Source organism: Crotalus tigris, unplaced genomic scaffold (genome assembly GCF_016545835.1).
Source record: "Crotalus tigris isolate CLP2741 ecotype Arizona unplaced genomic scaffold, ASM1654583v1 scf7180000017764.6130737, whole genome shotgun sequence".
NCBI classification, from domain to species: domain Eukaryota; kingdom Metazoa; phylum Chordata; class Lepidosauria; order Squamata; family Viperidae; genus Crotalus; species Crotalus tigris.
In genome coordinates this window covers 1,196,090-1,450,926 of record NW_024096618.1, presented here as the reverse complement: position 1 = coordinate 1,450,926, position 254,837 = coordinate 1,196,090, and the positions used below count along the sequence as shown (strand labels likewise).

At 40.5% G+C, this 254,837-nt stretch overlaps 6 protein-coding genes and 2 long non-coding RNA genes across 12 annotated transcripts; 4 read left to right on the top strand and 4 right to left on the bottom strand.

Moving 5' to 3' along the window:
* Positions 1-30,155: 30,155 nt before the first annotated feature.
* Positions 30,156-81,008, bottom strand: CLCF1 (cardiotrophin like cytokine factor 1). 3 transcript variants are annotated; one of them, XM_039341035.1, is made up of 3 exons: positions 80,205-81,008; positions 36,460-36,626; positions 30,156-30,926 (listed from the first exon to the last, which is right to left on the bottom strand). In XM_039341035.1, the coding sequence occupies exons 1-3, from the start codon at positions 80,431-80,433 to the stop codon at positions 30,444-30,446; spliced, it is 879 nt and encodes a 292-aa protein (XP_039196969.1). In that variant the 5' UTR covers positions 80,434-81,008; the 3' UTR covers positions 30,156-30,443. The 3 variants fall into 3 exon arrangements, with proteins under 3 accessions (XP_039196969.1, XP_039196970.1, XP_039196968.1); XM_039341036.1 differs by lacking the exon at positions 80,205-81,008 and adding an exon at positions 79,100-79,430; XM_039341034.1 differs by lacking the exon at positions 80,205-81,008 and having other exon boundaries at positions 36,460-38,403.
* A 1,931-nt stretch (positions 81,009-82,939) lies between these two features.
* Positions 82,940-92,155, bottom strand: LOC120306910. Its single transcript, XR_005556418.1, has 2 exons — positions 92,082-92,155; positions 82,940-83,323 (listed from the first exon to the last, which is right to left on the bottom strand). It is a non-coding gene; the product is annotated as an uncharacterized LOC120306910 (long non-coding RNA).
* Positions 92,156-100,481: 8,326 nt separating this feature from the next.
* On the top strand, positions 100,482-113,606 carry RAD9A (RAD9 checkpoint clamp component A). Its single transcript, XM_039341031.1, has 12 exons — positions 100,482-100,777; positions 102,590-102,659; positions 105,241-105,311; positions 106,424-106,564; positions 107,772-107,886; positions 109,781-109,880; positions 110,370-110,479; positions 110,736-110,842; positions 110,939-111,003; positions 111,362-111,451; positions 111,885-112,083; positions 113,197-113,606. The coding sequence occupies exons 2-12, from the start codon at positions 102,626-102,628 to the stop codon at positions 113,299-113,301; spliced, it is 1,137 nt and encodes a 378-aa protein (XP_039196965.1). The 5' UTR covers positions 100,482-100,777; positions 102,590-102,625; the 3' UTR covers positions 113,302-113,606.
* Positions 113,607-114,619: 1,013 nt separating this feature from the next.
* On the bottom strand, positions 114,620-120,752 carry PPP1CA (protein phosphatase 1 catalytic subunit alpha). Its single transcript, XM_039341032.1, has 7 exons — positions 120,559-120,752; positions 118,246-118,377; positions 117,524-117,754; positions 117,169-117,273; positions 116,436-116,659; positions 116,074-116,208; positions 114,620-115,024 (listed from the first exon to the last, which is right to left on the bottom strand). Exons 1-7 carry the CDS (start codon positions 120,611-120,613, stop codon positions 114,914-114,916), a joined length of 993 nt encoding a protein of 330 aa, XP_039196966.1. The 5' UTR covers positions 120,614-120,752; the 3' UTR covers positions 114,620-114,913.
* Positions 120,753-120,943: 191 nt separating this feature from the next.
* On the top strand, positions 120,944-147,975 carry TBC1D10C (TBC1 domain family member 10C). Of its 2 annotated transcripts, none has more exons than XM_039341029.1 (9): positions 120,944-121,021; positions 135,038-135,137; positions 136,933-137,040; positions 138,597-138,703; positions 140,605-140,719; positions 141,319-141,384; positions 143,665-143,854; positions 145,244-145,398; positions 147,184-147,975. In XM_039341029.1, the coding sequence occupies exons 2-9, from the start codon at positions 135,093-135,095 to the stop codon at positions 147,595-147,597; spliced, it is 1,200 nt and encodes a 399-aa protein (XP_039196963.1). In that variant the 5' UTR covers positions 120,944-121,021; positions 135,038-135,092; the 3' UTR covers positions 147,598-147,975. The 2 variants fall into 2 exon arrangements, with proteins under 2 accessions (XP_039196963.1, XP_039196962.1); XM_039341028.1 differs by having other exon boundaries at positions 120,973-123,817.
* LOC120306949 lies at positions 146,098-187,700 on the bottom strand. The gene is made up of 2 exons (XR_005556427.1): positions 187,567-187,700; positions 146,098-147,327 (listed from the first exon to the last, which is right to left on the bottom strand). It is a non-coding gene; the product is annotated as an uncharacterized LOC120306949 (long non-coding RNA).
* CARNS1 (carnosine synthase 1) lies at positions 187,332-215,595 on the top strand. 2 transcript variants are annotated; one of them, XM_039341025.1, is made up of 11 exons: positions 187,332-187,920; positions 194,923-195,051; positions 200,625-200,644; positions 201,036-201,288; positions 202,367-202,456; positions 204,312-204,799; positions 205,304-205,505; positions 206,443-206,534; positions 207,590-207,821; positions 210,698-210,969; positions 212,769-215,595. In XM_039341025.1, exons 3-11 carry the CDS (start codon positions 200,642-200,644, stop codon positions 213,999-214,001), a joined length of 2,865 nt encoding a protein of 954 aa, XP_039196959.1. In that variant the 5' UTR covers positions 187,332-187,920; positions 194,923-195,051; positions 200,625-200,641; the 3' UTR covers positions 214,002-215,595. The 2 variants fall into 2 exon arrangements, with proteins under 2 accessions (XP_039196959.1, XP_039196961.1); XM_039341027.1 differs by lacking the exon at positions 194,923-195,051.
* Positions 215,596-229,711: 14,116 nt separating this feature from the next.
* On the top strand, positions 229,712-241,510 carry RPS6KB2 (ribosomal protein S6 kinase B2). The gene is made up of 15 exons (XM_039341030.1): positions 229,712-229,866; positions 230,099-230,133; positions 232,147-232,270; positions 232,867-232,935; positions 233,019-233,166; positions 233,316-233,373; positions 235,150-235,250; positions 235,371-235,461; positions 235,577-235,667; positions 236,169-236,276; positions 237,896-237,958; positions 238,389-238,466; positions 239,301-239,408; positions 240,228-240,340; positions 240,556-241,510. Exons 1-15 carry the CDS (start codon positions 229,792-229,794, stop codon positions 240,719-240,721), a joined length of 1,428 nt encoding a protein of 475 aa, XP_039196964.1. The 5' UTR covers positions 229,712-229,791; the 3' UTR covers positions 240,722-241,510.
* The last annotated feature ends 13,327 nt before the right edge of the window (positions 241,511-254,837 follow it).

The following is a 254,837-nucleotide window of genomic DNA, read 5'->3' as shown; positions in this document are numbered from 1 at the left end:
ACAGGAAATTGTGCCTAATTTGATTATAGGGGCAAAAATAGAAGAGGCCTCTACATGGAAAAACTCATGTGGACCATTAATATGATTGCCTAAAGAGTTTACAGTTTACACAGTAAAATGGACATGTTTAAGTTTAAAATTCTGTTTCCAGAAAGGCAGGGAAAAAAATTACTCATGTAAGGAATTTATTTGCATATTCCTAAATTGTATGTTTTAGTTGGAAAGAACAGAAATCTATTGGAAAAAAAGTGTATTTTTTAAAGACGAAAGAATGCCAGAAAAACACTTCCTTTAATGATCTCCTAACAACCAATAAAGAAAAGCCCCTGTGTTTTCCAAGAACAGATGTTCACAAAGGTCCATGGTTGTCAGCACCTTGAAAGCTTTCACTCCAGACCAAACAGCAGGGTCTCCGAAGATACTTTTCACGTTCAGTCTTTTGCTTCAAGAAGTCCTTCAAATTACTTGATCCATTTTCCTCCAGAATTTATCCCTTGTTATGGCAGTCAAATAGTCTCAGTTTGGCAACTTACAAAGTTGAAGTTCTGCGGGGTTTTGAATAGGCTATTTTCTCATTTGCAGGAACTGTTGTCTTCCGGTCATGTGATTTTGAAACTTTGTAATCTATTTGTAACTGTGTGAGCGACCTTAATAATGAACCAATATCAATCCTTCTAGCCTGTTGCATAATCTTGGGGGGGGGAGTTAAACTTGAATTCCATTAATTATACAAGCAGGATGAAGTACATTAAACTTTACACTATCATCCTAGCTTCTGAGTTCAAACAGGTAATTGCACATACATAGTGTTGTGTCTTGGGCCTGATGAGGAAATTCAGCAGGCCCAGAAATGTTGCAAATGGTTCCGGGCAATCTAAAAGCTGCCCAGGAACAGACTGGCTGGTGCCAGACTACTGGGCATGCGCAAGGCGCAAAGAAAGAAGGATTCCTATTGGCTGGACTGCCTGGGGGTTGGAAAACTATAAAAGGCCTGCGTGCCCGTTTTGCAGTTGCTTGGAGTGGAGTTAAGGTGAAATAAAGAACCTTGTTTTATGATGTGTCGTGCTTCAATGCCTCGAATCCCAAAACACAAAACATAGTTACCACCAACTCAGCCATATAAAGAACTATAGAGACTTTACAGTGCAACTAAACCACTGAGTTGTATGTGGCATGCTGTCATTACAGTTTTCAGTGGGAACTGATAGGCAGAGGAGAAAATAACAGAATAACAGAGTTGCAAGGGATTTTGGAGGTTTTCTAGTCCAACCCACTGCTCAAGCAGGAGACCCTATACCATTTCAAACAAATGGCTGCCCAATCCCTTCTTTAAAACCTCTAGTGATGGAGCAACCATAATTTCAGAAGGCAAACTGATTCACTGATTGTTTTCACTGTCAGGAAATGTTTCCTTAGTTCTACGTTGCTTTTCTCCTTGATTAATTTCCATCCATTGCTTCTTGCTCTGCCTTCAGGTACTTTGGAGAATAGCTTGACTCCCTCTTCTTTGTGGCTGCCCCTGAGATATTTGAACACTGCTATCATGTCACCCCAATACTTCTTTTCATTAAACTAGACATACCCAATTCCTGCAACCGTTCTTCACATATTTTAGCCTCCAGTCCTCTAATCATCTTTGCTGCTCTTCGCTGCACTCTTTCTCCACATCTTTTTTAAATCATGGCAACCAAAACTGGATGCAGTATTCCAGGTGTGGCCTTACCAAGGCATTATAAAGCAATACTAATACTTCATGTGATTCTATCCCTCTCTTAGTACAGTTCAGGACTGTGTTGGCCTTTTTTGGCAGCTGCAGCAGACTGCTGGCTTATATTTAAGTGACTTCCTCTGTTCAGAGTTTTTGAAAATGAAGAGATATGGCCTGTTTTAAAACATGGGAAAGAAATAGCAATTTCTTTTTTCTTTCCTTCCTGGGATAGCAGGCTTAAAAGATGGTGGTTACTGAGTGAAAATTTTCTGTATTTGAAAGCAAATTCAATTTTACATTGAAGAACCATAAGAAAAAATTCACCATCAACTGTTAACACTTGGACAGTAGAACACATCTAACCCTAATCTTCTCATAGTCATTGGCATAGCTTGACTTCCTCTTCTTTGTGGCAGCCCCTGAGATACTGGAACACTGCTATCATATCCCCCCTTGTCCTTCTCTTCGTTAAACTAGACATACCCAATTCCAGCAACCGTTCCTTATATGTTTTAGCCTCCAGTCCTCTAATCATCTTTGTTGCTCTTCTTTGTACTCTTTCTAGAGTCTCAACATCTTTTTTACATCGTGGTGACCAAAAATGGATGCAGTATTCCAAGTGTGGCCTTACCAAGGCATTGTAAAATGGTATTAAAACTTCATGTGATCTTGATTCTATCCCTCTGTTAATGCAGCCTAGCACTGTGTTGGCCTTTTTGGCAGCTGCAGCACACTGCTGGCTCATATTTAAGTGATTGTCCACTAGGACTCCGAGGTCCCTCTCACAGTTATTACTATTGAGCAAAGTACCACCTATACAATACCCGTGCATTTGGTTTTTCTTGCCTAAATGTAGAACTTTACTTTTTTCACCATTGAATTTCATTTTGTTAGAAAGCGCCCAGTGTTCAAGTCTGTCCAGATCCTTTTGTATCTTAAGCCTATCTTCTGGAGTGTTGGCTATTCCTGCCAGCTTGGTGTCGTCTTCAAATTTGATGAGTTCTCCATCTATCCCCTCATCCAAATCGTTGATGAAGATGCAGAACCTCCCCCCCCCAACTTGTTGAGTGAACACTGCATCTCTGGCCCTATGACCAGGTGTTAGGTCACATCAGATTTAGAGCATTTTGCAACTCCCAGAGTTTCTGGGAATCAAGCCAAATTAAGACATGGTTAATAGTTCATTTCACCAGAAATAAAAGGCTGTATTGCCACATGGCAGAGATGTCGCTTAAGGCAGCTCCTTAAAAGCTTACTTCCATGACATGGCAGGCTGTTTTGTTCTTCTTTTGCCTAATCTGAATTTCATGTGAGCAGTTATTACCCATGGGCATTTTGAAGGCTACCCTCTTACCCCCATCAAAAGTGCAATAAAAATGCACTTTTTAAAATACTACTGTACATCAATAGTGGGCCAACAGATGGGTAAATGGGTGATAGTTAGCAGCTCTTCAGATGAAAGACAATATGTATATAAACAGGAGGCAATGTCCATGTCCTCAGAATAAATAGGGAATACAGTATAAACATGTATTTATAGCATTTTAAAAATCTTGTTCTTCAGCCTACTTTTGAAAAAAAAAAGTCAGTCCCTGCCTACAGTCTAAAAGTGTGGGTTAGGACTGGGGAGAGCCACAATTAGATGTATGTTCAACCATGAAGTCCACTATGTAACCGGATGAGTCATTCTTTCAGTCTAACCTAACCCCACCCCCTACCCCCAGATTTCTCTGAGGATTAAAACTGGGAAAGAAGGGAATCTTTTGAATACCACCTTGAGCTCTTGAAGGACATCAATACTATATATTTAGGTGAGGAGGGAAAAGAAGCAAAGCAAGTTTAAAACAAAATAGTGTTTTAAAAAAATGGTAGAGAAAGCAAGCAAAGCACAATGTCAATGGAGCACAACTTCTGGAATTCTTCCCAAGCCTTTTGCAGGACAAGCAGTGGCCACAGGAAACTTCTTGGCTGTCCTTTGTGTAATGAAGAAACATATTGCATTGTATATTTTACCTCTTCTTCATAGGTGTTGGATTGTGCTTAGGCAAATACATGCTAGGAAGTACATGAAGGTTTTGGATAGACCATAAGGCCAACATTGTAGCCAAAGCAAAGGAAGGCTGGAATCTGGCTTTTACCATTCCAATTTATGCATTGGAGATAAGTAGCTTAAGATTGCATTGTGGAAAAGCCCACAAGCATTTGGATTCCTCACTTTAATTACATCTCAGGTGCTCCAAAGAGGTGAATTTGTCCATTTCAGCAAGTTCTGTCAATTTTACTATTTCCATAATATGCAGTGCCAAATCTTTCCATCTTTGTGCATATAGCAATCTTGCTGTAGTAATCATATATTAAAATAATATTCCATAGACTTTTTTTCTAACTGTTTGTACATCAATCCTAAAAGGAGATGTTCTGGCTTCAATTAATCTTTAAAATCCTCTGTAGCATTGTATCTGTAGCCAATTTTGTTTAGCTTTTTTGCATGTCTGGTAAGCATGATAAAATGACCCTTCATGTGTACATTTCCAACATATATTTGAAATCCTTTATACATTCTAGGCAGTTTCTCTGGCATTATGTATCAATAATACATCAGAAAATAACCATTCTCTTTAAGATCATAACATAAATTTCAATCTTATTAACCACATATTGATCTATCTGTATGTTGTAACAAATTCTTAGCCCACTTTATTGTACATTCTTTAATCTGTTCTTCCTATGTTTCAAATTTCATTACAAATTTATACATTTCAGCAATTACATGCTCATCATTGGTGCGCAACTGTACTTCAGATTCTGTCTTGGTCTGCTTCATACCATCAGTCTTTTTATTTATTAATTTTTATTATGTATTAATCAAATATATATAGCTGCTAAACTCATGGAAAGCGATTCTGGACAGCATATAACAATGTATTATTTCACAACCATTTAACATTTATCCATTTTTAATCTGTAAATGGAAAAAAATAACTGTAGACAGGAAAAATATTGACAATTATATTCTTCAGCTATTAGTTGCTCTGTTGGTTTAATCTTATATTCCTCTTGATGATTTTCCTAATAACTCCTGGTGTATCACCCATTTGTCTTTGCCTGCTGTTTCTCTTCTATGGAATCCTTCTTGTGCTGATATCCACAGAGGTGTTTTGGGTGCAACCTGGGTTTCTAACTTTCTAGACTTTCAATTATTAAAGGTCTGAAAGCAAAATAGAAACCCAGAACTCCAGGCTAGACCTGCCGACTTGTCTTTCTCTGCATGTATTCTACATGGGGGGAGGGGGAGCAATGTTCGAAAGAGGCTAGTGAATTTCACTCATCTATTTCCCAACTGATAAATAGCTGTGTCTCCTGCCACATTGGCATGTCTAATATTAACTTCCGCACTTCACATGACCCTGGGACACTGTGACCGTCATAAATATGAATCAGTTCCCAAGCATCTGAATGTAAATCACAAGACCCTGGAGATGCTGCAACATTCCAGCTGATCGGCACTTCTTCTGGGCTCAGCAGAAGCACCAGGATCAGCGCCAAGCTCCAGCTGGAGCCTGACACTGATCCTGGCGCTTCCACTGAGCCCTGACAGCCCCAAAGAAGTGCCAATCAGCTGGAAAGTGGCACTGATCCTGGCGCTTCCGCTGAGCCCTGAATGCCCTGCAGCTCCAGCTATCTCTTGCTCAGGCTTGTGTGGTGCTACCACCGGTTCAGCTCATTCCCCTCTCCCGCTACTTTTCTAGGATGGTCGCGTACCACCTACCAGGTGCCAATGTACCACAGGTGGTACCTGTACCACTGGTTGAAAAGCCCTGGTCTAATTCCCCCAATAAAAATGGAAACAATAAGCACCTACATAAATATTGAATCTTTTTTTTTTATTGAAAATTTTTAGATATTTTTACAAAAAGCAAAAAAAAACAAAAAAAAAACAACCCTAACCCGCCCACCCCAACCCTCCCTCTCCAACCCCCCCGATCTTCCCAGAGCTGAATATAGGCTTAATTAAAATTTTTAAGAATCTTAAAAAAAATTGAAAAAATATAAATCATAAATATATCTAAATACCTTACATAAACAATAAAATATATGTAAAAAAAAGCATACGTATTAAAAGGAAAAAGTACTTGAAAGAAAAAGAGATAATAAAAAAGAAAAAAAAGAGAAAGAAGAAAAGAGATATAAAAAAATACAATCTATAAAATATTAAAATTTATATACAAGTTATTAGAAAGCTAAATGATATTTTTTATATCCAATTTATATTGTATAAAATTTATCCATTTTTCCCATACCGCAAAGAATTACTCTTGCGATTGCTCCTTTAAGAAAGCCGAAATCTTTGCCATTTCTGCCAAATAAGAAACTTTAAAAAACCACTCTTGCAAGGTAGGCAAAGATTCCTTCTTCCAATATTGCCCTACTAACAGCCTAGCGGCCGTAATCAAATTTAACATCAATATAACTTCCTTGGCATCACAATCAGTAACAATACCTAACAAAAACAATTGTGGGGTAAATTTTACCCTCTTTCTAAAAATTCTTTGAATATTCCACCATATCTTAATCCAAAAGACTTTTATATTTTTACACGACCAACAAATATGATAATAAGTAGCATCCAAACAACCACATCTCCAACATTTAGGCTGTAAGTCAGGATACATACGAGACATTTTTTGTGGATCAAGGTGCCATCTGTAAAACATTTTGTAAAAATTCTCCCTTAAGTTCTGGGCTTGTGTAAATTTAACATTCCTCACCCAGATGGTTTCCCAGATAAATATTGAATCTTTTAGCATTATTCTTTTTGATGAGTTTTGGTGTGGATGGCAATATATTCAAATATTGAATCAATCACAGCATAACGTTCTTTCATTCATACCAGTTTTTGCACTACATTCCTTTGTAAAGCTCCAATTTTAATTTTTTATGCATCTTAAATTATTGTTAGAAAATTTGCTAGCTGGTGATTATTACTTTATTTAAGATGCCATTTAAAATTTGTCATTATTGTATGATGTAACAATAATCCAACAAATATAATGTCCTTCCTTCTTGGGCTACTGAATAAAAAGTGAGACGTAAATCTACAAGCAGATAAAATACAAATATTAAATTTAACCTGAGAGAATTATGGTGTTATGATGTTTCTCTTTCATGGAAAGTGAGAAAGGCTATAATATTATAATGTAAGAGTAATTTTAAAAGCCTTTTTACTTATCACCGTTGTGGCAATGAGATTGGCCTTTCATTTCTGTTTCTTTAAAATAATAATATGACAAAAGCATTCTTCCTGGGGAAAAAATTCAGCAATAATTCAAGGATTAATTTAAAAAATTGTCATAGAAGAACATCCACCACAAAGGATGTATTGGGAGTACATCTATTATGATCTTGCCGAAGTGATGCGGTCAGAACGGAACAGGATACATATGCATAGTTAAACTGTAGAAAGTCAGTTGTTTGTAGATGACCGCAAAGAAGCAATGTCTGGTCCATGCTTGGAGTGATCTGACTGGAAGAAGACTTGCTGAAGCCTGGTTCCAAACCATGAGTCCACTTCTGGTGTAAGTAATAGCTTGATAGGTCATCTATATAGTCAGATTTATTCCTGATTTGCTCCACCTGCAAAATTAATCAGGAAATTAAGTGGTAAAATGGATCCTTTCCAAATATTTTGACTACAAGTTATTTCCCTGTACAATCAAGCTGTATGATAAAATAATGACTTCATTTTCTACATAATTTTCTCCAGAGAGATCTGGAAGTAATTTAAAGTCAGAACTCCTTCTTCCTTTAAAAAGAAAAAAAACAAAACTTTGCTTTCTGGTTCTTGTGGGGTCAAACCCCAAATTATGCCTCCAAATCCCAAAGTTTCTTTCAGGATTTTCCATTTATTCATCTTCCTCTACCTCATTGTTTCTCAATCTTGACAATTTTAAGGCATGTGGACTTCAACTCCCAGAATTCCACAGCCAGCAATGCTGGCTGTGGAATTCTGGGAGTTGAAGTCCACATGCCTTAAAATTGTAAAGGTTGAGAAACATTGCGGCTACCTGCTCTTGTATTTCAGAATAAAGTGTGAATTCACACACTGGCACCCACAAGTCAACTCATGTTGCTCTTCTAAATTGAAAATTAGGATTTTGGCAAAAACAATTTCAGCCGCTGATTTCTTGACAGTCTTTATCAACAACTGCCCTAAAATTTACTTCTTAGGTAAGGAAGACCAACCAATTTTCTGGATTCTTTGCAATCTATTTAGTTGTATGATGTATGGATGCTGTCTTCCTCTGCCCGGAGGGCATGGCTATACATGGCTATATTGTTACAAAAGCTAGTTGAAAACTACATTCTCATGATTGGCAGGGAAATCTACCAGTCAGGGACTGCACTAATCGTGTTTCAGACAGAACATCAAGCCATCATTGTAGAAAAAGCGAAGGATGGGTTGAAATCCAGAAAGGGAATTCTCAAGCAGGCTTCATTTGCAGTTTATTCTTACAGGAGCCAAGCAGCTTAAAGGCTGCAGTACAGAAAAAGCCTTAGAATACCCCCGCTTGATTCAAGAGTAAGTGGCAATCATGGACAGGAGATGCTTGTTTCCCATGTGTAAACCAGTTGGAAATGAAACTGGTTTAAGAAATCCTTTTCTGAATGTCAACTGCTTCCTCTACTGTGGCCCCAACACAGGGCTGTACAGATTGCAATTAACCTGATCCCCAACTAGAAAATGTTTCTTTTCATCCATTTCCCTCTCCCCGCCAGGAAAGCCGATCTCAATTGCTTCCCCTTCTATGGGCGGGTCTTTTGAGGACTAGTAAATCAACGGTTTTACATTTGGGTTAGAAGAAGGGGAAATTTGGCAGAAATTGACAAGTTTGCCCAGTTAAAAGAAGAAACAGACTTCAAATCAATAGACAATATTTTATTCCTTCTCTGCTGTATTTGTTTTTTAGAAAATCAGAAAGTCAAACTAGACATTTTACAGAAGAGGAGGAGGAGAAAGAGGAAGAGGAGGAGGAGGAGGAGGAGGAAAAATCTTTCATGGCAGGCAGTCCAGATTGATGGTGAATGGGGAATTTTGGGAGTTGTGTCCACACATCTTAAAATTGCCAGATTGAGAAACCCTGGCCTAGTGTGAGCATTGGTAGGCAGTTTCTCCATGTCATAAATAAAGGTAACACATAAGTGTCCTCAACTCAAGCTTGTCTCTTGAGACTACCTATCCACATCCATGGGAGCAACATGGAAGTGACTTACTATTTCCTTCTTCCATTTTTTATTGTTTTATTTTCTGGTCTAGCTTACAGCCCTGTGGTTTCTTAATAGTCACCTATCTAAGTATTTGTAACCTGACTTGATAATAATAATAATAAAGTTGGAAGGGACCTTGGAGGTCAACCCCCTGCTCAGGCAGGAAACCCTATACCATTTCAGACAAATGGCTATCCAGTCTCTTCTTAAAAACTTCATGGTTAATTGCAGTTTATGGCCCAATCACTTCTGTGCCTCCTGGACTTTGCAACCCAGATTTATTGCTGGAACAATTTTGAGTGATTATTATTATTATTTTTAAAAAAATATTTACTTATACGCAGATTTAGATCTTTGGTAAAAATGTGCATGCAACACAGGATGCAACTTATAAACATGATTTTCCTGATCAGAGTTTGATTATATGATAAGGCAATGGTTAAGATTATGGGCAAAATGTTGCTATTGTAAAGCTGCTTCTGCTTGTATTATTCTGGTTAAGAATGCAACAAAGCGTAGGACCGCATTGTGCAAATAGCAATTCAAAGAGTTTCAAATATGGTTTTTTTACTGGCCAGTAAAAAGACCAGCAAGGACCTAGTGCTGTGTTTTTTGTGGGGAAAGTTGTATTATTTAATTCTTTTTAAAGAGGTTGCAATAATGGATGTGCATACTGAGCATAAGCCACACTGACTGCTTCAGTTGAGACTGTCAAGTCAGCAACATGCTTGTTCAATTGCTGCCCAGGCTAAGTTAGGTCAATGCAACTGGTGCCTTGCATTTTTGGAGTGTTGTGATTGCAATGATTTTGACTGCATCAAAATTGTAATGTGACTTTGAAGACTTTCATGGAAATGGGGTGCAAATCATTCTTTACCTCTTTTATAAATAAAATGAGCTGAACAAAAATCATCATGTAGATTTCTGATTTGGTTTGGGCGTATATAAGACTCCTCTCTAGGGCAGTCTTCCCAAACTGTTGCAACAACCATATTATGGACTTCCAACTCCAAGAATGCTCAGCAAAGGTTTTGCTGGCAGGGGAATTCTGAAAGTTGAAATTCACATAGTTAGAAATTGGCAGATGAGAAAACTTTTGGTTTGTTAAATAGTAAAGGTGTCTAGAAAGTACGGAGTGGAGGGTCATGTTTGCTTGGTGAGGCACATTAAAATAATCTATTTTTGATTGCGATTTGGTGACAAGTATGTGTGAGGGTTAATAAAGTTCTGCACTGCAAGAGATTTCAATAGTACCACTTATTGTAGCAGAGTTCCTGGTCATCTAAAAATAATCTGTTTAAATTATATTTGAATTAATATATGGACTAATCTGCTGTTTAGGAATAATCCCTGAATACCAGATGAGAATAAAATTCAGAACTTGCGTTTGCCCCCATAAGCTACAAACTCAAAAGGATACAATAAAAAATAAAGATTTCCAGGTTCACCTTGATTCACCTTCATAATTCACCCGTACTACTGGTTGAAAAGCCCTGCACTAGGACTCCGAGGTCCCTCTCACAGTTACTACTATTGAGCAAGGTATCCCCTATACTATACCTGTACATTTGGTTTTTCTTGCCTAAATGTAGAATCTTACTTTTTCAACATTGAATTTCATTTTGTTAGCGTCAGGGCTTTTTTTCTCATAGAACGCCCAGAACGGAGTTCCGGCACTTTTTTTGGATGGAACCTTGTAGGGTAAGCAAGGCAGGTTGTATAACATGTGTGAGTTCTGGCACCTTTTTTTTTTTTTTAGAAAAAAAGCACTGGATAGCGCCCAGTGTTCAAATCTGTCCAGATCATCCTGTATCCTAAGCCTGTCTTGTGGAGTGTTGGCTATTCCTGCCAGCTTAGTGTCGTCTGCAAATTTGATGATTTCCCCATCTATCCCCTCGTCCAAATCATTGATGAAGATGTTGAAGAGCACTGGGCCCAGAACAGAGCCCTGGGGCACCCCACTACACACTTCCCTCCATGTAGATGCAGTTCCATTGAGGACCACACGCTGAGTACGGCCAGTCAGCCAGTTACGGATCCATCTGGTGGTGATGCTGTCTAACACACATTTTTCTATCTTATCAAGTAGTAGGTTGTGATCTACTTTATCAAATGCCTTACTGAAGTTCAAGTAAATTATATCTACAGCATTCCTCTGGTCCACTAATTTTGTCACTTGGTCAAAGAATGCAATAAGATTTGTCTGGCATGATCTGTTTTTGACAAACCCATGTTGGCTTTTAGTAATGACTTTGTTTGCCTCTAGGTGTTCGCTGATTCGTTGTTTGATTATCTTTTCCAGAAACTTCCCGGATATTGAGGTCAGGCTGATAGGTCTGCAATTTCCTGGGTCCATTTTTTTTCCTTTTTTGAAGATGGGAACTACATCAGCTCTTTTCCAGTCCTCCAGTAGTTCCTCAGTGCTCCAGGATCTTTGGAAAATATAGTTCAGTGGTTCTGAGATCACATCTGCCAGTTCCTTCAGAACCCTGGGGTGTAATCCATCTGGTCCTGGTGATTTGAACTCGTCTAGGCTGGACAGGTGCTCACTTACCATTTTCTTGCCTATCTTAACTTGCGTTTCTATTCTGTTTTTTATGGCACTATTTTTGGTTGGTTGGTCTGTTTTTTCCTTTTGTGTAAAGGCAGATGCAAAAAAATGAGTTAAATAGTTTTATTTATTTATTTATTTATGAGACTTATATACCGCTTTAAGTGCAAGCACTCTCTAAGCGGTGTACACCAGTAAACAATGTATATATATATTTACATTGCCCCCAACAATCTGGGTCCTCATTTTACCTTCCCCGGAAGGATGGAAGGCTGAGTCAACCTTGAGCCGGTGAGATTTGAACCGCTGACCTGCTGAACACAGTCAGCTAAAGTGGCCTGCAGTACTGCATTCTAAATGCTGCGCCACCTCCGCTCAGCAGTTCTGCTTTCTCCCTGTTGCTTGACCCTGCCTAGCTTTAGTTCAAAGTCAGCCAAGGTGAATGAGATGCTGTCACATCTGGTAGTATGCAAAGCCCAATCTTTAAGATTAGAAAAATAGCACATATTCAGAATTAAGCAGACTCATCCTGTTCTTTTCTTTTTTATATGGCTAGTCCCCGAGAGGAACTATTATTGCTGTTGGTAACCTAGGAGCATATTTTAAATGTGATTGTTCCCACTGTCCTTTGAAGTAACCCAGTCCTAGCCTCTACAACTTAATTCTGCTGCATTTGTAGAATAGATTTGTTTCCAGAAATCTGCTTTATCTAGGTTTGTTTCTAATTGCTTTGTTTCTTGATAAACTGTAGCACTTGGACCAATGAAGAAATCTCACTCATTCTGCTTCCCACAAAACAAAAGTGACAGATCACTCCTGAAAAAAGGTATTAGAGAAGAGATTTCATTGGGGGATCATAGCAATTCCCACTGCATGAAAAGAGCCATTAAAACATTTTTTTAATAAACAGGAAGAATGTTCTTTTAAATGGATTAGGCTTCTATTTGGGCAAATATGTTGATTTTTTTTCAATTGCACAACTCTTCATGACCTGCACAATTTTAAATCTTGACTGTTCCCAGGTAAAGGCGTCCATGTGGCCTTCTGTCGATGGCTTCCTTTTTGAAGTATAGCATCATCAACTGCCAGTCCAAACTGGAAATTTCATTTTAAAACTCCAAAAATGAGTCAATATTACTATAATATTACTACAAACGTTGCTATAAATAAGTTGTTAGCCTATAAGAGGAAGAGTATCAATCCAGTAACAACAAAACAAATAGTTTGAATAAGTTTACTAGAGGCTGAAAAATCCTAAAAAAGCTTTACTAAGTAGAGAAATTGCTCAAGAGAACTTTTAAGGGATGTCAAAAGTCTGCATAAGAGGATGAAAAATGTTTTATTTCACAGGATATCAGTCCTTCTACCTCTCACCACCAGATGTCGCATTTACTCCCATGAAAACTTACTGACTGGCTTTATTGAAGAAATTCATGAAAATTATTATAAAATTAGAAGTTAACCCTATAATTTGCCTGCCTCAGCATACTCGTGGAAACAGTTCAGAAAATCACTGCCGATTATTTATGCTTGAAGCAGTTTGTTGGAGATAAAGAAATATAGATATACAGACATACCAATGCTTTTATTGAAATAAGTCTTATTGAACTCTGTAGGGTTGACTTTTGAGTGGATCTAAGATTATATTGATACTTTCATCTTTAAAGTTTCTTTTCTGACTGACTGGCTGACTGACTGAATTATTAATTATTTATGCCATATGCAAATCCGTGGATTACATTTTCATCTGAAGGACTTCACTTATCTGAAATAGTTGCTTGGCTGGGTCCAAATAAAAGCAGAAAGTAGAAATGGGTGATGGTGACAATTTGTCAAAAGGAGGAAAGGCAACTCATGAAGTCCTATGGTTAGCTGCTCTAGAGTCGCTGTGAGATGGGCAGAATATATATTAAATAAACAAATAAATGAAGTCGGGTTTTGCAGTGTGAAGTTGTCCTGAGTATATATGAATCATGGGAAGTGTTTGACTTGAGTTGAAAACAAGGAGACATTTGCAAAAGACTCAGGCAGATAGCTTCTAATTCACATAAGGATAGGCGGTTAGGGGGTGAGGTAAAGACTTGCAAGATTATGTTATTCTAGCCAAAATTAATAACATTAGTTTTAACCATGTGGAGTTAATTTCTTGGTAAGGTCTACATAGTGGGGCTGACTCACATGAAGCATAATCAGGGGTGTTCCAGAAGAGGAGATCAAAATCAGGAAGATAGCAAATGGGACATTACAAGGCAAGTTTTGCTATTTTTATATATAGTGTGTGTTGATGTTGCATTGTTGTTGTTGTTAATTGCGAAGTCGTGTCCGACCCATCGCGACCCCATGGACAACGTTCCTCCAGGTCTTCCTGTCCTCTATCATCTTCCGGAGTCCATTTAAGTTCATGCCTACTGCTTTGGTGACTCCATCCAGCCATCTCATTCTCTGTCGTCCCATTCTTCTATTGCCCTCAATCTTTCCCCGCATTAGGCCCTTCTCCAGTGAGTCCTTCCTTCTCATTAGGTGGCCAAAGTATTTGAGTTTCAGCTTCAGGATCTGGCCTTCTAAAGAGCAGTCGGGGTTGATCTCTTCTAGGACTGACCGGTTTGAGCGCCTTGCAGTCCAAGGGACTCGCAGGAGTTTTCTCCAGCACCATAGTTCAAAGGCCTCAATTCTTTGGCGCTCAGCCTTTCTTATGGTCCAACTTTCACATCCATACATTGCAACTGGGAAAACCATGGCCTTGACTACACACATTTTTGATGGCAGGGTGATGTCTCTGCTTTGATGTTGCATAGACATTGTAAATACAGGAGTACTTGATGCTCTCTGACCTTGGTTGTTTTCTTGCAGATATTTCATTACCCAAACTAGGTAACATCATCAGTGCCAGTAAGGAGTGCCGTTTGCTATCAATTTATATTCCAGTGGCTTGCCTGTCAGTGTTGGTGGGGGTGGTCTTAGAGATTCTTTGGTTACATGTTTGCTATTGGCTTCTTTGGCAGTTTCTTGATTGGGGTATTGCTTACTAGATTGTTGATTTGATGTTAACCTTGGAGTTAATCTGTGCTGATCTGGGTGCTGACTGATGGTGGAGAGCTGCTTGGGTCTTTTGTTCCTTTTGGGGCTGGGTGATAGTCTCTTTTGCATAGTCTATAGATGTTGTTTGTGGCTAGGTGGCTATTGATGGCTAATTTATCTCTCAGACTTCTTTTGGTTGATTTCAGATTTAGAAGTCATAAAGTGCAGACCTCTATAAGTCATTTTGTTACAAAAATTCAGAAAGCCACTAAGAAATGACTGCAAACTAGAAAATGCAAGCCTTTTTTATAGTGAATTCAAAATTCAGTCTTTGCACCTCTTTTTCCCATAGGGCCAGTGCTTTTTTTGTAAAAAAAAAAAAAAAAGGGTGCCGGAACTCACACATGTCATACAACGCGCCTTGCCTACCCTACAAGGTTCCATCCAAAAAAGGTGCCGGAACTCTGTTCTGGGCGTTCTATGACAAAAAAAGCCCTGCATAAGGACATAAGTTCAAGGTGTCCCACTTGTACATGGGAAGAAAGATTTTGACCTCTTCCTTGTTACTGCTGTGGTCCAGTGAAGTGTTTGGATTGCTGACTTTTGACCTTGTCAGGTTTAACTCTCACACTATATGCATATTTTTCCTCCTTTCAAGGACAGTGCAATACAATTTGAAGCAATAACCTATGAACTCGTACAACTTTAAAATGACAAATTTACTTGATTCCAGTTGGGATCATAGGGATATATGTTAATGCTTCTCCCCAAACCATGTTTCTGATTCTAGGGCAGGATGCACAATCTATCCAGACCAAAGTGGTGGGTGGGTATTTCCAGGGGGACATAAACTGCATGTTATTCATCCTTTAAAAATGTAATTAAAATTAAAGGCAACTGATACAATTAACTTTACTCCCTCAAAAAATGCAATTTGATGGGGCATTTTGGAATGCCTTGTTCAAGGTTATCAAGGGTCATGTGTAGCTCCTCAGATTGTTCACCTTTATTCTAGGCCAATGATGGCAAACCTTTTAGAGACCGAGTGCCCAAACTGCAACCCAAAACCCTCTTATGCATCGTTGGGTGCTGGGTGGGTGTAGCCCATTGGCTAGGTGTGGCCCATTGGGTGGCCGTGGCTATGGTGGTAACTGGGTGGGACTAAAAAGTTCAATCAATCAATTCCAACTTTGCAAGATCTTTTTTTCCCGCGAGAAGTTGAAATTGACTGATTGAACCTTTTTTTTTTTTTTTGCACACGGTGGTGGAGGTCTAAAGCAAAAAGGTTTTATAAAACCCAGCTGAAGGCCTAGGATTGGGGCAATGGCGCACGTGCCTACAGAGAGGGCTCTGAGTGCCGCCTCTGGCACCCGTGCCATAGGTTCGCCACCACTGTTCTAAGCCAAAGTGAAGCTGGGTGATTTCTCAGATCATACCATTTAATAAGATCAGGCTTTTTTCTTTTTCTTCAGGCTCTGAAAATGAAAGGTTGAGAGTCAAATGCTGCAATCTCTCTGTCTTTCCTTCGTACAGACACACTCACACAGAATATGTCTCATTAGATCTGCTGTGAAAATTGCCCTCTAAATAGCCATGATTTGGCATTGCTGTGTGCCAGCCAGTGAACAATAAGAGTGCAGATGGCAGAGGATGAAGAGTGCTGATGAAACAACGCTGGTGAATTCAAGGTTATTTCCTGGCCTACTTTATGTTCTTCTCCCATTCTTGGCCATGGCCCCATCCTAGGCCTTGTCCCCTGCTGGGAATCAGAACCAAGTCAGCTGGTTTCCAGGACAAGAGAGTCCACGAGACAAAGGCAGATGGCAGGAGGCGCCAACCTCAGGCCCTGCCCCAGACTGAACTTTGCGATCAGGAATCCAATGGAACATGAGTCACTATCCCTCATTCTCTTCCCCCAACCCACAAAGAGCAAGCAGGGCTCAAGAGAAAGGAGTATGGAGCAAGTTGGACAACATTCAATGTATATTCTGCATCCCAGTCTTACTACCCTCTCAACCCCTATTTCACCCTCAATTTCTCCCGTCTGTCCTTTATTCTTGGTCCGTAACAGTGACTAATGTGTTTTATGAGACTGAGCTTCAGAGCAGCAGTGTGGGTCTGAGCCACTTTACTAAGCCAAGTCCACATCTTTAGCTCTTGACTCAGAAAAACAGAACTGCAATTACTGTTTCAAATATTTGTTCAAGTTCTTCAGCTTTTTGAGCCAGTCCACTACTTAGCTGAAGTCATGACTCCTCTAATAGGCAATTCATGTCCAAGAGGGCATAATAATGCCTTATTTGTGGGCTCTTTGTACTGCTTGCTCTAATGTGTTCAGTCTATATTTCATACAGAAAAATAGTTTCTGGCTTTAGCTGATAGAAATTAACCTTCTCTTGATAATAGTGGATGGACAAGAGTTGCATTACAGATCAATAATAGGAACACTTTGAATAAGAACCTCCTCCTCCTTCTCTCCCTCCTCCCAATGACTCTGATTCAAAATAAAAAAACATTGAAAAACAATACAACACAATGATGAATAAGAATAACAGATATCAATATAGCAAAATTACCGAGGAGCAAAGACCAGCCAACACAATCTAAAATGGAGCTTCACACTCACCCTCACCAAAGGCCTGGTGAAGAGCTTGGTATTCATTGCTCTTCTAAACAATAACAGAATAGGAGCCGTCTGGCTCTCGGGAACCTCATTCCAGAAAGCATACACTGCTAAAAAGAATTCCAGGGACTCAATAGGTGGCATTGTTTAATTGAAGAAGCCCAGAGCTTACCAACCCTGCATATTGAATCAGCTGAGCAGATACTATGGGAGATAGATGGTCCCTCAAATAACCAGGCTCTACATCATGTAGTGCTTTATAGGTGATGACCAGTGCCTTGAATCTCGTGAAGCAGAAATGTTTATATGGGTATACCAAAACAGGCCCATCACTACCCATGCCATTAGATTCTGTACCAGGTGGAAGTTCCAGAAGATTTTTAAGGGCAACCTGATGTAGAATCTGTTGTAGTAGTGGAGCCATGAATAGAACAGAACATGAGTGACTGAACGGCCTAGTGGTCTAGAAAGGGGTGCAAGTGGTACAACAGATGAATTTGTACAAAGACATTCCTGGCCATAGTTGCTACCTGCTTACTGAGCAGGAACAGTGAGTCCAGGAAAAAAATCCCAAATTATGAATTTGAATGGGGAAACGTTATCCCATCCAAGATTAAAGATGAAATATTCTAAGATCTTAGTGGCCTTAAGAACCAGAGCCAATTTAATATTGGTAGGATTGAATTGAAGACAATTCTTTTCCATTCAAACCCACAAAACCATAATAAATGTGAACATCACTGATTTGCATGCATTGTTCTTTTTTGTTTTCTGATTATAATATCCTTTCATTGGTAAGGAAAAATAAATTTGGTTTCCTTAAAATCCTTTATTGCATACTAACTACCAGATCCCATGAGTCATTCCAACATGACTAGCTTGGGAGGCCCTTCGTGCGATGGTTGGTAATTGAAAATAAAGTGGAGCAAAACTCCTAATTTTGGGTGGCAATCTGATAAATTCACACAACACTGGAGGATTTAAATAAATAGAACTTATCTTTTGATTACCAGAACAATTTTGATTATACAATGTGATTTCATTTAAACAATAGCACAATTGATGAAAACCAGACAGAGCCTTAACTAAATCATTACGAAGTAGGTTTAGTCATAAATAATTCCTGATTTGCTCTCTAGACCCAGGACACAGGGGATCAATCATTATTCATAACTGGGGAAAGTATGGTAATAGTCTCTCTTCCCAAGGAAGGTAGCTTTCAATTATCCCCACCATTTTTTTTAGGACTTAAAACTGAAAATCTTCTCTGAAATAGACCCAGCATGGAGGGCTTGCTTGTCAACATTCAGGCAGAGGGGACAGATATGTTCTCTCTTACTACCTTTTTTCTGCAATGTTTTCCAAACATATTTTGAAACTCAGCATCTCAAGCAAGCAGTTCATGAGGTTTTGTTTTTGTATTGTTTTTATTTACAATTCTCTGCCTGTGGTTGCTGCCTTTATTAATTACAGAAGCAGCCCAGAAATGGATAGGATATGCATTTCATTAAATAAAAATAGAGGCAAATAAATACGAATATTCTCATTCCACTTATCAGGAGAATTCTTAGTGTATCTAGGAGTAATTTCTCAGTGCTGTTACACCAAAATGCAAAATTTTACTTTATATTTCAGGATTTTCAACTTTTGGTAATAAATATCACATTCACGAAAAGGCAAAGGTCAAGTGTGCAGATGGGGCCTGGGAAGCTTATCTTTGTTCTAAGTAAGTATTATGTTGAAAAACAAAGCTTTGCTTTGTAAATTAAGTTCTGCTATGGTAGTATTAGAGGTATGTACATTTGGGGTGGGTGTTGATGTGCAAATAGACAAATTAAAATGTTAGTCTGCAGATTCCTGTTGTCTTCAAGAAATTTGAACGATCCTGTGGAAACAGAGTAAATAGGAAGTAAAAACAAAGCTTCAGTTTGGTCTATAGTGTCCCCTCCATATTATTAACCTTCCTCAGACTGTCACACAGCACAGAATATTCCTCCAGTATACTGCACCTCTAGCCAGCTCAGTATGCTATTGTAAGGGTCAGCAGCTACCAAAGAACTTGAGGTTCCAAGAGGGCAAATCAAAAGACTCAAGAGGAGGCTTCCAAGAGAAACAGAACTTTATTTGGCCAAGTGAAGTTGCTGGTGGAACACTATCTGAAACACTGGCAGCTGCATTCAGAAGTGCCACCCACTGGTCAGTTAGGCATTTCTTTATATAGGTAGGCAATAAGCAATCATAAAGTTACACATAATATCAGCCAATCACATTTCATTCCCTTCCCGCTCTTTTCATTATCTCTGGGTCTGTGTACATATTCTTCCTACCTTCACAAAATGGCGTCCCTAACGCAAGCACAGTTTACAGAAGCAAAATGGCGGTAATTAGGCTAACAACAAGAATACCCTTTTGTATAATCCCTATACTATAAAGCTTCACTTGTTCTATGCAATGTTTATTATTCTAAGCAATGATTTAACTGTGGTTTCTTGAATAAATCACAATTGGCGAAACTCACATAATATTCTAAGCCTATAATCTACATAGCATTATGATTGAGGTCTTGCAACATGCTAATTAAAAACCAAACACGATGGGGTAGTATTTTATGAAGCTGAATAGTGATTATAAGAAATATGAATATGTATGTGAGAAATGCATGCAAAAGATTCCAATCCTTTTTATTTGGAATACAAATGCAACAATTTATCTTGGGCTGCATTGCAAAAAGTGTGAGGCTCACAATTTTTTAAAAAATACACGGTGATTATGATTTCATCATACCTAATAAGAGGTTTTCAAAAGGAGAAGAGAGCTTGTTGTTGTTAATTGCAAAGTTGTGTCTGACCCATCGCAACCCCATGGACAATGTTCCTCCAGGTCTTTCTGTCCTCTACCATCTTCTGGAGTCCATTTAAGTTCACACCTACTGTTTCAGTGACTCCATCCAGCCACCTCATTCTCTGTCGTCCCCTTCTTCTATTGCCCTCAATCTTTCCCAGCATTAGGCCCTTCTCCAGTGAGTCCTTCCTTCTCATTAGGTGGCCAAAGTATTTGAGTTTCAACTTCAGGATCTGGCCTTCTAAAGAGCAGTTGGGGTTGATCTCTTCTAGGACTGACCGGTTTGAACGCCTTGCAGTCCAAGGGACTCGCAGGAGTCTTCTCCAGCACCATAGTTCAAAGGCCTCAATTCTTTGGCGCTCAGCCTTTCTTATGGTCCAACTTTCACAGCCATACATTGCAACTGGGAAAACCATGGCCTGGACTATACGCACTTTTGTTGGCAGGGTGATGTCTCTGCTTTTTAGAATGCTGTCTAGATTTGCCATAGCTTTCCTCCCCAGGAGCAAGCGTCTTTTAATTTCTTGGCTGCAGTCCCCATCTGAGGTGATCTTGGAGCCCAGAAAAATAAAATCTGTCACTACCTCCATTTCTTCCCCATCTATTTGCCAGGAATTGAGAGGGCCGGATGCCATGATTTTGGTTTTCTTAATGTTGAGTTTCAAGCCAACTTTTGCACTCTCCTTCTTCACCCGCATCAAGAGGCTCTTTAGTTCCTCTTCACTTTCTGCCATTAGAGTGGTATCATCTGCATATCTTAGGTTGTTGATATTTCTCCCGGCAATCTTAATTCCAACTTTTGATTAATCTATCCCTGCCTTTCTCATGATGTGCTCTGCATATAAGTTAAATAGGCAGGGCGACAGTATACAGCCTTGCCGGACTCCTTTCCCAATTTTGAACCAATCAGTGGTTCCGTGTCCAGTTCTCACTGTTGCTTCTTGACCTGCATATAGGTTTGTCAAGAGACAAATAAGATGGTCTAGTACTCCCATCTCTTTAAGAACTTGCCACAATTTGTTGTGATCCACACAATCAAAGGCTTTAGCATAGTCAATGAAGCAGAAGTAGACGTTTTTCTGGAACTCCCTAGCTTTCTCCATGATCCAGCATATGTTGGCAATATGATCTCTAGTTTCTCTGCCTCTTCGAAATCCTGCCTGTACTTCTGGTAGCTCTCGATCCACATACTGCTGGAATCTAGCTTGCAGGATTTTAAGCATAACTTTACTAGCATGTGAAATGAGTGCAACGGTGCGATAGTTTGAACATTCTTTGGCATTGCCTTTTTTTGGAATTGGAATGTAAACTGACCTTTTCCAATCCTGTGGCCACTGTTGAGTTTTCCAAATTTGCTGGCAAATTGAGTGTAGCACTTTTACTGCATCGTCTTTTAAGATTTTGAATAGCTCAGCTGGAATATTGTCACCTCCACTAGCTTTGTTGTTGCTCAGATTTCCTATGGCCCATTTCACTTCACATTCTAGGATGTCTGGCTCGAGGTCAGTGACTACCCATTGTGGTTATCTGGAATGTTAAGCTCGTTCTTGTATAGTTCTTCTGTGTAGTTTTGCCACCTCTTCTTAATCTCTTCTGCCTCTGTTAGGTCCCTGCCATTTTGGTCCTTTATCATGCCCATTTTTGCATGAAACGTTCCCTTCATATCTCCAATTTTCTTGAAGAGATCTCTGGTCCTCCCTATTCTGTTGTTTTCTCCTATTTCTTTGCCCTGTTCATTTAAGAAGGTATTCTTATCTCTTCTAGCTATTCTCTGGAATTCTGCATTCAATTGGGTGTATCTTTCTCTTTCTCTTTTGCCTTTCGCTTCCCTTCTTTCCTCAGCCATTTGGAAAGCTTCCTCAGACAGCCATTTTGCTTTCTTGCATTTCTTTTTCTTTGGGATGGTTTTAGTTGCTACCTCTTGTACAATGTTGCGAACTTCCATCCATAGTTCTTCAGGCACTCTGTCTCTCAGATCTAATTCCTTAAATCTATTTGTCACCTCTACTGTATATTCATCAGAATATGATTTAGTTCATAGCTGAGTGGCCTAGTGCTTTTCCCTACTTTCTTCAATTTAAGCCTAAATTTTGCAATGAGAAGCTCATGATCTGAGCCACAGTCAGCTTCTGGTCTTGTTTTTACTGACTGTGTAGAGCTTCTCCATCTTTGGCTGCAGAGCACATAGTCAATCTGATTTCTATGTTGACCGTCTGGTGATGTCCATGTGTAGAGCCATCTCTTGGGTTGTTGGAAAAGAGTGTTTGTTATGACCATCGTATTCTCTTGACAAAATTCTATCAGCCTGTGCCCTGCTTCATTTTGTACTCCAAGGCCAAACTTGCCTGTTATTCCGATTATCTTTTGGCTTCCTACTTTAGCATTCCAATCCCCCATGATGATAAGGACATCATTTTTTGGTGTTAATTCTATAAGGTGCTGTAGGGCTTCACAGAACCAGTCAATTTCAACCTCTTCAGCACCAGTGGTTGGGGCATAGATTTGGACTACTGTGATATTGAATGGTTTGCCTTGGATTCGAACTGAGATCATTCTGTCATTTTGGGGATTGTATCCCAGTATTGCTTTTCCTATTCTTTTATTGACTATGAAGGCTACTCCATTTCTTCTGAGGGATTTTTGTCCGCAGTAGTATACCTGATGATCATCTGAGTTAAATTCACCCATTCCTGTCCATTTTAGTTCACTGATTCCGAAGATGGTGATGTTCAGTTTTGTCATCTCTTGTTTCACTACGTCTAGCTTGCCTTGATTCATGTATCTTACATTCCAGGTTCCTATGGAGAAAAGATCTTTACAGCATCGGGCTTTCCTTTCACCATCAGATATATCCACAGCTGAGTGTCCTTTCAGCTTTGGCCCAGTCGCTTCATTCTTTCTGGCGCTACTAGTACTAGCCCTCTGCTCTTCCCTAGTAGCATATTGGACACCTTCCGACCTGAGGGGCTCATCTTCCAGCATCATATCTTTTTGCCTTTTAGTTCTGTCCATGGGGTTTTCATGGCAAAGATACTGGAGTGGTTTGCCATTTCCTTCTCCAGTGGATCACATTTTGTCAGAACTCTCTGCTATGATCTGTCCATCTTGGGTGGCCCTGCATGGCATAGCTCATAGCTTCATTGAGTTACGCAAGCCCCTTCGCCATGACAAGGCAGTAATCCATAAAGGATGCACTCTAGGAGCCAGACTGAGCCCTCCATCTGCCCCAATGGATGTGTAGCAATGGGGAGGATGCTCAGTGGAAGGAAGTCCATTCTCTAGGCAAGGAAGCCACAGATCCTCTGAAACAAAGAGGATTTCCATGAGAATATCTCATTTCTCTGAAATCTCATTTTCCTGAAATCTTTGAATCTACATATATGTGCAATCATATACCCACACAGAGAGAGGGAATCAGAAAAGGCCCCAATAACAAGTGAAAAAGTATAATGAAATCATTGTAATGAACATGAGAAGCACCTAAGTTGTGTATCCATAATCCTACCTATGATCCAGCCAGCCAGTCAGCCTTTTTATTTATTCATTTATCTATTTATCCATTTACTGTTTCAGGATATGTCTATGTCATAATATTAAGGCAATTTCATATGGACATTCAGTATGGATCTTAATATTAGGATTTATCAACCAATGAAACCTTGATTTAACAGACTTCTATGCAACACACTTTGCATGGGCAGGCGCAGAACAACTTTCTGTCTTTTACAAAATGTCCATTACATTTCTGTAAGTTATTTAAAGAAGACATGGCACAATAGGCACAATGACATCATTTGCATAACAAGCTATCTCTGTGACATACTTTCTGATTCAATGGACATTGATGAATAATGGATCTCCCTCCCTCCCAATTAGTTTGTTAAAACAAGGTCTCAGTGTCTAAGTGATTCATGATGTTTCCTTGAAAGAAGCAATAGAAATACTATAGATCAGCTCTGGAAAAGCAGGAGATTATATATTTATTCTGTTAAATAATACTTCTTTTAAAATAAAGGCATGTTGTGTCCTTTATTTGTCCTTTCTGGGTTTTTTTATTGTCTGAAACTTGGACAAATACTTATTGTCCCAACACAGAGCAGGTGTGGCATGATAAAAAATATATATTCTTCCTCCTAATGCAGCATGTTCAGTAAAAAAAAGGCTCCAGGATTACACAGGAAAGCCCAAATCTTGTTTATAAGAACTGTCACTTCTTTACAGAAGGAGTTTTTGAAACTCCCCCTTCTCCTCAAAATCTTAGGCTCCTGTAGAATCCTGGAGGAAATGCAGACATGTAACTTGATGCTGTATGGGCCAAGGACAAATGTGATTAGAAATTAACTTTCCTATTGCATGTTGTTGGAGAAGATGCACTTGAGGTTTAGAGAAATTGTCAATATACAAATCGTGAAACATTTTATATGCTTCATGTTGAACCTTTCAAAAAAGAAAATAAAAACTAATACCATGTAATATAAAGTAAGAAAAAAGAAAAAGAAAAAAATCAAAGAGACAGCTAAAAGTGCAAAAAAGGGGACCAAAGGAAAAGAAAAACAGAAAAAAAGATACAAAAATGTGGCTTCCGACATCCTTCACAGCATTTCTAAGTATAATTATATTTTAATCTCTCACTCTAAAGCAGGCATGTCAAACTCGCGATGTCACGTGACGTCGCGCAACGTATCAGGCCGATTTTGCTATTGCCGGCAATGGGATGGGTGCGGCTTCCACGTGACATGTCTGGCCTGCGGGCCAGCAGTTTGACACCCCTGCTCTAAAGTTACATAATAGAGCTCTTCTTTCTATTATCTACCCTGTCTAATCACCGAAGCCATAACTCACAAGTTCAATGAAATATTAATATTTCATGAATGCTCTGATGACAAAATTTGAAAAGTACTTCTCACCAAGATACATTGAGACATTTGAAAATCAAGGCATAGTAAAAGTGAGTGAAACTGTTGGTCACTCTGAGGTTCTTATGTCTAGAAATTACATACTGTAGTGCTTAACAGTTTTTCCTACAACGTAATCTGTGACTTGAACTTACATATCCTCGGAAGGAAGAATTTTACTTAATTCTGAAGCATTGATCGATTTCCACCTTGAATAGTGTGTCCTACCTCTGCACCACAAGAAGGATTCAGACAAGAACAGGGAGGGATGACGAGCATGATCAGGGAACCTGGAATGAAATCTCATGAAAACAGATTGAAGGAATTGAGAATGTTTAGCCTTGAGAAGGGGAGTGCTGTGATCAGACTCTTCAAATAACTGAACAGATGCCACACAAAAGGTCCCAACATTTTCTATCATCTCAAAATGTGGGACATGGAATAATAGTTTTAAGTTACAGAAAGACAGGCCCCAACCAGCGGTGGGATTCAACCGATTAGTACCACTTTGGCAGAACCGGTAGCTAATTTTTTGTTGCCCAGGCCCAGAATGGACTTCCAGAAGCGGCATCCACACAGAGAACCAGTTGTTCACATATTTGAATCCCAACACTGGTCCCAGCTGAATACAGGTAGTCCTCGACTTACGGCCACAACTGAGCTCCCAGTGTTTGTTGCTAAGCGAGACAGTTGTTAAGTGAATTTTGCCCCATTTTACAACCTTTCTTGCCACAGATGTTAAGTGAGTCACTGCGGTATTATGTTAGCAATGACATTGTTAAGTGAATCTGGCTTCCTCATTGACTTTGCTAGTCAGAAGGCCGCAAAAGATGATTCCATGATCCCCGGACACTGCAACTGTCATAAATACAAGCCAGTTGCCGAGCATCTGAATTTTGATCCTGTGTAAGTGCAAAAAAAGGGCCACAAGTCACTTTTTTTCAGGGCCATTGTAACTTTGAACGGTCACTAAGTGAGCTGTAGTAAGTTGAAGACTACCTGTATTACAAAAACTTCCTAATGATAAGAGAAGTTTTGATTGTGAAACCAATTACTAAGAGAGTTGATGGGGTCCCATATGGAAGGGGGTGTTCAAGAGGGAGCTGGGTAGCCATCTCTCAAGGAAGCTTTAATTTGGATTGCTGTACTGAACAGGAGGTTGGATTTGATGATCTAAAACAGGAGTTCTCAACCTTGGCAACTTTAAGACTTGTGGACTTCAACTCCCAGAATCCCTCAGCCAGCAAAGCTGGCTGAGGAATTCTGGGAGTTGAAGTCCACAAGTCTTAAAGTTGCCAAGGTTGAGAACCCCTGATCTAAAATAACTTCTTCAAACCCTAATATTCCAATATGTTGATAATATATTCAATATGATTAAAATATCATCCAGGGAAGAAGCCTTATATTCTCACTCAGTTCCTTGACAGTATATGAGGAAATTGGCAGTGATGTTTTACTTGGGATCCCTAATAGTTACAGCTTACTATGTACAATATTGCAACATTTTGTATCCTGAATTTATCTTTTAATAGTACATTAAGGGTTTTTGCCCTGAAAACAGAATTTTCAGATCATGGAGTTCCTTAAGATGCTGTTAGCAATATTTAGAATGTTTTTACATATTTTATACTGAAGTTATTAGTAATAAACTTTCTCATTTTTCTTCCCTGGAATATATCTAGCTTACTAAGAAATGGGTTTTAATCATCTGCATCAGTGGTGGGATTCAGCCGGTTCGCACCAGTTTGGCAGAACCGGTAGCTAATTTTTTGTTGCCCAGGCCCAGAACGGACTTCCGGAAGTGGCATCCACACAGAGAACCGGTTGTTCACATATTTGAATCCCACCACTGATCTGCATCTACATCCGATCATCCCCTTAAGTTAGTGGCCTTGCAGAAAAGGCAATCTGTACAGTAAAATACACTTATGGGTAAACAAAAAGTTGATAATGAAAAATTAAAACAGTAAAACACTATACTGTCTTACCTTGAGATAATATTTTGTTCCCCAGTGTAATTGTGCATATTCATATAACATATAACTTAAGTTATTATTCATATAATTATTATTCATATAATTCATATAACTGTAGCGGTTGGATATAAACATGCAAAGGAAATGAATAAGATTGTCCACAAACTAGCAAAGCTTAATTCAACATCTCAAGGAGCAGGTGGTCTTACCATGGCTAGGAAGGCCTTTGCACAAATTTACCATGTGCACCTATTACACCATTTATGGCTCAGGAGGCATTACTCACAGCAATCTATGCTGTAGTTACCTCCAGGTTGGATTACTATAGCACACACTACATGGGCTGCCCTTGAAGAACAGAATACTTGTCCAGAATGTGGTATCAAGGGCAGTTTGGGGTGATCCACAACAAGACTGTGTAACCTCTAGTCTGCAAGGTGTACTAGTTCCTACTAGGTTTCTCAGTGCAATTCAAGAGCTATTGCCTATATAATTCTGTATGGCACAGGGCATTGTATTTTTGCTCACCCTACCAGAACCAGTAGAGTTTGCATGCTTCAGATCCCACCTTTTAAGACAATGCCATCTTGTGAGATCTAGGAGTTGTGGCTTCTCTGTCATTGCACCTGCTCTGTGAGACAACATTCCCTCTCAGATTTGGTTGGCATCAAATCTGTTGGTCTTTCATAAGCCATTAAAGACCTGGATGTTCCCACAACCATTTTGGCTGGGTCACTTGTTGTCTTAGTGACTGAAATGAAACAGTTTTTCTTTCAGCTCCAGGCATGTGAGATATTAGGGTTTTTCCATATACAGTTTATACTGTTCTTTTGGTTTTAATTTTTTTGTAAGTAAACTAGAGTCACTGCGGTGAGATGGACAGCTATATAAATTGTTGAATGAATGAATGAACATCATGGATGCCAGATAATTAGAACAGAAACTCATTACCACTGGATCCTCAGAAATAATTAAAAGAAATAACAAATATGGCTATGAAAAAAACCCATTGGCACAATTCACAAAATTGTGACAAAATTAACTACAATCATCTGGAAGAATCTGGCTGTTTTTCTAGCTTCAAATCAACTTTCTAGCACTGTAGGAAATGAATGGTAAACTTGTACAAAAGAGCTAGCGTACAAATCTAACAAGGGCTTTGGAAAGTGCTGAGGGTGTGGGCAGATGAGATGCCTCTGTAAAGGTCAGTTGTTCAGTCCTTCCTATAACTCAACTCCAAATGGCCACAGAGGGAAGTTTGCAGTGACTGGAGGGAATGGGGTGAGTCCCAAGTGATCTAAAATGGCTAATAGGAATTGGGCAGGTCCACTTTCTGCCATGTTAGTCACCAAATGAAAACGCAAAATGTGGCAGCTGTAAAAAAGCAAAACACAACTTCCTTGTTGGGATCATTGGAAAAGGGATTGACAATGGTCAACGCTGTCATGCCTGCATAAAAATCTATGGTATGTCCACAGCGGGATGACTACATTCAGTTCTTATAATTTTGGAGAAACGATACAAGGCAAGGGCAACCAAGGAGATCCTATGGGGAAAAGGTTAAAATGCTAGAACAGAAAAAAGGAAACTGAGAGAGATGTAACTGAGGTATAGAAAATAAGGCATTATATGGAGAAAATAGACATGGAAATGTTATTCTCCCTCTCTCAAAACCTTGGGCACATGGGTCATCTAATAAAGCTGAGTGAAAAGAAGTTATAGACAAAACCAAGCACTTCTTCACACTGTTCATGAACTATGGAATTCATTACTATAAAGTATGTTGAGGGCTCCCACCTTGGAGAGCTTTAAAAAGGATTTGGGAAAAACCATGGCAATCAGGTCTATTGACAGTTATTAGCCTTGAGATTCTGGACTATTTTCAGATTGAAGGCGGATTGCTTCAAGTACCAGTTACAGAAATCATGGCAATAGAGGGATGTAATATAATAACAGAGTTGAAAGGGACCTTGGACGTATTCTAGTCCAACCCCCTGCTCAAGCAGTTTTGTGAGAAACAAAATGCTGGATTAAGATGGGGCTTGCTGTTATGGGTTTATATTTTTAATTCTAGAGTTACAGCTCCAAAATATTTTGAAAACATCAGGATGGATAAGGCTGGTTTAAGTTCCAGTTGACAAAAACTTAAATCATTATAAAAATATTGTAAAAGTCTAGTGCAAGAAAACAACATAATCATCCTGTTTTCATACAGCACCCACATATACACAAATTATAGTTTGAGCCTAAATGTGACAGCGACTAGTCCAGAACATGCTGGGTTGAGAGAAAACAAAGCCAGTGCTACTCCTGGAGAAAGCATTTTATTTATTAATACAAGAATAGAAATTCTGCAATAAATACAATCTAATAAATAACATCTGAAAATAAATAAATATTAATATAAACAAACTTAGAATAACAACCTGACAGGAGGGAGGGAGGGAGGGGTGGGCAAAGATGGAGAGATAGAATGGTAGATGGGACCACATGTGGGAAATTTCTCCTTTGCTGTTGACAGTGTAAACCACAGAGCTTCACCCATTATAGCGGTGGCCATTATAGCTGGCTTAGACAATTATCCTACTGAGGGTAGGTCTGCATGTGGCAATAGTGAGTGAATGAACGATCTTACCTAACCACGGAGGAGAAAGAAAGGCTGAAAACCTACAAGTGTTTGAGCTAAATGAGGCCTCTCATCTCTGGTTCAGCATCCAGTTTGCCCCTTCTGGTGAAGACAGCCTCTAGAATTAAGGTCCAGCAGAAGGTCCAGTTTGGGCATATTTTAGAGCCTGACTGAAGAGATGCTTCCCATGTAACTGACTGATCACGGAATGCCCTCTGTAAGCTCATAATTGATGCAGCCCCTTAAAGAGAATGGGGAGAATGCAGAGAAATCCAGCTACAGAAGGAGTGAAATTTTAAGGCAAGTGGAGCATCAGAAGCAGGCTTAATTGCTCATCCTGGAGGTTAGAAGGGAAACACTCTTCCTCTCCTTCTGGAAAATGAATGGCCCCTCTGGAAGAGAGAGAGAGAGAGAGAGAGAGAGAAGAAGAAGAAGAAGAAGAAGAAGAAGAAGAAGAAGAAGAAGAAGAAGAAGAAGAAGAAGAAGAAGAAGAAGAAGAAGAAGAAGAAAAGAAGAAGAAGAAGAAGAAGAAGAAGAAGAAGAAGAAGAAGAAGAAGAAGAAGAAGAAGAAGAGGAGGAGGAGGAGGAGGATGAGGAGGAGGAGGAGGAGGAGGAGGAGGAGGAGGAGGAGGAGGAGGAGGAGGAGGAGGAGGAGGAGGAGGAGGAGGATATATTAATTTTATACAAGGTGGTGGAGGAAGAGATGCGAAGAAACAGGCTGTATAGATGTGTACCTGCTCACCCAGAGCACAACTTAATAGCAGAGAACAATGCAGCACCAAAAAAGCAAGGGAGGAAGAAGAGGAGGAGGGCAATTTTGAGGAGGGGCTGGGAGAAGGCAGTGGATTTGGAGTCTTTCAGAAGTGCTAGTCCTTGAGTGGCAGGCCTGAATGGTGTCACTGAATGAGGTGAAGGCAGAGACAATGGTGACGGCAGGAATCAAAAGCCTCTGGTTTCCAGATGCAGCATAACAGCGGATGGAGGCACCCTTTTACGCAGTCGGTTGAAGTCTTTGGCTGAGCGCCACAGCCAGGTCTGTAGCTCTTTGAGCAGCCAGAAGTCATCCATCTTGCGCAGGAAGTGGCTGGGTGGGGTCAGCTCTAGAGGGGGCCCTGGAGTTGGAAGTGAATAACCCAGGGAAGCCATGATGCCTGCGATCGAGCCCAGCAGCCCTTGCAGGCTTGCCCGAAAGTGGGCTAGGCTGTGGCGCAGACTTGGCAAGGCAGTTGGAGCCGTGCCATCCATGGTCCTCAGGTAGCAGAGCAGGTGGCTGTAAGCCTGGTAATTAGCTGCTAGCCGGGCATTGTCATTCAAGCTGTGCCACTCCTGAATGTCTACGGTGGCACTTGGCACAGCTTCTACCCCAATTATCCGGGGAGGATCAAAGTCCGGCTCATTGAAAGGTGGCCCCAGGTAGTTGAGCTGAAGGGAAAAGACAGGAAAGTGTTAAAACTCACTTGAACAGGAATACCCACTTTCCCAGTTCTTTCCTCCCACCACCTCTACAAATGCGTCCTCTCTCTCTCATACAAAGGACAGGCAAGACAAGGAGATGTAAGTCTATGGGATCACAGGATATGTGATCCACAAAACAATCTTTTTTTTTGTTGTGATCCCCCTGATCTCCCGTACACTAGTGGAAAGGCTACCATTTTTTAAAGCTGTTCTTATGTTACAATACTCCTGCTTATTCCAACAGCCCTCAAGCTGTGCAAAAGCTGTCACGCCTTGTCACCCATGATCCTGGAAGGAAAACACATGACTGGTAGAGCCCAGGAATATAGATAAGAGAAATGGAATATAGATCCATGCAGTGGGAGAAATTGGTAGAGTTTCTGCTGATGGAAGGGTGGATAGCTTGGTTGTTGGTGGGAAAGAACATTTGCAGTACAGGTAGTCCTGATGACCACAACTGGGACCAGAATTTCTGTTGCTTAGCAAGGCAGGTGTCAAGTGAGTTATGCCCAATTTTATAGTCTTTTTGCTACAGTCATTAAGTGAATCTAGCTTTCCCATTGACTCTAGTTGTCAGAAGCTGGCTGGGAAGGTGGCAAACGGCAATCACCTAATTCTGGGATGCTGCAACCATTGTAAATACATACTGGTTGTCAAGTGCTCGAATTTGGATCACGTGACCATGGGAATGCTGAGATGGTTGTAAGTACGAAGCAGGGAGGGTCTTAAATCTCTCTTTTTCAGTGCATTTGTAACTTTGAACAGTCACTCAACAAATGATTATAAGTCGAGGACTATCTGTACATAGTGCTACCTGCCAGATGACATATTTTTGTACGCTGCTGCCTACCTATGCCCGCTGACCAATGCATCCCCGGGCATGGGCAAAGTGTCCCTGAATCCATTGACTTGCAAAGATCTCACTGTTACCTGTTGCACTTCTTGCACTTCCATGCTGCTACTGCAGTTAGCCAGTTTCTATCATTGAAAAAGCCTAGCTTCCCGGCTGATCATTCTGTTACAAACACAGGCACATGCTGGCTTTATTCACACCTGCCTGCCTGCCCTGCTGGGCTGCGTTCCTGGGATTCCCCACCCCCTGCCAACAGTGGTGTCCCGCAGGCAGCAGGATTGCCCAGGCAGTGGGGTGAGTGAAGCACCAAGCGGAAGGGAGGTGTGTCAAACCCTGCGGGTGTGTGAAGAACCTGACAAGCTCAGGAGACAAATTAATTTCCTCTCTGTTGCCTGAGGGCAAGTAGAGGCTCCCCAAACAATTTTATAGCAGTAGCAGAGATCAGCTAACAGGCAGGCTGGGACGTGGCCATCACCATGAGACCAGCAGGAGAAAATGGGGAAAGGAGAAAGAGGAATTCTGTTATATTTAAGAATAGGGGCTTCAGAGTAAGGAAAGGAACATGGTGCACTTGGAAGGTTTTGGGAAGATACAAATGTTTGTTTAAAATATGAAGTGATATGACCCTGCATGTGTCAAGGGCTTTCCTTTTCCTAATAATTTCAGCTTTCACACATGGACAATGAGCCAACTGTTATTAACCTCATTCACTGATCTCAACTGTTGTTATTCCCTGCAAGACTGTGGGATTAGACCAGTGTTTCTCAACCTTGACAATTTTAAGGCATGTGGACTTCAACTCCCAGAATTCCACAGCCAGCAATGCTGGCTGTGGAATTCTGGGAGTTGAAGTCCACATGCCTTAAAATTGTCAAGGTTGAGAAACACTGGATTAGACAGAGGGAGAAAAGTGTGTTGCGAATACACAAATGCTCAGATTGAACACGTGTATGAATCTTAAAAATTAAAATTCTTCTTTACATTTCATCATTTATTTGGGATTTATTTAATGGGGAGGATCCAAAAGCTGTCTAGAACACTGAAGAAAACATCTGAGCATAGATGCAATTAGACCCAAGTTTGTGTAGAAGGGATCTAGATAGGTTTTGGAGGATCAGCCAATCTGAGGCCACTAGTTTTGATAGCTAATCAGGTAGTCCTCGTTTAGTGTTTGGAGGGATGTTGCAAAGAGCACTGGCTAGACAACAACTTTCTTCAGCATGTCTCAGGAAAAGGCAGGTAGCTTTTGACACTTAATGAAGCCCATGCTTACCACAGACTTCATTCCCTGCACATCCCACAAGCCCAGAAGACCAAGGAAAGGCCACGGCAGAGATCTGATGCACTTAGACCACACTTTCACACCCTCTAAAAGGCTTGTGTGGGTAAGACTGCTTGTGTTACCAGTTAACATCCTTTCATTTCTCCTGGCTGCCTGAGCAGCTTTCTCTATCCATACCTTCTATGGCAACCTTTGGAAGTAGTTTTGCTTCTACAGAAATCACTTGGGAATAAGTTTGTAACATCCCTCCAAAAGCTGCCAGCAGGATGGCCTGCCTAATTGTGTTCCTTCCCTGACAGGTTGAGAGCAGAGCTCTTGTGACTATGGGGAACTTTGCCTAGGTTTATTTGTGTTGTTTTGCTTTTCCCCTTCTGCTTGGTTGCCAGCCATTAAACATTGTGAATGCTACTTTAGGTAGCCTGGGCAGTTCCCCCCCCCCCCAAGGCATCAACACAGCTTCCTTGACCATCATCTCTTTGCTACTCTCCAAATTCCTCGTTTGTACTAATCTCCTGAATTTGCTCTCTCAGTTGATTTCTTTCTTCCATAATGAGAAGAATGGTAGTACTAGCACAAGTTAAGTTCAGGTCATTTCAGTAGATGGGAGGTAGGTGTTTGCTTATGCTCCCATTTCCACTGGATAAAATAGCTCAGGAAAAATAGTGTTAGATTTTTCTTGGCAAGGTAAGGCAATGAGCAATATAGCCTTTTTACAGGATCTGATTTCCCCGTTGCTGCACTTATTGCCCTCAGCAATCATATTGCTACAGTGCCTTTCCTTATATTCATTTGACTTATCCTTACATCTTCCATTTCTTTATTTTCAGGTTGGTTTTTTATTAAACATCCTTTCCCAACCTGATACGGTTGTCTCCAGATTGTTTGACTATAAGTCCCTTTAGCCCCCAGCTGTGTTATAAGGGGATATTTATTATTATGTTTATATTGCCATCCATTCACGAAGAGTCTGATGCTTAGAGTCACAGTCCCAAAGGTTTGGAAACTATCAGGTTGCAAAAAGCAATTTTTTACTTTGCTTTACTAAAATCTTAATCTGTTTGGCCTAGGTTATTTCTAGAGGCCTGGATCATGCTCTCATTTCTTGACAATTAAGATGGACTGGAGATAGTCCATTATGGTGTTGACCTTTACAATTCTAATGGCATGGGACTGGCTTATTTGAGGGAACACCTTTCTCCAATTTCATTTACCAGTCCCATCAGATCTCATAAAATAAGTATGTTACAGGTTCTGATGTCTTGAGACCTACATTTGGCAGGGCCCAGATTTGGGGGTGTGTGTCTTTTTTTGCTGTAGAACCCATATTATGGATCACATTATTTATTATTTATTTATGAGACTTATATACCGCTTTTAAGTGCAAGCACTCTTTAAGCGGTGTACACCAGTAAGCAATGTATATATATATTTACATCACTTCTGAACTTCTGAAAGTCCCTCAAGATGAACCAATGAGGTGGCTCCCTTATTATTAACATTCCTCCATCTATTATTCTCTTTACCTGTTTTAGCTTTGCTTTTATAATTTTAAATTAGTTTAATAATTATTATATACTTATTACTTATTTACAAGTTTATACAGATTATTGTATGCTAGCCAGAGTCACTTTCCATGGGATGACCGGCCATATAAGTTTAGTTAATACTTTTCTTTAAAAAATCTTTACAAATAGACAACAGTTTGAGAGTTTGAGAGACTAAGTTCAAAGTGAAGCTAAGTATGCATTGCAGGTGAGAACCAACTGTTATTGCCATCTCTTTATTTATATAGTTTCACTCACTGAAAATAAGTGTTAACTGAAACTTGGCTTTCTGTGAACAGATTTCATACCTGTTTTCACATGAATTTGGAAAATTGTGTATGTCTGTCTGTATACAGAGCTATATATTTTGAAGACATTCAGCTCTTTTGTGTTCCATGTGGGCAACATAGGAATGCACCGTTTACTGGGATTGGCAAGGTAAATTCCCATATTAATCATCAGTATGTATATAATATAGGATCAGTATACAGTTACTAATCCAGTATGGTATCTTTCTCCCTTCTAGTTGCTATAATGATAACTTTGATGAGTATTATAGCATCAGTATTTAATTGAGGACAGTTTTATCAACAAATGGCACACATTCACCATCCCAGATTTCAGGCACTGACAGGGAAAGAGGAAAAGATCATGATCATCATTTTGATGTCAGTGAGCACAGTGGAGGCCCAGAGAGTTCGGTTTAGGCTAAATTTGCTTCTGTTGATCAGCCTCTACCAGCTTATTATTACCAAATTTGTTCATTTCTGGGACATCAAGCAAATAGCTGCTGTATAATGGCACAATTCTTTAGTTTTCTAGACTGTGAAAATATGACCTGCTTGATCCACCTCCTTAAAAAAATATTTCTGGAATGTTGATATGCTAGAAAACATGGGTCCTGCATTTTCCATCGTCCAAACCAATTAAATTCCTGATTTGATAGCATTTGATGCTCAGTGTCGGGGAGAGCTGCCAAGGGGTAGGGCCTGAAATGCCAGGTAGGCCAGAGAGCAGGGATGCCACGCAAACTGATGAGGGGCTACCCCCACACTCTGCACAGCTGGGCGTTTCCCTGGCAAGTTCTGACAGACGAGGCCTCACCTCACCCCAGCAGGAGATCCACAACAGATTGTAAACAGGGAGACTCCACCGGTGCCTGAAGGCAGGGAGGAGAAAAGATGTCAGATATTCTGCCAAGTGACAGCCATAGCTGTGGAGAGAGAACAGTATTTCAGCTATTCACCAGATAGGAGGAAATTTTAGGTGCTGGCACAAAGTGTTGCAGGCACAAAATTTCCATATCCCTAAATCCCTTTTCAAATAATATGAAGAATCAGTCTGTTGCCTTTTAATACCCTTCTCTTGCAATGGGCTTTCAGGATTCAATGTCTGGTTGTATAATCTTTCTCTTCTTATTCGTAATTTTATGAAGCTCCAAATGACACTGCTTTCTGTTTACAGCACTCATATCTTTCCCTACCACTTCTTGCATCATTTTAAGTTCCAGAATGGGGGGGGGGGGGAAGAACAGCTGCCTGAGTCCTATGGAAAGGTGACAATAGGAACCCTTCATGCAGAAGTGACCTGAGGTGTATTAAGCCCACATGACAGAATACAGAGAGAGAAGCACAGCCTGGCCTTCCTTTGCTGCAGACATATCCAAATGGAGAGAAACAGGAAGGCAGAATTTTCCAAGGAGATCAGTTGGGCAGGAAAAAAATAGAGATGGTTCAAGGAAAGGGGAAGTAAGCAAGAAAAGAATGTCTAGGCAGTTGCTCAGCTCAGCTGCTTCCATTCTCCCAAAGCATCTACACTCACATAAATGGCCGCAAGCGTGTGCAGCTGGTGTTCCAGATAGCGAGTAAGGTCGTACATCTGCTGGATGGACTGTCTGGTGGTCACTTGGTCCGTGCGGTTCAGTGCAGGCACCCCAGGCAGGTTCCAAAGCGTGGCACACAGGAAGGCAAGGATCCCCCACGAATCTCCTGCAGGGAGCACACTTATAAGGAGCTGTGGGCAAAGGGAGCACTGTGACCGGGGGAGCAAAGCCGGCATTCCCCATTCCTCCTTCCTCCACACCCCACCGCTCCGTAGAGGAATCATAGGAGAAAAGGATTTGTCTTGTTCACTCCTATTGAATATATTTTTCCCAAACCCATTACACAAATCAAACCTACGTGCATAGCTCAGACCCTGGGAACAGATAGCTCTTTTATCTTGGAGTAATCCAAGATATTCTGATGCTGTGGGGAAGAGTTCACCAGAAAAGCCTTTTGTCAAGCAATCCCTATTCCCCATCAACCCTATTTGTCCCATCCTTCTTTAATACAAGCAAAATGGCTGCATATATTCTTGTACTTCTGACATGTCAGCAGAAATTTTTCTATTTTTTTCCCCCCACAGGAAGGGTTTCCCATGGCAACAGTTAAAAGCAATCAAAGCCAATTAAGACTTCCCCAGATGCAAATAGCAACTTTAGGGGATGTGTGCCTGCATGTGTAGGTTTCAGTAGGGCCAGGGCAGGGAGAAGAAAAACCCCTAGTACTGTTTGCCTGAAACCAAGGTTGCTATTTTCATTATAAAACATGTTATTTGGATTCACCTCAAGTCCAATCCAGTTTAGCCTAAAGGTTACCAAAATTGTTCTAGGATGAAAAGATTCTTACATAATGTCTTTGTTTTTTCTTTTTCTCTTTTGGAAATTCCTATTCTTGTTTCCTGCCCATACAGTGCTAGCAGATTCTGGAGATTACCAGGTTTCTCTGGAAATATGTATGTCAATTTTGACTCCTGGCAATTGCTTGGACTAGGTCCCTGCAACATACTTTGGAAGTGGTTTGCCATGGCCTCCTTCCTAGGGTATACAGAGAGATACTGGCTTAAGATCAGCTAGCTGATTTCATGCCTAAAGCAGAATTAGAACTCATGCTCTCCTGGTTTCTAGTCTGATGCCTTAGCCATTATATCAAACTAGCCCTCTTGTTGCTAAGGAGAACTGTCTCCTTAAGGATCCCATCCGAATTCCCAGTGAATGTTCAGAACTGAGGCAAAGGCTTATTTTCAGCAAGGCATAAATTTAAGTGATCTAATACTTGACAGAATACAACAGACTAGTCAGAGATACTGTGTTAGTGATTTGGGCTCATTAATTACATTAAACATGTGTTTTATAGATAATGAATGAATTTTTGAAATACATTCAGCGTATGCCTTAAACTACAGTTTTTCTATCAAACATTTAACTGTTCGGCTGAAATAATGCTCTTAGTCCAAAAGAGAAACTGTATTTCCTAAGTTTATTAGCACACCATAAATGATGTAATCCTAAAAAAAAAAAAAAACCTTAACATTTTGAGAGTGAAATTTTGGATGCTAATAGAAAAGATAAATACAGCCAAAAAGCTCTAAGTAACATGAAACATTACATGGAAGGCTAAGGCACATTCCTGCATTGTTAGGAATGCCACAAAAATTATTCATTTAGCTTGCTTGGTGTTTCTGTTTTCCTCTGTCGGAGACAGAAATATTTACAATATATCTTTATTCCCAGACCAAGAATAGAAATATGGTTATGCCTGTAAAGCTGCCATAAAAACCTAGTACATTACTCACGCCAATGCCTCCCACTTGGGTGATTCACCTGCAAAGCACGCAGCCTGTCCCGGCCACTCGCGCTTCATTAAACACTATCCCGTGGCATTTTTCAGGGTGTACCACACCCAAGCCTAGCCCAGCCTCACTGATTCCATCTTACTTCAGTGCTTCCACTGTTCTTCTGCCCACCAGGGACAGCGCCCACCCATTCTCTCTCCCACCCAACCCAGAGATTTCCTTGCCTTTTATATAAATTCTATAGGAATCTGCATCACTTTCCTTTTGCAAGTTCGAAGAGGGCAGGGGTGGTGTCTTAACAAAAGTTTAAAGGATATTTTTAGTCCCAAATGGATGTCAGGTATAGAGTAGCTCCGGCCTGATCTTGATCACTCTTTCTAAAGCAGTGGTTCACAACCTGTGGGTCGGGACCCCATTTGGGGTCGAACGACCATTTCACGGGGGTCGCCAAACAACGCAGTCCGCCATTTTTTCCCCATTTTCCTTGGCTGTGCTACTCTCCTTTATTCTATTGGCTTTTGAAAGCCAATAGGAATTGTCCAGGCTGTCTCTGTCCTGCTAAGCCCGCCAAAAGTCCCATTCTGCAAACGGTGCTGTACCAGTTGAGTAGTCCTCGACTTACGACCGGTTGAGTAGTCCTCGACTTATGACCGGTTGGGGGTCACGGCATTAAAAAGGTTGAGAACAATTGTTCTAAAGAGAATGAAGGAGGGAGGGTTTGGAAGGCCCTCGCTGTGGTATGAGAAATTCTGCTTCATCACCAATGTTTACCATTTCTTGTAAGGAAATATTCAGTGTTCCACCCTTATCTTCATTCTGGGAAGTTCCACATAGCTACTTAGATACATTGTCAAAACAATTATCCTCATCCTTGCAGCGATCGTCTTCATCACTACTGCCCAAGAAATGGCAGTGGCCAACAACCAGCATCCCCTCCAGCTAACCAGGAGAGGAATGGAAAAACCTAGCACTCCTCTACACTTCTTAGTTTGCAATGCTTTTTTTCTTTTTTTGTAATTAAGGGGAAAAAAATTGCTGGGAGACTGAGCTTTAAGAAGACCTGTGAAAAAACAGCAGAGTGCTACAGTGGCTTAGCCTCTATAAGGTAGGGGGAGAATAGCAACAAGCTGTTCCCAGATGGCCCACCCCCAAGGCTTATCCTTTCAATTGTTCAAATGCATTCATTGCCGTTCACTTTGTGCCAAGATGGAACTGGAAGTTAATTGGATGCCTGAAAAAGGGAAGCAAACTTGTGTGGTCACAAAGGCTGAGAATGAGAACTATATAAGATTACACTAATCCTGCATGTGGAAATGTTCTCAGTGCGCTGATAGCACCTGGACTTTGAACTGAATGTTGGTTTCACACTAGCAATGAGACATTGTCCTCCACTACATCTGAAACCAGCAGCTTATATTTAGTACATCAATATGCATTGCCTTCCTTCCATGAAGTACTTTTTCACTCTTCTCCTGCTGCCTGAGGCAACTGCTCCCCAGGCCCAATGGTAGGGCTCATCCTGCATAATAATAACATGTTGCTCGTTTCTATCACGGTTGCAATCACATGATAATATTTTTATTTTTCAGATATAGTGTTAAATTGAAGGTAATTCTACATTTTCTCTGCTTGGGTTGTATCAGATGCAGATAACATGAAGGTACCTAATAACTGCTAAATCCAGCACCCAAATAAAAAAGCCAGCTCCATAAAAGATAAGGTGAAATTATCCCAATCCTCCCAGCATTTCTGTATAATCAGAAAGATCCACCTTCTATTTAGACTACTGCAAATTAATTAGATGAAAAATACAGAATAAAGAACCTTGTTTAACTGATTCAACACAATCTACCAGAATCCATATGAGGACTTTGTATAGCCAATGTCCTCTTGGTTAATAATTTATACTTTCCTCATTAAGTTATGAATATATGAATTTTAACTCTTTGTTAATCTGATACATGTTTATTGTCGGCTAGACTGTATAGCCATTAGACTTTTTCTTCAATTCAATAGACAAAGTTTATACTTGTGGATGGAAAAAGAGTGGAATATGATGAAGAAAATGACAAGCCCTATCCTTTTGAAACAATTCCACTGAATAAGATGATGAAAATGCTTAGATGCTTAAAAGAAGATGCTAGACTTTCTGTTGTAGTGAACTGGGGAAAACCAGCATTAATCCCTATACACCTTCACTGTTTGAAGGTGACTTTCAATGTTTTTTTTTTTGAAAATGCTAGCCATGTAAAACAGTGGTTCTCAACCTTTTTATAGCCGCGACCCCAGTCGTAAGTTGAGGACTACCGGCCCAGGAGTGACGCGCATGCATGGTGCCGCCCCCTGCGCCGGCTGAGGCATAGCTGGCAAGGGGCGGCGGCAGGCAGGCCCAGGCGCTCCGGGCGGCCGCGGCAGGCAGGGCGACCGCCGGCTGGGCCACCAGCTGGCCCAGCCCAAGGCAGGTAAGGCACCCACCGGGCCCCACGCATGCCAGCAACCCTCCCTGCGCCCACCGGCCTCCCACCTCCCACCCCCAGCCCTCTTTTACTTACTTTTTAGTTGTTCAGCAGGGAGGGAAGCTCTGCAGACTGTTCCCCTTGCAGCACCGTTTGCAGACTGGGGCTTTTGGCGGGCTCAGCAGGGCAGAGACAGCCCTGGACAATTCCTATTGGCTTTTGAAAGCCAATAGAATTAGACTCTGTTCAAGAGTCTATTCTATTGGCTTTCGAAAGCCAATAGAATAAGAGGAAGTAGCAGAGCTAAGGAAAAGGGGGAAAATGGCGGAAAAAATGGCGGATCGCGTTGTTTGGCGACCCCGTGAAATGGTCGTTCGACCCCAAATGGGGGCGCGACCCACAGGTTGAGAACCGCTGATGTAAAAGGAGAAATGTCAAAATCAATATTTAATATTTACATGTGTCAAGTCTATATTTTTTCCCACAAAGCCAAATTTAATTTTTTTTATAATACTTGAATTTTGAAATATATCTGATTTGAAGTTGAATCTATCTATATCTTACAACAGTGATTTCAATGTATTTCTGACAGCACACAGAGATTGTTAAACATTATAAAAATATCTTCACAGTTACATTACTTTTTAATCTCCTATTATATAAGCCAAACAGCTAAGTAAGATAAGAATGAAATCTCTCTCAAATTGAGTTTGACATACCTAGATTGTTTTCTTGTAATACCAGTAGTACCAAAGCCTAGCCTTGCTCTTGGTCTCCCATCAAAATACTATCCAGGGCTTTCAATGTTGTTGTGTTTTTTAGGTTAGTGAAGGTAAAGTAGGTGCTGTCACAAATAAATACAGCATTTTACATTCTACTGTGATCATTTTAAATCTCTCTAATTGTCCACTCTATTTGTCTTCCAATTTTTGTTTTTCTAAGATTCAAAAACGATCTTTACTAGCAGAAAAGAATAGTATTCCCTGCCAGATATCTTGGTTTGAATGTGACCACAAATCACATTAGCACTATGAGCTACAGAATCTTCCTGGAAGCTCATCATGAAATAAAGTTGTACCTGGTCTAATTCTCCTCTTAGGTTTATTGCTTTCCAGCTTAAGTTTCCCCTGCATTTAAGAGATGGGTGAATAACCACTTCTACGCATCTCTTGTAAAATCGGCCTTGCTCATCTCTTTGAATCTGGAAAGACTGCAGCATAACACTATAGGCTAAGGCAGTGTTTCCCAAACTTGACAATTTTAAGGCATGTGGACTTCAACTCCCAGAATTCCACAGCCAGCGTTGCTGGGAGTTGAAGTCCACATGCCTTAAAATTGTCAAGTTTGGGAAACACTGGGCTAAGGCAGGGGTAGGCAACCTTGGCTCTTTTATGACTCGTGGACTTCAACTCCCAGAATTCCTGAGCCAGGAATTCTGGGAGTTGAAGTCCACGAGACATAAAAGAGCCAAGATTGCCTACCCCTGGGCTAAGGTAAGTTTAATACCATTTAAAAGAGTAGATCTCGCAGCTCCCAAACAGGAAAAACTTTGCCTTGCCCATTTGTACATGATTCACTGCTTTCCGCCTCTTGCTTGATCATATGGTCTTGCAAAGTATTCAACCTGGATACCAGCCACCAGAAGCTTCCTCAACCCTATTCTAAAGGCAGTTTCAACTGTAGGCGCCATCCATTCTGAATCAGAACACTTAGTACCTGCAAACTAAATTAGGACTATCCTAATCACCATGCTGATTACCAGTGGTCTACAACAAACCAGAAACTGGCAGACACTGTATGGATGATTCATCCGCTTTATTCATATATAGCTTTTCTGGCAGCTTTTGACTTGAGTGTAGTTATTCAGCCTCAGATTGTCTCCTGCTTTTCTTTTTTAAACAAATGGAGTCTTTTTCCAAATGACCCTATGACATCAACTGATTTCTACCATTACCTATACATAAGACTGGCCTTACTATTAATCATTATTCTTTCTTCTTCACTCCTTACATTTCCCAGAATACACATTTAGTGGAAGGCAATTTCGATGTTCCAGATTTAGAACAGAGTTTTCTCCCTTCTTCTGATACTTTAGTCATGGACACAGTCTAGAACAGGAGTGTCAAACTGCTGGCCCATGGGCCAGATGCGTCACGCCAAAAACGTGCCCACCCCATTGCCAGCAATGGGAAAAAGTCGCGATATGTCGTGACACGTCACGTGACGCCGCGAGTTTGACACCCGTGGCCTAGAACATTTCATCAGTGATGTGGTTGACACTACCTCGCTCAGATCTGCCCAGCTCCAATTGAGGCTTCGGTTTCTGCAGCCAGGTCCCTGCCCTCTGCTCAGTAGTCTCTGTCTACCAGACCATTTTGGCCTGGGCTACGAGAGGCTGGTCATAGAGTCCTCTGCCCACATAGGGCTGACTAGCATTTGTCAATGTGTTTACTGGGTCTTAATGTCAAGATGCTTTTTACAAAGAACACTAGACTTGTTTTTTTCTTCCTAAAAAAATAACTTCACTGCTCTTTTGAGAGTATGATAGTCCTGTGCTATGCAGGAAATCAATTTAAACCAGGAAAGACAGCCTGGCTTTGCCAGAGGTATGTTCCTGATTTTGACATCAATGAGTGCATTAGAGATTTTTTTGTTTGTTTTTATGTATTTATTAGATTGTTATCCTGCCCTTATTATTTTTATAAATAATTTAAGCTGGCAAACATACATAATGCTCCTTCCTCTTCCTATCTTCCATACAACAACCCTGTGAAGTGAGTTGAGTTGAGAGAGGCTGACTGGTCCAAGATCACTGAGCTGGCTTTCATGCTTAAGATAGGACTGCAACTCACCGTGTTCTGGTTTCCAGGCCAGCATGTTAACTGCCACACTAAACTGTCTCTCAATGCATCTACAGTTTCACATGACTATACTTTTTTTTCCTTTACTGTTTCTATTATTTGGGAAGGGAGTGCAGTCCCATTTTACCTATTCCCACCTTTTGCTTATCCACAGGCGATTATTGTGGTGCTTCTGGCAATGACCACTAAATGCCAGCATTGCCATTCCCTTGCAGCACTAACCAAGGATTCCTTGATTATCCAGGTCTCCTTACCATTCCATTTACTCTTCCTCATATCTGCCCCACCACATCCTGGCAGATGATGCCTTAGTGAGTGAGAAGAGAAACAAAGCCATCACCAATTGCTTTCCTTAATTTGTCCATTCTAAAACAATTAGAACAGTGCTACTTGCAACCACTGAAGAATGGAGGCATGCACTTCATGAACGCGAGGAAGAGCCTTTAAAATAATAAGGGAACCAAGTATAGCCTTATGGGTTTCCCATGGCATAGCTCAAGATTATTGGTTTAATTGCTAATGTCCGTAGGAAGCTGCAGTGAACACGTGATACTCGGGCTGACCTAATAAGTCAATTGAATGAAGAACATTGTGAAATGGTATTTCTGCAGTGCAATGTCACATAGAGAAACATTTCATATACACCATCAGATGCCGTCTCCAAATTCGTAACGTAATGGAGAAACTATTTTTCCAAACGGAATGCATTAGCAAGCTGACACTGTATCTTATTGTTTAAATAAAGATTATAGTAGCTTTTTCGCAATAACATGTAACTGTACAACAATTTGCCATTGCAACAATAATCTCTTATAGGAAGACCACCAGTTCAAATCCAGTACCTTAAGTACTATGTGAGCTTTAATCAACACAAACACATACACACTCAATTATCAACAAGACAGCATGTGAGAAACTTGAAACAAAAGTCCATTCTCTCTCAAAATTCACTAGCAAGTTGTACAACATTTCAGGTTCATTTTCTAGAATAAGGTTAGAGATCTGGGGCCTTCCAGATGTTTTGGATATAATTCCCACAGTCCATTGATACTGATTGTGTTGACTAGGCCTGATTAAGTTCAAAACATCTGGATGATACCATTTTGTCTATGCCTAGGTGAACTAATAGCCTCTTTCAATATAAAAATGTCTCTTTTGTTCACAATAAAGCTATGCTCAAAGTTTTTCAAACTAAGGTTCCATGAAAATTTGGACGGTTTTGTTCACTTGAAGTAAAAGTAAAAAAAAAAAGTTCATTTGAATGCAGCCAATTTGCTGTCATTAGAGTCTTTGCCTCTTAATGAAAGATTCTGGGTTTTAAAAATAATAATTAACAGGTTCCAAGGCCAGAAAAAAATTGAAAAATCCTGCCTTTCATTTAGGTGATATGTTTCTTCTTATTTCACATCCTACCAATATTGTTTTTTTTTTATTGAAAATTTTTTAAGTTTTACAACAAATCCCCTCCCCAAACCCCCCACCCTCCCATACCCTCCCCCACCTCCCCAAACCTCCCAAACCCTCCCCCAACCTTCCCAGAGCTGAATACAGGCTTACTTAAAATTTTTCAAAAAAAGAATAAAAAAACTTAAAAATTACAATCATTAAACACATTATAATATACTCTAAACATTTTCTAGTATCATGAACTCCCTCCAAAACACAAATTTAAACATTAATTTCTTTGAATATCTATACCTACAATATAAAATCTAATTTCTCCCTCTTTCTTTATCCTCAAACAAAAAATACCATTAAAACTAAATACTCTTTAAATATTTTAAACTAAATACTTAAACTTCTTATCTAAAATTTTCATTCAATCTCCATAATCAAAAACATATAAATCCTAAACAAATCTAGATACATTTAATTAAACAAGTTATCTTCTCTTAAAACTAACAATAATCATAATAATAATAAAAAAAACCAATCATTGAACACATTATAATATACTCTAAACATTTTCATATCTTACTTATATTATTATCCATCATTCTTTATAAACTTCCTCCAAAACACAAATTTGAACATTACTTAAAACATTAGAATTCCCTTATAAACATTTAAATCTTTACCAATAACAAATTTCATCCACCACATTATACCAATAACAAATTCCTCCACAATAAACACATTCTTTCTCTTATCCATAAGTCTCTTAAAGGTATCAGTCTCTCGTGTCCATAAACCTCGAAAAAAATGCTTTAAAATCTACCAATATTGTTTTTGTATTTCTCCTACTTTGGGTCGTGGCATCTTTTTAAACCCTGCAGCTAACTGGATTCACATTATCAGTTTTGAGCATTTGTTGAAAAATATGGTAAGAATTTACCAAAACCAATAGTTAACAAACACACACACACACACACACACACACACATCAAATGAACTGCATGTATTTTTCACACCTCCAGTTCAGAAAGAACTTGATAACTATTTTATTTAGTTTATATCTGTTCTGACAGAAAGCACAAGTCCATTTTTCTTCTTATAAAATTAGTCTCTGAAAATTGACTGTGAACTAGATAGGACTTGATTTCTTTGGGAAACTATATAGCATTTCTTTAAAGGAAATATATACATGTCTGTGTATGTGTGCACACTTATGTCTAGTAGAAAAGCAGATTCAAGATTTTACAGCGAACAGCCACAAAGAAGAAAAACAGCTTGTGAAAAACAAGAGGTTGTTTCTCCAGACATTCACTATCAAAATTAGCCTTAAGCAGACAAACTTATTGGCACATCGCAATGCTGTGAAAAATGTCCTCATGGATTTTCAGTCCAAATATTCCTTTTCTGTTGAAGGATAACTTTGGGTGGGGAGGAAAGGGGGTGAATCCGAAACTAATGCCTGATGTTGATTTGCTGCCACTGATGAGTCACCAGAAAACTCCTTCCTCTGATGCTGGGCACATTTTTGCAGTGTTAAAAAAAACAAAAAAAACTTTGCTTTCTAAAAAGATGGTGATGTTTAATGCAAGACGATTCAGCAATAGGAGAAGGAAACAAATGAAAAATAATAGTGGTCTTGGGTGTAATTCCAAAAGATCTGGAGCACCACCAGCATTGACAAAATCAACATCAGTTAGTTGCAAAAGACAGCTTTACTTGGAGCAGCTTATATCCTGCAACAATACCTTTAATATTGTTAAACAATCCCATCTGCCTAACCTAAGTACCTGGGACGGACTCGATAAATGGATAAAAATGCCAAATTTAGTCTAAATGTCTGACTGACTGTGTGGCTAACAATACTACTATATTATCATCCTGAGATGAAATATTATTAAACTTCTGCCTATCCTGGGTCCTTGGGAAGGATTCAACAGGTGGACAAAAATGCCTAATCCAGTCTAAACATCTGGGTTATTGCGTGACCAACCATAATAATAATAATTGAGGAAGCAGACACCTGAATCATACGAGGTGGAGCAACAATGATAGCTCAAACGCTATTTGATTTACAAGCATGTATGAGCTCTTCCTTCTGGCCACCCACATTAAAGGCTTTCCTCCAGGCCTGGGAGTGTCATAAAAAGATGATGGTTGGCATGCAGTGCATGGCCCTTATTACTTAGCCCTGTTCTGCTTTGGTAACCAAGCCAGGGAGGGGTGCTGTTTTAGAGATTAATGCAGGACAAGCAAAGAAAGTAGCTGATGGATTTCCCCGGCTTTCTCCTCCCACCAAAGATCAATCCTAATCCAAAGGGAAAAACCATCACCAATCTCCTTAACATAGGATGGGGATGAGAACCTGTCTTTGGGCCACCACCCTCCCTCCCCCCCAACTGCTGAGTTAAAATGCTTTCCACCTGCCGTCTGAGAACTGGAATGGTCAAGTTCTCTAGTCCTGAGGTAGAAATACAACAAATCCCTATACAGAATGTATAGTACTAGGCAGCAGGAAGAAATCTAAATATATCTAAGTGCAGGTACAAAACCACGAAGTCTGATTTTAGATACCTGTCTTTAATTTCTGCAACTTACAAAAAATATTTCCCACAGATATTTTTCCATGGTGGTCCTTTAACAAGTACGCCGTGTCTGTTCATAATATAAATACATTGACCTTTTCTCCCATAAAAATTCCATGATCTTGGAATATAAGTAATCTTGCAACATATACTTTTCCTGCATTTAACTGACCATTTCTGTATTATCATCTGTTATAGAAGGTATAGAATTTTATAACTATATGTTATAATATAGTCAAATAATTTATATGAACATTTAAAGATCTTTTGCTTATCGTTTATCATAATGTACTATATCAAAACTTCCAATCTGGAGGTGCATTTGTTCTGTACTTTCCTTTTTTTTTGCTAATAATACTTCAGTAAGAGATGTTTAAAAGGCTAACAAGATTTCTAAAATATTTCAGATATTCTAAAATATCTGAAATTTCCAAGCAAATTTTCCCGGAATTTAATTCATGCCTTATCCTCTGGTTTTTAAATGTTGGGGAACTGTTTTTTTTCCCAGTATTTTGTAACATACGTGCTAATGGTGTGAATTACTGAGCCGTGTTTGCATGATAACTGCAAAAAGTATAACTGTTGCACTTAAGTAACCTTAATTATTAAGTTTTGTGGGATCAACTAATTTTTAGCCATCAGATAAAATAAAATAAGATTTTAGAGCACAGGAACATTTAATATACTAAAGTTTTCTCCCTTTTTCTGAGCTATAAAGTGCCAAGAAATACAGAGGTCAGGCTCCAGGCTCCACAGAGATTGTGTGATACATTTGGTGAACGTATGTGGTGTGCTACATCGCTACCTGTATTCATTAGCTAGCCCAGGTCTGTTTTAGATAAACAGATTCCAAAGTCAAATTTTAAAAATGGGGAGGAGGTAGAAGAGGCCTAGCCCATGGGGAGTAAAACGAAGGGTTAATAGAAAGCAGTTGAAAGTTAAATGAAATTAGGATAGAAATTGTTTTGTATAACTCACTCTCCCACCCACCCTGTAAAATATGTTAAACCTGCTTGATCTTTCCTTTCCCCTCACTTTAACATCTTCTTGGCTTTCACAAAAACATCCTGAGACTGAAGGTGAGAACAATTAGCAATAAAGATTGGAAATCTTGATTCACAAGGCCCATATAACTGTGAGACAGATGTTGAATCAACCTGAGCTGCAGATTTCCTAGTATGTTCTACACCAGCAAAGGACAAATGCCAAAGACTACATTGCAACTCATGTTAAGTGTGTTTTGCAAGGAAAAGAAATGTGCACTTGATTTTTCTGGCATTTTGTTATTGTTGCTGCTGAGAAATGAGCCATTGCATAGAGCTTTTAAGAAGCAACACACCCCTTTGCAAACATGTTGCAGAAGGAAAACTGTTTCCTTGAACATACCAATCCTCTCTGGGAAATGCTACACCCCTGAGAATGCCATTGCATCTGCAATAAAGCAGGAAAGGTGTGTTTGGGTTTGCTTAGCAACCTGAAATCACAAACCATCAAACAACAGTAACTGTGATTATCAGTAAGATTTGCCAGGGAAGCCCACATTGAACCTCTGTCAATTTGGCAGTTCAGAGACTCACATGACTGTATCTACTCACACTTTAATTAAAAGCTGCATCTACAGAGCTGGTATCAAAAGCAATATCTACTAAGCTATGGGACTTAATGAAAAATAAAATGATGATTGTATTTTTTTTAAGAAGTAGTAAGATTTCCTGTCAAGTAGACATGCAGCTTTATCTTCCAGAAGATGCCATAGCCAGGGAACCCTTTTCATTATATGTTTATATTTATCAAACTATAGCCCAGAAGATTATATATAATCCCATACCATTTTACCATCAGTCAAAAAATGTGGACTATATTATTTTTTTACTCCTTACACTTTTGTTTTCTCTGAATTAGATATGAAGATTACATAAAATGCAGAACTGACTAAAAGTCCAAATTCATGTTAGCTAAACTGCAGAAATATAGAATATATTTCTATAATATATATGTACTGGTAAAATCCAGAATCTGTCATCCTGATTAAGTTTGCCATTGTTTCTTCATAGCATTAAACTCCGCTCCATCTTTCATTATTCTTATGCCCCCCACAAAACAGAATTGTCTACCACTACTACTTTTTCATAGTCAATTCACTAAGCACTACCTTATCTTCTTAAAATTAACCACTGGCCACAATTGGATTTCCTAATGAGATTTTTAAAGTCTTCTACCATATGATTTTAGCTAATAAGTAGTACTACTTATAGCAGGCAGTGGCAACAGCCAAATTTTAAACTGTGACTATAAAAACAAGATATTTTCTAATAAATTAATATTTTTTTAGTTTTTAAATGTATTATATAGCTTCTATTACTTTATCTATTAAACTGTTTTATTTTCTATCAAGTTCTATCAAACTTTTAATTATATTTCCATTTTGTTACTTGAGACTTTCAACTATAGAAAACATTATTGTTAGCAGTAATAGTATTGTACCATCTCAACTGTGTGCTTCAACCCTCATATCTGATTCCAGCTGTCATCTCTGCCAATATTGCCATTCATTAACATATTTGTTGTATCAATTAAACATATATGGGCTCAACATGCATCTTTATCTTGCTCTCTTCCCTATTTTGAATTCCATTTCCTAAGATTCAGTTTTTACAATTGCTTCTTGCTCATTGTAAAGAGTACTATAAAGAATAATCAGGTATTTTGGCATGCGCAGTTAACCTCAGTTATGTTCCATATGTTCTAGATCTAAACAATCATATGTATTGCTGTAATCAATAAAGCTAAGATAAACTTTCTTAACTTGCTTGCTCTGTCATTTATTGTATGTTAGTAACTGATGACTCATATTTCTCCAGACTGCCTTTTCTGAAACTTGCCTGTTTGTCTCTTTCCTTGTACACTTCTGTGTAAGATCTTAAGTAAAGCTTTGCTTGCAAGTAGAAGTTAATGGATTGTTCAGTATTCTGCATGTTCTTGCATTGCTGTACTTCAGTATACACACAATTTTAGTCATCCAGTCATGTTTGATATTTGTTGACATAAAACTGTTAGCATTTTAATTGTCCCACGTTCTTCAGCTTTAAACTAGGTAGGAGGTATTTCATTCACACCTGGAACTGTCTTATTTTATAGATGCTCTATAAGTGGGAGAATGACTCTGCATTCCTCATCCGTGTGACTCTGTATATAATGAAACTCCCTTTCTACTCTCTGGGTTTTTAAGATGGTCCTCAAGAATTTCTTTTGGAAGAACACTTGGTATTCTTCCATGGGTGAAAGGAAGAAACAATTAGGGAAGAAGCATAATAGCCTTAATTTCTACATGTACAGAGTCTATGGAGACAATTGCTAGTATTGGGAAATGTTAGGAATAGAGGTTTAAGAACAACTGGAGGACCATAGATGTATTAGCTGCTGATCCAGAAAAGTTCAATGTATTAGTTTTTACTACAGCTGTGTATGTCTCAGTGTTTCAGACACTGCACAGCATCTACCTGCTAATGAATTTTTTCAGGTTTTTATACAAATCTGAAAATAAAATCCCAATACTTTAAGGAGACCACTGATTTAAATTCAACTGATTCTTGAAACAGTGGCATCTTTTTTAAGGCTCCTGAAAGAGGCTGGGGAAAAAAAATCATCTTGCTTTAACAAATAACAGAGGTGTTGTGCTTAAATAAGGCTGAAGCCTTTATTCCAGATCATTTTCCCTTCTTTTTATCATCTCAGTTTGTGTTCAGTGGTAAGTGGAAGGATGGCTCCTTATCTGATCGTGCCTGTCTGTAGCAGCCTGAGCAGTACTGGTATGGAAAGTGACTTCTGCATATGTGTGCATAAATTGAACATCTGTTACCAATCACAGTGGCAGCCATGATCAAACTCAATCTCTCTTAACTCTAAAATTTAGCCCCCTGGCACTGAACTGCAGAAGAAACCACTTTTTAGTAGCGGGTGGGATTGAGAGATAAGTGATATACAGAGCAATAATCCCAGGCCTATAAACAACTATACTGCTGTGTTCGGTGCTATGTAAATATGATTAAATACTCATCAGGTCTGAAAAATAGCCCAATACTCCTTACTCTAATTGTTCAGAATTCAGACTGCAATTTCTACTTTATTTCTTTTGTACCACTTCCATTCCCATCGCCCTTTTGCTAAGGAGAGTGGGAAAGCAGAAACAACAGTTACAGAGAACCAACATGAAGTTCCCAAAATCTTATTTACATACCCAGCACTAAGGTTATAATTTAGTGTAAGATTTGGAGATTTCTGAGATGTCACGTTATGTTTTAATCTTGCTTTTCCTTAATTTATTTGTTTGTATATATTTATTAAACTATAATTTTATTATTTTATAACAAATAGGGCTTAATTTCTCACTGTCCAGAAGAAGTGGCAAATTCTGATAAAAATCATGGGCCCAGTATGATATAAATTATGAGTCAAAAATCAAATATAATTCTATTTATTAAAATTAACTTCTGTGTCAGGCAATTGACAGCTAGTGCAGAATTGCTTGTTGTAAATAAAATTACATATGCAACTGACAAATAGGGCTTAATTTCTCACTGTCCAGAAGAAGTGACAATTTCTGATAAAAATCATGGGTCAGAAATCCTACATCTCAAGTTTCTTGTCTTCAGGTTGTGGTAGGAGAGGAATAACAGATTAAGCAAATGGGCATCTCTATTCTACATAACTTTCATTAGTCTTTCTTTTTTTTCCTGGGGGGGGGGAAACAGTAATTTATTCCTTTGCCCCAGTATCTTTTGGTGTTAAACTGAAATATTTGCACTTTTTATAGTCTACTTTAATTAGCCCCTATCAAGGATGTTCCATAGAAGCTGATTATGACCCCTATCACCCCATGGGGTAGGGCACAGGATAATAGTCTGAGTTATAGAAAGGCAAATTTTGATTATTAGGAAAAATTCCTAACAGTAAGAACATTTTAACAGTGAAACTATTTCCCTATAGCGTTATTCAACTGCCTTTTGCCAGATGGCTGCAATAGAGGCATCTATCAGGGTTACACTAATTTAGATTGCTAAACTGAATAGGGCGTTGAACTTGACATCTAAATGGAACCTTCCAACCCTAACATTCTATTAAAATGTGCTTATGTATAGAAAGCATTTTAGTTCCATATAAAATAATTACACATATCTTTCCTGACCATATCTTTCATTCTTCAACATGATTTTGGCATAAAGACATTTGACAGGAATTTCTCTGCTCCTTCCCCATATCTCTGCCAGGAAAGACTTTACCTCTTTATTTGACTGTCTAAAAACACAGAAGTCCTTGCTGTTGTGGTTTTGCTATTGTGATTTAAGGCACAAATACCTACCCCACTCCAATCTGGCCATTATAGGTAAGTACAAAGTACTATTTATGCTAGGATAGATTGACATAAGATTCTAATAGGATAAATTTTCATCCCAGGAACTGAAAACATCACTAAGTTATAGTCATTGCTATGGCAGTATAAGGCCTGTCTTCTTTGTAATGTATTAGCACAGCAGTGGTGAATGACAGTAAGAGACTATAGAAGTCCTTGGCTTACAACTGTAATTAAGCCCAGAACTATGCTCATAAATTGTGCTGGTTATTAAGTGGGTTATCATATGATCATGACTGTTGTTTTTGTGGCATTAAGCAAACACAGCTGTCATTAAGCAAACATAGTCATTAAGCAAATGCTGTGGTTGTTAAGTGAATCCATTTGAAAAAATCCGAAATGGGCATTTTTCACTAGAAAGTGGAATACCAGGTTCCACCATAAATGTGACCACAGGATGCTTCAAAGAGCCATAAATGCAGGTCAGTTGCCAAATGCCCAGAATGCAATTACATGACTGTGGGAGGGGTGGGGTGGGGTGGGGAGAGTCATCAGAACTTTGAATCTGAGTTGTAAGTAGCCCTGGCAAATCCGTTGTTAACTTTGAATGGTTGCTAATTATCAGTCATCAGTGGAGGATTACCTATATAAATTCTTGATATAGAAGCAGCCTTGGTCACAGAGTAATTCTGGTTGAAGCTTTGCTCTATCTCAGTGTTTCCCAAACTTGGCAATTTTTCCCAGAATTCCACAGCCAGCAACGCTGGCTGTGGAATTCTGGGAGTTGAAGTCCTCATGCCTTAAAATTGTCAAGTTTGGGAAACACTGCTCTATCTATTCTATGCCTGCAGCATCGTGCAACGTCATTCTTAATGGGCTAAGGATCCTGGTGTTAGACAAGCCAATAAGTGAGGATGTGCCCATAGGCCTGAGCAACATTCTATAAAGCCTTCTGGGCGTACATCTTACCAAGACACTAATATACCCCGGCAATATTTCTCTTCTTCCATGTTCCTAGAAAGTTACCTTAATCTCTCCCCCAAATAGTATTTCCCTCCTTATTTCACTGCTACTCAAAGGCAGCCTCAAATGTGCAGACCCTGCTAAGATTCCTCACACCTTACTTTGAAGGGAAATCAGGTGCTTGGTATTGACTGGAGAGAGAAGCAACAGAGGCAGGCAGCCACCAAGTTCATGCCACCATGGTCCTTGCAGACTCCAGAATGGCTGACAACGCTTCCCTTCAACTGTGGAGAAAATCCTGTGGGTTGTCCTGCTGCAAAGATATATTTAGGTGAGAGTAAGTTTGAATTCAGCAGGGTATCCCTCCAAGTACACCCACACCTTGGGTTTCACAAGAAGACATGCAGATTTCCTTGTTAGGCAGCTAAGTTCGCTGAAATAATCGACTGAGGTTTAGAATGGATAGCATGATCTATATTAATCTTCCCTCCGGCTTTCTTTCTTGGGTTTCTAACAGGCCGGCCATTTGTGCCAATTTCTGCCAGGCAGCCAGGACACCCCCCCCACCACCACCAAATAATAACACGGCAACCTTGAGAGCCGCTATTGGCTCAAAGAGCGCTGAGGTCACCCGCCCTGAGCCTTAAATACGAGATCTGGCGGGAGGAATGGCCGGGCGGTGATATATCAATTCCGCAAGCGGCAGAAGAGGAAGGCGCGAGGGAGAGCTGGCCTTTCTTTTCGCAGCGGAGCTCAGCTCGCCTTGCCAGCTGCCGTCCCAGGAAGCGAGCGCGACCAGCTGCTGGGGCTGGGTCGGAAGCAGGCGCGGGACAAGGATCGTGTCGGCGGGGTTTGCTTTGTCTCCTTCTTCTCGCCATTAAATCATTTCCCGACGCTCTACTCGTATCCGGCCATCTCCTCTATTTCCCCGCCGCGGCTCTGCTGGCCTGCTCCCGCCCCACGCGCCGAGCCTTCGGCTGACCCCTTCCTGCCGGGCTTGGCTGGGGACTGGAGTGAAGCTGGCCCCGGTTCAGCGGAGGAAACCGGCAACCCATTAAAGCAGGTGTCACATGTTTCTTCACCTGGGTCACTTGGCATGTGCAGACTGCAGAGTTTCCCTTTAACAGCCTAACTTGCAGAGGCCAAGGAGAGTAATGAGTTGCGGTTCCCATCGCATTTCTGGATTTCCCCCCCCCCCGCACATAAATGTGCGCACACATACACATCACTGAGGGGCCCAATTAAGTCTAGCATGTGGGAACTTTTTATATTCCCACCCACTGTTTTCCACCATATAGCAGCATAATAGACTTGTGCAGACGCTTGTGGGTTTTTTTCAATCCCCCCCACACATTATAATCATCAAGTATTGTTCCCCAGCCATAGAGCTTCTGACCTGAACATCAAACCTGCAAAACTGAAAGGGGCTGCAGATGCCAAACCAACAAGAAAGACATGAGTCATTGGAATGAGCAAATCAAATCCCCAGCCAAAATGGGCTGCTTTGGATGGATCCCTACATAGAATAATTGTTGAAATCATGGCAATTCCCACATGCTGGGTCACAAGGTGTTCAGAGGTGGAAAATTTTTAGGAAGTCATCAGTCTGCCAGGACTTACACTATAGCACAAGAAGTTGGAATCAATGTGAAAGTTATGAACAAACTTAATTTGGGGGGGGGGCTTCCTTAACATTTGCAAAGCAGCAGGATGCCTGATTTCACCTCCACCAAACTGGCAGACCAAAAGCTGCAAATTCTCAGAACATCAGCAAGAGTATGCGTCCCACTGTGAACATTTCAACACGCTACAAGCTGACAATTAGCACATAATAAAACATCAATAAAACTACAAGTGGGCAACAACTGTGCAGCCAAAACAAATATGCTATATCAGAGTTGGCTAGAAAGGACATTCATAAAAATGTTTGCATGCTGTTACCAATATCTAGCATTGGAAGATTTCAAGATGTAAGAATTAATGTTCCTTATAAAAAAAATACCCTAAAATCACAGAGATGTTTTGATTTTTAATGCTATCTGGTAACCTATAGATTCTGTGTGGTTTCATAAATCACCCCTACTTTTGGATGGCTGCTTTCAAACTCTGAAAGCTATCTTCCTACCTAAGGCAAAAAAGATGTCTCAACACTATCCTTATCCTTCCTGCTAATTTTAGAAATTATTTTCCTTGCAAAAATGAAGGGAAACTATGCCAATTACTGGGATGGCTTCCCATCTATTTTGCCATATAAGAAATTACTCTAGGGGGAATTAGTGTTTTTTTTTTTAATTATTGCTGTTGATGTGATCATCATTTTCTTTCCCAGACTACAAAACTACTACAGTAATAAAGGCACTGCAGTAATTTGATGGATGGATGTTTGTATCATTTTAGAATTACCTTTCCTGAAATAAAAGGACCAAGCCATTGTAAAATATAGCTATGAGAAGAACATGGCATAGGAGACACCAGAGCACAAAATTCAAGTTAGGAATGTGGACATCACATTCAACCACTTTTCTTCAACCACTCCATTAATATGTTTTTTTTTTAACAATATAACACTGGATCCTATTTCCAAATTCAATTCAAAATGCCAATTTTGACTTTTAAAACTTGGAGACCAAAGAAAATAAGGCATCTAAAGAATCTATTATCTCAACATACGCTGTCCTGTGCATGAAAATTTTCAGCTAAGCACTGTAACCAGTATATCGTATTATATGGCCATCTCTTTGATGGAGACCCTATGGTTAGAAACCCATGTATCTATTCTGATCCTTCAGTCATTTCTTGCTCTAGTCGCAAGGGGGAAAATAGTAGATTTGTTTTATCTTGGCAGAATTTCTATTCTGCTGATTTTATTAGTTCTGGTATATGTTGATTTTACAATAGTGTATATAACACATCTGTGGAGTTTTTGATGCTCTCTGAGCTTGGTTCTTTGCTTGCTAATATTTCATTACTCAGCTAGTAACATCATCAGTGTGAATTAGAATGGGGTTTTGCTGCCTGTTTATACAAGGAGGAAACTACACCTCCACCAAAACTGACAAGGCAAGCAATGGCAAATAAACAGCCAGCAAACCCTACACTTACTAGCAGTGAAGATATTACCTAATTGGATAGTGAAATATCTGCAAACAAATAACAAGCTCAGAGAGTACCAGAATATAGTCCAACCCTGAACTACGGATATTCTCTTCTACTAGAACATAAACGTTTGTGATTCTGGTTGATGTTAGATGCTAGTTACTGGGCAGGTATGAGATTTAAAAGGATGAATGAAAGATGGCATGTGGCAATTTCAGATGAACAGCAAGAGTCAGAAGACATTATGCAGCAATGCTTTCCATCAAAATAATTTTGGAAGAAGCAGTGGAAAAAAGAGTTACAAATGAAAGACTTCCATAAAATTATGAGAATAAGGCAGGAAAATGAGATGTTCAATTTGTCTGGAAACACTCACTGTCTGCAAATTCCCTATTATGTTATAAACTTACTGGGAGGTCACTGAAAAGGGTTAAGAATGAAGATCCCCTGCACAGTGAACTATTAAAACAGAGGGGGAATAAACAGCAGTAAAGATTAAGAGAAGAAAGCCTAACAGAGGGGGTAGAAAACACAAGTACTCTGTTGGTTCTGCTGCAATACCAGCTTCATGGAGTTCCTTCCTCTGCTTCCATTTCAAACCCAGCTCAGATATTATGTTCAATACATAAATCTCAGCATGTTAAAAGCAATGAACAATCCCTCTCTCAGTTATGCAGTGATGTCTTAACACTTGATTGTCTATGGCAACACAACAGTCTTCATCTCAGAGCTTTTGTGTCCATACAAAATCTTCCATGTGAAAGGCACCTCAAACCATGAGGACTTCAGCTCATGGGACAACATTCTAGTGTACCCCAAAACTCCAGGCTGAAAGCAATTGTACCCATAGAGGCAGACCCTTCAGTGACAGGAATAGCAGGAGTTAGAGAGTGGCAGAACCCCTCACTATTTCTCTCAGACTGAGATTTACACACCACGGGTATTGCTTGATCAGGCTTCAGACATTCTAAGTACTGTGAATTTTAAAAATTGATATTCCTTTGTCCTTCCCTCATATTTCTTTTTAGTATCTGCCTGTTTAGATCCTGTCAATAGTAAAGGAAGTAGTAGTCCAGAAATGCACCACAGACTAACCCTTGGTAGAAAAGCAATAAAGGCCTTGGGAAAACTACTTAAGATGTCATACTAAGATCAGAATCATGTAGGCAATGGTATTCCCTGTGATACTCTACTGAAGTAAAATTTAGATTTTGAAGAAGCACGATAGAAACTTTTAAATGCTAATGATGGAGAAGACTTGAGAATACTACAGCTAGCTAAGAAAACAAGCCAAGAGATCCTCAGTCCAAAATTTTCACTCAAGGCACAAATCACAAGGCTCAAATTACCATATTTTGAACACATTATGCAAATACCTAGCAAGCTGTCTGGAGAAAGCTATCATGCTGAGAAAGTAGAAAGAAAGAGAAGAAGGGGATGATCAGCAGCAAAGAGAATAAACTCAGTAACAATGGTAATGATGCACTATTGAAAGTTCTGAAGGACCTGGCTGGGAACAGATCATTTTGGAGAAGGCCTATCTTGAGGACCCTTAGTGATCATAATCGGATTTAGTTAAGGTAGGAAATTTAGGTGTATATATGTACACGTTAAAGCTTAATCCTTGACTTTAAAAGGTTCACATTTTGCTGCATGAGGATGATTTTGCTCCATGATTGGGCAATATTTTACAACCTAAACAAAAGACCTTCAGGCCAAAATGGAATACAAGATGAAGTCAGTAAGGCATGTGGCATAAGAACTTTCTAAGAGTGAAAACAACGAAGGATAAAGCCAAGATTTCTATCAGTAAGATATTTACTTTGGTCTCCCAAAGAATGACTAATGTATTCACTGGATACATCCACCTTATTCCTGGATTTTGATGAGATTGGAAGAAATCTGTACATCCTTCCTCTACGCCTGAAGGTTTGAAACTGCATTGAGCACACCTTTTTTTGAGCCCCCAGTGTTCACAATTTTCTTGGTTCTCTGGGACCTCACACTCAGAGCTGCGATGCTTCCTTCGGCACATTCCTCAGCCTGGGCTTGGTTCCCCAGCACAGCAGGCATTGTGACTTGATCCAGCTGGGCTGCATGAAGCTGTGTCTAAAACAGCTCTTCTTTACTCCATAGCAAGTTGGGAAACTTATGTGGTCTGCAATTTGCTGTCCTATTGGGCAATATAGGGTTAATGGCTGCTTTAAGTAATCACCCAATCATGTTATTCTGTAATAAAGAAAATGGGCTGCCTTTAGCATTATGAAAGGCCTATATCCATACCACTTCCCTGTAAACCAGCCTCACCCCAATTTGCTGACCTTTTCCAGTTCAGGGCTCCCCATAAAAATAGTTCTGACTCCATTGTGTGATTCCACCCTCATCCTGCTATTCTAATCCTCAGCTCTCTGTAAATAGCTCTGCTTATGCCCATGATTCCTGCAAACCTGTCCCTGGGATTACAGATGCAAATAACTCAGCTTCACCCCCTGTTTCTCATGTATAGGCCGGCAACCAACAATGCCAGTTCTAATATCCCAGAACAGCACTGCCCACAGCTCCAGTATTTTAACAAGAGCAAACCTGCTGTTTCTAGAATCTAGAATTCTGCCAATATTTTCCAGCATGACATGTCCTGCAGCTTTTAAGTACCGTGAACAAGCAGGATTCACATAATTTAAAAATGTGCAACCTGGCCTCGGAGATATCAGTGTTTTATTATTTCAAAAATGAAATCTATCAGAAAGAATTGGTTTCTTTTTTCTTGAAAAAATCCTGCTTATAAATCTCACTTTATAAATGCATGTGTTGTCAAGTTCCCAGGAATAAAAGTTTTGAAATATTACTCTCCATGTATTCAGATCTCCTTTTCCCATTCTGCTAGTCCACCACAGACTGATTACAAGACAAAGGTATGCATCCTATGCCACCACATGGATCACTCCTACTGCCTTGATAGTAGCACCTGCTCTTTTTGTAAGTACCCAAAACACTGTTTTTAAAAAATAGTATTTGAAGGGAAAACTCATGTGAGATAGTAAATAAGAGGCCAGGGATTGGTGATATCTGAGTGTAAACATCTGCTGTCTTTGATTGCAGGAAATTACATAGTTTGTCATTATAAAGCAAGGAAAGTGATATCTTTTTCTGCCAATGGAGGAGTTTACAAGAGCTGAAATATACAGAATTTGCCATTAGCACAATGGAAAGGTACATCTATGCCAAAATGTTCTGCAGCCAGCATTTCAACAAACTTGGGGTGGGGGTTGCAAAGCATGGCTCATTCACTCAAGGGCTTTGATTTCTCATTACTGCATCATGAGTCACTGGTTTGCATAACAAGAATCTACTGATGCAACTTTTCCAATTGTTGAAAGGTGCATTCAGGCAACCTGGAAACAAAAGAAGGAAAGTGACTTGTACCCCAAGTGGGTGAAGCCCCCCCCCCCGCAACTTCTTGGGTAAGCCTCTGCATAAACAAGAATAGCAGAAAGAAGAGGGGGAGGGGGGAGGCAACAGAGATTGTGCCTGGTTAAGCCCTGGGATAGATTGACCCTGACAGATGTTTACAGTGGTGCTGAAGAAGGAGGGTTATTACAGAGCCGCAGACTAAACAGATCTACATGCAGGGAGGGCCCGATAAACCCCCCCCCCAGTTCTATCAAACCTACATCTGAAAAAAGGAGAGGGAGATGACAATTCCAGAATGTGGCCCCAGGTTCCATGATGGGGTAGGAGCCACCTGGGGAAATTGGAAGCTTGTGGAAAAAGTTGCCCCAGTATTATGTTCCAGAGTGTTTCTAAGCTCAGGTTGCTGTTGAGGAATGAGCTCTTGTTTGCTGAACTTGGGGATAAGTCCTAAGGAATGGGCAGAAGGCAGCAGGACTCAGGTGAGAAGCTGATTGGAAGCAATTCCTTGTGGGAAAGAGAGGAAGCCAGGCAGAAACGATCTATTTCAGTGGTTCTCAACCTTTTTAATGCCGCGACCCCCAACCGGTCGTAAGTCGAGGACTACCCAACCAGTCGTAAGTCAAGGACCACCCAACCGGTCGTAAGTTGAGGACTTTCCCTGCCCAGGAGCGCTACGCATGCGTGGTGCCGCCCCCTCCGCCGGCCGAGGCGTAGCTGGCAAGCGGCAGAGACGGCGCAGGCTGACCACCGGCTGGGCCATCAGCTGGCCCAGCCCAAGGGAGGTAAGGCACCCGCTGGGCCCCACGCACGCCAGCAACCCTCCCTGCGCCCATCGGCCTCCCACCTCCCACCCCTGGCCCTCTTTTACTTACATTTTTAGTAGTTGCTCAGCAGGGAGGGGTGGAAACTTCCAGACCGTTCGCCTTCGCTGCAGACAACTTGCAGCATCGTTTGCAGAATGGGACTTTTGCGGGCTCAGCAGGGCAGAGACAGCCTGGACAATTCCTATTGGCTTTTGAAAGCCAATAGAATTAGACTATATTCAAGAGAGTCTATTCTATTGGCTTTCAAAAGCCAATAGAATAAAAGGGAGTAGCACAGCTAAGGAAAAGGGGGAAAAATGGCGGACTGCGTTGTTTGGCGATCCCCGTGAAATGGTCGTTCGACCCCAAATGGGGTCCCGACCCACAGGTTGAGAACCACTGATCTATTTCGACTCAAAAATTCTATGGATGCTCCTGACGTCAAAACCTTTATGAAACATAGGGAAAGGTCATGTCTGCTGGCAGAACATTTTGATGTAGCAGACATACAGTATTTCTTGAAAAGTTTTGGCCTGTGCATGCATGTGAATGGGATGGAATAGAATGGGATGGTGAAGGAATTCCCATCATTTCCCAGAACTAAAAGCTCCCAGGATCCTGGTTCCTGCCAGCAACTGTCTGTCATCCTAATTCACTAATCCAGATCCATGGAAGTATTTCAACCCTCAGTTCAAGGTCAGGATGTAGTTTTGGACCACCAGTGTGTTAACATTCCTCTACACATACAAAGCCTAGAAGAAACAAAGTTAATTTGCTCATGTCCATTTTTGCAAAATTGCATTTGAAGATCTGGAAGGAAGGAAAACATTCCTTCACTTTATGTGTGTTTACTTTTATATTTATACGCTATCCATTTTGGCTCTGTTCAACTCTCCAGAGTAGGGTTAGCAATTTGCCTTCAAAGCATTCCCTGCTCCAAATAGGTTGCCAGTCTTGAATGTCGTCTTTAACTGCATTTGCTGGTTGTTGAAATCAGCAACTCGATTCACATGTAAAACCATGGTTAATCAAGGATTTTTGAATATTCCACAATTAGGTGGATGTGCATAACCCACTAAGCTGTAGTACTGTAGTACTGCACACAATGACTAAATCAAATCAGTAACGTTATGTGAACTAGACCACAGTTTGACAGAGGCACTGGGACATTTGGACTTTACAAAAATGTAAAAGTGGATGGTGATGGGAACAAAATGCTTGACTATATAGATCATTTGTACAATACAGCAGGGCCATTCCTGAAAATAGAATTTTTGCCCACTTTTGTGTGATGGCCATTTATCTATTCTGTGTGTTATTGTGCCCTTCCTTCATTTTATCTTCTTTGGGTTAAGTTATTTAGTTCCTTGAATCTTTCCTCATAGGGCTTCTTCTACATACTTCTAACCATCATCATCAACTCCCTGTTTGTCAGTATCCATTCTCAGAAACTCCTTCACATTAATAAGCAAAAAGTCAAGTTTGATTTTTAAATGGACATTTAGCTGATCACTCTTCTGTGAGAAGAGATGGGGAAGAAAAGGAAATTGCAGCTTAGCGTAGACTTGGAGTGGGTAAGACAGGTTTAGCTAATTTAAATGGATTCAAGCCTCCTTGGCCAGATGGATTACATCCCAGGGTACCAAAGGAACTGGCAGAAGTATTGCAGAACCATTCTCATTATTCTTTGAGAATTTCTAACATCGTGGTGAGGTCCCACATGAAAGACAGCAAATGTCTGCATCTTCAAGAAGGGGAAGGACTCAGATAGTACAGACTTGATAGCTACAGTGTATTGAGCAAAATCCTCGAAGAAATTTTTAATAGCACTGCATGATCATGAACACTTGGAGAAGCATGCTACAATTAACAGAAGCAGCAAGGTCTATCACTAACAAATTATGGTGGATTATTTTTTTGACAGAGTTATTAGGTTTAATAGATCAAGGGAATGCCATAGACAGAGTCAAAGATACACAGGAAGGTTTTCCCTTCAAACAGAAGCTGGACACTCTTCTACTAATGCTAGAGCAACTAATCATGAAGATGCTCTAGTTTGAGAAGGAGGTTGCATTAAATAGCCTTCAAGATCATCATGATTCTGTGATTCCACACCATGATTTATCCTAAAAGAAGTGTGCCTTTTTTGCTTGGCTTGGTCCTAAGTGAGTGAAAAGTAGTTATAAATGTCCATTCTCAAATAAAACCATGTGGAGCTGAAGGAGAAGGGCAGACTGGACAAACAGGATAGAACTGGGCACTGATTAAATTTGCAGTTAGGTAGTAACGCCAGATTAAGGTCCAACAATACCTTTCTTCTCAGTCCCCACCTGCAATGATTACTGAGGATTCAGGTGCTCTGTAGTTAAGTCACAATAAGTTCAAGGCAGAAACTGACTCTGGGAATTGATAGGATTTGGTTCTCATTTATTTCAGTGTATGGGATAGGTGATCTCATATAGAGAGAAGGTAAGGCAAAGTTTAAGAAGAATTGTCCTTCCTTTTTTAGTGAGAACTTAACAAAAAGAATCCTAAGTACTCCAAGAAAGTCAAATATGGATTTAATTCACAAAATAGCAATTAGCAATCTTTGAGACCACATAACATTTTATAAATTCTAAGCCTTACATTCCAAACTAATCCCACACCAATATAAGCATAATCTTATCCACTTTAGAGCAGAGCTGGGTGGGGAGAAAGTTTGAAGAGGATTACATTCTGTATGGCTGCCTCTCCCTGTTAATAGTGTATTTTTCATATATGACCCCATGGCATATACAGTTTGCACTTAAAGGAGTTTAACCTAAGAACATTCCTGTTATACAGGTAGTCCTCACCTTATGACCACAATTGAGCCCAGAATGCCTGTTGCTAAGCAAAACAGTTGTTAAGTTGTTTTCCCCATTTTACAACCTTTCTTGCCCTAGTTATTAAGTGAATCAATGCAGTTGTCAAGTTAGTAACACAGTTGTTAAGTGAATGTGGCTTCACCACTGACTTTGCTTGTCAGTAGGTAGCAAAAGGTAATCACATGACCCTGGGATACTGCAACCCTCATAAATATGAGCCAATTGCCAAGTGTCCAAATTTTGATCATGTGACCATGAGGATGCTGCAGCAGTTGTAAATGTGAAGAATGGTCATAAGTTGCTTTTTCCAGTGCTGTTGTAACTTTGAACGGTCACTAAATGAAAACTATCTGTATCTGTACAACATGCAGAAAAAGCTGTGAAAAACATCTTTGAGGCATTACAGTAGAGCAGGGGTGTCAAACTCAATTTCATTGAGGGCCGCATCAGCATTGCGGTTGCCCTCGGGGGGGGGCGGGTGTGTGTGGCCAGGGTGGGTACGGCCTACTGGGTGGGCGTGGATGGAGTTGGTGTGGCCTACTGGGTGGGCATGGCCAGCTGTACATCGTTTCCGTCAAGGGTGCCTGTGGGGGCCTGGGCAGGAGTGGGACAGATCTGAGGGTCTCTGGCAGAAGGGAGTGGGACTGGGGTAGGCGCCAAGGCATGGTCCATTTCTTCATTCCTCACAAAGGGTAACACCTCCCCAGCATGCACCCAGGGGGCGGGGCCAACACGGCAGGGGCTGGTTCCTGGCTGTTTCCAGATGGCCTTGTGGAGCTAAGACTGAATGCGTTTCAGCATAGATAGCCACCACAAAATTGTACATTGGCTCCCGGCCGGCCTGGGCCAGGACCAAGGCAGCGGGGGCCATTCCCTCACTGTTTCCAAGATGACTTCACTGGCCACATGAAACCACTTCGTCGGCCGCATCCGGCCCCCGGGCCTTGTGTTTCACATGTCTGCAGTAGAGAATCTGCCTAAAGTGTTGTTCACCTTTTGAACTCTTGGCTTTAGCCAGCTTGCACTTCCAGGGCTTTTTCCTGAGTTTACCATTTCTGTTTCTTGCCTACACTAAGGCTTGCCCATTAACAGTTTATCAGCCACCCGCACACTAGTTGTGAGTAACTAGCAAAGATAGCCTGCCTGTAGCCTCCCCTTCCTTGAAAAGCAAGCACACAGGAATGGCTGATACAATTCTAAAGTGGCTGAAGAGTTGTCCTTTGGAAGATCTTTTTCTTCTTCTTGGAGATGTTTCATTACCCAAGCCAGGCAACATCGTCAGTGCTAGTAAGAAGTGGAGTTAGCTCTCAGTTTACCTTCTAGTGGTCTGCCCTATCAGGGAGTGGTCTTGGAGGTTCTTTGGTTGGTTGGGCTGTTTACTGTTAGCTATTTGTAACTGTCTTTTTGAACATCACCTACTGTACTGACAATAAGAAACAATGGATTCAGGCAGGAAATCTATGAGACTGAAAAACAACCAGTTTTCATTTCTGGTTCTGGCTTTTCCCAGAACCTATAACACCAGAGATGCTATCAGATCTCAAAAAAATTAAGCAGGGTTGGGCCAACTTGATCCCTGGATGGAAGGCCATTAGGAAATGTCAGGGATAGGCCTTTCCTGGACCGAGCAGTAGAAAGCCATTTCTATTTTGTTGTCAAGAAATTTCAGATATATCTATTGAAATTTCCGGTGGTTGACTCTACTTTTTTACTTTTACTTTACATTACTTATTCAACCCTTTGCATTATTTGCTGAAATAAGCTATGTCCCCCAAAGCATCTCCTCCTTGAATTAAAACTGAATATCTTCTTCCAAAATATTTTAAAATAATGAACTTCATGAAAAAAGAAAGAAACAACTCGACCAGGATGAAAATACCACATCACCTGGAGTAACAAATCAAGTTTCTTCTGTAAAATCTAGAGATCAATCTTCTACATGTTTACTGTGAAGCAATTCCAACAGAATTCAAACACACTTACTATCAACTGAGAGCAATTGTCAACGTCATAACCATAACATTAGTTTAATGGTATGGGATTGTTGCTTCCTGTTGCTTCCTGTTCCAGCCTAGCAAAAGCAAAGGAATTGCAGCATGATTCGTTTTGTGTGGTTCTTTCTGCTGATTTTCCTAACCTTATGCCACTAAGCTACCTGCCTCTTTGCAGAAAATACAGAGTCCTAGCCTGTATGACAGTTATGATGTAAGACGCTTCACAGATAGGACTTCGGCCTAAGAAATTATGGACTGGACAGTGCTGCCTCTCAAATTCTTTGTCTGCATGTGCGGATGCTGTTTAATGTTGGCTAGAAGGCAAAGGGGAATTATCTTTAAATAAACATGCATGTTTTTAGTTTGTGTTGGTTGCCCATGGATATAAGAAACAGAAAAATGATTCTACAGTGTAACTCTGTGCATGGGTAGTTAAAAGAAAATTTGTATTTTCTGTTTGTAAGTTGTTTTGGATAGCAGGTTAGCAGCTTAATCTTATGTATCAGTAGAGTAAAGGTTCTGGTTCTGAGAGCTTTACCATAGATGAGCAGAATTTCTGACTCTTGTATGATTTCAATTGCAAAATCCCTTCCCTTGAAATAAAGAAAGCTTAGGGAAACTGGGAATGGATATTTATAGACAGAAGCACCAGGAGCTCTACAGAGTTCATTTAATCCCTTTTATTCGACGTGTTTTGCACCTGGCTCCATTTGGTGGCTCTAGTAAAAAAAGATAGAAAGAGCGAGTTGATCTTCACATGTGTAATCTTAGCCACTCCAACTCTACATGTTTTGACAGAAGTGTTAAGGTTGGAGAGGGCACTTACAGTAATGCATTGATACAGAATTTTGCATCTTCACAAAGTGTTTGTCAAACAAGAAAGCAAGGAAAAATGAGACACAGGATTGGATTGTTCACCTACGCCAGCCAGGCCTTGCTGGTTAGAACTGTAAGTGGTAAAGAACGACAGATCTGGAAAAATATATCAGGTTAGGGAATGTTGGCCTAAGCTGAGAAGATTGGGCCTGGAGTACAATTGGAGTTCAGAGGGCAACTGCCACACCAGTACCTTGATTAATAGCAATGAAGCACTTTTCCATTCGACAGAGATAGATTTAATTAACCTAATACAACTATGCAGTGGACATAAAATATGAGAGTAAGAGATAGAACTAGATTCACATGTTGTCCTCTGGCTCCTGGCTCCTCAAAGCATTTATCAATTAAGTGTAACTTAGTTGAACTTGACCAAGGCTAAAGCTGATAGTCAGGACACCCAAGGTCTTTTGTAAAAAGCAGGTACATTCAATGTGTTAGAAAGATAAAGCCGCAGTTATTGAAATGTGTGTTATATAAAACGTACAAGAATATATAAAGAAGTTTATATAAAGTTATACAGAAGTTATACACTCTAAGAATAATCAGAGTGATTAGAAGGATGTTTTAGTTGCACACAGATAGTTGGAAAAGAAAAGGGAGAACTAAAATTAAAATTGAGGGGGTCAATTCATTCAGGAAGCCCTTAATTACCATAGCTGACCCCAGTACTACAATTGTAAGTCATTTTGGTTGTACGTTAGGGCACCCATATGACTAGAAATAATTTCTGGCCTTTTTCATGGTGGTATTAAGCAAACCCATTCATTTGAATGAGCATTTTTGCCAGAAACCAGCAACAACTATTGGAAACCAGAAAACAAATTGTGAATCACAGTCATGTGACTGTGAATTGCTGCTGCGACCAGTTGTAAAGCTGACCTGCCTAATATGCGGTCACATGATCACAAGGGGGATGGCACAACCATTGATGATGGCTGAGGGTGTTTTACAGACTGTAAAGCACCCGTCCTGCAGCCTCCATAACTTCGAACCTCTGTAAAGCAATAAGTCGTTAAGTGAGGACTTGTACATGAGATAGAGACATAAGAGGAACAGAACTTTTAGAAGGAAACTGTACTTCTTGGGACAAATTCTATTGAGGCAAGACAAATTACTAGCAGTCCTTAATCTTCACTGAACCATTGGAACATGCTAAAAGTTTTCTTTCTAATCCTATTTTCTGTGCGTGCTGAGCATTGAAAGCCTGATGTCTTAATAAAGAAGGCTTCCAATTTAGAACATAGTGCTGTACATCCTTTCTCAGCCTGAAGCTTTCCAAAGAGGTCAAAGATTATTTTGGAAAATTTAGGATGTGCGGCACACTGAAAGAAATGTTATCACTTTTTGACAGTTTCCAGGATAATCTTAGGTGAGAAAAAGATTCATTTACAAAGGCCTAGCAATAAAACATAGTTCATTAATGTCGTTTATCCTTCTCTGCTTGATTCAAAGTGTGCTTTTAATATATGGTGGTTGCAAAGAAACCCCAGAAATATGCTTGCTTGTGTAGAGTATAATGCAGGGATTTCTCTAACAGCCAAAAGAAGCCTAGCAGTGTAAAATGTCCAATGTCCCTTGGCCACCTGGGGAATAGTTCTGTCCTGCATATCTTAAATTCAAATGCCATCTCTGCAAACCTTTTGATGCTACTTTAAAAAAGCTCATGAAGATGGAATAAAGGCCATCAAGGATCATTATAATAGGTGTTATTACATAATCTTTTGTTTATTTATTAAATGTAGACACTGCACATCTCACTATCCAAGCAATTCTGGGCGGTTTTAGATACAGGTGATAAAACCATATAAAAGAAAAAAAACAGAATTAAAATAAAATGAAGAATGAAATAAGAGCAAAGTTAAAAGGTAAGTTAAAAAGTTAAAAATTTAGAGCCAGCGCTCTCAAGCGTGCCGCCAGCCCCCAGGGCTGTGTACTCTTCAAATCCCATGACAGTTGGCAGAAATGGTCTTAATGCTCTCTCGTTTTAATACTTACAAGGCCAAAAGAGTGGGGGCCAAACTCATATCTGGGGATAAGATATTCTATAGGGCTTTTTTTCTAGATCCTACCAGTTGAAATTCTATAACTGATGGGGTCTGTAACATATCCTCCCTGCCTGATTGAGTCAGATGGGTTGATATAATTGAGACAGACGATTCCTCTGGTTCCATGCCATGAAGGGCTTTAAAGGTGATAACCAGGGCTTTTTTTTGTCACAGAACACCCAGAACGGAATTCCAGCACCTTTTTTGGATGGAACCTTGTAGGGTAGGCCAGTGCAAGGTGGCCTGTATGACATGTGTGAGTTCCAGCACCTTTTTTTTTTCCCAACACCTTGCATTGGCCTCAGAACCAAAACATCATCCAATGCTGCTCATACAGCAGAGATGTTACATGCATGATCCTCAGAGTGCCCAAAACTTTTACCAATGAGCCATGTCATCAGATATATATTAATTATGATGGGTTGTTACTTAATGAATCTTTTGGAGGTCTTCTATCTGTCTATGGCACACTGCAAATGATATGACATCTGTTTTTAGCATCTGGACCCTTACAGGGAGTCAGCAGCATTGGCCAAATGCTTTTATTACCAGTTTCATTTTCAAAGCCAACCAACTGTGGTCTATATTTCACTGTGGTCTATATTTATTCTCATTTTGTAGACCCTAGACTGAGAAAATACTTATCCACTCATTTTGTAAATTTTTGGCCAACCCAAAAAGGAGCTGGTGGGCTGGGACAAGATGATTTGTTGTTAGTTGCATATTGTCCTTACATCTGTTTGGTTCTCACAAAGTTGTTGCAGGCTGAGCAAACAGAGGGGTTTGCAGATGATACTGGGGAGCCCCAAGCAGCCAGCAGGCTTGTTTGCATCAATGACAGAGTCAAGGCTATGCAAAGGGGGGGAAAACAGTGAAATTAACCAGACAGAGGCTGTGCTTTGTAAGGATTTTTCCATCCTGAGGTAAGCTGTATTGCTCCAGGAGAGGTGGGTAAAGTAGATAGTGACAAGGAACAGAAAAAGTGTGAAACTGAATGAGGTGCCCGGAAATTCCTAGATGAACAGAAGATTTCTGTAGACTAATGTGGTCTACTGAGGTATTTCCAGCTGTTTGTGTAACAGTAACATATTGAAGATATGCCAAGATGCTGCTAAGAATTAGAAAGCCTTTATTAGATCTTCCAGCAGATTTTAAGCTTCTATGTCAAAGTTAGAATTTTCTAATCACATTTGGGATGAAGGGTCATTGATTCCAGGGTAACTTGCTACCTGGTAAATATGTATGAGATTTCAGCCTTAGTGAATATATTATATTTACAGCCAATGATCGAATGGAGGACCATCAATAACCACCTACATATCAACAGCTGCAGTGAAGGGGAAATGTGCCCAGATTAGAGAATTGTTGCAAGGGATATGAAGACAAACATGGTCAGAAAAAAGCAGGAGTGGGCAACTATGGCCCTTTACAACCTGTGGACTTCAACTCCCAGAATTCCCCAGCCAGCCAACACATCTTCAAGCTACCAAGGTTGGAGGGCTGAGGAATCAAATCCAAGTGACGTAACACCAGATGAATATACAAATTGCTTTTAAAGTCGCTTAGTTGTGTGTTTAGCCTCACCGATTTATTTGCAGAGCAATATGCAAAAGATAATGGCAGAAAAGAATAGGGAAGCAAAATGCACTAAAGCTATACAAGTGTGCTCTTAATATTGTGCCATGCCACAGAATATGTAGATACTACACTACAGTTCCTTGACAGTGAAAAACAAAGTTACATCAGACAAGATTCTGAAGAGATCCTTTTGGACTAGTCTCATATCTGCAACTGAAAGCAAAGAAACAAAGCATTTCTTAGCTGGAAACTTCTGAAGCAGGGCCACCAAGTGTGCCCAGTACCCCTGGATTACAGTTAGCAAGGTCATGTCTAGACTATATAATGCAAAGATAACTTTAGATATGGATGCAGGTCAGGAAGATTGACAGTTCCAGTTCTACAATATAAAGAAAATGCCAAACGCCTTTCCCCCCTCCCTCTGCACCTTCCAGATCAATGCTGAAAGGATACTTGACATACTAAAAGCTGAGACTATAAGAACATCATGGTAGGCCTGCAGAACCCGAAAGAAGACATTCTGAACATAGCCCAAAGACTAGGAATGAAGCTATAGGCTATTCCTGTTGTGTGCTTACTCAATGGTAAATTACACTGAGTTCGGTGGAACGTATCTTACAAGCTTTGCATTTTATTGAGTGTTAGTCTCCCCGTAGAAACTTAAATCTGGGAAGAATGAGCCTAGGGTTGTAGTCCTACTTCTACTCAGTGTGCTTAGCATCTCATTTTGTGTATAACAAGAGGCTTCCTGCAGTGTGACATATGATGGATTTCCATTGAAGGAAAGCAACTGTTCTGGATGAAAGACCTCAAGCATGCAGAGAACAAGCCCATGTGTTGAAACGCTGCAAGGAAACACTTTATTTCAATTGCTGCATGTGGTGAAGGGTTACCAGATTTTGGCACTGGATTTTATAGCAAGGCTTTATTCTTAGGAATGAAGTATTGATTGGAAGCACGGACTGATAACAAAGGACAGAGAGCAGTTCAGGGATTGGGAAGCAATTGAGAGTATAGTGGTGTTTCTTTGAAGCATTCTCTGATGGCTGCTTTTGCTTTATAAAAAACCCATTCCCATGCTTGCTTGGAGGTAAGCTTTCTTGATCTCAGTGGGATTTACTTTGCGTAAACTTAGAGTAGAAGAGGCCTGCACAGCCTCAAAACTGTCCTCTGCCACAGTAACAAATTGAGGCCCTGTTTAATTGACTGCTTTCTTGCAGGAAGGCTCCATAAGTGCCTTTCTCTATAGTTAAATGCAGAAGCCAGCGGAGCTGAAGTAAACACTGAGCTGAGCTCTGCTGAAACTAAATCTGACCAGCTTAGTCTAAAACCACAGGGTGATGTGAGCTTCCAAGAGTATCAAGGCTAGAAGGCGGGGCAAGAGGAAAATCCAAATTTCTCAAAGCCAAGAGGGGGGAGGGGCAGAAGCTGCATTGAGGAGAAGCCCCTCTGTACAATATGATTTGATACAAAACCACCATTTATTAATCATAAGCAGAAGAGAAATTACTAAACTTAAATTCTAGTGCCCATTTGGTTACTTGAGACATGTGCAAACAAGAGCTAGCAATGACTTCCTTTAGATCAAGCACAGATGATCTTAATCAGGTGAACCATCTAGCTATGAAGCAGGCAGTCAATACAAATAGCTGAAGGCATCTATGGAAGTTTTTCCTTTTGGGATGCAGCAGATTCTTTGACATGGAAATTTCAGGGGTGCTTTCTGGATTTTTCTGACTGAAAACTCTCAGAGAGTTGGAAGATTAAGGCAAATTAATGCCCTTTATTGTGGACTTGTGGACTTTTCTCTTTATTGCAAATTCCTTGGGAGAAACTAAGCAGTTGGCAAGAGCACATGAGAAGCTACTTCCCATGGAATTTCAAAGTACTTGTGAAAAGAATGGCAGGGTAATTTGGGATCACCTTGTTCAAAGAATGCTGGGGGGGGGGGAGTCTTCATTAGGGGTTTTTCACTTAGTGTAGTGAATCTGGTATTCTAAATGCTTTTACAGGGATTCACAGCTGGATTTGTAGATTAACTCTGAAGATTTACAGAAGAGATTACAGACAGAAGGAAGAGCCAACAGGCATAACTATCTCTTGACCTAAGTAATTGTATGCCAGAGCACAAGAATACACAAGGCATACTTGCAATAAATAGATTCTCCCATTATTACAAGCTAAACGAGAAATCGCCAGCCTTTTCATGAACTATCTATATCAGCGTTTCTCAATCTTAGCAACTTTAAGATGTGGACTTCAATTCCCAGAATTCCCTAGTGAGCCATGGTGGCTAAGGAATCCTGGGAGTTGAAGACTAAACATCTTAAGGTTCCCAAGGATGAGAAACACTGGTTTATATCAATAATAAAACCAACACTATGAATTAGACATTAGATGGGGGGAAAATAATCTTGTGTTCTAGTTTCTATAGAAAGCAAACTGTCCTTCTGGATGGGATAAAGAGGCTATAGATCAGTGGTTCTCAACCTTTTTAATGCCGCGACCCCCAACCAGTCGTAAGTCGAGGACTACTCAACCGGTCGTAAGTCGAGGACTACTCAACTGGTGCAGCACCGTTTGCAGAATGGGAATTTTGGCGGGCTCAGCAGGGTAGAGACAGCCTGGACAATTCCTATTGACTTTTGAAAGCCAATAGAATTAGACTCTATTCAAGAGAGTCTATTCTATTGGCTTTCAAAAGCCAATAGAATAAAAGGGAGTAGCACAGCTAAGGAAAAGGGGGGAAAAATGGCGGACTGCTTTGTTTGGCGACCCCCGTGAAATGGTCGTTCGACCCCAAATGGGGTCCCGACCCACAGGTTGAGAACCCCTGCTATAGATTGAGGGAGGTGGCTTTTTTCTTTTTAAAGTGAGGATAACATCAGGTTAAAGATTCTACCTCGTTCTGCTTTTCTTTTAAAAATCTGCTGTGCATTTCTTTATAGGTGCAGCAAGCCAATGGAGGCTTCACATTGTTATTTCACTGTATTTTAAAAAGCAGGAGATTGCCTTGCTGTAAGTTGGAAGTACAGAGCTGAGAAAGTTTCCACAAGGAAATGAGTTGTTTTAATGCCCTTGCTGTTCTGGAGTAGATCCCAACAGGTGGCAGCACATAGCTAGCCCTCACCAGTCTCAGAAAAGCTAACCAAAAGCATCATTCTGGTTAGTTCTTCAATGGGAGACCACTAGCCCGGGGAGGAAAAGTCTTATGGAAAGAAAGTGATGATGGCTCTCATTGTATTGCAGCCTAGAAAACAACAAGGTCTATCTATGTACCACTTGGACTGAAGTCTAAAGCAAGGGAGTCTTCACCTTCTACTGTTGTGTAATTCCTTCTCTGCAGCCCAAATTCATTTAATAATTTAAGACCCATTTCTTTTCTCTGCAAATGTCCTGCAGAGGTTCCAGCCCCTTTCCAGAGTACTCCTCCAAAAATAGTACCCCTTCAGTCCCCTCTTTTGGGACCAAACTCGCCAGCAACTCCCTACCTTCCTCTCCCTCGGGTTCCCCATTGATCTCCTTTTTATGAAAATGTCCTCTCTCCCGGGGCTCCTCTCCCAGCCCATCTGTTCTCTTGTGTCGCTATTACTACATTCAGACAATTGTGTGCCGCCGCCACCCCCCCCCCACCCCCCCGCACCTTTGTGTTCTGTTCTCTTGGCTTCTCCTCAAGGCCTCGTGAGACTGACCTCTTTGGTTGCCTGCAATTCAGTGTGGTCAAAATTGAGCTTGATTTTCCCATATATAGTCAGGGTACGTACCACGTTGCCTTTTGTTCAAGACCTCAGATATCTCTCTCTCTGACTAAGTTCCAGTGACTAATTGTTCCACATCTTCTGGGCTATCATCCAAACGGCCTCTTGCCCATGACCCAGCTTAATATAGATTTGCTGTTCCTACCTGTGATATAGGCTTTCCTCTCTCTCTGCCACCCATCCTTGCCTAGTTAGGCAAGGCCTATCATTTGGACCCCCTTGCTTTGCTTTGCCAGATCTGCCTCTCTGCACCTTGAAAGCTTTCCAGTGTTGGTTTAACAATGTTGTCATCTTGAGGCTGTTTGTCTTCCTGACATCCATTTTTTTTCTCCCCTTGATGACACCTTAGGGATCACATTTCACCTACAAAAGTGGATCACAGGTGGCCTAACAAGTTGCACTTGACATTTGTCCAAGAATGAACTAACTATTCTTATCTTTCAGGAACCAGGGAATATCTTCTTGTAAGAAACTGACTTTTTATAATCCTGGCTTCTTCTAGCTCTCGTTAAGAAAACTAACAGAGAGTTTGATAGGAATAGTTATATTAGTCATCAGGATTTTTGTACTGGACCCTTGCTCCAAGATTTAGAAGGTGCCTGGGCTATACAAAAGTGAAGCTTTTACCTGATCTTGGTCATAAGTAGCTAAAATAATTGTGATCACAGAATTATTGTGTAGACATGTTATACTTCTTGTGGTCTTGGAAGGGGAACTGAGTTTTTCCTAGATTAGTTCTACAAATGGAATGTTTTCAGAATACCTACATACACCAGAAAATACGAGTGGTAATAATAATAATAATAATAATAATAATAATAATAATAATAATAATAAAGTTGGAAGAGACCTTGGAGGTCATCTAGTCCAACCCCCTGCTCAGGCAGGAAACCCTATACCATTTTGGATAAATGGCTGTCTAGTTTCTTCTTAAAAATTTCCAGTGTTGGAGCATTCACCGCTTCTGGAGGCAGGTTGTTCCACTGGTTAATTGTTCTAACTGTCAGGAAGTTTCTCCTTAGTTCTAGGTTGCTTCTCTCCTTGATTAGTTTCCATCCGTTGCTTCTTGTCCTGCCTTCAGGCGCTTTGGAAAATAGCTTGACTCCCTCTTCTTTCTGGCAGCCCCTGAGATATTGGAACACTGCTATCATGTCCCCCCTCATTCTTCTCTTCGTTAAATTAGACATACCCAGTTCCAGCAACCATTCCTTATATGTTTTAGTCTCCAGTCCCCTAATCATCTTTGTTGCTCTTCTCCGTACTCTTTCTAGGGTCTCAACATCTTTTTTACATCGTGGTGACCAAAACTGGATGCAGTATTCCAAGTGTGGCCTTACCAAGGCATTTTAAAGTGGTATTAAGGTATAAGGAGAACGACTGGATATCTCTAAATTTGAAGACTAGGTGTGCTGCTTTCTCTGTGTAAATGCCATGGCATCATTCCTGTTCATGCTAGTCACCCCATTGATGGAATTAATAAAAAGCACAGGAGGTACTTCATAGAAAAAGCATTGGCCTCTTCCCAGAGCGTGCCTAATTATGTGTCAGATCTGGCCCATGAAACAGTTTATTAAGTTTTGGCAGTCTCATCTGTTTTAACCATGTGGTATACATTTTGCCCCAATTTTTATATCTAAGCAAAGGAAATTTGTTTTCAAAGGTTGGGAGATACAAAAAATAGAGATACTTTTAGACCTTTGTTCACAATTCATTGTGATGCCCTGGTGATGGGTATGCAAAGATTCTGTTCTTAAGTCTGGCCACCTAGGTTATGGATCAGACTATATTTATGGCTTCCCCGCCGCTGCTTGGAGGATAGATTTTTTATTTATTTATTTATTATGAAATTTATATACTGTCCATCTCACTATCCAATGCTACTCTGGATTACTTACAACATGATAATATACATGCAGGAATACATTGTCCACACAGCTAAATCTACAGTTTCCAGACAGTCAAGTCCTGGCAGCCTTCATTTGGGGTATGAAGCAATATCTGTGTCAGAGTATTGGAAGAACTGTACAGAGATCTTTGTATAGGACAGACTGTATGAATTAGTCTGCTTCCTGTCATGTATCTGATTGTCCTGACACTGATTGTTTACATTCTGCCTCTTTGCTAATTTTAAATAGCCATGTGGAGATTCAGATAGGCTGGGTAAGAGAGAGGCCTGTGAGATGAACAAGGACTGATCTTATGCAGATTCCTGCAATTCTCATGCATTTTTTAGATGTTCTCCCGCACTTCAGTTTGGAGCAGGGCCTGATGCTACCATTTCTATTCCATATATATATATATATATATATATATATATATATATATATATATATATGACATTCATGTTCATTTTGCAATCCAGATGCCAATATCTCTCCAAACCATTGGACGATAGCATCAAATGTGTTTTACAGCAAAACAGCTCTTCAACTGTACAGTAGTCATTTTCTCTCTATACTTCAAATCCATTCACAGTGTTGATATGTCCTCAGTTTGTTTGCCAAATTGATGGTGGTCACCATCAAAGCTGACACCAGCCAGAACAGAGAAAAACTCAAAGAAGTAGTCAAGATCAAAAGATGTGGAGACCTGGTCTATAGAAACGCCGAGAGTTAATGTCAGACCTGCCTCAGCCTGAACCTCTAAATAAGGTGGCAGCTGACAATCAGACACAACTGAATGGATATCATCATCATCATCTTCATCGTGATGCTAAACCAATGGTGGGAGCCTCCTTGCCCTGTCATCTCTCAGCTGCAAGATAAATACTGCTGCATAGAGAGGAGATGCTGATGTGGTATATACATGTTTGGAATATGTATATGCACTTTCTTGATAAGGCTGTTCATATATATAAAGCTGAGTATTTGGCTAGATAGGCTTTCAGTTTAGGTATTTGCTTCCTAGATACCTTCGTATCCCTGTCTGTATCACAGAATTAGCTTTCTATTAGGACACTGGATTTCTAACCATAGTATTTCTCAGTTTCAGACAGAACTGCAAGCTCTCTCTTGGGACAAAAGGCTCCTACCTTTTCTTCCATGTGCTATATAGGTTCCCGTAATCCAGAGAGCCCATGTGGTGACTCAACAGCTTGTGTTGGCTATGTTATGGGGCTGGCACACAGGGTGGAAAAGTACTTGCCAAAAATTGAAGATTTCATTAGTAAAAGGTGTCTTTTTGTCTGACTGGACATAGCTGCATGCACACTTGAATAATCGTGCACGTATGTGTGCATGCCGGTAAAGAGAAGGTGTTGCTTATAAAAAATTATACCCTTTCCTAGGACCTAGTCCCTTTTTACCTATTCCCTCCATGAAACTTTCCTCATAGCTTTTCTAGCGTACAGTATGATCCACTCTTTGTTCTGCTACTCCATTACTATCAAGTTGGTCTAAAGCTAGGCTAAAGCTTTAGAAGCCATGAGTCTAGCCATGCTGGCATGTTGCTGAGGAACATTTTCCCCTAATTTTGTCTATCCTAGGAAGAAGAAAAAAAACTGATCCCAGGTTGCTTTTTGCAACTGCCGAATGGGAGTGTTAGAGGTGTAAAAGTTTATCAGTTGGATATCTCTCTTCTTCTCTTCTTTAATTTTGCTAGCTAACTCAGCCAAGGATCAAAACCGTCTGGCTGAAGAGAAACCTCTAGGGGCAATGGGCAGCATCCACTACACCTAGCTGTAAGAGTTGGGTCTCTCCTTCATTACGTACGCTCTGGGTTTGCCTGACTGCTCCTGGAGGAATGAATCAAAGCTGGCCTCCCGGCCTCACGTTTTCCGGCATCTTCCCCTTCAGTTTCCTTACTCAGCCTTTTCCAACATTCAGAATGAAAAAAAAAAAAAAAATCCAAAGACTTTTGTTTTGTCTCCTTTTTAAAAACAAAAACAAAAAAAATCGTTTGCTCTTTCTTTTTAAATAACTAATTCTCTGGGGAGCAAAACAGTTGCCTGTTGCTAAATGTCATGATTAGATTGTCAAAAGAGCCAGTTGGGGAAACAAACTGCTTTTGACCTTGTAAGGTTTCTTTTTACATTTCTATTTTATTTAAACACAAGCCCTCTCCCAGAAAGCCTGGGGTATTGTCTGCAAAACACAAAAACCCCATTGCTTATAAAAATTACACCCTGCAGGAAAAAGAACTCTCCTTCTAAGTAATCTCCCCTCTTCCAGCTTTTCAATCTTCTCAAAGTAGCAGTGAGAAAAGTTTTGCTAACCGGGTTAAAATGTTAAAACTTTACTAAGTAACAAAAGCAACACTCCAAACCACTCTCAGAAAGCACTCAGAAAGATTCAGACACTTCCTAAAGTTGCGATCTCCCCCCCCCCCATTTCCATTCCCTCCCAGAGAAGGACATTTCCTCGTTTTGGGGGGAAAAAAGTGTTTCGGGGTGGCTTTTCTTCCCCCTGTCCCGTTCTTTGTTTAAAAAAAAACAAACGAATAAACTATCTTTTTATTTTAGTGACCAAACTTTCTTTCTCTTTTGGGAAAGCATTTCACTCAATCCATGGAGGGGAGGGGGACCCTTTTTAGCTGTTGTCTAAAATGTTGGTGACTTTGATTTTCCTCTGTCAATTTGGGATGATATTCCCTTGCTAAACTGCCTTCTCCTCTCTAACACCCCCCCCCCTTTCAGTAATCACAAACATACATGAAAAAGAGAGAAGGGGGGTAGAGGGAAAGTCTTAAATCAGTCCCAAAGCCAGACAGACGTTTTAATCAAATCAAATTAGAATCAGCAGCGGTTGGGGGAGAAAAAAAGACAAGGCGCACAGCAAGACCCCCACCCCACCCCCCTTCTCAAAACGGAGCGAGATGCGAGCCCTTACCTGAACCCTCCCCAGCAACACATAGCATAGTAGACTCAGAGTGTGGGCTGGGGGCGACACGGCGGGTTAGCAGACCAACGGTTGTGCTCCGAATGATCGCTGCAGATCCCAGCGCGGAGTGAAAATTTCCCTTTCTCTCTAGCTGGCTCTGCCCCGGGTTCCGTTCCTTCCTTCCTTCCTTCCTTCCTTCCTTTCTTCCTTCCTTCTTTTCCCCCCTTCCCTATTTGTTTTGGTTTTTGTTTGCTGGGTGTTAGGTGGGAATAGCTGTCTGTACTTTGTTGTGTATGTATGCAAAGTTTTCACCACGCACTCTCTCTCTCTCTCTCTCTCTCTCTCACACACACACACACACACACTCTCTCACTCTCACATTCTCTCTCTCCTCTTCCACCTCCTGTGATTTGTTCTTTGATTGGTGTCCAGGAATGTAGGAGAAAGAAAGAAAGAAAGAAAGAAAGAAAGAAAGAAAGAAAGAAAGAAAGAAAGAAAGAAAGAAAGAAAGAAAGAAAGAAAGAAAGAAAGAAAAAGGGGAAAAGAAGGAAAAAGGGAAAAAGGAAGGAAAAAAGAGAAAGAACAAGAAAGGCACAAGCTTCTTAAAGTAGCTGCCTTTTTAAAAACTTAAAGTGTTAAACAGAACCAGGTTGCTTTCAAGAATATATTTGATACCATTGTCTACAAGCACCCATTCATTTTCTCTCCCCCCTCCTGCTTGCTGCTCAGCCTGAGGTGCCCCACTTCCAGCTCTTCAAACTTTGGAGAGGGGAGGGGTACAGGAGAAAGGTAAAAGTCCTAGCAGTGGGACTCTTCTGAAAGGAAAGAAGGAAGGGACTTTGCTTGGGTTGTTTTTCTAAAAACTATCCAGAGGAAATGCCAGCCCACCATACTCCTCCCCACCCTGTTCTCTAGATCCCTGGATGCTGCCAAGTTTTGCTAGTGGCATTTCTTTTTTAAAAAAAAAAATAATAATACAGGTGGGGGGGGAATTTCTAGCAAATATTGGAAAATCCAATGTATTGCAAGGTCTTCCTTTAGTTTCTGAGTGAGGAGAGAGTGGGCAAATTGCCCTTCTGGATGGGGTTTAAAGAAAGGGACCACAGGCTCCTACCTGCTCTCCACGCCATCTGGTTAAAGCCCCAGTCCGATGCGGCCCTTGAAGGTAGGTGTGTGACTGGATGCTTCCTTTCGCCAACGGGGTCTGCATGGAGTCTGCTGCTTCCTTTATTCTGGGCCAGGATTAATAATCCCATTTGCCAATCCCACTCACTGGGGTTTGGTTGTGGGATTTTTTTTTTATTTTTTTTTTGAAATGTGGATGTGTGCGTGTGTGTAAGCATGTGTAAGTTTTAATTTGGAGAAGACAATTCGTGCAACCTTTCTTCTAACCCCCCCCCCTTTTCTGACGTGTAAAGCTTTAACCACAAAGTTAAGCCCAGTCCCTGAGGGGGGGAGTGTATGTGGGGGGCATAGGGGGAGGAGAGGTCCTGCAGATTGCCTCCTCTCCCCTACAAAGAGACAAGGCGAGGTGAGTGTGTGAACCCACCCTGTCTCAAACTGAAATGCCAGATTTGGAAAGGGGGGGTGAAAGGGGAAAAGGGGTGGGGATAGAGGAAAGAAACTGACCCATTCTTCTTCTCCATTTCTTTCACCTCCCTCCCATGCACTTCCCAGTCTTTGCCTTAGAGTTGCCTGTCCATGACTCCCTTGGACCAGACCTTTGGCCTCGACTGTGAAAGGCTTTTCCATCACATGCCAGTCTGAGTGCCAGGCACTGGGCTTCCTCCTGATGCCCCACTGCCCTTGTGTAGGAAACAAAGCACAATTGCTTGTTGGTGGGTTGCTTCAAGGGCTTGCCCCATTCCCATAAACTGAGTGGCCTTTAGTCATTGGCAGGTGACTAAACTCCACTCCCCCATCCTGTGGAAAGGAGGGTGTGCCCCTAGTTTCTGACTGCAGGAATATTGGGAGCAAGAGGTGACCTCCCCTCCCTCCAGGCAGAACAAAACAAAATAACACAACATACACACACCCAGCATTTTGTACCCACTTCTCTCTCATTCAACCCAAGATTGTTCTTCTCTTCCGCTAGTTGTATGCCTCATATCTGTGGGATCCAACGCTAATTCATTACTCAGCAAAAGTTTTTCTAGTCCTCTTTCACAACGGGTGACTCAGCACTCAGCTCTTTGACGTTGGGGGTAACCTCTCTGACTGGATGGGTTTCTTGGAAAGGGGTGCAAGGAGGAAACTGGGGAAGCTGCCTAAAACTTTGGGCAATTATAGGAAGGGGGAAAGGGTGGGTGGGGGGAATCTGGATGGATGGATGGATGCTAAAGAAGAGCTCCTTCAAAAACCCTACCTTGCAAGTATAACCTATACAAAAGAGAAAGAATTCTCTGCAAAGTTAACAAACAGTGCTTTCATGTATTCTCAGAAATGTGCACTATATGGGCATGATCGTTTTAGCAAAAGGTAGCCCTGCAGAATTCAACAGGATTTGTATACAGTCAGCTGAGTGGAAACCATCAGGTTTTGGAGAATCCCCAGTTCTGCAGTTCTTGCATATGCAGCATCTCCATTAGCAAATTAGCAGCATAGGTGGTTGTGATCCATCAAGCTTTCCCTGCCTTGTTTTCTTCCTTCCATACTGCTTTCCAAGTAAAACATCTTAAAAGTGTTGAACTTTGAGATTTTAGTAGAATTCCTTTTTGCAAGGATTCTGAGCAGCATTGAACTGGTTTGTTTGTTTTCTTTAATTATGTCTAAAAAGTTAGTTGACCAAAAAAAAAAAAAAAGCCCACTCTAACCCCTTCTCTGGATTTCAATAGTCAAACAATTGTTTGTTTTCAATTACCCTCCTTTGATTAGGACCGACTTTGCTGATGGGAAGCTTTCTAACTAGATGAGGACTTTAGAAGTAAACTTTATATTTAAAATAAACTGTCACATGTTATTAAAGCTGGCATGCCAGGTATATGGCAAAAGTGGAAAAATACCAAAACTCTGTTTATTCTCATTACTAAATATTTACATATTTACCAAGCCCAAAAAAAAAGTTTAAAAGTTTTGTGTTGTTTGAGGAAATCCAATCACTTCATCCAGAATTAATTGCATTTGTGAATATATACGTTTTTTCATTGTTAAAACCTGTCTCGCTATTTACATGGAAAAACTATTATAAGGCTTTGAACTTTAAGGAGGAGGGGGATGGAAACCTATTCCTTTTTTCTCCTTGCAGGCTTTTGCGTAATGCTTTGTGTAAAAACAAAGGAACTCACAGACACAACTAATTGTAATGCTTTTTTTCTTTTTTTCTTTTTTCTTCCCAAAAAGTGTTTTGCGCCTCCAAAAGGTAAAATTCAGAATAAAACTCAAATATAGTCTGCGCTTAAAATCCTCAGAGTTTTAAAAGTTTTGTGTCCCAAATTCACCATAGTCTGGTTTTTATCTGAAATAACAGTTCAATCATCAAATGAATATTTATGTATGTCTAATTTGGCCAATGTAAGCATAGAAAAATATATTTATGGTAAGCAGCGCTTGCTCAATGTATATACTTAATGGAGTGCTGCACAAAGCTTTACATATTTATTTATTTATTTGGTCTAGAAACAATTTTATGTGTTCATAAATATATAGAGATTTTAGAACAATATACTTGCTACTTTGTTTTTCAGCCCATTACCCAAAATTATAAAATAAACTAAAATGGACTATTAGGGGGCAATAGGGAACAATCTGAAACCTAAATTGTGAGCTTTTAATCTTTACCTAAAGAATGGATACTTTTACTGTATTTGTAAATGTCCCAAGTTTGCTTTGCTAGGAGGAAAACACCAAAGACAGAGCTGGAGTTGTTTTTAATATAAAATATCATTACAGTAAAAATGTGTAATGTATGTTTTGTCCTGGAGGATTGTAAAATTGTAGAGCAAGAAACTCTCTTTGAAATAAAGAGTATCTGCAAAAATACATATGGGTGACAAACAGCGAGAACTGATTTTGTATGGTGTGTTATGTATAAGTTGCCAGGAAAATTCATAGTTTCAAAAGTAACAATGCTACTCACAACAGTATACTTACTTTGTACTAGGTACAACTGTATTCCTTTAGAGCACAGATTGTTGGCAATCCTTGATAAACTACAGGCTTGGATCTAGATCCCAATTCATAGTTTCTCATTCTTGAAAAGATGATGGACATGAGGGCATTTCCAGGCTTTAGGAACTACAGTAAAAAAGTGAAAGAACATAATTATTTCAAGCAAACTATTTGTCATGTGCAACCTGATCCAATATATATCAAGATATCTAGGACAGAGAAAATGCTAACTTGGCCTCTTTGGTAAGTGCAACAAATGTGCCCCCCCCCCTCGCTACCCAAAGACCTTGTTATCTTGCCTTAAAACAGGGGTCTCCAAATTGGTGGACCTCCCCATGCTGGCTGGGGAATTTTGGGAGCTGAGGTCCACAAGTCTTAAAGTTGCCAAGTTGAAGATCCCTGCCATAAAATGACTTGAGTTATTTCTTTCAGACCATGAGTGAGGAACCTCTAGATATTGCTGAACTATAATTCCCCATAATCCTAGTCAGTATAGCCATGCTGAAAGATTTTTGGAATGTAGGTTTTTTAGGTTTTCAGCTAAAGTTTTAAGTCCACTTATTGCAGAGATGGGCTCCACAACTAAGAGACAACCAAGATTATATTTGTGACATAAACAGCTAATCTTTTGCGACCCAAGATGATAATCTTCTTCTGTTATTTGAAATTGGACATATTTTGTACACTGCCACCTACCTGAACAGTCTTTTCCTGTTGTGTAAGTCTTGGGACCATCAAGTTTTTGTAATTATAACGCATAAAAAATTACTGCTAGGATATTTCATATCTGTCCTATCAGGAAGCTCAATGTAAAGCAGTAATTTTTAATGTTTTTTTGTTGTTGTTCAAGGAAGATCTGCTACCAAAGGCCTATATGTGAGTTGCTATTAGAACTTCCAGGCTTTTGAGATGTTAGAAAACTCTATCTTCCAAAAAATAGACACCAAATATACTTCTAATCGTGATCGCTCTTACTACATAAAAGGTGGTGATGTACCTCCCCCAAACCGTATAAAATGGCTTCTCTCTTCTTCAGCGGCATATTTGACAGAGGCAGAACAGCAAGAGGAAAATTCATTCCTATTTAACATCAGCAATAAGACTATAGTAATACAATTCCCCCCTCCAGATCTGTGAGTAAAACCCATCATATGCTAATGTATAAACCAGCAGAGTATCATACATCTTGTGTGATAATATTCAAGAGTTTTCCCTTTTGTGGGAGAAGAAGGAAACAATGTGCATCCTTTTCTGCTCCATCACAGGATGGTAATAACTATGCCTAAGAAAATTTTCTATAACTTCACAGACTGATTCATGTTTCTATGGCAGGCTTGTGCCACAAATGATATGAACAAGCATTCAAGGAACTGTACATTTTAGAAACACTTCAGCTGAAGTTATAATGCAAATTGTGTCCTTATAGTACACTTTTTATATATTTTATTCTGATATTTGAAAAATGGGACATCTAGGATATCAATAATCAGCAGCACTGGGAGATTGGAGCCTGATAAGATACACAGAATGAATTTGTAACCCCCCCCCTCTCTTTAGAAGCAAAGGGTTTTGAATTTTGAGGGACATAGGTTGCTCCCTGGTTTTAGATGTTTTTAAATGGGTGGTGGGGGGGGAGAGAGAGAGAAAGAGAGAGAGAGAGAGAGAGAATGAGAGAGAGCTTTTACAGTTCACCTCATAGATATAAACAAAAGATTAGGTATTTTTGTGTTTAAAACTTCTGGTCAATATAAAGCACAAGAAAGATGCAAAAGCCACTTGTGGTGGATATCAACAATGGAAATTGTTTGAGTAGATTATTCTGTGTCTTAACAAAATGCATCACTTGGACAATGCTGTTCAACTCATTGATTTGGAGTAAATTTTCCATCAGTTTTCTGTTATTGCTTTCAGCAAATGGATTGAGCATATTTGCTAGATCATATAGGATCGCACAACTAATTATAAACCATGCTTCAGTAAAGGCATGTTTTAAAATATAATCGATCTTGATTAATCAGTCTTATGAAGGTCTCTTCAAATCTCCTATATTTTGAATCTGATAGCTCTTTTCTCTTTTTAGTGTTCACTTCCATTGGACAGGGTTTCATCTGTTTTTTTGTGAGGCCATCTTCATACAGATAATTCAACATTAAGCAAGGTTAATGCATTTAATAGCCTCTAACTTTTATACTATCCACACATTAAGATAACATGAAGATGATACAATTTCTATTCCATATATTTGTGCAATATAGAGCTCATAGGTCTATGGCGATTCTCCATCATCCAGGTCACAGCTGCCCTCAAAGGTGCTTTTTCAAAAGGCAACTGGACTTTGTTTTTTGAGGAAGAGGAAAATGTTTTGCTTCTCATCCAAGAAGCTTCATCGTCATGCCTTTTGAAATAGCGACCCTACATTTCTCTCTTCAAGTGTTCCTTTGTCTATAACTCTGTTGTTCTTTAGGAAGCAGAGTAGGAAGAATTCTGGAATTCTTCCTGTAAGAGCAACAAACTGTGTTTCTTGGGCCATTATGAACAAGTAGTTCTCGACTTACAACAGCTCACTGAGTGGCTGCTTAAGTTAAACAGCATTGAAAAAAGTGACTTGTAACTTTTTCACACTTATGACCATTGGAGTGTGCCCATGGTCACATGATTAAAATTCAGACGCTTGACAATTGACTCATATTTATGACGGTCGCAGTGTCACAGGGTCATGTCATCACCTTTTGAGACCTTCTGACAAGCAAAGTCAATGGGGAAGCCAGATTCACTTAACAAATGTGTTACTAACTTAACAGATGTAGTGATTCACTTAACAACTGTGGCAAGAAAGGTCGTAAATGGGGCAAAACTCACTTAACAACTGTTTTGCTTAGCAACAGAATTTTTGGGCTCAGTTGTGGTCATAAGTGGAGGACTACGTGTAGCGCTTACGATGGGTGTGAGATGTCAAAAAACAAGGCATATATTTCTGTGGATCTCCACCATGAGTGTTTAATGCTATATGGATTGTGTATTAGAACTCTTTTAAGTCCCCACAGCATCAAAGCAGTAATTTCTGGTATATATGCCCAGAGCTTCTTTATAATGAGGAGAATCATGACTGGTCTTGCACAGAGATGGAAAGATTTGACACTACCCAATTTCTCATGTTGGCTGAGAAATTCTGGGAGTTGAAGTCCATGAGTCATAAAAGGGCAGAGTTTGAAGACCCCTGCAATAGGAGGAATGGTTAGCAAAAGAAGGATCTTGCTGAGATGAATAAACTAACTTCCTTAATTAGAGTAAAGAGTAGATTGTCTACACTTATTTGTGACTGAAAATCTCTTATGGACGTTTGTATAAAAATGAACTTTTGATTTATGGCTTTGATATATTAGAAAGGCAGATTATAAAAAGAAGATACAGGTAGTCCTTGACTTATGAGCACAACTGAGTCCAAAATTTCTGTTGTTAAGCAAGATAGTTGTTAAGTGAAGTTTACCCCGTTTTACAATTTTCTTGCCACGGTTGTTAAGTGAATCACAGCAGTTCTTAAGTTAGTAACACGGTTGTTAAGTGAATCTGGCTTCCCCCATAGACTTTGCTTGTCAGAAGGTCTCAAAAGGGGATCACATGACCTTGGGACACTGCGACCGTCATAAATATGAACCCGTTGCCAAGTATCTGAATTTTGATCATGTGATCATGCTCCAATGGTCATAAGTGTAAAAAACAGCCATAAATCATTTTTTCCAGGCTGTTGTAACTTTGAATGGTCACTAAATGAACTGTTGTAAGTTGAAGATTATCTGTATTACGATATAACTTTAGAGAGCATTATTTTAGCATTAGATCCTCCCATGCTATGCAGCACATTGAGCAGCAACTTTAGAGAGATGCGTTAAAATATAATTGTACTTATAACTGCTATGAAGAATATCAGAAACCACTTTGTATCTTTTTTCTTTTTCTTCTATTTTTAATTTTTTTCTTTTTCTTGCATTTTTTGCTTTTCTTTCTTACTTTGTATTAGCTTTTAATCTTCTCTTATGAACATTTTTTAATTATCTGTATGTATAAAAAAGAGAATCATGACTTGTCTGATAGCTAGACAGCAACCAATGGCCTTTTCCTCTGACAAATTTTAAATCTCAGCCATCAAGTTTCTGCTTCCAGATGAAACTATAAACTCTTGATTTCTGTTGCTCTTTGTAGCTGATTTCCCGCTGCATTCTTCCAAAGTACTGGTTCTTTATGCCCATAATCCCTCAGTCAATCTTTTGATCACGGAAAATAGAAAGTTTTGCTATGGAACATCAGATATCTGGGCAGGCTGAAGATTTCCACTTTTGGGTTTTCTCGCTGGGAGCTGGTCCTGGTCAGAAGCATCCTGCTTTGACTTTCAACCCAATGCAAAGCTGAGCCATTCCATACATGGTTGTATGGGTCACCAGCTGGCCTTCCTAGCCTTGGCTGACTGCCTAGTTCTGCCATCCCCAGCCTTGCCTTTCTCACTTCCTCCCCCCTTTCCCTTCTGCACACAGGAAGTGCTGTGGGTGGCTGACCTCACCAGGGAAGGGTGAGTCGCTCCCTTGCCCTCCAGAGGCGCCAGCCCCAGCCAAACCTCCCACTTCCGACCTTTGATAGAGCTTCTTCCCAGCCTCTTCTTTGCCAACATGTGATGCCTTCTTTTCTTTTCTTTTTTTTCTTTCCCTTCTGGCAGGAAAGGGAGAGGGATATGCGAATCACATAGAGGTCTGGCTCTGCTTTCGGTCTGTAGTGATATCACCAGGGAGAATCCCACAGACATCAGTCTGAAATCCTAGCCATCAGTTACTATAAACCAGAGAGATGTCTCTTTACACTGGTTCTCAGTGATATAATTTTATGCTTGCTGTCACTGAAAGATAGTGTTCCCTGCCCTCCGCTCAGATCTTCCTTCGTCTCTCATCTCTTCCTCCCCCTGCACCACATGCTAAGGTTCTCTTCTGCTGACATTCCCACAGCTGCTCTTTTCAAGTCTGAAACCCTCATGCCAAGATTCTCTTTTTACTACTTCTTCTTCATCCACAAAGGGAGTGGCAAGTCAGGGAATTCTGTGAAAGGGAAATGATTGCCGGGTTGTTTTTTTTTTTAAAGCTGAACTTTTATTGCAGTGGAGATCGATGCACCCTGCAATGAAGAGTCAGATGAAGAATCACGGCTGATCTTGGGCCAGATGTCTCCGTAACAGTGGCACTTGTGGAGCACTCTGCAACCACCAGAGGAAAATCCATGCAGTGCAAATACAAAAGAAAAACCAAAGTTACATTTACACATGCGTTTTACTTCATGTTACATCTGCTTTTACTTCTGTGGCGTCTGCAGTGGTAGGTACTTCTACATCTCCTGTCCACATGGCAGAGCTGCTGCCAATTTCTGCTCCTTGAGCAGCATCTTTATAGGGCACATTCCGCTGAAGAAAACAGAACATCCGTGCGTGCTTGGTCCAGGTTCTCATGAGACTCGCAGTGAACAGGCTGCTCTACCATTCTGCAGCCTTTAACTCTAACCAGTTGTCTGTGTCTAGAAATCATGCCAGAATAAAATGGCAGTAACCCTGGAGAGCAACTATACTGGTTCTTCAAGTTGCAGATAGGCTCTTATTTATTTACCTACCCATTTTATATATGTAGCCACTCACCCTCCCATATTATGTTTACATGCTATGCATGTGTATGTATATATAATATATACAGTACACACGCACAGACACAGAAAGACAGACACACAGACACAGAAAGACACTCAGGGTATGTGTACCCAAAGTCAGGCTCCATAGACAATTATATAAATTACACTGAATGTCCCAATTGGCTGCCATTTACTTATTTGATGCATGATCTTCAAGCATTTCTAAGTACAGTAACATTGATGTTTGCAAATTCTAATGGTATGGTGGCCTTTAGATTGTCTATTGGCCTGTGCAGAATTAGGGACACCATGCAGGATATGTATACATACAAGCATACATACATACACACACATATATACATACATGGTTGCAAGCTTGTTTTGGTTTTTTGGGGTTTTTTTTAGTGAAATGTCTGACTTCCTGAACTCAAGTTTTATTGACTTCTTTGTGATTGTACAGCATGTCTACTTGAACCACAAAAATATTTTCAGTTATTAATGGGCGAGCGCTAAAATAAACAAGCAAATCCTGTGTATTTATGAACTTCTCCTATCCCCAAAGATGAAAACCTTTTAAGCTAGAAAAAGATCGAATTTTCATTGTGGTTTAAAGAAGCTGAAAAGGTAAAGCAAAGTTCCAGCAAATTATGAAAATGGAAAAAGAAATCAAACAAATAATGGTTTCAATGTGAATTGCTTTTTATAGCATGTGCATAAAACACCCTTAATTTTCCAGTGTGTTTATCCATTTATATTTCACCTGAAGTGAATGGATTTAGGAAAGTCTCCCCCCCCCCAATCTTCGCTTTCTGTGTTGCTTCATTTCTAACCAAAGGCTATTTGAGGAGACAAAAAGTTTGTTTGAAAGACTTCATTACATTCTGATAAGTTCCTTACTTTACCCGCTTTTATATTCATTTTCATGGTATAGCCTAGAGCTTGTTTACTGCAAACATTAAATGCTGCCCTGACTAAAGAATTACTCATCTTCCTTCGGGGTGCCCCATTTAAAGCCTCCTTGCAGTTCCTTATCTTCACAGCATCTTGATTAGGCACTTATAATGGAAAAAGTATCTACTTAATTTGGGATAGCTTCCTTAACATTCATGTGATCAAAGCTGGGATCTCCACCAGTTCTAGCCTTTGCTGTAGGCAGTAGATAACAGAGTTTGTGTTCTCTCTCTCTCTCCTCTATATCTATCACACTTCCTCTTTTCACCTACTAGACTTGTGGGAGAAGAACAGACTATTTTCCAAGGGGGTCTCACAGAGGTCTCAGCTGCCTGCCGGTAGGGATCTTCTGAAAGCACAACACTGCTCCAGTGCAAGTATCAGACAGGAGGACAGGCCTTTTGTGAGAAGATGAAAGAGAGTAAGAGAGATTTGTCTGGAATTAAGTTCAATCCAGGCAAACCCTCACTACATTCCAAGCTAGATTGGGTGAGAGAGCAGCTGGGAGTGGGATAAGAGGGGAGATGAATACTCCTAAAATCAGGCAACTCATCCTAGAGCCTGCGTGTCACTGCATCTTGTTCCACGGGTCGTCTTGTGTGGTTCTACGTACCTGGCTAAGCATTTTGCAGAATTGTTACTTTCACAGTTAACAATATATTGGATGAAATATTGTGTTAAGCCATGGTTCATCCAATACAACAGAACCAACTGGATTCACACTGTATGCTAAATAACAAATCCCACAGTTTACTGATCACAGTGGTTAGGTTCACAAAACAAACTCAGTCAAAAGCTAACAAACTGATTGCATGATTTGTTAAAATAGTGAGTTTTAGTTTTACACTCCAGGAGACATGTTTGTTCCCAGAGGCAAGACCCATTTCAGATAACCCTGATTTTTTCCTGGCCTTTAAAAGAATTCTCAAGGGGAGTCCTTTCTAAGATGCCTTTGGTGCTACAAGGGCGAGTTATTTGAAGCCATTGTCTCACATAATATAAAGCTAACAAGGATGTTTACCTCTCTGACAGCACTGAAACGACCCAGTTCACACATTCAAACAGCTATGCTAAGAATGATGGCTGTGATGAAGCATTCATGGGGTTCTTCAAAAAGCACATAGCTTGAACCACCCTCATAATTACTGTGCAACAACTAAGTGCTCAATGTGGCACAACTGGAGAACCTGGATGTTGAATTCACTGCTTGGCCCCTAAAGCAATTCTGACTAGTACATGAATTCAATTAATGGATATAAAAGCCAAGTTGATCATGCAGATTTAGTGATGTATTAACTTCCTATATAGGAAATGTTCACTCAAGACTTCCTTTACAGATTTGGGAGGGCCAAAGGAGCTCCCAACCTTGAGCTTTTCAGTTCTATTGAGGTTTTATTTTTCAAAGTTGGCTGGAAGCAGAGATAAAGTACTGTTTGAGTTCTGTATAAACCCTTAGTATTGGTATTCTGCTCTGAAGCAATGTCAATCTATTTGGCCTGCTATACATGTGCTTACAAGTACGTTAAGAAAAGGTGCCTATCAAAGTTAACAGACAGTGAAGCACTGTACATGTCTGAGCACAGGCAAGTCCCACTGTGAATTCATTCTAAGTAAGTGGCCATAGGATTGCTGCCCAAGTTTCCCGTTTGTGGTTCTTGCTCGCTCAGGATTCACAGCAAGTCATATGTATGACCAAAGATTTTCCTTTCAACAGCTACTCCTGAGTGTCGGATATTGATTTATGTTGCTCAGAAAATAAGAAACTTTAACTAGTGGTTTCTTTTTGCTGATTTACATTTAATTTTTTATCACAAAAATAAAAAATGTTCTATTAAATGGTAAGAACAAAAACACACAATGTGTGTTGCTGCTGCCCCCCGATATCTATTTCTAATAAAACATCTTGAAAAAATAATTTCCTTCTTTGTTCCCCAGCCCACTGGAAAGTAAGCATGCTCATAAAGATCAATTAGCAAAATCTAAAACAACAAAAACAGAAAGCCCTCTAGAAAATCTGAAGCAAATAATGACATGGAAAGTAAATGACAAAGAGGGGCAATCCTAGAGATAAGGACTAAAGTGGAAGCAAGCAATTCTCCAGCAGTTTCAAACCATTTTTCAGCCTATCTGCCAATAAGCTCAGCCTATCCAGTTCTAAAGATAGGGAGAGGTCGCTCATTGATTACCCCAATGACTCATCTCTTCTTCACATAATAACATGCTGATAGAAATATGTGTAGTACCTGCTTTGACTCTTAAAGAAATAAAGTAATACCTTTTTTCCAGTTTCATTAATATTTGCCTGTGATTCAACATTTCTTGGATCTCACTTGAAGTAATGATTAAAGTTGTTAGAGACAGCCTTCAGTGAATGTATACAAGAACACCTGGCAACTAATGCCCTTAGAACCCATTGTGTGGAAGGAGTTGATGCAGTTGGAACCCTAAGGCAATTGGCTGATGGAAGCGACACAGTTGTAACATAACGGTTGTATTTCATTTGCAGCCAAATCTTTCCTGATCAGTATGGTGAAATTGGAAACACAGCTATGCATATCCCTATTGGGCAAATTGATGGGATCAGTCTGCACAGACGTGTCTGTTTTGCATACCAGCTATTCAAATTTCAGATGTAAGTTGGCACTATCTGATAAACTTCAGAGATTCTCAGACATCGAGTCGAATAAAACCATAGATGGAGGGGGCATTAAGGCCATTAAGCCCAATCTCTTGTTCCTTTTTTTTAAAAAATAATAACTTTATGAAAGATTTGCAACACTAAAAACTAATACAAACTCAAAAAGAAAAGAAAAAAATGAAAGGTGAAGAAAAGAAAAAATGTAGAAAAAGAAAAATAGAAAAGAAAAAATAAGAATTTAGTAAAGAAAAAGAAATATATAAAGAAGTGACTTCTCCATTACAACAAGTATAAACATTTTTTCTCTTAAAATACAACAAATGATCTCTTCTTCTCATATTTCATCTCTTATCTATAAACAAGTCCATAAAACTTTGTAATTTCAATCCTGATGTCAACTAAGGGTTACTAGTGTTAGAAACGTATCTGTTTTAAACTTGATCGAATATGCTTTCTTTTTACTTCTAACAATCTTGATCTTTAGCCCCTTCAAATTACATTCTAGAACTTGATTTCTTTTAATATGTTCTTTGTCCTTTCTCACAAAATTCTTCAAAGCTTTAACAAGCCTCCTTTGTAAATCCAATATAGAAAAAATGTCTAGTTCACTTAGTTTGTTATTTATATACTACTTGTAATTGTTAAAACATCAGCCAATTTTTTTTTGTATGTCCAATGTAACATCTTTCTCCATGTCATTCTTGGAGCTTGTCATTTTTAAATTCACTTTCAAATCAGCCTGTTCCTCTTTCATAATATCTTTTAAACACAGTCTATCTATAAAGGCAGATGCTCTTAAAATTAACTTCTTGGCTAATTGTGTGTTGCTCAGTATTTGACACAATACTCAGGTTGGAGTCTGACCATCAAAGAGTAACATAGAATTGCATTCTGTTACTTGGAAATTGTTGATATAACCCAAAATTGCATTTGCTTTTTCTGTTCAACCATATCACACTGCTGATTCTTATTAACTACTAGATATTTTTCACATATGTTAGCCCTCTTTCCCTGTGAATTTGATTTATTTTTCTAAATGAACAATGGTTAAATTTCATTTTTTTCAGCCCATTTATTTGGTTTATCAAAATAGTTTTGAATTTTATATGTTTTCTGGAGCGATCCCATCCAATTATGAGTTATCTGGAAATTTAGCTAGCATTTTCTCAAAATTCTTCATCCAAATCATTTATAAAAACCTGGAAAGATCCAGTGCCCCATTTGATTCCTCAACTTACTCAAGTTTCGGAAGGAGCTATTGATGGCTATTTTTGAATATGATTTTTGAGCCTGCTGTATGTAACTCTTAACTATCATGCCATCCAGCTCCTACAGTACTTGCTAATTACCATATCATGGAAATTTTGCACATAACTCTGTTATATCTTTATTTTTGCAAAGCATTTTACAATCTACTAAGGAAATTAGCTAACCAATAATAAGAAAAGATTAGTTTGGCAAGACTTGTTCTTCACAAATTGTTGCTGAAGTCTGGTAACTACTGTACTAATAGATTAATCTCCTTATCATCTGCTCCAGAATCTGATGAGATATTGATGTCAATGGACTGGTATGTAGTTCTTTGGAATCTCTTTCTTCTTCTTTTTGGAAGATAGGGGTAATATTTGCCCTCTTCCAATCATCAGCCACTTCACCACTCACCAGGGTTTCTCAGACTTTATAAACATTTGGCTAGCTCATGAGCAAATTCCTTTAATATCCTAGGATGCAATTTATCTGTCTCTGGAGATTTAGGTTCCAAGTAAATAGATATCCATTGACCATGGTTCTGTCAATCTCAAGCTTCAATCCCGCCTCTTTGTTCTGTCTTCACAACTGCTTTGTGGTGGACCACAAACTGCCTCCCAGAGACCAAATAGGAGTAATGTGTTAGCATTTGGTTGTCCTCTGTGAGTGCCCTGTGATTAATTCTTTTTAAAAATATAATTTTATTTAAGGTTTTGAAAAATAAGAAAAAAAATAATTCAAACTTAATACCAAGAGGAAGTAAAAAGAAAAAGTAATAAAAAAACTAAAGTGCAAAAAGAAAAAGTAGAAAAATAGAAAAGAAAGAAAAAAGATATAAAGAAGTAGCTTATGATCTTCTTTATAGCAGTTATAACAAATTCAATTGTTAAGTTTACATCTTACATACAGCATTAACCTTGCGAACTCTCAAGCTTCCTCCTTCCGTTATATATTCAAGATGGACAATATTTAATATTTATTTGCTACCTATATGTAGAGATGTGGGTCTATACATATTTGTTCATAGTATGTTTAGGTTTGTGTCATGTATGTGTTTTACTTTGAGAGCGGGCAACTAAATTTCATTTTTGATGTGTGCCATTGTGCCCACAGTATAAAAATGACAATAAAGGTTATCTTATCTTATCTTACCTTATCTTACCTTATCTTATCTTTCTCTAAAGTTATGTCATAGCTCTCTTCTTTCTATAAGCTAGTTTATGTAATCAAAATAATTCATTTTTAATTCATGTAATTGTTTTTTAAAATTTATTTTGAAGAATCTGATTTTTTTTATTTTTCGTAGTACTTAGCTTATTCCGATCTTTAACTTTCTTGATACACTCTCTACAATTTCAGACATACTTTATGCACTGCTTCTTGGTGATCTATCTCTCTTTCATAACATGTGAAATCAAATTCTGTAATTGTAGAATCAAGAAACACAGAATTATTGGGGTTGAGAGAAACCTTATATGTTATCTAGTGCAATTTCCCTGTTCAGGTAGGAATCTACTAAACTATCTCCAACAGGCTGAGCACCAGTGCAAATAAACCATGCAAAGTGTTTCAGTAATATTGCAAAGAGAACCTAGCCCCCTATTGCTGAGGGACAATCTTTTATTTAAGACTACACAATAAGCTACACAATAGCATTTCAACGCAATGATCACATTGAGGCTCTCATATAATTTATATTTCTTTATACGAGATCCCATCCTGGGGATCTCATATAAAAAAATGCCCCCCCCCCAAATACATTTCCTTTTTCATGGAAACAACTTTCCCAGTATATAGATGGGCCATAATTTTTCAAAGAAAAACTGTACCAAAATCATCTTTCCTCTATATTCTGTCTCTCACTCATTTGGTTTTTTTTTCTTATCCTTTGCAGAAAGAAGGATTTTGCCATCTGCAGATGCCCCCTTTTTTTTCAGCACTGCACCTCCTCCTGGTGGCCAGGAAGAGCCTCTCTGTGGATTCCCATCAGACATCCCAGCTCATTTTGGTACTCTTTCAGCGCAGACAACTTGGCAACTTCTCTTGCCAAGTTCTTAAAGGTTCTTAAAGGTCTCTGCTAAACATGCATACCCTGTAATGTCTTGGGGGCTTCCAATCTGCCCAAATGTGGACAGATTTTTCCTAAGGTCGACAAAAGCAAAGCTCTTGCCTGACACCAAAACGAAATCTCTCTATGATCATATTTCCAGCCATTACTTGAAATACGAAAGTGCTCCAATGTCTTAATGCTACTATTGAAAATGGGGGGGGGGTTGTAGATGAGAAACCACATAGCTATTTTGTGGCTCCAGTTATCATGTTCATAAGCATTAACCATTACAACTGAAACTGGATAAAATCGACCTGAGGGAAATTTATTTATTTACTTATTTATTTGATATTTTTAATCCCAAATTTTATTTCTTCATAAATAACTCAAGGTAGGAAAGATACCTAATACTATTTCCTTCTCTCCTCCTGTATTTATTTATTTGTATCCCACTTTTATTATTTTTACAAATAACTCAAGGCAATGAACATATCCAAACAAACAGTGGTGGGATTCAAATATGTGAACAATCGGTTCTCTGTGTGGATGCCGCTTCCGGAAGTCCGATCCGGGCCTGGACAACAAAAAATTAGCTACTGGTTCTGCCGAAGTGCAAACCAGCTGAATCCCACTACTGCGAACACACCTTTCTCCTCCTATTTTCTCCACAGAAATGTGAATGCATATATTTTGTAGGCAGATAATGCCAGGTTGTTGACTGAAAACAATGATACACATTGTATGATCTAATTGAGAATATGAATCTGAAAATTAATGTATCAAATACTAAAGTAGTTGAGGTTAAGAGGAAAAATGAAGAAAAATTGTAAATAGTAAAAACTAGAGCAAGTAGATGAATTTATGTATTTTGCTAGAATGCTTTAAAAGCTAGGAAAACTGAGAAACTTTAAGATGTACAAATCCTGGAAAAAATGGTAGATAATAATTTATAGTCTGTTGCAAGGAATGAATATGTGTTGAAAGCATAAAAATGATTGTGATAAGAGCATTATTGTCCATTTTGTTATATGGAAGTGAGAATTAGGTAATGTGAGGAGAAATAGTAAAATGAATACTTTACACAAGAACAAGATATTAAACAAATGCAAAATAAAATGAGATAAGAATGAATGGCTGCTGTAAGAATGTAGACTGAACAAAAGAATTAGAGAGCACTGCAGAAGAAGTACATGATGGTGGTTTAATCAAATAGAAAGGGGGAAAAATCACAAAACAAGGAAGAGTGGACGATAAAAAAAGGGTTAATGGGAAACTCATTGTTGGATAAAGTTGAAGAAATTCTCAGAAAGAGAGAGATTTAAAGAAAAGGCAGTGTATAAAATGGCGTCCTAAGGTGGTGGAAGCAACAATTTACAAGAACAGAAATATATGGAGAAATATAGTGATTGGTACTGATATACACTAGATTTACTTTTATTTTCTTTTTCTTGAGAAGAACGATTGTCCTACTTTCCTTTGGTTTATTGTTTCTAATGCTTTTTCAGGATTTTGCACATAGCTTACCCTAAACGGGAGCAATCTGATGAATATATATGTGTGAATGCATTACAGTGGATTTTATTATTATGTTTTATGACTATGTGGATAATAATCCTAAATAATTGGGTATATGCATATCTCAGTCTTTGACTAGCAGCACAGTATAACGTCTGGATTATGGTAGACTAACCATCCCTAGTCTGATCATTTCCAGATTCATCCATTCTCCATTTAAACTCTTAACTTCTGAAATAGGAGAATTCAATCAGTAATGGACAAATAAGTGAAAATGCTTGTGAAAATGCATGCTCCTGGGAAAATTTCCATTGTAATTACATGCATCCATTTAATTAAATTGAATACTAGGACATAGATAAAACATATTTATTTCCCAACATACCTCTTATATCTATCTCTCCACTCAACTTACATCTTTCTAAGCCTCTCTCCCATCTGAAGTACATCCTGCACTCACAGGAAGCACCTATTTTCGAAGCAATGGTTGCAGACCGCCCTCTACCGGTCAGGAAAAACATTAACAAAATATCTTTCTACAAAAAGCCAGCAAGATGAAAAGTGGCAGATTCTGTTTTTTCCCACCAAAAATATATTTCAGCCTTCTGTAATAATTTATTTATATCCATTCTTCCACAAAAATTCCAAATGTCTTGAATGAAAACTATAAAAATGAACAAAAATATTTTAAAAATAAAAAATGTATTTAAATATGAAAAGAATGCAAAGACAGGATGTTTATTGTTGGAAACGGGGTCTGGCAGATCCCAAAGAAAAAGACCATTCAGAATTATAGCTTTGTATAGAATAAACCTGAGAATAATTGTAACTTGCTGAAGAATGTAAAATATATTTTTTCTATAGTAATGCATCTTTAAGAATATATGGATTAAAGATGAAGCCCCAAAGTGATATCCTTTGTAAATCTTGCGCACATCAGCCAATCAATTTGCTGTAAATGTGCCTAATACAACTCTCATACTATCCATTCCCCCCACTTGTTCTAAAATAGCAATTTTTGACAAAGAAGTTTCTATTGAATAAGTAGAGAACTACTGAGGGTTAAATGTTTGCTTGAGCCTTTATTTAGTTTTTATTTAGGCATTTCCAACAGGACATCCAGTTTATTTCAATAACTAAAATACATTTGTTTTAAAAAAATCCTCCAAGTTTCAGAAACTGTTTATGATGCAGTCTTATATTCTGAAAATGTACAGGATTCCCTGTACAGAGTTAATTTAGTTTACCAGTTGGATTAATAATATAGTTAAGATAAAATATTTGAATTAATTTATCTCATGGTACATGTTTGCAGTCAGTTTAAAACCAAGAAAAGTTACTTGCCTGGATTGTGAAAAAGACTGATTATTGTTACTTGATAATGAATGCTTCTGTTAATTAACTAGATACCCTCAAATCTATTCCTGATTTTGGAGTCCATACAGTAAATCTCTTAAGGATTGTTGAAGGAGAAGTCTTCATCATGGTTCAGTCCAAGCCGGGAATAAACAACATGGCAACTGCTTTAAAAAGAAGGTTGCAGTTTATTGAAGAGAACCAGATAGAAAGATGGCTCTGGAAGAAAAAAGAGGGAGCACATGTAGGGAGTGGGTTTTATACCCTCTGGGGCTCTTGAGTTTGTTTCCTGTTCCTGTTTGGGGCTTTGTATTTCCTGTGTCATGTACTTTGACCTGAGTGTGCCCCTTTGCCATCTGTGAGTTAATCCTATTATGTCCTATCTTAAGAGTTTGGGTATGCAGATTTTAGGTCTCTTTGTCTTCCTAAGCTTCTAGCTGGAGGCTTCCAACCTTGCTAAATTGATTATTTACATCTGCATTTCTACAGAGCTGGTTTTTGCTTGGGTGAGGGAGACTTGGGGCTATTAAGAAAAACTGGGCATGCTTTTCTGCCTCTAAGATCCTTTGAGGAAATATAATATTCTCCCCTTTTAATATTTCCTTCTCTGGGGGGGTGACTTTCCACAGGATATTATTAAAAGCTACAGTACTTTTTTTCTGAGTGCATACTGTAGGATAGTTGATTTAGCCATGCATGATGCAATGAAGTTATAATTACCTTTCAATTATATTTTGCAATTTAGGAGCCAGGTTTAACCCCAGGTATTTACTTATGGCCTGCTGCAAATATACTCTAGTTTTAACACATCTATTTGAATTAATAAGATATTTTAATTTCAAAAGGAAATCCATGAGTTTTACTAGATATTGTAGTGCAGTTTCAGGGTCCTATTTAACAGTAAATGGGGTGATGGGAAGTAAATGAGATCATTTGGAATAAAACCCAATGTCTTGCTCTTGAGATGGCTTAAATGTAACGTAAATGTAATGTTGTTGTTTTTTGTCCTCTCCATTTTTCACAGCTCATTTTTTTAAACTAATGAAAAACATTCTTTAAAATAAAACAAATATCTTTAGCATGCCTATCTAGTACAGGGCACGTATCCAGATACAAAAAGTTCAGAAAAGTAAAAATATCATTTCCCCAAATAATGTTCTATCAAGAAAACTATCAAGAAATAAAGTTGAATAATTCTATCAATAACGGGATATAACAACACACACCAAAAATGAAATTTAGTTGCCAGCTCTCAAAGTGAAACACATACATGACACATACCTAAACATACTATATACAACATTAATGTATAGATCCTCACCCCTACATATACATAACAAATAAATATTAAATACTGTCCATCTTGAATATATAACAGAAGGAGGAAGCTTGAGAGTTCACAAGGTTAATGCTGTATGGAATGAAACTATGGCTATATCTGGATGTTCTTCTTCGGATACCACGAAGCCTCCTCCCAGACGGTAACAAGGAAAACAGGTCATGAAGAGGATGTGTAGCGTCCCAGACAATCTTATGGACCACCTTGCCCTTTTCGCTACTTAAAAGCAAGGCGAGATCCCCCGTTGCAAAGTAACTTCCTCCTTCGGTTCATTCAGCGCAGGCGTAAACCCTCCCCTTTCTCGGACTGCAGCCATAATCAAAGGATTAACAAGAATCAGAAGAGTCCTCAATCTGACCCCCTCCCTTCCCCTTCGTTTGAAATGACGAGAAACTGCAGTTTACCCTCCGGTCCAAGCTCGGCGTTGATCACGTGGGTGAAACTCCACAAATGAGATTTCACTGACTTTCCCACGTGCTTTCCCAGCAGGACCTGGCCGTCGTATTGTCCAATGAGAATGCAGGGTGGGTGGAGAAGAGGTTGGTTGTTTGCGTTGCTGTTGGAGGGAAGCGGCAAAAGAAGAAATTAGTGTATTATAATAGGAAGAGGTTTAGACGGTGTTTTCTTTTTGTGTAGTCCTTTTTTTTTTTTCTGGACAGGATTATGGAGCTTCAGCTTCTTTCTCATGCCTGGGGTCGCCATTCAGCAGTATTTAGCTTTGGGGTGGGGTGGTGAAGTCTTGTGTCCAAAGAGCATAGCGAAATACGTGTCCAGGTGGGAAATTTAGCATTCGGACGTCGGTGGACTGATGCCTTTCATACCAAGGTATCTTTTCTTGGATGGATGGATGGATGGATGGATAGTATTGCTTAGAATATTTGTTGAATTTGTCCCAAAGATCTCCTTTTTCCTAAGGGAAGATCTCCTTTTCTAATTAGGATGGGGTCAGCATCACAACCAAATTGTTCTACTGAAATAAATCCTATTATTCTCCTAGCAATTGCCTATATATGAACTGTCAAACCATCTACATCCATCTATGTATCCAGAATGCTAAACCAATTTTTCCATACCTCGTTAAGGCATATGATCTTATGAAACAGCCATTAAAAGAAAAGACGAAGAAGAAGCAAGGCTGGTGTTTTTCAGCTATTCAGATAGGCAACTTCTAGACTTGCTATAGTTCATTTAGTGACCATTCAAAGTTATAATGGCACTGAAAAAAGGACTTATGACAATTTTCCACAGTTACGACCATTGCAAAATCATCGCAATTCAGACACTTGGGAACTGATTCTTATTATGGTTCCAGTGTTCTAGTGTCATGTGATCCTCTTTTGTGACATTCTGACAAAGTCAATGGGGAAGCCAGATTCATTTAACAACTGTATTACTAATTTAACAACTGCAATAATTCACTTAACAAGTGTGGCAAGAAAAGTCATAAAATGGGGTAAAACTCACTTAACAAATTTCTTACTTAGCAACATAAATTCTGGGCTCAGTTGTCATAAGTCGAGAACTCCCTACATATAAGCACAAAATGGAATTTGAACTTAAATTCATATTCTAAAAAGCACATTTGACAATTTTCCATCTATTTAGGTGAACACATGATAAGCAAGATGTAAAATAGGTGGGTTTTTTTTATATAAGTCAGTGATGCTGAATAGTTTCTTCCAAAAGTAAAACCACCGCACAGCCTTTCCTGAAACCACAGTTTGTTTGGCACCCAAATGCTATGAACTGTTATATGTGTTACATTATGTGGTATAAAGAGGATCTTATGACACCTTCAGTGTTACATTGTTTGATCTTAAGACGGATTGTGAAAAAATGCAATATTGCAACTTTCATTATTCACTTTCTGAACAATAAAAGCTAAATACTTCACTTCCATGCATTTCATGCAACTGTTCAAAATCCAACTCGCCACCAATGCCTAGGCAGGCTAGGATTGATCTCCAGGACAATTTTGGAGGTGGGCAGCAGGCCTTCATAGAAAATTAGTTCTATGTGTTAGTTCCATGGAACTATACTTCCACATACTTCTATAATTTCTATCCAAGGCTTGGCACTGTGTCAATTTCTTGTTTTCTTCCACTAGAATAGGGGTGTCAAACTGCCAGCCCACAGGCCGGATGCGTCATGCAGAAGCCGCACCCACCCCACCTCCAGCAAGGGGAAAAAACTTGTGATAGGTCGCAACACGTCACATGACGCGGCGAATATGACACCACTGCACTGGAATAACATTGCCTTATTCAATTCACATGGAAACTCTGTTCCATGAATTAAGCTGAGAATCGTTTCCATACTCTTGTTAGTGATTCTGTAATTATTTTGTATTATATAAATGTATTATTTTTTAAATTTATACGTTAAATTAGCAGCTAACTTTGGGAAACAAATATGCAAAGTAGAAATCCCATGCCCTTCAAATGCCTAAAATGAATGAAGCTTATTAATTTAAATAGACAGTATGTGGATTTATTGTAAAAAAATGAAATTTTTGTGCATTTGTGTGTGTGTGTGTGTGTGTGTGAGATTTTCTCTTATTTTCTAGTATCTTCTTTGTGAAATACTTACTGGACATTAGATGAAAAGTAATCATGTGAATATTTTGTTTCTTCCCAGTTGTTCTAGAGTTCTCTGTGACATCTCTTCTTTGGCATGAAGTGCACAGTTACAGGAGGCAATGTGAAAGGTGAACTATGTACAACAATTTTATTTAGTTATTTATTTTAAAAAATTTATAAAGTTACTTAATTCTAGAACAGTGATGGCGAACCTTTTAGAGACCGAGTGCCCAAAAACTGGCCCCACCCCGCCTGCCCGCAGGGCCACTCACCGCCCCCAGGGCCCGCCACTCCTTCTGCCCGCGCCCCGCAGCATTAACTGTGCGTGATGGGGTGTGAGGGCAGAGTCTTGTCTACGCTGCCTGGCTGCCATGTCCTTGGTTGTGCTGCTCCACGTGTGCCACGCTTGGGGGCGACTCTCCTCCAGGGGGGCTACTGGTGAGGAGGGGGTTGTGTGGGGAGGCAAGGCTGGGGCAATGGCACACGTGCCCACAGAGAGGGCTCCAAGTGCCGTCTCTGGCACCCGTGCCATAGGTTCGCCACCACTGCTCTAGAAGAACCCTGGGTAACATACAGTGCAAACAATCATACGGTGCCATTAAAACAAATAAAAAACCCCCACCCAAATGCCATAGGAAAAGCAATCATTAAAAGACAAACATGTAGGACCCATCACCTACTCTAATCTGAGACTTGGAGAAACAAAGTAGATTTTCAGAGCTCATTTGAACATGACCAGAGTAGGCACCAAGCATATCTCAAGTGAGTTAGTGTTCCAAAGGCCAAGTGCTATGATAAAAGTTTCAAGGACCTATCAGATGACACTGTTAATGGATGGGACAAGGAGCATGATCATCTGGGCTGGGCAGAAACCACAGAGGACAGATGGTTCTTGATAACTACAGTAATGAAGTATTCATAGATAATAGCCAGTATCTTGAATTGCAACCAGAAGCAGTGCTTTTTTTGTTAAAAAAAAAGGTGCTGGAACTCACACACGTCATACAACCCGCCTTGCCTACCCTACAAGGTTTACCTTCAATTTTTACTGTATCTAAAAGACTAGGATTTTGTTCAAGGTAAGTTAATACTATTAATGTTACCATGCACTGTGTGGCTTAAAATCACAAGAAGGCATTTTATTAATCTTTTGGAACATTTACCACTGACATACCCATTTAGTTTAATGAGTGGAAATGTCAGCTTTCTATGTGGAATGAAATTGGCCCAATAAAACAAAATTTGGTTGCTTGTAAAAGATTAAATTATTTTTAAGAAGTTGTCAAACAAGGTGGAAAAATTTACATTTGGAGTTTAATATGGATATTGACTTAAAACAAATTAAAGTTGAAACTTTGTCAGTGAGCAGACTATTTTTAATTGACCTTTAAGTTAAACCCAATTTAATAAATAGATCTGATTAAACCTCATACTGTAGATCTACCTTTACATCTGACCAATACATCATTAATATATATTATTATTAATAATAAAACCTCCAAATCACAAGACATTGGCTTTATTCTTATTCTTCCTCTCTGCAGTTTGAATATAAAGTATAAAAGACTTAAAAGAGATTTTCGTAGACATCCCAGCCTTTGAACTACCCAAGGAACCGAAACAGCAAAGTTTCACTGTTGGGCAAGCTTCCACGCCTTTCTTTCCTCTCACTTCACCTCTTTTTAACCTCACATCCTACCTTCTGTAAGGGAAGGCAAAAGGCTCGCTCACCCTCTCGTGAAAGATGGCCTCCCATGTTTATGTGTCTCCCACCGCCACCATTGCCTTCTATACCACATGGTCTGACCCAGCCAATCAAGCCATGCTCTGACTGTGGTGCTCCAGCTCCTCCTAGAGGAGGCAGACAGCGCCGGAGGGGACCCTGCTCTCACCGTACCGCCAGCAGGGCATTTTCAAAAGCAAACGAGGATAGGAAGGGCAACAATAGGAAAAGAACGCAAATCTGGAAAATCCGTTGAAAAAAGGAGCTGGAACTTTGTTCCGGTGCATTCTATGACAAAAAAAGCCCTGACCAGAAGTATCCTGGTAACAGTGTAGTTCATGGATCAAAAGTATCACATAAGTCTGATGAGATACAACTATAATTGCCCACGATGCCACATTCTGTTGCAACTTCTGAATAACTTTCAAGGTTAACCTGATGTAGAGTAGATTGCAGTGGTCCACACACAAGATGACTAGAATGTGAGTGACTATCTCAAGGGCCTCATGGTTCACAAAAGGAGACAATTGGCATACAAGATGTCAGCTGCCACTTTGAGTCCAACTTTGTGAGTGTCCTAAATTTTGTGTGTATTAATTTCTGATCTGGTCCTTCCAAAAACAGGAGTATTGGTAGAGAGAAGATACTTCTAAAGGAGCTTTTTCATCAGTAAAATAACAATCTTTGCAGGATAGAAAGAGTAAGAACAAGTGCAGGATTAAAGAGAGAAAGGATGATCATTTTTGGCTTTAGTCTTCTCCACTGTTAACATTACATGCATCCTTCCCTTTTCCCCACCGAGAACCATAGAATAAAGAAGTAAACCTAGCTTTCATATAAATCCCAATAATTAATTAGTAGCAGGAGGGAGTTGTGATGGGTAATCTCCCTCTACACAGATTCCTAGCTAGTGTAAGAAACAGCATTTCACACTGTATGAGACTTCACTTTATCCAGTTGTTTGTGTTCTTCTATCCCTTGTGCAGCCCTGGGGAAAGCAGTACATGCTCTCTCCCGGATTGGAGATGAAATCTACATTGAACCACTAGAAGAAGGGGTAAGAGGAGACCTAGAGATATCTGCTGGGCTTGGAGAACTTTACAATGAATGTTATGTAAATGGAAAGCTACAGTTATATGAAAGAGAAAGTGCTATATATTCCACAGAAGACTTAATGCACTTTAAAAAAAAGTTAAATATAAAATGTTATGGGAAAACTTGGGTTTTAGGAACTAAATTCATTTGCCATTCTGATGCAGAAATATATAAAAATACATAAAAACTTGCAATATATTTTGAAAGATAGAACAAGATATAATGGAAATCTGTGCTAAGGTCATACAATGTATGACCTGTTCATTAGAGGCATATCCCTTAGGTGGCCAGGAAATAATTTTGTTTGCATAAAGATAAAGTCCTGGTAAGCACTGTCATGACCAAAGCAGGGCTACAATATAGTCTAAATTAGTATGTCTGTGTAGTTTATTTTCAAGTTTGTTTCATGTTTGGACAAGTTATGCTGAATCTTTACAAGGTATGTAGTAACTGACCAGGAAATGAGTGGTATAGGTAACTGAAAGAAAATAGCAACCTCAGTAGGCTGCACTGTGGTGAATGGCAAATTTCACTATTGGGAATGTAAATAATGTAAAATTATCTGGGAATGCTTTTATTTAATTCTTTTGCGTGCCAGCAGTCACACTGTGTATAATTCTGGTCAGAGTCCACTGAATAATTGGAGAAGAAAAAGAGAATCAGAATGCCTCTAGTAACTGTTGCTAGGAAATACTGGTATAAAGTTGCTGTTTACTGTAAGCATGCTGGCTGGGAGATTGTGGAAGCTGAAATCCACACATATTAGAGTAGCCAAGGTTGAGAAACACTGCTCCATGTTCTGCATGTGGGAGACACAGAGTGGGATAATATAATGCTGGACCCCATCTGACCAAGCATTCCTCCCCTAGCTGCTAGGTGTTAGACCAGGGGTCTTCAAACTTGGCCCTTTTATGACTTGTGGACTTCAACTCCCAGAACTCCTCACCCAGCGTCCACAAGTCATAAAAGGGCCAAGTTTGAAGACCCCTGTGTTAGACACTGAGAGAAAACTAAAGGCTGGAGAGATGGGGATTATTTCCTATCCTACTGTCATTTCCTCTTTTATCTTTCTAGTTGTCTTTGCGTGCAATAAACACATCTCGCTCTGCCTATGCCTGTTTCCTGTTCACCTCACTCTTCTTCCAGCACTACCAGGCTGGGGAATCTGGGTCAGACCCAGATGTCGCTGCTTTCCGATGCAAAGTGCTCATGAAGGTGAGATGCTCTTAAACATTGCAGAGAGTGTGCAAAACTCAAGTAAGTATTCCTCAAAACTCAAGTAAGTATTCCCCCTCTGGGTTCTTGCAGTCTCTGCATCCTTTTCAAGTCAGCAACATAGGCAGATCCAACCATTTGGTCTGTAAACTGTCCTCATTTTTTGGAGCGACCTTCAAGGGCAGATTTTAATGCATTTTTTTCGATGTTTATGGACAAGAGAGACTGATAAGGATTGTGTTTATAGTGGATGTAACTGGCTATTGGACAGAAGATTATGGAGACTGAATGAAAATTTTAGAATGGAAATACCTTTAAGAGGTGTATGGATAAGAGAAGGAATGTGTTTACTGTGGAGGAATTTGTTATTGATAAAGATTTAAACAGGTATAAGGGAATTTTAATGTCTTAAGTAATGTTTAAATATGTGTTTTGGGATAATAACATAAGTATCATATGAAAAGGCTTAGAGTATATTATAAAATGATGGATAATAATATAAATGATATGAAAAGGTTCTAGAGTATACTATAGTTTGTTTAAAGATTGGTTTCTTTTCTTTTTTTCTATTATTATTATTTTTAAGAGAAGTTAATTTGTTTAATTAAATTTTAGATAAGTTTAAATATAAGTATTTAGTTTAACTAATTAAATGAGTATCCAGTCTTAATGGTATAATGAATGTTTATATGCTTATTTTTGTGTTCTAGAGTAAAGAAAGAGGGAGATTAGATTAGATTTTATATTGTATGTATAGATATTTAAAGAAAGTAATGTTTAAATTTGTGTTTTGGTGATTTTTTATAGGATGATGGATAATAATATAAGTATAATATTAGAAAAGGTTTAGAGTATATTATAATATGTGTTTAAATTTAAGGTATTTAGATTTGTTTAGGATTTATATGTGTTTTAAGTTTTTTTTTATTTCTTATTTCTTTTGAAAAATTTTAATTAAGCCTGTACTCAGCTCTGGGAAGGTTGAGGGAGAGTATGGGAGAGGGGGGAGGGTATGGGAGGTTGGGGGGTTTGGGGAAGGGATTTGTTTTGTAAAATTCAAAAACTTTCAATAAAAAAAAAAGCTATTTTGGGGTTTCAACCTGAATCTTCCCCATCCTAATTTGACACTCAAGCATTATGCAGAATGCAGCACTCTTAGTGACTTTCTTTTGTTTGAAGAACAATCTTACACAATTGTGCCTTGCAGTCTTTCCTAGCTATATTCCGCTCAATTCCTGCTCTGGAAAAGACAGTGGAGAAATGTCTCATGTCACTGACTCCCAAGAGGAACCGGTTCCGCGTGCAACTGCATTGCAAATATGGTGAGCACTGGAAAAGAGCCCTCCTTGAACATGAAAAGGCTTAACTTTAGACAGCACAAAGGGGGTCATTTGAATGGAGGAATGATCACCCGTGGTTCAGGAATCTTACTGCTTATTCATATCTAAATGGGAGAGCAGGACCCAAGAGTGGTTCAAATGAATTTGGAAAAAGAAGTACAGGCAAGAGTAAAGAATCTATTAAAAATCAATATTAAAAGCCACAGGCCTGCATTACTTTATAACTGAAGTAATAAAAGGCTGCAAAGATCCTGAATGTTGAATGAAGAGTTCAGAGTTTGTTCATATGCTGAAGGCTAAGGAAGTGAAAAATGTGTATCTGATGCCTTCAGGAGCCAGGAACAGAACTTCCAGCCACACTGCCAGCAAATTCTAGCAGTTTTAAGAAGTTGGAACCAGAGAAAGTGATTTAGTCATTAGTTTGGGTTTTTTCCCCCACTCTCATCCATAAGAAGCATAACATAGAAAGAATGTATGAAGGAATACACAATCAGCCCCTGCTGATAGGTACTATACTACCCCTAATTTTCTAATTTCAGTGCTTACACAAATACTGTAAGTGCTTCTGTAGTTTCATTTAACTGCATTTTAGTTGATGGAAAAAAAGGATATCTCACATGTACAAAAGCAAAAGTAGTTTGAACTTGTGAATACCATTTTTCTGTACAGTAGCGGTGATGTGCTTAGCTGCCTCCAAATTATGCAAGCCGAATATATCCTTTGTTCTACAATATTTCAAAAATATCTTGTTAAGGAAAAATGATTTTACAAAAGTATACTGTGCAAATATAGCAGGGTGCCTTTGGTACAGCCACTAAAATAAAAATATTAAAACACTTGGAACACTTGAGCCTTCACGTCAAAATCTACCAAGATTTCAGATTGGAAGCATGTGAAATGATTTGGTGATAGCTATCTGCATCTATCTGTATGTATCTATACTACTTGTGCGCTATCTAAGAAGGGTCTACGTGTGTTGTGCTCACAGATACAGGTTATTGTGAACTCTATCTCTAACAATCTGAGCTTGGAAGCTAAGCAGCATTGTGGATGGGAAATTATCACAGAATGCCTGGGCTATAAGCTACATGGGGGCATTGAAAAAAAATACAGGTGTCAGTAGTAAACTAACTTTTCTACTAATGCTAAGAAACCTGTGTGGTCATATCTATGAACTCACCACAGTGAATTGAGCTCAGATCAAAGGAGATTTTAGCTTTTGTGATCTGCATAAAACAGGGAATGGCTGGCTTGTGAATTGAGTTTAACCTGGAAGAAGCATGAACTGTCTTAATAGCACTATCTTTAATGAATGCATGGGAAAGTGTTTCATTTTTTAATGAGCACATATTTCATCAGAAGCTTTTACTTTCCACCCCCCTCATCACTGTTACCTTTTTTCCTTTTGTCCTTGAAAGGAACAAATGCTGCTTTTTTTCCCTCTTAAATTTATCACATCTCCAGCAGCATTAGCTCAGGACCTTCTGAGAGATATGGCGTAGGCCAGGAGTAGGCAACCTTGGCTCTTTTATGACTCGGGAACTTCAATTCCCAGAATTCTTGAGCCAGCCATGCTGGCTCAGGAATTCTGGGTGTTGAAGTCCACAAGTCATAAAAGAGCCAAGGTTGCCTACCTCTGGCTTACGCCATTTTCCCTGACAATCTAATTGGCTTCAAGTATTGGGGTTTATTTTGTTTCATCTTATATGGGATCTAGTGAACTATGGCATAATCAACAAACCAGGGTTGAAAGGATGTCTTAGTCAGTGTAATCTCTCTCTCTCTCTCTCTCTCTCTCTCTCTCTCTCTCTCTCCCCTCCCTCCCTCTCCCTCTCCCCACCTCCTTCCCTCCCTCCCACTTATATATTCATTGCAGGGGTTGTCAAGACTCACGATTTGTCATTCCAGGAATGTGAACTGTTACAGGCTGTCTTTGACAAAACAAAATACGCCCATTTGCTGCGTGCTTCTCCCAGGTGGGATCATGATATGACAGAGAAAATTTAGTGCAGGGGGATGGAAGGCTATTATGGTTCAAATGCATCCGTAGGAATGGTGCTGACAATACTGCCCATGTATATGTTGTATGCATCTTTTGCACAGTGAATTCCACCATTCAGAGGCCCACTTTATCAATACGGCAGGCAATGTGTCAGCATGGCATAATTTACAAATGTTGAAATAGATGGGAGGATGTTTTGGAAATTATTTATTTTTATTTAATTATTAAATTTATATGCCATGCCTTTCACCAAGGCAACTCTGATTATACATTCCCCTCCCCCAAATTGACTTATTGCATATAAGAATATGTTGTGTGAGCAAATGGTTATTGGTGTAAGTCAATGCTATTGTCCCAATTACGTTACTAAAACAATAAGTACAGAAGGGAATTGGGGATGTTCAGCTATGAAGTTTTTCCTCTTCTACTCAGCCTTTTTCCTGCCTCTCTCCATCCAATTTAGGCTATTAGCAGATGCTGTGGTTCATTTCCCACTTAATCTGGCTGAGGTGACTCTGGGTGCCAGCCCTGGTGGGAAGGTGACTCTCCGTAGTTACCTAGAAGAAGACACAGGTGAGCTGCCCACCAGGCTTTGCTTCCAACTCCTCCCTCAAACCTGACAAGGCAAGGTTCCCTTAGCCTCCCTTAAGAAACAATTGCCGTGGCTAGAAGGTTCCAGCCTGAGGGCCTTTTAGCGGTGGTGGCTGTAAATACCTGACACTCTTCAGCAGTCTGCAGTTGTCTCTTGTGCCTTCTCATGGAAAGTGGTATGGAACGGAGAGAAGTGGTTACTGGAAGAGATGTTTTCTGATCCATCTCTGTGTGACAGAGCCAAGTCGAATGATGGTGACGGAAATGTGTATGAGTGAGGACGAGTTCCAGGTTTTCCACATCAAGCAAGAAATACAAGTCACTTTCTGCCTTAAGGAGTTCCGGGTGAGCATGCGTCTGGCTCCCTGCCTTCTGTGGGGCAGGCTGAGTTTGTTCTTCCCAATCTGCTTCATCGCTTTTCTCTTCCTTCTCCATTTTTAGGGTTTCTTGAGTTTTGCTGAGTCCTCAAATCTTTCCCTTGATATCCACTTCGATGAACCTGGCAGGTAGGACTTAAGCAGCTTAATGATCAAATAGATCCTCCTACAGTGACACTAGGCCATTTTAAAGTAAATATTAAATAACACTCGCTGGAGGGTATCCATATTGTTTCACAGGATTGCTTTGAGTGTTTCCAGAGAGGCTTCTCAGAGACCCAAGTTTGATGTAACCATCCTGCCTATACTCTTTTAAAAAAGGCAGTCTTTGTAAGCATCAGTGAACATTATTTTCTGTTCTGCTTCACCAGAGACTTCTATACCTTGGCTTGGTCAGCTTGGACATGTTTCCATTGTTGTTGCTTTTTCTTTGATTCCCATCCAGTTGAAATATGTATGGCCACCCTTCCCATATTTATCTTTACAGGCCAGCTATCTTTACTGTGGAGGATCCTGTGCTGGAACTACAACTGGTCCTGGCCACCCTTTCCGAATCAGAAAGCCATCTGCCAGCCAAGTAAGAAATATTCTACCTCCTGCACTAAACCTCCTTGACTCAGAGATAAAACGAGTTGCTGGAAAAGAACAGAGCATTTAACAGGACCTCCATCTTGGCATACAGGAAGGTGGTGTCACTTTGAAATGGGCAGTTTTGTTGCTCTTTCAGCTGAGGTGTTTTATCATTCCCCAGTCTTGATGAACCATCTTAAAGGATCTCCGTGGCTGTTTGGTTACATTGGGAACTGTTTAATATTTCAGCTTTAAATTAATTATTTCCTGCTATTCATCAGGCTGTGTCAAACCCCTGATGTTTGGGCTGCGGATTTAATTGGTAAGAACTTAACCAGGTGTTCCCAAGGAAGGCTTTCCCTAGGATAAACAGGACACCTACTCTAAGAAAAGCAACTAGGCTCTGTAGCTAACGGCCTGCCCCGATTTGCCTCTTCCAGCACTCACAAGCCAGTTGCCCCAGCCAGTGACTTTACCAGTGATGACATTGATACCTACATGATAGCCATGGAAACCACATGCGATGAAACAGAACCATCTCCCAGCCGTGCTTTCGCCACAAGACATCCCAGTTCTGAGACCAGGGAATCAGAGAGTGAAAATGAGGACACTGTCCTTGGCACACCACCACAAAAGAGGGTAGGTGATGCAAGCTTGTTCCTGCTCAGTGCATGAAAACATAGTGGAGGGTGTCAAGACGTTGGCCTGGAGAACCTCCTGACCCTCCACATTAAAGGATGTGAGAAGCAGGAGCATAGATGTGCTTTTCAATATAGGAAGGTGTGACCATTGCAGTACTTATTGGCATCTACCCACACATGCCCCTTTTGTGTGTATTGCTGACTACCGTAATGTATGACATATCACTTAGTTCAGAAGCAGAGAAGCTTCTAAGTCATACTGGAGCAATGTCTGGGTGATGCTACTGAAGTGGGTGGGAATTTCAAAAGATAATTTATTGGGGAAAAGATCAGTCCTGCAGGTGCCTGTGATCACAAATGCAGAGGTCATAGGCACTTTGCCCCAGTGTGTTAAGTGGATCCTGCTAGTCTATTGCTTTCAACAAGTTACAATCAACTATTGAAAGCAATAAAATAGCAGGATCCCACTTAACACACTGGGCCAAAGTGCCTATGACCTCCGCATTCATGATCACTTCCTGGCACTTATATATTCCCTACATCCAGCCATTACGGTTTGTAAAACATGGTCTAGGTTTACATATGCATGGAATCACTTCTGAATCATTCAGTAATGTGTGGGAAAGTTGATTGTACTTTAGTGTGGTCTATGTACCAACTTATATACTTACAAAGATATTCATCCCTTGCAGTTGATCCTAAATTATGACTAACTTGGGTTGGAGCTGAGCCATTATTTACTAACTTTTAATGGCAGCAGCCAGGCTTTGTTAATCATTCTATTGCATAATCAGTTTAAAAAAAGAAGAAAGAAATCACTTGGAAAGGGTGATATGTGTATGTGGTAGAGGTGTGGTGAAAAGTACATTTGGGAGCAGCTTTGGAGCAGTTGGGAGGAACAGGGAAAGGAGGCAAACGCTCAGCCTCTAGGTATGGTAAACTTTATTCTGAATATCATCTATACCTTTTCTTCTACATTTATAAAGAATATTGTTTTTGTGTGCTTTTTAGATTTGTTCCCATTACTAATTTGTGATGTAGAAACATTCAAGAATGCTTTCACCTTTCCAGCTTTCTCTCCCCTCCCCCAAACTATTATTTTCTTTTGCAGTTTCGTTCCTTATTCTTTGGATCGGTTTTAAGTGAGTCCCAGGTGGGGTCTCGTTCCTTTTCCAGCCAGGATGTACTAGCAGAAGACAGTGAAGGAGATTCATGAGCTCTGGATTGTTGCGCATGCAACACACCTCTAAACCCCAAGGAGTCTTTGGCAGGTTAGGATTCTAATCCAATCTGCTCCAGCAGAATATTTTCTGACCAGAGGCAGCTCTTTGTTGGCATTTTTTAATTAAATGAACAGTGTCATGGAACTAGTATTTCCAGTGTAGAATTATAACAGAACCACCATCTCACCCAAGCCTTTTTGTTTTTGTTTTTTAAAAGAGAGACAATTCTTGCTTTGACTTTGCAACTAATGTATAGCTCTAATACATTCATTTTATTAAAAAAACATATTTCTCAGTGTTTGATGTCAGGGCATACTGCTGCTGTAATATAGACCAACCTTGTAAGTTTCCTTTTAGAGCCTTCCACTGTTTGGAGCCAGCTTTCCTCTCATTCCCTGTAATTAACAAGTTTTACTGCCAAAAGTTCTCATTAGTTGGAAAGTATCTGGGAATGGAAAGTGAAATAAGGAAGAGAAAAAAAAACTAGGCGGCTTCGAAAGCTGCCATTATTCAGTATATATGGAAGGTGGCAAAGGACTGGACCTTGTTACTTCCTGGTGCTTTCCCTAGCTCAGTGGTTCTCAACCTGTGGGTCGGGACCCTATTTGGGGTCGAACGACCATTTCACGGGGGTTGCCAAACAAGGCTGTCCGTCATTTTTTTCCTTTTCTTTGGCCACGCCCCTGGCACCCGGTGATGTATAAGTGGTTGGGGGTCACCACAACATGGGGAACTGTATTATGGGGTCGCGGCATTAGAAAGGTTGAGAACCACTGCCCTAGCTGCTCAGTCCAGCTTTGAAGTTAAAAACTAAAACCACTCTTAATTAAAGGTCTTGTACAATGCTTCTAAAGAGCAGGTGTGCTACAGGGGGAAAAAAAACCCTCTTAGGATTTTCTTTTAGGCAGAGAAATGATTAAAGCAACAGTTCTAATCAAAGGATTGTGTCTATAGAGAAGCCATGACAGGGAATACAGTCCATAGTTTATCAGGTATTTCCCCAGAGGAGGCCTCATCAAATCAACGGTTAGATAACTTGAATTTGGTTGGATTTTCTGCCCATCTAAGAGGAAGCCCTCCAGAGCTGCTGCTACAACCAGATGCTGACTTCATTGGTACAACTTGTTCAGTCGTCTGTATGTTTTCCCAAATTAATCCATGTAGAATATACACTTTATTGTACAGGACAAGCACTAATCCTCCTGAAACTCTGTGCCTCCCCAGCTTTAAAGTAGAAATGAGGGGGAAAGTATTTTTGTCTCAAAACAAGAAGCTTTTTTTCTCCCAACCCTATAAAGAGAAGCAACTACATTAAGAATATTACATGTTTATTCAAAAAAAGATGTGGTACCCCCCAGGGGGGAAAGGAGTGCACACATCAGGACACAGTTGGCAAAAAAGTCAATCAAAAATACCCCCAAAAATAATGACATTCCCTTCCTAGAGAATGAGATTTTTTTTTTTTGTATTCAATCTCATTCAGATATTTTTTCTTTAAAAAAAGGCTGGATCCTAGCATTCTAGGTAGGCAGCCGCTGTACAGTGTAACCGCTATGCAAGACAGCCCAGACCCCTCATCTGAAGATGGAGGGCAGGCAGGACACATTACTTCTTGGCCTTGGCTGAGTTGCGTGGTGGGGTGACTGGGCGTCCACCAGGATTCAAGCCACTGAACTGACCATATTTGCCCTTGTTCTTATCTGCCGGTTTCAAGATCTGCAGAAAGGAAGAAAAAAGTTAAGAGGTTAGGGAGGTGGGAATTAAAGGCTTTTTTCTGTCCTTGATCCCCGGTGAAAAAATTCCTACTGATTTCATCTAATAATTGCAAATGTTTCAGGGTGACAAAACTAAGCACCAAACCTCCTGAAATTTAGCATGTATTAAAATTCTTATGATGAAAATGCAATTCCAGACATTATACCTTATAAGTGGCAAAAATAAAACAGCCATAAATTGTCTTAGTGTCTTAGTATAATGCAAGCTTAAGGACATGGAATTGCAGATCAAATTCCTTCTCACCACTTCTCTCTTTTTGTGGTCTTTAAGCTACAAGTTCCCAGAACAGTATGTTCTGTTTCTTATATAAATGGATAGTATAGGGCAAAAAAACCCAACCCCATTACATTCAATTATTTTTATTTTGAAAACTATGGGACTAAATTTATATACTCATAGATATCTAATCTGCTTCATGTACCATATAAAAAAGGAGACCAAAGTAAATGCAAAACAGAAAAAGGAATAATGCCCAATTCCTTTTAAATATGGGGATTGCTTTTGGCAAAGAACTTCTGAGGCCCTTTATCACATTTCCCTATTACCTAAGATCATTAACAATATGTGTGCACATGCATATTCAACCTGACAAAAGTATTTTTGCTACAATTCTAAAACCTGCTCATGACTTTGCCTTTGGTCAGTTCCAAAACCAACAAACCCAACAACAAACCCACTCCACAATCATTCCTATTTCTGTAGCTTTTGAATTTCCACCCATGCAGTGGCCAGAATGCAACTGGGAAAGTTGTTTTCCCAAGTATCCCAGTTTACTATAAACCAGAGATACACAGTCTTGGTAGCATAGGAGGAATTTAATGGATACAAAAATCCCTTTTAAATACATCTGATGCTTAAACATTGTGTTCAAGAATCCTCCAGTTGTTACTTCGTCACAAAATACACACCCTTGTGTCTTCAGCTTTTATTGCCTGCTCTGTGCATAAAAAGATAACAGCTGTAAAAGTAGCATCTTCAAAAGTCCTTACCTGGAAGGAGCACATGAGGGTCTCATCAACGCTCATCATTGCACCTGCATTGTCAAACTCGCCACAGTAATTTGGAGCAGAAAAGAGTGTCACCAGCTGCCGTTTGGCAAAAAACTCATAACCATCTTCTACCACCTAACCGGGGTGGGAAAAACCATCAATCAAATATATGCACATGCTCAACCCTATCTAATGTCCCCTTGCCAACATGCTTCAATTCTTCCTTATTTCATTGTCAGCTTTTGCAGCTATGTTTCCCACTCACCCGCTCTACCTTCTCTATTTAAAACTACATAACTTCCCAGACCCCTTCCTCCCACTCCAGCCAAGTGTTCCCTTCCCTACTTGCTTTATGCTCTGACCTGATGCGCTCTGCAGATCAGATCAAGATCATGTTTGTGAAGAAATTTGGCAACTACTTCTGAACCAAATGTAAAGGAGACCCCACGGTCATTTTCACCCCAGCCTTGCACATCCTTGTCCGGATCCGACCAGAGCAAGTCACAAAGCAGACCCTGGTCAGGCACATCTGTGGGCCTCATGATCCGCCGAATTTGTTCCATAGATTGGAGGTCAGGAGATAGTCCTGGAACACAGAATTTGCATTTATAAAGCAGATTATTTCAACATGCAGCTCTCACTAGAGGTAACATGTAACCGGCTGTACCAGGAATCACTATTTTACAACACACTTCTGTATGGGGTATTAACTGAAAAAATACATCTGACAAAGCTTTCCATACTCAATCCTTTAAGCCAATTCTTATCCCTTAGTGGGATCAAAATTGGCCTGAATAAATTTGTCATCTAAAATGCTGCATCAAAGAGGAAACCCTTTATAGGAAGTGAATGTGGTCTTTCACTTTTTCCCAGACTTCATTCCAACTCCCAAAGGAAACACGCCTACGCAATATGCAAAGGACACCAAATTCTCCACTGTGCTATTGACACTGCCTATGACTTGATTTCTTTTCCTGTTGACACAGATTGTGAACCATCTGGAGAAATTCTGCATTACTTCAATCTCTTGCCTACAGCACTGCTGGCATCAGTAGTGCAACCAGCTTCCTCACCCCAACATTATAGATACCCCACCTCCATGACAGCAGAAGATTTTCTCATCAACGATGGCAGCGATAGGTAGGCAGTTGAAGCAATCAGTGAAAGTCTTCCATAATTTTATGTTATATCGCCGTTTACCTATGGAAAGCAGGAAAGGGGCAAAAAAAATTAGCTGGAAAAAAAATAAAAGCTGAATAGTTTTGAATAGTCACATTCCTGCAAGATTTGTTGGGGATCTCCTTGGGGTTGGAGAGAAAGAAGGACTTGTGGCATGGACACACTATGCCACATACCATTTCCCAAACGTCTACCCCCATTATCTACGTATACTTGACTACGACATGGCCTCCTTTCCCACTCTGTAAGTCTATTGGTGTGATGCACTCACATTCATCATAGAAGCCATAGATACGGTTAATGCTTGCACACTCATGATTTCCACGCAAAAGGAAGAAGTTCTCAGGGTATTTAATTTTGTAGGCCAACAGCAGACAGATTGTCTCCAATGACTGCTTCCCCCGATCCACATAGTCACCCAAAAAAAGGTAATTACTCTCTGGGGGGAACCCCCCATATTCAAAAAGCCGGAGCAAATCATAGTATTGCCCATGGATGTCACCTGGGAGATGGTAGAAAACAAAAGAAGAGAAATGCAGACATAATCAACAATTTATACATTGCACTTATACATATGCTGTCTTCTTCCTAAGTGAGAATGGCAAGGTTGGGAATTGATTATCCCAGAACCAGACAGCCTGGCATCAATGTGCCTATAGACATCATCTTTAATGTCTGCCAGATTTTTTTTTGCCCTATTTTAAAATTGATTAAATAGGAAGGTGATACAATGCAACCCAAGGCATTGCCCTCTAGTATCTTGGTTTACATAGGCATGCTTGGAAAATTAAAATAACTGTGAGATGCTGCTCAATGCTTTGTCTAAAAGATCTGATCAGATAAAAAGAAAAAGGCAAGCTTCAGTTCATTTTGAAAGTGCCAGTACAGAATCTTCTGCTCAATATGTGTTTTTATGACTGACCATGCCTACGGAGGCAACCATTTTGAGAGAGCTCTAGCGAAAGAGACAGGAAAAAAACTGCAACAGCTTACCACAAATTTTGAGTGGGGCTTCTAGTTCCAACAAAATGGGCTGGCTCAGGAAGATTTCTCGTGACTTCAGGCATAGGCCCCGAATCTCATTTTCTGTGAGCTGAACATTCTTGCCTGGACGTGATCCTTGCACTAGGGGAACAAAAATTGATACTCCTATTCCCAAGCAAACACCTTCATGCTGGTTACCTTCCCGGATTTATTCCTGGCATGTTGCTCTTCTTTTGTTTCTACAAAGTTCTGGTGTAATAACCAAATCCTACCTTGTTCCCACATGAAAAGCATTATTTCCTTCTCCAGCTGAGAAAGGCAAAATCCATTAGCCAGGTCTGTACCTGAAGGACATACATTAACTTCTCACAAGTTACCAAATCATTATTGGCTCAAGAGACACCCACTGGGGAACTGTCACACAGTAAGCAAAATCTTAAAGGAGCTTCATAACTGCATATTTGTTTTAGTATAACATTTATTCTGCTTTGGGACTATGTTTTTAATGAAAAGCAGGCTCTGAAGCTAGTGGATCAGTTAACAGTGCTAGTAAAAACCTAACAGTATGGGATGACAGCACTCTCCTCACAAGCAGTCCTCTATCATTTAGAATAAACACACTTCTTAACACAATAATAATTTGATGTGTGCCTTTGTGCCCGCAGTATAAAAATGACAATAAAGGTTATCTTATCTTATATAATTGCAAAGTGATGGTGTTTCAAATTTCTAGTTACAGCAGATCAAATTTTATAATCAAAGGTTTCTTCTTTGCACTGCTGCCTTGCAAATAAACAGCTCTGAATCAAAAGCAACAACCTAAATCTATACAATCCAAACTTAATATTAAAATCCTGGCTTATTCTGCTGCCAATCTCTCTCAAACTCCACCCACCCACCCCTGCAACAGGAATAGATTTAACCCACCTCACAATTTAAATTCAGCAAGATTAAATCCCAAGCTTATCAGAACTAGGACACAATTGCATAATCTGGGAAAGCCAAATCCCACTGTGTTGGTTAGCAGAAAAGTAGACTCCATATCTCCGGAATTATATATGAGAGACAGACACCGAAGTGAACACTTAGGTTGGGGCTGTAATGATCTGTAATTATTTTTGAAACAGCAAAGGGTCTTTTAAGTCAACATTGATATATCGTCCTTTCTTGTTGGGCGTGGAGAATTAGGTAACTACCTTTTCATGCCTGGATAGGTCAGCTTTTGAAGATAACCTCCTGAAAAGAGCTTCAACTTCTGGTCCTGCTCTCAAGGCCAGAACAGCGTGTTCAGTCAGGGCCTCTGCAAGGCTAAGCCTCTCCCCTCCTCACCGAGCGCCAAAATGTCTTTCCCCAGGAGTAGGCCAGCACCTGCGCCTCACCCCGCCCTCCCTTTGCACCCAAGAGAAGCCAAAGCAAACAACTGCAGGAATCGCCTGGCGATTCGGCATCCATCTATCTCTTCGTTTCCACCGTTAGCGTTAGGAAACTCCGCTCCCCGCCTGAGTCGGGCTCATCGCCTTCATTCGGAGAGGATGAGTCCCCGACACTTGTGCAGCTCGATCGCTGTTATGCCTAGGATCGTATTTGCAAGAACATTCAGCCAAGGCTGGTAGAATCCCTCGGGCACCGGCACACCCTTCTCGAGGCGCAGGGCTCGCATCCGCCCCGACCCCCCGCTAAGCTTTCCCTCCAATCCTGCAGAATGTCTCTTCCGGACGCCGGCATCCGGCTCGTTTCTTTTAGCGAGAAGATCAGGAGAGAGGCTTGGCAAAAGCGGCGCTTGAGAGGCTACAAAAGGCGAGCCGCGGTGGGAAAATCGACGCAGACGAGGCGGGGGCACCTCCTCCAGGAGATTTTAGTCCTGAACCGACCTCGGTTTCCCGATCGTATAAACTAGGCTGAAGGGGATTATAAATGCCGCCTCGCCCGAGTAAATAGAGACACCTCGATCTGCGAGCACGCCAGGGAAAGGAAGGGTGCGCTTTCTGAGCCATTTCATCCCTCTTACGCGTGGGAGAAAATGCCGAGGCGCCAGCTCGCGCAATACAGCTCGATCCGGTTCCTCGCTCCTTCGGCCCAGATCAGGGAAGTAAAACCGCTGCTGGAAATCTTGGGAACTCCCCTGCGCCGGTCGAGAGCGCCTGCCGCCGGGAGAAGAGGCGCTGGAGCGGGGGCGGCGTGGTACATTCCAGCGCCGGGAGGGGAAGCGGGAGATCGGAAAGCGGGCAAGGTCCGCCGCTCGCCCTTCCCCTGGACTCTGTGCCACCCGGGCACTCCAATCGCTTTCAGTCACGCAAAGCCGGCCCAGCCCCAGCCCCTTACCTTCCAGCAGGCGCCCGATGATGGAATCTAAATTGAGTTTCTCGCCGTCCGACATGGCGTCCTAAGAAACTGAGATCGCCTGGTTGCTTCCTTCCTTCCCCTCGGCGCGCCCCCCTCCCGGCCCCCTCGGTGGTCTTGGCAAGCAAGAGGAAGGGAAAGGCCGGCTTTCTTTTCCTATTTCTTGCCAAGGAGTCTCCTCCTCCTCCGAAAGCAACCCGCAAAAGAAAAAAGGAAGCCGTGAACCTATAGGCCCCCTCGTCCTCAGCAGCCGCCACCACCACCTACAGGCTGGAGGGATCAAAACGAGGCTTCTCTTGCGATTGCGCGAGCTTTGGCGGATCCCAGGGAGGAGGAGAGGAGGAGGAGGAGGAAGAGGAGATGGTGGCGGCGAGAGGCTTCTGGGAAGTGTGGTGTTTACTTCACACTGGTCCCAGTAGAGTCAGAAGAATCAGCTGGCGGACAAGTATGCGGACCTACAACGCTTTGAAAATACGAAGTACTTTTGGCGAATTCATTTCCCTGAGAAGCCGGTGAAACTGATACCTATTGCATGCATCTGAAAGAGAGGGAAAACAGAGTAGAGAAATGGCTAGCTGTCTTAAGATGTCCGGTGCAAAATCCTATGGAAGCTGAATCCCCACGGCCTTCTTGCCCGCTAGCCTGGTAACAGAAGCTTCGTCTGCCAGAAAAGTGGTATTTCATCTTCCCAAACAGAGCAAGCCCTTCGAAAGGAATAGTCCCAAGTTGGCAACCAGCAGGTCCAATTGCTCTGTTGCAGGAACTGCCTCCCTCAGTCCAGCCCCTGAGCTTGTATACCCATGGCCATTTCTGCCTTGGCTGCCAGAGAGATCAGAGCATGCTCAACAAGCAGTTTTCGTCTTCCTTTCTTGGATCAGAAATATCAACCCTGTGGAATACCTTGCCATGGGTCACAATTTCTTTAGGTTAACCTTCATGCAGCAGGTCACATGCTCCCACCATTGCAGGCTTGACCTGCCTTGCCTTCCCCAAGCCAAACTGTTGCTGCACTTTGCTGCCTGACTTTCTCCCACTCCCTGCCTCAAGCAAACACAGATCCTTTGACTCCCTATGCCTTGGCCCTTTGCTGTCCCTTCCCTCTCTGCTGGAGAGAGCCATCAACATCCCCTCAGTTTGTGCATTAGACCTAAGGCAAGGCTATGTGAGCAAATAGTTTATGACTAGTGTGAAGATCCAGGCCCAGTGGTTAGCTTATGGTTCATCTTATAAAAGACAGTCAATTCGGTTAATTCACTAAAACATGATTCTGTGTGGTATCAGTATATTGTAAAAACACAGTTTTACATCACTAGTGCTAAATTTTTCTACATTCATGTTTGTTCTTTCCAATTCAAAAGACAGATGAAACCTTTCAGTAGCACACCTTGGGATGAGTCAAACAAACTGCAGAGGTACAGTTGAGCCAATTACAGCTGCCAATACACTACTTTCTATACAGTCACTAAAGAATTTAATTTTATATATGATAAAATTCCTCTACAGCAACCTTTCAGTTGTTTAGGAATTTGTAAAATCTGCATTTAAATATATACACTAGTGACCCATGACTTTTTCACCCTTTGCACATGCTGGGTTTAGGAACTCATCATTACACATAGCTGAATGTGTGCTAATATCTACTACTATTTAGAATATTTACAAACAATGGTGAATATACATGTCCCAGGATAATGTTGCAGGATCCAATCTGGGTCAGTCACCCGGACCAGAGATTTGGTCTTCTGAGCTTTTGGACTCATACTGGAGTCCATCCTCAGGGAACATCTCTCAAAGCACATACTCTGCTAGAGAGAAGTTCCTTGAGGATAGGCTCCAGTATGAGTCCAAAAGCTCAGAAGACTTAAACCTCCGGTCCCAATGACTGCTACGTACATTTAAAACGAAACTAGATTTGTTGATTTATTACATAATCTGAAACATGCATTCACTCTAAATCTTGTGACTAACAGAGAACAATCATGATTCCCACAGTAATCCCCTGTGTCTTCAAGGAAGTACAACACGTTTTCTTGAGATAACTATCCAACAATAGCAAAGGGGTAGTCATTTATGGTCTAGATCTTGTTGAGCAACCAGCATCTGTAATGGAATGAATAGAGCATAGAAAGTTTGCAGCTATTCCAGCATCTTCCAGGGTACCTTGCTGGTACTGTGCTTGCACATTTGGAGAGTCAGTCTAGTTCAAAGCATGACACAAATTTATCAAGGCTAAAAATTAGCACTATCCATTTATAAATTTGATAGATGAGGGTGAAGATTCATTCTCCAAGCTTGTGGCTTGGTTTCCGAACCTTTCATTACCAGGCTAGGTAACATTTTCAGTGGAGTTTAGGGGATGTTAGTGTCAGTGTTCTTCAGGTGTCAAATAAGGGTCTTGTGATGGGTCAGGTGTGAGTCATCAGTGAGAGGCTTGTGATGGGGAGGTTACATCAGGTCAGGGTCATTGGGAGAAGAACTGCTGGTGGGGGGGCTTATATGGGTTGATTGAGGGTTGATGTTGTCTGTGATTGGCTGTGTGGTTGATTTGGATTCTGAGGGGTTTGTAGGCTAGTTGTAAGTCAATGTGTCTGTTGATGGAATTGCTTGTAGAGTGCCAGGCTTCAATGAAATCATGAGCATGGCCAATGATTTTTGTGTTGCTCCAATCGAACTGGTGTTGTTTGGTGTGAGTGTGGGTAGAGATTAAGGATTTGGGATTGTGGTGTTTGACTGCCAGCCAGTGTTTGTGGATTCTGTCTTTTAATTGACATGATATTTGTTCCACATAGAATTGTTGCAATAGTTACTGTGAACATTTAGTTCCCCACCCCCTTTGCCTTGCCCATTTCATAGAGCTATGTATTACATCAGGAAATGGTTTGGGGAGGAAATAGCTTGCAGAACCTGTGAGGAACTCTTATCATAACAGTAAGGGTACGTTCATAGAGGCAATTTTCTCTTCAGAAGTTCCTGAGCCAAGGGCCTGCAGTCAACATGAGATAAATCACAAAATTGATGGTTTCAGTTGATTCAAAGGATCTGAATGGTAGGGAAGGATGTCAGACCTTTCTCTGTCGGCTGATAATGTAAGCCAAGCTATGGCGGAACTACCAGATGCCTTTGATTTCTCCTTGCGTGATGATGCCAGCTCTCTGGGCTCCGACTCTGAGCTGAATGGCATGGCTCCCTATCGCAAGACGGATCGCTTTGGCTTTATTGGGGGCAGTAGCCTCCAGAATGGGTAAGAGGCAGCTTCTACTCCACAGGTCACTGGAAGGGTGAGGAATGAGGGGATGGACCTTTGCTGGACAGAGGAATAACACTCAAAGGAAAAATGGCATTGAGCTTTGCTATAGACAAGTGGATGAAATTTGTTTTCAAGCTAGTAGAAAAAATTCATATTCTCTGCTACTCCTTTCTGTGTTCTTCCTACTTCTGGGTGCTTCATTTTGCAGAAATAATTTTCATAGGTATCAGATTGTTTTGTTCTAACTTGACTGGCTGCATCTATAGATACTAACAAAAATATTCTTTCTAATCATTAGCTATAAGGAGTCATTTCCGAAGAACTTTGTAAGGAAAGGTACTTAGTAGATGGGGATGAAAAAGTGAAAGGCAATACATATGTCTTGGTTTAAGGTAATTTTCCAAGATGTATTATTTACTTCAGATGTGGCAAGTATCAAAGGCAGAAGGGAGGTATATAAATAAGTACACAACCTTATTTTACCCTGTTGTTAGGTAATTTTAGACTAATGCCTTCCAAGGAAGGGGGCTTTTTTCCTCAACTTCTCTTTTGGAGTAAGCAAGCTGTGTTGAATTAGTGCCCCCTGCTCGTTCTTCTGAATGACTATCTCTAGATTTCTTTCACAAAATCCTATTATGGCATCAGATTCTCTTTGTAATTTTCTGGTAATGATGTCTTAGGAGTCTGCCTCCAATAAAATAATTGTTTAAAATTAGAGGTGAAAATTATTTTGCTATCTTTTTTGTATTTAACTTAGCTAGTATTAAAGGAGATAGTAATAAATATAAAATGAAAAGGTCTATAGCTTAGGGCAGGGGTAGGCAACCTTGGCTCTTTTATGACTCGTGGACTTCAACTCCCAGAATTCCTGAGCCAGCCATGCTGAGGAGAAAGGGAGAGGTTTCCAAGCTGAGCCATGCTGGCTCAGGAATTCTGGGAGTTGAAGTCCACGAGTCATAAAAGAGCCAAGGTTGCCTACCCCTGGCTCAGGGTAACTTTTCCCAAGAAGAAGCCAGATATTTTAGATTTAAATTCAGGTCTTCAATTAGGAAAAGCTGGCTAGAACAGAAAAATGTCACAAAATTGTGGTTATTTGGAAGGCTGAGAACTGATATTATTTTGACAGAAGGCAAAGGGGTTACAATCCCAGTTTCAAGTTTGGGGATCTGGATCTATTCCCTTTTGCGGTAGCTTTATGGTCATACTAGATAGGTGTACTTGGATTCTAATCCTCATGCATTTGGAGGGTATCAGGTAGGAGTAGGCTGATGTAAAAAGACTTGAGGCTTTATGAACTGAATTCACCATACCAAAAGATGCATTTAGTTAAGTCAGAGAGATCCAGGTGTTCACCTGCATTCATATCAATGGAGCACATGAGACCTGTTTGCAACTCAGATGCAACTTGCTGGATGAAGATGATAGGAAATAATTTTCCTCTCAAGGAAAACAGGCAATACAGTAATCCTGACCTAGTTATCAATTCATTTTGTAGGATAATAATTCTTAACTTTTTGTTTCTCACATTTTGCCAATCATTTTATCCAAGAACTTTGATGCTCCCGTGATAGAAACAAAAAGCTAACTTTGCCCATTCTAGTGCATCTACAGTATATATCTGCAGGCATTCTATTATTACAGTAAGATTAAACGACTTAACATTTTAATGATTAACCCTATGTCCCACCTAGATCACATGTGCAAGTGATTGTACACTGTGTTTTGTAATTCATTTTATTTACACATGAATGCTGATATTTACCAATCATGTTACTTATCAATATATATGGAGGCTTGGGAGACAACAGGTAATACCAGGATAGTAGGGTAGACAGAGAAGTGATAGAACTATCCCAGAATAAGACAATAGCAAACATCTATACCAATGTCAAGAAAACTGCATGGGAAATCACTAGGAGTTGAGTTTGAATTACAATGTCCTTGTGCTGCATCATATTTCAGGGGCTAAATGACAGTTATATTTTATCTTTTGAACCTGCATCACTTTAAACAATTTTATTTCAAAGTATATTACAATACATAATTCACTTCATTCTTGTATTTCTGGTGAATCTAAAATTGTTACAACTTCAGGGATACTTAAGGTTACAGTATGGAATTAATTGGAATGGAATCAGCAATGTTCTATTCAACAATTAACTCTTCAGGTTCAGTTGTGGAATGGAATAGACCAGCTATAAATGTTTGTGGAGATTCTCTGTCATCCAGGTCATGGTTATCCCAAATTTGATTTTCAAAAGGCAGTTGAACTTTCTTTGTTTTTTTTCCCCTTGAAAACATTTTCCTTCTCATCCAAGAAGCTTGTTCGATTCTGGCTGAATGGTGGAGAATGGAAGGATTTATATTCCTTAGCAGTCATCTGGTTGTTAGCACTCTGAAGTTCGGTTGTTAGCTCAGGGAAACCTGAATCAAAGTGCAGTTGGCTGTGGAATCTTCTTGGGACAATCCCAAGATGAGAAGTGAAACATTTTCAAGGAAAAAAGACCAAGAAAGTCAAGTTGCCTTTTGAAAAGCACCTCTGGGACAACCCACTGTAAACTTCTGAACCAGGCCTAGTTGTCCTTTTCATAACAGCTTGAGCTAAATTTTGTAATGCTTTGGTTCAGCCATGGAATGCCTCAATGGCAGCATATCAAGGATGAATACACTGAGATTCAAGAGCTGGATGCACCCAATTGCTCTTCCTGTAGAACTTGGAAATTTTTTTGTCACAATTGCCTAAAAACTGGTGGCAAGGTTTCCTGTCATCTTGAAATAGAATTGCAGTAAAACTCTAAAATTGGCTTGCTATCATTTAGGAAAGGGTCCCCCTTTATGGATTACTGCCTTGTCGTGGCGAAGGGGCTTGCGTAACTCAATGAAGCTATAAGCTATGCCGTGCAGGGCCACCCAAGATGGACAGGTTATAACAGAGAGTTCTGACAAAATGTGATCCACTGGAGAAGGAAATGGCAAACCACTCCAGTATCTTTGCCATGAAAACCCCATGGACAGTACTAAAAGGAAAAAAGATATGACGCTGGAAGATGAGCCCCTCAGGTCGGAAGGTGTCCAATATGCTACTGGGGAAGAGCAGAGGGCTAGTACTAGTAGCGCCAGAAAGAATGAAGCGACTGGGCCAAAGCCGAAAGGACGCTCAGCTGTGGATATATCTGGTGGTGAAAGGAAAGTCCGATGCTGTAAAGATTTTTTCTCCATAGGAACCTGGAATGTAAGATCCATGAATCAAGGCAAGCTAGACGTAGTCAAAAAAGAGATGACAAGACTGAACATCGACATCTTAGGAATCAGCGAACTAAAATGGACAGGAATGGGTGAATTTAACTCAGATGACCATCAGGTATACTACTGTGGGCAAGAATCCCTCAGAAGAAATGGAGTAGCCTTCATAGTCAATAAAAGAATAGGAAAAGCAATACTGGGATACAATCCCCAAAATGACAGAATGATCTCAATTCGAATCCAAGGCAAACCATTCAATATCACAGTAGTCCAAATCTATGCCCCAACCACTGGTGCTGAAGAGGATGAAATTGACCGGTTCTATGAAGCCCTACAGCACCTTATAGAATTAACACCAAAAAATGATGTCCTTATCATCATGGGGGATTGGAATGCTAAGGTAGGAAGCCAAAAGATAACCGGAATAACAGGCAAGTTTGGCCTTGGAGTACAAAATGAAGCAGGGCACAGGCTAATAGAATTTTGTCAAGAGAATACGATGGTCATAACAAACACTCTTTTCCAACAACCCAAGAGACGGCTCTACACATGGACATCACCAGACGGTCAACATAGAAATCAGATTGACTATGTGCTCTGCAGCCAAAGATGGAGAAGCTCTATACAGTCAGTAAAAACAAGACCAGGAGCTGACTGTGGCTCAGATCATGAGCTTCTCGTTGCAAAATTTAGGCTTAAATTGAAAAAAGTAGGGAAAAGCACTAGGCCACTCAGGTATGAACTAAATCATATTCCTGATGAATATACAGTAGAGGTGACAAATAGATTTAAGGAACTGGATCTGATAGACAGAGTGCCTGAAGAACTATGGATGGAAGTTCGCAACATTGTACAAGAGGTAGCAACTAAAACCATCCCAAAGAAAAAGAAATGCAAGAAAGCAAAATGGCTGTCTGAGGAAGCTTTGCAAATGGCTGAGGAAAGAAGGGAAGCGAAAGGCAAAAGAGAAAGAGAAAGATACACCCAATTGAATGCAGAATTCCAGAGAGTAGCTAGAAGAGATAAGAATGCCTTCTTAAATGAACAGTGCAAAGAAATAGAAGAAAACAACAGAATAGGGAGGACCAGAGATCTCTTCAAGAAAATTGGAGATATGAAGGGAACGTTTCATGCAAAGATGGGCATGATAAAGGACCAAAATGGCAGAGACCTAACAGAGGCAGAAGAGATTAAGAAGAGATGGCAAAACTACACAGAAGAACTATACAAGAATGAGCTTAACATCCCAGATAACCACAATGAGATAGTCATTGACCTCGAACCAGACATCCTAGAATGTGAAGTGAAATGGGCCTTAGAAAATCTGAGCAACAACAAAGCTAGTGGAGGTGACAGTATTCCAGCTGAGCTATTCAAAATCTTAAAAGACGATGCAGTAAAAGTGCTACACTCAATTTGCCAGCAAATTTGGAAAACTCAACAGTGGCCACAGGATTGGAAAAGGTCAGTTTACATTCCAATTCCAAAGAAAGGCAATGCCAAAGAATGTTCAAACTATCGCACCATTGCACTCATTTCACATGCTAGTAAAGTTATGCTTAAAATCCTACAAGCTAGACTCCAGCAGTATGTGGATCGAGAACTACCAGAAGTACAGGCAGGATTTCGAAGAGGCAGAGGAACTAGAGATCAAATTGCCAACATACGCTGGATCATGGAGAAAGCTAGGGAGTTCCAGAAAAACATCTACTTCTGCTTCATTGACTATGCAAAAGCCTTTGATTGTGTGGATCACAACAAATTGTGGCAAGTTCTTAAAGAGATGGGAGTACCAGACCATCTCATTTGTCTCTTGAGAAACCTATATGCGGGTCAAGAAGCAACAGTGAGAACCGAACACGGAACCACTGATTGGTTCAAAATTGGAAAAGGAGTCCGGCAAGGCTGTATACTGTCGCCCTGCCTATTTAACTTATATGCAGAGCACATCATGAGAAAGGCAGGGCTAGATGAATCAAAAGTTGGAATTAAGATTGCCGGGAGAAATATCAACAACCTAAGATATGCAGATGATACCACTCTAATGGCAGAAAGTGAAGAGGAACTAAAGAGCCTCTTGATGCGGGTGAAGAAGGAGAGTGCAAAAGTTGGCTTGAAACTCAACATTAAGAAAACCAAAATCATGGCATCCGGCCCTCTCAATTCCTGGCAAATAGATGGGGAAGAAATGGAGGTAGTGACAGATTTTATTTTTCTGGGCTCCAAGATCACCTCAGATGGGGACTGCAGCCAAGAAATTAAAAGACGCTTGCTCCTGGGGAGGAAAGCTATGGCAAATCTAGACAGCATACTAAAAAGCAGAGACATCACCCTGCCAACAAAAGTGCGTATAGTCCAGGCCATGGTTTTCCCAGTTGCAATGTATGGCTGTGAAAGTTGGACCATAAGAAAGGCTGAGCGCAAAAGAATTGAGGCCTTTGAACTATGGTGCTGGAGAAGACTCCTGCGAGTCCCTTGGACTGCAAGGCGTTCAAACCGGTCAGTCCTAGAAGAGATCAACCCCGACTGCTCTTTAGAAGGCCAGATCCTGAAGTCGAAACTCAATACTTTGGCCACCTAATGAGAAGGAAGGATTCACTGGAGAAGAGCCTAATGCTGGGAAAGATTGAGGGCAATAGAAGAAGGGGACGACAGAGAATGAGATGGCTGGATGGAGTCAGTGAAGCAGTAGGTGTGAATTTAAATGGACTCCAGAAGATGGTAGAGGACAGGAAGACCTGGAGGAACGTTGTCCATGGGGTCGCGATGGGTCGGACACAACTTCGCAATTAACAACAACAACAGGAAAGGGTCAAATTCTCCCCAGGAATCATAAAAATGGGTGACCCATTGCCCGTGTTAGTTAGTCGTACTGTTGCTCCTACATTCTCAAAAACATCAAATGTATATGATTACTCATTAGTGTGATAAAAAAATCCCTTTAAAATATACTTAAAGGATTCATATTTTTCCTTTCCTGTTGACTGATAATTTTAAATCACCAAAGAGTACCATTGTTGTATAATTGGTCTATTATTGTAGCTTGTTGTAATTTGAGTAGATCAGATATGTAGGGTTAGTAAATGTCTTTTTTTTTTTTTGCATCCTTTCGTTGTTGATTACAGATTAGAATAGGCCAAATAGAAAGAATCCTGTGAAAATCCTGTATACCTCTTGCACTTCTACAAATATTGTATATTATATCCTTGTAATATAAGGCAGCTGGAGTACTCTATCTGGATAATGGTAATTGTATATATAAATGATCCACTACATTCCTATTTGGTTTGCTGAATCAAAATAAAATTGTAATTGTCATCTATGCTGATTGGAATTATAGTCTGTTTAAATGCTATTATGTGTCAAGATAACAGTCTATACACCAGTAATGAGGAATCTATGCCACACATGTCAAAGGTGACAATTTTGTATCAATTTTTGATACACCAATCCCAAAAGGTTTGTCATCATTGCTATACAATCAGTATAGTGCTAATATCCTTGGTGAGAAAGACAAGCCTCTCTACTCCAACATAAGAGTCTGTGTGGTCAGCCAGTCAGTAGACTTATGAGAGATCAGCAAGCAGGAGTTATAAAAAGCACTCTTAACAATGATGTTCATATCAAGATTATTTGTAATGTAGAAGAGGGCCTGAGTGGAAAATGCCTTTGCCTACCTATTAACTAACATTTCCTGTTTTAGCAATGTAGCTCAGCCACATCCTCTCACCGTATCTATGACAACTTGTGCATCCTGAAAATATAGGTTGTGGTTATGGTGGCTATTGAGTGTGCTTTCTTGACTTTTTGGTCTACATGACTTTGGAAGGCTGAACTTAATACATTTCCATTAATTCTTTTTAGCCACACTAGAAGTTCCATTTCAAGATTTCCTGCAAAGAATTGTGAAACCACCGTCTGATGAAATGCAGACAGCCTTATAGAGAACTCTAAGCTTCTCTCTCCTAACTGCAAATCTATTATTTTCAGAACCCCTGAAAAAGAAAATATGTGTGTATGTGCCCATGGTTTGAGATAAGGAAGATGGGAGTATACAAGCCATAACCCACAGCAAGCAGGAATTAATGTGGGCACTCTTAACAGTGAAATATAGAGCAAGATTGTCTTTAATGTGAGAAGAGCCACTTAAACATCTCTCTCTCTCACACACACACACACACTTTTTGGCAGCCACTGGAATTTTCCCAAGACTGTCTCATTGAGATTATGAGAGCAGGGTTTTCTGTCCTTGAGGTGAAGATAAGCTGTAAATCATGATGAAAATAAGTAGTAAATTGAGATTTTTAAATTCCTGATGCTCCTGTTTTACTGTCCTTAAAAAAACCCCACTATTTTTGAAGCCTCCTGCCCTCCAGAGATGGGATATGTCACCACTGTTTCCCCCTAGTCTTACAGGCTGAAAAAGATAAAGGGATGCGAGTGTGAGAGAAAAGAGGCATGATTTCCAATTATAAAAAGATTCTTGCTTCAAGTTGGTGCAAAACATACCAAGGCAAAAAAACTCTCATTACAGGCATGATTAATTTCTTGTAATACCTTCATAGGTGTAAATGGGAAGGGAGATAAATAGGATTAAAATGACAAAAGCCCTACCCCTTTAATGGAATGGAACGGAATAGAATGGAACAGAACAGAACAACAGAACAGAATAGAATAGAATATTTGGCCAAGCGTGAATAGACACATAAGGAATTTGTCTCACAGTGTACATGCAAAGCAACAGAATAATAATCATAGTAATAATACCACCAATAAGAGGTGATAGTAAAGAAGATAAGAAGGATAATAATACTACAGCCATACTACATGAGTAAATCTACATAGACATTAGATGGGACTATGAGAATTAGATGTTCAGCAGATTGATCTCTGTGTCTAGCTGTTTTGGCATGCAATGTCGTGTGGCAGCATCCCAAAGGGAGGCATTGAAACAGTTTATGTCCAGGATGTGAGGGGTGTGTAGATATTTTCTTAGCTCTCTTCTATAGAAAGCAGGCCAGTTGCCTTCTAGTTCTTTCTGCAGTCTTAATTATCCATTGGAGTCTGTATATATCTTGTTTGGTTGCTGTACCAAACCAGACAGTATGTATTTTTAATATTTTAATATGCATTATATCTATCACATATAAAAAGGGGTGGGGCTTTAATCATGCAGTTCTGCTCACCATTTTGATACTGTTGACCCCACCCCAGATATCCCTCACACTTGCTTCAATTCTGTTAGCAAGCTCAAAACTCATTTAAAATGCAACCATCAACTAGGTTCTTTCCTGTTATCTGAACACCCAAGATGTTGAAGAAGGGAGTCATGCTACATTTCATTTCGGAGGGAAAGACAGGTTGTTTTTAATGTGATACTGTTTCTGAGAAAAATATTTGCACTGTTCAGCCTACCCAAGACCCAAGCAGTGGATCCTCTAGTGACTCAGTTCTTCCCTGACCTTTAGTATGCAGATGTTCTAGTATTCCAACATCTGTCAGCACTAAAACAAATACGATGGCTTGATCTACACTGAAATCTAAATCAATCCTATGAAGGCAAGAGAAGCCAAAGACAGGTATACTTTTATTATATTTATAATAGGGAAGACTAAATAGACAGAATTCCCATACTGTATTTATGATCTACTGTACCGTTTTTCCAAAGAACTCAGGATAATTTCATTTCACCTTCAGTGCCTGGGTTAATAATCTAGGCTAAGCTACAGAGAAGCAAATCGCTTGGGGCTTTGTGCATCATAGGAACTCAGAAGTGAGGTCATAGCAGAAAAGAAGTACAGCCCTCTGACTCAGAGAACAGCTTCCTCACCCTTTCCGGTTGAAGAACATTTTGTATGCATATGTGCTTCATATTAAAGATGCTTGAACTTGGCTCTTTAAAAGGCAGCCTGAAGATCACACCTCCCCCCCTTCTATTGGATGGTTCTTACTGGATAAATCTCTGCCTCTTTCTCTCTTTTCCATTCTAATTGCCTCACGGCTTTCTCTGCTGCTCCATAGAGAGTCTGTGTGCAACTTCCTACCAAAATAATGTGGCAACAAGAGGGTGGCTCCAGATCTTCCCCCGCTAGAAACCCTTGCCTTTAGCCCGAAGGAGGTTCCAGCAAGGACTTTCCTTCTCTTTTTAAATCAACTGCTCCTTCTCTGTAGAAAAAAAAGGAAGCTGACATTAACATGTCTTTTTAGTTGAAATCAATATTTACAGTATCTGATCCTGACACAATTTGTTTAAATACAGTCAACATGTGTGTCCTACCTGAATATGATTTTTTAAATATCTTCAAGATATTTACTATTAGCATACAAATGCTATTACTCAGATTTATTCAAATATAGCTAAATGTTTGTTTCAATGTAACTTTTAGTCATATATTATGTTATTCAATTTTTTTTCAGTTTCATAGCATTGTTTTGTCCATCAAAAGTTAGTATTTTGTACCTCTAGAATTTTTGTTCTACGGAGCACAATGAATTTGAGATCTGTGTTTGTAGTGTTGCTGTTGGGAATTTGTTTTGTTTTGTGATCAAAAGCCTGTAGTAAGCCAGTAGTAAGCTAGACTTCTATTAACCCTTCTCGCAACATTTGATTGAAATGATTTTCAAGATGAGGATGTAAAATGGACATAGATTTGAGCCAAAATATGTTTGACAGGAATTTATTTCCCTGGGCAGCACTGACCTAATTCATCCTGGAAAGCACACTTCAGAAAGAGAGAGGAAAGGGGGGCTGGGCAGAACATGCAGTGGAGAATCATGATAGTTAATGAATCAGTTCTCCTATCACAGTGATGGTGAACCTTTTAGAGACCGAGTGGCCAAACTGCAACCCAAAACCCACTTATGCATCGTTGGGTGCCGGGTGGGTGTGGCCATTGGCTGGGTATGGCCCATTGGGTGGGCATGGCTGCAGTGGTAATGGCAGACTGGGTGGGACTAAAAAGTTCAACCAATCAGTTCCAACTTTGCAAGATCTTTTTTTTTTCCCGCAAGAAGTTGAAATTGACTGATTGATTGAACCTTTTTTTTTTTTTGCATATGGCGGAAGACCTAAAGCGAAAAGGTTTTATAAAACCCAGCTGAAGGCCTAGGACTGGGGCGACGGTGTGCGTGCCCACAGAGAGGGCTCTGAGTGCCACCTCTGGCACCCGTGCCATAGGTTCGCCACCACTGTCCTATCAGTTTCTCTGCTCTTAAGTTAGGCTATTTGATCTGCTGGAGTAAACTGGGGGAGGAATGGAAATTACTCAAAAGGAAGACTGAGGCATCTGCAAATGCCATGTCTCCACATTAACCTATTTATGCTTTGAACTGGTGTGTTTGTGTGTGTGCCTATGTGGCGATAATCATAGAACTATTCTGGATGCAAGTTTATGCAAACACCTGTCCACAGAAGAAGCGTATTTTTTAAACCTGAGGAATAACCAATTTCAAACCAGATTTTCGTCAAGGGGAAAAGGGATGCATTTTCAGAGGACAATCAACCGGCAAAATGAGCACTTCTGTAGCTTATGCTTTGAGCAGGTATTGGACTAATACTTCAAATCATATTTTCTCTTCAGCTAGCCTCTCTCTCCTTTATAGCAGAGGTGGGGAACTATGGGCCCTTTATGACTTGTGGACTTCAATGCCCAGAGTTCAAAAACAGGCTCTATAGCAGTGTTTCTCAACCTTGACAATTTTAAGGCATGTGGACTTCAACTCCCAGAATTCCACAGCCAGCATTGCTGGCTGTGGAATTCTGGGAGTTGAAGTCCACATGCTTTAAAATTGTCAAGGTTGAGAAACACTGCTCTATAGGAATGGATTTAATTGGAGCCCTCATGAAGGGTAATAATGTCTTGCAAGATTTTTTTTTTCACTGTGGGAAAGTATAGTGGGGAACATTATGGCCTTACAGGAAATTTAGAGATATGCCCTAAAAGTTTTGCCTTTTCTCTCCTCCATATGCAGTCAAGATCATCACCGCGTTGAGCTCATCCGACACCGTGAAACCAAATGGCTGGAAATGACAGCTCACTGGGAGAAAACCATGGCCCGGCGCTATAGGAAGGTAAGACGGTATCTAGCATTTTCTTTAAATGGTGATTTCAGCACATCTTTTCCTCAGAGTCTTTAGAGACCCTATTATAATCTCAAGGGATGTTCAAAAAGTAATGTGCATTTGACATATTATATCAAATGACAGTTTGTTTAACCATGATTTATTGAATAAATAGCAAATGGTTAACTTCAGGAACAAAGTCGAGACCAAATATATTATACTGTGACATGGCATAACATCTGAAACTTATCAGAAGCTTTCCCTTATCTCTCTTTTGCACATACCAACCCCAAACAGAAACAGTCCAAACAGAACAATATAACGCGTTCCAAGATGCCAACTTTTTGTAACCAATGTTTGCAGTTTCCTTGAAATATTAATATTACAGCTTCCAATTCAATTGATATTTGCCAATACAACGCAGTATAAACTGATATTAAATTAAAAGGCCTGATGTTAAAAGCCCAGGGAAAAAAAATAAAAGATCTTTGCACGAAACCAAAAGGACAGAAAGTTAGGAAGACCATTCCAACAAGTAGATACTAAAACTGAGAAGTCTTCTTCCTGCATCAACCTTATGTCAGGTGAGCATGAATTACTCCAAGATAGATGTTCAAAGGCAAGCTTAACCGATGAGCAAATTCACATGAAAGATGAATAATCATTTTTGGCACAAAAGACCTTTTAACATTATGAGGCTTTTGAATCCTTCATATATTAATTGGATTGTGAAACTTGGCATTTGCTTTTAATTCTTTTGAATTTTGTCTTAATTACTGTTTAATATTGTGATCCTAAAATCTGTTCAAGGATCCAAATCTTTATCAAGGCTACCCAAGGTTACAAAATACTTTCGAGATTAACCTACTAAAGATATTGCCCTAATATGATTTCTGGAACTTTTTGTGTGACCAAAATAGCTTAGTATTTTGTATATTCTCTTGGGAAGCAGTTGGGAAAAAAACTATTTAGGGCAATAAAATTGTTTAGAAGGCAAGCAATGATAGATAGATGACAGACAGATAGACAGACGTGTGTGTGTGTGTGTGTGTGTGTGTGTGTGTGTGTGTGAGAGAGAGAGAGAGAGAGAGAGAGAGAGAGGGAGGGAGGGAGGGAGGGGGAGGGAGAGGGAAGGAGGGAGGGAGAGAGATGTAGGTAAGAATATGGATAATAGAAAATGTCATGTTCACTTCTGGAAGCCACAATGTCTTGGACATTTACTAGGAAAACTGAAAATGCAGATTCAAACAGCAGACTGCCCCTAATTTTTTTTACACCAATAGATATATTGTTTTCCAAATATTGTTGACTGCAATTCCACTATGTTTAATCACTGGCCATTCTGGCTACAGCAGGGAACAGTTCAGCAACATCCAGAGGACCATCCATATGTTACTCCTCCATGCTGTAGTATGAAGCCAACCAGAAAAGGCTAAATTGGTGATATGCATGGCAGTGACACTCCCATCTTGGAAGTCCTGAGCTTCAGCTCTTTAACTCCCATCCAATCCATTATTGGTTGCACACATCAGTTTACTCTTTGTAATGTTGCCCCAACTGAAACAGATAAAGAAAGAGTTTATTGATATGCTGATGATGGCCAATCACTGTTTAAAATTCCCTGGCAATTATCATAGATTTAGGTAGATATTTTATAAAAATGGAGAAAAAGCTGAATCCTTCTTGCTGTCTGTGGCCCAAATCTTGGCTAGCTATAGAGACAAGAGGTATTGGGATTCTTTCTAAGAGTGGGTTCTATACAGGATCATTATGCACTTAATTTATATGGTTTATAACGACTCAGGTAAAGCTGCTGTGCCGAAAAGGAATCCCTTCCTCTTTACGTGCACGTTGTTGGCCTCTGTTGTGTGGAGGACAGACCAAAATGGAGAGGAGCCCTGGAAAGTACCAGGTAAGCCTGCATCTTATAGAACTTATTCTAGCCTTTGAGGCAGAAGATATTCCATGTGTGTTAAAAGTATTTGGATTGGAAATGTTCTATTATTACATCAGCCAATAGGACAATTGCCTCTTCTGCTATTCCCCTTATCATTTCCATCTGTGCCATCTATATCAATTAACTGGCAAATCAACTTGGTTGTCTATGACATTCTCAAGAATTCAAAAATACTGTCTTGCTTCTTCAAAAATCAATTTTCACTTCCATAGAGTACTGCATGGAAAACTACTGTCTGCATAGTTCCTGATCTTTATGGCCATAGATATATCACATCTGAATATTCATTTGTACCCTACCAAGAGGTAGTATTTCTTGATTGCTGGTTCCTTTTTGTTCAATAACTGATCCTAACAGTTCAGTGTCATTTCTAAAGCTGGCCGTTGTACCTGTTGTTATTGGTCTGCTCTTTTTTATATTTAACAATAGACCTATTTTTTCCACTCTGCTCCCGGCCACATATTTGCTTTTGCCATGTAACTGAGCCCGTGCACTTCCTTGTACCAATAAAATAATCAATTTTATTTCTGTGCGCTCCATCTGATAATGTCTCTGTCTCTGTCTCTCTCTCCCTCTCTCTCTGTGTATACATATACGTACATATACCCACACACATACACACACATAAACATACACATACATACACATACACACATACATATATGCATCATTTTTGAAGACTGTGTTTGCAATAAAGGGGTCATTGGATTGATGGAAACTAATAAACCATTTTCCTGCTTCATTTCTGTTTCTTAGATCATACAGTTCAACTACATTTTCCTCCTTACTATTTTCAGTTGTGGCATTCCAGTCTCCAACCATATCTTGCTGGCATGATTTTCAATTTCATATTGAAACTGACTGTAAAACCCATCAACTTCTTCATCATGTGTTAAGATTCGAGGGATAAACTTGGATAACTGTTATTTTAAAGAGTTGCCCATTGCTTTTTATTGATATTGATATTATTTGATTACATTGTATCCAAGTAATACCTTTGCTGTATCCTTCCTGACTATAACAGCAACATCATTCCTTCCTTGTTTTTTATATCTTGTAGCAAACAATATGATTTTTCGGTTGAAAGTGTTTCATTCCAATCCATTTCAATTAGCTGATGCAGAAGATGACAATGTGCAGTCCATTTTTACTTTCATTTTTCTGTTTTCCTCATTTTTACATTCCATGTTGCAAAGTACAGTGATTCTGTCTTTCAGCTTTTGATTCTCCCCCCCTCCCCCGCATGTCAACATCAGCAACTAGATGTCTGGAAGGCTTTAATTTAGCCACATGATATCATAAACACTATTAATATACTGAAAAATCTTCAGCTGTCGCTTAGTAGATATTGAGCACCTGAAGAGCACATCATCTGGCACTGTATTATCAATCGCTTTATTGTGTTTATCTGTGGGGGTTTTCGTTAACAACATATAAAGAAGGGGGTATTGTTGGGAAAGAGTTATACAAATATGGGGCCACTACTGATAGAGGCCTGGTTGCTGTTGCAGGAATTGCTTGAGGTACCTGGTGATCCTCAGTGGGTGGAGACTATCACAAAGGACATTCACCGCCAATTCCCTTTCCATGAGATGTTCCTGTCTCCTGAAGGTCCTGGGTGAGTGGGATACAGTATGCAGAGTGGAATTTTTTGAGTAAATTATTATTTGTTCTGAAATAATACAGGCTGAAATATACAGAATAGTTGTCTGAAGAACTTTTCAGTCCACCATATTTGTTTTATGGAAAATAAATAATATTTAACTAAAATATAAAAATGCTTCATATACTGCCTCTTTTAATTTTTTCTTATTTTTATGTCTAATGTTTTGTGGATAAAAAAAATCAAAACAATTCCAAATCTAAATTGTAACATGCTTATGTGTTGTTCTATATGTTGTATAATAGCATCAGATCCGTGAATAGGTTTTTTTGAGAATTACAAGGCTCCCTGCTTCACTCAAATTTAACTTTAATTTTTAAAAAATAAAAAGGAAGTTAGCATTCTGCAGAACAAAGGGCTAACTTCTCTAGATCCCATTAGCATTTGTAGAAAATAAAAGCAGTGGGTAGCCATGGGCTATTGCAGTGATGGCGAATCTTTTAGAGACCAAGTGCCCAAAAACTGCCCCACCCCCACACTGCACTGCCCCCGCTCCAGCCCTGCCCCACCCCCACCCACCCGCAGGACCACCCACCATCTCCATGGCCCGCCACAGATCACCCAGGTGGCCCAGCAGCGCCATGGTGGCCACAGCCTCCAACTGTGCCACCACAGCATCATCGGTTTGCAATGGGGCACAAGGGTGGAGTCTTATCCCCACTGCCCAACTGCCATGTCCTTGGCTGCGCTGCTCCAGGTGGGCCGTGCCTGGGGGCGACTCTCCTCCGGGGGTGCTGCTGGTGTGGAGGGGGCTGTGGGGGGAGGTGAGGCTGGGGCAATGACGTGTGCTCACAGAGAGGGCTCCTAGTGCCACCTCTGGCACTCGTGCCACAGGTTCGCCACCATTGGGCTATTGCTTGCTTGGAAAAATACCTATCTGACCAGGAAAAAGACCAAAAGAAGCCAGAATTGGGAAGATTCAGTAGAAGGCTAAAGAGATGATGGGAAACAATTTCCCATGCAGAACATGGTATTATGGCACTCATTTGGTGAAAAGTCAAATTCTTCCATGCTCATCTTATTATAATAGTGCACTGTGCATGCTCCAAAAATTATATATGGTCACTGCCTTGTAAAGTGTACCTATCTCTGTCTAAGGAAGGGAAGGGATTTTGGATTGATACAAGAAGCAAGACTTCCTTCACTGAATATTTTCATGTAGAGGCTAGATAATAATCTGCCAGGGGTGCTTTCAGTTGGATGATTGTTTTGATGACTGAAGTGGACCTTTCCCTAACTGTGTCCCCACAATTCTTCACCACATCTTCTGAAAAACTATGCAGCATGGATAAAGACTGGCGCTCCTAACTCTGAGTTGTGTGTATGTAAGGCTTAATGGGTTATCCAAACTCAGTCTTTGTGTGGTTAATAGTTCAATGTGCTGTGTGACCTTAGAAAATGAATTAACTCAGTAACCACACTGAGTGTATTGCATGATTACAGACTATAATTCTTTATAATTAGCATGACTGATTCCATTTCCAACTTTAACTTGGCTAACCCCAAGTTGGAATTTTCCAGATGTACTGGGATACTACTTGAATAATCCCAGCCAGTTGGTTGGAACCTAGTTTATATGGGAAACCTATGAATCTATGGAAAGTGGACAATCCTACCATGTAGACTGATCATTTGCCCCATGGAAGAGTGTTGGGGAAGAGTAAGCCCATTTACATATTCTGAGACTGAGCAAAAGGTTGAATCCCACTGGCAAAGGCACAGCACAGAGTTCTACTTAAAAGCAGAACAAAGCTGAGCTGGATTACTTTTATTGAATTGGATAGGATCTGGTGAACCCAAGGCAAGGATGTTACCATGGCTTCCTCAAGCCTTCTGTGATCTCTATTCCCTTATAGACAGCAGGGGCTGTTGCAGCTGCTGAAAGCCTACACTGTCTATCGGCCCCAAGAAGGTTATTGTCAAGCTCAAGGACCAGTGGGTGCCTTGCTTCTCATGCACATGCCACCAGAGGTGAGTCTCAGGCAAAGCCATTCACCCTTACACTTATCACTATGGTTATTGGATTGATTGACTAAATGATCAAACAAAATATATGATCCAGTCCAATCTGAAAAAAATCTGGGTAGGGTGTAAGACCATATAACATTAAAATACTTCCCAAATAGAAAATTGATGGGGTTGAACCCAATTCCCAAAGTTCCTGAGAAACCAGATTGCTTCTACTGCCCTTCAACGTTAAAAGATAAATGACAGTGGTGTCTGCAGTTGGGGTCAAAAAAGATGCAGCTAGTCCAGAGGGTGCAGTTTTGGATCGGTCTGTTTTTATATGCATTGCCACAAATAAAAATTGGCAGAAATTTGACTGCACCATCATGACCTCCTGACTGCATCTTGACTTTTTTTTTTATGTACCCTTTGAAGATCCCTGAGAGAAACCAGGTGGCATCCCTCTGATTTTCCAAACCCTCTCTAGAATTTCAGGCAAGACGGGCAGGATCAGATTTTTCACCCCTTTTATCTTTCCTACATCAAAGTTATTCCATGCTAGATCCTCTCTATCAGCTGCTACTGTTTATCTTCCTTGATGGCTGCCTATTTATTTTTTCCAGCAAGCTTTCTGGTGCCTGGTACAGATCTGCGACCACTATCTGCCTGGTTACTACAGCCCCGAAATGGTGAGACATTTAGGGAAGAAGGGAAATCCAACAAACTGGAGTGGGACACCAGTTCTTAAGGCCTCTCTTTAGGGTTGAGTTAAAGTTCCATCCACCAATTTTTAATAGCAGAAACTATATTGAGATATTTTTTTCTGTCCCCACTGCTAATGCTTATCCTTCTTTCACAGCCTCTATTCCAGCTTGTTGCCAAATGGTGCCATCCTTTTAATCAAAATATCTGCAGGGTTTTGAAAATGAAGTCATGGGTTCAGACTTTGGTGCCCATCTTTTCTTCTCAACAATAGCAGCAGCCAGGAAAACAATGATGGGCAGGAGTGAGGATTTGACATGTGCTACCTGCTGGCTTGTGCTGGTTCATCAAATGCTGATCAGCTTTTAACAATCTGGCCCTTCAACTCTTGTTGAGAAGAATCCACTTAGCTTCTTATGATGTTTTCCATAAGGTTCCAGGGTGGTAGTTGCTAGAAAAAATGATTTATTAGGTTCCTTTGTTGAAAGCAACATCCTAGGCAGAATGTTCTCCAGCTGGAGATGATATTAATTATCACTGATTGGGGAGAAGAATGGAACCCCTAACATATCCCTCTTTCAATCTCTCTCTGGTTTTAATTAAGCAAAACAGGCATGTAATTAGAAGACTTTTGGAAGTATGGGACTTTGAAAGAGCAGCTCTTTCCAGATCTGGCATCTCAACAAGCCTACTGATCAGCTGCTCGCATCTTGTTCCACATAGTGCCTGGGAACCAAGGGGGGGGCAATAGAACTGCATTTTTATTTATTATTTTGAGCATTTTGAATATTCTATTTTAAATAGCTAGATTAAAGGCAAAAAGTTCAAGTGGTACAACTTCATATTTGACTCACATAAAGGCAGATTCACCCATGAAATTAAAGCCTAAAGCTCAAGAATTGTGCCAGGTGAGGATGGCAAGCAAGACTGTAATGCAGGGGTCTCCAAACTCGGCAACTTAAGGCTTGTGGTCTTTAAATCCCAGAGTTCCCCAGGCAGCATAGCTGGCTGAGGAACCCTGGGAATTGAAGTCCACTAGTCTCAAAGCTGCCACATTTTGAGACCCTCTACTGTAGTGGATGGATGAAACTGCAGGATGGAAGGATGGAAGTTTCAGAATTCCCTCCTGGAAGTGCTTTGTGTCTTCATACCCTGGCCTTCACACTCTGTCTATTCCAGTGTTTCTCAACCTTGACAATTTTAAGGCATGTGGACTTCAACTCCCAGAATTCCACAGCCAGCATTGCTGGCTGTGGAATTCTGGGAGTTGAAGTTCACGTGCCTTAAAATTGTCAAGGTTGAGAAACACTGGACTCTATTCTGTTCTGGGATAATGGCTTAGTAGTTCCTACTGCTACTACACTATCTTCCAGGGGCCATTTCACAAATTATTCTTCTCTTAACACTTCCTGTAACCTTAACTGGGCTTTCTCAGCCTTGTTCTCTTTCTGATGATAGAAAGATCACAATGCAAAAAGTGAAATTATTTTCCTAATGCCATTTCCTGACTATAGCATGGAGGCACGTGACTTGAAGATTCAGCCATTGCTTGGTAAATAGGCCATTTTCACGTCATAAAGGACATAAAATTTATTTTAAATAAAATCTTCAATTTTAGATATTAAAAAGAAAATAGTCAAATGGCCACTATTTAAAGCCTGATATCACAGCTGCCAAAAGGAAATGACAAATGAAAATGCAGTACTCAAGTCAAATCATAAGATATCACTGGTCTGCTACAAATGATGTGTTCTCCCTATGACGTGGTTTATATTGCAACATAAGTTTACAGAGGCAAGAAGAGTCTAATTCAGTGATTCTCAACCTTTCTAATGCCGTGACCCCATACAGTTCCCCATGTTGTGGTGACCCCCAAGTGGGTGTGGCCACCAATAAGAGGGAGTAGGACAGCTAGGGAAAAGGGAAAAAAATGGCGGACAGCATGGTTTGGCAATCCCCGTGAAATGGTCATTTGACCCCAAATGGGGTCCCGACCCACAGGTTGAGAACCACTGGTCTAATTAAAATCTCCATGTCCATCCAGAAGGCTACATGCAGGCTGAAGTTTAAACATCCTATTCTATCATTTACAGAAAAATAAAGAAAAAGTAATTCAGTGTTTTAATACCCAGCTTGCATTCACACTGTCAAAATTTTTATCGATTGTAAACAAATAGTTATAAGTCGAGGACGGGTGAGAGTAGGAAGGTGAGAGTATCAGAAGAGACTATTTGATTAAATGATGTAGCTGCATCTTTTTCCTGCAGGAGGCGCTGGTGCTAGACAGTGAAATTTTTACGGCTCTCCTCCATCGTGTGTGTCCCAAGGCCTTTAAGCACTTGCAGAAGCATGGGGTGGGGCCTTTGATGTACATGCCTGAGTGGTTCCTGTGCCTCTTTGCCCGCACGCTGCCCTTCCCCACAGTGTTGAGAGTCTGGGACGCCTTCCTGAGTGAGGGTGAGTGAGTGAGGGCAATGAGCACTTGGGGATTTGTAAGTCTGGACTGAGACAAGAAGCAGAATCATATTGCAGAACTTTGCAAGGCGACAACTGATGGCATGAGGTGACTGGGAGAATGAATTGCTAGAGTTTAACTCTACAGATGCAGGAGGCTAAAATGAAAAACAATGGCAGGAGAGTCGGAACAACCTTCCTTTTAGGAAGAGGTATCTTCTAGGAATAAAGGAAGAGATTAAAATCTTTCTGAAGTAAATTTAAGAAGAAATAGGATATTGGACGGAGAAGGACAGGGATACAGGGATGGTCATGATTTGGATCCAAGATGGACAATATTATGATGGACTCACACTTAAGATCTTTTGAAAGAGCAAAGTAGAGATGTTGCTCAGTAGGCAGAGTTTTGCTCTTGTGATTTCACAGAGACAGGACATTCTGTTTTTTTTTCTACATTTTGGAATGGAGGTATTCCAAAATCATTAAGCAAGATCATGTATGATAATTATTTAGATGAAGAACTACTAGGGAATTCGAGGGCTGTAAAATAGATAAAATGGGGAGTTGAAAAAACATTCAGGAAAAAGATACTAGCAGTGTTTCTCAACCTTGACAATTTTAAGGCATGTGGATTTCAACTCCCAGAATTCCACAGCCAGCATTGCTGGCTATGGGATTCTGGGAGCTGAAGTCCATATGCCTTAAACTAGCATATTGTTAGCTATGCCATATAATTGCCAAGAAAAGCTTATGGACAAATCCAAGAAGTGACCAAAAATCCAATGTTCTGCAGGGACTTTTTTGAGGTTTTCTCATTTTTATGTTATTTTAGGGCTTGTACTACATTTTTTAAGTGTTTCCACGTCAAAATAATAGGAAACATATGCTGATTTTCAGGAGCTATAGTTGAAGGACATACTTGAGATCCTGAATTTTTTTTTATCAGATTACTCAATCTTATTTTAGAGGGCCAGTCATCCCCAGCCTTCTATAAGTTCTGAGACTGTAACTCCCAGAATTCTCTGTGAGTGTGGGCAAAGAGTGGGGATTTTGGGAATTATAGTTCTACATTAGCTGCAATACTCTGAGTAAGCAGGATAGCTTGGTATCAAAGAATGACTTCAGTAAATTCATTTACCAGCATTTTGGGGAAGAAATTTGAAACACTAATTCTGCTTTCCTGGAGTTCTCAGATTATCCAGAAACCATAAGCATCACTATTGTTCAATGGAAGAACATCCAATTTGAATCCCAACACTTCCAGCCAACATGAAACCTGAAAGATGTTGCTGCTTGTCCAAATAGGCCTGGCTAGATGATTGGGGAAGAGTGTACAAGAGTGCTTGTCATGAGCTCAGCTGCTCTGGATCCTGTCCTGGCTTTCTCCCACAGGGGTCAAGGTGTTGTTTCGTGTCGGTCTGCTGTTAGTCCGCCTAGCCCTGGGCTCCTCTGAAAAACTACGTGGCTGTTCAGGATTGGTGGAGACACTGGAGAAGCTACGCAACATCCCATCTCAGTTTCTGCAAGAAGACAGCTTCATGGCTGAGGTAGAAACTACAAAAACTTCCTGTCTGGTGAAGCAGCTCCCTTTTGTGTTTCTTTCTAGCCACAATCAACTATTTTTGGTGTACAGGCATATGAGACCTGCAAAAGATGATTACAGTGATAATTGGGAGTTTTTGTGAAAGTGTAGGAACTCTCAAGTATTTGCCTCTGGTGTTTAACAGTACACAAGGAAGGCATACATTGTGTCTTTGTGTAAAGAGTGGGATGTTAAAAGACAGAAAAGAATGTATGTTCCAAAGGTGTTTTTTCCCAAAAGCAACTGGATTTTCTTGGGTTTTTTTCCTCATTCAAGAAGCTTCTTCAGTTCTAACTGACTGGAGGGGAATGGAAAGATTATATTCTTTGCCTTTTGAAGATCTGTCCTTAGCTCTCTGGGGGTTTATCTGCATCTGTAGAATTACCCGAATCAGAGTGTAAATGGGTGTGGAACCTTCTTGGGACTGCTGAAAGGACTGAGTAGTAAACAGGAGATACGTGGTGTCATACCCCTTCACCATGGTTGAGGGAGGGCTCTTCAGTTTTAACATAGATGGCCTCTTTGAACCCTCTTTCAAACTATCATCCTCTCTGTCCAGAATATGAACTTTGCTGTCTTCAAAAGAGTGACCCCTTTTCTTTCAGACGCAGATGGACTGCTCAACGGAAGGTCATGAAGACTTAATGCATATGCACGGATTTTCTTTGTTTGCAATATTTATTGACTTTCACATTATAAGACTTGGGCAGTTTACAATTAGATAGAAACAGAACCAATACAGCACATTAAAATACCAAGATAAATGTCGTCAAACAGCCAATTAGGACCAAAACATGATAGAATAAGAAAAAGATTCTGCTGGTTTGCAGAATGCAAGGAGGGAGATGCTACATATACATGTCCAGAAAAAGTGTATTTCATAAGTCAGGGGCCACTGCAGAAAAAGTCAGCCACCTGATCCAAGTCCCATATACTTCCTATGTATATGGTAGTGGCTCTCAAGGGGTAGTAAGAAGCATGGCTCTAATGAGTAGAATCAATTTTGTGATTTAATTCTGTGTCATGTTATATAGGGCTTTGTAAGTATCCAACACATAGAATTTGGCTTCTCTCCTTTATTTTGGCCTTTTTATGGTGGTGGTTGTTGCTGAAAAGTGCCTTGCTATTTTGCCACTGAATTCCAGAGGCATTTTTTTTAAAGTAATCAGGAGGTTGTAAACCTCAGTTTACCCATGGGAGACTTCACTGATTGGCTGCTAGGCACCCAGAAATCTATCCAGCAGTCCCAATCTATCATACACAGAGACCAGCTATAAGCCTGCAACATTCACCAATGCCCTTTCCTCATCTCTGTCGCGGAGGTGGGGAAATTCGAGAGCTGAGAGCTGCCCTTGAGTGATATTAAGCAAAGAAGTAACTTCACTCAAGGGCCTAGGTCCCATTCCAAGGTAGGGGTTTTGATTTTATTGTATTGCTGGGCTGCTGCTTGTTATTCCTAGTGTCTTAAATTTAAGCGAAACTTTATGTACCCGCTTTTAATTATTTTGCTCCTCCAAATGAGAATTTTTTTTCAGGGAGTTTGCAGCCCAATTTAGGAATGCCACTTATTGAAGTCATAAGAGCCATAAAAGAAGGAATTTATGGCCACATACGGACCCCGATCCCGACAGGTTTCACCCTTCCTTTCTTAGAAGTCCATTTACTGTAATGCAAGTAATTCTAAATTCCTATTTTCCTCCTTGGGCCTCACACCTAAACTTGTCCTTGTTGCTTTCTTCACCTTTGGTAGGTCCATGATGTGCCCATCTCAGAGAGTGACCTGGAACGTGAATGTAGAATCCAGCTGGGAAAACTGTGCAAAACTCAGCCTAAATTCCAGTACAGCTCAAAGCAGCGCCTTTCTGGTGCAAGGGCCATCTTTGACGTTCAGCAACTGGAGGATGCACAGAATAATAAGACAGAGAAGGAAATTCACTCACATACTTTCCACATCCCCAAAATCAAGGTAGACCCACCTCCATCATCCCCAGAGGAGCAGAAGAGGGCCACAGAGATGCAAGGTCAGAAAAAAGAGCAGAAAAGGAAGAAGCCCGACACACGGGGAAAGACTTTCCATGCCTTTGAGCATCCCAGGGGTAGAAGGGAAAGAAAGCTAGAACCAGAAGCCTCAAAGTGCAAGTCGTCTTTTTACTTGGAGGCATGATTCTCACTCAGGGCAGAGAAGACATGGAACTCTGGGACAACATCATGCAGCATTTTCTCACTGCCCTGCTCTGGTTAATGGATGAATTCAGGAGCTTCGACATAGCCTGAGTTGAAGGCAATCCTAAATTTCTAGCAAAAATGGGTTTCCTAATTTAGGAGCTTCCTCTTTCCGAAGCCTTTACCTATAACCCTGCTTGAACACACACACCCCCACTCATTTTGGCATAGTGTCAGAAGGAGTATCCTTGATAATTTGGAAACATGGTAGCTCTCATTTAGCAACTGCCTTGGACAGAAAGCGGTGATGAAAAAGTAATTGTGTGGGAATCTTTGCAGAATCTGTAAAGCAAAGGAAAGCTGAAGTAAAATTGTAAAATTGTGATGTTTTACTTAGTGACTGCTTTGCTCAACAACCAATTTGCTGGTCCAAGTTCTGGTCACTGAACAAGGACTATTTGTGTGCTACACCTTTCCATCTATTTTTGCTGTGGATGTTGCAATCTAAAGTTCAGGCCTGGCAATGAGGGGGAAAAAAGAGGAAGAACTCTAAGATCTTGGATGAATGAAACCTAATTTGAAATACATTGTGTTTAGTATTGCTCCAGGCTTTGAGGTATTTGGCACCTTGATTCTAAGGGGGTAAAATTTATTGCACATGTGTACATAAACCAGATTCATGTGAGTTAAAGAATTTAACTTTATTAAACATTCCTAGATAGGTCCAATAGACCTATCATAATATGTAATGATTAATTAGTTTCATCTTTAAATATCGTAGTAAGAAGTGTATTTACCATTTTTAATACATGGACTCATTGATTTTCCAAAACTGGATATTCTAATTTTTCCTTCCTTAGATTCAATATATAAATAATGCACTTTTCTTTCATTTTTTACTACCTTATAAAAATGAATTCTTGATATTCATTTGACTGCAGCCTCTCTTAATGAAGCTAAAATAACACATATCATGGAGGCTGGCAAAGTTTTCAGGACATATTTTTAGTTAGTATACATTTTAGTTGAGTATATTGCCAAGAATATATTGCAGATAAGCCAAACTCAAAAGACAATCTCTCAAAAAATTTAAAACAGCCATTGAAAATCAATTGATTTAAAATATTAAGCCATTATTTAGCCCAGGTATTCAAACAGAACCTCTTCCTTGCTATTTTCAAATTTGAGTTCTACCACATCAAGTTATCATGTGATTTGAGATCAAATCACAACTGCTTACCTATTAATAACCAAATATGTCTAGCAGCTTTCAAAGCTGGACATGATCCTGATTTAATATACCTATATCAGATATGTCAAACACAAGGCCCGGGGGCCAGATGCGGCCCGCAAAGTGGTTTCATGTGGCCCGTGAAGCCATCCTGGAAACAGTGAGGGAATGGCCCCCACTGCCTTGGCCTTGGCCCAGGCCAGCGGGAGCCAATATATAATTTTGTGGTGGCCATCTTGGCACTTGCCTGGTGGACCGGGCCTTGGCACTTGCCCAGGTCCTATCCCCTTCTGCCAGAGGCTCTCAGATCTGTCCCACTCCTGCCCAGGCCCCCATAGACACCCTTGACGCGAATGATGTAGAACTGGTCATACCCACCCAATAGGCCACACCCACTCCATCCACGCCCACCCAGTAGGCTGCACTCACTCTGGGCACACCCACCCAGGCCCCCCAGGGCAATCGCAAAGCTGATGTGGCCCTCAGTGAAATTGAGCTTGACCCCTGACCTAGATCCTAACACCTGCCAAGATTTCAGGGATGATACACATTTGCTTTCCAAATCAGTCCAGAAAAGGAAGTGAATACAATAAGTCTTATTCCAGAAAAAAAATGTTAAGATAAAGGCTCAATAATACAGTTGAAAATCTGCTAGGTTATAGCCATAAGATAACTGCACTTTGCCCAAATATATTTTTGAGACTTAGAGAAGAAACCAATTGTTCAACAACCAAATTAAAAATCAGACTGATCTGAAATCCATGGCCGAATTCATCTGCAAGGCTTCCTCCCATTAGTCACAAAGAAAATGATCTGCAGGCTATCCAATTTATTTGGAATTACTGCTCTGGACTCAAGTAAAGCCGCACAGGTGGTATTAAACACTGAACTTGAGGTTAGAGGTGAGGATCAGAGAATAAAAGTCCTACGAAGTTGCAAAGCCCCATCCATTTCGCTAAGCTGATCACAATTCCCAGATGGCTAATATTCATTTTACAAAGAGCATAACAGAAGAGACCAATATTCTGTAATAACTGAAACCTTTGCTATCCATGTGAAATGAATGTGTGTAAGAGAGAGGTCAATAGGAACATATATCTGCTCTAATTTTCCTTTCCTCTAGTGATTTAGGATTACTCCTCTTCAGAATCTCACTTGAGGTCCTTTCTTCTAACCCTGGGGACAGCGAAAAAATTATGCCAGCACATTTTTCACTGTGTTCATCACCGAAACCTATTCAGCTCAGTCACAAGCAGCTGCATCTACAGAGAGGTTCAGAAAAGTCACAATGGCAGTTGTGGTCATACAATCAGAGCCCCACTCCTTTTCGTACAAATGTCAATCGTGTGTGTATGTGCAAAAGGATGAAACTTCAGTCACATGTTATGATCCCTATTTTGAATTTTTTGACCCCTTCTCTCAGATACTTCTGGTAATAAGGGCAGGGGGTAGTTGTCCCCTCATATTTCTGTGGAGAGTCTCAGCCATCCAGGTCATCGTTGTCTCAAAGGTGTTTTTTTTTCTTCAAAAGGCAACTGGACTGTTTTTTCCTTGAGGAAGAAGAACAAAACATTTCGCTTCATCAGTTCTGACGAACTGGGGAAGGGGGATGGAAGGATAGGTAACTGACAGTTGAGATACATGCTGCTTGTAGTATGGAATAAATTAAAGAAAGCAAATGATGGAGCCTCTGGCTTTGTTTCCTTTCTCAGCAGGTGTCACCAACAGGTTGGGCAAAACAACCAGAAATTAGTCTCTTGAGCATGGTCTGGCTGGGGAGAAGGTCAGTTTTGACAGCAGTGATATATTTATTTCAGAAAACTTGTTTTGGTTTTGCACATGTGTGTGGCAAGGGAATCTGTAAGCAGTCATCAGAATGCATAAACAAACTTCAGGGGTTAATTTTTAGCAAGACCACATGCAGAAAACGGGGATAAAAAGACTTTTTGCAAATACCAGCTGGCTGAAGTTTAGTTGAACCAACTATCAGCTTCACTGATGATGAATGATTATCTATGGAAAACGTATGTGCTAATAACTGTGGGTAGGTGTTTGGAAGCAAGGCAAAGTATGTGTGGGAGCAACCATAAGTCCATTGGCACTTGGACTGAAATCTATGATGCCGTTAAGTGGTGGAACTCTTTGCTTATGGATAATCTGAAGGGTATGAAAGCTGCAAATAAGAGGCAACCCTCTTTGGCTCAACATGCTAATTCAATTCCATCAGAAAAACAGAACAAAACAATTTCCAGAAACCCCCCCCCCCAGCATGCTCAAACTCCCAAGACATCTGGAACACACAGCTTACAATCATCAGAACCTTCCCTTCCCCACCCACATTCCTATCCTGAATGGTGGCTGTCAGCTGTCACCTAGGGAGAGAAACAAAACAAGAGTAATCATTTTACCTAACATGACTCAGACTCAGACAGGACACAGACATAGAGACACTCAAACCAGGATACTACCATTTGCTGCCAATAAAGAGCAGAGGTAATAAAGGTAGGATGGGGATCATAAGTAGGGATTGCAAATGTTGTGTCCATATAGGCACCTGGCTGAGGAATTCTGGGAGTTGAAGTCCACAAGTCATAAAAGGGCCAAGTTTGAAGACCCCTGATATAGGTTTCTGCTGACTCAGGAAGTAGCATTTTAACTCAGCAATGGGGAAAGATCCTCACTAAAAGGTGATTGGTTCAGTGTTGGCTTAGCATGTTGTATAAATCCAGCTCTTAGGTCCCAGCAGGTGAGAAAAACAATAGCATTTCAGGCCCTCAGATCAGGCTAATATCTGCTATGAAAGTCCAAGGAAAAACATTAAGTGTGGTATCCAAAACCAAGTAGAAATCATGAAAGTCATTGCAAACAGAAATATCTGCTAGGGGGAAGGTTTTAGGACAGCTGTGGTTTCTGTATTCTCAGGAATTGTGGGGAAATAAAAAATATTCTCACCCACAATTTACACAGAACTGTGCAGAGACACAAACAGGACAACCTCTGAGGAAGACATCTAGTTCCTGCTGCTTAGTATGAGAATGAGGAAAAAGAGAAGGAGTAATGCTATTGTAAAAGTAATGTATGCTGTCTATTTAACCTGTTCAACAATTTCTTACACAAAATACATTTTCTATTGGAGGAATGGTGTATTCTGAATGGATGCATTATTAAAACAGATCACATCTAGTATTACTTTAATAGCATGTCTTGACTATTAACAAAGACAATTATTCCTGGAAGTAGTAGCAATTTTCATCTCCTATTCCACCCATTTTCCATGCTTTGGAAGAATATTAACATGCTTCCTAAGGCTTTGCTGTCCTGTCAGATTACAACAAAAGAGATCCTACAGAATGCTGACAAGGCAGTCTCCATTAATCCATTTCTCTGCCTCTCCTGAAACCTCCACTTTACAGATTGTAGTAGTGCTCCAACAGGATTAAGTCCACCCCAAAATTTACATAACATTGGAATTATTTGAGTCCACAGCAGGTGGAGACAATGAGAGGTGATCAGTCTTATGCTCTTCTAGTTATATTTAAATAAGAGCTAACCAAGAATAGAGACCAAATTTCTCCAGTGAGTGCATCACATTGACAGATCCGAGTTCCTAACTGATTACATCTCCTCTCTAAATGTATAATAATTCCAAAAATTGGCTGCTTGCAGTTGGCTTTTCTCCAGCACTCTGTTCCTTGTAGCCTTTCCTTTGGTCTCCAGGAAACCATAGCAGCGCTTGTCCTAAACTCAAAAACACATCATATTGATCAGAAGCATTGGGGCATAGCTCATTACTAATGCAGAGTTAAGCTGCAGACATGATAGAGTTGAAGGAAAAGTCTTTATAAGGGTCCAGTCCAAGCTGGGAATAAACAGCATGGCGACTGCTTTAGAAAGAAGGTTGTAGTTTATTGAAGAGGAGAACCAGACAGAAAGATGGCTCTGGAAGAAAAGAGACCACATGTAGTAGGGAGTGGGTTTTTATACCTTCTTGGGCTTTTATTTGGAGTTGTTCCTGTGTCATGAACTTTGACTTGAGTCTGAGTGTGCCTTTTTGGTATTCTGATGGTGGTGGGTTAATCTTATTATGTCCTGTCTTAGAGTTTGGGTGGGGTATGTAGATTTTAAGGGTCTTTGTCTTCCTGATCTCTTCAGCTTCTAGCTGGAGGGCTCCAACCTTCCTAAATGGATTATTACATCTGCATTTCTAAAAGCTGGTTTCTGCTGAGTTGTCTGGCTGGGGGGAGGGGGTGTGTAGAGAAGTTTCTGCCTTTTTAAAAGATCTTCTCCATTATTCCTTTGGGGAAATATATCTGCCTTTTTAATATTCCCAAAAATATTTCTTTTCTCTGGATTGTTCCCACAAAAGTGTTACTGTTCCCCCCCCCCCAAGAGTACAATCAAACTGAAGGCCCAAATATAATTTTTGCCTCAGCTGTAAACAGATTTTGTAGGGGTTGGTAGTATTTCCAAAAGCAGCATAGGGTGATCAAAGATTATAGCAAGTGAACATTATCCTGAAATAATGCCACACCAACAGTTTACACTATTGATCTATTTCAGATATGAAAGTTCAGCCTTTGTTTAATGCAAGATATATACTGAAGGATACAAATGTAGCCTCCCAGATACATGACTCCTAGCTTTTGTTTAACTGTCCCAGTAAAGGAGAGCAAACCCCTTTTCAATACTATACATTTTTATTATATTTTATCCTAAAATGTAGTTGCCTTCTGCAATCATTGGTTCAAAATCTTAACTAAGAATCTTCACAATTGTGGAGAGTTTATTTTTTGAGTATTTATTTTTATCCTATCTTTATTATTTTTATAAATATTTCAAGATGGTGAACATACACAATACTCCTTCCTTCTCCTATTTTCCCCACAGCAACCCTGTTAAGCTGAGAGAGAGGCTGGCCCAGTCACCCAACTGACTTTCATGCCTAAGGTGGGACTAGAACTCACCGTCTCCTGGCTTCTATCCTGATCCCTTAACTCAGGGGTCTTCAAACCTGGCCCTTTTATGACTTGTGGACTTCAACTCCCAGAATTCCTCAGCTAGCATGGCTGGCTGAGGAATTCTGAGAATTGAAGTCTACAAGTCATAAAAGGGCCAAGTTTGAAGACCCCTGTGTTTAACTACTAGACCAGACTGGGTTTTGTGTCTTGTGCCAGATTTGTTATCTTGTTTACCTCATGTTGTTTCTTATGTTGTAAGCCACACAGAATTAGTTTAGAATTGAGCAGCATCTAAATAAAATAAATTATGATCCAGCAGATTTTAGAGTGAAGAAAAGCAAATGTAAGATATGTGACAACAACTGGGTTTTTTTTTTAAATACAGAAATCAAGCTATTATATTGGGGCTGCAAAATAAAAATAAAAAAAATCTGACAGCACCAGAGAACATTCAAATCAATATTGCCATCTGATGGCTGTCCAGATTTTTTGCAGCACAGAGATGCTAGTCTAAATGGAAATAAAGGAATGAAAAACATTACACTGAATCCACTTGTCTTCTGGATGATGCAACAAATAGAAAATGCTTATGCAACTTATGTAACAGAGACACATAGGAGTCGCAGTAAAAGAAAAAAAATCAGTGTTTTGTTTGCTAACTACATTTATATCCCTGCTTTTTTCTCAAAAAAGGCCAATAGTCCTTTGCTTTCTATTTGTCCTCCCATCAACCCTGTGAGTAGGTTAAACTGAGGGAACAAGGTCAGAGGCACCCAAGAGCCCAGTGCCTGAAGAGGGATTTGAAACTTGATCTGCCAAAACCTCACAAGATCCTGCGCTGCTAAAGACTTTATGAGTACATTTTCATTCTTGTCTTCAGGCCAGAAATTTGTGTCCAGTTGACACCTGGAACCAATATCAACAAGGATAGCTGAAATGGATGCTTTCATCAAATGGTTCCTTTCCAAAAGGGCTGACATTTTATTAACAATAATCTTCTGCAACAAAGGGGGGGAAAAGAGCAACCGATCCACCACCCCTGGAAGAAATTTGGTTCATGCAGTATCTTGCAATATACAAATCAGCCACCAGGTGACACTGTGCTGCAAAATTGTTTAATTTGACTGGTAAGGACTGGATAGATAGAGCTGGAAAGGGACCTTGGAGCTTTCCTAGTCCAGCCCATTCCCCTCAAGCAGGAGAACCTATATACCATCTCTGACAAGTGACTGTCCAGTCTCTTTTTAAAAACCTCCAGCGATGGAGCACCCATGATTTCTGAAGGCAAGCTGTTCCACTGGTTAATTGTCCTCACTGTTCTCCTTAATTCCAGGTTGCTTCTCTCTTTGGTCAGTTTCCAACCATTGTTTCTTGTCTTGCCCTCTTGTGCTTTGGAGAATAAGTTGACCCCCCTCTCCTTTGTGGCAGCCTCTCAAATACTGGAATACTGCTATCATGTCACCCCTAGTATTTGTTTTCTTTAGACTAGCCAAACTGCTCCTTCTTCTCCTCTGAATCGTTCTTTCCCTTACAAAAACACTCTGCTGCACCTCCAATCCCTTTTCCTTCATCCCAGGTTGTAATGGTACTGTGCTACCATACAAGAATATATTGCACTTCCAATATCTCATTCATGCTACTCCATACCTTAGAATCCAGTTCAGCGCAGAGCTAAATATCTCATCTTATATAAATGAAACACCCTACTCAGGACCTGCAGAACATTACCCTGTACCATAAGTAGTTTCCCTGCTGTTTGAAATGCCTTGGACCCACTATTTCCTTCAAGTGCTTCCGCCCTTAAGCTATCAGCTTCAGTGATAAACACAAATGGTTATCAGTAATCCAACCTCTAAGTGGGTTGGAGATTCTTCCCCAGAGGTGAAAGTTTTTTCTTTTTCTCTCAGAACTACCTGAACAGGTAGTCCTTAACTTTTTTTTTTTTTTTTAGAATAGAATAGAATTCTTTACTGGCCAAGTGTAATTGGATACACAAGGAATTTTTCTCTGGTGCATAAGCTTTCAAGGTACATACAAGCAACAATTGATAAATCATGCTTATAATCATAAAAAAACATTCTTCATAAATCATAAGATACAACACTCACTGATGGTCATAGTATACTAAAGAGCAATCAACATAAATCATACTAGGATACTAAATAAAGCAATATAAATTGTAAGATACATGCAACAAAGTTACAGTCATAAGAAGATAAGGAATAGGTAATAGAAAAGAGGAGAAGGGTAATAGTAATACACAGTGCTTTTTTCTTTAAAAAAAAGGTGCCGGAACTCACACATGTCATACAACCCGCCTTGCCTACCCTATAAGGTTCCATCCAAAAAAGGTGCCGGAACTCCGTTCTGGGTATTCTATGAGAAAAAAAGCCCTGGTAATACAGCCCTACTAGGTAGTTTGACAATGTTGTGGGAATCCTCAATTTATGACCACAATTGAGCCCAAAATTTCTGTTGCTAAGCAAGACATTTGTTAAGTGAATTTTGCCCCATTTTCTTGCCACAGTTGTTAAGTGAATCACTGTAGTTGTTAAGGTAGTGACACGGTTGTTAAGTAAATCTGGCTTCCTTATTGATCTTGCTTGCCAGAAAGTTGCAAAAGGGGATCACATGACCTTGGGATACTGCAACTGTCATAAATATCAGTCAAGTGACTGAATTTTGATCATGTGTCCATGGGGATGCTGCAATGGTCCTAAGTGTGAAAAAACAGTCATACTGTAACTTGCTTTTTTTCAGTGGCATTGTAACTTCTAACAGTCACTAAATGAACTGTTGTAAGTCAAGGACTACCTGTACTGAGAACCTCTGTGGAATTTCTGCTTGTCAAAAAACAATCCAGCTGCATCCTCCAGTTGAGCCAGGACTGTAATGCACCTGAAGGACAGTAGAATGAATGGAGAAAGGGAACCACTGATCCCTTTAAGGCAGGGGTCTCCAAACCTGGTCGCTTTAAGACTTGTGGACTTCAACTCCCAGAATTTCTCAGCCAGTATGGCTCACTGAGGAATTCTGGGAGTTGAAGTCCACAAGTCTGAAAGCGGCCAAGTTTGGAGACCCCTGCTTTAAGGCTTAAGCAACATTTCCCCTCCTTCTTCACCCACTTCAGTAGCCTTCACTTACATTTCCCAACAATGCTCCTAACACAAATGTTAATCTATTACTGCCACCTAAACCCTTAGCCTAATGTCTGGGGGAGATAGTGCCACCCAAATATGCAAGGTTCTGATAGAGGCATTTACACATCCAGAATGCCTATGGTGCTACTTCAGTAAACACTCTGAAATGTGGGAGTCACTTTTACATTTATTTATTTACATTTATTTACAGTTATTTGTTGTGGGACATTATGTTGAGCTGGGTTGCTATCGCATAGGAATAATGGGGATTGTATTTGGGAAGACTTGAGGATCTCAAGATGTGGGACAACTTGTCCCTCTAATCAAAGAGGCAGATTAGCATAAGTGAGAAAAAGTCTGGCTGATTTATGTCACTCAGAATTGTAGCCAAAAGAAGGATTTGCACCAGGGTCTATATCCTAGTTCAAACAATTCAAGCAACTGGACCAAACTGGTGCTGAACATACAATTTACAGACCTTATGTGAAACACATTAAATACTGTTCTTTTGTCTTCCCAACATCTATTAGCCAAGTACATTTCCAAAGGGAACTTATCCATTTTCTGAAAGTAAAAGTCAAATGGCTTCCCTAGGGATTGAAACACTTTACCCAGATGTTTTTTTCTGATTATGCCATCAATTCCTTGAACTGTGTTATTACATTCATATTTATGGGCATCATTCAGCATCTCTTCATCAGCTGATTTGACTCATCCTTCTCCAGAAATCATCTTCAATTGGCAAATATTGAGCAGTTATATCTCCACAATCATTTGATTTTTGGGTTATGTTTGAACTGGAAAATCTTCAGGAACAAGCATCTTAGATCCCTTGTGAACTGGTTCAGTATCTTTTCTCAACTTATTTTATCATCAAAAGTTTAATTATAGAACTACATGTACACTACGTACATATGTACTTCCACAATTACATAAAAGGTACATAAGTCCATCTTATTAACTACATGTTTTACATAAATATTGCAGAAGTATCTGAAAATAAAGGGCAGAGATTTCATTTATTCAATCAATAAAGCAAGGAATCAACCATCTATTTCAGCAAAAGAAAAAGTCCCATTCACTGAGTTAAATACCTGTCAATGACCATGTCAAGCTCTGCACAATCAACTGGAAGCTTATACAGGTGTCCCACAGTCAACAGCAATGTGACAAAGTATCACAAACTATCTTTGCTAACAAACTGTACTTCTCAACAGAGAAATAATTTTAACACTAACTGAAATACTTTGCTATGAAAACAAAGGATATTGAGCCAATGTCCTTTTTATGATTGATGATAAAGAACAGAGGAAGTTTTTATCTGCTATGTAGTAGTGTTAAAACTTAAAAATTTTATTCCACTTTTGGAAACTGCCCTTGCTAAGGTTTGAGGCTGGATTATAAGTAGGATGGACAAAGAGCCAGAAACCTTCTCTAAAATATTCCTTCAGGAGATAGATAAGGGAGATAGATAAGAAAGAATCAGGTTCTTAAGGAAACAAAGGAAAATTGTCACCTGAACCATCCAAAAGAAATTCGGCCTGAACACATGGGAACTCCTCCCCAAGTCCCAACAACCACAACCAGACTTGAAAACCAACAAGAGTAGCTGCCAGTTTTGAGAATCAACAAAGCAAGGAATTTGGGGGGGGGGGGGTAAAAGGCATCCTGAAGCCTGCCTACTCTTTGAGTCATCTTTGGAGCCAGAGTTGATGCCTTCTGTCCCTCTGGCTAATGCCTGCCAGTCTAGTTAAGAAAAGTGTGGGTAAATATAGATGAGTGCATGGGTGCATGTGAGAAATAGAAAGTGTATATTGTAACCAGTGAAGTTTTGCTGTTACTTTAAATTCCCTGGGTCTCCATATATTCCAAAGAACCAGTTGTGCCTCCGTGTTGGGTTGAAAGTGATTTGAGAGTGGTGGTTGACCAAGGCTGTGTGTGAGCAAGTAACTGTAAGCTGAACCTGGGAGCATGCTTAACATTTCCAAAATGAAAATGTGTATTTAGAAATGACATTTATGCATTCCAAACCCTGAAGTGCTTGTGGGGTCAGCTGAGTTAGGAAAATATGCCCAGAGCCAGAGGGATGATGGTAAGGGTGAGGTGGGGGTGGGGTGAGCTTCTCATTCTGGGGAGGCCAGCAGAATTAGGTTTCAAAAGGGGAAGAAGCCAAGACAAGGAACTGGCTGGAAGGCAAAGGCTATAAAATGTCAATTCACCTGCCCAGTTGATAAAGTTACAACCCATACAGTATTGTAAATCTAATGAGAACACACCATAAAGCAAGCTGCCACTTTCATGGATCACCTCTTTCTCACACTATGGCTCATATGAAATATATTCCCATATCTGGGCTGTTTCCTTTTTATTTCCTCAGAAGAAATAATAACCTGTTCAGCAGAAAATGAAACTGAGGAGACACTGGGAGTATATGAACGCAGGCCTGGGCTTCTTCTCTGTCCTTAGAGGTGTCACCGACACATTTCCTTGACTCACTCTCTCCCCCCATGGCCTTCTGATCCTCAGCCCATGAATGAGGCAGGCTTAGTCATTAGTAGCTGTACTGGTGTTAAAGGGGTTTTTCTTCTTATGCCAATTCCCTCCAAGGGCAGGGACAAGATGTATACAATCTATTAAGCTTGTTACCCACTTCTGTACATCAGAAGAAAATCGAATAGCTGCAAGGGCCAGGAAGGGAGGCAGTAAAGACAGGATGGGTGTCAGCAGTGGGACAATAATTTTCACGCCAGTAAAGCGCTATAACTTGGTAATGGGGAAAAGCCCTAGTACATTTCAGGGTTTTAGCTGAGAGGGAGAATTCTTATCACTTGTCCTTTCTGCTGGGCTATAAGAAATGGCAAGGAGAGTTCCAACAGCAATAAGTCAGAGAAAGAAAGGATGAAATTACATGGAACAATACATTATATACTATTTCTAAACAACTAATTATACTGAAATCAAAGAGTTTTCATTAATGCACTGATGAATTCCACCTTCCCTTTACCTGTCATTCACAGAATAGAATTGAGACACGTGCCAAAAAAGGACTAAGAGGCAAATGGCATGGATGGCATAATATTTTTGTCACAGTGAGGGGCAACTTCTGCCATAACTCTTGTGTCAATTAAATTCCATTAACATCAACACAAGATAGAAAAAGGAATAGAATCAGAAGGGAAGTTGGAGAATCTATCAATTGGCACCCACAATAAGTAAGGTGCCAGCCCAAGCCCAGAATGACACAGCAAAAATCTAATCTAATCTAGTTCTTTATTTGCTTATACCCAATGGACAGAATATTGCCAAACTAAAGCTATAACCTTCTAAATTACTTCTAAGCTATCCTGAGAGATTCTATGGTATGGCTAGCCTGAACCTCTCCCCCCTTCCCTTATGGAGCTTATTGTGAGTCACCTATCAAAAGTGGTCAGTTGGAAACAGGAAATCCAGTAAAATGGTTTTCAGACTGTGACACATTGATCAATACTGCCGCAAGAAGAAGTAAATTTCCAAATACAGATTTTTTTTTTACAAAATTGGGAAAGGCCTTTCATCCAATATATATTTCTACAATATACCAAGTTGAGACATGATATATAACATACCAGTAAAAAATATTTTTTAAAACACAGAAATTGGGTGTGCATATATTATACATTTCTAAACTTAAGAGGCTATAATTTGAAACACACATATTCAATCTTTTTATTCTAAAATAGATGGAAGCAATCTATTAGGAGTTGCTATTGTTATAACAAAAAACTGGAGGATTTTTTTTTTTAAAAATCTTTACTGAGCTTTTTTGGTGTGCTCATTTTTCAAACAATGCTATTTTGCAAGATTCTTATATAATAAGCAAACCTACACCTCAGTGTTATCTGGAGTTGTATGGCAACCATAGCTCTAATATTATCAGTAAGCGTCAATGATAAGGAAAAGCATTTTCCACTCATGTCCCTCCTTTATAACACATTAGCAAAAAACTATGTGTTCAAAAAGGAAGAATTGTTGTTTTCCTATGGACATTTTGGATATGATACTACAATACCATAATTCACAGTTAGGAAAAGTCCTATGATGCCAGGTAACAACAACAACAATAACAGCAACAACAACAGCAACAACAACAATAATAATAGATGGAAGGGATCTTGGAGGTCATCTAATCCAACCCCCTGCACAGGAAGGAAACCCTATACCATTTAGACAAATGGTTGTCCAGTCTCTTGTTAAAAACTTCCAGTGTTGGAGCATTCACAGCTTCTGGAGGCAGGTTGTTCCACTGATTAATTGTTCTAACTGCTTGGAAATTTCTCCTTAGTTCTAGGTAGCTTCTCTCATTGGTTAGTTTCCATTGACTGCTTCTTGTCCTGCCTTCAGGTACTTTGCAGAATAATAATAATAATAATAATAATAATAATAATAATAATAATGCACTGAAATTAGTATATCAGGAAGGCTTACTGACTACTGGAGAGACCAAACTGGCCTACAAAAAAGACCAAATGAAGAACAGAATAGAGGCATGGGAAGACAAAGCACTACATGGCCAATACATGAAAAAAAAATAGCTGGGAAAGCAGATAATAATAAAACCTGGCAATGGCTAAGAGCAGGAAAATTGAAGAAAGAGACCGAGGGACTAATTCTGGCTGCACAAGACCAAGCCTAAGGACAAATGCATACAAAGTCAAAATTGAGAAGACAGCAACAGACAGTAAGTGCCGCCTATGCAAAGAAGCTGAAGAAACAGTGGACCACCTGGTAAGCTGTTGCAAGAAGATTGCACAGACTGACTACAAGCAGCGGCATGACAAAGTAGCAACAATGGTGCATTGGAAGATCTGCAAAAAATATCATTTGCTGTAAGCAAAAACTGGTGGGATCATAAAATAGAGAAAGTCATAGAAAATGATAAAATTAAACTGCTCTGGGACTTCAGAATTCAAACAGACAAGCACCTGCAACATAACACCCCAGACTTAATAATTGTCGATAAGAAAGACAAAAAAGTCTGGAGACAGCAGAGTAGAAGAGAAAGAACTGGAGAAGATAACAAAATACAAAGACCTACAAATAGAAATAGAAAGACTGTGGCAAAAGCAAGCAAGGGTAGTACCAATAGTAATAGGCTCCTTGGGCGCAATTCCAAAACAACTGGAGCACCACTTGAACACCATTGGCATTGACAAATTCGCTATTAGTCAATTGCAAAAGGTGGCCTTACTAGGAACTGCTTCCATCCTGCGACGATATCTGCAATACTATCAAACATCCACATCTGCCTATCCCAGGTCCTGGGTAAGGACTCGATAGGTAGACAAAATGCCAAATCCAGTCTGAACATCTGGCTGACTGTGCAATGATCAATAATAATAATAATAATAATAATAATAATAATAATGCCCCCAGTGAGGCACTACCCCCCCAGTGAGGCACTACCTTGACGTGGTTGTGGGGCTTGTGTACTCTGAGGAAGATGAGAGCTATGCTAGAGGTTCAACCATACTGGACAGGTCTCATCAGAGGAGTCAGACAAAGAGTGTCTCTTCCATAAAAAATATGGTGAGACGTAAATTGCAGAATGCCATACCGGCTCGGACATCGCCCGGGTTAACAAGGTCCGCGCTAGATATTGGAGTTCCTGGATATCTGGTGAAAAATGGGTTACAGGACTCAGGACTGTTGGCTGAGCAACCAGGGCCAGCAGCTGCAGAACTACTGGAAGAAAAAATGTTTACCCGTCGCAGATACACAGTGATGGAAAACAAAGAAATAATGATCTGTTACTACAGATCAAGTCCAACAAGAAGAGGATATCTAAAACGAATGCACCAGTTCTGGAAAGAACAACATCCAAAATCAGAAATAACAGAACAGAGACTAGCAGATCAACGCCGATTTATAACACGAAATAAAGTATTCACAGAAACAGAATTGGACGAACTGCAAAGGTTTACCCAGGGCAAAGAAATCAAAGCCTTACCAGAAGTAATTCAGAATGTAGAGGCAAACCAGGGGGAGTTGGCAGTGAAGGAATCCAGCAGAGATATACAACTGTTCTCATTTGGAAACCAGGCACATCTTCCTCAGGAAGAACAAAACCCTCTAACTAAAGAAATAAAAGAATTGAAACAAAGAATAACTGAGCATCTAGAACAGCACAAAAACAACAGAATAAGGCTACCTGCATTGAAGCTTGTTCCAAAGAAACAGCTAGCATAAGCATTAAAAGATGCAAATACTGCAATATCAAGTATAAGCACCAATTCACTGCAAGAAACAAACCAACTAATGTACAGCACAGCTGCAGTTATAACAGAATACCTGGGATGCAAAATCAACAAAAAAGAAAAACAAACAAACATTGCACCAGAAAAATGGAAGGTTAGACTAGAAAATAAGATCAGCAAGTTAAGATCACATGCAAGCAAGCTAGAACAGATGAAAGAAAAGAAGCTGAAGAACAAGAAGACCAAAGAATACCTAATCAAGAAATACTACTTAGAAACAAGGAAGATCAAAGAAGCACTGGAAATAATAAAGCAACAAATAACAGCTATAGCCAGGAAAATCAGTAGATATGAAGCTCGAATTGCAAACTATAGGCAGAACCTCCAATTTCAATCCAATCAGAAACGTTTCTACCAATCCATCAATGGAGAAACTGCAAGGAATCAGTCAGTACCTGACAAGGAAGAAACAGTGCAGTTCTGGAAGCAGATATGGGATAACCCAAAGAAATACAACAAGGATGCGGCTTGGTTAAAAGAGGTGGATGCAAATAAAACAGAAGTTGAAATGAAAGAACTAGTAATAACAACAAAAATGGTAGAAAAAAGAGCAAAGAAAATCAAAAATTGGTCAGCACCAGGTGAAGATGAACTGCATGGGTTTTGGTTGAAACATCTAACTGTTATACACCCACTCATTGCCAAACAGTTCAACAATATACTACAAGGAGGAGAAATTGAAAAGTGGCTAACAACTGGGAAAACCTACCTAATAATGAAAAATCCAGCAAAAGGGGCAACACCAGGTAACTACAGGCCAATTACCTGCTTACCAACAACTTTCAAATTACTAACTGGTGTAGTAGCTGATGCAGTGCAACAGCATCTAGTTGAAAACAATCTCTTTCCACCTGAGCAGAAAGGAAACCGCCCCAATAGCAGAGGAACAAAAGATCAACTCCTAATAGACAAAATGATCTTGGAAAACTGCAAGAGAAGGAAGACCAACCTGAATGTGGCATGGATTGACTACAAAAAGGCATTTGACTCTCTGCCACATGATTGGATAATAAAGTGCCTAGAAATAACAGGAGTCAGTAGAAACATCAGAAAATTTGTGCAAAGATCGATGGCACAATGGAAGACACAGTTGCAGATCAATGGTGAGAGACTGGGAGAGGTTAATATCAAGAGAGGAATATTTCAAGGAGATTCATTATCACCATTACTATTTGTTATTGCACTGTTTCCTCTGTCAACAATACTGAATAACTCAGGACATGGCTATCAAACATCAAAAACATCTGCCAGACTATCCCACCTCCTTTATATGGATGATCTGAAGCTGTATGGAAAAACATCATCTGAAATAGAATCGCTGCTCAACACTGTCCGTATATATAGCCAAGATATTGTAATGGAGTTTGGCTTGGACAAATGTGCCACACTTACTATCAAACAAGGAAAAATAGTGAAAACTGAAGGAATCAAGATGCCCCACGAAAATAACATTAAGAGTCTGGATGAGGAAGAGTACTACAAATACTTGGGTATCCTTCAAGCTGACAACATCAAGCACACTGAAGTCAAGAAAAAGATTAGAGGTGAATACATCAAGAGAGTGAAGAAGATCTTAAAATCCAAACTCAATGGAGGAAATACCATAAAGGCAATCAACACCTGGGCAATCCCAGTCATTAGGTACACAGCTGGAATAGTGGACTGGACTCAAGCAGAACTAAAAGCAATGGATAGGCAGACCAGAAAAATAATGACAATGAATCATGCCCTTCATCCACGCAGTGACATTGATAGACTTTATCTACCAAGGCAAATAGGTGGGCGTGGAATGCTACAAGTACATCAGATGGTTGAAGAAGAAAAAATGGCTTTGGAAGAATATCTGAAGAACAATGATGAAGATGCACTGAAATTAGTATATCAGGAAGGCTTACTAACTACTGGAGAGACCAAACTGGCCTACAAGAAAGACCAAATGAAGAACAGAATAGAGGCATGGGAAGACAAAGCACTACATGGCCAATACATGAAAAAAATAGCTGGGAAAGCAGATAATAATAAAACCTGGCAATGGCTAAGAGCAGGAAAATTGAAGAAAGAGACCGAGGGACTAATTCTGGCTGCACAAGACCAAGCCTTAAGGACAAATGCATACAAAGTCAAAATTGAGAAGACAGCAACAGACAGTAAGTGCCGCCTATGCAAAGAAGCTGAAGAAACAGTGGACCACTTGGTAAGCTGTTGCAAGAAGATTGCACAAACTGATTACAAGCAGCGGCATGACAAAGTAGCAACAATGGTGCATTGGAAGATCTGCAAAAAATATCATTTGCCTGTAAGCAAAAACTGGTGGGATCATAAAATAGAGAAAGTCATAGAAAATGATAAAATTAAACTGCTCTGGGACTTCAGAATTCAAACAGACAAGCACCTGCAACATAACACCCCAGACTTAACAATTGTCGATAAGAAAGACAAAAAAGTCTGGATAGTGGACGTGGCAGTGCCTGGAGATAGCAGAATAGAAGAGAAAGAACTGGAGAAGATAACAAAATACAAAGACCTACAAATAGAAATAGAAAGACTGTGGCAAAAGCAAGCAAGGGTAGTACCAATAGTCATAGGCTCCTTGGGTGCAATCCCAAAACAACTGGAGCACCACTTGAACACCATTGGCATTGACAAATTCGCTATTAGTCAATTGCAAAAGGCGGCCTTATTAGGAACTGCTTCCATCCTGCGACGATATCTGTAATACCATCAAACATCCACATCTGCCTATCCCAGGTCCTGGGTAAGGACTCGATAGGTAGACAAAATGCCAAATCCAGTCTGAACATCTGGCTGACTGTGCGATGATCGATATAATAATAATAATAATTATAATAATAATAATAATATAATAGTATAGTAGTAGTAGTAGTAGTAGTAGTAGTAGTAGTAAAGTTGGAAGGGACCTTGGAGGTCATCTAGTCCAACCCCCTGCTCAGGCAGGAAACCCTACACCATTTCGGACAAATGGCTGTCCAGTCTCTTCTTAAAAACTTCCAGTGTTGGAGCATTTACTGCTTCTGGAGGCAGGTTGTTCCACTGATTAATTGTTCTCACTGTCAGGAAGTTTCTCCTTAGTTCTAGGTTGCTTCTCTCTTGGGTTAGTTTCCACCCATTGCTTTTTGTCCTGCCTTCAGATGCTTTGGAAAATAGCTTAATTCCCTCTTCTTCATGGCAGCCCCTGAGATATTGGAATACTGCTATCATGTCCCCCCTTGTCCTTCTCTTCGTTAAACTAGACATACCCAATTCTAGCAACCGTTCCTTATATGTTTTAGCCACCAGTCCCCTAATCATCTCTGTACTCTTTCTAGAGTCTCAACATCTTTTTTACATCGTGGTGACCAAAACTGGATGCAGTATTCCAAGTGTGATCTTACCAAGGCATTATAAAGTGATATTAACACGTCACATGATCTTGATTTTATCCCTCTGTTAATGCAGCCTAGCACCGTGTAGGCTTTTTTTAAAACTGCAGCACACTGCTGGCTCATATTTATGTGACTGTCCACTAGGACTCCAAGATCCCGCTCACATTACTGCTATTGAGCAAGATACCACCTATACCACAGGTCGGCAACCTGCGGCTCCGGAGCCGCATGCGGCTCTTTGAGCCTTCCCCTCTGGCTCCCAGCCTCCTCTGCCTTTGCAGAGAGAGATAGAGACAGAGAGAGGCAATTGCGCTTCCCTGCTTCTCTCTCTCTCTCTCTCTCTCTCTGTGTGTGTGTGTGTGTTTGTGTTTTTGTGTGTGTGTATGTGTAAAAGAGAGTGTACTCACAGTGTTCTCCGAGGAGCTGAAAAGCTTTCTGGGCGGAGCTCCTCCCTTTGCTGTCTCTGCAGGAAGCAGGAAGCAGGAAGGGCAGGAGAGAGCTAGCTAGCCCAGCTAGGCTGACTCAGGAATTCTGGGAGTTGAAGTCCATGAGTCATGAAAGAGATGAGGTTGCTTACCCCTGATCTTGTTGGACAATAGCTTGAAGCTTGCCAGGTGAGCAGCAGATAGGAGGGAGGGGAGAAAGAGAGAGAGAGAAAGAGAGAGGGAGGGAGGGAGGGAGAGAGAGAGAGAGAGAGAGAGAGAGAGAGAGTGGGGGAAGAGGAGTGGCAGACCAAGGGCAGATAGAGAGGGAGGGAGGGAGAGAGACGAGAGAGAGAGAGACCCTTTTGACATCTAAAATGAAGATAACACTGCATATATCCTTTTTTTAACCTGTGTGTGTATGTAATTTTATTCTCTTAAAGCATTCTCTTGGTGATCATTGTTTTAATAGTATGGATATTCCCAAGAGTCATATTTTTACTTTTTTTTTAGTGTGTGTGTGTGTGTGTGTGTACACACACACATACATACATACACACACACATGCGCGCGCACACACACACACACACACACCTATAATAAAGGTAAAAAAGGATATATGCAGTGTTATCTTCATTTTAGATATCAAAAGGGTTTTGCGGCTCCCGGTGTTTTGTTTTTGGTGGGAAATGGGTCCAAGTGGCTCTTTGAGTGTTTTGGGTTGCCTACCCCTGACCTATACTATACCTGTACATTTGGTTTTTCTTGCCTAAATGTTAGATCACGCCCAGTGTTCAAGTCTGTCAAGATCCTTCTGTATCTTAAGCCTATCTTCTGGAGTGTTGCTATTCTTGCCAGCTTGGTGTCATCTGCAAATTTGATGAGTTCCCCATCTATCCCCTCATCCAAATCGTTGATGAAGATGTTGAAGAGCACTGGGCCCAGAACACAGCCCTGGGACATCCCACCACATACTTCCCTCCATGTAGATGCAGTTCCATTGAAGGCCACATACTGAGTATGGCCGGTCAGCCAGCAACGAATCTATCTGGTGGTGATGCTGTCTAACTCACATTTTTCTATCTTATCAAGTAGTAAGTTGTGATCTACTTTATCAAATGTCTTACTGAAGTCCAAGTAAATTATATCCACAGTATTCCTCTGGTCCACTAATTTTGTCACATGGTCAAAGAATGCAATAAGATTTGTCTGGCATGATCTGTTTTTAACAAACCCGTATTGGCTTTTGGTAATGACTTTGTTTGCCTCTAGGTGTTCGCTGATTCATTGTTTGATTATCTTTTCCAGAATTTTCCCAGGTATTGAGGTCAGGCTGATAGGTCAGGCTGATAGGTGATGTTCTTCAGTATCATACTGATGGATCTTGATTGTCACACTCATTCCTGGTGGTGCTGCTTATTGCCAAGCCCACTTTCATTACCCATTAAGAGTCACATCCAGAGCAGGACTGGACACGCAGGTGCATTTTCAGCTGAGTCAGGTGCCAAATGCTGTTTCTGTAGGAGTCCAGGAGCTCCATAACAATCACTACTAAATTTTGAACTCTGCCTTGATTATATTTAGGTCTTTTCCCTAAAGCCTAGCTTACACTTGTCATTACACTTAGTGACTGTTTCAGACAGCGACTGTTTGAGTGCCAAAAAAGTAATTTGTGAACAATGCCTCCATTTATTATGACATTTGCATCATCTCCCTCACACTCTTTACAGTCTGTGTGTGTGTGTGTGTGTGTGTGTGTTTTAAAAATTCTCTTCTCTCCCCTGTGGATAGTTATGTGTCTTTCTCAATCTTCTATCAGAAGCCTGGGAGTTTCAGGGTTCTGCCCCAAATCTTAGCATTTCATTGATGTTGTTTCAGGGATCTGTGGAGCCACAGCCCAAGTCCTCCACTTTGATCCTTATTTTCCACATCCTCTCTAGTTCCTCCTTCAGAGCTTGGTATTTCTCCAGCTTCTCATACTCTTTGGCTAGACCAAAGTGTTATCTAGACTCAGGAAACCTAGGTGGGAAGAAATAGGATGGATCTCTGTAGGGAAGGATTATCATACTCTATGTTGTACTTTAGGACTAATAGAGCCCTTCAAAATTTTATCTTTCACATTACAAAATTTGTTAGGATGCTAGCTCTTACCAATAAATGCATTCTAACATCCTACAATTATTTGTAATGGAGGTTCCCTAAAAGTCCTCAGTATTGTTGAACTTCTGCGGCAGCTCAGAATCGGAAGTCATTTACAGCAAATTTTCACAACAAGCTTTCTTCTAAGCTGAATCAACAATTGGCTTGGTCAAGAGTCGGGGTTCTCAACCTTGGCAACTTTAAGACTTGTGGACTTCAACTCCCAGAATTTCTCAGCCAGCTTTGCTGGCTGAGGAATTCTGGGAGTTGAAGTCCACAAGTCTTAAAGTTGCCAAGGTTGAGAACCCCTGGAAGACCATTGTTTCCTTCCCTCATAACAATCCAAGTAGAAATGTGTTTCATAAACCAGCTTGGTCTCTGATAAAGACATCCCCTTTATCCTTCAGTGGCTCAGCTGCTTCCTGGTATAAGTTTCTTGCATTCCCTTATTCAAGTCCTGTGTTGCCAAATCTTTTGTATTTGCAGAAACAAGCGCTGTTAATTGGGGGGATTTGAAATTTAGGTTTTGAATCCTTCTTAATTTTTCTTTAAGCCTGCTGGACTCAGATGGTGGTTTACAGATAAAACTATTTTCTGGCCTTTCTTTTGCTTCCTGATTCGATGATTAACAATTAACCCAAGCAAAAACACCAGCTGGAATGCTCCTGTTTGGTATCAAAACACAGGGTGATAAACACACATGAAAAAACATTGGCTGTTTTATGAACAGAATTTAAGGTTATGCTAGGCAGCATAGACATGAATGGAGGACTGGGAGGTTGCTACGTATGTTGTCTTCAGATAAGGGCTGCAGCATGAGACCAGAGAAATACATAGCCTAAAAGTGTAAAGTTTTTTTTTACAGCCATCATACACTGTGTTCCTGCACCTTTTGGGGATACTGTACCCATCCGCACATCAATATAGGCTGAACTACCGGTATACAAATCTGCTAGCCAGGTCAGAGAAGGGTGACATCACTATTGCAAAGATGGTTAAGATCATGCATTAAAAACCATGTAAATCCTTTCTATACGAATGCTAACTGTTGGTGGTATTGTTATTTGAAGACCTGTCTCTGGTGGAGTTGCATCAACTGGGCGAGTGGTGGTGACATGGTTCCGTTTCATTGGCAGTGCGAGTGTGGGGAAGGGAATCGGGCTATCCCCAGGAAGGGTTTCCTTTAAACCCCTTGCTTGTTTACAAAGCAAGAGACGAAAAAGAGCACAAAAGCGAGAAAGAAGCAATCACAGGCGGGCAGAACAGGAGCCTGGTATATAAAAAAAAACAAATGACAAGTGTTTCTTCCAACAAAGAATAAAGGCAATTCCCAGCCAATGGGGCCCACAGAGCAGTCTTTGTCTGCAGAGACTCAGGTGCCCCCGCACCATGTGGCTTGCAGCAAGAGGCAGCAGAAGCTTCCCAAGAACTCAGCGCAGGAGGGGGTGGCCGAGCAGAGAATCCGAAAAGGAGTTCAACTAAGGGAAGAATGTGGAGCAAACAGAACCAGGATTGCCTAGCTAATTCCATTTTCTAAGCCCCAGTAGCTGTGAGTGATTCATGGTTTTCAGTAACTTAGTGCAGAATCTTTATATCATTATTATATAACAATAGCAGTATTTATTTACTTAAAAAACATCTGCATCTTTCAAAGCTCTGAACACTTATGAAAATGGTATGGGCTATTCCCATACTCTTCCCCACACTTGCGCCTCCAGTGAAATGGAGCCACATTACTCCCATATTCACAGTTAATGCAACCCCAATGAAAACCATGCACAAGCTCTTCAGGCTAGAGAAGTAATATTCTGCAGGCTTATGTTCAAGATAGCTTTTAATGCATGAAATTAAACACCCCTACAAGAGCTGTATCACCCTTCCTTAGGTTAAGGATGGCAAAAGTTGTAACCTCAGAATATCTGAAGCATGCATCATGCTAGGGCGGGGAATATTAAATTACATCTCTGCCTGACTGGAAACCAAAGGAAGGGAGATGCAAAAGGAAGCAAGAATTGGAACCTTTTCTTTCTAGTAGGGAAGAAAGAATTCAGCTGACGGTAAGTATCTCTCCTCCCTTTTTCTCGAGAGGCAGGGGACATAGTCTCCCATTACCTGCCAAGGGATAAAAGCCAAAGTGACAGTTCTTTCTGCTCTCAACTCCCAGGACAATGCAAAGGGAATAAAGAAATAGCAAACAGAAATGTTAATGCATGGAACACAGACCCTGCTTAAAGATTTTTTTAGTCTGGCTCTGCTATGGCCATTTATCCCTTGTGGATTCGATATTCCATACTGAAACAGTTTTTCATAACCATTCCAATTGAAACTGCTTGACTTACAAGGAGGAGGAGACATTTCCTCCCCGCCCCCACCCCCAAATTATTGGAGCAAATCTCCAGTTATACAGTATGCATGGTAGCTGAAGGTGATGAGAATGAAATTCTGTTTAAGCAACAGATGAAGGCAGCATGGAAGCTGCGAGGGCAGTCCGTCAATCAGGCCCAAATAATCCCTTCATTTTCCCAGCAATTACTTTTGAGCTAGGCAACGTTATAGTAGAGAAGCACCACATTTCCATCCAACTAGTCCTATAGGACAAAGTTCTACAGGCAGAAGAGGGTGACTTCATCTTTACGCTTAGATTTTCCACTGTGCCCAGAGGTAATCCTATCTGCAGATGGGGGATTATGGTGATGCATTTAGAATACAGCTCAACTCAAGGGAATCTCGTTATAAGGCTTCACTGTATTCCCCATCTGTCATTCTCTATGCCCACTGGAGTTTGTCTTCTCTCTGTGATGAAAGTAATAATCATTGGTCAACCAGAAGCCGGGGATACAAATAAACAAGGTATATCAGGAGTTTCTTTGTATTGGACAAGGCCGTCTGGCTGAGGGTGGCCAAATGTGAAAAGGGCAGCCTTGTATGATTTTAGAAAAATGGAACAAAACAAAATACCCCAGGTGTGATCCTTTTGGAAATTACCTGTACTGGAGGCTTTGGTATGCAAAATATGTTACTTCTGAATTACAAGCAGTCAGAGAAAGATGTAGACACATCTCAGCATTCAGTTCCAATTCATGATCCTTTCTAATTTATTTATTTATTAAACAACTACATATGGCCGTTGAATAGACACACAAGTGACTCCGAATAGCTTGCAATATTAAAAATCCACAACATAAAAACTCATAAAAATTCCTTCCAACAATCCCCTGCCCCCAGGGCAGCAGCAATACAACATTAAGAAATAATATTTCGAATGTCCTCATGCCACTGGACATTTCGACGCATGTTTGTTGCTATTTCAAAGAAGACCCACAGATAGAATGTTTAAAATTACTTGCAACCTCTAAAATAAACATTAAAGAATCCTCACTATAAAAAATTGCTCTGACTCCTTCCTGTCTTCTGCTCAGGGAAATGCATCGGTTTATGGATAGTTCCATTCAAAACTTACTGCACAATTACTCTAACTTTTTTTTCCAAATTTTACAGAATGCCAAGCAAATAACACCCTACATTTGTAACATACCTACTTTTCCTTCTCAGCTGTTCATTTTTTTCTTCTTACAAGTAAAACAAAAAGATACGTTAAGGAGGAAAAAGTGTCTCCACAATGCCTTTTGAACTACTTAATGGCAAATATCCTATGTTGTTACAATCCCTCTTATTCTTCATCTAAAGAACTATAAACCTGGACAATAGCATCATCTCAGACCTCTTCTATCCTATTTTATTGATTATCATGCCTAATGAAAGGTAGTCAGGCTCTTAAAAAATTGAAGAGAATTGGTGAATGGACTCTTATGCCCAACATTCTGTTCTCACAATAGACAACCGGAGATCCTGGGAACTCCATCAGCAGGCTGGGAGGTCAGTAGGCCCCTCAAGAACATTTGGGTTTTTTTTTCTTCAGATAGTCCAAGTAACTGAATTAAAGTACTATTTCTGTAGCTTTGGGATGAAAATGTATTTCCTCTTTTTAGTTCCTTAGACTGAAAGGAATAAGAATATCAACTCTTACATTAACTCTACAATTCTTCCAAGGAGATCAGATAGAACATCATGTAAAGTTCTCTCGACTGGAACAAGGGAGCCTAGAATGGATGTGGAGGCTACAGCTTTTGGGCACTGTCTCAAGTGCCAATGAAAAAGGCCCATTTCCTTCTCAAGCACACAAATGCCAAGGGGAGCTCATTATACTCTAAGGCTACTAATAGCAATGAGGTTACTAGTGTCGCTCTTGCTTGTTACGCCACTGTTTCTATGGCTGCAGTATCTCTAGGGTTGCCGTGTTTTTCTGGCAAGACGTGTATGTCCTTCTGATTTAGCAGCAAAGATTCAGCAAGCTTTCCATAGAAGGGTTGCAATACTTGCTGAAATATTCAGCCCCAGGCAGGGATAAATGCAGAGAAACCCTCTTAGGAAATCATGGAGCATCTCTACAATGAAACTATTGGAGTTCAATCTGATGTCTATAAAGTGAGGTATATAAAGGGCTGACGGCTGGATAAGTAAATCCAGACTAATCCTTTTCCTTTTAGCAAGAGATAGTATCTCCCAAAGCAAAGCTATTTTAGGTTGCAGAACTCTTTGTAAATGCTAAATGATCCTGAGCCATTTCACCATGTTGACAAGCTTTTTCTTTCAAGGAAAAAGAATGAACACCTCTGTGTCCCAGGGACTGCTATGATGCCTCATTAGCATGGTGTTTGTGTACAGCCTCCAAGATAGAGGTGTGCTAATTGTTCTTAATGATCACTTCTCCACAAGTAAAACAAGTCAGCCCAGTGGTGATTTTGTTTCCTTTAAAAATCCTTTCTCCGCCTGACAAAATCACATGCACACAAGCAAACACATACACAAAGATGCTCTGGAACAATGAAATTTGAATGGCTGCAGCCATATTGTAGATAAATTGATACAAATATAGGCTTTCATATATGAAAGTCTATTCATGGGTTTTACAAACTTCATTTTACCATTCCACCTCTTAAAAGCAAACAACACTGTCCTTAAACACATGGAGAAATAACCTCAGTTAACCATTCTTGCTCTTTTTTTAGGGGTGCAGCCAGACTGAGAAATGTTAACATTGTCCTAGCAATGACTTTTTCCTATAAGTTACGGATAAAATTATGTTTTTTCCCCACAGACATAGACTAAATAGTTTTTTTTTTACTTCCTGAAGCTTTCGGTTCATGCTACAGTTAAATGACAAAGGTCATTTCCCTTCAAGTGACTTAGAACATCTTCCAGAGTCATCTACCCTTTGCTGTATCAATAACAAGAATAAGGTTTCTATCATCTCACAATAACTGGGTGACTCTAGAAGATGCTGCAAGTCACTGTGAAACAAAATGTCCTGGTCAGGTGAATGAGAACATGCCTGTAGCAAGCAGGCTTCCTGATGGGGGGTGGGTTACAAATTTGTTTTGAATTCAGACAATTCTTTGTTTAAGCCGAATTGCAGTGTTTCTCAGCCTTGGCAACTTTAAGATGTATGGACTTCAACTCCCAGAATGGGAGTGAATATTGCTTTATAAATATGCTGGTTCTGGTCAAAGTGTTGTCAGGAAGCCTCCATCTCCCCGACACAGCCACCATTGGTCATTCAAATGCCTTCTGTCCCTGGGCAAAACTGGCCCAAAGGTTCAGAAGAAAAGCAGAATCAGCAATAGAAAGCTCAGGAAATACAACAAAGACCTTGTCACTGTATGGGCAAGGGAGAACCCATTGATGTTGGCCCCCAATGGTCATGGGGGTTTGAGAAGAACCAGATAGTTAATTTTGTTCAAACATTATTGGAAGGGTGAAACTTAGTTATGGCTTTCTTTGTCTTTGCTAAATGAAAGGGACCTTGCTAATTTTCTGGAATTTTGCCTCCTGTGCATTCCATTTTAAACACAATTTTTCATCTGTGGTCATCCTGAGAGGCATTTTAGCTGAACAATAGAAACTTTAATATGAAAACAATAACTTTTAGCAGAAAGATAGACATTTTAATATGAAGTGTATTTTAAGATAAGGAAGAAGCACTAGTTTTAAGCTTCTTGTTTTTAAAACACTTCACTCTTTGCTCCATTCCCTTCTTTCTATTCACCTTTTTGATGTTATTTAAGAGAAGGATTACTTCTGTCTTTGAGTCCTCATTTTCTCTCTTACTTGACTCGTTTATCTGGAAAGGAGGATTTGACAATTGTCTAAAGAACATTTGGAAACAAATATTTGCCTTCCTTTTTTCTTCCTTTCTTTTGTGAATGGATTCCTTTTATATTTTTTTTACCTCTCTGTTGTACTAAATAAACAAGTCTGTTTGGATTATTTAGAAGCATCAGAAGAAACTCCTCCTTTTGAAATGAAAAAACCTAGCCTAGATAATAATTGTGGGAAAAAATGCACGTGCAGTAACTGCTGTGCTTTCCCCCCCACAAACCTCATAACCTTTTGATACCCTTTGTCCCAGTGAAGCAGCCAGAAGGTCATACCCTTTTGACTTAATGCCTCACCTACCTAAACAAATAATATGTTTAAGTTCCTTCCTATCGCTTCCTGTCTTTGTGACCTGTCTTTGTTCTTACCTGGTCTTTGACCATGTAATGTATTACTAAAAAATAGTTGCTTACATGAAGACATTTTCCAATGAAGAAACTTTTGTCAGCATTTAATGGTAAAGCCTATGTATGTAACAAGTATATAAGAAGCAATAAACTCAGAGTTTGTCAAGCTGTGTCCTGCAGCTTCAAACCTCTGCTCAAGACATGCCTGCATCTTTTTCTTAGCGTCTTACATCTGCCGCCTGAACAGGGACAGCCCCCCATGGAGCAACTGGGACAGCCCCCCCCCCCTTCCAAGGGAGCAACAGCCAACAAATTTACCAGCATCTGGAATAGACCTCTAAGTGCACTTTCATCCTATGGGACCCCTCAGTGGTAAGTAAGGGTTGCAATCTATCTCAACACCAGCAGAAACATGTACAAGAACTCAGATTCCTGTTACACAAATCAGGCATGAAAGCGCCTGAGGCAGACAGAAGGAAGCTGGTGGATGAGGTAGGGAAACATTCCCCTTGATATCCTAAGTGCTGGACGCTTAGGTTACAAGATTGGGAAAAGATAGGGCATACTTTACATCTTGAATCTCGGGCTCCAGTACAGGTATTACATCAATGGCATCACTGCTATCAAGCAGTGGAAAAATTTGGCTCAGATGCTTCAGCAGGGCAACAATTAACTACAAGCTCCACACCTGATTAGGATCAAGTAAAAACTGTGCCTCCAAAAGCATCTTTAATTGGATTTTCAGCTCCTTCTGAAGAGGCTAATTCTTTTGTCTCCTTACGGCCATCATACATGGAACAATCTTGAAGTAGAAAAAATATATATGGGGAATCGTCAGAGGAATTTAAAGAAACAAATTAAATCAAAATGTACTCCTCTGCAATGTGTTTTGAACAATTGGGATGTTTTGAAACTTCAAGTTTAACCCGATCAGACAATATCTGGTAGTGCTTTGTGTTGATGTGTAGAAGTATAAATACTCTTTAATAAGACAACATTGAAAAACTTTGTAAACCTCCGGTTGGCTAGTTTATCTGATAACAACTAAAGCCACGGAAGAAAAAGAAAAGAAAATTCAAAGAACTGAAAGCAAGTTTTTTTTCTTCCCTTTCCCCCCTTTTAATCTGGCTCTATTCAATTCCCCTTTGTCAGAGGTGAGGAGAGGAGGCTGCTACTTTTCCCTCACCCTTCACACCTTCAATATTCCTTTTAGTCTTTCCCTAATGTCTTTTAAAGTTGCTGGGATAAATTGGAAGTAACCATAAATGTTCCCCTCCTTTTTAATTAAAAGAGGAGGCCTGTTTTAGCCTCAAACCCCAAATGGATGTGTGTTTTGTTTATGTATTTGTGTATATATGTTCGTCTGTGTTCTGTGTTATTTCCAAGACTTGGAAGAGGGTCAAAACCCCCTCTGATAACATCACACAAAAAGGCCTTATTTAAAAATAAATAGTTTGTCTTGAGAAAGTATGAAATGAAATATTTGCATGTGGAATTGTTTATACAAGCAATTAGAATGAAAATGAATGAATTAATTTGTTGATACCTAAGTGTGTGTGTTAGCCCTCAAACCCCACCCCCACCCACTCTCTCTCAGGCTGTGAAAGAAATAGAAAACTGCAGATTTTATTGTTGTAAAAGTAAATTGAAAAGCAATAGTAAGAGAAGAGTCCCATGGAGAATGTGTGAGAGAATTTATGGAAAATGCATGTGAAGGAGAGAAAACTATTTTTTAGTGGTGAGAAGTTTGTAACAAAAACTTTTCCTGTCTCTTTTGTTTTTCAACTGGCTGTGTTGCTTTAAGAGCAAGAGAGACAGAAAGAAGAGGGGGGGGGACTGTTTGTTTTAAACTTTTTTTCTTCTCTGCTTAGAATTCCGGTTTGCGAATGAAGATGAAATTTAATGCCCATTCTTGCAGTTTCAGATTACAACATTTTTACTCAAAAGAGGAGACAGTAATTGTTGGACAATTTTTTGATGAAAAATTGTTGAGTTTAAATTGTTTAGTTAGACCTATATATCTATCAACCAAAAGAAATGACTGAATTGTTTTGTTTAAGATTTGTAAATGTTTAACCTACTTAATGGAAATTTGTTTCCATCTGAATGGTATTTGATTAACTTGGAATTTAACTTATTGACCAAAGAGAAACTGCAGGCCACTTTAACTGACTGTGTTCAGCAGGTCAGCGGTTCAAATCTCACCGGCTCAAGGTTGACTCAGCCTTCCATCCTTCCGGGGTAGGTAAAATGAGGACACAGATTGTTGGGGGCAATGTAAATATATATATACATTGCTTACTGGTGTATACCGCTTAGAGAGTGCTTGCACTTAAAGCAGTATATAAGTCTCATAAATAAATAAATAAACCTGGAGATCTCATTGTAGTTCCACTTGCAGCATTTACCACAGTTGAGCAAATTAAGTACTTGAGTACTCAATTTGTGGACAGAATTCCACATAAAAATGGTCACTTAACACTTTTGATATTTCTTACTAGTAAGCTACTATCAGGAGTATTATCTGTGTTAGAAGCACAAAAAGTATATTGTATTGAATGGCTTTACTTATCCCATCCCAAAATGTTTTATCTTTTATCCAGGCTGTTGCTGAAATAATAACCTTAGGACAATCGAGCTTATCCTTGAAATGGGACTGATTAATTAATATTGTTCTTCCTATCCCAAAATTTGATTTTCAATTTTATTTTCAGAATAACTTATCTCTTCAGTGCTGATTATATAGGTTGTATTTCATATCATCTGCCTACACTGCAGTGAAATCCTCACCAAAACACTCAGAATTATCTGCTGCTATTTTAGCTTTCCACACCTTTTCTCAACAGACTTTTAACTTAATCTCTGACTCTCATTATGTGTGCCAACTTATTTTTAATTTTCCAGGTGCTTACATCATGCCCAGGATCAACCCCAATCTTATGACTTTGTTTTAACTTTACAGCAGCTATCCTTTGTTTCTCACATACGCATCAGTCCTTTAAGGACTGCCTTCACAAACAAATAAAAAAGGAGGGATCAAGGGTACCTAATTTGGCATGGATAACTCATCAAGTCAATAAAGTCCTAATAACTTTAAATCAGCTAAATATTTCTTTTCAAAAAAACTACTGCCTACCAGCGTCACTTTCAGCAGAAAACTGTGCTCCCTAATCCATTGGTATGTTATCGGCAATTGCCTGATAAAACCTGGTTAGGTCCAATTCCCTTACTAACTTGTGGGCAAGGCTATGCTGCTGTGCTTGCTCCTACAGGCCCTCTCTGGATTCCAGCCCAGTTGTGTGCGACCAGCCAAAGATGTCATGGCATCAAATCCAGAACCCAATACTGGAAATGAAGCAGGTGACTCTTCAGACAGCACAACGTCCCTTTCACTCTCGCCATTGCAATTGACCAACAACCTGGGGCGATGTGAAAAACCTAACATCCAAAGCACAGAAAGTTCTGTGGCAACAGGGAAAAGAACTTACACCAGAGAATTTATGTGCTGCCATATTTGTAGTTTTCACTGCAAATTCCTTAATCATTCTTTGCCTCTTTCCTTCTTAATTGCTGTGTGGGGGCTCAAGCTCTCCCACCTCATCCTTTAGAATCACGGATGAAATAATATTTGGGTGCAGTTAGCTAATGTCACACAAGTGACAGACTTTTGTATTTCTGAATCATATGATATGGAAAATCTACTCTCTACCTGTTTTATACCTTTGTGTGTTCCAGCTTCAGTTTTAAAAAAATTATACTGGTTTAAGCAATTTTCTATCAGACAATGAATTTCATTATGTAATTATGTCAAACTGGGTTCCTGCTTCTTACATGTTACCCCTTGATGCTATTGTTTTACATACACCAATTGTAGCTGTTCCTACAAATCTTACTTGTGCAAAAATTGTCAATTGTACTACTTCATCTAAAAAACCTCATTGTATACATGTCAGTCAAAGAATTTTAAATTGTACCTCCTTTCAAGAGGTATCCTTTAATTATGCACATATATGGTTATTCAATGTCTTTTTTTCTCTACTTTCAATTTTCCATACTAAACTACCATTAACTTACCTCAGGAACAAGTTATGTTTTGTATAAACAAATGCAAAGTTATATGTCCCCTGACTAAGACCCACTAACTACTCCAGCTTAGGATAATGTCCTCACTAATAAGATAGAGAAGAGTGAGATGTGGGGAAAAATGCACGCACAGCAAACTGCCATGCTTCCCCCCCCCCACAAACCTCATAACCTTTTGATACCTTTTGTCCCAGTGAAGCAGCCAGAAGGTCATACCCTTTTCACTTAATGCCTCACCTACCTAAACAGATAATATGCTTAAGTTCCTTCCTATCTCTTCCTGTCTTTGTCAGTTCTTTCTCCTTTTGATCTACCTGTATTTGTTCTTATCTGGTCTTTGACCATGTAATGTGTTACTAGAAAATAGTTGCTTACATGAAGACATTTTCCAATGAAGAAACCTTTGTCAGCATTTAATAGTAAAGCCTATGTATGTAACAAGTATATAAGAAGCAATAAACTCAGAGTTTGTCAAGCTGTGTCCTGCAGCTTCAAACTTCTGCTCAAGATATGCCTGCATCTTTTTCTTAGCGTCTTACAGATAATATTTCATGATCCTCATCTTACTTAATAAATCATGCTTACTTGTTTTTATGGATTGGAAAGCCTGTTATGAAACCAGATTAATTCTTTCTGCTCTGAACCATAATGAATTACTTTATATAGCATGATGAATATCCTATACAGAAACCAAAGGATTTCTTCAACTTCTTGCACGTGGATACTGAAAAAAAGTAGTCTTTATCTCGAGTCAGATCCAATGCCTTTCAGATCATCTGTAAGAGAACCACATTCCACAATTCACTCCTATCCTATGCCAAAAACAGGGCAAAGGAGAACTGCCTAGAAATGTATCTCACACTATGAACCTATGTTCTTCTCCTCTTTGAGTCCCAGCCATCACTCCTCTTCCAGCAATAATTATTGTAGTCCCCAGCAAATCTGTGAGACTGAGAGCATTGGGATATTCATATTTATGAGAGGATGAATCAGCACTTCTTAATGGTAACACAGATTTTCCTCCACTCTCCTTCCAAGACTGCCACCTGATAGTCCACAGAGTAATTTTCCAAACTTTGAAGCCCACTAGGGAACCTGGTAGGAGATAACTTGCCAACATTATGACCTCTATGGCTCTTGGCATTTTTTCCAGAAAGCCTGCCAACTTGGGCTTTTTAAACAACTTTTTGATACACGAAGCTTAAGTGCAAAAGATCTCAAGTCCAATTTGTAAGTTGGTGTAGTGTTGCAGCTAAGGTGTTAGATCCAGGGAGACATAAATTTAAGACCACAGAAACTCACTGGGTAACTTGGGGCCAGCCAGTCTTTTAGTCTATCATTATCAGGTTGTTACTGTTATGTATAAAATAGAATACATAACATTCTGTGTTATGTATTCTATTTTATATTCCTGGAGCAACACTACATCCCCTCTTCTAATTTTGTCCACACTATAAGACCCCAGGGACATAACTCTAATAAAAAAGGAAGAAAAATAATAATAATGAGTAGGCAGTTCACTGCTGATGGTGCCATAGAACACGTGCACCCAAGAAAGGAAACCAAAAGTTTCATATCCTATTTGGGCATCCTTTTTTTTTTTTTTTACATGGCCAATGCATTCTGTTAAAGGTTCTGTTTCTTTTATTTAGGGCACCGTAATAGATGTCAAGGTGGAAATCTTAGAGGCAGATACTTGAGTACACAGTCCGAAATATCACTACAACTGATTTGTTAGGCCACTTATCTTATCCTTCTAAGCCATTTATCTGATGTGTTCAGTCTGACCTGCATGGATAATATTCCATTTTGTGAACTTCCAGCATTCTGTTACAATATGAGAAGGCAAGGGGCACAGGGTCTCCCAGGGAGATGAATTACAGCTAAGCAACTACTTGAACCCAGGTCTCCCCTATCCACGAGCCAATTATCTTGAATGGCTCAATGAAGGCCAGCTTGTTTGTTCAACTAGAGAACATTGGTTACTGTAGTAAAACCTAAACCACACCTTCAGCTCTGTAATACTGCTCTCTTATTTGCAGTGTAATGCCATTATCTCTAATGGATAATAATGATCTCAGAGATTGAGGAATTCCCAACTGAAGTTGCAATTCATCAGACTCCAGCTGCTTCTCTTTGTATGAATGAAACAATGTTCTTTCTTTTCTGGTACTTCCTGGACAGTGTAACATCCACTTACTCTGTGTCATCAAGAGAATGTAAAGACTTTACTACCTAGGTGGGAAGAGATATAGGGAAACAAACCTAAGCAGGCAATGTTTGCAAAGGACCTCCTGGCCACATTGCCACCTGTCCTTGAGCAGGAGTTGTGAGTCTAGGGGAACCCCCAGATTATGTACCAGGTCTGTCTGTGTCCTGTCACAGGCCAAGTACACACAAATATACAATAGGGGTGGTTTTGTTCCCTTTAATAAACAAGACTTGCAAATATGCACATTTGCCATATAGAGATATGTTTTCCCCCAAAGTTCAGCAAGTTTGGCTTATAAAAGTTGCAAATTAAAGCAAAGGTCAAGGATTAAATCTTGTAGCAGATTCATCATGTAGTCCAGAATCTCAAAGTCAAGGTTATGAAATTCACAAGTTAAGGCACACAGAGTGGGAATTAATAGGTGGTTGTCATCAACAGAGAGTTTGTGTTTGCTATTGCATTTTAATAGAAACAGCTCCTTTGTAGCTCATTTAGTGGGGTTGGACTCCTTTCATTTAAGCAGTTGCTCTACTTTCTTTGCAGCCCATCAAGCTCTTGGGTTGGGAAGAGGCAATATTTCTGTGCCCTCATCTTCAGAGAGCAATAGCAGCTGTGTTTGCTGGGCGCTGGTTTGCCCCATATCCTCTGCCTGCTCAGATGACAGTCTCTGATGGCACTGGAGCTGGCTGCTTGTCATCTTTCAGAACTTCTGGAGCTGGAGCTGACTGCTCATCATCAATCCCTTCCTCTGACTCTGACTCTGAGCCCACAGTCTGGGGCAGTGCAATCCCATCTAAAACCAATGGTGGCAAGTCTCTGTGAACCAAAAGTCCCAAGCCCAGGGCCATTCCATCATGCCATGGTTCAGTTTCAGCCCATTGTTCCCCATCCAGACTTTAATAGCCTGCAGGGACTGCAAAAGGAAAGTCATGACATCGCTTAACTCACCATGAACTGAGATATACAGCTGAATATTATCAACATACTGCTGATATCTCACCTCATGGTGACAGATGACTTCCATGTAGATTACTTCATCCAGTGACTTCATGTGGATGTTAAATAGAAGTGGAGAAAGTAGGTCCCTCTGCAGGAGGGACACAGATCTAAAACATAGGTCGTTTTGCTCATATTCCCCAGGATTCTGACCACTCCCTCAAGTGCAACAGGATTAAACTGTTCTTGGATAACCGGGCAAAAACCTGTCTAAGATACCTCCAATGGACCAGCAGCCATGTCATCATCTAACTAGGAAAAATCCGGGCAACTTTGTTTCTCAAAAAAATCAGCAAATGCCTCAGGGTGCTCCTGCAGGTAGACCTCTGTATCTTTCTCCCCCAGAAGTAAGTGGATCATCTTAAAGAGGGCTGCTGGGCAATTATTTCCTGACTCAATGAATGTGGAGAATTACAATTTGGCACCTGAATTGCCATGAGGTAGGCTTCAATAACATCTTACCCATATTTGGTCAAATTAATTCTTCGGCTTCCATCAACGGTGCTTTAGATATTTCATCCCTCTTAATTCCTCTGTATACCTTTTGGGGGCAATGAGGACAATGGGTCAAGAGAAATTTTATTTGCACAATCCTATCCAAAGCCGCTGTCCTATTTCAGGCAATTACTAGGGACTTGGCTGAACTATGCAGCAAATCTTTGGTTATAACCCCTACTCCTTCTGAAACCTATCTGTGTCCATCAGTCACTGGGGACAGATCAATCTAATAGCTCCGGCCTCCCTCTGGAGGGGTACAGTTCTAGAGACGATCATGGCCAAGGCATGATTTGACCATGACAAGGGTACCAAGGATAGGCGCACCAATTCCAGATCACATAGGCACTGTTCCAACAAGAAACACCAAATCAGGTGTGTGACATATATTCTTTTATATGTCTATGATAACATATATTCTCTTCTATTGAAGTAAGATTCTAAGCACAGTTATGGTTTTATTTAGCAACTGCTTCATTTAGTGACCAAGTTGCTGATCCCAATTGTATTTGCTAAATAAGGACTACCTGTAATGAGTATCCATGTATTTTTTTTATCCTTTCTTGATCTTTTCAGCATCATTCAATGTGGATTTTTGATTATCTCAGCTTTCTAGCTCAATGCTGGAATTTTCTCTTTAATTCTAGCAGCAATTTAGTTACTTTTAGTCCCTCCAATATTTTCAATTTTTTGTTTCCTTGCAAATATTTTTGTAGTAGTTTTCTTTGTCTCATCTTGCAGTATGTTGGAAGTTTTGGTTCAGTTATACAATTGCCTCTCTTGTTTCTCTGTTTTTTGCTTATATGTTTCTGCACAAATTCAGAAATTTTTCCAATTATCCATTTTGGCCATCTTTGTTCCATTTTCTTCAAGCTCACTTTTTAAATATCTTCCCATAACTTTTCTGATATTTCCCAAAGGTGCTTTTTCAAAAGGCAACTATTTCCTTGAAAACATTTTGCTTCTCATTCAAGAAGTTTTCAAGGGAAAAAACAAGAAAGTTCAGTTGCCTTTTGAAAAGCACATTTTGGATAACCATGACCTGGATAATTGAGAATCGCCATAGACATCCCTTCTGATACTTGCTAGTATCCAATGCAGCAAATTTACAGAGAGCCTTTAAATTCTGTGGGTATATTTTTAAGGTCGTATTTTGTGACATTCATGATAGGTTTGTTCTGATGCAATTTTAGTCTGATTTGGACACTAATAGGTGATTATCTTTGCCACAGTCTGCTCCAGCTTTTGTCTTTGTGAATGTTATTTGAGCTTTTCCACTGTTGACTTCGACAGATGTAGTCAACTGATTTTTATTCAGTACGCTGGGCAAAGTCCACGTGTACAGTGAATGCTTGTACAGCTGGAAAGTGTTAGAAATAAGTGGTTGGTTAGTCTTGCAGAATTCAGTCAAATATTCTCCACTTTATTTCTATTGCTGAGTCCATACTTTTACCTCTTTTTATTTCCCAATTTTTGTATTCTAATTGCTCATAAATATTAGTATATTGTGTTTGTGTGTTCTCTCAGTTTCAACTTCCTCTTTTCTGCCTCTGATGTTGGCATATATAGCTGAATAAATGCAATTGCAATGGGCATTCCTCAAAACCCAGTAGAAAGGTGTAAGTGTTCATTGATTGCATTACATTGCATTACAGCTCTTACAAGCTTTTCCTTGGTTATGAATGCCGCTAGAAAAGATTTTTGAGAAATCATTGACAAATCAACTCAGAGTTCTCATTCAGGGCACAAATGACCAGGCTCCAATTATCTTACTTTGGACACAGCTATTTGTAAAAGATTCTAATGCTAGAAAAGGTGGAAGGAAAGAGAATAAGAGGATGATAAGCAGCAAGATGGATTCAGATATAGTGGTGATGAATGCATTATTGGGAGACATGAAAGAACAGGTTAGAGATAGATTGTATTGGAGAAAATCTATGTGGTCATTAGGAATCAAAACCAGTTGATGGAACATGATCAATCAATCAATCTATCAATCAAGAACATGAAATTATCAGAATCATAGTGCCCAATGCCAATGCATTTTTGCTTAATAATGCCCAACAAGTTAACTTGGGTGCATTCAATTTCATTCTTGGACCTTTCTAGCTTTATGCTTCACATATCCATGTAGGTCAGTGGTTCTCAACCTTTTTAATGCCGTGACCCCTAACCGGTCGTAAGTCGAGGACTACTCAACCGGTCGTAAGTCGAGGACTACTCATCTGGTGCAGCACTGTTTGCAGAATGGGACTTTTGGTGGGCTCAGCAGGGCAGAGACAGCCTGGACAATTCCTATTGGCTTTTGAAAGCCAATAGAATTAGACTCTATTCAAGAGAGTCTATTCTATTGGCTTTCAAAAGCCAATAGAATAAAAGGGAGTAGCACAGCTAAGGAAAAGGGGGAAAAAATGGCGGACTGCGTTGTTTGGCGACCCCCGTGAAATGGTCGTTCGACCCCAAATGGGGTCCCAACCCACAGGTTGAGAACCACTGATATAGGTTATCTTTATTCCTTCTGATCCTCATATTCAGCTATATCAGCAGTTAGACAAAAAAGAGCTTTGCTTCAACTAGAGCATATAGGGCAGCTTTAATATGACATATCCAAAATATTTAAGAGTTTTAGGTCCAGGTGTAATGAGCTGTAAGAATAACTTTGAGAAATAGGAGGAAGAGCTGCAACCAAAACTGTACAGATCAAAGACATTTGATTCTGAGGTAGAATTTGAGAACACATCTTAGGCTTGACCATCCCTAATTCTCTCGAAGATAAAGGGAGAGGCAGGGAGGCACATCCAGACTTGCAAGATTCTGTTACTGTAATCTTATAATCAAAAGTAGTGTTATCATTCATAATTTTGATTTCTTAATCTGATCTACCTCTAAGGGCTGACACCAAGTTCTGGGACAAACTATGTAGATATGGAATACCTGATGTTATAGATTGTGTTTTCAACTTTCATCAATCTCTGCAAACATATATCATTAATATGGCTATGGAAGGACCTTTTGCATTGTTTCAATCTTTTGCATTGTTTCGTTAAAGCAGGGGTGTCAAACTCGCAACGTCAAGTGATGTGTCGTGACACAATGCAACTTTTTTTCCATTGCCAGCAATGGGGTAGGTGCGGTTTCAGCATGACGCATCTGGCCCACAGGCCAGCAGTTTGACACCCCTGCATTAAAGGATGTGAGAATGCAAGAGATCAATAGGGATTTTTAAAAACACACACAAACAGTTTAGGCATCCTTAATTTTTCTCATTTTGAAAAAACAACATATTTGCATTATTATCCATTGACAACTATATTTATCTCATAGCACTTTCAGAACAAACATGATTTATTGCATCATTTATTGAATCTGGACAAAGGAATTAGAGCCAGAAAGCCTATAAATGGCACAAAGGATTAAGCTTGTTCATATGCTATTAAGTTCTTACTGTGTTGAAACAGGAGCTAGGGCAGATCATTAGGAGTTTTAATGAAAAACCAACCAATCAATGTAGAACCATGCTAGAGAATTCTGGGAATTGAAATCCGCATATTTTAAAGCTGCCAAGATTGGGAAACACTAGCAGAGTAATTGAAGGCACTACACTAGGAGTGGAAAACCCAAATTATAGTCCTCCTTAAGCAGGAAAGCAAGATGGGTGGCTTTGGGCAAATGGCAATGGCAAATCACTTCTGAACAAGTTGCCAAGAAAACTGCACGGACTTGTCAGGAACTCAATCAATCAATGAATCAGAATAGAGCTGGAAGGGACCTTGAAGGTCTTCTAGTCTAACCCTCTGCTCAAAGCAAGAGATCCTATACCATTTCAGACAAGTGACAGTCCAGTCCCTTCTTAAAAACCTCCAGTGATGAAGCACCCACAGCTTCTGGTTAATTGTTCTCACTGTTAAGACGTTTCTCCTTAGTTCCAGGTTGCTTCTCGCTATTCTCACTAATTACCCGAGTTAGGATTGATTCAAAAGAGAAGGGTCATAATAGTAACATGCACAGACAGGGAACCCGTAGTCGCATTCCTTTCGGTAAGAGGAAATTCTGACCTTACACATCACGTCCCCCCTCCCCACAATCCGCGAGAATACGGTAGGAGGGAGCCCTTCGCCTTTCCACTGCTGCCAGCAATCCCATTGCGCGCCCGCTCTCTGACCCCGGCATCGCGTTTCGTCTGGTCAATGGTGGAGGGCGGTCTCTGGTTCCAGCAAGCGCCCGCCTGCTTTGCTCCGATGCTTGCTAAACTGCCGCTCTTCATTGGGTATGCCTCTCCCGTCTCTCTATAAAGCCTGCCTGCCCGCCTGTGTGCCCGGATCCGCGGTCATTCTGGGCTCTTTCCACCCGCCCTCGCCAGCGGATCGGATCGTGCGGCTTGGCCTTAGCATCGTTCCCCTCTTTTCCAGGTAATCCGGGCTGGAGAAGACTGGAGGAGAAGTGGCGGGTTTTTTCCCCCTCCTCCCCCCCCCGTTTCAGCGTTTCCCGCCCGGTTCAAGCATCCGGGGAGCCCGGAGCAGGGATGGTGCTGCTGCTCACGGATGCGAACGTTGCCTGAAGTACCGAAGAAAAGGGGTGCGACCGGGAAAGGGGGGGGTACACTGGCCGCGTGGGCGCCTGCGCTCGGAAAAGTGTTAATGTGTGCTTGGCGGGGGGAACCGCGCTTTTTGTCTCTGGGTTGCAGGCGAGGCTCTCGTTTCTGTGGCGACTCGACCCGGGTGTGTTTGCGACCTGCTGATAGGCGCGCTTGCGAATTGCGACCCGGGAGCCTTAGACAAGGCTGAGGGTTCGGGCAGCTTCCACCTTAACCGCTCCCGTTGTCGCGACTGGGGCTACGTGGGTGGCAGCTCTGACCCTGCCTGTTGTGGGGGCAGGAAAAGGGGGAGTTTGTCAAGCTGCCCGCGGGGACCCTCTTTCATCTGAACTCCACCCCCGGAGCTCCCGCTCTGCCCCCGCCGATCCGTGTGTGCGCCGGGAAATAAAGGCGCCAAGTTCCATCCAGGAAAGGGTGGATAAGGTCATCGCTGTCCTGACCTGACTAGGATCCTGCTTGCTTTGCCGTAAAAGTATCCCCCGGCAAGAAACCATCGCCGCCTTCTTCGTGGCTGCTTAAATTGGAGTAGCTGAGTGCGCCTCCCCGCACACTTCTGGATCTGCCCTCTTTGGCCTTTGCTCGGACTGGAGTTAACATTCCTCCCGCGCAGGAAAGGTTAGGAAAGAATAGAGCAGTGGTTCTCAACCTTCCTAATGCCGCGACCCTTTAATACAGTTCCTCATGTTGTGGTGACCCCCAACCCCCCATCCAGCTGGCGGGGGGGTGTATCAAAAACGTGACCCCAAAAAAGGAAAAAAATGGGAAAGTATAGGTAGTCCTCGACTTACAACAATTCGCTTAGTGACTGTTTGAAGTTACAACAGCACTGAAAAAGCGACTTATGATCATTTTTCACACTTATGATTGTTGCAGCATCCCCAGGGTCATGTGATTTACATTCGGATTCTTGACAACTGATTCATACTTATGATGTTCACAGTGTCCCAGGGGGCGTGGCCAGCTGATCATTCAGGTTGCAGAGTGCCTGTGGGGGGGAATCTGTGGGTCTCTGGGATGGGACTGGGGTGGGTGCCTGCCTTCCTTCCCTCCCTTCTCTCCCCTTGTCCCTTCCTTCTTTTCTTCCTTTCCTTCACCTCCCTCTGTCTCTTCCGCCTTCCCTCCCTCTTTCCCCTTGTCCCTTCCTTCTTTCCTTTCTTTCCTTCACCTCCTTCTTAGTCTCTTCCTCCTTCCGTCCCTCTCTCCCATTGTCCCTTCCTTCCTTCTTTTCTTCCTTTCCTTTACCTCCCTTAGTCTCATCCTCCTTCCCTCCCTCTTTCCCATTGTCCCTTCCTTCCTTCTTTTCTTCCTTTCCTTCACCTCCCTCTTAGTCTCTTCCTCCTTCCCTCCCTCTTTCCCAGTCCCTTCCTTCCTTCTTTCCTTCCTTTCCTTCATCTCCTTCTTAGTCTCATCCTTCCCTCTCTCTTTCCCATTGTCCCTTCCTTCCTTTTTTTCTTCCTTTCCTTCACCTCCCTCTTAGTCTCTTCCTCCTTCCCTCCCTCTTTCCCATTGTCCCTTCCTTCCTTCCTTCTTCCTTTCCTTCACCTCCCTTAGTCTCTTTCTCCTCCCGATTGTTCCTTCCTTCTTTCCTTCCTTTCCTTCACCTCCCTCTTAGTCCCTTCCTCCTTCCTTCCTTCCTTCCTTCCTTCCTTCCTTCCTTCCTTCCTTCCTTCCTTCCTTCCCTCTTTGTCCCTTCCTTCCATTGTTCCTTCCCTCCTTCCCTCTCTCATTGTCCCTTACTTCCCTCCCTCTTCGTCCCTTCCTTCCTCCCCCCTCCACCCCCCATGCCTAGGAAGGGACAAGGGGAGGGGGACAGGCTGCCAGAGGCAGAAGAGAGCTCCGCCCAGCTCACTTGCTCAGCTTCGCCAGAAAACAAGCCACTTGCTAAGTTAGCAGAAGCCCCAGGATCAGCGCCGGGCTACAACTGATTCGCGCTTCTGCTAAATTAGCAAGTGGCATGTTTTCTAGCAAAGCTCAAGCAAGTTTGCTGGGCAGGAGCCAAGGAGAGCTGCTACAGCTGACCTGCTTCTTGGCTGCTCTGCAAAAGTGCGGATCAGCTGTAGAGGTTCGCCCCGATCCTGGACAAGAGGGAAGGAAGGAAGAACAGAAGGGACAAGGGGAACGAGGGAGGGAAGGAGGGACAAAGAGGGAGGTGAAGGAAAGGAAGGAAGGAAGAAAGGGACAAGGGGAGAGAGGGAGGGAAGGAGGGACAAAGAGGGAGGCAAAGGAAAGGAAGGAAGGAAGGAAGGGACAATGGGAGAGGGAGGGAAGGAGGAAGAGACCAAGAGGGAGGGAAGGAAAGGAAGTTCCAGCCAGGAGAGGCTTGCCAGCCCAGCTGCAGAGGAACAGAAGAGCGTAAAGCCAAGGGGAAGAAAGTGGCGGTTTCCTCCCAAAGGGGGCTCCTTTTTTCCACCCCTTCCCTGGGTTTCTGGGGAATTTCTCGTCACCAGCGCTGACAGGTGCTCCTTCGAGCCTGCCGTGAGCTTTCTCGCACCCTTTGCTTCTCCCCCCCTCCCCCGCTTTCATGAGGATTGTGGCGCCCTTGGGAAGCCGATCATGCTTTGAAGCTTAGGAGAGGAGGAGGAGTCCCTTCCTCCTTCCCTCCCTCTCTCCCTGTCAAGCTCTGGCGGGCTCGACGTGAACGGGCGGAGGAGGAGTCAAGGACGGGCGGGGTGGCAAAGGAGACCGGCGGCCGTTGCCAGACCTCCCAGCTGACAAGCGCAAGTTCAGGGGTCGCCAGCTGACAGGTGCAGGAGTTGGGTGCTGCGGCGGCCTCCCCTTTGCTGACCTGCGTGCACGAAAAGAAGTCAATCCAGTTGCTGCACAATGAGTCCCTGGGGAGGGCGGGGCCTTGCTCTGCGCCTGCGCTCTTCATGTGCCCCCTGCAGGGCACATTTGGTAGAGTTCATGCAGACTGCTGCCAAGCAGCATATTTTCCACAAACAAGTGAGGTGGAGCGGGGGGGGGGAGGGGGAGGGAGAGAAGGCGGTTGACAAGCCCTGCCTAAGACTATCGGAAATACGTGTTTTACAATGGTCTTAGGTGACCCCCGTGAAAGGCTTGTGTGACCCCCCAAAAGGGTCGCGACCCACAGGTTGAGAACCGCTGGAATAGAGAGAAGCCACAGAAATACTACTTCCTCCTTGATTAAAAGAGAAGCACTGGGGAAACAGCAAAATCTTAGTTGGCAGCTGGTTTCTACATTGTTGTGGGTGCTCCATCACTGCAGGTTTTCAAGAAGAGATTGGATAACCATTGGTTTGAAATGGTATAAGGTTTCCTGCTTGAACAAGACCTCCAAGGTCCCTTCCAAACCTGTTATTCTACATTCTAAATAAAGGTTGGGGTTTGCTTAGTCTTCGGCAAAGGAAGTGGCCACCCACAAAGGCTCTATCTCCACCTCAGGGCTTCTCAAACATGGGAATGGATTAGAGCAGGGGCTTCCAACCATTTCCCAGCCACTCAGACCTGTTAGTTTAAAACAAAACAAAGTTCCAAGATGCCCTATTTGAGAGGCAAAGCCCTAGTAATGAAAAATTTGAAAAGAAATATAAGTGTGGGCTTATTGTGTTTTATTACTGCAGAAATTGAACGTATCTGAATTTCACAAAAATAGATTCCTCAGTTGCTTGGCTTTTTCCTGTTTTCACCAGTTTCTGCACTGCATCAGTGTGTACTAATTACCCATATGTGGAAAAATATTCACATTATATAAATACTTGCTAGGCCGAGTTTAAAAAAACAGAATAGACATAATATGTCTATTTTGTGGGGATATAACTCTCTGTGTGTGGGGTGTATCAATGGTGGGATTCAAATATGCGAACAACCGGTTCTCTGTGTGGATGCCACTTCCGGAAGTCCATTCTGGGCCTGAGCAACAAAAAATTAGCTACCAGTTCTGCCGAAGTGCAAACCGGCTGAATCCCACCACTGGGGTGTATGATTGTTTAATATGGTGAAACTGAACAATTTTCCAGGAAAATCACCATTTGGGATATCTCTTAGAACAGCGGTCTCCAACCTTTCTGGCTTGGTGGCTCTCAGGGGGAGAGGATGGTTCTGTGTAAACGGCATGCAGCTCCATTTGTGCATGTAGCAGGTGTGTGAGCCCGCCTCTCACACAAATGGAGCTTCGCATGTGAGTGCAAGCGCCCACAGCTCACGTCCGGTTCTGAACAGGCTGCAGCCCACTAGTGGGTCATGGCTCGGGGGTTGGGGACCCCTGTCTTAGAATGAATTACTTATTGAGGATTGCTGATGACATGCAGCATAATAATTTTAAAGAAAAATAATGGATTAAGATGGTGAAATTAAATTGGATTTTTTCCCCCATTGTGCATGCCAAGCAGAAGGCACCTAAGCATCTCTCTACCTCCTGCCTGCCTACTTTTGCAAATGCAATTCTAACACGTGTTTATTCTGGAGAAAGTCTCACTCCAAAGGGATTTGAGGCACACATGCTCTGCAGCTTAACTATGAAATCCTAAATCCTTCTTTTTTTAATTCCAATACAGTTTATCCTTAAATAGGTATGCAATGGATGGCGCCTTGAAGACACAAACATACATAAAGGTAGTCCTCCATTTTCAACAGTTCATTTAGTGACCATTTGAGGTGACAACGGCACTGAAAAAGGACTTACGACCATTTTTCACACTTAAGACCATTGTAGCATCCCCATGGTCATGTGATTTACATTGACAACTGACTCACAGTTATAACAGTTGTAGTGTCCCAGAGTCATGTGATCCCCTTTTGTGACCTTCTGACAAGCAAAGTCAGTGGGGAAACCAGATTCACTTAACAACCGTGTTACTACTTTAACAACCGCAAGGATTCACTTAACAAATAGGGCCAGAAAAGTTGTAAAATAGGGCAAAACTCACTTAACAACTTTCTCACTTAACAATATAAATTTTGGGCTCAATTGTGGTCTTAAGTTGAGAACTACCCGTACATACAAACGTTACTCTGCAATATAAAAGAGATACATTTCCAGGAATGCGCAGTGCTTCTGTTTTGACCTTTTAAAATCATTCTGTCTCTCTTTGCTGAATGTTAAGACACAGTAATAACCACAAGGGGAAAAGCAGTTTTGGCAGTGGAGAGGGAGAGACTGCTAGCCCTTCAAGGTGGTCCAAATAAGAAGCACCACCAGGGGTACTAGCTTTATTTTTGTGGTAAAGGTTGCTTCCAAGGCCTGAAAGTATTTCTCCCCTCCTTTTTGTTCTTGAGAAAACTAGAGAGGGAGCCTGCTCAAACACTTCCCATTCCTGGACTGAGGTATCTTTTGCATGACAGTTGTCTAGTCTGCGTCATCTCCTCCTATCACCCAAGGTCATTCCCACATCCCATTATAGGGACTCACTGGCTATCACTCTTGCGCTGCAACCTTAGAAACTCCCTCCAATGGATTTCGAGTTCACTCTGGTTTCAGCTGTCCTTTAGAAAACATGACCTGCTGGGGGAAATGCTGTTCAGAGTTTGGGGTCAGGCTGGATGTCAAGTTTTGGGCCTGTGCTTATGAAGGGACAGCGGAAGTCAGCAGGGAGTGGAGAGAGTCAAGGTGTTTCCCCCCCACAGTTTCCATACAGAACCCCTTCAAGGGATCCCGGTTTGAAAAAAAACAAACCCAAGTTAAGAGTATCAGAGCATATGGACAGCAGGCATATCTGGAATAAGAACCTTTGTTGAAGTCACTCCAGGGTTTACAAATTCATAAATTTGAGAAAGGATTTATTTCTGTTCTGAATGTTACTTTACAATTGCCAAGGACAGGTAGTCCTTGCTTAATGGCCAGTTATTTAGCGACTATTCGAAGTTACAAGAGACGTCCCTAGAGTTACTTATGACACATGTTCAAAGTTCCAATGGCCTCACACACATCCCTGCAGTCATGTGGTCACATTTGGGGTGCTTGGAAACTGGCTCTCATTTAGGGCCATTTGCAGCATCACGTGATCACAATTTTCAGTGGGCCTTTTTTTTTTTTTTTTGGTCAGTTTCCAGCATTTACTTCTGGTTTCCAGCAAAAACATCCATTGGTGAAAACAGGCTGGCTTAATGACTGCTCTATTCATTTAACAATTGCAGCAAAAAGGCTCATAAAGTTGGGCACAGTCAGACCCACTTAATGACCACCATGATTTACAACCATAATTCTGGGCTCAGTTGTGGACCACCTGTAGAACAAATAAAGTCTCATTTCTATGTGGACCTTACAAGCGGGCTTTTGTCACCAACCATTACGATGAGCACTAGGGAAGCAGAGCATATGCCTGGCACTCAAAAACAGCTGGAGAGAATATGCCTCTAGGGCTGGACCAGCTGGAAATTCCAAGGCTGGAAAAAGAAGGGGTATCTGGGAATATGGGTGCCTCTCCAGGTAGCCTGCTTTAATCCAACAGTGCCATAAGAGAAATAAGAATAAATAAAACTTTAGAAAAAAAAGAAAAGAATTGATCAGGTGACCACTTAGCTAATATAAAGTAAGTTATAAATATTAAAGTTACTGGGCTACTCAGTCAAAACCCTGATTTAATAATCTCAGATTTCATGCTTATACTAATTATAAACTGATTATTATGAAAGAATAATTTTAAAAAGTTATGACAATATTAGCTAAGGGCTTCAACAATAGCACTCCTGGTTGAGAAGTTCATGAAGTTGGGAGCTAGGCACAGAAGCCAGAAAGTTATGTGTGCCAAATCTTTATTGAGTGCAAGGAACATTTTGTTAGAACTGCCACCAAAGTGTGAATACTTTGTTTGATTAGATCAAAAAACAAGTAGTAAATTGACTTCTATGCCCTTTCTAGGTTCCATCTTAGGATAAATGACAGTGCAGCTGGAAGGATCAAGGAATCAAGAGAACTGCCAGTGGATCAATGCTGAGCTCTTTGAGCTACAATTAGCTGACTTGATTTGCCCTCACTCTATCCAAGGAGGTAAAAAAAAAAAAGTGGATGCTATTCCGCCATACTTTTGGTTGCTGTAATACAATAGCAGCCTCTCTCCATGTCAATTCCCTCTCTAACCAGAGGTGATTTTATTACAGATATTTAATTATGGAAAATGGAACTGTTTAATTTAGTTCCACCCAGATATATGGAACAAAATAAATGGATAAAAAGATGAAGTTAAACATGCCAGGCTGAAAGAAAGTGCAGTGCTTTGGGGTGGGGTAGCACTTTTTCCTGCGTGCTGGTTCAGCTATCCTTTGTCCTCAAAAAGGAAAGGCTATCGGAATAGATTGGACTGGAATTCAGATATTTATTCTGGGACAGAAGTGAAAGCAGCTCCTGCAGTTCATATCACAAATAGACACACCCAAGCTTTATTTAAATGATTGTGATGCCCTTGTGTCCAAATTTTGTATACATGGCTACTTTAATTTTAATTATCAAGGTGGTTATTACAGATAGTCCTTGTGCTATGAGAGCAATTGGTACAGTCATAAAGCATGACATCACATGACCGCATTATTTAGAGAGAAAAATCCCAGCAGTCTCATTTGCCATTGTAACTCTGGATCATGTGGGTCATTAAGTGAAACCCTCACGACCTCTGTGAAGGAGGAAACGGGTCAGGCACAGAAAAAATTGTCAATAGAAATCACTTGTTTCTTCCCCTCCCCTCTGCAGAGTGGAGGAACTGGAGAGTAAGGGACTACAAGAGAATAGACAGGCACAGAGTACAAGAGAATGGAGAATACACCTGGCTGTTTGCATAGCTTGTTCACTTGAGTGCCAGTGCACTGCTTCCAATGAATATTCCTAATTGTGTGCCTGCTTATTCTCTTGAAATATCTTCCTCTCCAATGTATGTAAATACAAACATTAATTTCCTTCTTGCTAATTATCCCAGCATCAAAGTGAGCATTCCAAAGAGTTGGGGGAGTGGGAAAAGGAAAACATAGTCATAGTCATATGACTTCTCATTTAGTGGCTGCTTTGCTTAATGACAAAGCTACCATTCTCAATTGTGGTCACTAAACAAGGATTACCTGTATAACCAAATATTAGGCTGATGGGATAGTTACTATTAGACCAAAAGATGTCAACTTGTTAGTGTTTATTTAAATAAATTAAGTGAGCTGACACTGGAAGCTCAAGTGTCTAATGAGCTTCATCTCTAGCAGTTGAAGTACTCTATTTCTTAGTTTCCTAAACAGAAAATGTAGGATACACAGGCTGCTAGGATACACAGACTGCTATTCAATTATTGATAAAAATGTATTGGATGCATTACCTCAGTGTAGGTGCTAGGGGTATACATTACCAACTGAAAAGAGTAAGAGGATTTTGTTTGTCCCATGGAAAGCTCTGGAGAGAGACTAGTATGATATAATATTGAAGAATGGCATATTGCTAGAACTGGAGAGGATGGCAGGTAAAAATGGAGTTGAAATCTGCAATCCTGTTTATAGTAATTAATTCCAAATTTTGATTGGGTAAATGGATTGTGTTTTGTAAATAGATTTTATGTTGTGAATTTCATTGGGGATATGCAGTTGGAAGTTTGGAGCAGTTAAGCAGAACTGAATTTTTTTAACACAAAGAAAGGAATACTGGAATTTACAAAACATTTATACACAACAGTATATAGAAATATGTGCTCTGGGGAGCCATCAGATTCTTGCTGCAGGAAGAAGTATATTTCCCTTACTAGTGAGGTCCTGCTCAAACCTTTTCAGTAACTGCTGATAGCTTTGGTTGCACTGAAAGCTGCTCTTTAGGATGGTCATGGTCATAGTATTTCCAAGCTTCTCTATTTGGAAGCATGCAAAAAGGTACAAGTAGATACAAACCTTCAGACAAAAGTCATACAATTTCTTGATGTTTGTGGGGGGAAACATGATTGATGCCATCTCTAGCATTTTGATTTGCAAAAGGCTACAAGAATTCAAAATGCTTAAGACAAATAGCAATAGCATTTAGACTTATATACCACTTCACAGTGCTTTACAGCCTTCTCTAAGCAGTTTACAGAGTCAGCACATTGCCCCCAACAATCTGGGACCTCATTTTACTGACCTCAGAAGGGTGGAAGGCTGAGTCAACCTTGAGCTGGTGAGGATCAAACTGCCAAACTGCTGGCAATTGGCAGTCAGCAGAATTAGCCTCAATACTGCATTCTAACAACTACGCCACCAGGGCTTACATCATGGGTAACAATCATTTTACCATATAGCTTTTAAATGTTTTGGAGTTCCAGGTACTTGTCCATTTATTACTATAATAATAATAATATTATACTATACTATTGTTACTATAAATAATAATTGGTGCATCTTTCCACCAATCCCTTTCAGCTGATTAGAACTACAGTATTATCTGGTGAGGCCAGCTAGCCACTGATTCAGTCAATAAGAGCCTTGCGTGAATCTTCAGAGCTTGCCAAAGAGACTGGGAGTATACTGAATTATCTAAATTTAATTCTAACATTTGCTTTGTTTTATTCTTCTTTTTCTTTTAATACATTGTATTGTTTTGATACAATGATATTTATACAGTATTAATAGAAAATTATTATTATTTTTTTTAAATTTTACAATAAAAACCCCTTCCCCAATCCCTCCCAACCCACCCCAAAACCCTCCCCCATTCTTCCCAGAGCTGAATACAGGCTTAACTAGATCTTACAAGAAAAAAAGTTTTAAACCCAAATAAACCTTAAGCAAATATAATTACACTCAATAAACAAATTGTAAAATACTTTAACTCCATTATATATAAAAAACAAAAAGAGGAAAAAAAGAGAAAATTAAAAAAATTAAAGAATAATAACAATTACACTTCTAAATAATATCTTAAACTTATATAAATTATTCAAAAGCTAGATAATATTTTTTTATATCATACTTATATTGTATAAAATTTATCCATCTTTTCCACACCAAAAGATACTTCTCTTGCGATTGATCTTTCAAGAAAGCCGAAATTTTTGCCATTTCCGCTAAATAAGAAACTTTAAAAAACCATTCTTGCAAAGTAGGCAAAAATTCCTTCTTCCAATATTGCCCTATTAACAACCTAGCCGCAGTAATTAAATTTAACATTAAAATAATCTCTTTATCATCCCAATCAGAAACAATACCCAACAAAAACAATTGTGGAGTAAATTTTATCCTTCTTTTAAAAATTCTTTGAATATTCCACCATATCTTAATCCAAAAAGCTTTAATACTTTTACATGACCACCAGATATGATAATAAGTAGCATCCGAGCAACCACATCTCCAACATTTAGGCTGCAGGTTTGGATACATACGAGACATTTTTTGTAGATCAAGGTGCCATCTATAAAACATTTTATAAAAGTTTTCCCGTAAGTTTTGGGCTTGCGTGAATTTAACATTCCTCACCCAAATAATCTCCCATGTATCTAATAAAATCGGTTCATCAAAATTCTGTGCCCACTTAACCATACAATCTTTAACTAGCTCTGCTTCTGAATCCAATTCCACCAAGACACCATACATTCTTTTAATGTGGGTTCGACTTTGATCTCTAATTTGTTTTAACAAATTCTCATCCTCTCTAAGCAAGCCCAAATAGAAAGTTATTGATGTTCTATTGTTTAGATAACTATTGGAAATAAAGAAAGGAAGAGAAATATTTTATCAATATTCATTATAGTTTAGGATGTCAATATTATAAGCATAAGTTTATTTGATTTTTTTTTCTTCCAGAATTAAATATACCAGGGGAATGTGTGTGTGTCTGTTTGTCTGTGTCTATGTGTAAAGCATGTCAACAAAAGGATTTAGCAAAATTAACAAGTGTTAAAATGCCAAAAAAAATAAAAGAAAGAAAAAGGAAAAAGTGGGGGTTGGAGTTTCTAACTTCTCTCTTTTTATACATCTGCTAATTTACATCGTAGAAATGTAGGCCCTCTTAGAAACCAGACTGTAAGTGATGCTGCATGATGTATTGTATATATGAGAACATTCTTGCTTAAATTATTTAGCATTCTTCCTTAAGTCTTCATATTGTTGGAATTGTATCTTTCTTCCAGGGTTGGGTAAAATTCATTCTTATTGTTTTCTCTTCAGATCATATAAATCTTTCACCTTTTACTCTTATTTATTCTTATAAAATGACTTCAATCTGTGAGGGGAACTGTCTAGCAAAACATCTCTGTCTGAATACACATAGGTTATTCATCTGCCACTAAAAGACCAAGCTAGCACAGAGCTCAAGGAACATGTATACTGAAATTTTTTCTAAGTATTCTGAGTCATCTTCCCTTACATAATGAGAGTAAACATATACTTCCCCAACGCAATATTATTGCAATCCATATCTAATCAGGTTTTCCCCCTACTTTGTCTCATCGTTTTTGCTTTTTTGTAGTATTTTGTTGCTGAAGACATCTGAAAATCCTCAAACTTTGCATTGTTTTTTTTTTTTGGGTGGGTAGATGGATCTTTGAATCACTTTAATAAAGATCATAAATGTTGCACAATTTAATTTCTGCCAGTGCTTTAAAACACCATTATAAGGACTAAGTAGCACTAGGTGTGATGGAATTTACTGCCTAGTTCTATGAGAATTTCAAATGCTGCTCTGATATGTTTGTAAGAAGGCAAGGAAAATATGGATGTAACCAACTTTAAATGAGATCAACTGATCTTGAAAATGCTATCTCCAATATTTGTCCTTGTTTGTCCTATTTCCACAAAATCTATTTCAGCCTGTCAGCAGTAGGTTGCCCTAGGTAGAATCTGGAGAGAGTTGCAAAATGAGCATCAGAACGCATGCGGCATAACAATTGTTTCAAAGGAGCTTGAGATCAAACATGTCTTTGTTTTCAAAATGAAATAGTTAGGCATGATTTCAAGATAACAGTAGAAAAAAAAGATATTTATATTTAGTGGCTACTTCACTCCAAATGATTCTGAGCAATTAAAATACAATAAAATAGAGATCCCCAACCCCCAAGCCGCAAACAAGTGAAGCCCAATCCATGGGATGCAGGCAGCACACGAAACAATACCTCCTCCGGTCCATGAAAACACCTCTCCCCACGGAACCGGTCCCTGGTGCCTAAAAGGTTGGGGGCCTCTGCAATAAAAGAAAGTCAGGTCATAAGCATACAGAAGACAAAATAACAAAGCGTCCTCAGGAGTCCAACCACCAAGGTCTATGAGAACAACCATTTTTTCACTGAAACTCGTTGAACATCCTTATGGGTGGCTGTAGACATTAAATCAATCTATCTATCAATCAAGGTTAGAGTCCTATGGCTCTTGGGAGAACGCTGTTCCAGAGAGTAGCCAGGACAGAAGCACAGAAAACCTCAGAAAGCCAGATATGCTCTTATTCAAGAGTTTGGTGAGGGTACCTGCTGTGCCTAAGCTGCTTCAATGTCCCTTAAAGTTAATTGTAAGGTTATGGAAGAACATCCTCATCTTTTTTAAGGAGATTTGTGTCTGGGTTTAGGGATGAGATAAATATTTGGGTCACAGGAAGTATAAAGAAACTTGATTTATTTCTTCTTTTTTTTTCCTTTGCAGTATCTTCATCTTGAACAATGGTAAGTTGTTTTCCTTGCATCTCTTCTTTTCCTGCCTTTTCTGGTTTGTGTATGTGTTGCTGTTTCATGCATGCACACACAGAGACATATATTCTTAAAGAGAATATGTGTGCGTATTTTAAAGAATCTTTTAAGAATTGTTAAGAATATCCCATTTGAGATTATTTCTGAAATGAAGATTTGTTAACAAGTAGAAACTGATTTCTAATAGGTGGTGGCTGGTATCTTCTTCCTTTTTGCAGTGAAGATTGTTCTCATCTTGAGTCCTCTATAGACCAGCAGCTGAGACAGGGAAAAGCTCTCAAAATAAATGTCTCTCTGTCCTTGGATGGTATCTAAAGTGCATCTCTTTGCCTTTTTCTTGGCATATTTTTCAATACTTTGACTGCAGCTGTCTCTGGACCAGATCCACACTGAACCACCCCAAACACCCAAGGAATTGGATTGGGTAGAACAGAGCTTTCTTCCCCCCATGAGTCCGTTGCGCAGTGCCCGGCACCGAGATACACTCCTGGATAGCAAAATTAGCCCTGAGGATGCACAAGCCAAGGCCTGGACTGCCTATTACTATGACTTGTTGCAGTGCAGCTTACAGCAGCAAGGGCTCCCAGAAACCATTGATCTCACCAAGGAGCCCCGATCAGGTGGGTGTCACATTATATTGGTCACATGTAGAATACTGATTGGCTTAATGTACACATAATACAAAGTCAAATGTTTTTAACCATAATTTATTGAATAATTATATATTTAGTTGCCTGATTTGTGCATATGTTTAAACCATAATGGCTGATCCTTATGTTTGGAATCGGGATGTAAAATACAAACCTAAAAAAGATAAAGACTCCTTGAACGAAGTTGATGGCTTATGAATGTATTCATGTAGCTTTCTGGACAATGATAGGGGATTTTTAAAAAATCATTTACCAGTTTAGTCTATAAAAATACCTCGGTCCAAGTACTAACTATGTCCAACCTATTTAGCTTTTTTTTTTTTAAGTTCAACTCTGATGGGCTGCCACCTGTGAAGAAAAATACAGAGCTTTTGTGCCTGAAAGCTGAAGGAATGAATAGAATAAAAGGAAATATAGAGGACAGTGATGGCGAACCTTTTAGAGACCGAGTGCCCAAAAACCGCCCCTGCCCTGCTCTGCCTCCCACCCTGCCTGCTCTGCCCCCACTGCCCCCTGCCCCACCCACCTGCAGGAACATGCACTGCCTCTATGGCCTGCAGCAGATCACCCAGGCAGCCCTGCAGCACCATGGCAGCCACGCCCTCCACCCACACCCCGTAGCTTCATCTGCACACTATGGGGTGCGAGGGTGGAGTCATGTCCCTGCTGCCCGGTTATGTCCTTGGCTGCACTGCTCCGCGTGGGCCACACCCAGGGGCAATTCTCCTCCAGGGAGGCTGCTAGTGAGGAGGGGGCCACAGCGGAAGGCAGGGCTGGAGAGATGGCACACTTGCCCACAGAGAGGGTTCCGAGTGCCGCCTCTGGCACGCATGCCATAGGTTCGCCACCACTGATATAGGATAATAATCTGTCATCCTGTTATGGAGTAATCCTTGTATTTGAGCACTTCAACTGCCTTTATACCTGTAAAAAGATATTTACAGGGATTCTGCCTTCAGGACCTAGGAAATGACCAGATTGCAAAGAAAGAAAGAAAAAATGAGGTTTCCAGTTAATGAACCACTGATTTTGTTCTTGTCTTATTTAGGATTTGGACCCTCAGATATAACCATGTGTGTCTTGGGTTCCCCTGCTTCATATCTGTCAGTGCTTCTGGAAGGTGGCAACCAGTGTCCTGGTAAGTTCTTAAATTAGCATTTTGCTTGAGCTTAGCCTATCCTTAAGGTTTGCTCAGAAGTGCTAAGCTGCTGATGACCCGTATGCTCTTCCACTTGATAAATTATATGTGAAAACTCACTACCATCAATTAATCCTCAAAATTTTGTTTCACCCCAAACATATTGTTACAAATGAGCTATATCAGTGCTCTTCAAGCTAGTGTCTTCCCATATGCTAGAAGTGCCAGAAGATATATGCCCTTTCCTTGCCAAGGATGCCTTTGAAAATCAGCTGTGATCTTCAAAGATGATAAAGGGTAGCATCCTCTTAATCATATGATAATTCGGATTCTGAAGATGCTAATCATTTTTTTTTCTTTTTCTGTTCAATCATGTCAGATTCTTGGAAACTGCCTGAAAAGAAGGATTAAGTGGAAGAGTTTTTGAACAGCAGTGACAATTAAACTAGATATTGGGAAACACTATTTGTGAAGAGCTGCCTGAATCCTCTTTGTCTTAATTTGTTCCTGATTAGATCTTTTTACTATTTCTTTGTTTCAGGAGTAGAGGCTAAAATCAGATTTGGTCGCCATTTTGAATAGTTAAGGAATTCAAAGTTGTATATTAAACTGGAACAGTTTTTGGTGTTCCAATTTAGAGGGTTAAATCTGTTTTCTAAGGAAGGCAAGGCATCTGAATAATTTCTAGCTGCAAGGATAACACAAAGAACCAGCTCTTTCTTCTCCCTCCACTTCCCCTTCAACATTTTTGGGGTCCATCAGTTTGGGAGAAAAACCAGTTTGTCTTCTCCTTCCATGATAGTCCAAGCAGCACAACTAATGATCAGTGCTGATGAGAGCTGAAGTCCAATAAGGAATGAGGGCTACAATTTCCCATCCTTTGCTTATGCAGTAACTTTTGTCTCAATGTTTTCAAACAGGCAACCTTGGTGTGCTTTCCCCCCCATTCATTTGAATAAGGAGACTGTCTTTTTGAGTTGGGAGGCAAACCAAAGACTTTCCTCCAAAAGGGAGCTGAGCTGCTTTCCGGGCAGAGAGAAATGAGCTGGCAACTCACAAGCCATTTTTGCTTCTTTGTTTATTCTGTTGTCTTATCCCAACATCCTTTCAAAAACAAACAAGCACATCCTTTCCAACAAATAAAATGAAAAAAATGAAATAAGTAGACACCAATTAGGAAGGCCTACCTACACATCTTTAATTATAAATGTGATGCTTGTACCTTTGGGGAATTGATGTTGGCATCTTACAAATTGCATGTTTAGCTTTCAGAATGCCTTCTGCATATTGTAGGGGTTGGATATGACGTTATTAAGTCAGGGCTTGTGGTACTCTCCTCCAAAGTGTAGGTGGGCATTTTCCTACAATATTTTTCATAAATCTTGAAAGGCTATCACCCAAACAGTGAACAACCCATTATAATAGAATGACTGGCTAATGCATAATAATGATAAAAAACAGAATGACAATGTGCTAATGATATCCTGAGAGATTATTCTATTTTCCTAGTTTGGTCTCACTAGGTTCAGCGGTGTCATGTGGGAAATACTGTATGTCAGGATAGCACATTACAGAAACTGGAAGGCAATTTGCTGGTTCCAAAGCCATTGTCAGAGCCAGTAATCAGGGTGCTGGTGGCACACAGTATGTTTTTCACTGTTTTGTACTACCAGTCCCTGATTACTTGCCCCGGCAATGGCCTGGGAACCAGCAAATTGCCTTGCTGTTTTTTGTTCTGTTACTGGTTATTACACAGGCAATACATCTCTACATTTTGGTTTGTTTAATTTTTCACAACAACCCTAGTTTCTCAGATATATTCACAGGCTGGATTTCCCATCTTCCCTCTCCCTAGGTAACATGCTGCTATGCTTGTCACCAGCCTGGCTCTCCAAGGTTCCATCAGAAACTCATCCCAGAGAGTCATCTTTATATGTACTGAAGGCTGTGACATTTGAGCTTGGTGGTCGCACAGTGCTGGAAGAATTTTCTTCCCCACGTCGGGTCAGCTACTTCACAGGGAGCTTTGAGCCCTGCAAGTTGCAGGGCCAGTCAGCAGCAGAATTGGCCCGAGATCTTGATTGCCCCACGGGTGGTTCGGGAGAGTTGACTCGCCTTCTAGAGGACAAGTTGCTGACCCGGCAGCTCATGGATCAGAAGGGAGAAGTAGCTGTGCCCCCCACCCTGGCTTTCACCTTCAAGCGCCCAATGCTCCTGCACAATGTGACAGAAGAGCAACGCATCCACTTGGTTGAATTGAGTGGCCGGGAAGGACAAGACAACCTCCTGCAGGAGGAAATTACAGCCTTCTTGCAAGGTGGTGCAATGGAGTCCTACAAACAGGTAAGAGGTGCTGAACTGAATTGAAGGGTTGCCACAAAGAAGAGGGGTCAACCTATTTTCCAAAGCCTCAGAAGGCAAGACAAGAAGCAATGAATGGAAATAATCAAGGAGAGAAACCAATCTAGAACTAAAGAGAAATTTCCTAACTATTAGAACAATTAATCAGTGGAACAACTTGCCTCCAGAAGCTGTGGGTGCTCCATCGCTGGAGATTTTTAAAGAAATGATTGGACAGTCATTTTTCTGCGATGGTATAGGGTCTCCTGCTTGAGCAGGGGGTTGGACTAGAAAGCCTCCAAGGTCCCTTCCAACTCTGTTATTCTGTTCTGTTGTTAGAAAGCAAGACAGATACCAGGTGAAGACAAGGGCATTATAGAGCAAGAGCACTGCAGTTCTTTCTATTCAGATGAAAACTTAGCATGAGAGTTGGAAACAGAGTACAGAATTGTGAGAAAAGAGCTGGGATGCTTAAGCCTTGCTGTTACAGGTATTATACTTCCACAGGTGGTGGTGAAGCCCTCAGGCTGGCGGTGCAATGGAGCCCAGGCTGTATCGTTTCATGACAAGTCAGAACACGGAAGTGTCCTGCAGGTTGTCCTTGCCTTGCTGGAGACTCTAGAGGAAGACGAGAGCATTTTGCTGGAGCCTTTCATTCCTACTGCTCAAATCCTCCGATCTGGGCCTCTAGTTACAAACAACTCCCCAGGTAAGTTTGTCACAAAGTTAATTATCCTTCAGCTCAGTACCTGTAAAGCAGGGGTGTCAAACTCAATTTCACTGAGGGCCGCATCAGCATTGCAGTTGCCCTGGGGGGGCTGGGTGGGTGTGGCCAGAGTGGGTGCAGCCTATTGGGTGGGCGTGAATGGAATGGGTGTGGCTACTGAATGGGCATGGCCAGTTCTACATCATTCGTGTCAAGGGTGCCTATGGGGGCCTGGGCAGGAGTGGGACAGATCTGAGGGTCTCTGGCAGAAGGGGGTGGACTGGGGCAAGTGCCAAGATGGCCACCACAAAATTGTACATTGGCTCCCAGCTGGCCTGGGCCAGGGCCAAGGCAGCGGGGGCCGTTCCCTCACTGTTTCCAGATGGCTTTGTGGGCCACATGAAACCACTTTGCGGGCCGCATCCGGCCCCCGGGCCTTGTTTTTGATATGTCTGCTGTAAAGTTTAGTTTAATCTACTCTTCCAAGTCCCATACATGCTGGAATACAACTCCCAAACTACCTATAGCAACAATTGGGAATTCTAGGATTTGTAAATCCTTCATATCTAAAGGTACCAGCACAGTGAAGACTCAGTTATTCCATAAACTATTGTTTCTTCTACTTGCTTTGCTTTATTTTGTTAGCATCTCTTGCATGTACCAGGGCTTGAGCATTTTTGAAGATAAGCTTAGTTATGATGATTTATGATGTAGTAGAACCTGCACAGCTCACAATACTAGTAGTGATTGTAAGATTACCATCTTCAGATCCATTATTCTCCAAAATTACTTGACTAATAGTACTCCAGAGTAATATAAGCTTTTTATCAGACCTGTCTTGTTCTTTTCATTTTCCTCCATATATTCAGATCCTATTAATTTGTTTTTCTGATATCTTCCATTTCTCTTTCCTATTTTTCTTTCTGCTCTACATCTCCAGTTCCAGGCAACATATCTCTGCAGTCCAATCTGGCAATCCGAATTTGTGCTGTTGTATGCAGATCCCGAAAAGATCAGCCTCTGCTAAGCAAGGTAAAGGGGACTCTGTGCCCAACTGAAATGAAAAGAAAACAAGGAACGTATCACTGGTAGAAAAACCACAGATCATAGAAGAGCCATATATAGCACAATAGGTGATTAGTATATTCACAGCAATATTGGCGTCTCACTTTGTACTTTTCTATGGAACAGTGTAAAAATAATTGAGCTCACAATTATTGGTGCTTACAGATACAGCAAACCTTTCATGCCAAAACAATGTCTCGTTAAGAAATAAGCTAAGTTACTATAATCAGGGGGTTGACAAATTTTACTCTCCTGTTGGGTAGGAAATACTCTAATCTCTATAAATCAAACAGAACTGGAGACCTTTCTGTATTATATAGAAATAGCCATAATCCAATAAAGTGAACCCAACCCTTAGGACTGTTCAAATGGAGATGTTAAGGCAAGTTGACAATAGTTCAAAAAGATCTTTTTTCGTATAGATTTTATTAGTTTTTATAGGGTTAGGAATAAGGTGGGGTCGGGGTTGGGGTTGGGATTTGGGTTAGGGTTAGGATTAGGGTTGGGGTTTTTCCAAATAACATTCTCAATATTTAGCAAACAGCATAATGTCGGGGTTCATGTGTTTAACAAACAATAATAGATAAGTTAATTATCATAAACAATATGTTAATTAATCACTCAATAGTCTTCTTCTTGCTAATATATATTCAAAATTACATATCACATTCCTTTCTCTCTACTTCGTTTTTTAGCCATTGATAGAAATTATCCCATGTTCTAAAGTACAGAGTCTTCTTTCTCTTTTATCTTTAAAGTCAATCTATCAATTTCTGCACACTCTAGAATTTTCTTAATTAGTACTTCTTCAGCTGGTAAATTTTCATTTTTCCAATGTTGGGCAAATATTAAATATCTGCAATCTTTCTCATAATTAGCTCCTATTATTCCTAACAAAAATAATTCTGGTTTAAAGTCTGTTTGTTTTTTAGTCATTTTCTCCAACCATAAATATATTTTAACCCAAAATCTTTTTGCTTTAGGGAGTTCAAAAAGATCTTAAACCTTTTGGTTCTTTTCAGGTAATATGTGCCGTAGGTCCGGCAAATAAGCCACTGAAGCACCAGACCACAGTGCCTCAGACTCTGGAAAGAAGCCTACAGCACTGGGGCGTAAAAGATGAGATCCAAATTGCTGCAATCCATGCCCAGATTAAGCAAAAAGCAGAGGCTGCCATGAAAGCCTTCATGGATATGGAGACTAGTCTATCAGTTGAGCAGAAAGGTGGTCACCAAGCACAAACTGACATTATTGGTAAGCTTGTAGCATCAGTCATTATACCTTATCGTTTATAAGATATTGTGGGGTACTGCAGTTTGATTGCGCAATGAAACTGGGCCTGTCAGAGCAGCTGAACTGCACTTTTAGCAAAGCATGGGGCAGTAGTGTGAAGTGGCTTTACTGATTATAGTAACAGGACCAAATAGCATCCCACAGCATTAAAGAAATTCCTTTCCAGGTTCTCTGTTCTAGAAATAGGCTTGCACAATGTCTATTTTTTATGTTTATGTTAGCAGCTGCTTGCCTGATAGTGAGACTACAAGTCTCTAATAAAAAAAGAACTGCACGATATTTCATTTATTTTAAACATTGCTGCTGCCTGCCTTCTTGGAATAGAGGCAAATTAGGGTCTTCAAGTCACATTGTATTGATTTTATTTTTTGAGTATTGATTCCAGCCTCCGAGGGTGTAGTTGAGCAGTAGGTTCTGGTGCAATTTTTCCCTTAAAAACAACAAATTAAGAAAAAGAACCAAACTTCGTTGCCACCAGTGAATTAAACTTGATATCACTATCTCACTTTATCTGAAATTCACAAGTCCGATTTTTCTTGCTAAATTATCTATTTTTCATGTTACTACTATGTACTGAGCAAACTTGTCCCAGCCTCCTTAATCATTATTGACATCTTCTTTGCCTCACATAACCTCAACTACCACTTGATAACAAAAATAGGGGAACAGAAACACACCCTTGGTTTGCTATTTTTTTCATTGTTCATCTCTCCCCTCCCCCCCAATAGTGTGACTGATGTGACTGCTTATGATGAAAGAGAATTAATTATGAGAGGCTTGGAATATGAGTCAGGGCATTTTTTTGTAGAGCTGGATATTGGGTACCGTGTTTCCCCCAAAATAAGACATGGTCGAATATTTTTTTGCCTCCAAAAGAGGCATTAGGTCTTATTTTGGGGGGATGTCTTTTCCACTGTCTTCCCACATGCCAGTGGCACTGATAGCCCCATCCAGCATGAGCCTGCATGGCTGCCACTGGCTCACTTCTTCTGTAGCTGCTCACCACAGAAAAGGCCGGAGGGCGACGTGTGTGTCATCCTGGAGCTCCCTCCTGGGCTGCAGAGGCCTTCTTGAAGGCCTCTGCCAATGAAATGGAGGCTGGGGGCTACGCCCATGAGCGGCGGCAAGTGGCTATAGAAGAATTTGGCTGCCGGTGGCCATGTGGGCTCCTCCTGGATGGGGCTGTTGGTGCCACCACCATGAAGCAATGCAGGTGTCGGAGCATGAGAGGCCTGGCTGTGGGGGCCCTGAGGTAAGCGGTTGCGGGGTGCATAGGGCAGCTCCATCCCCCAGCCCAGCTCTAGCTTGATTTTTACGTCTGCGCCTCGCCTCATCTTGGGCAACCAGAAGGTGGGATGGAGTGGGCGGGGTCTTAACTAGGGCTTATTTTGGGGGGGGGTAGCTCTTATTTTTGGGGAAACACAGTAGGAGGGAAATAGGAATGAAAGAAGTGAAAGAACTGAAAGTAAAATATATTGGGTTTTTTAGTATGTTAATAATTAATATTTTAAGATATTTTATAAATTAGTGTTATTTGTTTAAACTTTGAGATGGTTGTATCTAATAGAAAGTTGGAGATCATTATTGTTGTATTAGTTTGATACACAATTTTTGTCACTTTTAATTTGTTATGTTATTCCCCTTCCCTTTTTCTTTTATGATAATTTGTATTATAATAGTTGATACTGAAATTTAATAAAGGTACTGTTAAAAAAAGAAATGAAATTAAAAGTAGAATGACTTGTTGATGATCTCTGGCAGGGCCAAGGAGGGAATGTCTTAGTTTTTCCTTGATCTATCAGCAGCTTTTAATGCCATCATGGTATCCTTCGCTGAGGATGGTTCTCCCACTCCTAAATGGTTTTCCTCCTTTCTCTGTGGTTGATTCCAGTTGGCAGTGAAGGGCGAGGAAGAGATCAGTTTCAAGATCATTGAAAGGGGAAGTGCTTCAGATCTCAATACTCTCACTCCCCTTTTTAATAGCTACATGAGGCTGCTTGGTAAGGTCACCCATTAATTTGCAGTTGGATATCTTCAGTATGCTGACGATACCCACTTATATATCCTGACCCCAAGCTGACCAGGTGATCCTGGGATGTCTCAGTGCCTGGAGGAAGCACAGATCTGGATAGAGAGGAACAGAAGCTAACCTTGACAAGAATGACTGGCTGTGGGTATTTGGACCATTCAGGTCTCAAAATGGTCCATTTTTAATCCGAAATAGAGCTGTACTTCCCCCTTCAGGACAACTGTATAATTTGAGGGTCTCCTTGCACTCACAGCTCCTTGCTCAAAGACCAGATGGCAGCCATGGGTCAGGCATGCCTTTGCTCTAATTCATTTTGTGTGCCAGTTGAGTTCATTCCTACACTGGGAGGTTCTAAGGAAAGTTACCCATAGTTTGGTCACCTCATGTTTGGAATATTGCAATGCCCTATACAGAAGGCTGCCCTTGTAGACCAATGAGAAGCTGCAGCTAGTCCAGAATGCAGCATTTTGGCAATTATGGACTTGGTGAGTGATTAGGCAGAGTCACCATGCTCTAGATTCCATTGATTAAACATTGTCACCTGATGGGGCCCAGCAAGCAAGCACTCTTTGTCATAGTGCCTATCCTCTAGAGCAGTGTTTCTCACTGTTGGAAATTTTAAGATATGTGGACTTCAACTTCCAGAATTCCCTATCCAGCATTCTGCTGCACCAGAGGGATGCCTTTGTTCCTTTACTCTTGTGTTAGGTACTATATCTAGGATCAAAGATGGCCTCTGTAGCCATTCTATGGGTGTTCATCAAGGCGTTAAAAATGTTCACTTTTCTTTGGCATCTTCTTTTCACAGGGGTGGATTTTCTTCTGAGCTCAAAGGACCAGGTGTTGCAATTGGTAGCCCTGGAGATGAACTCACAGTTGTGCCTGGAGACTTGCTCAGCCCTTGAATCCATGGGCTGGATGGTGGGGGCCCCAGGAGGCGAGACAGCATGCGCCTTGATGGAGACAATGCTGCGTCGTGCACAGTGCCACCTGATGGAGGGCAAGCATGTGCTAGTGATTGGGGCCGGCGGATTCAGCAAAAAGTTCGTCTGGGAGGCTGCCAGGGACTACGGGCTAAAAGTAAGATGCAGAAACACAGACTTGTGCAGCCCTTCCAAGCTGCAGGATGGACTAGCTAGAGCAGCACCACCCCACAGTCCCTATCTGTATCCCATCAATGTCATGGGCATCACCTAAACAGAGAGGGGAGTAAACCACGTTACCCATCAGAAGGGCTTGCTCATTTCACTTTGCCCATAAAGCTGAGGAGTTGGCCTGTCCCATTTCCAGCCTTGCCATCTCTCAGGAGTACTTCAAGTGGGGCATTGGAGGGCCCAATCCAGAAGCAAGGTCCTGTTGGAAGAGTCACTGGGGATGGAAACAAGTTCTGCGGACTTCAGAGCTGCCTTCCACCACTTCCTGTCTCCATGTAATAATGTTAGGATGCAAATATGGGGCAGGACAGATGAGCTAGCTGTGGAGATTGTGTATTCCCACTTTTCTCAAGAACCATCCACTCCCATTGTTATTTTGGGATAGTTCCTAGTCTTCAGTAGCAGCATAAGAGGCAAAAACTGAAACTTTTTTTCATCACTGAGAATTCCCAGAATATCAGGCAGGCCTGCCCCCCCCCCATCTTTTCAAATATCTTTTTCCTGGTTTTTCCAAATTCAGGATATAAGTACTGTTCCCTACAGTCTTATCAGACACTGGTGCTTTCCACCCTTAGAAGAGGTAAAAATGCAGTACAGTACTGTTAACTATTTCAAGAAGAAGCCATCTTGGGTTTGCTAGTCTCAAAGCCCTATTTCTGAGACCTACTTATCACTTGTGCAACTGCCTGTTTAGAACCAGAAAGAAGGCCCCTCCAAATAAGTTGGATGTTGTATGGAAATTAGATGAGGGGATGTATATAATAGGTCGGGGTGGGAAGATGACTGGAATGAAATGAAAACTAACTGCAAGTGTAGAAGGATACAGACAACTCAGCCAGAGCCAGATTTAGTTTCCGAAAGCTCATTCTATTGTCCTTGAAGATTTCAAGTGCTTTAGTGTCAGCTTATTCCTCTGCGACTGAAGGATGAATTTGCCCCTCTTGGATCCTTGATCCATTCTCCAGTTCAGACCCTGAATTGAGCACAATGGGTACATGTGCCACAGTCTTATATCTACAACTGCAGCCTTCAAAGTGGGATGGTCTATATCCTATGCTTTATCCAAGTTCCTCCTGGAAAAAATGGCTTGGCTCTGAAGTTATCTAGAGGCTTGACAGCCTCCAGGTCCCTGGAGTTCATTGATAAAAAAACACCTGCAGTGAAAGAAGTAATGTTGGCCCATCCCCACACCCTTGCTCTTAACTCACAAAACCTAGTGCTGGTACTTCCCTGATCTAGTCAAGAGTCTAGTAAAGAGTGGAAAATGAAAATGTGGTTCCCTTGTTCACACAGCCCTTCCCACGCAAGCAACAGGGTCATCTTTGATTTCTCAAGACTGAACGCTTTTTAGCCAGCCTGCCTACCAACATGGGTATTGCCTCAGCATTAATTTCTCCTCCCAAACCTAGAGGACAATGGAGCTCTTCCTTCTTAACCCTGCTGCTGCAGAAACGGGGGTCTAGAGAAAGCTCAGAAAGCTCAACCAGCTTGATGGAATGGAATGGTCAGTTCATTGGGGAAGCAGCTGCCTATTGATAGTACCTTCTTCTTAAGGGATTACTGTATGGTCCCTGACCCCAAGGAATTGGCCTTCTCTGATACTGCCTGTAGTGATGCATCTCTGATTTTTCCCCCCTCCTTCTCTGCATCTCTGCCTTTCCCACTTCCCCACCTTGTTTCTACTCCCCTTTCCTTCTCTTTTTCTCTCATCTTTCCCATCCCCAGATCCACCTGGTGGAGACTGATCCCAACCATTTTGCCTCCCAACTGGTGCACACCTTCATCCACTATGACACCACAGACCATACGAGGGATGAAGAGCATGCCCGGAAATTGCTGGGGCTTATTCAGGAGAGGGGCCTGCATCTGGATGGCTGCCTGTCCTACTGGGATGACTGCATGGTCCTGACAGCGCTGATATGTGAAGGACTGGGTCTGCGTTGCAGCTCCTCAAATGCCATGCGAGTGGCCAAGCAGAAAAGCCGCACTCACCAGCACTTATTGCGGCGGTGCAAGGAGGGGTCCCGCTGGTCCTCTGCAGCACTCTATGCTGTGCCATGCTGTCACCTGGAGAGCCATGCTGATGTGGAGCGTGCTGCCAGCCACATTAATTTCCCAGGTGTCATGAAGCTTGAGTATGGGGCTGGAGCAGTAGGGGTAAAGCTGGTGGAAGATGCCCAGCAATGTCATCTGCACTTTGACAAGATCACACAAGATCTGAAGGACGACTCAGATTATCTCGGCATTGGGTTGGGTTGGGGCAATAACATGCTATTGATGGAATATGTCTCAGGCACTGAGCATGACGTGGATCTGGTGATATATGAGGGACGGATGCTAGGGGCATTTGTGTCTGATAATGGGCCCACCAGGGTGCCCAACTTTACAGAAACGGCAGCCTGCATGCCCACCTGCCTGCCCCCTGAGAGTGAAGCACAACTTATCCATGCTGCTTATCAGTGCTGTTTAGGTTGTGGTCTCACTGATGGTGTCTTCAATGTGGAGCTCAAGTTGACAGCTGCAGGCCCCAAACTTATTGAAATCAATCCTCGCATGGGTGGCTTCTACCTCCGTGACTGGATTCGGGAGATCTATGGAGTAGACATCATGCTAGCTTCTGTCATGGTTGCCTGTGGAGTGGCCCCAGTCCTGCCCACACCCTCCTGTCCCCGTACAAAGCTTGTGGGAGTGATGTGCTTAGTGTCACAGCATCTTCAGGCTCTTAAATCCACAGCTAGCCTAGAGATACTTCAGGCCCTACATGAGCGTGGTGTCATCCGCCTCAACTTGCTTGAAGATGAGATCGTGTCTAAAGAATATGAGGAGCCTTACTGCAATGTGGCTTGTGCCAGTTCTAGTCGCCATGAGGCCTGTGTCAAGCTACTAGGCATCTGCCAGGTGCTGGGCATTGACTCCCTGCATTACCCTGTTGCTTACTTCCTTTCTCACTTCAAATAGCCTTGGAGATTCAGCTCCCTCAGGTTGGAGCTGAACTTGCATGTGTGTGAGAAAGAGAATGAGTGTGTATGAGAGAGAAACTTGTCTATTCCTTCTAAATTATCCTCTCCTTATTCCTAAGTTATCACCACTGGAGTTTGCATTACACAAACTTCCTACTTATTAATCTCTTTGGAGCCATCTCTGGGAAGTGCTCACACCTTGAAAGGGCTAGCTTCTTTTAGGAAAGGATTTTAATAACTGAAATCCTCCCCTTCTTTCTACCCTCTGTGTGAGGCAACTTTCTTCTATTTTATTTGTACTTGATTAATCTTCCTGGTCCCAGCCCTTGGTTTCTAAATTACTCATGCTCCTGACTATAGATAAAGTGAAGTTCCAGGCTCTTCACTTTCTCTTTCTTCCATTGAAAAAGGGGAAGTTCTTTTCAGATAGCCGTGGAGAGAACCTATCGCATACTTCCAGAATCAATGGAAGAGAAAGCTTGGGTCAAATCTTTTAGAGGCTGTACCATCCAATATTTCACCAGCAACATACTACAATGAACGAGCAAGTGATATTTCTGAAAGCACAGTTTTTCCTGAAAGGAACTGTTGTATGCAAACTCCATCCATGTACAGGTGAGCATCTAAAAACCAACCTACTCAAAAAAAAAAAAAAGGATCATATGCAAACATACAATAACAGATGTTTAGCAATAGTATGTAAGATTCAACAAGATCTGCTAGCTCCACATTTGTAAACTTTGCAATTAATACTTTAGTGCCTTTTGATCCGTTTTAGAGGCTAACAAGGACAACTCTGTTCTAATCAAATGACCATAAAATAATAAGAGGGCAACAGTCTTCATATTCATAACTGATGCTGGGAAAACCTATTCTATATATTATTTGTGCTTGTAAGGGTAACGTCTATAAACATCCCCTTACCTCTGTAACGTGCCAAGAATTCCACAAAAGAATATTACTATAACAATATTTCCAAGCACATGACAATAATCTATTATAATTATAACATTTTCCAGTGAATGATTGCATCCCTAACTTCCAATAATCAACCTTTCAATGGAACTCTAATGACCTTAAGTTCCTACAATACCAAGCAACCATAATGTTAGCATTATAGGGTTCCTGCAGTAACAAGCCATAATTTTGCTACCAAGCTGAATTGTGAACTCATTATGCTTTGTGCATAATCCAAACATCCCCAAATATGTAATGTTCCTTTAGTACATTAATAATATACTTAAGCATACTTCTAACCAGAGTAAAGAGCAATGTAAAAATAGTGTAAATCTGTGCAACTGAAAAGCATTTGTCTTTTTTCATGTTTTTTTTTTTACTACTTTCACAACAAATGGAAAATTCAGTTGGCAACTGAAAAAATATTGAGAACCTATGAGCTAACAGCTTGATCCTATTTGGATCAAAGAATTGGGAATTGGGAGTTTTAAAGTAGTCAGAATTGGCTATCAGTGGGAGCATTAGTTAAGCATGTCCTCTTAACTGGTTGGTGACTTTACCTGCCTATTTTTCCATAACTTCTGTAATCAAGCAGGTATAATAGTTCCTCCCCAATAAAATGCCATGCAAAACTATCAAGACTCCTGTAGTGTTCTTTACAACTGCACCACACCTCGTTCCCCACTTAGAAGTGGGCACATGAAAAGCTGGTGAAGACTCACCTACAAACTAGTGAGTGGTGGGAGGAGAAGACTTCAATTATACAGAGATGACCCTTACAGTCTTGTTAATTTCAAAGAGACTTCCAGGTGACCTGTTTCCATAAATGAGACAGAATGTTCCAGATTTTGGATTGATCACCATCTATGAAAATCTAGCATTGACTCCAAGTATTCCTATCAGTTGTTCTCTTCCAACTCTACTGCCATTGGCACTGACCTATATAGGAAATTTGATCTGGACTGGATTTTATCTCTTCCCCTCAGTCCACAAAAGGATGAACAGTTCTTCCTTTTTGAATCTTTGTCTTACCTGTTCTGCATGTTCAGGCAGATTCATCTGTTTCAACTATTCATGACAGGACTGAATTACAGTCAGGGTAAAGTTGGTATTCTGTAAGAAGCTAAAGCAAACAAAATTGTCATTTATAAGCATCACTTTCAATTCTGACCTAAATAGACCTTAAGATTGAATCGTTTCAAATTTGGATGAAATATGACATTTTCAAGACTTACCATCTGAAACAAGCTTCATTCACAGGATCTATTTCCCATTTCTTCTTATTGGTTCCACCAGAGTGTTTATTAATTCCGAAGATACAAGTTGCATTATGAAGTAAATCAGGTTAGGTGACAAGAATGTATAAGGCAGATTGAAAGAAATTAGACAAACTTTCTTAATTTGCATCAAATTTTGTTCTCAAGGAAGAACTCCGTGTTGCCAGGGATTTGTAAAATTTTGCCAATGTCTGGGGTTGCTAAGTAGTGTGAGAAAAGCACTTGAGCAATGAGTTCTTGGAAGGCAATAGAATGGCAGTCTTAAAACCAGAAAGGGATATGTTGGCACTGGGAATGGCTGTGGAGAAAAAAAGTAAGAGCCAAGCAATTTCTGTTTATTCATGAAAAATGTCTGAACTTTACATCCTCAGTAATTTCCTCCAGAAATCTTTGGAAATTTAAACTGCATGGGATCCTACAGTACTCTTTCCAAAATGCCAGTCATTGGCTATTTGCTGAGATTGTGGGCAGAAACAGTGTTTACAAACTGGATGTCAAAATTTAACATATCTTGCCCTATTCTTTAGATGCCATGGGCGGCTATTCTGTATGGAATCAAGCCATCGCCTACCTCATCATTGCTACACCAAGTAGCAATACTTTGGGCTTCAAGTAACATTCTGTTTCTGTATTGATGGGAGATGCCAGGGATTAAAATAGGAATCTTATGCATGCAAAGAAGATACATCACAATCATAGTCCTTTCCCGGATAGCATTTTCAGTTGCAAAATATGGCTCTGGGTCTATAACAGTGGTTCTCAACCTGTGGGTCGGGACCCCATTTGGGGTCGAACGACCATTTCACGGGGGTCGCCAAACAACGCAGACCACCATTTTTTTCCCCTTTTCCTTAGCTGTGCTACTCCCTTTTATTCTATTGGCTTTTGAAAGCCAATAGAATAGACTCTCTTGAATAGAGTCTAATTCTATTGGCTTTCAAAAGCCAATAGGAATTGTCCAGGCTGTCTCTGCCCTGCTGAGCCTGCCAAAAGTCCCATTCTGCTGCACCAGTTGAGTAGTCCTCGACCTACGACCAGTTGAGTAGTCTTCGACTTACGGCCGGTTGGGGGTTGCGGCATTAAAAAGGTTGAGAACCACTGGTCTATAAGTTCAGGGAAGGTGAAATTAAATTCTCTCCATTCAGAATCTGAAATCACTTATAAGAGGAATAAGAAAAAAAATAAACTGTTTCCTTGGGAGTTTTGCTGCTCTAGGGAATTATACAAAATGCTAAGTCAAAACTCCTTGGTGGCTTTGCATAAAACTTCAGTAACACTAACAAGAGCACTAACTTCTCTGATAGACCACCAGAGACCTCCTCTATCTACAAGGAAACCAAAAATAAAATAGCTCATGAGAACAAAGTTTAAGGATGATGGTATCAATTAAAGTAACAAAAACTCTATGGATCCAAAAAGATTAGCTGGGAACTAATTAGAACAACAAGACTAAAGAGGCCTTGAAGGTCTTCTCGAATCCCCTGCTTCAGCAGGAGACCTTACCATTCCAGACAAATGGTTGTGCAATATCTTCTTGAAAACCTCCACTGCTGGAGCACCCACAATTTCTGAAGACAAGCCATTCCACTGATTAATTGTTCTCACTGTCAGGAAATTTCTCCTTAGTTCTAGGTTGTATCTCTCTTTAATGATGTTCTACCCATTACTTCTTGTCCTGCCCTTAGATGTTTTGGAGAATACGTCAACCCCCTCTTCTCTGTGAGAGTCCTTTAAGTACTAGAAGGCCACTATCATGTTACCCCTAGTCCTTCTCTTCATTAGACTAGACTATCAACCGTTCTGTCAACCATTCATCATACAGATTAGCCTTCAGCCCCTTATTATCTTTGTTTCTCTCTGTACCTTTTCTAAGATCTTAGCATCTTTGTATCAAGGTTACCAGAACTGGACACAGTATTCCAGGCGTGGTCTCATCAGGGCAGTATAAAGCAGCACTATCACTTCATGTGATCTTGATACTATCCCTCTGGTGATGCTGCAAGGGAACATTCTGAACAAATAGTTATTCTTGGTTCATAATTTAGAAGCACCCAAGCAACAATCATTTGGTAAGCTGAAGCCTGAAGGAATACAGAATTCTTTCTATAAGAGGTACTACACTAGGATTTTTCAAACGGGGGTCTATGGAACCAGAGGTTGGAACCTGAACTTCTCAAGGTTCCATGGGTTAGAGGAACCCCCTTTTCTGCAATGGACTAAGGAGAAAAAATGGTTTCTTTAAAATACAGTAGGAAGGATGGGGCTTCTCTGCTGACATTCAAAAGGTTCACATCTCTTGATCAGAAGTTCTGGAATGGGAGTTTTGGTTTGCTTGTGTAATAAACAAGCTTTAAGGCTTGAAAAAAAAATGAAACCCCTATCCAGATTAAAAAAAAGACCCTATTACAAAACCTGTGATTGTAAGGCGCACTAACTAAAGAGTAAATTCTATTAAATTCAAGAAGACTTGGGTCCTTCCAGAGTTAGCAGTTTCAAGCATTACCCCATCAGCTGTAACTATAGTTTGGGTCATTTTCTCTTTGATGAGGTAAAGTAGTATGCATGTCATAAGAAACCAGAAAATTCATAAGTACGTCATATGAAAACCATTTTCTCATATTTTAATCAATTGCTATATGTGCACAAATATGCACAAATGTCCATAAATGTGCACTTACAAATTTTAAAAAGTATTTTATGGCACTGGAAAAAGATATTAAGGACCCTGTGACAAAATAAGATATTGTACATTGTGTTAGTTCTTCCATTCAAAATGTTACCGTATTGCACATACCAAAGCCATGCCCTTTCAAAAAACTGGGAGCATAATCTATCTGGTGAAGACTATATTATATTACCACCACACAGATACCCACGCACCATTTTTTTAAAAAGTAAGATTTTGTATAGTCTGAGAAAAGGGAAGCAGAACTGAGAAGATATAAGAAAATAAAGTCTGGATCATAGCACCATGTGTGTGCCCTGCAAAAAGCTCCTGAATAAAGCATGGCTATTCTGGAAAAAAAAAAAAAAAACATTTACTACAAAAGCACTCTTAAACAAAAAAAAATAGTAAAAAGGCCTCATGAAAATGTTTTTCAGGTTTGTTTTAACCAACTATTCATTTCTTGATTTTATTTAAATTGAGAGGAAAAGAAAATAATTTCTTCTTCTGTTACTACTACTATTAAAGGAATATGTATCACAATGTAATTGACAGGATTCTGGTTCAAATCTGTTTCTTACCTATTTCTAAACACCAATAGTCCTAACTCTAAGTGTAGATAATGTGACCACAATTGTGTTTGCGGTTTTACTTCAGCTTTCCTTTGCTTTTTGCTATTTCCTTCAACTGAACTGGGGTTCTGTCTCTTGCTCTTTGAAGACATCTGGGTGTGGAGTAAATAAGCAAGTGAAAATAAGAGCAGATTATACACACTGCCATATTAACTGACTGTAATGACAGTCACTGTCCAAAGCAGTTTCTAAACAAGAACGACCTGTAACATAACCTTGCATGCTAAAAAACATCCCCTCCTGTTGAGATAATAATTTGGTTCAGGATTTGCATTGAGTTACTCAAACATTTGCATCTACTTAAAGAACAAAATCCATGGGAGTCAACAGTACTCTTATGCTTTTCCTAATGTTATCCTCATTCCCCAAGTTCTATTGCTTTTCACCATCCCTGATTTTTTTTTATTATTTTAGCCATCAGAATTTTTTTGTTGTTGCATTACCAAAAGGGGAGAGAGGAATTAAAGGGCAAAGCTAAAGCTGTGAGGCCAGAGGGGCAGGGAGACAAAAATGATTCAGGAACAGTGCTTCATATTACTCTTACATCTTTTTTGGCTCAGGTAGGTTGGACAATAAACTATACTTCTGATCTAAACATCAATTTTAAGAATTCTTTCTATCTCTTATTATTCTTACAGTATCTGTAATGTGGCCCTGTTAGGATTGCAAATACTCCTCACTTAACTATAGTAATTGAGATGGGAATGTCCATCACTGAGCAATGCAGTTGTAAAGGCTGATGTCACATGACGATATTGCATATGGATGGCAGCACCTCCTCACCACTTCTTGCCAACTTCTGACAAGCAAAGTCAGCAGGGAAGCTGGAAGAAGTTGCAAGTCCCATGAGGCTTGCAAACAGATTGGCAGACAAGTAAGTGGTTATTGCTGGGTGGGTATGCAAGTGGCCACTGCAGTGTGAGTTTCATAGGGCTGGAAATGAGGGCTGCTGGGTGAGGGAGGCCAGTGAGGTGCAGCGTGAACACAGCAGAGCCAGTGATGGTAGCTGCTGGGTTGCTGAGACTTATTAGAGTGATTTGTACCCTTTCATGCCAGTTTCCCCATTGGTTTTGCTTATGGGAAGCCAGCAGGATTGATCATGTAAGCACAGGATGCTGCAACTGTCATAAATGCAAGCTGGTTGCCAAGCACCCAGACTGCAATCACCTGACCATAGGGGCAATGGACAGCCAAACTTTGAGGACTCATTGTAAGTACCCCTTGTTCAGGACTATTGTAACTTTGATCTGTCCCTGAATGAGAGGCTATTAACTGAGGACTATCTGTAACAATTCACAAATTGATCCTCTTGGTATTTTTTTTTTTATTGTAACAGATGGTTAAGTTGCAGCAAAGAATCTAAAAAAAAAATCACCTCCTAATTGCAGCATATTATACTTCTAATAAGCCTTAGGAGTTTTAAAAGAAAAATCTTCATCAGGGTCCAGTCTAAACCAGGAATAAACAAAATGGAGACTGCTTTAGAAAGAAGGTTGTAGTTTATTGAAGAGCAGAACCAGAAAGCTGACCACATACAGCAGGGAGTGGTGGGTTTTTATACCTTCTTGGGCTTGTTGTTTCCTGTTCCTGTGGCATGAACTTTGACCTGAAGTTCAGTGTGCCTTTCTGGTATTCTGATAGTGGTAGGTTAATCCTATTATGTACAAAAGGTCATATCCTGCTTCTCTGGGCTGTGGCTGATGGCTTACTTCCTGTGTTGGATTTCTTGGGTGAGGGATTGTTGATTCTAGGGATCTTTGTCTTTCTAATCTCATCAGCTTGTAGCTTCCTGGCTCCAAACTTTCTGAAAGGATTATTGAATTTGCATTTCTACAGAGCTGGTTTCTGCTGAGTTTCTGGCTGGGGGGAGGGAGAAGTGTCTGCCTTTTTAAAAAAGATCTTCTCCATTATTCCTTTGGAGAAATATATTCTGTCTTTTTAATATTCCCCAAAATATTTCTTTCTCGGGGGGGGGGAGGGGCTGACTTCCTACAGAAGCAAGTTAGATTCTTCTATCCTAGCAAATCAACCAACCTATCATTACTATTTCTATCTCCATAATACATAAAAACCAGTGCAAAAGTTGCAGATCTAAATTAACAGACACATCTACACTCTGTGCTGTATCATTGCTGATCTGTTGGCAACTATGATATTAACTCATTCTGAAGATTGGTCAATGCTTTTTAGCTCTGCATCCGAAACTAGAGTAAAGTTGGACTTTTCTGGGGCGGGGTAGGGCTCATGGACAGTTGGTGTTTCTCCTGGCTTTGCTCTTGTTTCATTATGTCTCTCGGAATTCAAGCAACCTTATCACTGACCCTGGGCATAATCTTTAAATCATTTTTTTTAATCAGTTTCTCGATCCTTTAAAATGGAATTGTTCAAATTGATTTTTCATGCTTATATAAACAACATGTCCTGCTTCTCAACTTCTGAACTCAAGTGAACCATTATTCTCTTCTTCTTCTGCCTCTCATACTTTGTGTTGTGTTGTGTCGCTTTGTGTTGCCACCTACAACCATGATAAAAGCTGTTGTGAAAAGCACCAGTTATCTTTTCAGCAACAATAGGCTTTTTCATAGAAACAAAAGGAATTGGTTTCCCTGGTAATAAGTACACTTTCAGCTGAATACAACCACTTTCTTTGAATGATTGTCTGCGTATGTTGTGGGACCAAGGTGATTTTTTTTCATTCAAGAATCTGTGGCAACACTGCAGGTTGTCAAACTGGCAGCCTGTGGGCCAAATGCAGGTCACGTTCACCCTGGCTCTACAAAGGAAAAAAAATGTCACGATATGTCATGATATGACATGTGACGCAATCGAGTTTGACACCCAACCAGTGGTACGGGTACCACCTGTGGTACATTGGCACGTGGCAGGTGGTACGCGACCATCCTAGAAAAGTGGTAGCAGGGGAGGGGAATGAGCTGAACCGGTGGCAGCACCGCACAAGCCTGAGCGAGAGATGACTGGAGCTGCAAGGCTGTCAGGGCTCAGCGGAAGCGCCAGGATCAGTGCCACTTTCCAGCTGATTGGTGCTTTTTTGGGGCTGTCATGGCTTAGTGGAAATGCCAGGATCAACGCCAGGCTCCAGCTGGAGCTCAGCGCTGATCCTGGTGTTTCTGCTGAACCCTGAAGAAGCACCAATCAGCTGGAAAGCAGCACTGATCCTGGCACTTCTGCTGAGCCCAGAAGAAGCACCGATCAGCTGGAATGTTGCAGCATCTCCAGGGTCTTGTGATTTACATTCAGATGCTTGGCAACTGATTCATATTTATAGCGGTCACAGTGTCCCAAGGTCATGTGAAGTGATCAAAACCTGCTGCAACCACCCAGCAGATGGGGGACTAAAAACCAAACACACCCCTACCTCACCCCCGCTGTCAATCCTCAACAATGAAAACCTCGGACAGGAGGAAGAGCGCCACCGGACGGGCAGGCAGGTGTCTTGCTCGGCTGTGGCTTGGGGGGCACTTTTTTCAGTGCCATTGTAACTTTGAACAGTCATTAACTGTTGTAAATCGAGGACTATCTGTACTTTTATCACTTTTTTCCTTTTGGGGGGGGTCATCAAGTTTTTGACACCTTGCTAGGTGACTGGTGGTACTCGGATATTTCCATATCCTAAAAATGGTACAATGGGTGAAAAGGTTGAAAAGCCCTGCTGTGGAGGATACTGGATCCACCGTAATTTCTCCTAAGAGCAGCTGAAGGGAGGAAAGATGAATTTATAGTGCTCTGCCTGTTCTAAGCATAATGAGAGTGGCAGACATGGTCAAAGATAGGTTAAACTGGTTTGTGAGCAATTGGTGGGCAGAAGTCGAGTGAAAGCCATGCTGTATAAAATTACACCATGAGTGCAGAAATTTTAAGGAACTTTATCCCAGGGACATTTATTTATTTCAATTTATAGAGCCATCCATCTCACTTATCCAACTTTGGGCAGCTCACAAGTTAAAATAGCAAAGGCAAGCTCATATAAATGCATTAAAACACATAATTAAAAACATAAACATTTGGGAAAATACCAATCCACAGCTCACAGATAATATAATTATTTTGCAGAGTCCCCCACATCCCTAGGACTCCCAGCCTTGATGGCACAACTACAGGGACTTCCTAAAGACCAGAAGATTGGGGCCAATCTAATTTCAGAGGAACGATGTTACAAGCAGTAGATGCAGTGGCAGAGAAGGTTCTTCTCCTGAGATGGAGCTCCTTCAAAGATGGGACCTGAAACATGTTCCTTCTGCCACATCTGATGGGACAGATAGATATAATGGGAAGAGGCAGCACCTCAAATAATCCAGTATCATGCCATGTAGAGTTTTATAGATCATAACCAGCACTTTGAATTGAACTAACAATCAATGCAACCCACAGAACAGAGCTGTAATGTGCATTGATCTTGGAACACACATAACTGCCTGTGCCACTGCATTTTGTACCAGCTGTATTTTCCACAATAGCACTTAGATTTATATACCATTTCATAGTGCCTTACAGCCGTCTCTAAGAGTCACAGAGTCACCATATTGCCCCCAACAATCTGACGCTCTTCAAGGGCAGCCCCATGTACAATACATTACAGTAATCCAGGGTGTGGATGACCAGGGTGTGAGTGACAGAGTAGAACCTCTCGATCCAAGAATAGACACAACTAGTACACTAGCGGTATCTGAAGTTGCACAAAGGCCCTCCTAGTCACAACTATTACCTGCTTCTCAAAGTAGGAGTTGTCAGTTCAGAAGAATCCCCGGATTGTGCACAGAATATATTTGGAGGAGAGCCATCCGTCCAGCACCAAATATAGTAAATGCCCAGATTCCAAAGGTCCCTAAACCACAAAGCCACTCAGACTTGCCAGGGTTGAGCCAGAGCTTCTTGTTCCCCATCCAAATACTACAGCCTTCAAACATTGAGTCAGGACCTCCACAGCATTGCAGTTCATCAGTGGCAGAAATGTACTGCTGGGTATCAATCAGAGTACTGTTGGTACCTCATCTCATGGAGGCGAATAACCTCATCCAGAGGCTTCATGTAGATGTTAAACAGGAGACAACTGAACCCTGCAGAATCCCACATAATCAGGGCCAAGAGTGGGACTTCCCACTCCCAATCAACACCGTCTGAAACCTACCACTGAGGAAAATCAGCACAATATAGGGCAGTCCAGTCCTAACCTCCACAGTTAATCCAGAGGTATACCAGTCAGTAGTATTGTAGACTGCCAAGAGGCCAAGTAGAGTGAGGATGGATATATTACCTCCATCCCACTCTCACTAGGAATCATCCCAAGGTAGTGCCAATGCAATTTGAATCTGATGCTCCTTTGAAACCTGACTGAAAGGGATCAAATCAATCCACTTAAATCAGAATCTGCTGAAGCTGTTGTGTGACCATCTTCTTGACAACCTTCCCCAAAAAGGAAGGTTAGATACTAAGTGAAAATTTCCAGGATGGATAGGTCTAATAATGGCTTCCTGAAGAAGAAGCAAACCAGTACTTCATTAAGAGACAGAAGAATAACCCTTTCTCTCAAAGAAGAATTTACCATCACTAGAACCCTGCCACATGTCACTTTAGACATCTTAGACATGTGGCCTTAGAAAACAGGAAGGGCACAGATCTAACCTGGTGGCCAAGCTTACAGTCAGAAGGACCCTCACCACTTTCTCAGGTCCAGCAGTTTTGAATTCTTCCCAGATAACATGGCAAGACTATGCCCGATATCTCTACCAGACTGGCACCAAAGCTGGTATCTAATTGAGAACAAAATTGAGCAACTGTATCCAAAGATGCCCTGCGTACTTCTCTGCAGGACCCTACAGGTGAACCTCTAAGTCACGGGTGTCAAACTGCCGGCCCACAGGCCAGATGAGTCATGGCGAAATCGTGCCCACCCTATTGCCGGGAATGGAAAAAAAGTCCCAATATTTTGCGACACATCACGTGACGTTGCTAGTTTGATACCCCTGCTCTAAGTTGACTCTACCCTTAGTTCAGCTTAAATAAGAATACCTGGTGGCTATCTGCAGACGCAATAAGAGTAGGCAAATTCTAAAGCTTCATCACTCTTATCACCACAAGGTAGGCCTTAATAGCAGCTCTCACTCGTGTTCAGTTGAGTTCATGTAGATCTAAACATCTCTTAACCTATTTCATCTCCTTTAGCAAGTTCATAAGCCATAGAGGGCAATGGGATCCACAGGAAGAAAGAGGTTGCATAGGTACGATCTGATCTAAAGCCTCCGCTGCCCTCTAATTCCAAGGGGAGACGAAGGCCATGGATAGTCTACACTACATAGTTGACACAATCAACTATTAGATTGTTTTGTATTTTGTTTGGGCCAAAACTTTCCCTTAACATTGATAAGAGGGAGGGGGAAATCCCTCTCTCTGACAAGTTTATTTTCAACTGGGAATTAAATTGCTTTCAGGGTCAGGGAAGGAGGGATAATTAGTAAGATAATTTTATCTAGGGCTCTGCTAAACAAGATTAGAGTCCTGTATGTTTCCTACAGTAATTCTTTTCCAGATGTATGAAAGTAACTTTACCCTATCAGTTGCTGAGGTTGTGCTGAATCTCAGTAACTGGTAACCAGAGGAATAATAAAAGAACTATAAAGTCATCGAATCAGTTGCCTTTTCTTCCATTCCAGTATGCAACTACTGTATATCTGCCCCAAGAAAACAAAACTGACTGCTTGACTTTGTTTATATAAACTACCACTTATTTCAAAGTATGGGATTGCATACCAACATTACTAAGGTTAAAAATAGAATTGTTTCACACAGCATCTTTCAAAGTTTATGGACTGCACTATTTTTTTTACCCTTTATATTTATCTGTGGTGATATTCTTTCATTTGAAGCACATTTATGATAGTTGTTTCATTTTAACTGCACACAATTTTTTTTTGTTAAGTTATACATTATGCAAACTGCCAGGAATTTTTAGACTGAAGTAGGACATACATTTAATAAATAAAATACATTAAATCCTATGGGACACTGAATAAGTAGTTGTAGTTCTTCACAGGGTAAAGATTCCTATAATGGGTATTCAGGACAAGGCTATTGTTGTCTATCTATCTGTCGGTCTGTCTATCATCTATCATCATGCCCTAAACACAAAGGATTCTCAATAGTTATTATGGAGTCAACTGGAGTTATTTCATGAGTGGTTCTCAGCAGACAATGGTGAAGGTAGTCCTTGACTTACGACCAAAACTGAGCTCAAAATTTCCGTTGCTAAGCGAGACAGTTATTAAGAGAATTATGTCCCATTTTACAGCCTTTCTTGTCATAATTGTTAAGTGAATCACTGTAATTGTTAAGTTAGTAACACGGTTGTTAATTGAATCTGGCTTCCCCATTGACTTTGTTTGTCAGAAGGTTATAAAAGGTGATCGCATGATCCCAGGATACTGCAACCGTCATAAATACATACCAGTTGTCAAGCATCCGAATTTTGATCACATGACCATGGGGATGCTGCAAGGGTTCATAAGTATAAAAAATGGTGATAAGTCCTTTTTTCAGAGCTGTTGTAAATTCCAATAGTCACTAAATGAATGATTATAAGCTGAAGACTATCTGTATTTGCTGATACCAGAAACAAATCTAGAAATCCTACACTTATCTAGCAAGTTCGGTAAGAGGCAGATAGATGATGTTTTAAACATCACCAACATATCTTTGAATATTTCATAAAGAACATCCTAACCTATTTGGAAACATTTAGAATTCAAAACTCAGTACCCACATAAAAAGTCAACATATTTCATGTATTTGATAACTAACTACAGAGTCAAAAGTGAAAAGGGACTACAGTACTAGAATGGAGGTTTATATACAATTCCTTCTCTCTTGATTGCCAAGCATTTATGTAAATCAACAGCTACATGCAAATATATAAATTGCTTTGGTTCCTCATTTGTAGCCGAACATGTTTTAAACATCCTGTTCAAAGAGGTCACTATTTGTATTCCTTCAGTTTATGCTATTTCCCCAAAATAGCACCTTCTGATGTGTGGGGACTGTAACCCCCAGGACACATGGCTTTGGAAGACACCTAATACAACCATTGTATCATATTGTCTTCAACTTGATATCTACATCTGGGACAAATCTGTCTTTAATGGTGTCATAAAAATACTACTACCATAAAAAGAAAAATTGTTAACATTCTTCAATATAGCCAAGTATTATTACTAAGGCTGGGAAGATGGAGGCTCAAGAGAGCCTTCAGCCACAGAACTTCATCCAGTAACTTGAGCCAATAAGTCTTCTAACAAACTGCTGTGAGAGAAATAAACAAAAGCTATACATTTAGTGTGCATTGTCATCAACTCCTGGCAGGATAGAAGTCTAACGACTAAGTAATAAATCTATAAAAATAATACTGGGCAGAATTATGCTGCATATTATATAGAAACATAAACAAGGAGAGCAAATAGATGAATCTGTGATCTTGTTAGAAATGCTCAGATAGTAGTTTTCTTGCAAGGAATGAGTATTGGATGAAAGGTGAAAATGGCTGTGCATAAAATGGCTGTGTAAGTGTACATTCTCCTGCTTGTATTTTGTGCATGGAAGTGAGAACTGGGTGTCAGAAGAAGCATGAAGCACAGGGGAATGGTTTGTTGAAGTGTGCACAGTAAAGCAAGAAGAAAAAGAATCATGAGTGAATGTGGATTGAATACCAAAGTCAGTGACTAGTCGAAAAGTACTGTTTGGATATACAGTGTGAATAAGGGCCAACTTGCAGTATAAATATATGAAAAAAGAGTGAATGGGTCTACAGCAGTTTTTCAACTTTTAAGATGTGGCTGGAGAATTCTGGGTATTAAAATCCACATATCCTAAAGTTGCCACATTTGAAAAAATACTGCTCTAGAGCAGCGGTTCTCAACCTGTGGGTCGGGACCCCATTTGGGGTTGAACGACCATTTCACGGGGGTCACCAAACAACACAGTCCGCCATTTTTTCCCCCTTTTCCTTAGCTGTGCTACTCCCTTTTATTCTATTGGCTTTTGAAAGCCAATAGAATAGACTCTCTTGAATAGAGTCTAATTCTATTGGCTTTCAAAAGCCAACAGGAATTGTCCAGGCTGTCTCTGCCCTGCTGAGCCCGCCAAAAGTCCCATTCTGCAAACGGTACTGCAAGTTGTCTGCAGAGAAGGCGAACTATCTGGAAGTTTCCTCCCATCCCTGCTGAGCAACTACTAAAAATGTAAGTAAAAGAGGGCCATGGGTGGGAGGTGGGAGACCGGCGGGCGCAGGGAGGGTTGCTGGCACGCGTGGGGCCCAGCAGGTGCTTTACCTCCCTTGGGCTGGGCCAGCTGGTGGCCCAGCCGGTGGTCAGCCTGCGCCGTCTCTGCCGCTTGCCAGCTACGCCTCGGCTGGCCCAAGGGGCAGCACCACGCATGCGCGGCACTCCCGGGCAGGGAAAGTCCTCGACTTACGACCGGTTGGGGGTCGCGGCATTAAAAAGGTTGAGAACCACTGCTCTAGAGGAAAGGGAAGTCATGTCTGGATGGAATTGATGAAACTCGCAGGAAAATGAAAAAATTAGAGGTCTAAAGGCAGGGAAGGAAGTGATGGAACAAAGGGTACTTTAAGGGAGACAGCGTGGATGGTATTGGTGTCAACTAGATGTCCTTTTATCTTCTGCTTACATATATTTCACATGTATAAAAGGTAAAGGAGTCCCTGTGGATTTTACTCTGATAGCTGTTGCCAACTATATGAGATAGTATATACACACATACACACACACACACCCTGTTGGTTGGTTCAGTTGGATGGCTATAGAAATGAGTTAATGAATATATATACATACACATGCACACACAATTATTTCATTAATTTACTAATTCATTATTCATTTCTATACCACCCAGCTGAACCAACTGACTCTTGTATATACAATGCTGTCTCTCTGTTTGCAGCGAAGGCTCATCCCGGTCAACCTGTTCCACGCTAATATGCGACTCCACCTAAGTAAGCATCATTTACCCGCAAGGCCACTCTTGTTTTCTGCCCTCCTCTCCTCTCAGGCAGACCGCTAGAGGCCGCCCGTGAGTTCAACCACACCGCCTTCTAACTCTCGTTCGCTGCGCCAAAACGACGGTCGCGCCCAACGCGTGACGATAGCAGTTGCATCGCTGGGCGGGGGAAAGGGGGTGACGAAAAGCAAAGGGGCGTGGCCCGGAAGTCTACGGGGTACTTGGGGAGCCCCCGATATGGCCGGCGTCTTCGACATCGACCTGGAAACGGAGGAAGGGAGCGACGGGGAGGAGCCTGAACTGGGGGCCTTGGTGAGGCGGGATGGAAGATGATAGAGGAAAAGGGGTGGGTCCAGCCAGAGGAGAAGGGAAAAGGAATAAGGGCGCAAGAGCCCAGCGCACAGTTCCTAATGACTTCAGTGGGGGTTACTCCCAAGTAGGACAGGGTTGGTGTGGGTAGACCTCGATTTCCCCTGTGTTGTTGCTGCTGCTGCTGCTGATCCTCTGCTCTGTTGTCTCCCTCCACCCCGCTTGTCTCTTTTAGGAAGTGGACCCCGATTTTCGTAGCAGTAGCTCAGAGTAAGTACATTGCCAGCTCTGGGTTGTTTTCCTCCTTGACTTCATTCCAGTCTGCCTGTGGGCGGAATTCTCCTGGGTTTCTTAGGCTCTTAGGTGATGTATGCATTCACACACCGTTGAAAAATAGGCTGGCAAGAAAGGGCGAAATTATCCTTTCTCCCTGCTCCGTGTGGTGTCAGCAGCTACTTCTTCCATTCTTTTAAAATGGCTTCTTCTAACTTGCTCATCATGGGAGCAGAGCAACAATTCCCATCATCCCCATATAGAATATTGTAGGGATGGAGACAATGGGACCGGTCCTTGATCGGAGGGAATCCACTAGGGAAAGACTGCAAAATGCAAATTGTGTCAACATAACATGTGATGAGATTTTTAGGTGCTGCATAAGCAAAATGACAGGTCAGCATTTTGAGAGAGGAGATGGAAACATTTCAAGGAGACATGAAATGTCCTTGTTTGGCTACAAATTGCCTCAGTTAAATTCCTGATGATAACATCCCTGACTGAAAATTATCAGAACAAATCACAGTGTCATAACTGCCATGCTGACTCAGAGACTAAGACCCTTCTAATGCAGCATTTATTTCCTAAAACTATCAATCTAGTTCAGAGGCTGTGGGAGAAGCTCAGATCACAGCATGGTGATGATGGCATAAGCATTTTGCATTTACAGTGGATTTCTAGCTGTTTCAACAAATGCTATTCCTAGAAGCTGTCTTTATTGTGCATGAATACAGCTGGGGCTCCTTGTAACCCGAAAGGCATCACCTTAAATTGGTAACTGCCCAGCGGACAATTAAACGCCGTCTTCCACTTGTCCCCATTTGTCCTTTTGGCATATGAACCAATCACCATTACCATTGTAAGATAGAGAACAGAATGTTAATCACAGTCCATGGAAAGCCAGTCTGTTATAGGACTGTTATAAAATGGTGAATGTATGCAAAGATGGATTATTCTTAATGAAAAACACTCTCATGCAAATTGAGGCATCCAGTTTCCACTTAAGCACTCAGAAAGCCATTTTGGGGTGTGATTACAGAAACTGGGAGAGTTGAGTTCTACTCCTCCTTTAAGCATGAAAACCAACTGAGTTGCTTTCAGTCAGTCACCCTTTCAACCCAAACCACCTCACAGGGTAATTGTAGTAAGAAAAACAAGAAGCAGGAACACTATTTATTCTGCCTTCACTTGTATAGGCAAAAGCAGGATATAAATTTAATAGTGAAATAAATAAAATTAAAATCTCTTGAAGTTGCTCCTGGACTGAACTGTGGCAGAGGGTTGAAATGGGTAGCATAGATTCTGATGCTCTTTAATGTGTACAAAGGGAAGTGCTGTGTGTTAAAGAAAAATCATTACTTTAATGCAGGGGTCTTCAAACTTGGCCCTTTTATGTCTTGTGGACTTCAATTCCCAGAATTCCTCAGCCAGGAATCTTAATTTGATCTTAATTTAAATTAATTGAAGGAAAGTTATTTTTCATATCAGTATCTCCCAGTACTATGCACATCCATATCACATTATGGGGTCTTTGGCTTTCTGAAGAAACTCTTCATGGGGTGCTAATGGCTGCAGGAGACATAGAGCAGAGGTCCCCAACCTTTTGGGCACCAGGGACCGGTTACATGGAGAGAGCTTTTTCCGCGGACCGCAGGGGGTGTGGTTTTGTGTGCTGCCTGCATCCCGTGGATGGGGCTTTGCTTATTTGTGCGGACCGGTTGCTGGCATGCCGTGACCTGGTACCGGTCCATAGACCAGGGGTTGGGGACCCCTGATATAGAGAACTTTCCTTTCTTTGAATTTGAATTTATCCTAAGGTTCAGACTTGTGCTTTCATAAAATGCACAGTGCCATTGTGCTGCCAACTCTTCATCTTCTCTTCTTTTTATTTTCAAAAATTGGACCCTCCTCATTTCTGGAAAGCCTCACATCTTTGTGTTGCCCTTCATTTATGTGGTAATATTTTTTTGGGAGGCAGAGTGATATAAGATTTCTTTCTTCTCTCCACAGTTTTGTGCCAGGTTATTATGAGGAAATTGAAATCTCTGAAAGCAGTGTCAACAATGGCCCAGAATGCATTGGGCCCCATTGCTTTGAGCTACTGCGTGTTTTGGGAAAGGGTGGTTATGGCAAGGTAAGCAATTCCTAAAGAGTGAGTCTGGAGGCAGAGGGTTTAGCCCTAAACCAACTAGGAGAAAAATATAATTTCTAGTAGAGGAGGGGCAAAATAGCTGCATTGGCTAAGAATCTTAGGAATTATGTATATTTGTGCATAAGCATATTTCTGTATGAAGGAGCATTCATCTTGGGACTGCCTGTCCAGTGTCTGAAATGGTGCAGTTTGGACTGGGAGCAGTAAGCTAGGATACTGCATTGTAAGAAAGCATGTTGACTGTCAATGGAGAGCTGATAAAAACATCCTTAAAAGACTTTAATTAATCAGAAGGCAGAGATATTAAAGCTCTTTAATCAGGAGTGTGAGAATAGTATTCTGGATTGCCTTCACCCCATACTGTTTAAATGGTCTTGTTTGTTCTTAGGTGGTTTTTTTAAAAAGAGAGGCTGAGTGCACAGGAGATTAATGTTAAGGAGTATGGAAAAACAGTGTTTGAGTTATTGATATCTGATTTCCCTAATATAGAAGATAGTTTTGTTTCCTCAGTCTTTTCTCTGCTGGTAGCTCTATTGCTGACTTGAAGATTTTGCTTACGGCTTCCATTTGTGTTTTAGGTGTTCCAGGTTCGGAAGGTACAAGGCACGAATTCTGGAAAAATCTTTGCCATGAAGGTGTTAAAGAAAGTAAGTATCTATCCATCTAATGCTCTGTGTGCCTTGTTAAATATGTTTGTGAGACCATGATTCTCTCTGAATATCTCCTGCAGGCCAAGATTGCCTGTAATGCCAAGGACACAGCACACACAAAGGCTGAGAGAAATATTCTGGAGGCCATCAAACACCCATTCATAGTAGACCTCATCTATGCTTTCCAGACTGGTGGCAAGCTCTACCTCATCCTGGAATGTCTCAGTGGTATGGAAAGAAGCTCCGTGGACAGGAAACAATTGCAGTGGATTTGGCCAGAAACTTGGGACCTGACTCTTCTTCTGTGTAGATTTTAGAGGTTGGATCAGACAATGCTGGAGAAGACTGATGGTATCTTTTTGTGCTATGTTTCACAGGAGGGGAACTCTTCATGCAGCTGGAGCGGGAAGGCATCTTCCTGGAGGACACAGCCTGGTTAGTGAAAATGATATCTAAGCCTGAACTGGAATAGCCATGAAGACTGGTGTTCACCTTGCATAGGCTTTGTCTCCTCTTTCTTACCATGGTCAGAAGTAAGGTGACAATAGAGGCAACTGGTAATCTTAGAGTAGAGGAGAGTAAATCTCTCTGTACCTTGCAGTCATTCTGAAACATCCACGATTCAGAGTGATTCAGTTCCCCTTAGCTAGGAATGGGAAGAGAGGCATAGGCCATTTCAGATAATTTTTTGCAGGATACTTTGCGGATAACGTCAATTTTATTTGGCTAGATCTGCGTACTATTGAACACAACAGTGGTGATATCTAGTGATATTTTCTGAATTCCTGTGAGCTCGTATAACCAGAAGTAGTGGCTCTAGTGCTTTTTAGGCAGAGTTCTGCCGCCTGGTCTCTTCAGGTGGCCTGATGGGGTGTGTACGTATCTGGATGTGGGAAATACTTAATGCTTTTCTAAAAGAGGGTGCAGTGCCATCTGCCATAGCAATGTGATGATGCACCCTTTAAGAGACTATCCCTTGATCCAGCTGTATTGGGTAATGTTTATGGAGTCTCCATTTTTGGAAAATGTTGTGGAGTGGTATTGGCAAATCAGCTACAAGTGGATTATCTGGATCCCTTGAAGTCAGACTTCAGGTCCAGATATGGGATGTAAACCACATTGATGCTTTAGTGGATGGTCTTCATGACAACATCCTGGTCTTATTACACTTCTCGTCCTTAAGGGTGTGATGGGTTTGCTGCTACCTAGTGCAAGGGTAGGCAACCTCGGCTCTTTTATGACTCATGGACTTCAACTCCCAGAATTCCTGAATCAGCCTGACTCAGGAATTCTGGGAGTTGAAGTCCATGAGTCATAAAAGAGCCGAGGTTGCCTACTCCTGACTTAGTGGATGGTTTCGGTCAACATGTGGGATGTTGCTCCAAGATAGGTTCCACAAACATGGATCTTGTTAGTCAGCATATATACATAACCACAAGGAGAGGCCATCTGTTAGTTCATGGAAAGGTATCATCGGTATGCTGAGGAGACTCAACTCTTCCTATTCCTGGCTATAAGTGGCTATGGGTAGGGAGATTATATCAAATAAATGTAGATATGTAAATAATTTCTGCTGCATTTTGAAATGTACAAACTGTTGTTTTCAGATATGTAAAACACATGCCATAGCAGTGGCAAGTGGGAAAGGTGGGAAGAGTTGACTAATGAAAGAAGGTCATTGTATTTAAATATATGGACAAATTTCCACCTCCCTTCTTGGATTGCCAAGTCTCATAATTGCTTGTGGCAGTTTGTGCCCTCCTCCTTTAATTGGAGCTAGAAGTGGGAAGGTAGGTGGAAATAAAGTACAGATAATCTTAAAATAATGAATTCCTGCAAAACCATCTCCTTGAATATGCAGAATATGTTCAGAGAAGATTTTAGGATTGTGAGTCTCTGTTGTTTAAAATACCAGAGGCCATTTGATCCTTCCTGTTTTCCCAAGCAGAAGGTAGATATTTTCAACTGAGCTTGAAAGTGCAAAGTGTCATCTCAAGGTCCTTTTCTATCAGCTGAGTTCCTGATTTCTATAAATGGATTAAAGTTGCGGGTGGCCCTTTCTCCTAGAATCATTTCAGTGAAATCAGACTCTCACCACCAGCTTTCATTATGAGTTATTGACCCCTCATAGATAAATGAGGAAGCATCTTCTGAGCTATATGGATTGCTTGTGGTTATGTTGTTGATTAGATTCCTTTTGCGTTCTGCCAGTTTCTATCTGAGCGAGATCACCCTGGCTCTTGGCCATCTCCACTTCAACGGCATCATTTACCGGGATCTTAAGCCAGAGAACATAATGCTAAACAGCCACGGTAGGGAAAGCATCTTTGTTTACAAAAGGAGGGGAGGGAGGATGCAGAATGTCATCTGCACTACGCTGTGATCCCAGCCAGGGCTCTAACACGACTTTGACTTTCCAATTGCTTCTGCAGGGCACATTAAACTGACGGATTTTGGGCTTTGCAAGGAATCCATCCATGATGGTACTGTCACCCACACCTTTTGTGGCACTATAGAATACATGTAGGTGATGATGCTTCATGAGCACCTTTAGGATACCTGTTCTGGATTGGTCTTAGTTTGAGGTTGACTGGTTTAATAATTACACACTGATTTCTTTGTCTGCCCTAAATTCCAGGGCCCCAGAAATATTGATGCGCAGTGGCCACAATCGGGCTGTTGATTGGTGGAGCCTTGGTACCCTGATGTATGACATGCTCACAGGATCGGCAAGTCTTGCTTGTGCTGCTTTTGGAGGCAGGGTGGAAGTGGCAGAGGATGCAGTGGTGGGAGGGAGTGAAGGAAGAATTGCGGATCAGTTGTTCTCACTGTATAATAGATAAACTATTGCAGAGATTCTCATGTTGAAGTCAGCTGGCTTTTGACAAAGGATAGCAGGAAGAATGCCTTATTGTCATAATCAGCACACTGCACAGTTTCTGACAAAGGGCAATATAACCAGTACAAAGCATTATTAGATCTGCCAATTAAACCATTAACAGGGCTATTGATATTTTGCTGTCTTGCTATCTCTTTTACTTGGTCCAGGCAAAAACCCACTGGCTGGACTTTGTTTTTAAGGGACTTATATTTCTGTTTGAATGTGCTGCCAAATTCCTTCATTTACCTGTTGTTATTTTTACTTTCTCCCCCAACATCTGCCTAGTCTACTCCCTATTGTTCCTTGAGTTTTCAGGATCATTTATCTTAAGCCCTTTGTGTTAATGCAGCCTCCATTTACCGCTGAAAATCGCAAAAAGACAATTGACAAAATCCTGAAAGGCAAGTTGATGTTTCCACCCTACTTGACTTCAGATGCTCGGGATCTGCTCAGGAAGGTATAACTGTGTATATCTTGTAAGATTGGGCTACACTGATTGGAATTTTGAATCTTACTTATAAAATTAATAACTTGGCTTCTCCTCCCAGATATTTTACTGTTGTTATCAAGCCTCTTCCCAATCCAGTGTTTATTTTTCCAACATAGTTAGGGGCTATGGTGACTGCAGATGATAAGAATCAAAAGTCCAGCGTATTCAGAAGGCATCAGGTTTAAGAAGGTTTCAGTAATTAGCAGCATAATAAATGTGATAAAGATGATTTCATTAATAAAACCATAGATTAACAGTATCAGTATGAATTTTGTCATTCTAAGCTAAGTTGGCTGACTGATAAAACTCTGCTCAAGGCATTCCATTCATATATTCCTAGGAATATGTTTGGTGAATTGACATCTATAGAGAGAAGATCTGTACTGGGCATCATATTTAATTTTAGAGGGAAGAGAAGCTTAACGCATGATTGGTAAACACCTCCCTTCACAGAATGGAGTTCAGAAGGGCTCTCTGGAGTACATGTGTATCTGAGCAGCTTCCTTCCTATCACACCTTTCAGTGCAGTGCATGATTTGCCATTCTTTTTCTTAAAGGTGGGTAGTTAGGCAAGTGCCCAGAATGTGCTGATCACCTTTTCCTGGACTTAGAGTAAGCCCAGATGGTTTTCTGGTTCCTTCTTTCCTATCAAAGTATAGTTAGCTGCTCTTGCCTTTTAGTGACCTATTTGTTTTATTACCGCCTCCCCCCCCCCAGCTAAGAATGAGGAGGAAGTCCCGTTCTCGCTCATCACCACAACAAGGAACCATTTTACAGCATTAGAGTAGCCCTGCTACTACTTCATCTACTTGCTCCACTTGGCCCCGACTGAACAGAAAGAGGTAGCAGCCCAGTGGCAAAGCACATTTGATTACAGGTAGTCCTCGCCTACTGACTGCTTGTTCAATGAGAAAAAGAAATGTATGACCAGTCCTCAGAGTTGCAGCTATCCCTGCAGCCATGTGATCGCAATTTAAGCACTTGGCAACTGGCACACTTTTAAAACAGGTGCAGCTCCGGTGGTCATGTGATTGCCATTTGCGACCTTCACAGCTGGCTCCCAATAAGTAAAGTCAATGGGAAAATTGGTAAGAAGTCAGAAGCTGAAATCATGCGACATTGTGTTTAATAGCCGCAGCCGATTTGCTTCAGGACCACAGCCAGAATTGATGTCTTAAATCAAGTGCGATCATGTGATGTGTCACTTTATGACTGTATGACTTAGTGTGGAGTTTCCAGTCCCAATTAGAGTTGGTAAAATGAGAACTGTACTGAATGATGCTCAAAAGTGGGCTACAAAGAAGGACGGGAGCCCCATTTCAGTGGAGTGCAGCGGTGCTGATGACTTGAATCTCTTGCCAGAATAGGAATGCAGTCTTTACCACAAGGATAGAGCTTGGTGAGCGCTTCTGTGCGGAAAGAGATCCAGTTAAGCCAGTTCTGTGGTGAATAACATCCTGAATCAGGATGAAATGGAGGTTATTGTGAGGCCGTCCTAATGGAAAGTTTTCGACTCAGTGAGTGATTTTCCTTTTGGTATTATCCGAAGCAGTATTTCTTAAAATATGCTTCTTTTCTTTCCCTAGTTTCTCAAAAGGAACCCCAATCAACGAATTGGGGGTGGGCCAGGTGATGCTGCAGATGTGCAGGTAAAGCGGATGGGGGGGGGAGCAGGTTTTCTCTTGACATATCCAAGAATTTGGAATTCTGAGCAGCTTTCTTCTCTTTTGACGAACAAGTTAAATCTGAAGATGATTTTGAAGAGGCTACTATAAGCAAGGGGCTATTGCCTCAGCAAGCTTTACAAAAGAAGGCAGGGCATCAGCATCTTGCATCATTCTTTCTCTACCCCATAATTAAATGCTTAAGTCTATGAAAGTTATTGCTCTCTTCAGCTGCAAACTATGGTGGTGGTGGAGACAGAGAAAGTTTTTGATATTAGAAGTGACTATCAGTGGATCTTTAAGTGTAGAAGGACCACAATTTTATAGAAATTTGAGATTTGGAATATGAGGACTATGTATTTGAGAATTATTCATGCATTTTAGATAGTATTAAGTTCTTTATTTTCTCTTTTAGAAACACCCATTCTTCCGTCACATTAACTGGGATGACTTGTTGGCCAGGAGAATTGATCCACCATTCCGGCCATTTTTGGTAAAGACACCACACCTCAATCCTCATTCTTCCTATTATTCCCTTTTCTCTACTTTATGGTCTTGTGCTTGACCATAATAGGCCTTCTCAGAATCTTGATTTTGATTTGTAGCTTATATAATGACAGATTGTTAGGGACTGCTAAATTGGATGAGGCTTTTATTGGATTTTCATCCAACATAAAGTTATTGGATTTTCATTTCACATAAAGAGGTTTTCTGGTATGTTGTTGTTGTTAATTGCGAAGTCGTGTCCGACCCATCGCGACCCCATGGACAACATTCCTCCAGGGGCTAAAATTGTTTTGTTTCGGCTCTTTTCCACCATTTTCTTGGTGAAAATTGGGATTGCATTGCTGTTAGTTGACAATTCGTTGCCAGATTTCTGAAGTATAGCCTTGGGATGGATCCATGACAAAGTTGCAGAAATGGAGTAGAGTAGCTACTCAATTTGGGTTGCTTCCTTCTAATAAACTGCAGTGGCTATATTTATTTATTATACAAAGCTAAATCCAAACAAGCTAATACCTGCCCACTTCACATGCTCCTTTGGCTATTTTACACCATCATGCAGATTTTCATTCACTTTAAACCTGTTTAATTCTACCTTGACTACATAATTTTTTATCCCCCTTTGGTAAGTACAACTGTATGATATCTAATCTTGTTATACAGTATAGCTCCTTTACATCATGTGCCTACTTCTCCACAAAATTTCTGGAAAAAGAAAATCCTTCATTTGTGTAGATGCTAACATGGACTAGAATTCACCCATAACCAAAAGGCTAAATGATAGTATGAAGAGCTATCCAGAACATCTTTTTTCCATCCACAGCAATCGGAAGATGATGTCAGCCAATTTGACACCCGCTTCACTCGCCAGACACCCGTGGATAGTCCTGACGACGGCGCTCTCAGCGAGAGTGCCAATCAGGCTTTTCTGGTAAGGAATGACCAGCTGGAACTCTAGTGAGAAGAAACAAGCGTAGCAAAATCATATTTACACTCCTCTTATGAAGCAAAGGAGAAAGCCTCTTTCATCCCAGTTGCTCCTTTCCCTATGACTAACCTTTGGGGACCACATGCCAGCTGTGGATTAAGACCAATGCCAAAATTTACTGGTGACTCTAACTTTTTGAAAAAGTCTTAGCAACCACCTGCTGCTTGGAATAAACCTTTCTTAGAGCTGGCTTGAGATCCCAAAGGTGCTTTTTCAAAAGGCAACTAGTTCAGAATTGAAGAAGCTTCTTGGATGTGAAGTAAAACATCTTCAGGGAAAACAAAGTCCATTTGCCTTTTGAAAAAAAGCACCTTTTGAGACAACCATGACCTGGATGACTGGGAATCTCCATAGACAGCTGGCTTGAGAGTTAACTCTTCTTAACCACCTTTGCCAACTTGCCAGTCTTAAAGGTAATCCTCTCCTCTGTAGCAAACAAGCAGATCAAAAATAAAAAGCATTTTAAAGCTTTTAAATGTTTCATGGAAGGGGAGTCGAAGGGAACCTAAGCTGAATCCAGCAGGTGATTCTAACTTTTGATGTAGCAATTAAATAGGGAACTTAGGGCATTCAGCAGGTTACTGAACTATAACTTTCAGCAACCATTATTGGCCACATTAGTAGGGGTTACTGTTGTTTGCAACATTGGGAAGGCCACAAATTCTTCATTGTTGATCGAAAGAAAGAAAGAACATAACTGAACCCAGTTCCTGAAATGAAATTACGACCATAGCGACTCTGATCAGATGTTCCTTCCTCTAGGGATTTACCTACGTGGCTCCATCTGTGCTGGAAAGTATCAAAGAAGGGTTTTCCTTCCAACCCAAGTTGCGATCTCCACGGCGTCTCAACAGCAGCCCCCGCACACCTGTCAGGTAAATCTGGAGAAAGAGAGTTGGGGGAAAGGCTAGATCTTCGGGACATGTTTCTCAAGGGGCCGGCTGCAGGAAGAGGGTGGTGCCTGCTGAGTTCTTGCTTCCCCAAAAGGAGTGCTGTCTCTTAAGGGTACCGTTTGCCCTTCTGTCCAGGTACTAGAGCCACAAGCAAGACTTTAAATGACTTAACTCTAACCTGTGCTTGTTTTTTGCAGCCCACTGAAGTTCTCACCCTTTGAGCCCTTCAAGCCAAGCACAACGGTAGAGTTAATGGAGCTGTCAGCAACCCCTCTTGGGCCTGTACTGGAAGTCACGGCTCCATTGCCCATCAAAACACCTTCAGGCACCAAAAAGAAGAAAGGCCGAGGACGGGCACGATAACTGGGCAGCAAGGAGATCTCTGGGTATGCATCATCAGGTGGAGCACTGGGGTGAAGCAATGGGTGGTCAAGATTGTGTCTATGGGACTTCAAGCCCTACTGGAAGTCCCGTTTTACCTTTCACTTCACAAGGCCACCTTCACTCCCAGCGGGAAAGGGATACCTGATGTTGGTGCTTCCTTGATGTCAGGACTAACTCTGCCATGGTGCTTTTAGTTCAATCTACAATGAATCCTGGAGGGAAGAGAATAATTCGGGATGCACAAAGGAGCTGTGAGCAGCAGAATTCTGCCTTATTATCACCCTGGGAACATTTGTCTGAGTGCACCTTGGAATTTTGCAGAGAGGATAGTCAGAGGAAAAGCACATGCTCTGGCTTACATCATGGCTGCTCTAGTTGAAGGCTCAGGACCTGTAAAGGAAACAAAGCAACTTTGGGAAAGTGGAAGGAAGGATCAGACTGCCGCTTCTGGGTGGAGCTGCCTCAGGTCCCAGGAAACTTCTTTTCTTGTCTTCTTTTTCCAACATGCATCCATTTGCCAAAAATGACCACTTCTCCCTCAATGGTGGTTGTTGCAAGATAAGTGCTCACCCAGGGCTGCTGTTGATCTTCTCTGAAATACTGGTGTCCTTAGCCACAAATGAATCTTCACAGTTGGCACAGTGACATACCTGGCTCATATTCAGAAAATGAGTGTTGTGCTGCATAGAAAAATTAATTGGTTGTCGGAATTGCTGCTGAGAGAAATACTAAGCAAAGAGAGCTAAGTGGTTTTTTTTTTTTTTTTTACAAAATCAACTATTGAGATATAGCCACCAGTTCTCTGTTTTATTGTTACAGAGAATATGCCTTTTTTTTTTGTTTGTTTGACAGCAAGCTTTTTTGGAACAGGTTAGAAGAAGCAAACACAACCTTACAAACAGTGCTGCTCCCCAGTGGAAGCACTACACAAAGCAGAGTGACAGCAGTCTTGGGTTTCCCATATGTGGGTCTGATGCCAAGCATGACAAGCGTGTTTGTGACAGGTCCATCCTTCCCTCCTCCCTGGCATTTCTAGAGAGCAGTGACATTCAGTGGTTTGCCACTATCTTCCCAGGATGCTGTTCCAGAGAAGGAATGCAGATGACTCAGTAGAACTTCTGCGTTCTCTGGGCTGCCTTTGATGCTTCACCTTCTTCCAAGGCCTCCTCCACTACTGCCTCTTGATAGGCTTCCTTAGTCAGCTTCTCTTCTTCCTCCTGAAGGAGCTGCTGCTGCTGCTTCTCCTCCTCCTCCTCCGTCTCCTCCTCTTCTCCTTCTTCTTTTCCATTCTCCACATACTGTTGTTGCTCTTCCTCAAGCTCCCCATCGCTCTGTTTCTCATCCTGGTAGTCCTCAGCCAAGGGTTCAGAAAGTGTCTCCCTCCAGAACTGTTGCCACCAAAAAACCAGGTTTCCCATCAGGTGCCGAGGATGGTACCTTCCTTCCGTTGCACGGTTCAACCAGTACCATGCTATAAACAGCAGCAGCAGCAGCACAAACAACAGGCAGAGGAGGATACTCACTGTGACATTCCCACTGTCACTCCTGCCACTCTCTAGAATCTCTGCCTGGATTTTCCCAGGACGCAGCAATAAGAGAATATGGAGGAGCCTCAGTTTCTGTAAAAAGAAAGGAGTCTGGATTAGTCACAATCCTAGCTTCTTTGGACACGTCCGTGCAGCCGCCTGACTTGCTCCTCAAATCTTCAACAGGAGCATCCGTGTGCTGGACTCTGTCTTCTTAGGGAGGCTCCCAGTGCTAGCTAGCTATTGGTGCCTGACAAGCTAGCTCCTCCCAGTGCACCCTCATTCTTCTCATGCCATGAAACCAAAGTCAGCCATTATTTGTGAGGAGCAGCCACGCCTCTCCTTGGGAAGCATGAGATGAGGTGGCAAATACGCCACAGTATGTTGGGTAGAGGGAAGGGGAAATACCAAGAAATGGAAGGCAGGATAAGGTAGGAGATCCCACCAATGGGAAATGGGCTGCCCCATAAATCCAGAGGAGATGGTGCACACCTGTCGTGGCAATGTTTCCTCCATAGCACCTTCCAAGCCTATGAGCCTCCATATGGGGTGGGGACCCAAAGGACTAGCACAAATCTCAGATCAGCACAGCCTTTGGGTGTGAAAGGGCCATTATTTGCTGTATTCATCCCTGAAGCAATTCTGTAGCTACGGAGTCTTGGAATTCTATACTAAAAATTTAAATTGCACAATAATTGGCCTCAGCTATAATTTGTAAGGGAAAGCATGGTCAAAAATGAACTGGAAGCCTCTTGCCATTGCTCAGGAGCTATTTAAACTTTACCTGTTAACCAGTTAGCTACTACCCTACCTCAGATGACTTGTATTTTAAAAATAGTACGAAGAGTTTCACCTCTTGCAGTCTATGTTAGATACTAGGTTAATTGTGATGTTAGGCACTTTGCAGCAATGCTGCAGTCTCATAATTCATAAGATGCATGCTTCCTGCTATAACAACAGCATGAGAGAGAGAAAGAGATTTAAGATTTTGTCCTTGAACAAGTTCTACCTTTGTGGTTATTTCTGAAGATAAAAGACCCATCCACGTAATACTCAGGGCCAAATATACTCTGCACTTAAAAAGGGAGATTATGTACCCAGAGAAATTTAATTCTATGATTTTAGAAAGAAATGCACATGTGTATTATTTTTTACACATCTTTCTGATATTTTTAGATAATTTATTCTGGATTGCGTAATTAAGGAACTAGAGGGTAAGAACCTCTGAAGTCTCATTCTGGCAATCTTCAGCTACTGGTTTGCTCTTGTAAATCCCGCTAATATTGCCCAAATACTTTGTTTCTTCCTGCTCTCTTTTGACTAAATGTCTGCTAACAGTGTGCTACTTTAAAAAATAAATGCTGATGTTCTCAGATATTTGCTTTGTGATCAAAATGAATGGGTTTTTCTACCTGGAAAAATGGGAAATCAGTGGAAATCTCAACCTTTGTTTCAGAAGGTAGGAACTATGTCTTACATCTGTCTGTTGTAGCATAGGCATGTCCAATGTTTTGGCTTGTCTGGGCCACGTTGAGTGAAGAGGACTTGTCTTGGGCCATGTATGAAATATATAATACAGTTAATGTATGTAAACATTATAGTTAATGTATGTAAACAGGTAGTCCTCAACGTACGACACAATTGAGTCCAAAATTTATGTTGCTAAGCAAGACAATTGTTAAGTGAGTTTTGCCCCATTTTTCGACATTTCTTGCCACAGTTGTTAAGTGAATCACTGCAGTTGTTAAATTAGTAACACGGTTGTTAAGTGAATCTGGCTTCTCCATTGCCTTTGCTTCTCAGAAGGTCATAAAAGGAGCTCACATGACCCCAGGACACTGCAACCGTCATAAATATGAATATCAGTTGTCAAGTGCCTGAATTTTGATCACATGACCATGGGGATGCTGCGAAGGTCGAAGTGTGAAAAATGGTTGTTACTTTTCCAGTGCTGTTGTAACTTTGAACAGTCCCTAAACGAATTGCTGTAAGTCGAGGACTACCTGCCGTCCTGTCATACACTTGGACAAACTCTTCCCCTCACTTAAACAGGTCAGATAATCTGAAGGAGTTTAAACTGATTTAATGTATTAAGCTGTTAACATTTTCATTGGCTATTGTAAATGTGGTTAATGGTTTAGTGCAGTGATGGCAATCCTTTTAGAGACCGAGTGCCCAAACTGCAACCCAAAACTCACTTTTGCATCGTCAGGTGCCGGGTGGGTGTGGCCCATTGGCTGAGTGTGGCCCGTTGGGTGGGTGTGGCTGCAGTGGTAACGGCAGACTAGGTGGGACTAAAAAGTTCAATCAATCAATTCCAACTTTGCAAGATCTTTTTTTTTCTGTGAGAAGTTGAAATTGATTGAACCTTTTTTTTTTTTTTTTTGCACATGGCGACAGAGGCCTAAAGCGAAAAGGTTTTATAAAACCCAGCTGAAGGCCTAGGACTGGGGCGATGGCGTGCGTGCCCACAGAGAGGGCTCTGAGTGCCGCCTCTGGCACCCATGCTATAGGTTCGCCACCACTAGTTTAGTGTGTTGTGTGAACTCAGGATAATTGGAGTGCTGTTCAATAAACCTGGGATCCTCAGTGTTGGGCCTCATCTCTGCCAACCCTTCTGCCAGACTTGCTTTTCTTTTAAAGAATCTGCGTTTTAAATAGGAAGGTCACAATCATGTCATCTGCATGGTTTTTATTTCTAAGGAGGGTCTTTGGTAGTTTAAAAATAAACAACTAAAATGTGGTCCTGAACTTTATTTTGAAATATACTTATCTGCCCAGAAGAAGAAAAAATTAACAGTGCTTAGTAGGGAGCAACCTAAGAGATTTCTTTTGGGGGGGGGGTAGTGAGAAGCACTGTTTATTCTGGGTGCTTAGAATGATCGGTCCTTGAGGAAGCTGTAGGAAAAAAATGGAAATGTTCAGAAAGTGAGCTTACTAAGCAAGTAAATAAGACAGTTAGCAAGAGTTTTGTGGTAAAGTTCAGGTGTGGGAGATCATTAACAAATCCGGTGAATCGAGCAAAGAACAGAAGAGCTGTTGGATGGAGTTGACTATGCAGTCCTTATTTGCAATATTTTTGGTATATTAGTGTTCTACCTGAAAACCACAAAGTGAATGTATGCTGCAAATGCTGACTCACTGCCTGTACTTAAAGAGAGAGAGAGAAAAAAGGATCGGAGCGGGAGCTTTTATTGGCTGATAAAAGAATAAAGTTTTCTTGAGCCAAATCTAGGAAATGCTAGACTTAAGAGTGGATACAAGTTGATGTGTTCCACAAGGAAGAGAGATAAGTAACAAAGTCTAATGGATGACAGTGTTTGCCAGAAAGGATCTTTTGAAGAAATTTTCCACCATTAAAAATAATTTCTAGGATTTTATTTAAAAAAAAAAAGCTCTGGGTTTGTAGGGAAGAGACAAGTACTTAAGCTAAACAGGAGATGAAAGACTGGAGGCATGTAGAGAAGAAAGAATACAACTGCTACCTGTAGAAGGCTCAATAGGACAATTGTAATAATTGGTGGTTCCCGCTAAAAGGAATACACGCTAAGTATCAATCAGATCTGCTGTTTTAGAATGGGTGCTGTTTCTCAGATGTGTAGTTGATGTGATAAAACAGCTGGCATATCGTATCCATTCAAGCATTCTCTCTTGATACCATTAAGAATAGCTAATTTATCTTGGACTTTGAAGCTATGGAAGAAAAGTGAAGAATGTATGAGCACTGCTGTCCATCCTCCCAATTCATAGAAGAGAACTGGAAAGTGAAAGTATACTGCCCTTTGAATTACCAGCAATGAAAATGGTAACAGAAAAACATGATTTCTGAGAATATGGTTTATGTAATGCAGAGGATAAACTGTTGACATGAAATTATTTGCATTTTAGAAAGACTGGGAAAAATGTGTTTGACCAAAGAATATAAAACTCAATCTGGAAGATGGAGGAAACCCAGAATAAGATTAAGTGAGAAAGTAACTTTAAGGGCTTATTAACCCACCAGTGAAAATCAGGAATCAGTTTATAAAATGCACAGCATTCATTGTCTATATACTAATGAATAGAATAACAGAGTTGTAAGGGACCTTGGAGGTCATCTAGTCCAGCCCCCTGCTCAGGCAGGAAACCCTATACCATTTCAGAAAAATGGCTGTCCAAACTGTTCTTAAAAATCTCCAGTGTTAAGAGCACCCAGAACTAGTGGAGGCAACTCATTCCACTGATTAATTGTTCTCACTGTCAGGAAATTTCCCCTTAGTCCTAGGCTGGTTCTGTCCTTGATTAGTTTCCATTCATTGCTTCTTGTCCTGCCTTCAAGTGCTTTGGGGAATAGATTGCCCCTCTCTTCCTTGCATGAGGGAGTCAATGCACAGAGCATTGAAAAGAAAATGATGTTTAACTCATGTTAAAGACCAATGTGATTTAGTAGATGTAATTTAGGGGCAGTGATACATTTTGACTGGATTTCAACAACTGTAGGGTAGAATTTATTCAAAAGGAACAAAAAATAAAAGGAGGCTGACTTGCATTTTAGGTTAAAATGCCCATGTCTGCACAGAAAATCAAAGATGCTAACTTGGAATTAATTTGAGTTGAAATAAGCAGCAGGAAGAATAAAGGCAGTTCTGTTGTTGATGTCTACAACTCTCTCCCACCTTTGCGGTGAAGTTGTGCACAATGCTTTCCAAAAGCAAATGATTGAGCATTTGTAGAAAGGTAGATGTTAGTGGAATGTTAAGAAACACTTATCCAAAAAAAAAAAAAAAAGCTAAGAGCAATGATAAGAGGAACCAAACAACTAAGGAGGAGTGAACTCTTTCTTTGATACATCCAAGGATATATCAAACCAGTGTTTCTCAACCTCGGCAACGTTAAGATGTGTTGAAGTCCACACATCTTAGCATTGCTAAGGTTGAGAAATGCTGGCTTTGCCATTTATAAGGGATGCTGTAATTTGATTCCTGCATTGGGAAGCAGGGTGGATTTTATGGCGTAAGTACTGCAAGTCCCTTCCAATTTTGTGATCCTATTAGCCTCCCCAGTTTGATCTTTGGCAAATTGTAGTTACTGGTGGTGCCGTCATTTGTATGCAGCACTCATTTCTCACACTCAAAATTTCAAAAGGGCCACTAACCTGAAAAACCTAAGGAATCCATAATAAACCATGATCTAACAAGCCACTGTTCAACATGATACTTTTATCAAATCACAATGTAATTTGAACAAATTACTGTGTTACAGCTTCTTAATTATTTGTGTAAGTTTGGTTGCTAGATATATATCAGCTATATTGTTGTACAATAGAATTTACAACCCTCCAGGAAGATAGAACAGTTGTTGTTCACCACTGATTATGCTGGCTGGACTACTGGTATTTATCAATAGCTGGGAGCCCACAGGCTGTTCACCCATGTGGATAAAGAAAGTGTGGGTCATCCTTAATCTTAGACTTTGCTGAATTGTATTTGGGCAAAATCCCAATGGAACAAAATGTTGATTGAAGATTAAATGAAAGACACAAATTCCAAATGTTCTAAGATCTTCAGCCTTTGATACAAAATTAATTCTTCTTGGCAAAGCTTAGATTTTGAGTTCATTGCCTGCTTCCTAAGGGTGAAAGAGAATGGATGGCCCAAGGTCAGCCAGCTGGCTTTATGCTTAAAGTGGGACTAGAACTCCCAATCTTCCAGTTTCTAGTCTGATGCCTTAATCACTACACCAAACTGGCTCTCTAATGAGCGAACTGTATGGTATTTTGTATAGTGGACCACCAGGACAAATTGTTGCTATTGTGGGTTAATCTCTGTATTAGCAATTCAGTTTGCTCTCTAGCTCAGTTCCCTCTCTACTCCCAGCCACACCTTGAGTGGATTGGAACTTCTGACACAAGACTAAGGCTATTCTTAATATATTAGAGCAGGGATGTCAAACTGGTGGCCCACGGGCTGGATGCGTCACACATAGGCCATGCCCATCCCAGCTCTGCAAAGGCAAAAAACATCGTGATACATCACAATATGTCATGTGATGCGATTGAGTTTGACACCTATGCATTAGAGAGCTAGGGATGATACATTCATTTTAGTATCCCACCCATACTCATACTTTCCATTCTTTGCAACCTATATTAATTTAATTCTTTTAGCCACAAAAGCCAATGGCTCAGCAACTGAAGTGGATGAGGAAACGTAAACTACAGAAATAAGCTAGTTCTTATGAGCTTGGCTGCTGGGCCTTATGGCCTTGATTGACTATCAAAGTTGGGAAGGTAGATTGACCTCCTGACTTTCTAGTTATTAGAGTCCAGTGTGTTGCTGTGTATTTAGTATCTTGGTAGTCTTTGTTCAGCAAAAGTTTTTATGTCCTCTATATTGTTTCAAGGACTGACTATGGAAGCAACATCACCTGAGTAGTAATGAGACAGACTTAAATCTCCCATTCATGGTTAATTTTAAAAAAGGATGGATATTCAGTCTTATCAATGAACATCTGATCTTAATTAATCCCCAGGAATGTTGTCATGGTTTTGTGGCCATATTTCCCAACATACTTAAGAAGCTTTCTCCTTAATTATATGATGACAATGGCAGCTCACTGATGAAAGAAAAATAAGGAGAGGAAGGGTATACAGGAAGAAAAATCTCACAGCTTGTGTAGCCCTTTTAGTAAGTTTAGTAAGTTTCCAATTTGCACAAAAATTCAGGTTGCACAAACTTCTACCTTAACACACTTAAGCAATTAAAATATATGAGGGATATTTGCATATATAGTGTTAGAAGTCAGTTTTCAATATCAGCCTTCAACATAACCATCTAGTATTTAGAAGAATTATTAGCTGAGCTGAGAGTGTTGTTCTGGCATAGAGCGTAGCTAGTACAGGTAGTACTTGACTTACAACAGTTTGTTTAATGACCGTTTGAAGTTACAAAGGCACTGAAAAAAGTGACATAACTATTTTTCACATTATATTTGCAGTATCCCAATGGTCATGTGATTCACATTCAGACACTTGACAAGTGGTTCACATCTATGATGGCTGCAGTGTCCTGGGGTCATGTAATCCCCTTTTGTGATCTGCTGACAAGCAAAGTCAATGGTGAAGCCAGATTCACTTAACAACCATGTTACTAATTTAACAACTGCAGTGATTCACTTAACAAACGTGGGAAGAAAAGTCGTAAAATGGGATAAAGCTCACTTAACAAATTTCTCACTTAGCAACATAAATTTTGGGCTCAGTTGTGGTTGTAGGTGAAGAGTACCTGTACCAACTGATCCCTTAGGATGCAATCTTAAACTCTCTTATTTGAAAAAAATGTCTTGAAATTCAAGGAGCAGATATATAAGACAACTCTAGTTGTAATCAGTTTCCCATATAGTTAAATTTCTCCCTCATTTTTATAAAAACTAGTAAGTCAACAAAAGGAACTACTACAGCAGAAGCAAATGGCACCTCTTGACTTCTAGATGAACTACAACTTCATATGCTAGTTATATTGATTGGAGTTGAAAAATCACATATGCACATTCCAAATTACCTAGTCCTGTGCATTTCGAGATAGTGAACTAATAGGACCCAACATTTTCTAAACACAAAGAATGGGGTGAAAATCGTGGTTGAAAAAGAACAGTTCTTCTTAATACATATAGTCTTTGTTACTTGGTGCAGAAACAAAATCGTCTCTTAACTCTGAAGAAGAAAACATCTTTTTTCCGTCGTTTACAAATGATCTGCAATGGACTTCTTTAAGTGGTGGAACAGGAGCCATTCCAAAGCAACAATGTCTAAGTTAACCACGCCAAAGGAAAAGTGATGGAACGTAGACGGCTTCTGGTTGTTTCAAAAGCAGGAATGTAAAAAATGTGGTGTTTATGGCTTGTCTACAAAGTTTTTCATCATGCTAGAGAGAGACAAGCATTTCGTCTCTCCACCCCACCCATACAATATTTTAAAAACTAACTTGTGTCGAAAGCCACTCTTCTACTCTATGTTCCACATTGGCTTTTCTTAACCAGAGAAATCTGGGACTTGCTATTGGTAAGCAAATGATCTAAGTTGGAAACAGATTGTTCTGAGAAAGTAGAGAGAACTCGGCACCTTAACTAACCACCATTTCTGGCCCAGTGGAGTAACTGATTCCAGTTACATTGTAGTTTTACATAATAGTTTTATTTTGAAATCTGGGCTATTAATACATCCCTCTGCTAGATTAAGCTAAGCACCACTTTCATATTCATTCTCTTTTTCTGTCCCGTTGGACCGTTGGTTCCCTTACCATCATCCAAAGCGATGCAGTTCTCTCTCTGCTGAGCTGCCTGGAGTCTTGAAGAGACAAAAAACGAAACTCTTCAAAGCACAGGGTTAGGGAGGGCTTCCTGCCTGTGTTCCTCATCCTGAGATGGGGCTTTGCTGCACGTTTTTGGTAAGCAGCATATGCAGACTGATCTGCCTAAGTTGCCTGTCTTGGGTGAACTACCCACAACTATTGGGGGAGCAGCAGAACATCCTCAGTCTATGCTGCTCGACACATTAAAAATGACCTAGAAGGTGGAATAGAAGAAATGCAGCTCAAAATGTCAGACAATGAGGTGCTGAATGGAAAATTATCAGATGGATGGATACAGGATTGGAGAGCCTTTGGTTTACATCAGTGCCTGAATGAAGGATAAAGGATGACCTGTAAACTCTGAAAGTACTTTTCCTCCAATTCCATTGGGACTATGTTTGCAGGAATTCCCTGCCCAAAGTAAATGTTAATGATGGCAATCTTAATATGTTTCCAATTTGTCAGGCAGAAAAAGATGGTTGTTCAGAGTTGTATATTCAGAGGATGATAAAAAAAAAATAGGTGAAAATCTACAGGACACGAGCAAGGAGATTGCACGCCTGTTTGCATTTGCTCTACCCTGCTATTTCTGCAGGTTTAGGCAGCCTCTGGTGCCTCTGCTCAGTAGCATCAGCCACAAGCTTCCTGCTGCCCCCATAATAGCTTGAGCTAGGACAGGAAGAGCAATGCACCTGCCACCCACCCATGAGGATGTCTTTAAAAAATAATGCTCAGACGATACTTGCAGCATGCAGATGGGTGCTATGCTCTTTGTTTGCAAACCACAGCAGGATGTTGAATGTCACAGATGACCAACACATTCTCTCTGCACTTTCACCAGATTGGTGGAGAAGCTCCTTCATGAGAAGGGAGTTTATCATGAGGAGTAGCTATGACATGATCCTTTTACATCATTCGTTTCTTATACTGTAATTTTCTAAACATCATTTTGGTACATTTGGAATTTTGGATACAGGTTGTCCCCATGCACACAAACCATTGCCTTAGGAAGGGCTGCCCATTTGTCCGTTTTATGAAAAATAATGCAGTTTATTTCTGGAATGTTCCAGGTTTGTTTTTTCTAGAATAGGATTATTGGTGTATTTGTAAGATGAATGAAGAACAGAGGATGAGTCCTCTTAGATCACACCTTTAATGACGTCCATCATCCCATGGCCCAAGTTCCCTATTTGAAGGGGATACATTTGAAGTGAGATTCTATTATTGTAGTCCGGAATAATGTCCAAACATTATGCAGGAAATTGACCCGCTTTGAGCTTTCTTTTCAATTTTTACCATTAATCTTCTATTTTTTAGAAGGTTTTCTACTTTGTTTTTTTTTTTACAATAATTTTAGATGTTACATTTCAAAAGAAACAAATGAATAGAAAGCTTAAACATTAAAAAGAAAAATTAGAAAGTGCAGAAAAAAGATTAGAAGAAAAATAAATAAAAAGAATATTTGCATGTATGTATAATTTCCACCATTATCACAAGTATAAACAATTTTAGTAACTTATCACCTTCTCCTAAAATACAGTAAGCGATGTCTTAAACACAATTGTTTTGTTATGGTGGCTGCATGGTGGATGGTGGATGTTTTGTCAGCTAGGGCTCTCTTATGTTAAGCAGCTGGTTCTGACGGTAGCTTGACCTAAAGTGAATCAGGAATACAAAGTAAGCCCGTTTCAGAGGTGGACCTTCTGCGGACCACCATAAACATTTCTTGTTCTGCAAAATTTACTTTTTGAAATGGATGAGCTGCTCTTGGAATGCTCAGGTCAGCACATTCCAGGAAGAAAACAGACATTCTGGAAGCAGGCCATGCTATTTTGCAGATCCGTACTATTTATAAAATGGTTGTTGTGGACTACGCAGCTTGGCACAAAGCACTGATTTACCAGAAAGCAAAGCGAGATTGCTACCCACACCCTACTCTCAGTCTCTGATGGTCTACTATATATTACTCCAGCTGTCTTTTCCTTTTAATGTGAAGAACACATATGCCAAGAAAGCATTTGTGTGCAACACGCTCTCTTTCACAGTGCCTATGGGGACCAGATTCATTTTTCCAGAAAGATCACAGATGTCTGAAGATCCATCAGCTGCAACTACCAATGAGTCATCTAAAACTAGCAATGGTTCAACTGTACCTCTCAGGCTGTGAATTCAGATCGTCAGTGTGAGGAGTATTGTACAGCACAATTGTCCATGTCACCAGTTCTTGTTCAACTTCCTGATCAAAACTGCTTGCTAGCACATGTCTACTCACTCATTAACTATAATGTTGAATCATCAGCTCTTCTGCTGTCTCTCTGGAGACAGATTGCCTTTTAAGGACTGACATCAGTCATGTAGTAGTGTCATCACATTGTCAGATAGCTACTCTCAGATGGCTGTTTCAAGTAGATGTTAAACAAAATAAAGGAGACACACAACACATGTGTGATATACAGGGATTTTAATAAATCTTTCTTATATCCCTAGTATATACTACTGTGCATCTAGCAGCATCATTGGGTATTGCTTACGGAAATAAAAAATAATCTGATAGTTTTCTTGCAGAAAAACCCTAAAAATAGACATTTTAAACTATCATCCTATAGAAAATATGTGGTCTTATTTTGGTGAGTAGGGCTGCATACTTAACCTTGTTCAAGACAGTAAATGGGATAGGTGAGCTTGCCATTTTTCAGGTGGGGGGGGGGTGTAGAGTCTTTCAAGCCATTATTTTGGGAGTTAAGAGCTGCCAAAATCAAGTTTTGCTTTAATGTCAGTATATCTCAAAGCCTGCTGAGCCACCACCCATTTCATTAAATAATGGGGGCACAATGTATGACCCAGTACAGCCACACACAATTATTTGTATAGCTCCTTCCTCTGTTAAAATTGAACCCAGCGGACTTGTGACTAGAGGAGGGAATAGATGGTTGGGATGTCAAGAAAAATAAAGTTTTTATTCTGCACATATTTTCTACATTCTGACTATTCATGTTGAACCTCAAACTTTGTTTATGCAACATGTTCCATTAGGAACACACGAAGCTCTTGACTAAAAACAAATTGTTTTTATTTGATGCATATCAATATTTGATGCATATTAATTAATTGAACATAAACTGCCACCGGAAGATTGTTTTCTATGAGGCATTTATAAGCTTCTGCCAGTCCTTTAAACAATCCACTTCTATGTAATCAAGCCAGGATGAGCAGCCATCCATTTAAAAGATACACCAAGGGTTCCACATCAAACTGGGCTCCAAGTTAAAACAAATCCAAGTGATTTTATCTGCAAAGTGTTTCACAACTTACGTTGCAGGCCAGAACATCACTTTTACAATAGTCAAAATTTATACTAACGTTACTTAGGAAAGCTCTACTGGCAGGCACAAGAGTGGCAAAACAGTAACTTTAATCTCTGCTTCTGGGAGAGGATCTATGGTGGACTAGATGTTCCTGAAGGCATCAGAGATCAGTAGCTAGATGATAACTTCTGGCCAGCATAGTCGCTCCAGAAAAAAAGAGAGAATATGAGATTGCCCACTTGCAACCAGGACAACTGCTCTGGACAAGGAGACCATAGGAACTGAGGTTTTTGCAGTTAGCTCGTGAGTCCAGTGGCTGAGGATTGAGAAAAATTCAGTCAAGCTCACAGCCATAATGCCACCTATATGGACACAAAGTTCACAAAAGCTATACTTTCTTAACCACTTTTAGATACAATTTATTTACAGCTAAAGAGAGATTTTCTCAGCAGTAGGATAATAGAAATCCACTTGGTGAAATCAACATTCTTTCTGGATTAGAAAAGGGGGGAAAGGGGAGGAGGAAGAAGCTTCAAAGGATTTAAACTTTTAGCAAAAGGCTTAACAAGGATTGAGTACAACGAAGTTTAAAAGTGATAAAGGCAATAGTATTTTTGAAATGTTGATTTTTGATAAAAATGCTTTGGAATGAATTGGAATTTAATAGAAAACAGAATGGACCTATGCTAGAATATTATTTGTTAACTATTAAGGAGTGCAGACAATTAATGGATTTGATCAAACAAAGGATAAAGATAATATGAGCCACACCATAATGGTGACTGACTGCGGAGTGCCATTTGAGACAAAGTATTAAGAGAACAGAAAGACAAAACAGGAAAAAGCCTGCCTTTTACTCTTTCTCTTATATTTGAAATACTTTTACATTATAATATTGCAATAGGACCCACCAGGGTGGGATTTCTAAAGCAACATG

Excerpts from the sequence above, each read along its gene's own strand:
- CLCF1 (XM_039341034.1), bottom strand. The coding sequence starts at position 36,957 with ATGGGACAAATAGGGTTGATGGGGAATAGGGATTGCTTGACAAAAGGC. Across the intron at positions 30,927-36,459 it reads ACACGCTTGCGGCCATTTAT|CTCAACTACCTGGGGCCACC; the intron begins GTGAGTGTAGAT and ends TTTTCCCTTCAG.
- RAD9A (XM_039341031.1), top strand. The coding sequence starts at position 102,626 with ATGAAGTGCACAGTTACAGGAGGCAATGTGAAAG. Across the intron at positions 105,312-106,423 it reads TTGAACCACTAGAAGAAGGG|TTGTCTTTGCGTGCAATAAA; the intron begins GTAAGAGGAGAC and ends TTATCTTTCTAG. Across the intron at positions 112,084-113,196 it reads GCACACCACCACAAAAGAGG|TTTCGTTCCTTATTCTTTGG; the intron begins GTAGGTGATGCA and ends TTTCTTTTGCAG.
- PPP1CA (XM_039341032.1), bottom strand. The coding sequence starts at position 120,613 with ATGTCGGACGGCGAGAAACTCAATTTAGATTCCATCATCGGGCGCCTG. Across the intron at positions 118,378-120,558 it reads CATCGGGCGCCTGCTGGAAG|TGCAAGGATCACGTCCAGGC; the intron begins GTAAGGGGCTGG and ends TTGTTCCCCTAG. Across the intron at positions 117,274-117,523 it reads CTATGGCTTCTATGATGAAT|GTAAACGGCGATATAACATA; the intron begins GTGAGTGCATCA and ends TGCTTTCCATAG.
- TBC1D10C (XM_039341028.1), top strand. The coding sequence starts at position 123,633 with ATGTCAGACCTTTCTCTGTCGGCTGATAATGTAAGCCAAGCTATGGCG. Across the intron at positions 135,138-136,932 it reads TGGCCCGGCGCTATAGGAAG|GTAAAGCTGCTGTGCCGAAA; the intron begins GTAAGACGGTAT and ends ATAACGACTCAG. Across the intron at positions 141,385-143,664 it reads GTTACTACAGCCCCGAAATG|GAGGCGCTGGTGCTAGACAG; the intron begins GTGAGACATTTA and ends TTTTTCCTGCAG.
- CARNS1 (XM_039341027.1), top strand. Across the intron at positions 204,800-205,303 it reads CAATGGAGTCCTACAAACAG|GTGGTGGTGAAGCCCTCAGG; the intron begins GTAAGAGGTGCT and ends ATACTTCCACAG. Across the intron at positions 205,506-206,442 it reads AGTTACAAACAACTCCCCAG|TTCCAGGCAACATATCTCTG; the intron begins GTAAGTTTGTCA and ends CTACATCTCCAG.
- RPS6KB2 (XM_039341030.1), top strand. The coding sequence starts at position 229,792 with ATGGCCGGCGTCTTCGACATCGACCTGGAAACGGAGGAAGGGAGCGAC. Across the intron at positions 235,251-235,370 it reads CATAATGCTAAACAGCCACG|GGCACATTAAACTGACGGAT; the intron begins GTAGGGAAAGCA and ends TTGCTTCTGCAG. Across the intron at positions 238,467-239,300 it reads CACCATTCCGGCCATTTTTG|CAATCGGAAGATGATGTCAG; the intron begins GTAAAGACACCA and ends TTCCATCCACAG.